General features: G+C 38.5%; 22 protein-coding genes across 32 annotated transcripts in view; 10 read left to right on the forward strand and 12 right to left on the reverse strand.

Annotated features, from left to right (window-relative positions):
* The first annotated feature begins 1538 nt into the window (after window positions 1-1538).
* Window positions 1539-11217, forward strand: LOC110164734 (solute carrier family 17 member 9-like). Its single transcript, XM_020929845.2, has 13 exons — window positions 1539-1865; window positions 2719-2916; window positions 4825-4964; window positions 7374-7473; window positions 7541-7665; window positions 7744-7834; window positions 7916-8012; window positions 8108-8195; window positions 9114-9148; window positions 9674-9789; window positions 9904-9959; window positions 10038-10067; window positions 10589-11217. Exons 1-13 carry the CDS (start codon window positions 1753-1755, stop codon window positions 10756-10758), a joined length of 1359 nt encoding a protein of 452 aa, XP_020785504.1. The 5' UTR covers window positions 1539-1752; the 3' UTR covers window positions 10759-11217.
* Window positions 11218-12448: 1231 nt separating this feature from the next.
* ythdf1 (YTH N6-methyladenosine RNA binding protein F1) lies at window positions 12449-16916 on the reverse strand. The gene is made up of 6 exons (XM_020929658.2): window positions 16521-16916; window positions 16256-16283; window positions 15886-15980; window positions 14207-15811; window positions 14040-14084; window positions 12449-13803 (listed from the first exon to the last, which is right to left on the reverse strand). The coding sequence occupies exons 1-6, from the start codon at window positions 16548-16550 to the stop codon at window positions 13789-13791; spliced, it is 1818 nt and encodes a 605-aa protein (XP_020785317.2). The 5' UTR covers window positions 16551-16916; the 3' UTR covers window positions 12449-13788.
* A 719-nt stretch (window positions 16917-17635) lies between these two features.
* Window positions 17636-27065, reverse strand: nkain5 (sodium/potassium transporting ATPase interacting 5). The gene is made up of 7 exons (XM_020929995.2): window positions 27012-27065; window positions 25820-25957; window positions 25176-25256; window positions 18956-19153; window positions 18008-18068; window positions 17838-17903; window positions 17636-17752 (listed from the first exon to the last, which is right to left on the reverse strand). The coding sequence occupies exons 1-6, from the start codon at window positions 27063-27065 to the stop codon at window positions 17848-17850; spliced, it is 588 nt and encodes a 195-aa protein (XP_020785654.1). The 3' UTR covers window positions 17636-17752; window positions 17838-17847.
* A 5447-nt stretch (window positions 27066-32512) lies between these two features.
* Window positions 32513-38145, forward strand: si:dkey-70p6.1 (uncharacterized protein LOC570575 homolog). Its single transcript, XM_055166223.1, has 7 exons — window positions 32513-32654; window positions 32867-33086; window positions 33210-33267; window positions 33402-33483; window positions 34751-35220; window positions 35801-35935; window positions 36128-38145. Exons 2-7 carry the CDS (start codon window positions 32953-32955, stop codon window positions 36650-36652), a joined length of 1404 nt encoding a protein of 467 aa, XP_055022198.1. The 5' UTR covers window positions 32513-32654; window positions 32867-32952; the 3' UTR covers window positions 36653-38145.
* A 1087-nt stretch (window positions 38146-39232) lies between these two features.
* Window positions 39233-48582, reverse strand: uckl1a (uridine-cytidine kinase 1-like 1a). Its single transcript, XM_020929655.2, has 15 exons — window positions 48402-48582; window positions 46412-46599; window positions 46110-46216; window positions 44879-45049; window positions 44253-44324; window positions 43982-44171; window positions 43382-43443; window positions 43232-43248; window positions 42997-43095; window positions 42532-42625; window positions 42084-42146; window positions 41638-41760; window positions 40848-40955; window positions 40021-40177; window positions 39233-39924 (listed from the first exon to the last, which is right to left on the reverse strand). The coding sequence occupies exons 1-15, from the start codon at window positions 48443-48445 to the stop codon at window positions 39845-39847; spliced, it is 1575 nt and encodes a 524-aa protein (XP_020785314.1). The 5' UTR covers window positions 48446-48582; the 3' UTR covers window positions 39233-39844.
* A 53-nt stretch (window positions 48583-48635) lies between these two features.
* On the reverse strand, window positions 48636-54705 carry samd10a (sterile alpha motif domain containing 10a). Its single transcript, XM_020929656.2, has 5 exons — window positions 54417-54705; window positions 53125-53300; window positions 51117-51285; window positions 49214-49354; window positions 48636-48965 (listed from the first exon to the last, which is right to left on the reverse strand). Exons 1-5 carry the CDS (start codon window positions 54427-54429, stop codon window positions 48943-48945), a joined length of 522 nt encoding a protein of 173 aa, XP_020785315.1. The 5' UTR covers window positions 54430-54705; the 3' UTR covers window positions 48636-48942.
* Window positions 54706-59050: 4345 nt separating this feature from the next.
* emilin3a (elastin microfibril interfacer 3a) lies at window positions 59051-62243 on the forward strand. The gene is made up of 4 exons (XM_020929989.1): window positions 59051-59201; window positions 59287-59406; window positions 59481-60067; window positions 60144-62243. Exons 1-4 carry the CDS (start codon window positions 59053-59055, stop codon window positions 62060-62062), a joined length of 2775 nt encoding a protein of 924 aa, XP_020785648.1. The 5' UTR covers window positions 59051-59052; the 3' UTR covers window positions 62063-62243.
* A 6625-nt stretch (window positions 62244-68868) lies between these two features.
* On the forward strand, window positions 68869-71536 carry LOC110164471 (opsin-5-like). Its single transcript, XM_055165925.1, has 5 exons — window positions 68869-68959; window positions 69399-69582; window positions 69655-69782; window positions 70378-70712; window positions 71054-71536. Exons 1-5 carry the CDS (start codon window positions 68869-68871, stop codon window positions 71534-71536), a joined length of 1221 nt encoding a protein of 406 aa, XP_055021900.1.
* A 1880-nt stretch (window positions 71537-73416) lies between these two features.
* rad21l1 (RAD21 cohesin complex component like 1) lies at window positions 73417-76722 on the forward strand. 4 transcript variants are annotated; one of them, XM_055166224.1, is made up of 14 exons: window positions 73417-73567; window positions 73809-73964; window positions 74112-74241; window positions 74352-74451; window positions 74561-74664; window positions 74751-74852; window positions 74934-75026; window positions 75093-75197; window positions 75266-75495; window positions 75568-75649; window positions 75781-75926; window positions 75997-76104; window positions 76225-76311; window positions 76408-76722. In XM_055166224.1, the coding sequence occupies exons 2-14, from the start codon at window positions 73818-73820 to the stop codon at window positions 76585-76587; spliced, it is 1614 nt and encodes a 537-aa protein (XP_055022199.1). In that variant the 5' UTR covers window positions 73417-73567; window positions 73809-73817; the 3' UTR covers window positions 76588-76722. The 4 variants fall into 4 exon arrangements, with proteins under 4 accessions (XP_055022199.1, XP_055022201.1, XP_055022200.1 ...); XM_055166226.1 differs by having other exon boundaries at window positions 75781-75923; XM_055166225.1 differs by having other exon boundaries at window positions 75096-75197.
* Window positions 76723-77032: 310 nt separating this feature from the next.
* Window positions 77033-80359, forward strand: LOC110164521 (syntaphilin). The gene is made up of 5 exons (XM_055166289.1): window positions 77033-77162; window positions 77967-78081; window positions 78157-78282; window positions 78348-78497; window positions 78918-80359. Exons 2-5 carry the CDS (start codon window positions 78038-78040, stop codon window positions 80143-80145), a joined length of 1548 nt encoding a protein of 515 aa, XP_055022264.1. The 5' UTR covers window positions 77033-77162; window positions 77967-78037; the 3' UTR covers window positions 80146-80359.
* Window positions 80360-81080: 721 nt separating this feature from the next.
* On the reverse strand, window positions 81081-87915 carry LOC110164474 (sodium-dependent lysophosphatidylcholine symporter 1-B-like). Its single transcript, XM_020929509.2, has 14 exons — window positions 87811-87915; window positions 87555-87674; window positions 87035-87159; window positions 86520-86652; window positions 85932-86010; window positions 85295-85452; window positions 84580-84670; window positions 84398-84519; window positions 84203-84286; window positions 83667-83750; window positions 83463-83575; window positions 82660-82803; window positions 81992-82168; window positions 81081-81722 (listed from the first exon to the last, which is right to left on the reverse strand). Exons 1-14 carry the CDS (start codon window positions 87913-87915, stop codon window positions 81452-81454), a joined length of 1806 nt encoding a protein of 601 aa, XP_020785168.2. The 3' UTR covers window positions 81081-81451.
* A 708-nt stretch (window positions 87916-88623) lies between these two features.
* On the reverse strand, window positions 88624-91721 carry LOC110164786 (protein FAM110A-like). The gene is made up of 2 exons (XM_020929909.2): window positions 91574-91721; window positions 88624-90391 (listed from the first exon to the last, which is right to left on the reverse strand). The coding sequence occupies exon 2, from the start codon at window positions 90266-90268 to the stop codon at window positions 89039-89041; it is 1230 nt and encodes a 409-aa protein (XP_020785568.1). The 5' UTR covers window positions 90269-90391; window positions 91574-91721; the 3' UTR covers window positions 88624-89038.
* Window positions 91722-92062: 341 nt separating this feature from the next.
* Window positions 92063-117257, reverse strand: prickle3 (prickle homolog 3). The gene is made up of 11 exons (XM_020929848.2): window positions 117059-117257; window positions 106339-106418; window positions 97413-97599; window positions 97198-97311; window positions 96968-97105; window positions 96517-96720; window positions 95438-95624; window positions 95030-95365; window positions 94656-94952; window positions 94235-94582; window positions 92063-93661 (listed from the first exon to the last, which is right to left on the reverse strand). The coding sequence occupies exons 1-11, from the start codon at window positions 117098-117100 to the stop codon at window positions 93207-93209; spliced, it is 2388 nt and encodes a 795-aa protein (XP_020785507.2). The 5' UTR covers window positions 117101-117257; the 3' UTR covers window positions 92063-93206.
* Window positions 117258-117972: 715 nt separating this feature from the next.
* Window positions 117973-129130, reverse strand: plp2b (proteolipid protein 2b). The gene is made up of 6 exons (XM_055166024.1): window positions 128941-129130; window positions 128747-128849; window positions 121858-122013; window positions 120166-120264; window positions 118910-119006; window positions 117973-118827 (listed from the first exon to the last, which is right to left on the reverse strand). Exons 2-6 carry the CDS (start codon window positions 128840-128842, stop codon window positions 118814-118816), a joined length of 462 nt encoding a protein of 153 aa, XP_055021999.1. The 5' UTR covers window positions 128843-128849; window positions 128941-129130; the 3' UTR covers window positions 117973-118813.
* A 435-nt stretch (window positions 129131-129565) lies between these two features.
* LOC110164774 (F-box only protein 44-like) lies at window positions 129566-133675 on the forward strand. The gene is made up of 6 exons (XM_020929888.2): window positions 129566-129799; window positions 130214-130463; window positions 130540-130654; window positions 130733-130828; window positions 130929-131058; window positions 131135-133675. The coding sequence occupies exons 1-6, from the start codon at window positions 129749-129751 to the stop codon at window positions 131276-131278; spliced, it is 786 nt and encodes a 261-aa protein (XP_020785547.2). The 5' UTR covers window positions 129566-129748; the 3' UTR covers window positions 131279-133675.
* sypb (synaptophysin b) lies at window positions 133297-142445 on the reverse strand. The gene is made up of 7 exons (XM_020929930.2): window positions 142303-142445; window positions 140880-140945; window positions 134568-134692; window positions 134289-134487; window positions 134028-134219; window positions 133639-133945; window positions 133297-133362 (listed from the first exon to the last, which is right to left on the reverse strand). The coding sequence occupies exons 1-6, from the start codon at window positions 142318-142320 to the stop codon at window positions 133667-133669; spliced, it is 879 nt and encodes a 292-aa protein (XP_020785589.1). The 5' UTR covers window positions 142321-142445; the 3' UTR covers window positions 133297-133362; window positions 133639-133666.
* Window positions 142446-143019: 574 nt separating this feature from the next.
* cacna1fa (calcium channel, voltage-dependent, L type, alpha 1F subunit a) lies at window positions 143020-167180 on the reverse strand. The gene is made up of 45 exons (XM_055165926.1): window positions 167124-167180; window positions 165936-166075; window positions 164953-165098; window positions 164313-164465; window positions 163951-164147; window positions 163547-163650; window positions 163324-163466; window positions 162888-162956; window positions 162750-162813; window positions 162641-162667; window positions 162287-162447; window positions 161702-161927; window positions 160959-161166; window positions 160426-160546; window positions 157807-157879; window positions 157639-157702; window positions 157180-157237; window positions 156959-157055; window positions 156719-156848; window positions 156566-156625; window positions 155995-156101; window positions 155815-155902; window positions 155446-155553; window positions 155161-155213; window positions 154939-155085; window positions 154286-154487; window positions 153652-153810; window positions 153455-153565; window positions 153298-153381; window positions 152920-152940; window positions 152708-152836; window positions 152542-152607; window positions 152363-152454; window positions 151738-151897; window positions 149440-149567; window positions 148892-148988; window positions 148592-148694; window positions 148392-148493; window positions 148170-148294; window positions 147197-147552; window positions 145993-146247; window positions 145327-145760; window positions 144842-144954; window positions 144093-144422; window positions 143020-143656 (listed from the first exon to the last, which is right to left on the reverse strand). The coding sequence occupies exons 1-45, from the start codon at window positions 167178-167180 to the stop codon at window positions 143450-143452; spliced, it is 6075 nt and encodes a 2024-aa protein (XP_055021901.1). The 3' UTR covers window positions 143020-143449.
* Window positions 167181-168736: 1556 nt separating this feature from the next.
* Window positions 168737-170834, reverse strand: timm17b (translocase of inner mitochondrial membrane 17 homolog B (yeast)). Its single transcript, XM_020929945.2, has 6 exons — window positions 170729-170834; window positions 170413-170512; window positions 170269-170332; window positions 170064-170192; window positions 169873-169983; window positions 168737-169399 (listed from the first exon to the last, which is right to left on the reverse strand). Exons 1-6 carry the CDS (start codon window positions 170752-170754, stop codon window positions 169344-169346), a joined length of 486 nt encoding a protein of 161 aa, XP_020785604.1. The 5' UTR covers window positions 170755-170834; the 3' UTR covers window positions 168737-169343.
* Window positions 170738-174757, forward strand: pqbp1 (polyglutamine binding protein 1). The gene is made up of 7 exons (XM_020929971.2): window positions 170738-170867; window positions 171170-171263; window positions 171334-171445; window positions 171539-171639; window positions 171754-171933; window positions 174294-174351; window positions 174434-174757. The coding sequence occupies exons 2-7, from the start codon at window positions 171197-171199 to the stop codon at window positions 174582-174584; spliced, it is 669 nt and encodes a 222-aa protein (XP_020785630.1). The 5' UTR covers window positions 170738-170867; window positions 171170-171196; the 3' UTR covers window positions 174585-174757.
* On the reverse strand, window positions 174754-178823 carry gpkow (G patch domain and KOW motifs). The gene is made up of 11 exons (XM_020929678.2): window positions 178620-178823; window positions 178270-178439; window positions 177988-178133; window positions 176949-177055; window positions 176614-176818; window positions 176035-176167; window positions 175762-175924; window positions 175562-175682; window positions 175420-175489; window positions 175111-175196; window positions 174754-175032 (listed from the first exon to the last, which is right to left on the reverse strand). Exons 1-11 carry the CDS (start codon window positions 178808-178810, stop codon window positions 174904-174906), a joined length of 1521 nt encoding a protein of 506 aa, XP_020785337.2. The 5' UTR covers window positions 178811-178823; the 3' UTR covers window positions 174754-174903.
* A 523-nt stretch (window positions 178824-179346) lies between these two features.
* On the forward strand, window positions 179347-234657 carry LOC110164476 (membrane-associated guanylate kinase, WW and PDZ domain-containing protein 1). Of its 3 annotated transcripts, none has more exons than XM_055166150.1 (17): window positions 179347-179660; window positions 194037-194326; window positions 198654-198770; window positions 207290-207409; window positions 208860-209030; window positions 213311-213503; window positions 214187-214257; window positions 215081-215242; window positions 217586-218084; window positions 218796-219339; window positions 219433-219496; window positions 219929-220324; window positions 226636-226836; window positions 227329-227405; window positions 227509-227655; window positions 228943-229081; window positions 231501-234657. In XM_055166150.1, the coding sequence occupies exons 2-17, from the start codon at window positions 194047-194049 to the stop codon at window positions 232628-232630; spliced, it is 4311 nt and encodes a 1436-aa protein (XP_055022125.1). In that variant the 5' UTR covers window positions 179347-179660; window positions 194037-194046; the 3' UTR covers window positions 232631-234657. The 3 variants fall into 3 exon arrangements, with proteins under 3 accessions (XP_055022125.1, XP_055022126.1, XP_055022127.1); XM_055166151.1 differs by having other exon boundaries at window positions 226639-226836; XM_055166152.1 differs by having other exon boundaries at window positions 214190-214257.
* Window positions 234658-262295: 27638 nt separating this feature from the next.
* Window positions 262296-277937, forward strand: part of iqsec2b (IQ motif and Sec7 domain ArfGEF 2b) — a 17230-nt gene continuing 1588 nt past the window's right edge. The window contains exons 1-15 of one of the 6 annotated variants that reach the window (XM_055166155.1): window positions 268603-269189; window positions 269260-269545; window positions 269610-269927; window positions 270086-270757; window positions 270839-271134; window positions 271206-271367; window positions 271600-271722; window positions 273054-273220; window positions 273306-273445; window positions 274183-274308; window positions 274770-274869; window positions 274953-275114; window positions 275810-276001; window positions 276182-276231; window positions 276434-277937. The exon at window positions 276434-277937 is cut by the window's right edge and continues 1588 nt beyond it. In XM_055166155.1, coding sequence (XP_055022130.1) covers window positions 269140-269189; window positions 269260-269545; window positions 269610-269927; window positions 270086-270757; window positions 270839-271134; window positions 271206-271367; window positions 271600-271722; window positions 273054-273220; window positions 273306-273445; window positions 274183-274308; window positions 274770-274869; window positions 274953-275114; window positions 275810-276001; window positions 276182-276231; window positions 276434-277780 — 4191 coding nt within the window. In that variant the 5' untranslated portion in view covers window positions 268603-269139 and the 3' untranslated portion in view covers window positions 277781-277937. Of the gene's footprint in view, window positions 262365-268602; window positions 269190-269259; window positions 269546-269609; window positions 269928-270085; window positions 271135-271205; window positions 271368-271599; window positions 271723-273053; window positions 273221-273305; window positions 273446-274182; window positions 274309-274769; window positions 274870-274952; window positions 275115-275809; window positions 276002-276181; window positions 276232-276433 lie in introns of those variants that run through there. The other 5 variants (XM_055166156.1, XM_055166153.1, XM_055166154.1 and 2 more) reach the window with 5 other exon arrangements.

A 277937-nucleotide genomic window follows, 5' to 3' on the forward strand; every position in this document is an offset into this window, starting at 1 on the left:
ATCTATCATCTGTAGATTTATATAGAACATTGTAACTTTGAAGGCATTTTTTTTTTTGCTACATTTGTACTTTTTACAAACTTTACTGAGGGATTTGTTAATAGTTCATTTGAATTATTATTATTCAATTTAACTCAATGAGTCACAATTTGAATATTAATATTTAATACGCTATTTGATGGTAATTAATTTTTCAGATTTATACATCACATAAAATGCCTTATTTATATTACATGATGGAAAAATATTTTCCCTTAACTTCCTCAACTTGATATTTCTTTATAAGATTTTTTCCTATTCACCTGCAGTGTCTCGCCTATATATTTGGGTTGATTATTACTGAATAACAAGTAAAATATCGCTCCCTCTGTTGACAATATGCCATTGAAGTATATCAATTCAATTTAACCAAATATTTCAGGCTAAAATCTTTAAAATAAACCATGAACAATCATTTTTGCTTTCCATCACAACCTTGGTTTCATGACCCAGAGTAATGGGTCAGTCATAGAGTGTTACCTATGAACTTTGGGAATGTGATCCCTGCTCCAACCAGCATATACCGTGGTTGAGTCCTTAAGTAAGGCACCTCACCCGCTTTGCCTGAATGAATGAGTTTTTGTTTTTGAAAAACAAAAAAGTCAGCAAATGGAAATTGGTCTTATGTGCGAGGGCATGCAATAAGCATACAATAAAGGGCCTTTTGTTTCATTCACACATTTAACACACAAACCCTGCAGATTTAAGATGATACCGAAAATACCGTCCACCTTCTGATGTCCTGTGATAGAGCAGGAAGGGCTCAACTATGTTTTAAAACTACATACATCTTCACTAGAATTATTTGGATAAGTTCAGCCCTGGAATTGCCAATCTCTACTGAACAAAAGATAAAAGGTAGCTGTTAATTTGAAAATTACTGCTTTGTTACATCACAAGATGGAACAGAGCATTTTAAGATTTGGAGATGTAAACGGACTAATAATGCAGAATTACTCAAATGTGTGAATGAAACGAAACACAACTCCAGGTATGTTTCTGAGGAGGTAACAACATTTGGGTTTTGATGAGGCACTGGCATGTCAAATATTCACTATAAATTCAAATCTTTATAAGCTATTGATGAGGAAATACCATTATAGCATGTACTTAAAAGGCCATAAGCTCTTAATATGTCTATAACAAGATGGTAGGCTACTTTTTGTGAAAAGTTTGAGAACCTAAAGAAATAGGCTATGTATCAGTGTTTCATTGAGAACTAGTCAACAGCAATTTTCCCTGTTTCTAACTCTATCTGATCAAAATTACATATAACCAAATTTAATTTTGATGATCCACTTTTGGTCCTTGCCTTGTGTTTGGGAACCACAGACTCGATACGTACTACATAATTTGGCAATGGGCGGAGTTTTGCCTTTTGCTTTTGCAAAAAAATGGGGAAGTTGCGCTCTTCTTCCAATAGATGTTTTGGTTGTGCAATCACTGTAAATCATGCTCATATAGTGCTATTATTTATTACAGTTTGAAAGTGGCTGTTGAGAAGTTTTAAATTAATTGAACCTTAAATTCCCTGCGCTGGACTGTCCGGACAGGCGCTGCGCTGGCTTTTGCAAATATGAACCAATGCTGCGATGATTTGTTGGAACAGGTCTTACCTGTCTGGCCACTTTTCCCGAGGAAATGAGTCGGAGTTGGATCCCGGTTCTGTGGACGACAGCGGCAAAGGGAACGTAGAGGAGGCACGGACTTTCCATGGCTGTCATTTCAGCACAAAATGAACACAACAATGGATTTAACTACTTTCTTTTGGAGTCAGGCAATTTGAAGTCAAAACCGTCACAAGAGGGTCAAACATTATGGCCCAGGTAAGAAATAATACAAACTTGGCAGTAGCCAACTCATATTTTGTGTATAGATTTTTAAATAGATTTAAATAAGAAAATATTAGGCCTATGTCAGTGAAAATAGAGCTAAGAAATAAAGAAATGTGATTATGGCTGTAATCAAGATTAACAGCTTGCTGCAATAAATGAGTTGAGCGTCAAAAGTAGAAATATTTCTTGTTGATGTTTTGAAGCTGTGTGCTTACCTGAAATGGGATCAGCGTGAACATTCCCTCGTTGATTAGAAACACGACCTATTATAGATGCTACAAAGTCTAGATGTTGTGGCTGAACATGAACATGAAGTAGATGTGTTTGTAGGAATACCAGGACTAACTGGTTATATGGGTCTACAGGGAGATGTGTGATTAGGATAATAGAGAGGCAAATATAATTTAAATGTATCATATTTTACAGAAATCACAAGGCAATTACAAGCCATTTTCATATATTCAGTATGTTTTTTTAAGCAAGGGAAACTAATATTATCAAATTGGTCAGATCCTATTGCATAGAACATAAGGTATAATTTTCAGACCTTATGTATAAAAGTGATTGAAGGATTTCACTTATTTTAGTAACAGGACCTCCACTGTAAAAGCAATTGTACATTTCAACTGGCAAGAAATGTAAAAGTTTAAGTTAAAGTTTGCTAATATATATCTTTGAGTTTTTATTTGCAATGACCAGTTTCAAGTTTAAATGACAGGTTTACACTATTTAAATTCAATTATTATTATTTTATGTAATGTAAACACTTCCTCTCAAAAGCATTATATTTTAATACTGTGGCATGTTTGTGAACAAACTCCTCTTTGCTTCTCCATATTTCCAGATCACTGGCTCGAAAATGGTTTGTGGTGCTGTTCCTGGGCACCTGCCTCCTGTACTGTGCGCGGATGGCCATGCCGATCTGTGCCGTCACCTTGGCGTCCACTTTCCACTGGACAAAGATTGACACTGGAGTTGTACTCGGGGGCTTCTTCTGGGGCTACTGTATCACTCAGATCCTGGGAGGATACGTCAGTGACAAGTATGTTCAAGCATCACTTTATGGCTACACAAATGGGAAAAAAAGCACAGCAAGGTCATATAAAGTGTCTGTTTATAAAGTGTTTCTGGTGTGGGAGGTATGGCATGGGTTTGTCTTCGTGAAGGTATCACTTTCCCTGAAAAGTTAGCAGTATAGCATAAACTTTCAGCTATCAAGCATTTATTCAGTTAGAGGTGTTTTTTCCCCTCAAACTTACCTTGGAAAAATCTGCATTCTTACTCTGAGTGTGGTCACTTCTCCATAGATCTGATCTGCAACTTGGCCCTTTGCCCCAGTTTAATGTCATACTGTGGAAAATTGAAGGAAACACAAGCAAAGCATAAGAAAGTTGATAGTGCAGCTTTTAAATAAATCAAAATTGCATTAATACATGCATATATTTTAATGTCAAAACAAAATATCATGGAGTGTCCTAACATGGCTACAGTGTCTAAATGATTATAGAGATATATGATTGTGCAGTATAAGTCTACATGAAAGCATGTACCCCTATCTGTTGTTCTATGAGATAAAACAGATATTAATATCAAAATTTGGGTATTTTAAAATTCCATATTGTGTCCTTCCTAGCTGCATTATCTCTCAACAGTATAATATTATGACTTTCATGGGTGTGGGTAATTAGGAAAATATATTTAAATGTTTGGATGCTGTTAAAGTTTTAAGCTTCACAAGCCAGAAACTGCATTTAGAGTTTTATATTTTTATATGGATATTGCGATATTTTGATTTTGCGTTTACCTATTACCAGCCTTATATTGTAATATTCTAAGCCATATTTAAACATGTTTCATCCAGTGATTCAATATTTGTTTTGTTTCTACTGTATCTGTATTTTCAACCAGATTTGCAATGTGTACAATATCATAACTCCATAGGAAAACAGCCTTAAGGAGGATTTGCACTGTGTTTTAATGTTTCTCAAGGGAGGTCATTTTGTGTAATGCCTCAATGGTGAAATAAAACATTAGGATTGGGCAAACCAACACTAGTATATAATTAAATGTAAACTACAGACAACTACAAATTGAATTCTTAACAGTAAGCACAAGTAAGAACAATATTTTTTTTTCCTTAATAAACTAAAATATAAACAAAAATATGGAGGTGCATATGAACACAATTATCATTTTATCAGGCATTTAGACTAAACTTCTGCATTGTTCACTCACCACTTACTTCACTTTACCCTCCCAACATCACACACAGACACACACACACCCATGCACACATTCTCTCCTTCCTCATTTTCAGTGTAGGAGTATTTGGTTCCTTCAACATTTTCAGCATCAGCTGTGTGCATATCATATTTTTCTAAATATTATTTTGTTTTGGGGGAAAGTACCTGTGCTAAATAATCATAATAGTTTCATATCAGTTAAGTGGCAGTTTGTGTAAAAAGAATAGTACAACAATACATGGCAGAGTTCTAAAACAAAATCCCTCTACCATGTCACCAACACAGAAAATTCCATCCAAAATGCAGGGACAATTTACGTACAAGGAAGACATTTGTCAGCCAGTTGTTATCACTTACTTAATATAATTGTAACTACTGTGTATTACAAGTTTTGGCCCTTGTTAACATGATTGCTAGGTAGCAGTAATGGTATGGTATACCCCTATGTCACATTTGCCCATGTTCAATCAAGAATTAAAATGATAACGGTAACCATAATTTAAAAGCTAGGCAAGATTTTTATTAGAGTATTAAACATGTTATTTTGTTATGTTAATGAGGAGTGTAACCTGTCAGATCACTAAAGTTATGTCCCTCTTCCAACTCGTGGTCAGTTTAGCTTGGCCTGAATGTACAAAGAAAAAGATATCCCAGATTTTACCCCTTTAATTCTTTTGTGAATAAAGTTCATTCCTGTCTTGCTTTAGGATTGGTGGAGAGCGCGTTCTGTTAATGTCTGCAGCCTCTTGGGGTCTGATCACCGCTGGGACCCCCCTTGTGACCCGGTTCTCCTCTCACGCCCTGTTTCTCATGACAGCCGCACGTTTCCTCATGGGGCTGTTACAAGGTGAGCTAATAAAACAAGTAGCAAAACAGAGGACTAAAGTCCAGCGGCATTTTACAGGCAAATAGACTGGGGTAATTACATTCACATATGAGATACTCCTACCAAAATACAGCATAACAACATTAACATGGAGCTAGACATTAACTAATAAGATTTAAGGGTATTTTAATAATAATTCTCAATAATCCATGTAAATTTATTTCTATGTCAAGTAATATACCCTTAAAGGTGTACTTTCTGGTAGAAGGTCTGCCACCTGCTTGTTTACATGGAGTTGCTACTGCTTGCCCGGAATGTTCCAAAGTATGGCACTGAACTTAGCTATCTCCATGGAGACAAACAGGTGGTGCCACAAAGGCCAAGTTACAGGTCAGATCTTTGAAGAGGCCAGTGTGTTCACAATGATAAGGTATGTTTTAGCAATACAAACACCTGCAATTACATGCATATTGGATAAATTTAATGCCATATTATGGAACATTCCATGGAAAGCAATTGCAATGCCTTTTATTCTCAAAGTAAAGTTGTCATGTGTGGTTAGAATATGTGGAGACACATATTTCCCTGTATGCAAATAAATGCTCATGATAAAATACTGAGGGATTTATTTATAGAATTTTGTGACTGTGAGATTTATATCTACAAATAGAGAACATGAGTTCTTTTGGTACTTTCGAGCTGATGTAATCAACATTGCCTGGGTTTGTGAAGCTAACTTAAGGTACTACTCTCTGTAATAGACTTTAAACATGAGCTATAATTAAACACATTCTGAATCATAAAGAACTGACTTTGCTGGAACTACAATAAGTAAGATAAGTGCTTAGGGTGACCAGACATCCCTGTTTCCCAGTTTTGAGCCCTCTGTCCTTTGTCCCAGTGGATTTATTCAAAACCATTGATTTGTCCCAGTTTTATACAAGAAATGTCCCAGGTGTCCCTATTTTTAACCAATTTGATACCTGCCAACAGTAAAGAGAGGAATACATTGTCATTTGTTTAGGTAAAATATAGAAAAGCTGCTTAAAAATGACCAAAACACTAAGAAAATGTGAATATACTGATACATATTAGTCATGAATGGGCCAAGTGCAGAACAATTTTCCTTAATTACACACTGAATTCACAACTTTATTATTATTACTGTCCCAGTTTTTTTTTATTTTGAAAATCTGGTGACCCTATTTGTGCTGTTAAAATAGCCCTCTCAAATTACAGTCACAAGGTAACTAGCATAAGCCAGCAGTTTTCATGTAGTCACTCTCAAACTTTTATTGAAAATTAAACACCTAAACAGGACCACAAACACTTGTATTGATCAGAGGCTCCTGAAAATATTCAGTTTAAATCCATTTAGTATTTTTTTCTTGAGTTTTCACACAATTTTATTATTTTTTGTCATCAGTGATTACCAATGTGTGCATTGTGTCACGATGGTAACTGCTGAACATTCCACCTACAGGAATATATCAAGAACACCCCTAGCTCGATGTAATTGCAAAGTATCAATATTGCAGTTGTAAGCAATCTTGCCAAACTTTTATACCAAGTTGAAATTCAAAATATGCTTTTAGATTTATTTTTAGGAGCTGTATGGATTTACTGAATTCTCCATATTTAAATGGCTTAGATGGCTCAGTTTGTCCTGCGTCAATCCTTAACGACTTATTTTAAATGTGATTGCGTGGCAAGATTTCATGATTGATCAATTGATCAATTTTGATTTGATACATCAGATATAACATCATAAGTTAGAAACACAGATTCACATGCTCATTTATTCTTTATGCTCATTCTTTAACAGTGAGACAGTTTGGAGCATTAAGATTTAGGAGTCAAATGATGATATCTTAAGCACTACATCTAAGAGTTTTTACAGTGGTCAGCACCTATACATTCTTTCACCTTGTATAGTTTGCATATTTTGTACTTGTTATTTACAGATTAATATATTTAAAGGACCCAGATCATGCTATTTTCCTATCTCTGTTATAATGTTGTTTCCTTGTCAAAACATACCTGGAGTAGTGTTTTGTTTCATTCACACGTTAAACACACAAATTCTGAATCTTTAGGCTGTGTTCTCATCTCAAACAGAAAACACTCTGTTCTACCTTATGAAGTCATGTGGTAATACAAGAAGTGCTCCACTGTGTTTTTAAACTCCATGCTAGAATCATTTCGATAATTTCAGATTTGGAATTGCCAATCTCTGCTGAACTAAAGGTATAAAATAACAGTAACTTGAAAGCTACCACTTCATGACATCAAGGTGGAACAGAGCATTTTGAGCTTTGGAAATATAAACAACTTAATAAATGTAGCCACAAGTGATCAGTTTTGTGTAATAAAAGACCTTCAGACCATGATGATGATACCATAGTTATATGTAATCCTGTTTTGTTACAGGTGTGTTCTTTCCCTCTTTGGCCAGTTTGTGTTCACATCGTGTGGTAAAGGCAGAAAGAGGATTTTTGATGAGCATTTTGCACAGTGGCACTTATCTTGGGTATGTTTTGTTTTATGTGTTTTAAACTGATTTTTGTTTCATCTCAAATTGTATGTTTATTTGTCAGAACATTAGTGGCTGGTGGTCTGGGTTCAGTCATGCTGCAGAATTATGGGTGGGAATACCTGTTTTATTGCACTGGTTTTGTCAGTGGCCTTTGGGCGTTCCTGATTTGGTACTTTCTAGTAAAAGGTACATATATTTTTGAGAAACTGCATAATTTTAGATTTGATTTAAATTTAATAATATATGATACATTTTGTTTTGTAGGCAGAGAGCTTCCTAAACAGAAGCAAAGAGCAAATGGTCCACATCAGTCAAAAACACGTTGGTTAAGTTTCATAAAGAAGTCATCGGTTTGGTATGTCTTTGCATTTTATCTTATAACCACTATATAACTTGTTTGGTCACATACCTATTACAGCCTTATTTATGTTTTGAGGTCCATGATGATTGCTCATACATGTGCAGCCTCTACATTCTATACTTTGTTGTCATGGCTGCCAACTTATTTTGAAGAGTCATTTCCAAATGCAAAGGTAAATCTCTTGCACCACTGTGTCGTGTGACTAATGCGCCCTGTGGTTTTGTACCAACTAAGACTTGATCACCAAGTCTCTGTCCTTTCTTACAGGGAGGGGTGTACAATACTGTCCCATGGATAGCTGCTATCCCTGCCAGTCTGTTTGGAGGTTATGCCTCTGATTTCCTCATAACTAAAGGTATAAAATGCATAGATTAAAAAAAAAAAATCACTTCTACTGCCTTCTTTGCTAATAGTTGTACTCTTTCCAAATATAACCAAAGAAAGCTGTAAACAATTATAACAGAAGATGTATACAGTATGAATTCAACACCACCTATTGTAGTGACAGCACAGTGTTAAGAATTTTCCATTGGGGATAATAAGGATATCTTATCTATCTATATTATACCTTAAAAGACCTATATAACACAAAATCAACTCTTGTTGAAAATCAACTCTTGTTGATTTTGCTATGTTAGAATGTTGTTACCTCCTCAAAAACATACCTGGAATTGTGTTTTGTTTCATTGACACGTTTGATCTCAGAATGCTCTGTTGCACCTTGCAACATAAAATGGTATTTTCCAAGTTACAGCTATTTTTTACCTTTTGTTTAGTCGAGATTGGAAATTCTAGATCTGAAATTATACAAATTATTCTAGTGAAAGTGTATGGAGTTTAAAAACACAGTGGAGCACTTCATGTATTACCACATGACATCACAAGGTGGAACAGAGTGTTTTCCGTTTTCCAGAGAAGAACGCAGCCTAAATATGCAGAGTTTGTACATGTGTGAATGAAACAAAACAAAACTCCAGGTATGTTTTTGATGAGGATACCACATCATAACACTGATATGTAATATGGGCCCTCTAAAAACCTGCACTATATTACTTTTCTCATTTTTTGCCACTTTCTTGCTTCCAGTGAGATGTTGCTTCACACAATAGCAGTTGGTATTTATAAGCAGGTGATGGTATTACGCCAAGTTAGAGGTTATGTCTGTGGAGAGGTGACCCAGCTCACTGTAAGAATTTATTAGGGTTATTTATGTTCTTGGTGGGGACCTCATGAGAAAAGTTACACCTTCAATGTTATTTGTTTGTCTTTGTAGGATACCCGGTTGTGTATGTGAGGAAGTTCATGCAGGTAACTACATAATGCTTTCCAAAACAGTGTTGAATGGAGCATGTTCACTCTGGGAGGTTCAGTCTCATTGGAATTTCTAGTCTTCTTTGAACATGTAATCACAGGTCTCACTGCGGCCCGGGGGAAACCAGACTATGAGCTCTTTGCCTCACAAGAGAATTTCATAAACTACAAATACTGTCAACAAAATTATGTATACTGGTGATCATTTAAACCAAAGGTTTCCAAACTTTTCATGCTGAGACCCACAAAAACTCTATCAATACAAATGATCCAGGACCCCCATTACAAAATAAAATATTTATGTTGTTTAATATTTACAATCAGGTTTATCTGTGCGAACTCACAACCTCTAGCTCAGTGTCTCACGACCCCACTTTGAAAACCACTGATACAGTAGTGGTTGAGAATCATACTGGGACCCCTTGAGATAGTGTGTTTTGTTTTGTTTTAAAGATTAGAAATGATTTGTGTTGGATTCAGTTTTTTACATAATGTTTTTATATGTGGTTTCTTATTTTTTAGGCAATTGCTATGGGAATCCCAGTGCTATTCATTTTACCCATGTCTAATACTATCACATTATCAACTGCTGTCACACTCACCACTGTGGCTATTGCAGCGACAACCTTTACCAGTGGGTAAGTGAAAAAGACAAACAAAAAATTTTATGTACACTACCATTATTTATTTTCATGCATATAGGTGCTGTGTGTGACTGTTGTGTGTGTGTGTGTGTGTGTTTGTTTTTTCAGTGGTGTGGCTGTGAATGTACAGGATCTCACTCCATCGTGTGCTGGCGCCCTCTATGGTCAGTTTGTATTTATTGTCCCTGCCTCTTTAAGTTAAAGATGTTAACCTCTCTTTCTCTTTTGTTCTGTTGTATAAGGTTTCATGAATATGATGGGTGCTTTATCAGGTCAGTAGCCAAAATATGAAACTAACTTAACTTTGCACACTACAATTAAGGGTGACCTGTCCATACAGCATACCATTTAGATTTTTAGGTCCACCAATTTAAATGTCATACCAACTTAGTTTTGGGCACCCTGATTGGCTGGGTTACTAGGAAGCTTCACCCAACCCTAGTAGAATAACTTTATAAAATGTTAATGTTTCAGATAAAAAAGACAACAACCCCAAAACACAAATTTAATATAATCCTTTATCTTGGCAAGATGTGCTTTGTCAGTCTTTTTGATCATCATCACTCTGTTCATTGTGATGCTGAGTGGACTATGTGTCTGTTTCTGTATTTATCTATCCATGTATCAAAAACAAAATACAGAAAAATCAAGAAAATGTATTTCTGAAGCAGCTGAACTGATGTAACAATCTTCTTCCCTGCACGCATTATAAGCAGCGTGGCTCGCAGTTTGAAATGGGCCAAGCCAAATCTATCTATCCATCTATCAGCCTAACTCCAGTGTGTGTGTGCAGGGGTGGTGACGGTATCTCTTTCCGGATACCTGATTGAAGTGACTCAAACGTGGGCTACAGTCTTCTCCCTAGTGGCCTTAATAAACTTGTCCGGTTTGGGGGTCTACTTGATTTTTGGAGATGCTCAGCGCCTCGACCAGCATAGCTACAGCCCTGTCACTGTGATATGAACACTGCCCACACCTCTATGAAGACGAAAACTGCTGAGTGCTTTCAGTTTTCTAACATGATTATATTGTTACACAAAGTGTTTACATTTGAATATCCTCATTTTTTTTGAGGGAATTGTTTAAAAAGACTTTAATATAATTACATTTAGCAAACTGGAGATATATTTGTAATGCTATTTTATTGTTTTATACGATAGCAAAAATAATTTATAATGACCAAAAGATGATGTGTTTATCAGAGACAGTTTCTCATTGTACTTTGTTTTATTTGCTCATGTGTTATTATGTAGAAGGAAAGACCTGCACAGTCTCTCCACTTATGACTTTGTGGACTCAGCACAGAGGCCCAGTCAAGGAGGTGCCTTGTTATGAAAAGTGACTCATGTCAATGTAGGACATACAGCAGTGTTATTTCAATATCCACTCTCTTGCCTATGCATGAAAAAATAAAACATTATGCCCTCAACTGTCTGTTTTAAGTCTCTGTAACTCTCTAATTAAACTGTATAAATTGATTGAAAGGTCTAATCACAAAACATGTATTTGAAACTGTCGGTTTTGGGATCTTTGTTTCACTGTCCAACTATTAAGTTTAATAAGACAACTTTAACACTGCCATAATCAAAAGTTAAAGACCTAACATTCGTAGGACCCCTGCGTACATGCACACACAGGGCCCGGGTCCAGCTTCAGCACCATGGACAGCGCCTCGCGCCTGTGGACCACCCGGCCTTCAAAGAGGGGTGCACGTCATGACGCCGTTTTTCTGTGTCCAATCAGCAGTCGGCTGTGAATGCCAGACCCAGATTCAGCTGTAAAGACATTTTAACACCAGAACAAGAAGAGGTGGTGGTTGGCGATCATAATGTTGTGGGACAATTTCAGGTAAACGGGATGAGACCAGGGCCCTCCTGTCTGCGCGCGTGCAGATAACCGCGGACTATTGCGAGACTGCGCGCGCCCATCTTCTTTCACCGACGGTTCTGTTGCGGAATGAAGACGCGCAGCGGCACAAAGCTGCCAGAGGAGGAAAGAGAATTATGATGCGAAAGAGAGGAACAAGACCTCCTCAGAAGAGACAAATTGAGGGCCGAATTAACGGTGTATTCTATTCTGGTGAAAGACAGAATAAGATCTAAGGACATGGTAGTGCCTCGAGCGCGAACAGGCCTATTAACCCGAGTCTTTCATTTTATTTGGTGTGGCCTGTGATAGCCTTTGTGTTTTTTCTCTTGTCAGCGGCCTATTGCCAGTAGCTTCATTTGGTAAAGGACAGGGTTGCCACTCCTCGTGTTCACGGCGGACCTTGATTTAATAGATATACAATTAAGGCACGCGGTGAATGCCAAGAGAGGAGCCCCCCGCTTCATGAACATGGAGACACAATTCTGCACTGCACCTGCCTCGGCTCTCACACACTGTCCTACATTTGTGTTGGCGCTTAATACAGACCAATAAACGGCTTAATTTAATCATTTTTTTCTTGCAAATCTCACCTCACAATATGCAGATTTCATCACATCTACCCAAAGGATAAAACTAGAATATTTTGCAGTAATTTCTCAATAAATCAAGTAAGGTGGCCTCAGACAAATGTGACCTCCAATTTCCAATATTACTCTGGCCTATAAAATTTACAACAGAATAAAGCATAATTGTAGGGTAAGTAGGATGAGAGAAGAACACAACCAACAGATAAGTATATCTTTAATAATGAACATGATCAAATCTAAGAATCTGATGGTGAGCTCTGATACAATGAAGATACAATTGAGGGTGACTTGACTTTTTGCATAAATGTAATATATTTCCAATAATGTTATATAACTCTGCTCCACAATCATTCTGCCTCTTTATTCTCGCTCTCGCATACACACAATACAGCAAGCAATTAAAAGAAAATTCACAACATATACCATAGAGCCTAGCATGTAGGTTTTCATACACTGAACGAGAAATCGTCTGCATCTCAGTTAGAAACGCCAATACATTAAAGCTTACATTTGTGAAGGATTATGAAGACAGGTTATAGCAATGAAAATGCCAATATTAGAGTTAAGTTAAAGAACAATAAAGCAAGTTACTAACAAAAACCGCAAAGTGACTGGCCTGGCTTCAATTTGAAAAAGCAGCACATGCTACATGTTCTCCCAGGGGTGCAGAGGAGAGCGCAGTGCAGAAGCAAGATTGTAAAAACAAGTGTCTGCATCAAATCAATAAGGAAAGAAAGGACTTTCTTTAAAATTTTAGAAATCTCTCTGAATCTCTTGCAAATTTGAGGTACAGTATCATAAAAGTAAATTACCACCAGCAGAAGATAGCTTAAGGCTCCATAGAGCAGAAGAGAAATGGTGCATACCTACTTTAATGCAACTTTTTAAATGTAAGCCAGTACAATGCTCAAAATATTTTTCTAACATTAATACTTTCTACTGTCACAACCTTGTACATAAATGTCTATGCATACAGAGACTTTCAGTGTACACAATCCTTCACCTAAATCACCCTTACATAAACAAATGGGTGGAACTGAACTTATTTTTTCTTCTGATAATATAAAATACAACTTCTCACACAATGATAATAACAGACAGTTTTGTGGATAAAGTGTAGTTCACTCATAAGTTGTTTAACTGACACAAGCACTTAACATTTCTCCAACACACAAACCACAAAGTGAACAGTCACTGAATATCAGCAGCATGTTGTCAAGAGATTTTTAAAACAGACGTGCAGATATTTGTTACTTATTTGTTAAGAATGCAACTTCAGGAATAGCAATAGAGATTTATAAGGCTAAAAAATACAGAAAAATCAAGAAAATATATTTCTGAAGCAATTGAACTGATGTAACGAGCTTCTTCCCTGCACGCATTGTAAGGACTGGGAGCAATGTGGCTCGCAGTTTGAATGGGCCAAAGTCACCAAACTTAAATAGGAAAAATATTAGTTTGTTATAATTTCTTTATGTCCATGTATTTTTATGTTAAATCTAATATCAGTCTTCTATCAGAGGCAGTCTCCTGTTGTTCACTTCTGGCGATCCTGGAGGAAAAAATAAAGGCATTCTATCAGTATAAAAATAGAAAATAAATAAAATAAGGACTTTTGATGATTCAAAAAAAAAAAAAAGATTTTACTTGCTCTCAAGCTCTCTAAATCTCATAAAACAAAAAAATATAGAGCAAGTGGAAAAAAAAAATAAAAATAAAAAATCAACACCAAACTATAATTTCTGAAAGTAAAAATAAATTACTATTATAAACAGTGCTGTGTTTTACCTGATCAATTCGGGATCTGGTTGGTATGGAGGCAGGCTCATAGCTCTGTTGAAAATAATAGTTTTAATAATTTTATAATCATTTAACAATAATTTCACTTTTACATCTATAACAGACCAATAATGAAATCATTTAAATGATCTAAATAGCAGTTGTGCTGAACTAACCTTTTTGACCACCTCTTCCTCCTCCTGCTTCTTCTCATAATGTGAGAAGTCATCAAAGATGGAGGTGGTGTGTTTGTACTGCGCGATGATCTTGAGCACCTGCTTAGCCTTCTCCAGAGGCACCTCCTGTGTGTCGCGAGAGTTGGTGACCGGTTTGTTGTCATTATTCTCCAAACGGATGTGACGCAGTTGACTATTAGGCACGTCCTTTACAAACAACCAGTTCACATCAAACTTTCCCTTCCATTTGTCCTGCGCCCAGACCCCAGCACTGGTGCCATAGTCCACTGGTGACCGCATCTCTGCTACGCCACAGAAATGCCCACTCCCATTGACGCTAAACAACAGGTACACAGGCCCTTTCGAGTTCATTGACCTAAAAGCCGAGTCCAAGCGCTTGTTGCCGTGCTCCGTGCTGCACCAGATCGAGTATTTGATTGAGCGGTGGATGTCGTCCTCCGAATAGCTCTTTATGATGAAAACGCGACCATTCTTCAGATTCCAGTCAAAGTCCTTGGGGTTGTAACTATGGGAGGCTCTAAGCTTCTCCAGAACTGGGTGGGACTCTGCTCCGGGCTCAGATCCAGAGGGCATGCCCCCCAGTACTCCCCCTCCATTTCCTACACTCCCACCATTAGATGAGCCACTGCTGTCCAAACTGCCACCTCCGTAGCACAGGTTGCGGTTGCGAGGGGCCACCCAGCGAGTCTGCGGGGGGGGAGCAGGGTTGTGGTTCTGGTAGGACTGAGGGGGGCCAGGCATGGTCATCTGTTGCACCAAGGACTGGGCGGACTGGATGGACTGTTGCAGAGGAGGGATGAGGCTGGTGTGGGAGTGGAGGGATTGGGGGTGGTGGGGGGGCAGAGGGGGCAGCACTTTTGTGGCAGGAACTTTGTTGTCCCACGTGTCGATGTCCATGGAGTGTTTCAGTGGAGCTGGAGGCAGCACTCCCCCAGCTATGGTTGCGATGGGCTTTGACTTACTTTTCTGTTGTTGCAGCTTAGCAGGTTTACTTGCAATAGCAGCCCAAGATGTCGGTTTTGGAGGTGGCATTCCTAGAGTTGTGCCGCCATTGCCCGTAGGAACCGCAGCAACACTCCCACCTCCAATCACCGACCCTGCCCCCTTCACCCCTGAGCCGCTGCTCACATCTCCTCCGATTTTCAATCCCAGCATGCCCTGCTCCAAACTGTTCATGCCTGGCGCCTTGCTCAGGGTGTCACTGTGGAAGCCTGTCTGTCCATCTGGGACCAATGTTCCCCCAAGTGAGCTGGGGGGGTAACTGTAACTGCCCCCATAAGCTGAGCTCTGAGTCTGCTGGCCTTGAGAGCCACTGGTGCCCCAGGCCGAAAAAGCGGGATTCTCTGGGAAAAAGTTAAACCTGTGAGGGTAAATGCTGCTGCTGAGGCCTCCAGGCTGCCCAAACACGGTGTCATGCATGAAGTGGTGGTCTCCATTGCTGAGGGGAGCATAGGGGGTCAGGTACGGGATGGGTGGGTCTCCTCCAGTTGACCACGGAGCTTCACTGAGCGGATAAGGAAAACCAATGGAGGGAGCATAGTAACTGGACAGGTACGGGTCAGTCATCGATTGATAACTGTTGTTCTGCAATTCAAACAAAATAAAACTGTGGTTAGACACAAATAACAAAAAAGAAAATAGTTACTGAAAAGACAAACCTGATTAGACTGGCCAGTGAGATAAGGCTCAAAGTCATTGTCATGCATTGTATCCTTTTGGTGAAGGGAACCATTTTGCACAGACACTGGAAAAGCTGTAATAATAAAGTTACAAATAAGCTTTGAGCCTAGGCAAATCTGACATTGAAAAGGTTAAAAGTTTTATGAAATAATACAACAATAAATTAATGACCACAAAAGACAACAGGGTAGTGAGTAGGTGTGTTTTGATTTGGCAAAGATTTGATATGATAACAACTTGTCATTTTAAACTCAGAACATCATTACTTTTACAGACTTACTAGAAAATGTACTGACTTAAGGGTAAAAAATGTAATAGACTACATTATTTCAGTATTTTGGACCTTACCTTTGCTTGCATCTTGTCCTTTTGATGTCTATGAGGGCACATTGAAGAGAAGACATGTAAAAGAAGAACAGCAAACACGCTTACGCGGAATGAAGCTATCAAAAGGCATGCTAGAAAGGGTGGTGCGTAGTAAGGATTGAATAATTTTCAGCTAACATAACCACTAATTTGGCTAGCAGGCTAACAAGATGACAGCAGCAGCACCATCGTATGTAAAGTAGGATGCACAGATCGCGTTGCTGTCACACGCATTTTTGGCGCTTACCTGAGGGTCTATACTCGTAGCCGACATCATTCATTCAGCAGGTGCGGTTTTGGACTACAGCCCTGGCGAGATGCAGTGTGGGGAAGCTGCAAAAAACTCGGCGGTGCTTCTGGTGCTAGAAAAGCTAACGTGAATGAGCCTTTGCCTTGCTCCGCGTTACTTTGCTAACACTTTTACAGTCAATGGCAGCTAAGAATCGGCCTCTCGTCTGGACGCGGACAGTTTGCTCGCCGTAGCCGTGCTGCCACTGTGAGAGGTGCTGTTGTCGACATTAATCCCGCGAGGCTTCAATCCGCTCCGACCCTCGCACCAATAAATTAAATTCCTAGCAGCCTCGGTAGCCCTGCTCACTTGCCCCAATGGCAGCTTCATCCGGGACATGCAGAGCGGAAGAGACGTAAGTGACGCAAACGCGTACGCGCACTCCAACTGAGCAGCAGCGTGACCGATTTTTAAATTAGTCTTCTGTCTTTTATTCGCGAATTACTCTAATTAAACCACTGTAAACTTGAGGTAAGCCGCAAAATATACATTTTGCATTAGACGTTTGAATAAAACAGGGAAAAGAACGTAAAATAGTGTGAACACTAGGCGCATTTAGCTAGATGTCCTGTAAAAACCAGAGAGCTAGAATTATCAGAACCAAATAACTAGATTGGATTTTTGCGGTGTGTTTATATGCACAATCCAGGTATCTCACCCATGTCTCAATTAATCTATGTATTTTTAGAGTAACCTTTATATTTAGAAGTACAAAGTACAAAGAGTTAAAATAACTATTTATGCCAATTAGTTTGCCCTTTTGCATTTTCCTTGTCAAATCTGCACAGATGTGAACAAGATATTTAAGAAATCATTTTACTCACATCAGATAACAAGTTTAAGTTATCTGTTATAAGTTTACAAGACATGTCAGCAATCTGATAGTTCCAGAAATCAGATAATCAGATATTTGGTGTTCATGGAAACAAAACCCATGCTGTTTGTAACCTAAAAATATACATTGTAAATACTAAGAAGCACAACATTATTATTTATTTACATTTATTTGTGTGTCGGAGTGCTACATAATCTGTTATAATGGCTCATATAAATAGGTCCGAGGTAAACACATTATTACTCATTACATAGTACACTTCACTCAATAGTGCTGTCATTTTGGCCATCTTGTGTTGTTTTCAGGTGGTTTTCTTGTGTCGTGTTGTTTGGCTTTTGTCACAGGTATTTGAAATCTAACAGAGAAAAAAGACGAGAAAAAAAACATTAAATTAAATATGCAAATTGACTCTTAATCATAAGGCCAATCAGCCCACATACCTACACGCTCCTAGAAGAGCAACTGAAAGGGTTTGGATGGGTAGTGAAATTCAGCATTAAAATCAACTGAACAGAAATGTGAAAAAGAAAACAAAGAAATCATAAGTAAATAATATAAAACTTAAATGGAAATTATAAATAACACGTTTTTATTTGATGAATATACTTACAGCTGTCATCGTCATCTGCAAAGGCATTGATAACATAACAGGCATAAACAAATCCCAGGAGCTGAAAACAAAAATATAAATCATCATTTTTTTATTTTAATAATGTATGTCTCAACTAATCTTTCCTTCCCACTGAGGAAAACTGATAACTGATGAGCATTTGTAAAATGTCTTTAGATGTATGAAGAACAAGCATAACATAAGTGATGTAAATTACTAGGCCAAATACAAATATTTTTCCACAAGATGAATATAGATTCTCAGGTATTATTGTTTGTATGTTACATGATGGAGATGTACAAATGAGTAGATTATTATTAGAATATTATGACATAATTCAATATAATCAAATATCTGTCTCAAATAATTATCTTGTAAATACTTTGTTTTGTTTTTGTTGGAGCAATAAAAGAGCTGTACACTAGACTATAACCACTTTGTTTCATTGCAGTAATATGAAGAAAAGAATCACCCAGGAATTTGAAATGGTACATTTAAATGAAGATACAATTGTTTTTGAGACCAAAAGCACTGGGTACATTTACATAGCCAGTAAAAATCAGATGACAAAAATAATCAAATAACGCAAAAATTTGATCTGATTTTCGGTGTGTTTAGATGCAAAAAAAAAACTTGATCATTAAAAACACCTGATGAGATTTGCTAGTTAATACATTTTTGAGTAACGGTTGTAAAGTACAACAACATTTTTATCTTAAACATTGTCCCTTTAATTTTTGTCTTATCCAACTTGTCAAAACTTGAACAGGTGTGATCATTCAGGAAAAAATATGATTACTCACAATGCAATGCAATGTAAGTGTTTGTGTGACATTTCAATAATCTAATAACTCCTGAAATCAGACCATGATCAGATTTTGCTGTGCACCTAAACATAACCACTAGTAAAATTGATGGTTATCATATGTTGTGGCAGGGTGAACTTACTGAGATGAGGAGTTGGACAGTGCAGTGTAAGATTTCGATATACTGGTACTCGAACCAACAGCGCAGCACTGTGGTCAGCTCTGGGTTGTGCTGGTTTGTCCATGAGGCAGATGGCAGGGACTCCGAGTCACAGCCGGGACTGTTCTCCTTCCACCACGAGCGATGGGACGAAATGCCCAGTGTCAGAGTATCACTATCCTGTGGTAACACCAGGGTATGGCACTTAATACATTGGCTATATATAAATATTAAACAGCGATGTCTATAACACCATGATCATCTGACCAATACTGTGATCAATATCATACATTCTGTGTAAAAAATTCTGGTCGAGGGTCTGCAATGTACTTGTCTTAACTGATGTGGTGTTTATTTGCCAAGAATACTTCACAGTATGGCATTAACCCTTGTAAGGTCTTCATTTTTTTTGTTACACAGGGAGTCCTGATGGGTCTGATGGACCCATTGCACTTTGGGGCTTTTACATCATCATATTTAAATCTTTTATTGTTAAAATTCTCAGCAGATGCTTAATTCATCTCATTTGGAAGTAGTATTAACAATTTATTGTTAAATTTGCTCCCTTTACCTTTGTTAAAGGTTGTATGGAGGATTTTTTTTGTTTCAATTGTCAATGATAGCATTATAGAGGTGCAGTAGCCTTGTAATTATGATGACCAAAAAAAAGAGAATAAAAATTAATCAACTCTGGACGTGGTAGGGCTAGCTAAACATTTGCCAATAGATAACGACACTGCCTCGTTATCTGTTAGTTGATAGGCTGTCAATCAAACTCCCTACGTTTCTAGTGTAACTGACTTGCCTGCGCGCTGCCGTTACGTGGTTTACGTACGCCTGTCACGCAGTTCACAGACGCAAGACGCACAGACGCTGTTTACTCCACCAACGCAACAGTTCTTAGCGGCTTTTTTTTACCTATATTTTCCTCGCAGTTAGCACAAAGTTTGTTGCAATGGCAAACAAGAATCCAGGAGCAGTTAGCCGCAAAAGAAAGTCCGTTTTTGAGGTCGCTGAAAGAAGAAGACAAGGGGAAAAGCAGCGAAGCCAAACTAAGGTGATTCTTGGAGATTCATTCCAGCGATGGCGCAACTGAAGCAGACGAAGGGTCTAAAGACTGACGCATTGGTCGCCAAATTACTCCTGGACAGGTCACTTTCAGGACACGAAAGCGATATCCTATGTCTGAAAACGTAATTTTCAAGGCAAAGAAAGAGTTTGTTTGCTGCTCATTCGCACGGAATCTCCGCGCACCCTTCTCTGCACCTTTTCCTGCTCCTCTCCCCGCTGCCCGTTCCGCTCTTCCCCCTGCTCCTCACTTCTCCGGGCTCGGAATCTCCGTGCACCGCTCCCCTCTCCTCTCCTCGCTCCCCGCTCCGCTCTTCTCCCTGCTCCTCACTTCTTGTCCGCGCACGAAATGTCCGTGCACCCGCTCCCCCCGCTCCTCACTTCTCCACCTTGCCTAACCAACACTGTAGTTAGTTGTTTACAAGTCGTGCAGCGCACCGGCTGTAAACAAACCTGTTTCTGGCGTACGGAGGAGGCGGGAGGAGGCGTTTCTACGTAGGGAGCTGTAGGGGAGGGGGGGTGGTTTCACGCATGCGCAACATTTGAAAAAGGACAAACAGTCGCTGGATTTCTCGTTCCTTGGAAAATCCTCTATACAACCTTTAAATTACATTTATGAATAAAAAGGCCACTCATATTTGTAGAGGTTAGGGTTATTAAAATAGAATACAATCAAGAAATGCATCATATAACAGTCATGACTGGATAATAATCAAACAATGTACAAATGAAAAAAGTTCTCACAACACTATAGTGAACTATTCATTTGAGTTTCATCAGAAATTTAACTTACAGAGATGAGTTTACACAACATCTCTCTGAACAACACAGTAGTTCCACTGAACACAGACATTTTCATGACAGACTATATCACACGAGGGGCAGAGTTTCACTGTGTCTATTGCAGATGTACTTTTTACACTTGGTGAAACACCAAGTGTAAAAAGTGCACGAAAACACAGAAAAACACAGAAAACACTGGCAAGGATAAAAATCTCAAAGTAGGCATCTAAATTAGTTTCATCAAAAACCTTCCTCCCTTCCTCACTCCTTCCTTTTATATTGGTGCAGTCCACGATCATGTTCTTGATCTGGGGTGGCATGAAAATGTCAAAAGAAGACCTGATGTAATCTACATGTGTGACTGCCGAGCGTGTAGGCCCTGGCGCTTTCAGTATCACGATGGCAGCCACGTGAAGCCAGGTGTCTTGAAGTGGAACACCACTGAATTTTTCCATCTTTCCTCAATCATACATTGTCCCATCCTATGGCTCGCTGCTCACCAGCTCGCCTCTCATAAGTTGGTCCTTGGACCAGCTGCTGGCAGACTGGTCCTATGGCTGAGGTCCGCTTGCGTTTTGCCGGCTGCTCATGGTTGCTCTGGCTCCTGGCTCTGTTGGCTGATCTTCACCCTCCTGTCCCCTTTCTGTTCAAACTCACTCTCTGACCCTGAATTTTCACAAATTTGATCTTCATTCTCAGAGACATCTTCCTTAGCTGCACCATCAAAACCCTCTCCCTCTTCTAGAATCAGTTCCATCGCAGTCCGAACTGAGAAGTTCTTCACCATCATGATCAGTTGTGACTGGGATTCCCACTGACAGAGATGTTTATGGGGACCCCTTGATTCATTCATTTATTCATTCAGACAGAGGGTGAGATGTGGGTGCAGATAGTGTTGGGTGCACACACATCACACATCACACAACACACAACACACACCACATACAAAACACACACAACACACACACACACCACATACAAAACACACACAATACACACCACATAAAAAACACACACAACATACACCACATACAAAACACACACAACACACACCATATACAAAACACACACACACACCACGTACAAAACACACACACCACATACAAAACACACACACACACCACATACAAAACACACACACCACACACATACAAAACACACACACACACACCACATACAAAACACACACAACACACATACACACCACATACAAAACACACACAACACACATACACACCACATACAAAACACACACAACACACACCATATACAAAACACACACACACACAACACACACACACATACAAAACACACACAACACACATACACACCACATACAAAACACACACAACACACACCATATACAAAACACACACACACACCACATACAAAACACACACAACACACATACACACCACATACAAAACACACACAACACACATACACACCACATACAAAACACACACAACACACACCATATACAAAACACACACACACCACATACAAAACACACACACACACACATACAAAACACACACACCACATACAAAACACACACAACACACATACAAACACACACACATACAAAACACACACAACACAACACACAACACATATACAAACACACACACACACACACCAACATACAAAACACACACACACACATACAAAACACACACACCACATACAAAACACACACACACACACACACAAACACACACACACACACACCACATACAAAACACACACAACACACACACACACACACATACACACAAACACACACAACACACACCACATACAAAACACACACAACACACACACACACACCACATACAAAACACACACAATTCACACACCACATACAAAAACACACACAACAACACACACACCACATACAAACACACACACACACACACACACACACAAACACACACACAACACACACATACAAAACACACAACAACACAACCACATACAAAACACACACACACACACCACATACAAAACACACACAACACACACCACATACAAACACACACAACACACACACAACATACAAAACACACACAACACATACAAAACACACACACACAACACATACAAAACACACACAACACACACACACACATACAAAACACACACAAACACATACAAAACAACACAACACACACCAACATACAAACACACACAACACACACCACATACAAACACACACAACACACAACACACACACAAAACATACAACACACACACAAACACACACCACATACAAAACACACACAACACACAACACATACAAAACACACACAACACACAACACACATACAAAACACACACACACACACACACATACAAAACACACACAACACACAACACACACAAACACACACACACAATACAAAACACACACAAACACACCACATACAAACACACACAACACACACACACATACAACACACACAACACACACACAACACATACAAAACACACACAACACACATACAAAACACACACCACATACAAAACACACACAACACACACCACATACAAAACACACACAACACACACCACATACAAAACACACACAACACACAACACATACAAAACACACACACACCACATACAAAACACACACACACCACATACAAAACACACACAACACACAACACATACAAAACACACACCACATACAAAACACACACAACACACACACACACATACAAACACACACAACACACACCACATACAAAACACACACACACACACCACATACAAAACACACACAACACAACACATACAAAACACACACAACACACAACACATACAAAACACACACACACACAACACACACATACAAAACACACACACACCACATACAAAACACACACACACACACATACAAAACACACACACACACATACAAAACACACACAACACACAACACACACACAAACACACATACAAAACACACACACACGCCACATACAAAACACACACAACACATACCACACACAACACACAACACATACAAAACACACACAACACACACCACATATAAAACACACACAACGCATACAAAACACACACATACAAAACACACACAACACACACCACATATAAAATACACACAACACATACACAACACACAAAACAGACAACACACATACGACACACACAACACACACACAACACACACATACAGGCCCAAAGAGGAGAAAGGGGAAATGAGGGGAAATGAGGAACTATGATTTTCATACTTTCAGTAGCTCCGGGTCCAGTGGACCCGAAGACCCTGTATGTAATATAAGTGTGAAGGGGGTGGAATCAAGGGGGGTCAATTAATTTTTTTTCTGATTGATGTTCCTCACTCAAAATGAGCCAAGGCCAAATAATCTCAGGCTGAAAAAATAATTCTTTGTATACTTTTTCTGAAGTTGAAAACTGAAAACAGGTCCCACAGACACGAAGACCTTACAAGGGTTAAATTAATATGTAACTCTATGGAGACAAGCAAGTAACAACACCAGGCCAAGTTACAGGTCAGATATGTAAAGACAAATGGGTAGATAGATTATTATGAAAGTAGGAAAAGCAATAACGTTTCTATGGAGAAGGCGGCAAGTCACACTCCACACTTAATGCACTGTTAATGTTGCGAGAGTTTAATATTCTTGCATTCTTTCCCTTTTGCATATTTATTTATAAACTACCACATCATTAAACAGAAATGATGGCTACTGCCCCATTCAGTAAGTGGGACATCAGTTTGTGCTTCTTCTCGTTTATACAATTTGTTCTATTAATCCAGGTTTAGGTTGTATTGGTTATAAGACTTTTTTCTGTTAATTTAAGGTGGTACTTTGAATTAAATGCCAAATAGTTTTTGGTGGTTTTCAGATTCAAGAATGTGATGATGTCACACTCTCAGATGTGGAGGCAAGAGACAGTTTTTCCTGTTGTACTTTGGCATGAAATATCCAAAAGGTGAATTCACCTGATCACTTCTACTGTTAACTAAACCCTAGAAGTCACTATATATACTACCTAAATCTGCTTTTTAAAAATTATAATAATTATAATAATAATAATTTTTGCTACCCGCATCTGTATTAGGTATTATTGTCCTATAGAAAGTTGTGATGTCTCCTGAAACCCAGCAATAGATAATCAGTCCATAAGTTTTTCTCCATGAAGAAAACCAACTGAGTACTTTTTTTGTTTAAGATCTGAGCCGTATTTTGTCTTTAAATGACCAGTCTCCTTGTGGCATGGACAGCGCAAGCAGTTTAGATGTTGAGATTGTGAGGGTCTCTAATTATGAACGAGTTAACGTGGCTATTAGACTTACCTTTGAAAGCCCTCCCAAATCCAAGTAGAGGCAGCAAACAAAGACATTCCAGCCAACCCACAACAATGTCCACAGCAAATACTGTAGGGAACAAAGAGCACTATCAAGACCTGTCATTTCTCATAGTCAATAAACAGGTAGACAATAGAAACATATAAATAAATAAAAAAGTGTAAATGACAAAAGGTCCATTATTACTTGGTATTTAGTACTTGAATAGTTTGATATTTTAGATTGCATTAATTTAGGTACACATATAAAAGAAAACCTTACTTTAATTTTATTTTTTAAATTTGCATTAACTAGACACAGAGCAAGCAGGGAGCCCCTGAGCAGTGATAATACAATATAATTTAAGTGCAAAACATTGTTGTGTTTAGCCTTGGAATTTGGATTGTGTGTTTTGGCCTGTCAAGAAAAAATGTTTAGACACCTCTGAACCAAACTGTATTAAGTTTAATTGTTCTCTAAAAGCTTTACAACATGCTGTAATAAAGTCTCAAAATAAATAACAAGTAACAAGTAGCAAGCAAAAAACAGTTATATTGTAAACCTATAAAACAATCTGATAGCAGACTACACATGTTAACTTGTGATTTTGTGGTATTTTGCCCAGGCTTGAAACCCCCCTACTTTCCTCTCACCATGACAACGTATCTTGACCTATACTGGATGGCACCAAACAGACCCAAAATCACCATGATGACCTGGAAGAAGTTGACCATGATGGGGACCCACTGGTATCCAAGGAAATCAAACACCTGCCTCTCCACAGCTGTGATCTGCAGTGAAAAAAAACAGTTAGTACAAACACACTTTCTTATTTAAGTAATTTATAAAGCACTAATTTAGAGGTTTGTATATCTCACTAGGATTTACTATTGAATCATTTGATGTGGGGACAAAATATACAGCTTCCCTGTAGTTGTAAGATAAGAATGGGGGATGTTGCTCTCAGTAAGCAGCTCTAATAATAATAGCACAAAAGCTGCAAAATATAGACTTGGAATAAAAACAAAAAATCTATTTTGAATTTACTTTATGGTTAAATAAAATATATCTTGTATATATGTTCACTATGTAACTTTTCTGGTTGAGAGGGTTGATCACCTGCAAAAAGGGAAAAAAATCCAATAATCTGGGTTGAATATATAGATTTAAAACCTCTAACCCTGTAGATTAGACCTGCTTTTGTATTAGTTTAGTACTACTTAAGTGTTTTCACCTGTGAGTATTTCCTTTTTTATTGCAAAAGTAGTCAGAAAAAATGCTAATCATATATTTTCCTGTTCAGCTCATATTACTAAGCTATTTTTCTTACTGGTTGTCCTAGTAACTGAGCTCAGGGGAAGATGCTTGTGGTGTTAGGTCTTCAGAGATTGAAAGGGGGCAGGGTGGGAAACAGAGGCTGGGGGCAAAGTGGGTGCAGCCCTTTATTGTGGTGGTTGTAATGGAGGGCGGTCAACATGCAAGCATCTGTAGCTTAACATTAACTATAAGCTTATAACATTATAGCATTTTCTACAGCTTCAAATGTAGCCTCTGAACACATGAATTAATAATGAGATGTGAGTGGAAGGTCAGTGTGTCTGCATAAGTAATGTGTGACATACATTTAACTATGTGTGTTTTTAAATAATAGTTGCATTAATCGGAGTTTAAATGGATAACAAGCTAAAAAGTTTTGCACAGGGTGATAAGTTCGACAGCTAAGCCTATTTAAACTAGTACAGCATTGTAAATAAAAAAATATAGAAATGCATATACATATAGAAACTATTGATACTAGTATGTTATGAAAAAGGGACTTAATACAGAGAATAGAAAGCATCTTACCAACTGCAGGCAACACAGAATTATAAGCACGCATCGCGCCGAGCAGCAACCCATCTTCAGTCCGCTGTTTCCAGTGCCTGAGATTGAGAAGACTAAATGAAAGGAAACAAAGACTCTAGTGGGTTTTAAAACTCAAATATTAGTTAGTTAGCAGAAATCCAGGAGCCAGCACATCCATGACCGGAGTTGGAGAATACGCGCAGCGCACTCCCACCTCGTGAGGAAAACACGTACGAGTGAGTGATGGGAGCACGGCCAGGGGGAGGGGCGGCCGCATGGAGCAAAAACAATGTCACTGTGCCGAAGTGAGGGTCCTGATGTCGAAGATGCTCTTTATTATAGGCAACGATCCTAAAAGAATCACTGTATCACAATAATACTGATACCTTCTTCATGAGGTGTAGTTACTCAGCAGTTAACCATTCATTGAGTTTTACATTTCTTCCCAAATTACCATAGAAACCATCTACCTATAGCCTGTCGTCTTTTCCTACTACTTACAACTGTGCACTGACACAGTGACTTCCACCACCACCTGCTGTAGGATACTGTAATTTCTCTTAGTTTGCCACGGCATGACCAAACCCTCATACAGCAACAGCACGCCGCGCGCTCTGATTGGTGGATGGTTAAAACGCTCTGGAAACGCCAGTAGGTGGCACCAACGCCACTGAACTTCAAAGGATTAAAGTTACAAGATCAATGGACTTATGATTTTCACTACAATATTGCTATATTCTGAGGTTTTGATAGTCATTAACTTGCTGTCTGCAGTGTAAGCACATTTAAGCCTATTACAATATTTAGTAACTTAGAGGGGAATTAAAACATAGTGGAAAAAGTATTGTATCTAAATCATATTTTTTATTTAATTGTACTGAAATTATATTAATATATAAATAACTAACTGTCTTCATTTTGACAGTAATGTATTGCTTAGGACTGAAGCTAATATTTTTGTGAGGATATAATTATGGTTCAATCATTTTAGATTTTTAAAAATTGTTTTGATAATGCTGGTCTATGTTTGCTTTTAGTTCAGTGGGTCATAATCAGGCTGTGAACTTAGCTTCACCTGTGTTTTTTAATGTAAACCCAACCTGTCCTTAGGCATCTAATGCTTATGTGAAACTTGCCTGGAGCTGGATGCATTTGGCGGCACAGGCGCGCACTTCTCCGCGCTTCCGAGGGATGACGCTAGAACCCAAAGACAAATTCATAATAATTGGGGGGTCTCCAGCTCTGCCAGTGTCACATGGAAGCGCGGCAGCGGAGCCGAGGGGATGCATGAGAGCGCAGTGATGGAGGGGGCTTAAGGGGAGGACAACCTGGACCGGACCGGACTGGAGCAGACGCACGGTACAGAAACGCACGGGCAACTTTGACAGCCTATTGGCCAGGGTGCCTCGCGTGGCTGGGGGCGAAAGGGCAACGCACGAGGAACCTCAGAAGATAGAATGATGCCGCCTTCCCGCGTGTGCTATTGATTATGGTCGCAAGGAGCACCTGGTCTGCGTGGAAACCGAAGCGAGAGACCGGGCTCGATGCTGCTGCCGCTGCTACGCCTCGTAAAACCCCAGAGCTGAGTGAGTAGTGCCGGGGATGCTATAGCGCAATGCCCGTAGCTATGTGACAGTCTGGAGGGAGGGGGGCTCATTCATATGTACCTACATACATCCAGCTCCATCTCCGCAATACATGCAATTCTTCACATTCTGTCTCACACTGACCACAACCAGACACGTGCGCACTGGGCTCTCCATTTACCCCCTGCAATGCCTTTTTTGTTTGTTATTTTCCATCGCATTCATTAGAGAACTTCATTGTGATTTGATGAGAGGTATAGGCAGAAAGCCCTCCAATCAGTTTCTCCTGCTTCCTGCGTAACAACCCCGCCGACTGCGAACCATAAAAATAATTAACGCAAGACCTTCCCTTAACATTTGCACCCCACACCCCTCCTGCCTCATATCTATCCCTCCCTGTCATAAATACAGGGGGAGAATGGGGGATGTGGGGAAGGGGCTTTGTCGTGTAAGTTGCCTGCTGACCTTAGGGACACAACATAATTTTTGTTGCCTCTTTGATCTGGAACGCTTTGATGAGACAAAAGGCAGGCCACATCTTCCCCTGTGCGCAATAGACATTTAAATATATAAGAATACTAATTTTCTCTTGCCTATCCTGCACCTGCATGGGCATCTCCCCTGTTCACACCCAACGCAGCCATCCCCTCTCCGCGCATTAGCCTATGAGCGTGCTGTCGTGGCGTGTGTAACCTGTTGTCACCGCCACTGCTGCAGTTTGTGTGAGGTGTCAGAGCCCAAAGGCGAGGCTGGAGAGAGAGGAGAGCAGGCCAACCTATTTTCCATACATTCAAATACAAACGAATGTCTGGTTACATGGGAGAGATTGGCACTGTAAAAACCCTATCCACCCTTTGTGTTTTTCTACTGAAATCCATACGTTAAATAATAGTTGTTGTTTTTTTTTTTTTTTTTTTTTTTTTTTTTTTTTTAGCTTGTTATATGCAGTTGTACGTTGTGACACAGAGGCAGCGGCGCACGTAGACAGACAAACAAGCTTGAGCCTTCTTCCTCACAGGGGCATGGTTAATCGTTGTTGCAAGCAAACATTTGACCTAATTCACATTCTCACACAATAGCAGACTCCCTCTCTCCCCCCATCCTGGCTCCACACACACATGGCTGCTATTTGTGTCCACACCAACTCCCAGGTGCTTTATCAGAACCTGGGCAGATTGGCAGAGAGGATAGACACGTCAAAACAGTCAGATTCTGTGTCCTGTTAAAGGGGGTGTAGATATAAAAGTCATATGTATGTGCGTTCTGTGGAAATATAACCTTATAGCTATTGATTGTGGGGGCTAAATGTGCTCCAACTCCATTTGATAAGAGATTAGACCATAATTCCTTGTTGACTCCATGGTCTGGTCAGGTGGCAGGGGCAGAAAACATGTAATTTTTTTATTGTGGCGAGGCATTCTATTCAATATTTGCTGTCAGACGAGAAAGTCACTTTAAAAATTAAAGGGGGAATCAGAATAGAGGCTTCACAAACTAGTAATGTAGTCTGGTAGTTCTTTTAGTTGGGTTAAGTATTTGTTGATCACATGTGAGCAAGAATTAAACTGATCTCAATAATAAGCAAACATAAGATAAGAAGACCTGTACTGGTTCCACAAAAGGGATGCACAATGCAACAGCCAAGTACAATAACAGCAACAGCAACCATAGAAGTATGCAAAATATTTTATATATGTATATATCTATCTATCTATCTATCTATCTATATCTATATCTATCTATATATATCTATATATATATATATATATATATATATATATATATATATATATATATATATATATATATAAATAATACCAGTAACACTTTGTGGCAATACTAACTTTTGGTACTATTTCGTAATTGTTATGCTTCAAAAACACCGCATTGACCCATAAGGCTATTGAGATACACACAAAGTCAAATGAACAATATTAACCAAAATAGTAGTAGTTTTAATGTTTGTCCGTATGTAAATTAAACAGACTCTACCAAAATAATCAGTGAAATGCTGCAGAAAATAGGCTCTGAATCATATTTAAATCATATGAATAAAATATAACAAACTGAGTCAATTAGGTACTGGTAAAAAAGATTTGTACATAAGTAAGATGGAAGTAAATGAATAAGCACTATATACTTGTCCATTGCAAATCTGCCTTGTGGTGCATGTCCACACATCTCCTCCTGCAAACGAATGCATGTGCACGCCCAGAGTCTGAGGCAGGGGCAGTGAACAGGACCAGGCTTAAAACTGAGAACAAGCTTCACATAGGGACATCTCTGCTCCGACTCTGTGTCCGACGGGCTGCCTGCGAGATTACACTGCAGTGCTGAGGCGTCACTCTGCCTGAGAACCGCAGGAACACGCACACACATTTAAAAAAAAGGGAGGGAGAGAGGAGGAGGGGGTGCCTGGACAGGACAAGAGCAGCTATAAGGAAAGGGGGGGCAGTAAGGAAACCACTCTGGGAAATCTCTGCTTATCATGTGACTCTAAAGACACCTGCCTGACAAGTCCTACACACTCCACACCTACTGTTATTCGCATACCTGCTCTCATTAGTCTTATAGTCTACCTTCCTCCCTGTTACCAAATCGAACTTACATTACATGTATTATGAGGTTTAGCTGCAAATTAATATTATGGTCAAGTTCTGGGTTAGGGTTAAGGCTTTACTTAGAAGAAAATGTTTGACATGTTGAATTTTGATGTTGATATTCAGACTCACATTCTGTCATATTAAAAATATACTATATTTAGGGGTGGTTAAGGTGAAGTTTGGGTTCAAGCCAGAAGTTGGAAGTACTGTACATCTTAGATAAGTGTAACGTTGACTTTTTTTTTGTCTTGTGAGAACATATATTTTCACTCCCTATGGAAAATGAGGCAGAAATCACATTGTAATGATGTGACAGTATCAAACAAAGGGTGTGGTAAGATGAACACCACCTTAGAAATGTGGAGCGACTATCAAAAAATTGACAAAAACACATATGACCCCCCTGGTTTGAAACTGGTCTCATATCATTCAACTGTTATATTTAGTCCATGCAGCAACTGGTTTGATTGATTTAGGACATAATCATATTGAGTATATGGGCCGCAGCCAACTTTATTTGCTTTTATACAAATGTGATTGGGCATCTTTTTAGGTGTCTTAGACAATTAGTCTGTGTTGGAATACACAACGATAACATGTAGTTCAACTGGATGAGGGTCAAGTGGATGTCCTTTTGGTCAGACACAAAAATGGACTGCGACTGACCCTAGCAGTGGTACTGCTCAGAGAAAGCATCTTTCATACATCATCACATACACTCAACACAGCTAATGTTATGACTTGCATTATAAAAATAAGATGACATTATTTTTGCAGCCAAGTAGACTAGTGCGTGTTACACTTCAGCATACTAAGATTTGTTTGACTTTCAAATCTTGTTTCTTCCATAAACTTGTCACAGCTTTGGTTATGAATCCCTGTGTTCTATTTAAAACTCTGTCTCACCTGCAGTAGATGTTCAGATCTTTAAAAAGCTATTTTTAATTATCTGTTGTTAGGACAAAAGGGCAGTATTTTGAGTATTGTTTGTATATTGTTTGAGTAATGAAGAAAATGAATTAGAATGATAAGATCTGATTTAACATATCATGGAAATAAAGTGGATGATTACAGTCCAGAAACCTCACACAGGCCACAAGATCGTGTTTGTGTGAAGAAAACTGGTAAATACTGGGCAGACATTTGGTGAATGTGTGAACATAAGGACTAATATAAAGGCGAGATCTTTGCTAAACTTCCAAACAGATTCTGAACAAACCGGGCACCATGTTTGGTGTTGTTTTGATGATGGGCAGTGGCAGACCTGAGCAGACTCTCAGCAGACAGATGGCAGCAGTTGACAGAGATTACACTTGGTTTGTTTGGACTGTTCTGTTACAGCCATGTCCTTATTGTGTGTTTGGAGCATGTTACACTGCCAAATGCAATACTTCTGTTTGCACTTACCAGCAGAGGGAAATCGCACTTTTCTGTTTTCATCTTAACAACAACAGGTTTTGTCATATTTACCACTGACTTATATATGTCTTAGGTCCAGATCCATTCTTAAAATCAGTCTTTTTAAGGATTTATTTTGGAAGTCTTTCAGGTTTTGCACTGAACTGCCAAGAGGGCTGGTGTATAGAGCTGATCACTTCAGACTTTAACGTTGTACTATTATTTGAATGTATAATGCCTAATAGTTTGTTGTGTGTGTTGTTTCTAGACCCCAGAGTGACGTGCACGCCTGTGTGCGCGTGCATGTGAGAGAGGGTGACACAGACTGAGAGCACCGAGCGTCCGCGCTCACACATGGCCTCCATGCAGGACGGGCTGCACATCACGGCTCCTCCCTACGGCAAGGTCCTGCTGCTGGGCGCCATCGCTGCTGCCTCCGCCTTCGTGGTCACTATCCTCATCGTGGTCCTGTGCGTGGGCTGCCAGAGGTCAGTCTCATTTGAATGATGCAAACACTGCTCCTGTGGTAAACACACAGTCACACATGACTCCAAAACCATGACTCAGCAAATATGAGAGTCAACCTATGACAGCTGTTGTTTTCACCACAGGAAGGGAAAGACACAGAATGTCCCCGGGGAGAGTGGGAAACACCGCCTCATGGACATGGTAGGTGTCGGCCATGTTGCTGTGGTTTGTGTATCAGCCCCGGTAAGAGAAACTCCTCCTCATCAGGGGGTGACAGAAACATTATTTCAGGTGCAATTAGCTTTAATAGTCACTCTGTAAACATGTCTTTTTAGGGAATTCTCAAGCAGTCCAAGCTGCGCTCCATCAGTAAATCTGACGCCTCAGAGATGAACAAAGTGAACTGCAATGGCAAAAGTGAGTGCATCCTTCACAAACCTGTCCACCAATGCTTATATTCTATAGGAGTCTCTCCTATATTTCCAGTTTATGGGAAGCATCTCATTTAAGGAGACTTGTGCATCATCAGCTGCAATGAAACATTTCTTTGTACACCACATGAGGAGCGTGGATAATCATTGTGCTATTTTTAAAAGCAGCAAACTGCCAAACCAAAAAACAGTGATGTGGCCTATTAAAGCAAAGAGGAATAAGACACATGACAGTAAAAATTGGAACACCAATCTGGCGAAGGCAAATCTATCAAAACCATATCTCAAATACATTTGACATGCAGTTTAGCCTGAAACAGAATTCACATTTACAGCCTAGAGTCTTCTTAAGTCCTCAGTCTTGATTTATGAACACGCATCTCTCTCAGAGGCAGGAGCAGAGAGCCAAGACAAATCCTGGAGCTCCATCAGTGACAACCAGCAGAAACCTCAGCATATGTCCTGGTGCCACTGCAGAGCCTAGTCTGCTGCTCCTCCTGAGAGAGGCGTTCAGTTCATAAACACATATTAGACTTGTACAGGAGGGGTGTATGTGGATTCTGTTCAATGCTGGGCACTAGCATCAATACAGTCGGCGCTTGTAGACTGTATGGTTCTCAAACATGTCTAAACCAGCAGGGACCTAAAGCCTTGTTTCCACCAAATGGTACAGTATTTTTCAGTGTGGTGACTTTGCAAGTACTTCTACTGTATAGACCTGGGGAAGTGAGACAGTTTTTATTTGTAGGACAAAAAGTAAACCATAGATAGATGTACTCTATGTCTGTGAGCCATTAATCAGACCAGATGGAATTATTATTCTCATAATTCTCATATGGTCTTATTTGTTGCTTAGTGTATCCATTGTTTCTGGAACATGCCATGTACTCAGAGAGCCCTTTTGGGCCAGATGTTCAGGAGAAGAGGTGATAATATATTTGTTTTTGAGGACCCACTTGATGATACATCCCAAGTGGTTAATCCACTTAATAAACAATGTGAAACATTAATCTTCAATGTAACTCTTATGGTGATGTAGACTTTGAAGTTAATATTTTAATAAAAGTATCACAATACAAACACTACAGTTTAGTTTACTCCAGTGCATCTGTGCTGGAAACATCTCACTTTGTGAGCTATTAGTACTAAGAGAGGACACACAGATTGAGGGGTTCATACTGTACCGTGTGGTGGACTGTGGTGGCCCTATGCTACTGCCCAGCTGCGGTCTAACTCTGACCTTCGTTCTCAAGGCAGGCAGCTCCCCCAGATCCCCTCTGGGGCTGGAGAGGACGGAGAGCACACTTATTCTGAAGTGGGCCGGGGAGCCTCCACTACACGTACTGATGATGCCCTGTACGCCATGGTAGGCAGAGCCGGGCAGACGGACACACCTGCTCCTCCCGCCGTGCCCGCCAACACCCCGGCACCTCCGGACCCGGACGGGGATGTGGAGGGAGGCCTTGCTGAGTCCGAGTCGCAGGTTGTGTCTCCTCCAGAGACTGCAGAGTACGCCGTGGTGCGGAAGCTGAGGAAAGCTGAGAAGGCGCCTCAGAAGAGGGACAGTGGCACAGACATGGCAGAGCCTCCTGCCCCTCCTCCAAGGCACGGCCCTCCATCTCACCCTGCCCCCCCACCACCTCACACCCAGCACCCCCACAGCACCAAGCTGCCCCGCAGAAATATAGGCCTCGAGACCTTTAATGTGCCCTCCTTCCCAAAGGTGAGTCTTCTGTTCAACGTTCTTCCATAGATAATATAATTTTTTTTTTTTTTTACAATTTCATTCAAGCTGATATGATGGTATTGTCCCTCTATCAAAGTCAAGTACTGGCCTCCAACATGAACACTTGTAGGTGATTTCTCCACCGAGTGCAGTGTTTATAGAGAGTTGTTGGTGACAGTGGGGCACTTCTGCTCTCAGCAGTGTCACCTCCTCCATATGTCTGCAGCAGCAGGAGCAGACATCGTGCTGCTTTTACAGTGAATACAGTGTGTGCTCTGCCTTCAGGTGACGGCAGGAGGCCATTTGCTGCCCTGTGTGAGGTCAGCGAGGGTGCGCCCTCTGCTGTGACCTGTGTTAGCTACAGGCCAAGTTCAGAGACTTACATGTGTACAGTCTGCTCACACACTGGCGATGATGCAACAGGCTAAAAGTGCAGCAGGATAAAAGAACATACTAAATATTGGTATCTCACAGAGAATATTCCTATGACTTTATAAATGCCAGTGTATTAATCCATCTGAATGAAACATGAATTTGAGCAGATTTACTCCAAATGTAATTTGTTTTGTGTTGACAGGAAGTAATGTTTATGGGGAACGGGGAGCAGTACATCTGGAAGCCTCCAGAGGATGATGACCTCTTGATGCTGCAAAACAAAGCCTTGGGCCCTTTGGCCCACACTGTGGAGCACATACCACCGTCTGCTGCCGCGGTGAGTCCCAAAGCTCTCCAATAGACCTTAAATCAGTCTTTATTTGACAGTGACATGCTTTGTGTAAGGCTGTGCTTTGGGCAGACTTGTTGCAATGGCATAGTATTAGTATTTATGCTGCAGCAAATACATTGGTTGATAAGAGCTGTTTCTGATATGTACATTGACAGTATTTGTTTTGTTGGTTTACAGGTGGCAGAAATGTACTCTAAAGTTTGCAAACCTGGAAAAAAGAAGAGATCTATATCTCCTCCAGGCAATCCTGGCTTCCGGACCTTGGGGCGTGGGGACCGGGACAGGGACGGGGGCTTTAGTGTTGTGGTGAAGCCTCAGACATGGGCCCCACTGGAGGGCAAAGCCATGGCAGGGCCCTTAGACGAGCACTGTTACGAGTCCATTGGCACAGAGGAGTATGACCCTGCATATGAAAACCTGGAGGGGGCAGGCTGGAGGCGAGAGAGACCCCCAAATACATGTGCCACTCTGAGGCCCAGGAGAAAAAGGGCCCAGCAGCCTCTGCAGCAGCAGCAGCCCCCTCCACCTCCACCCACACAGCAGACGCCCAAGCTGCAGCACCTGCCTGCCCAGGCCTTGGTGCTGCCAGGGGACAGTCTGTATGAAAGCATTGGGGACCTCAAGGCGGGCTCAACCACCTCCAGCACGACCACCATCTTCACCTTCAATGACGGCATGGAGATGTACGTGACAGGGCTCTGAGTGACCGCGCTTCATCACATACTGTTTACATTCAGTCATAATACATGCCTTTTACTGGCCCAGAGCCGAGGGTCCATCTGCTGACCTCCAATGACCCGGGCTGAATTCTAGAGTCCTATCTGTAGACCTTAGATGAATCCAAAGGTAATGAATAATAAATGAGCACAAGACCATTGCAGAGTACTCTGTAGGTAACAGTAGCACTTGAGTTTCGCTGGGAAATGTGTGCAAAGCACAACCAATTCAAAGGCCTAAATTCTTCCTCAATTTTAGCGGGTAATTGTTGTGTTCTTGAAGGTCCTCTTTTGGGGAAGCTGCACATCTTTGTGTGAATCTTTTGGTAGCACTTAGTCCTTATGCGCAGGCCTTCCCTATAGTTGGTCAAGATGTGATTCAGGACATAATATAAATATATTAATTATTAATCAAATACTTGAAAGCTCAGGGACCAAGAGAAACAATTATGAATATTCTATTAAATGAAAAACTGCACACATTTTGCATTCCTCTTAAAACAAATTTTTGACCATTTCCATATTTAAAAAGCCAATCAAAGATATACAAGCGTCTGTCATATTTTGTTTCATCTTACATGGACTGAACACTGTCTCCACTGCCGTCTGTAAATGAGTGTTTTGATTTGTTTCTGCACTTTGCCTGCTGCCAATTGCATGCTAAAAAATCTAAAATCTAACAAAAAAAATCACTGTCACGTGGTACCTATATGAATGTTATTTATTTTCAGTAGTTGTTGGGTGTTTTTTTTGTTCCACTTTTGGTTGTTTTTCAAGTGTGTTGCTTTATTTTTTCGTAGAGCACAGTATCAGTTTATTTCAGGATGTTTGTAGCACAGAAGGACTGCGTGAAGGCTGTTCACCGTTCTCCTCCTGTGATACCAACTCACTTAATCAAATCTAAAGTTGAATTTAAAGGAGATCAATGTGAGATTCCTGGAGATGGAGACAGTCCGCCTAAACGCGGTCCTATACCTCATTGACGTATGTGGAGCATTCATTGCATAGTCCTGACGTGCCCTGCCCATTTGAATCAGAAAACTACAGCTAAACCAATGTGTTTTAGCACGTTTCATCATGTCTCATAACCATTCATCGACGAACACTCCTCTCTTTGTTATCAGTGTTAAAATATAGCAGCATTGCAGAAAAACTACAAAAAATGTGAAGTTTTGCAAAGCAGCAGACCCCGAGGAGAAGACAATATAACTCCCAAACCTGGATGGACAATGACAATGAAATCATTTGACCAAATACAACCAATGTGATTACTCTGTATGTTGATGCAATGTGTATGTACATTACAAAAGAGAAAGAAATAATAAATATATCATCAGTGTTGAGGAATCTATCTTTTTTCTATCACAGTTAATTGTGGTTTGGAATGACTTGTGACAAACTGCAAAACAGCTGCAATGTAAACTTCAGTGTATTCTGTTTGTTGTTTTTGAAGCCATGAAGCTACAGTGTATTCTTGGAAAGCCCAGCTAAGCTAAATGTGGCAGCTAATGTTGTGTGTTTGCTATTCAGATTACAGGGTCTTGTACTCGAAGCGTGTAATAATAAGTGCTAAGTGCAAAAGATTGTAATGTTTTATATCAAGATTACTATTCATGAAATGTCAGTCAAGTTTATACTTTTGTAATAAAGTGGCACTTTAAAAATGGTTAATCTCATAGTCTCAGTCATTAAGATGAAAGGAGACCAGGAATTTTATTATTAGTATTATTATATTGTAAAAGCTCAATGTAAAGGCTTGGTATTATTGTCTGATCAAAAGCAATAGAATTTCTCAGTATAAATATTTTAGGTTTTCAATATCTGCCAGTAGACTTGTTTTTACTCATTTATAGGAATGAAAATGTGTGTAAAATTGTTGAAATTATCTTCATAGCATCCTCTGTTGTTTCTTGTTTCTTTTGTGTACCTCCTCATGGCACATGGCGCATCCTGCGTGCGTATTGCGCTCCGCACGTGCTCGTTTGCCACAGTAGTAAAAGGGGTTCGTAGCTGTGGCGGTGGGGAGGGAAAAATAGGTCACCCCTTAAAACAAAAACCTTGCAGTCAACATCGCAAGCGTCTGCTGAATTTTCATTGGTCAGCCTGTCTCCATGGTAACAGGTTAACCTTGAGGCAGTCTTGGAGAATACGGCGCGTGTGCATCGTACGACATCCGCGATCACGGTGTCATGAGCGAGCATCGCACTATAGAGCTGCTCTTCTCCGTCTGAAAAAGGAGAGCAGGGAAGGTGCAAACTGGAGCCAATATACAGTCTGCGGTGGTGGACGTGTTAACCAAACTTATGAGCCGTGAATAATGAATGGGCGAGAACATGTTGGATCAATGGACGCAGGCTATATTAAACAAGAAAAAAAAAAAAAAAAAAAAAAAAAAAACGCACGCAAGCTTTAGAGATGAAATACCTTAACAGTGATTTTAACGTTACAATCTAGCTTCACAGTCCCTATCCTCCAAATCAAGTGATTATACGAACACTAGTAATAAGTAAGCACGTTTTTACTTAACATAAGCAAATCCATGACTGAACCATGATGAATCCAACATTATACTATAGTTACATACAGTATAAATTCATGTTTGTGTCTTTGTTATCCATCACATGTGAAATTCACTTGTTAGTCTTAAAACCCATTATTTTCCATCTGTAGTAGCTGAGAATGCGAGACCAGCTTGTGTAGTTTTCTTCCGGACTATAACAATGAATGATATCTTAAAAGGAACATGCCATAAATCAAACGGAGAAGCTTAAAATGAGCAATACTGACACCTTCTGGCTTGAAAGTGTATCACAAGAAGAGCAGAGAGACCAGTGTGTGAACCCTGAGAGAAACTGGAAAAACTGTTCATAATGTAACATGTAACTATGAATGAAAATTCCATACCATCCAGGATCCTAAGAATTTACCTGTTTAGAAAACTATTATTGCACCCATAACTTAAAAATACACAACTGCTTTCTTGCCATTGTGTTAAAAATAAATTGAATATTTTAGCAGCATTGGTTTGTGTTGTGCCCATTTCTGCTTATTGTTATGCAAAGTATCAAAATAAATAGTAAATGAATTTGTTTGTGAAATGTCCCATCTCTTACAGGAAAATATATATTATTTGGCCTGATAGTGTGAAATATAACGTTATTGATCACAGTTGTTTGTGTTAACAGCTCGGCTCCTGGTCTTCCTCTTCACTCCAGTCATCCAATCCGTCTGTTCCAAAGTAACGGTCTCCAAAATCCCCTGAAATTTTTATATTGTTGTTCATTAAGTGAGGATATGAGCTATGACAAATCTGCGGCTAAATGTTCATAGAATCAGAGTGTAATAATAACATACCTATACCAGGAATCACGTGTAAGGAGTCGTCCAGGCTCTTGTCCACTGCAGATGTGATGATTTTAACTTTTGGGAAAGCATAGGCCACAGAATGGACCCCAAGCTCTGCCATCAGGAGAGAGACCAAGACAATCCGGTCCTCCTGCACCTCGTGGTCCTGGGCAAGAAGTCATGTGTAACAATATTAAGACAATGCTGTTGAGGCCTATATAACTCTATGAGAGATTAGATATTTACAAATTCAACCATACATTTTTTCTTTGAGACTGACTCAACAAACTTGATATTTTTATTATATACTCTAAATCTAACCAAGAATTTTTAATCTTAAATGCAGATTTGAGTTTTGGCTTGCAGTCTCTTGTTACAGCTGCCATTTTGAGAATGTTTGACTACTGAAAAAAGTAATATTCTGTTATTCATCACTTTGAAACACTGAAGATGTTTTCAGGTGTTACATCCAAACACTTAACAAATTTTAAAGTTGTTTTGTTACATGTGTTTAATATATTCTTTAATTTAAGGTTGAATGACAACAACACTTTTTATGCTATTGTAAAGAAAATAATAGCACTTTTTGATTTATGTTGACAGAAATGGCACTGAATCTTTTGCCAAATTTTGTTTCATGCGTATATTTTGTTTTTCCAGTAATTACAGAGATATGAAACCAGGTAAACAAAGCTGCAGTCTGAGAGTTAAACACCAGATTCTACCATACAATCCTGACCTATCCACCAGCTCTATGTCAAACTATGGTCTTTCTATAATATCGCATGTCATGTGAACCCAGCCCATAAAGCCTTATTAAAAAAAAAACTACTCACCAGTAGGACCCTCACTGCCATCATGGCTGCTGCTCCTGTGGAAACGGTGCTGTCCATGAGGATGACATGATCTTCACTGATGTCTTTGGGCAGACGCAGGTAATGCAGCTGCAGAGGCCAGAGAGGAAGAGAAGACAGGTTACCATGGCTACCAAAGCAGGAAGGGTAGTTACCACGGTGACACACATCATATGGAAGAATGAAAATAAATGTGTAGGAACACAGGAAAAGACATCACAACAGTTTGAGTGAATGTTTGAAGTGTGTTTGTAGACATCTGAGTTACAGCAGACCTACTACGACTCATTGTGAACACTTTTGCTGTAAACTCTGTACGTCTTTTTTGATTGTATTTTCGGGTATATAATATTTAATCAAAATATATTACAAATGCTACAAAAAGATCTGATTAAAAGTAATAATGCAACTGCACCTTTGTAGATGGCCAAAATATTCAGGATCAGAGTCTCAAAATATATTAATTGTTGTCAATATCTGCCATCCCGAGGGTTTAGGGGAGGATAGTTGCCATGTCTCCTTCTCTATAAAAGACTTTGGATTATTTTTTTGAAAACAGACATAGCAAGTCTAAAAACTGTTTTAAATTGACAAAGTTTTGATGCTATTAATGATGTTCAATATGTGATAAAAATGTACAAATTTAAAAAGCTTGTTTACGTCAACGCTAATAGAGAAGGCTCAGTCTCCCAAGGTGACAGGATGCTTTGATTTTAATTCTTGCACCTTTGCCCAAATGTGGTTTCACACTGATAATGGCAAATCAGTTCACCTCTGGTTCTCCTGAGTCCATGTTGGTTTGGATGAGGATTTTTCCGATGCGGACGTCTTTGCACACAGCCCTGAGAGCCGGCTCCATGGTCTCTCCTGCTCGAAGAATGGACACTCCAGTGATCTGTAGAGTTGTTATATAATTTTTAATCAAGAGTTATTGGAAGAAGTTGCTATTAGATTAGATTCTTTCTACAATATTATTGAGTCAACAGGGTTTTTTATTGGCAAAAGGATGAAAAAGGTCTGAGGCACTATGTCTTTCAATTTTGCATTATTTATGCCAACACATTTCAACTAATTCCGCTCTTCATCAGGGCAAAGGATTTTTGTTGTTACATTCTCACCTCCATTTTGATGGGCAAAACTAACAGGTCTACTTGCACAGTTAATTTAAAACAAAAAGCATTAGTTATTCACTGTACTGAAGAAGAGCGCATCACTCACCCCCTTCCCGTTAAAATGCCGCCCTTCATACTGCTGTCCCTGTGGAGTCTGGACCACACACGTCTGGGAAATAATAAAAAAAATATATTGCTTACTTTTCTACATGCAAGTCTGTCATGTCAGATAATTACTTAAAACTTTAAATTAGGATAATGAATTGATACAAACTGTCCAATGTTATATAATTGTTAATTAATTTGAATCAACACTTGCTGGTGTTAACTTGTTGGTAACAATGTAAACACTAATTTCTTGGTTTTACTGTCCCACAAGTCATTACCAACAGGGTTTTTCATTTATATTATTCAATTCCAACAATTTCTAGATGATTGGGAGACAAATCCAGTTTGCTCAAATAAAATCTTCCCACTTTGAATGTTTTTTCCTGTTTATTCTGTCCCATCAATAAAACTTAGAAACCAAAAAGATCTTAAAAATATTCACCCACCTGAGAGGGAAGAAATGTTAAAGCACGTTCGATGAGCAGCCTCATGAGCCTCTTTGAGTAGAAAATGAACTCATCTCGACTTGTTTCCTTGTTTCTATGACACAATAACAGAAACAGTGTTTAAGATATATGATTGCTTTTTGCTTGTTTTTTGTTTAATAAAACTTGAGAAAATTGTTTTTTTTAGCAGAGATTTAAATTGCTCAAGTGACAATGCTGCTAACATGCAAAGGTGAAGTAATAAAGAGTTCTGTGGTCCTACAACAGAAAAGGACATACTTCTCCTGGTTTGCTAAACTAAACTAAACAAGGTTTTAAGATGCAAAAAAAGAACAAAAATTGATTCTAAAATGTACAGGGAGCCAATGCAGGAATTAAAGAACAGGAGTGACATGGTTCTCTTTTGGTGTTTAGATAACATTAATGTAAAATAACTCAATGTAAAATAATAATAATATGCAATACCTGATAATGGTGTGTAAGCCTTTAACCTGCGGGGTACTCTCCAGAACACAGAGCGTCTGAGGTAGAGGATGTGTCTGCTGCACTGAGGCCAGGAGCGCCCTTAGAAATAGAAATAGGATTTTAAACAGAGGAAGAAAAAAATACAACCATTATTTAACACTTTAATTTTAAATAAGGCATATTATCAGATGATTAAAATGGAGAGATAAATATGATAATATCACAAACAGCATACCTGACGTTGAGCTCACGCTGCATTAAGAGGGGTTTAAAAATATAAATTCAGAGTTTTGATTTAGCTTTGTTTATAAAATACAAATCTTAAGAATAGTAACTGTTCTACGTTGCAACCCCGTGACACAAGGTGGCACCACTGTACACTCACCTTCTCCAGTTGGCTGTATACATGCTGCACTATCAGATCTATGGCCACCATGTTACAACCACCTGAGGGAAGATACTGTTATTGGTAAAGTTTGACAAAAACAATGCCAAAAATTAATACCTCAATATTTTTTGGAGTCTCCCAATAACATTTATCAGATTTTGCAATTCATAAAAAAATGTGCTGAAATCTGTCAGCAAAAAAGTGAACGAATTTCAAAAGTAAGCATAAAAGTGCTGCAATATCATCATATACTTTTTGTAGAAAATCACTTTTTATCAACTCTGTGACGGTATTTTTTTTTTCCTGTGATTTTCAAACTTTCCACCAAATGTATCATCAAAGAATATATCTGGCTTTCCTTGCACCACCACCAGACCAAATTTGGTAACAAAAGGGCTACATGAGGTCCAGTATCTAAACTCTAGAGCTAAAACAGGTGTTGATACAACTGAATGTAATACAATTGAGAAGAACAACAAATGCCACCAGTTCAAGAACCACTGGTTGACAATGTACTTGCATATTTTTTAAACAATAATTTCAATAATATCTTGTATGTAGATTCATAAAAGTAATTGTTCACCTTAGCTAACTCACCTCTTGGCACTACTATATCAGCCAGCCTCATAGCCGGTTCAATGTACTGGTCAAACGCAGGCTTCACAAACTTGTTGTATTGCTTAATCACGCCTTCAATGTCCCGCCCCCTCTCTGTGATGTCCCTCCGTAACCTGCGGACCAATCGGATATCCGAGTCTGTGTCCACAAAGATTTTCATATCCAAGAGCTGCAGACAGGAAGAGAAAGCAAGTCTTTGGTTTGGGGATGTTCAGTTAAGCAAAGCAGTGAAAAAACTTAGAATATTTACCTGAAGGAGCTGTTTGTCTGCAAAGGACATAATTCCCTCAAATATGATTACGCTAGCACCATAGACATTTTTCTAAAAGGAGAAAACATTAAAGAGGATCTTAAAATAAGTTATAAAAATATGCTCCCTCATCACCAGCTTACACAAAGTTGTATTTTGATTTATGAATGTTTCACATTGTCCTGCATTGGAGGTCTAAGTGTCCACAAACTTGATATTTCACTTACCCCTTCTCTCCACAAAAACCCTGTACTTAATTGCTATTATTCAAATCATTCTGACTCCAGGCCATACACGTATTACATAGGCATTTTGAACAGTAAAAACAAGTAAATGAAAACCTGCTTTCTAAAGTAAAATGCCACTATACTAGTACAGGGGCAGTGCTTCTTAATTCTGCAGTTTTGTAACTTATCTTGCCTTGAATAGGAAATCAAGGGGCCTTTCAACAATTTCTGTAAGGAAGCTTTCTTAAATCAATATTGTGGTTTATAATGAAAAAAATGTAAACTAATGATCTATGTATGTTATAGTTTAATACTAAATACCTGAAAAAGCATAATATATTTTCAGCAACTTTGTTAAATAATTTTTAAGGTTAGATATTTCTGCTTTTCAACACTTACCCAGTCTTTGTGCCTACTGTGAGTTGTGAAGTCATACACAGGAATCTTCACGCTTTTACCCTGTTTTAGTTTTCGCAGCGTAGCCACCAGCAGCTCGAAATCAAAGGCCGCTGGATGGTCAAAATTGTAGTCGTTGCTTGCTGCCAGGACCTGCTCCTCTGGTGATAAAACCTGTAATATAAAACTAATACTGATGAATGGTTTTATCATTGTAGTTAAAGCTGAGAAACTACAGGCCAAACAAATTCTAAGACTAATTTTTAAAGAAAGTCAAAATTTGAATTTTAAACTAAGAGTCAATAAGCTCTAGTTCACTCAAATACTAAATATTAAATAAGATTCCACCTGTACATTGTTTTGATCTAATCCAAGTCAACAAAATTAAACATGGCTTCTTTCTGATTTATATGTTCAACTCCCAGATATGAGTATTTTAAAATTCCTTATTTATATATGACAATATAAGATTATGAAAAAAAGAAATATATTTTCTTTTATATAAACTACAGAAGAAATTGACATTGCTATTTTGTGTTCTTTTTTTCTATCCACCTGCAGTTTCTTACTTGTCATAGTCACCAGACCTGTGTAATATGAGAATTGTATATGGTAATACATATGGGAAAGAAAAAAGGATGGCATGATTTGCAATAACCAGGCAGGGATTATCTTTCCAGGTCACGGTGACAGTTCATGACCATGTGATTAATGTGAGATTTTGTATTTAGATTAAAATCAGGTCAACACTCAGCATTAGGGGTTATTCAGAGTGTTACATCCTAATCATTAACAATTTCATTTGAACATTTGAACCACAATACACTAGAGCTGCACACTTTTAGGAGAAAAAAATCTAACTGCAATTTAAAAATGTGCAATTAATGTTTTCAAATCTAGATTCAGTTCACAGTGCACAATTAAAACAGGTCCAGGAGCATTAACATTGAGATGAACTGCAAATACAAGGATCCCATACATTTCATAACACATGTTTAGAGGTCTAAACTACAGGGTTAGTAACTATTTTCAATAAAAAGAAAGCATTTTTGTTGTTTTCAGAGGACATTCTATGCCTAAAATAAATGAAGTCTGTGAGATTTGATATTAACACTTAAATTTGATTTTTATTCAAGTGCAAAAGGTTGTTCAGCCCTAAAACACAAACTGACAATGTGATATAAATAGAGTGAAAAACAGTATGTTTGCCCATGCAGTCTTGCAGAAGTCTTACCTTGTAGAAGGAGTCCATGGACAGCAGCACTACCCAAGGCACGTCCAGAGCCTCTATGATCTTATTAGCCACAGTGGTTTTCCCTGAGGCGCTGCCCCCGCACAGCCCTGCACATCAACATAACATTCAAAGAGCCATTATGTGTGTTTTTCAGAGTGTCTCTAATTTTGTCTAGCAGTGTGCATGTGTGATGGCAGAAAAGTGGTTATGCATAAAAATAAGAAGTAGACAAAGAGGAGTTTTGAGACATTTAATGAGATTTAGGAGAGTAATAGTGCATCCATCACATGTTAGTGTCATACCAATGACAAAGGCTTCTTTGGGCTGTGTGCCATGCTCGTTGTACCATGGGGGCCGGCCCGCGGTGTAGATGGTGCGGGTGCCTGTGCGAAGCAGAGGAGGCTCTGTTTTACTCATGGAGGTCGCACTCTTTCTGCGAGGGGCCCCAGCTGGAGGCAGAAGGCGGTCCAAAGAGTCGTCCCCACTCCCACTGCAATAGAGCAACAGGACGGGATAGGAATAAGGCACCATACGCACAAAAACCCAGCGGGACAGCATGATTTTTGGGGAACTGAATTGCGTCTTTTTTTCAACAAGTATTACTACTAATTGCACCAGCTTAAAATGAGATTTCAACTCAATTTTTATATATTGTGCATCCCTAATACCCAGGGATTCATACCGTAAAAAAGACCAATGCACTGAGGAGATAAAGGCTATTAACAATACTACATAACATTAACATTAAATTTGGTTGTGGAAAAATATATAACAGCATTAAACACTATGGTACAACTAAAAACAATAAATCATCAGTTCAGTGTATCCGATCCCAAAGAAATGCACAGTATGATAGGTATGTCAAACCTGTAGAACTAGAAAATGTTTTTAAAAGACTTGCTCCACTATTTAAGAAGCTAATTAAGCTATGGTTTTGCATCAATTTAATAACATGTGTAAAAATAAAATAATGATGAATAGGGGGAAATAAACAGAGTACAGTGGAAGTTAACAAGCTTGAGTCGTTCTGACAGACAAGAGATTAACACCTACATTTCTTCTGTAGTGTTCAAATCTATCACATATGAACATTCTCCTGAGCCTTGTGTGTTTCCACAAGTGAAGAACCACAGCAGGAAGAAGACTATAGTCTGCTCTTACCTGGTGTCAGACCTGAGGGCCCAGCAGCCAGAGATCCTGGCCCCAGTGCAGTCACTCAGAGTTTTATCTGCTTCAGACATCATCCTTTCAGCAGTAGCACAACACTACAGCCCACTCTCCCTCAGTGTGACTGTGACCTCTGTATACTGTGTAACATATCTACACTTCTACCACAACCACATCTCTCTTGTTCTTCTAAAGTCTGTGTGTTACTCTGCCTCTGTTTGGCTCAAGTAGGGGACAGTGGATAAGAGGATCACTGTGACTGACTGTAGAGCAGCTTGGCTGATATTAATAGAGACTCTGTGCACCAAAACAGTCTATGGCAGTTCACTGAACTCAGCAAGAGTCACACATACAGCAGAATGGCACAATGGACATTCAATATTCAGCATATTAGGTATATATTTTAAATAAACACTATATGCTATGGGCTTTTAAAAATATTCAAACTACATAGGAATTGATGAACTTGTGTCCTTATGAAGATGACTACATGAAAATGAATTAGGCCTATCTATTTCAATAAAATGAACCACTTTTGGCAAAAACATAATTTCTACAATCAAACTACAATTGGACACCAAATGCATATAGTTTAAAGGAGGTAAAACATTTCATTTTCTAGGCTGTTTTAATAAACTACAGAGTCAAATTTTAATGTTTATAACAGACCGAACAATATTGCACAGAGACAGACAGCAATATTTTGAAATTGTGTTGCTTTTCATTTTATATTTAATAAGGATGTTGAGGATGTTAAGTGGGTTACATTAGCGGCCATTGGCCAAGCAAGATGACGCATTACTGTCAACACGCAGCTCTCGTTTGTGCATCTGTCTCTGTCAGGGTTTTATGTGGCATTGTATTGCATTAGGCCTATTCACAAAGGGTTCGAAGGGTTATTCAAACTGAACCTAAACCAGAAAGATTCCTTCAGAAAAGTGTAAACAGCACAGGTACTAAACATAACCTAGTTGTGCTCTTTGGTCCGTTAGCTATAGCTGTGTATATATCCAGTCTATAGCTGTAGCGCACTTACACCGGGTCCGGCTGAGCGCGGTGGTGCGGTTATAGATGAAACCATCACGCGTTCTCGATATTTACGATCATATCAGAAACATCGAGTACCTGTCCGAGCGGCAGGACAATATTTTCCCGTACTCCGTTTCCATGGCGATGTCGGAGCCACGGAGCCATCAGCCGCTCACAACCACAGGTTTCAACAACCATTAAAATGCCACTGACTTGCGCAGTGCATCATGGGCGATGTAGTTCAACCCTCCTCCACGTAGCACATCACGTGGCCATCGTAAAATGCTGTTAACATGTTATTCAGTGGTTGTATCTTCACAACATACAGGATTGAATTGCACAGACTTTATGTATTTCTTTTGTGACATAAAAACATAATTATTAGAGACAAAATTTAAAACATTTACAATGAAAAGGTATAAACTAGATTGTCTTTTACAGTCTCTTGAGTCTGTCCTTTTTGCCATTTTCAACCTGTTATTTCTTGTGCAGGACAGTCATCCAATGCATTATTTAATGTGCAAATGTCCTTTGATTTTGCTGAAGGCATCCGTCCAACAAATCAGGTTCACATTTCGGTAAATATTCAGGAATTTCAGTCTTGTTCAAGCAGCAGATAAGGTTGTTTATCCAAACGCTATGATATGTTACCAAACGAAGCTGCAGAAAAGAAAAAGATCAGTATGAATTCATATTCCAAGGCGCACTATGTAACTTCTGATAGACAGTCCGCCGCTTGCTTTCCCCCCTGGAGATGTTATTGCTTTGCCTGCTTTGTTTGACAGTATGGCACTACCTAATGCCAAAGCAATAACATTTCCATGAAGACAAGCAGGTGACTGATCCCCTACCAGAAAAGTTACATAAAGCACCTTTAACATATTACAGTTATAATGATAGTCCCATACTTCTGCTGAGGAGTTGCAAGTTGCGTCCCTCCTCTTGGACCTGCAGCTGTAGGACCTGTTGCAGTAGCTCCTGTCTGAGTGTCTCCTGCACCAGCCCCATCCTTTGGAGCTTCTCCCCATTCAGACGTAGCAAAGCACGGCCTAAGGACACGACACAAGAGGGCCTAAAAACCTGGTGCTTCTGATAAAATAACAGCACCTGAACAGAACCACCAATAAAGTTGGCTATAGGGCTGGGTACTCTGAGGTTCAGTACAAAAATACCTGGTTTTCCTACAATGTTTTCTGGTACATGTTCCTGCAATTATTTCAATCTATAGATTGCCCAAACTTAAATTCTATTAAATACAAATAACTTTAAAGAATATCTGAAGTTAAGTTGTAGTGACACTGACAAATAACATCAAAATGTGTTATCAAGAGACATGCCATTTTTCATAGCTATCTTACCTTTTTCATCTGTTAAAATGTGTAAGTTTTGACAAGTAAAGAAAAGTTGTACTGTATGTTCTTGTTGTAAGTTGTATTTCTTTCAAAAATAGATATTTGGCTCTGAACTATGAGAAAATGCAAACGCTTTTTGTCAGTAAAGGTTTTCTTTTTATCTTATTTGTTTTTTTCTTCTTCTTTGGAACTGCCAAACTCTAACTCAAAGGCTTACTTGTTGTGTTATTAGTCAGCTGGTTTAAATCAGTCTGGAAAAGGGCATAACATAAATCCCTTCCGGAGAATTGCAGTTAGTTCAAGTGTTGGGGTTTAAACGGGCATCACAAAATTTACTAACAATTCTATTAATTTGACAAACATGAGTGCACATGTTTTATTTGTGAATACCTTATTTGTGAAATCTGAACATATTTATGACAGGGGTGGCACCAATATGACAGAAGGTGGAGCTACTGGGGTGCTAAGTTCTTCAATGTGTGTGCACTTAACATGTTCATTTAGAGCCTTTTATGGATTTGAGAGCAGTTCAGCACAGGTAAATATGTGGAGGGCTCGATCATTTGGTGAGGCACTGGGTTTGAATGTGGGAGACTGAGGTTTGAGACTCATCTTCCTGAATTGTGTATGTATTGACTTTAGCTGAAATCATCAGCTTTTCATGAGTTTTAGTTTTTGTGTTCTCTTTATGAGTTAAATGAAAAGTAAAATCTATGCATCACTGATCACAATACAGGCATAAGACACTGTATTTCGATTATACCTCAGTTGTAGTGTTAATTGTACTTTGTTGATGTTCTCCTAATCAGTTTATGTGGCAATGTACTGCACTATTGTGTAAATGGGTCAGATTTCACACGAATCACGATATACGCAAACTTTTTCTTAGACTATCTTATACATTTTCCTCAAAAACGGTTTGTTGAGACATTTCTATGTAATATAACATAGTTTGAGTGTTCAGAAAGAAGATGGTAGAGCGCAGGAGCATGGCAGGAGCTACAGTTTGTCTCTGCTGCTGCCAGAGACAAGGCAGAGCAGCCTATATAAATGCAGTGAGAGGAGAGATAGACTCAGGAGGAAAAGAAAAGAAATCACCAAATCATCATCAAAAAAGGAAATGTCTGATAGTGTAACTCCCCTAGCAGTCAGTACAATACAGTAAAATATAAAAAAGAAAGCTCTATTCTTATTTTCACAGAATAAAAATGCTGTAAATCATTGAACCAAATTAACTTAAAACACTTATAACACTTAAACTGCAACTTTACAGTAGTTGTATTGTAATGTATTGTATGTAATGTTTCATTATATCATCTCGTGTGTTTTATATTATACTCATTAGTAGTATCACGTCTTAAAATGTATAGAAAAACTGAATCAACATCGTGACCCTATATTAAGATATGTAACGAATCATGGGAAAACTGTATTGTTGCAATCCACAGTGTGTAGTGACCTGTTATGGCATGCTGGGAGAAAGCCTCCACGTAGGTAAGGTAGTTGTGTGGACAGTGTTTCTTCAACCATTTACAAACATCCTGCTGAGTCCAGAGCACCACGGGCCGCATCAGGCTGGGCTGTGTCGGACTTGTGTTGTAGATCCCATAATTATCACTGGTGTGGTACTGCAGACATAAGGAAACAAAACATAATGACCAAACTGTAGCCATAGTATTAAATAGATGTCCATACTCTTCATCTGGGTCTTGTTATTTTGTCTGAACAACCCATTCTGATTCTGCTAAAAGCTAACAAGACAGTCCCCTGTAGAGCTAAAAAGGTTTGAAAACTCATTAAAGTCCATGGTGACCTTATACTCTCACATCAAACGCAGCTGACTGTGGTAAACATCAAATTTTTCCGTAAGTTCAGAAAGTGTACAGCAGCTATGATGGAAGATATAGATGTGTCTTTAATCATGAACATACATAGGATATGTATCTGCATCTGATCAGCTAAGATTGTGTACACTTTACTCAGTTAATTAAAAACTAAAAGGTTTGTGCTTGTCTTTAAATAACATTATATTTCTGAGATGCATTATATTATTGTATTAGTTTGGCAGTTCATTCTTTTCACAAATAGTAATGCTCCTGAGTGTGTTTAAAATTAGCATTCTAAACAGAATCTTATTGCTTTATACATAAATTGCAATACAATGCAAAAGAAAAATACCAATATGATTTTTTTTTTCAAAACTCATGCAGTCCTGCACCATAAGATGTTTATTTGAAACATTGCTGTTTGCAGAGTCAAGCAATATAAAGCATGTGTGACAGTCACTATGAACATTTTCTGAACAAAAATTAGTCTAACCTGTGGAGAATGAGGCTGCACAGTAAAATTAAATATGTACAATATTAAAGACTTAAGAAAGAGTCATTTAATCATTCTGATGTGGTTCTCACTGACCAATATCAAAAATGTCCAGCTACTGCATAGTGCATACATCAAGAGGAAAGAAATAAACAAACAATCCTTTGTGTACGACTCTGTTATCACTCCAGACCAGTGGATGTTTGCAGCCTCAGCTCATGGCAGCCCTTTAAAGAGCCTTTCAGAGGCAAAAACAAAGGCACAGGCTCTAAATGAGGCCAGTCCGCTCACTCTTTCCACACCACAGCTACCCTTTAATGTAAATTAAAGCATAACGCTCACACTGAGAAATTTAGATGAAGACTACTAAATGTATTTGATACTTTTTCAGTAGAATGCATATCATTAGTCTCATTCTAATTTTTCAATATTTTTGCAAAGATACAAAAATAAACTGCTAATGTCAATAAGGTGACTGGGGCGAATTATGTTTATAGGTTGTAAAAATCATTTTGATTGGCCAATAACAGAGGCATGCACATGTACAGATGCAACAGGGTTTGGGGAGTAAAAGGAGACAGAATACTCAATTTGGCCAGGACTTCAACAGTTTGCATAAGGCCAGAGATTTGTTCTTTAGGGACTGGGATGCTATGCTTGTCCGTGCCTAATGGTGAAGGGACAGAGCCTCTGCTGGAAGACCCAAGCTATTTAAAGCCAAACTAAAAGGCTGTAAAAGTCCACAGCCGCTGGGGAGAAAGCAACTTCCATTCTGCACTAACAAAGACCCCTCTGCAACAAAGGACGCTTACCAGTTTCCACGGTGCTGGTCTTATAGGAGGCCTATCTGAGAAGATGAGCCAAAGATGTGCCAAGGTCAAGTCAGTAAGACACAAGGTAGCATTTAACTCTGAATCTTTCATTATTTTAATAATCAAACTAAGCAGCCAAAACAAATAGAAAGAAGGTTGAATCTGTTTTGTCAGTGTTCTACAGTAAAGTAACTTCAGTCTTAAATCGCTTGTCCAGTTCACAGAATTAAATTGTCTTTTATTGTGGACCCTAGCTGGATGAGATTACATTCAAACCCAATGTCAAAGCCTATTGTTCCAGTCTCTCTAAGTTTACTATCAGCTCTGTGGGTGTACCTGACGGGCCTCTGTGCCAGGCTGCTGCAGTAGCTTCACTGGCCTGTTTCCTGCTTTCCCCCGCCCATCATGCCAGGTGAGGTTTCCCCCTGTGCGCCGAGTCAACAGCAGTTTGAAGTCCTCTGGCAGGGCCCTGTACTCCACCGCGGGTCTACAGAAACTAAAACTGGAGGCAGCTAGACAGAAGAATGAGTAATAATGATTAAAAGGTAGAGATTTTTGTCTTGAAATAGCAGACAAAGATACACACACCTGGCCATGTCATTCACCAATGAGCTCATAGTTACAAGTACAAACCTGCTTCAGGAAAACACACTCATGTCTCAAGTCAGATGAGTCATGGACTGTATTGTAGCACTTAAACTTAAACATTTAACCTTGCTTTACAATTAACCAACAAACCAATGTCAAAGAAGGTTTATGAAAAATGTATTAAGAGATGGGTAATTACTATTGTAAATTATTACAACATTTTTAAATGATCTACAAAAGTTTGGTAATGGTTTAGGGCTTTAAACTCAACAGTTATGAACTATTACAATACATCAAAATATTTTAGCGCTCCATCTACAATTCATTAATTTACTTATGGATTTATATAATTCAATCTATCTATTGTACATCTATGCTAAGAAATGTCCAATGAAAAAAAAAAAAAATTGTCAAACTTAATGCATTAAATGGCCCTGTAAATCTGTAAATGAACTATGAATCCTACTTTCAGATGAAAGATTTGTGTCTTTTAGCAGCACCCACTGAGAGCAGAGCAGCAGCATCAAAGCAGACTCACAAAGCTATATCACGGATAGAACATGTGTTTTCCATCTTTGAGCTTCAGCCTTCAAACTTTATGTGAAAACTCTTTAATTCAACTTTTATTAGAACCAGGCTGCCAGCCATTTATAACACAATTCTAATTTTACTAAATATGGTTAATTTAAGATTTAATTTATACTGCACCAAACCCATAAATTATCAACATTTAGGGGCAACAAAACTGCAGAGAATAGACAAACTACAAAGCTACACTACACAACGGATCCATTGGCTAACCTCTCTTTGAAGGTATTTCAGATTAAGCAACTGCTTTTCTTTGTAAAGCTCTTATATTGTAAAAACGTGTTTGTCATTCTTTTAATGCTTGTACAAGTGCTCAAGAGATTAACAGTGAGCGTTGCAACGCCAGAGAAACCGGTCTCTCCGGTTTCATCCTTTAATAAGTCAGGCAGTCTCACACAGAATTCTTTCCTATTTGACAAATAGTTACATATTGGCTACTAACAAAAACTTACCATCTACAGCCATGACACTTCCTAGCCACAGTGCTCTTAGTTAAAATGTCCCATCTTCGCCAGCGTCTCTTCCTCCAAGTCCCACTCGTCAGTGCGCGGAGCTCTGCGCTGGTTGCTCAAAGTTTCCCAATGTTTCATAGAGAAGGTCGGCACCACAACATCTCTCAGAGTCTTTTCCTAAACGGCACAAGTCAACGCCTCCCTGACAGACGCAAGGCGCTCTGCACTCGTTCGTTTTCTATCTGCGCTCAAGTTTAAAACAGACAGGAGTCAGGAGGAATGTCCCCAAGCTGCTCTCTGAACTATGCGCGCACACAGCGGACACGAGCTCTATGCGCGTGTCCGCGCCTGTGGTTTATCCATAGACATAGGCCACAGTCTATGGGTTTATCTGTGTCGTGAGAATCAGATGCGCGGCGTTTTCTCAAGAGCGTACGAACGCGCAGCAAGCTCAAAGTGCAGCCCGGGGCCTGTAATTAGCAGAGCGAGTGGAGTCCTTGAAAAAAAAAATGTGGATGAAAAGGCTTCTCATCACTGCAGCATCCACACAAGGAATTCCCCGCTGCCCTCCTTAAAGAATGGGGGCTCTGTGCGGCCCGCGGCAGCAGTGATCTCCAGACTCTGTGTTGGAGCTGTCTGAAACATATCATGAGCGCTGTCCCTTCTGTCACTGCACAGGGGAGACAGAGACCTGGGCAAAAGTGTAACGTTTGTAAACAGATTTTTGCAAAAAAAAAAAAAAAAAAAAAAAAAAAAATAAATATATATATATATATATATATATATATATATATATATATATATATATATATATATATATATATATATATATATATATATATATATATATATATATAATATATATATATATTATATATATATAATATATAAAATAAATAAAATAATAATAATAATAATATAATAAATAAAGTATGGTTTGCAAAACACAGAATTACCCCATGGCCTTATATAGACATACAAATATTCATTCTAAAACGTTGCAACACTGGCTAACATTATTCAATGAAGTATAAAAATTGACTTCGTCCTGATTTGGGATACTTCTGGAAATTTCTGGGCTAAAATGCATTGTGCCATTTGTTGTGTCATGTCTGAATAATTTATACATCAGCCTGCTCTGAGAGGCTTTGGCTGAGGCAATAAAGCAGCACAGCTCCTAAACCTCATAAGCTGAAGAGAAAGGACACTACAGTGCACACTGGTCCATGTCCTCTGATGGTGATGGTTGGCTGGAGAAAAAAGGCAATCACAGCATCATGACAAGAGAGAAACACATCAAGGTAAATGACCCTCCATTGGTGAAGTCTGCACCTGTCATCACAACAAAACAAGAGAGTCTGGTGACAGCACTAAAGATCAAAATGACTTATATCAGTATCAAACTGGAATGTGGATGGTGTCAGTTTAGGCTGACAAAACAACCCAATTAGACCTAACAGAAAAGGCTTTGAAGCTAGTCATCTGGACTGCCATCTGGAAGTCATTTTCAATTGTTCCAATTACAGTAATAACAGCATTTTAAAACGTTTTGTACCTTGGACCAATGGTGGCCAAATGTCTTGCCCAAGAACACAACAACAACGCTATTCATTTCTGAGAGCTGGAATTGCACCAGAGGACAAGCACACTACCAACCAAGCTACTGCCATACCACTTTAGGAGCAGGATACATTGTTTATTATTCATTTTATGAACCCCCATCAGTTGTCACAAAATTGACAGCTATCACGATATTTGACAGAATTGTATATTTTTTAACTTCAATGCCATGGCGAAATCAAAGCAAAAAATAAGTTTATGGATTTTGTATAATCCCTGCATGCACAGCTTTTTGACTTTTAAGATGGCACAAGCCACTAATGTGGGCTGTAGACTGCAGCAGAAAATCTGGGTTATTGGAGCTCTATACTTAAAATTTAAGCATTGAGTTTTTGGCCTAAAAGATAAAAGGGATGGTCTGAATTATTAGTTACCACAGGAGAGAACTTCAAAGAGGGCTGAATATGCACAGTATACATTAAAGATTAGGTCAGAGTCAGGGGCCTTTGTCTGACTGCGTTAAAGGCTGCTCAGTCGCATACAGACGTAGGATTGATACATTTATGGCCATGACACATTTCAGTATGTGGTGATGCGTAGTTATTTCTTCTCTTAAGTCAAATTCAGTTGGAGCCACAAGAGGGCAGTCACACACAATAGCAGGGAAAACACCATTTCAAAAGTACTAAGTAATGCAACAGGAATTCATATACACAAGGCAAATTATAAAATGAGTCTGACATATGTAGTTCATGTTTGTCAATTGATAGTTTAAGTCTGTGATACAGCTAAACATGGATGTGGGCAAAAAGATACATGTTAATTAAAATGTTAAATTAAACAACAGATGTCAAACACTATGTATTCATATGTAAAAAAAAAAAAAAAAAAAGCAATGCAAAATGCAAAACATGCATCTTTTTCCAAGTTAAGTTGTATTTTATATTGTGGATTCAAAAATGATCTTGGGAAATAATTAAAAGTAAACTTGATTATCCACAACACCCCTCTGTTTTCTTGAAACAATCAGACAGAAGCCAGTCCAAATGTGTCATGGCCACTCCACCACACAACCAACAAGTACAACACTCTCTTAAGTGCTAAATGTGCCCAGACATCCCAACTTCCTAAACAACATTATTTTCACGCATGGACAGTTACATTTTAAATTAATATTCACACAAAGTCAAGAATGAGCAATCATTTTAGTTATTTCTAAACGGTGGGTAGTCTTGCAACCTGCACATGAGGCCAAAGCACGTCTGTGTTTGTGAAGTTTAAAGCCTGGTCTTGTGTTTGTCCTTGCACATGGCTGTTAATGTAAGAGAGCGGATATAAGCCACTCCTGAAAACACAAAGACCGGCAGATGTTCAAACACTTTTAGCTAAATTAAGTTAATGTGGCTTAACATTACAACAAGAATAAAATGGATAGGTATACTAACTATGTAATGTCACATGAAATGTTTTATTGCTGCAGAGTTGTGTCAAATTAAATCTGTTTTAGCATCTGTGGAGTAACGTCTACAAAGCGGCTTACAGAGGGATTCAGAATGTCGACCTTTGGTGTTAAACTAAACACATAATAAATAGATACACATTAGTTGGGCAGCCCATGTGTTAACCAGACCTCCAGGAGTGGGGCAAGACAAACGTAAGACATTATAGTTGGTATGCAGAAAAAGAGCTTGTTTTGAAAGTGACAAAGTCAAGTGGGGCATGAGTAGCATAAACCGTGACGTAAGTGTTATGACGGTCAGGTGAAGCTGGAACAGCTGTAGCTCAGAGATGCCATTGAGGCTTGGGACTGGGTGGAGCTGCTAATGTGAGACTGAATAAAGGTGCACTTGTTTCAGAGCACCAGAAAGTCTGAGAGTGGATGCTGTGTGCCGTCAAATGTGTTTCAGCAATACAATAAGAGCTTGTTGACAAATCGAGAGCAATATATAGCCCACTTACACGCACACTGCAGAGTGTGTGTAAGTAACAGGGTGTTTCTAGGTAAAAGAGGTGGGTTCTACAATAAACAGGAAATAGGAAATGGGCTCACTAAAAACAGCAAAGCAAAAGATCACTGAAAAATAATGCACACAATGCCAGTCTTATTTAAGGGAGAGAAAAACTAAGAAAAAAAGTTACTACTTTTAGCCTGTAATTGGAGGAAAGGTTGACATATTATACAGTAGGGTATGGTAGAAATATGGTGAGTCACTGTTCAAAGTTAAGGTACACTTTATTGCCCCCTAGAGACATTTGTCCCCTGCATTTGACCCATTCTTCAGTACTTCAGTAGAACAATCTACCAGGAGCAGGGGACCCATCTCCAGATCATGAACTAGGCTTGGTTTGTTTTATGAAACTAAGTTTTGTGTTCTGATTAAGTTTGTTTGCTGTGATCTAATTAAGTTTAAGTTTGGACTTTTGCTCAGAGTGAGGGTGTTCCCTTTTCCCCTCTTCTGGGTGGTTTTCTTTTTAAAACAAGGCTCTTTTGTTAAATGAATGCTTAAAATGTTAAAATGTCAAGTATAATATTAAACTATACGAACTAAAAAAGTATACACACAACTTGTCATTTATGAAATAAATGTTTGTTTCTGTAAATGTGTTCATATTGTATTGTATGTGTTTATTCTATATTTTTTACTCCCCCACTTTGTTAGATTCTGTGTACTGAATGAATTACAAACAACATAATAAAAAAAATTTCCTAGATGCATAAGAGATTCCACTGCGCCTCCTCTAGTGTCAGTTTGGTGTCGTTTTGTGAGTAGGTGGGAGGGGCTATGCAGATGATGCCAGGGGAGCTCTTTTAGTGACGGGTGCAGGGTCCCCACCTCACAGTGGACTGTTGTCACTCTGCCGGAGCTCACATTTGGACAATACAGCAGAACCAGCAAGGACACAGCAACCTGACTTTGTATGGCACTCATCCACAATTTTTTTTTACATTTTGGATTAATTTAATTTTTTTTTTCATTATTTCCAGATGTCTAAAGTATCTGGAGTGCATTTTTTCAAATTGTCTCTCTCTTTATAGAGGTGATATAAGAAGACATTTTTTTTAGATTACCACAACATGAATTCTGCAGGGGTATATAGTCCTGTAGTTCTCATTACTGTGTTTTTGGCACTGGCTGAGACCAAATTCTACAGACCACCTCAGTATTATCCCTATAAAGGTCCCAGTGCACACTATGAAGCAGAGAACCCCACCAGCCGACACAAGTAAGTTTGTTTTGTATTTAGATCTGTTTATTACTGTTGGAATTACTTAATTTAATACTTGCCTATTGGATTTCCTCTTTTCAAGGAACCACTGTGCATATGTTGTTGAAAAGATGATGTCATTCACTGTCCAGGACGGAGTAGCGCCTTATGTGAAAGCAGAGTACAATAAATGTTCCTGGGGACAAAAATGCCCAACTTTGCAGTAAGTCACAGTGTATATTGTATGTTTTAATTCCACACAGAACCTAAAACACATTGATTTGTTTTGTCTTTCAGATATCGTTTGATGTATAAACCCATTTTTAAAGTGGCACATAAAACTGTGACAGAGTTGGAGTGGCGTTGCTGCCCAGGGTACACTGGTTATGCCTGCATGGAGGGAGCTTATCATCACTCTATGCCACCATTTAAAGGTCCCCCAGTGATGAAGGGGCCCCCAATGAAGGGTCCGCCAATGATAAAAGGGCCCCCAATGAAGGGTCCACCAATGATGAAGGGGTCCCCATTGATGAAGGGTCCACCAATGATGAATGGACCACCAATGAAGGGTCCACCAATGATGAAGGGTCCGCCAGTGAGCAGGCCACCATTTAAAGGACCACAATGGGTTCAACCTAATGGACCTTCAACCACAAGATTTAACACCCCCGCAGTGCATAATTTTGACCCTCCAACATCCTCCTCCTACCAAGACACCTCCTTTGAGCCTCATCCAGCTGAGACAGAATCACTGCCTGAACACCAAGTCCCCCTCCAGCACCCAGACTCTCTCCACCAGGAGCATGGGCCAGTCCCTGTGCTCCACGGCCCAGAGGAACATCTGCCAGAGGAGGCTGCGGCACCTGAAAGTGAACATACTGAAGGTAAGCGTGTGCAAATGGTTACTGTTTGTAACTAAATGTAATTAACATCCTGATTTGTGACTCTTACTCTCTGCAGGTCAAGCTCTTTACAATGAGATGGAAGAAAGGCTACTACAAATGGAGGAAGAAGTTCAGCGTTTGAACCATGGTCTAGAGACGCTGCGAGGTACAGTGAACGCACTAGAGGGCAACCTGCGAGCCTCTCTCAGAGAGGACGCCAACAGAATGCTCTCCACCCTGCTCTCTGCTGCCCCGGCCCCTGTTCAGGCCTCAGCTGCTGCCTCTGGATCAATCTCTGTGGGCTTTGGAGAGATTCCAGGAGACACTCATGCAGATGGTATCGATGGAGGACAAACCATTCCAGAACTAACAGAACTAAAAGAAAAAGTAGATGGTCTGAAATCTGAGCTGCAGGTCAAGATAACAGAGCTCAATGAGCTGAAAGCAGCAGTGACTGGACATGACAATGCACTAAAGAAGCTATCAAACCAAGCCAGAACAGCCTCTGGCTCCCTTGTCATTTCTGAGGACAACAAAGCTCTAGAAACCATGATGGATGCCAAGCTCAGTGCAGCACGAACAGAGATCCTGGGAGGGTTTGAGAAACGTGTGGAAACAGCAGAAAGCCGCTGTGTGGAGAAGGCCGGAGACGTGCATCGTCAGTGCAAGAAAGAGCAAGGATTAACACAGGAGCACATAGAGGACGCTTTAGCAGAAAGTACTACAGATTTTAAAACAGAGATGATTCAGCTTCAGCTGCAAATAAATGACCTCAAAGCAACTAACAGCTGTTGTAGCCAAATGGCAGGTCTAGTTCAAAGAGTAGAGTTGCTGGAAGCATCAATGACAGGACTAAACCAGTCACAGGGGCATCTGCGAGTAGAGATGAGTGGGCATAAGGACCACATAGAAGGCATTTTAGAAGGGCGTCTGGCATACTTAGAGGAGAAACTCAATGTTACAGGACATACACAGAGTAATGACACTGAAAGGAGAAGCGATGTGTTTGAGATGGCTGAAATGCGACTTGCTTTAGAGGACAGAATGGAGGTTAAGCTGAGGGCTTTGGAGGGCCGTCTTCTAACTGCAGTGGAGGAGCTGAGTAATGCTACTGCCCCTGCTCTGCTAGAGGGCCATGCTATCCCCACATTGGAGACAGAGCTGGAGTCTCTGCAGAGTCGGTTGGAAGTGGATGTAGACAGAGTTCAGAAACAGATAAACAATCTGGAGATGCTCTGCTCCTCTTCCTGTTCTTCCCCCAAAACCCCCTCCCCCATCCAAGCAGACTCAGCCAGTGTGAATGAACCAAATTTTAGTGGGACAGTGGACGCTCACGTTGACCGTTTAAACAAACTCAATGTTACATTGCAGATCATACTCAAGAACCTCCTAGAGCAACAAGAACAAGAATCTCCGATTCATGGGGAGCTCACAGTTCTAAAGTTCAACATGTTTTCTGTTAACCACACGGTTAGGGGGCTCCAGGAATCCCTTGGGACAGTGGTGGAGCAGGTGGACCAGGCCAACAGCTCATGGCACGAGCGAGAGGCGCGACTGGCTCATCAGATGAAGGGCGTGGTGCAGCTAGTCAGCCGTCAGGCCTCTATGCTCGGCTCAGGAGAACGCAGACTCACCCGCCTCAAGGCAGAGCTGTTGGACATGAAGAGGAGACTGGCTGATGAGGTGAGGGGCTGCCGTAGCACGGCTCTCGGCGTCCAAAGAGAGGTGACAGAGGTGGGCGGGCGTGTGGCGAGCATGGAGAACCAGTGCAAAGGGTTAACTTTCGTGGCAGAAGACCTAGAGAGGATAAGGGAGGAGCTGGATAAACAGTCCACAGGACTCCTCCTCCAGGTGAACGGGACACTGTCCAGCCACACGCAGCAGCTGTCTGAGCTCAAAGACGAACTCAGAAACTGCACAATTAAAATAGAGCCAACACAACAAAGTCTAGAGTCAGAGGAGGCTCCACGAGGGGACACCTTCACATTAAATTAACTACAAACATTTCCACTAAAGCTCACTTGACTTGACTTAAAAAAAACACAAAGGTTTTGAACCTGCACTGAAGCAAACATGCTAAAAGTTTGTGTCTTGAAGATTTCTATCATTGACAGATAGAAACTACAAAGGCAGCTAATTCCACTGACATTTTGCATAGAATAGAATAGTTTCTTCATGCCCCAGTGACTGAGGAAATGACAAAACACATGATTTTACTGTTCAATGAGTTTTCTTTGAGATTGTTTACATGTTACTGTTTTATAATTCCCTGTCAAATCAAACTCAAAGTGTCTATTTCTTTACAGGAATATTGCGTAACATAATGGTTTTGTTATTTATATGGATATTATTTTTCAAAAATAAATTCACTGAAAACACTGCATTTGTTTTTATTCTCTTAAATGTGTTGCTGATACCTGGCCACCAGATGGCAGTAGAGCATTAAGAGACGACAATAATTATGTTTATAGCATCATATCCTCTTTGGAAAATGAAAGCTAATCATCATTGTGTTTCTGTTTCCATTAAAGATATTACATTTTGAGAGATGAGTATTTCGAACAAAACAAGTGATTTATTTTGTCTTGGCTTTTGTCTTGTTCACAATCGCAATGGCTGAAGCATTAATGCAGTGTTTGAAAAAGTGGCTCAGATGACAAAAACTATTTTAGGGGAAGTACAGTAAAAAAAATTATGCAATACAGGTCATTCAGGACTAAATAAACAACTGGATTACTGGAGGTAAAAGCACTACAGCGTTAGGCAATAGAGTTTACTTTAAATGGCATCCTTATATATTATATATTAAGTTATTTGCTCAATACTGGAACAAAAATTCTAAATATTTCCTCTGCCTAAGCAAGTGGTCTTCTGTTCGCACACAGCAAAAGGCATGGAATTTGATTAACTTATGTATGGACTGATGTGTCCCGATGAATTACTGTAAAATCCTCATTGTCAGAACTTCTAAAAATAACAAGGCTTTACGAAGTTAAATACATATCAGATAAATATACAGAGATTTAGAATTCATATTGCATAAGCATTCACAGACAGTAGACAAAGACGGGATATTTCGTTTTCTGCAGGGGTCAAAATGTTGTGGAAATGTCTGTTGCCTTTGTAATTTGCTGATTGCGACCATTCAAAATGTGATTTCACTCAAGATAGCTTCATTGTTCAGCATAAACTACTTTGATTGCTCATACTGTAATTGTTGCTTGTTTCCTTCTAGTGCCATATTCAATAATGCTTTGCTATTATGAGACCCAACAGAAACACTTTGGGCTAAACAGTAACATAGGGAGAGAACCCTGTAGTGCAGTACTTTTCTTCTTACGAGCTTAATTTAGTAGTATTTTCCCTCATAATTGTCTAACTCACAGTTATTTTTGCTTGATTTCTCTTGCCTGGGTACTTGTGGCCAGCAGCAGAGAATTTGTTCAGCAATTCTGAGCCGGAGGTTGTTTTAGATCAATTATCAATGTGGTTTACAACAAACAAAATACAATCTAATGATCTATGTATGTGAAAGCTTCTTTTGATGTACCAGAGGAAAAAGCATAATATGCCTTCTTTAAAGCAGCTTTCCCCCTCTGTCAGTGGAGGTGTAGTGTTGCTTAAAGCAAATTCCATGGGTTTATTATACTGTAAGGTGGCACAACGCTTCAGGTGCTTTCAGTCCATCACCAATGAGGCATAAATGCATAAATGTCAAATGCCATTTTGTGTTTAGTAATACTAAGTGACTTTATGAATGTAGATATTATGTAGACACTTATTATTCTGTATAACCAGTTCCTTTTTTGTGCATGACAATTAGAGAAAATTTACAACAACAACAGAACATTAAAACATGGACCAGCTCACAGAATCCAGACAACAAAGCTAATTCTAAGAAGGATACTGACAACTATTTAATAGGGATGCACTGATCCGGCTCTTTCTGTTCTGATACCAATTTCAATACTATGGCTTTAACGATCTGCTGTTACCCTATATCAACCGATATCAGCGTAGACACTGAAAACAGCATTTATTTGCTTAAGACAAAAATAAAAGAAGACATAACTGATTCAAATGTGTTATGTAGCTATTATTTATCTCTCAAAAAACTACAGAACATTATGAGACTTCCTAGGCCAATTACAACCACAAAATCATTCTCATTATAGTTATACAGATTAACATCCCAGTTTAAGAAGAAATTAAGGCAAAATTGTAAACCTTTACTATAACCTGCCACAAACCTGGAATGTTTACGCTTTTTGGTCATAAAATTAGTCAATCAAATAATAAATATATTATATATAATAAAAATGCAGACTCTTATTAACAGTCCTCTAATGTTGGTCTTAATCCAACAATAGAAACTTTATTATGATGACTCTCAATAGCTTTCATTATCCTAAAGTCACTTTCTCCAAAAGATAAGGATAATTTAAATTACAATTACAGAGGGAGTTTTGTATTGGACAGCAGAAGTAAAGAAATGAGGTGTGGTACTTTATATCATAAGTCAAAGCTGTTCGTATTAAACTCTGATCCGTCCTTTTATTTCTCCTCTCTCACTCTCTCCGTCCATCCTCTGAGCTGCATCTCTCTCGCTTCACTCTACAGGACTCAATGGGGCTCAGAGCATCTCCACAATGAAGATTAAGTAGTCTGACTGCCCACATGTCTGAAAGCGAGAATAAGAGTATCTTAAGTTTGAGATGAACTGTCCAATAAAAACGGATCGTCCCATCTACAGCTGCTCTCTGTCCACATGAGTTTAACTGAGGCCACAGCTTCCACCAGCAGAAGGTAAGCAGCAACACTAGGTCTCCTCTGTGTTTCTATAGGACAATCACCACCAAGAGTTTTATTGATAAGGCAGCATGTTTGGTCTTCATGTTAGGTTTGTCATTTTCAATACATTGTTATTTATTGTGTGACGTATAATTCATTTCAATTCATTCAATTTGTGAGGATTACCAATATTAAAATGGTGCTGACACTAAAAGGCACATTGAACATTAAGATTAGTGATGGGCTTAGAGACTCATCTTATATTTTCTTTTGTTCAGAGTCCCCCTGTGCTTTTAAAACTGCATCTGAAATACGGGCTTAGAGCTTTTCATGTGACACATTCAAGGACAAGTATTGTAAGCTGCGCTGACACATCTATCTGTGCCACTGTATGATAGCTGTTCTAATCCTCAAACATACAATATGTAATGACAGTGACTGATTTTCAGTTTGTACTTCTTATTATTGTAAAATACATATTAATTCCATATTAAATCCAAAAACAGCTTTCAGTATTAAATGTATAATTTCAGGCACATCAAATCCCCTATTTCTTCTTGTCCTTTCATCTTAGAGTGGTTATGTAATATGTTTCTGCAATGGGAAGCACAATAATGGCATGATTTACCAGGGTGGCAGAATTGTATTCTTCCTTTTATTTATATATTTTGCATTACTTGTAGTTGTTGCCCTTGCCAAAGGAAATTGCAGAAAACATAACACAAGAAGTATCTGAGAGAAAAGTAAGATTAGTAACATACAATCATTTATTATCTTTTGAATCAAAGCAAACAGCATCAATGCTAACATATTGATGAAAGGGAATTTTACAACCAAATTGCTGAGCTCACATTAAGATGACCTGATGCATATTTGGATTACATAAGAGATGTCAGTGTGTGACCTATTCACAAATAAAATGTTGCCTGGAGCCTTTTGTCACAGCTCACACTGTAAATAGCACAGCAGTCTCTGTCAGTCATATTCAGCAACCATTTCTAATGCAAATATGTGGTTTAGGGGAACTCAGGATGTCTCATGTAAATTAATATGATGTTCATGACAAACTTAATCTAGTTTGATATTCACGTGTTATTCCCATTTTAGAAAATACTTTGAGAATTTAGATCCTAAAGCAATAATTCTATTCAGGTACATCTTACTGTAACAATCTCTGCTGGTTACCTTAATGACTATAATGTTTGAAAAATGTATGAATTGGCATTGCATACAATTGACTCCGAGCTGCACAATACAAAAAATACTACTGAAATGTGTAGTAGTAATTCTAAGGTCTTCTATAGGATAAAGATAACATTTATGTCTTACAAAATCTGAAATAAGTAATTTAAAATATGTAAAGTCTTGTTTCAGTCATGTATATATTTGTAATCCCAATTTTGATCCTGATTGAAATATTAATTTCTTTGAACAGTGACAAAATTATTGCATAAAAAACATAAAATACAATAGTGTACATAGTTACTGTAGATCATAGTTTTAAAATATTGTGCAGCCCTTGAACACATCACATTTAGTCACAGTGCCCACAGCGCAGTGCCCATGTCTCAGGCTCAAAGACGCCCAATTAATCATCAAAACAGAAAGTTATTCCGCAGCCCAGACAAATGATAACTGTTATGCCAAAGCTGCAATGGGCCTAAAATACTCTCAGACTGAACAAATTCTCAATGAGATCAACTCTGGCTGCTCATTTACTGCACCCCTACGCAACCACAGAGCTAAAGGATTGTCTAGTTAGAGAGCCATCAAGAGGAACAGTGCTTTAAATATGGCGTTGTGTTTCTAATTGCAAACTGTGAATGCAAAGCTATACTAAGCTAAGAATGATGAAAAAAATCAATTATATGCTCATTGCTCACAGAAATGTCATATAATTCTTTTCTTGCCTAGATTATGATCTCAACCATAATTCATGTACTCTATTTATTATTATTAAATGTAACTAAAGCCATCTGTTGCTTTTGAAGGTTCACACAGGACTGGAATTGTTTGAATTCACCGGTCACTAACTCAGATTAAATTGGGTGGAGAAAAGTGCATTACTGCATTACACTGCATTAATGCACTGTATTACACAGGTTAGAAACAATAGATATAATAGTAGATAGCCCTAAGTTTTATATGCTTACCTTTTAAACATCTTCACTGAAACCAGCAGTGCAACTGGATCTGCTTACAAATATGCAGTGTGAATTCAAAGAGCACATAAAACTGGTCTCACACCCACTGGACATTTCGTCACTCTCTGGTGACTTGCATAGTAATGACACTCCATCCTGACTGGCCAAGTTGAGGACAGTATTGCCTCTGCATAAACTCTCTGGTGCCAAAGTTTTATAACAGTTGTTTTCCTTTGTCATTGAAATGCTTTATTGCTGACGTCATCTAACAGACTACATCAACCCTCTTCTTTTTTTTTTTTTTAGCTCTGTTTAGTCCACAATGCATTTGATGCATTGACATAGTGTTTTTTTTTTTTTTACTCTCTATCCCCCATTTTGCAACTCAGTCACAAATCCCAAACGTCATGCAGATTTTTATTCATTTGTACTTTCCATCCGTCATTGTAATCTTGAAAGGATTTGTTCAACCATTAATCATATTTTATTCAATCAATCTGTCTAGTCAGAAAGTTTCCCTCATAGACTTTGATTCTATTAATCATGGTGAAATCATAGTTGTGCCACAAAATTATCAAGTTAACCCGCTGTGCAAATAAACGTTGAAATGTCTTTTTAGGGTCATTTTTGTACATCCAATTTTGGTCCACTGAAGGTGCAGACTGTGACGCCAGATGACATCTTTTTTTCCAACGTCTTCTGGACATCCAGTATTGATGTTCCCAAGACCTGAGGGCTAATTCTAGTCCAAATGAGATTGCTGTTGATGTCTTTTCTACGTTAATAATAATAATAATAATCAGTTTTACAGAGCATTATTCATTCATTCCACACTCCGCACTCGGTGGTGGAAACTACTACTGTAGCCACAGCTGCCCTAGGGCAGACTGATGGAAGCAAGGCTGCCAATCTAAGCCAACGGCCCCTCCGACCACCACCATCACTCCATCATACTAAGCAATATCGGTAAAGTGCCTTGCCTAAGAAAACAACATCAGCTTTTGAGACTGGCGCCCCACTGTGGTACCTGATTTTACCAGATTCTCTCATCCAAGTTCTGACCAGACCCGGCCTTGCTTAGCTTCTGAGATCTGACGGGATCAGGGATCTGACGGTGGCTGAGTGGCTAGCACTCATACCTCACAGCAAGAAGGGTCAAGGTTCGATCCCCGGGTCGTCCGGGCCTTTCTGTGTGGAGTTTGCAAGTTTCTCCCTGCGTCTGAATAGGTTTCCTCCGGGCGCTCCGGTTTCACCCATCAACCCAAAACATGCTACATAGATCTCCAAGAACAGTTGATAGTTAAGGTCAGTTAAATACAATCAATCAATGAATCTGTCCAGGGACTAAAGCACCCTGCTACTGGTGCTGTAGCATCAGTATCTACTGATGCTACAGTTGTAGCATGAGTAGCACTGATGCCACAAACTGGTACAATGCATCTCTCCTGCTAAGGTTAATTTAAAAATTGTGTGCTGTCTCAAATAAATAAATAAAAAATAAATACATTTAAACTCATTTTAGACTGTTTTTTATAGGCGTACTGTTCCTAGGCTCTGTGCATAACTGTGATGCCATTTCAGATGGTGGCATAATGTTACAGATCATTTTGTCTTAGCAGCAGGGAAATGAAAATGTATACAAAAGTGTAAAGCATTTCCAGTTCAATCTGCTACTGAGCGATACGAAGTTACAGGAAAATGGCAGGGTACAGTTACAGTTAACACAGGGTAGACTTTGGGAATGGCTGTGTTACTGTATATAACCAATATACAGTAACACATTAATGCTTGTAGTGCTAATAGACTTAACTATAACCTCTTGGTAACATGCTGGTGGAGTAAACTTACACATTTCGTCTCATTCAGATGGGGAACACTTCTGACACCTCCACTCTATTTGTGTCCTCCATCTCCAAAGAGCATGACATCCTCATGGGAGCCGTCTACACTGTGTTCTGTAAGTCAAACAAAATCATACATGAACAAATATTTAAAGGAACTGTATGCAAGATTTGATTTAAAATTTAAAATTTTATAAATAACTTAACTCTATCCCAAGATACAAGGTAAAAATGTTCATACCAAAGCTTTTACTGGTAAGAATTGTAATTAATTACAAAAACATTAGACATGATGGACAAGGAGTTGATATAATTAGGTGTTTTGGTTCTCAATATACAGTAATTATTCAATCAGAAAGTAGAATGCTTTGATCTGAATGGTATTTATCTAAAACCCAGCATCTGCAGCCAATCATTAACCAGTCCATATACTGAGAATGAGAAAAAAATGGTATATGTCCTGTGTCCTTGTATGTAGGTTAAGTCTGTGATTGTGATATAGTTTTAAAAAAATATTAAATATTAATAAAGGTCTATAGCATTGTATTATTGAAGCTCTCCTCTTTCTTCTTTCAGGTGTCTTGTCTTTAACAGGAAATGGCATCCTGCTTCTTGTCGCGTATCAGAAACGATCAACCTTGAAGCCGGCAGAATACTTCATCATTAACCTCTCCATAAGCGACCTTGGAATGACACTGTCTTTATTCCCACTGGCCATTCCTTCCTCTTTTTCACATAGGTCTTTAATACAATTAATTCTATTCTGTTACCTGCCTCACTTTTTATGACTTGATACAATGTGTCTTTGCAGATGGCTGTTTGGAGAGATCATCTGTCAGCTTTACGCCGCCTGCGGAGTACTATTTGGCTTGTGCAGCTTAACCAACCTCACAGCACTCTCTTTAGTTTGCTGTATTAAAGTGTGCTATCCTAACTATGGTGGGTGAAAAGTCCCTTTCCGATAAGGTCAATTTAATTTGGCCTGGCATTTGTATCATGCTACAAAAGAGAAAACTTAATGTGATAATGACATAATTGATGATATAGGCTATCTAAGGCTACTTATTATACAACTAATACTACTTATGCTATATGTAACATTTTGGATTTTTCTCCTTCATAAGATAATATTTTGGTTTATATTGTTTGGTAAGGGATAGACTGTTCTGCTTTCACTCCTCACCTCTTATTCCTTTTCATATTAAGAGGTTTTAGCCTCTGTAGAGCCCACAAGTAGTGTCATTGTTTAAGTAGCTTTAGAGGTAGCAATTAGCCACAATCTCTGCCACCCCTCGCAACTGAGGTGGAAATCGGCTGCATATCTTATCTGCATGTTTACTCTCAATAATCCAAATTTCGTACCATCCCCATAAACTTTACAATATTCCACCTAAATTGTTGTATGGCCCAGTTTTGTTCTGTATTCTACTGAGGCTATAGCTAAAATGTATGGGAAATGCAGATTCTCTTTTTTATATATACAAACAGCAAAAGTGCCACTGACAGCTTAATCAATGTCAACTTACATCTCTAGGCAACAAATTCTCCTCGTCTCACGCCTGCCTCCTGGTGGCTGCAGTGTGGTGTTATGCCTTCATTTTCGCCTTGGGGCCTTTGGCACAGTGGGGGCACTACAGCCCTGAGCCTTATGGCACTGCCTGCTGCATAGACTGGCACGCACCCAACCATGAACCCTCCTCTCTGTCTTATATTCTCTGCCTTTTCATCTTTTGCTACGCTCTGCCCTGCTCCATCATCTTTGTCTCGTACACATTTATTCTGCTGACGGTGCGAGGCTCGCGTCAGGCCGTACTACAGCATGTATCACCACAGACCAAGACTGCCAACGCTCACGCCCTCATTATCAAGGTCAGAACAGACGGTTAAGAGGCAAGACTAGATATGTAACAATATTATATTTCTCTTAACAATGCAATATTATCTATATGGTACAATGTAGTGAGGCTCATGGTATAGCAGAAAATGCTACTCTGTAAGAGTGCTCCAGTAAGCCTTGTGTGTTATTGTTACCATTATATTTCAAATTATTAAGACAAATGGAATTGAAAAAAAAAATGGAATCGTACCCACAATCTTGCCTATTCTTTGTTACTGTGCTAATTTTGCAAAATTATACATTGTTACATTCTTAGACATGCAAAAAGATTAAATATCATCTGTGTGAAATACATTTATATCTTTTTTTTCAGCTGTCTGTAGCTGTCTGCATTGGTTTTCTTGTCGCATGGACCCCCTATGCTGCTGTGGCCATGTGGGCTGCTTTTGGAGATGCACTGTTGGTTCCTCCCATTGCCTTTGCCGTGGCTGCTCTATTCGCCAAGTCCTCCACCATCTACAACCCACTGGTGTACCTACTCTGCAAACCCAACTTTCGGCAGTGTTTATGCAAGGACTCTACCACGCTACGGCAGAGGATTTCAGGAGGGAGCCCACAATCTGATCTGAAAGGCTATTTGGGCTGCAACTTACCACGTAATATGGACACCAGTCTGCCCAAACACTTGTCAAATGGACAGCAAAAATACGGGGCATGCCTCTGTAGCTCCGATGGGGAAATGGTAGATCATGTGGCCCCACCCAAAAGAACTGCCTGCATCCTCACAGGACCCTCCTGTACAGAGGTGACATTGAACCAGGATTCTGCAGAAATATCCCAGGGTGACTCTCTATAACAACAAGATAAGAAGAATCGTTTACAATATTAGGAGTTGTGTTTAAGTCTGTGCAATCACTACAAAAGCAATGCTGCTAAAGACAGATGGCATGCAACCTTCTATTAACATATAATGTGTAATTTAGAGAGTTTTGATACTAGCTTTAGGAATTTGCCAAGATCTGATACAAAAGCAGAGGTTAAAAGTATATTTTTGTTTCCTTAAAACATAACTTTTTTTAAAGAGCAATATGCTGTGTGAATGTAATATATTATTCACGTAACTAACGAACAGCAGTGTAGACAACAAAAAATGTGTTTATGAGAGCTTCTGGACTATCAGTCATTACATAAACTAATTGGCCAAACCTTGTACTGATATCCTGATACCTGATAGGAAATACCAGAATTGGAATTGGAATATCCCTAGTTTAGCTGATATGAGGGCAGTCAGATAGTCAATAATCTTGTGTTCTAATGCTGATTTTGGGGTGTGTGGTTTAGTTTCAGCATTTGTGGATTTTCCTTTTATTTATTTATTTGAAATCTACTCGTATAAAACTGGGTCAGATGTATTACTAATGTCCTGTTATTTATAAATCGCCACCACAATGTGCATTAATAGTGTGGGGTAGGCTGGAGTGACACAGAGTTCAAAATTGAGCTAGAGGACATGGCTGATATATATGGTAGAATTTATGGTTTATAATAAATAACGCAATTAATTATTGGGCCTAGCCAAATAAAACAAAAACTGTCTTCAAGTTCAAAATCTTTTGCCTGCATAGATAGACAAAAGTGGAATTGTATAATCTATAACACAATGTTCTTGTCATTTCAGTAATCACTAACACTCTCATACATGCTTATCATCATGTTACAACCATACAACTATAACTACACTGTATGATGCAAAAAGTCTAATGATGTGCTGCATTGCACTTGTAATATACAACATCAGAACTGTGTGTATCAATTATACGTTTTTACACTTAATTTTCAAAAGTTATTGAAGAACGATGCTCAATGTTTCAGCAACAGAAAAGTTTAGGAGAGTAGCTGCAGTGGATAACAATATTGAAAGGACTGGATGGTGTTTAACCAAATTATCTCTCAATGCCTTGAAATTAAAATAATTCAAATTTAGAGTTAGATATGTGACTGTGACCTCCAGTTTTCACTGGACAATCAGCTTGGCAGAGAACGATTATGTATTAAATGATTTAATTAATTGTGAATAAATGAAGAAATTAAACTTAAAATGTGTTTACGTCATAACCGAGCAAAATGTCATATAACCAAACTAGATTTAGTAGAGTAGCCATTTTATTGTAGTTCCGTGAGAGTAGCCTATTGTGTCATGGATTTCATGGCTGTCTACAACTGATGATGTGGCGCCCTCTAGTGCATAATACTGTTAAAGAGTCATTTCAGTTTCGGCTTTACCTCATGCTTTACCTATATGCGGCCACGGATCTATTATTATGCAGCAGGCCTATCCAGTTTTAAAGCATAAATGAGTGATAAGGCATCACTTGTGCTGTTCATAAATACAGTCACCTTGGATCAGTCGCATCTGGGCATTGGCAGGACCAGGGCATGGCTTTATCCTTCGAGGTCACTGATCCTGTGGAGACAAAAACATGTGGCTTACTCATAGACTGTGTATATAAAGGGCTTACTTACTATAATGCAACCGCAACCAATTTACCTATCACGTGCTTCAGACGATTACATAATTTAGAAAATCCCTCTTCGAGTGTTAGTGGCATCATTTTGACCTAGTCTGGAAAGTCAGAAAAGGAAAGCGCCTTGACAGTGAAAAAGCAATAAAGTTTGGAGCCCAGAAAAAGGCGATTTTTAGCGCATTCATGAATTAGTTCAGTTTCTCCTGTCAAAATTCTTTCTCGGACTGGCAAGAAGTTTCCGCCATGGAAGTAATAAATTCACCTCAGTATTAAATTCAAGATTTTTGGTTTCCGCGCAGCAGACTCAGGGGTCAGGGGTCAAGCGCCAAAGGCGGGAGTTTCGAACTTATTTTTCACAACAGGTAAGAGAGCACAAAATTTATCTTTTTTAGGTCACATTTTCTCTTAAAATCAGTAAAGCTATTATCATTTCCCCACACCGTTATTACTACCAAGCTGTATTTTGTGAAAAACTAAGGGAAGTTTTAAAAGGTTTTTTTTTGCTAAGACGACAGCTCAAAACACGTTACACTTGAGAATTGTTTATGGCGCATTTAATTGCTAGATTACTGTGTTTGAAGATGTATTAATTTCCTTTGTTAGGAAAACAACATGATGTTCTACACTCAACTATTTACCTCTAAGAGAGGCCCACTTGCTAAAATCTGGTTAGCAGCTCACTGGGAAAGAAAACTCACCAAAACCCACGTCTTTGAGTGTAATTTGGAAAACACTGTCAAAGATATCATATCTCCTAAGGTAAGTTTATTGTGCATAACGAATTATGTTTTTAAAAGCATAATTATTTCAGAAGTTTCAATCACCTAAACTTATTTCTGTGCTGAATATTTGTACCCTTCTGATCCCAGGGACTTTGTGAATAATGTGCATTTTATCTGTGACTAGATGAAAATTGGTTTGAGGACATCGGGCCATCTTCTTCTTGGAGTTGTGAGGATATACTCCAGAAAAACAAAGTACCTGCTTGCAGATTGTAGCGAAGCTTTGGTTAGAATAAAAATGGCATTCAGGCCAGGTAGGTTTATTTAGACTTTTGTGTTGTCAAATCATAATAGATACAAAGGCAACATCAAACAGTTCATTAAAACTCTTATGTGACATCCATGTGCTGTTTGTTCTCTGCAGGTCAGACTGATCTCCCTGTGGACGGACTTGAGGCTACGGTTAAAGCCATCACCTTAATAGAAGATTTCACAGATTTTGATGCACAGCTGCCAGACCCAAGGTGATGGTAACGTAATTGTGTAGTTATTGTTTTAATTTTTGTTTGTGTTGACATCTAACACTATCTAGCATTGTTTAACACTGTTACTGTATTAACTTAATATGTGCAGTAATATTGACATGGAGGATAATTTTTCACTCAATCAATGTCGAACAGAGGAAATAACTTTAAAGGAGGATTTTGGCAACAGCTTTTTTAACTTTTCAGATTTTGGTGAGAATAACTAATGCAGTTTTCTGATTTGAAGTGCCAAAATCCATAAATCTGTAATGACTTCTGTTATCTTGTTTTTTCTGCAGACATTCAAAGCAACCATCCTGGCCTGCTGGATGTGAGCTTCCAGAGCTTTACTGAACACACAGACACATTTGGTGATGAAGGAAAAGGATATGATATACTTGGTAATGTACCATGTTGTAAAGCTGTTTTCCCAATATGCATAACATTTCACATTTTGATTACATTTGTGACTATTTTTTTAGACTTTCTCACTGACAATAATGAGCAAACGCCTGAAGCTCTTATCCCACAGCTGCCTGAAAAAGATGTTTCTTTCGTACTACATAACCATCAAGGCAATAGGATTTTTACTTTAATAACATGTTTATTAGTGTAAAACTAATAAGAATGTGGCTTTTTAGCAGATGTTGATGAAGATAGAGTAAAAGCAGAACCATCTACAGCAAACGTCACTCTGCTCCCAAATGAGGAGGAGGCCTTTGCTCTGGAGCCTGTACCAGTTACACGTATGTCATACAAACAACACATTTTAATCTCAACTGTAAAATAAAAGTGTATGATTGATATTATCCAGCAACATTTGATAAAAGAAGGGGGACAAGGAAGCGCAAGCTGGTGATCGATGAGGCGAAGCAGCTGACCAATGAGGCCATCAAAGAGCAGCTGTCGGACTATTCGGACCTGATCGCTCCTTTGGACATGGCCCCACCTACTCTACAGCTGATGAGATGGAAGGAAAGTGGCGCCACAGACAAACTGTTCACCCAGCCTTGTTCCAATGTAATCACCCCAGAAATCACTGAGGTACAAAGATGATTTTAGAATTACAATTGGCTTTTCAGGGTGAATATAAATGAAAATATTACATTTTTATAGGTTTTTACTCAAAATATTTTTTACAAGAAATATTACTGCATGCCAGACGATACAGAGACCTTTCGACAGGAGGGAGAGGAGGGTAAGTATCTCTAATGTTTAAGTAGGAATGTCTGTAAGTAGTTCACTAGTTCATTTGAATGCACATTCAATAAATGAATCAATGCAAAGATTTGCAAAGCTCCCGATGCATTTTTTTTTTTTTTTTCATAGTTCACAGAGACATGAGTTCCTTAAATGCAGAGAAATTCAGTGTCACATACTCAACAGTTGAACCTGAAGTCACACACCAATTGGAGCTGACTGACCCCACACTGATGAATGAACACCAACCAGAGAATTCCTCAGAGCATGGAGTAGTAGGACCACGTTTAAAGGATGTTAAATTGCCATTTGTCTCCTGTTGTTTTACACAACTCTGATTATTAGGAGGACAAGTCAGACCTGACCCACCCTGAGCTTCCTTCAGAAGATTCCCTGTTTGTCCAACAATCGCACCTAGAGCAGGAGTCCCTCTCCACATCGCTGTACACACAGGTGCAAATATCTAATAACCATTGTCTAATAAAGTATTGTGGTTCAATTTGTGTATGTCAGATGGCTACTGTTCTTTCCAAAGATGCAGAGGTTTAACTCTAAACATGTATTTTCATGTAGTCTTTGCTGGACAGCCAGGACTTTGGAGAGAGGAGAATAACCCGGCGAGCACAAAAGCTTCTTAGTGCTTTACAAGGCACTCAAATGGTAACCTTCAGTTAATGTTTCTCATACCATTACTACTTACACTTACTTAATGTAATAAAAGCATGCACACATATTATATTTTTCTCCATTCTGCAGAGCCAAAACAACAACCCCTTCTTCAGCTTGAAGGCACTTTGTCAAGGGAGCACTCGGTCCCAGGCGGCCACCAATTTCTTCTGTTTCCTGGTTCTGAAGAAACAACAGGCCCTTAGACTGCAGCAGATCGCCCCCTATGAGGACATCCTGGCCACGCCTGGACCCAAGTTCTATGACTGAAATGAAATTAATTGCCTTTGTTAGAATTGATTTAACTTCACACCACGCTACAGTTTCAGCTTGTTTCACATTTACAGCTTTGATTACTGTGTGACTCGGGTGTATGTAAATGTTGGAATAAACATTTACTGGTAATATCTAATATTTATAATTCAATTTTAACACTAATTTAAAAGCTGTTCTAACAGTTATGTTCTTAGCTATGTAAGTAACTACAAGTTGTTCTTTGGGGACTTAAATGTGTTTGTTACATTTTTGTTTGTGGAAAAGGTTTTGTATTAAATATCTGTTCCAGTGTAATTAAACCACCACCCCAGGAAAATACCCGTGTTATGTGTTCACTAGGAACAGATTGTGGTTCAACTTTGCTTGGCGTGATCTGTTTGGGTCTCGTGTTACTGTCACTTTAAGAAACTGCGGTACAGCTACAGCAGTTGCCTGATTTCATCTTCGGCTCCATGGCTGCGGGATGGACTCTCTGCTGCTGCACCACCGGGGACGCTCTCCTCCGTCAAGTCTGCTACAAACCGGGGCTCGTGCGCGAAGTTCCACATGGAGTAATGGTAGAATACAATGTAAGTTTCCTTTTATGCGCCTATAATAAACAGATATGATTTGTCATTTTAAAGAAGCTGCCGGGTATCCTTGTTGGTAAATAAATAGGACACATCTGGGGCAAGCGCCATCCATTCAATCGCCCGATTAATTATAGTAAATGAAATTTGTATGGGATGACATGCAGCGTCCCATAGAAGCCTTGTACAGACAGAACGCTGAAGGTTGCAATGTTGTACAAGTGTTCTCGGTTGATTTAATCAACATTTCTCACTCAAAATCGTTACGTTTGTCGCTTATCTAACACTGCTTTAGCTACTTGTCATAGCATCGTGATGACCAGTGCAAAGACATATTCTTGAAGAGACAATGCAAACAGTTTCATGTTAAACAAATGGCACTCTTTGTTCCGGAATACTTTTATCCGTTCAGATTGACTCCGTACCCGCCTCCGCCAACGGTGACTTACACTTACGTAACAGGATTGCGTATTTTTCGCCAGTAACGCACTTCACACCTGTTGCGCAGAGATGGGACTGAGGGAGGTTACATTTAATGTCTCACTGCCCTAGAAATTAAATTTAGGACGAACAGGGGGCAATGGTAGTTCAAACCTATTCTACAAACCCAGTCTTCAACTATATGCTCATATATAAATGAATATGAACATTTTGTACTCATATTTTCATAAGCAATTGCAAATTTATTGTCAGATCAATGACTATAAACTACAATTCTATAGACTATATTTAACAATTCAATACAATACAATTCAGTGTGTATTATTTCAATATTTTAATCAATCTTTATTTTCAATGTTACAGGTGATGCAAACTTGTTTTGAGGGTTGCTAGGATCCTCCTACAAATACGCCAAGAACTGTATAGGACCCTCAATGTCTCTCACTCCCAGTAGGAAGCAGTCCTCTTGTCAGAGCAGGTAGAGTAATGTTCTCTGACTCTTGCAATTCAATGCAGAAATTGATCAAACAGTCATGATATACTTTCTTTGAAGGCGTTCTGTGGGGACCAGTGGTAGCAGATATACACAAAGTGATGGCTCAAGTACAAACACTTACCCTGGTCGAGGGAGAGCAGTGGAGGGCAGCCCCACAGCCAGGACTCACCCAAGTACACCAAGGTCAGAAGTTACATTCACAACTTTTGGTTTTCACTTGAACACAAATAAACCATCTCTTGATGCAGGCGCCAGGCCAAGTATGGACCCTGCAATGAGAACCATGGGATCAGGGTTCCCACTCCAGAGCAGTACCTCACACCCTTACAGCAGAAGGAGGTGTGCATACGCCACCTACGGGCCAGGCTCAGGGAGAACACCGAAAGATTACAACACAGGTCAGCAAGAATATCTGACCTGGTTATGTAGGGTCTGTGCATCCTTGTAGATTTTCCTATTTTCCTACTATTCTACTACTACTTTTCCCTATATTTGTAGATGAACCTTTTTAACTGCAATTCTAATGAGCTGAGCTCAGAGATGTATAATGCTTTTTTATTGAATGTTTGTACAGAATTTTGGGTCACAGAAGTTAATGTGCTATAGAAATAAATTTGACATTGGCAATGGTCTGCTTCAACCTCTCTCTCAAGCATGTGTTGTTGTGTCCCTCCCTTGGCAATGTGCTTTGACAATAAATACAGTATGTGGCTGGTTGGCAGGAATGCCATCATCTGGAGTAAAAATTCAACGCAACTTTATTTTGGTTAGATTTTATAAATCATTTCTAATGTACTGCATGATGTATATTTTTACAGGGACTTTGAAATAGATGATTTAAGGACCCAGTTGTACAGAATGCAAGAGGAGTGGATAGAAGGGGAATGTCATCGTGTGGAGGCACAGCTGGCTCTGAAAGAAGCACGCAGGGAAATCCAACACCTTCAGGAAGTGGTTGAGACTGTGAGGTCCAACCTGGGGGTCCGGGCTGCAGATCCCCACGACAATAAGCCATATACCATACAGGCAGCCCGGCCCGGGGGCAGATCTCGCTCCTGTGGCTGCTCGCCTGCAAGTACTTTGAGCCGAAATACCACTCACAAACGCATGAGTACTGAAACTCTACATCCAGACCCCAATGGAGCAGCAAGACCATCAGGACAAACCCACCTGCTCTTGGAAGCTGCCCTATTATCAGAGCACCTCCCATCTCAAGGAGGACTCTTACAGACATCTCCAAATGTTCCTCACTCCTCCTCCTTTGACAGACTCTGCTGTGGTGGTGCGTTACTACCATTGTCTCACTCCTGCCACAGCCTCAGTACAGCCTGTAGATGCAATGGACACAGCTACCTACCCCATCACCACTTATTTCTGCATTTACCCCAAGAGGAGCCACCACTTACAGTAACAACTACCATGTCTGACCCTATCCCGACATCTACTGCCCCCTCTGACAGAAAAACAGAGGTACGCTCTCAGGCCTGCAGCCCAACTATGACTTGGCTCAAAGACAGCAGTGTAATTGAAGAGATCAGTGTAATTTCTTTATCAACAACAACCGATCTGCCACCGTCAGAACCACCAACGCTACAACTGTCCTTACCTCGTGCATCCCCCATTCAGAATTTAGACAGTGTAGACTCCTCAGCTCATCATATTACAAAAGACCAGGCCAAAAACACTGTTACTACTGTTAGTACGCCCCAAATGACTCAACCACACTCCACAATTCAAAGTCCAGACAAACATGAAAGCACAGAAGCAGACAATAAGGAAGAATCTGTACAAGAGGATACGGAAAGGGTACCTCCTCAGCGTTACCATTGGAGTCGCTACTTCCTGGTCGATCTTCTAGCTTTAGCGATGCCCGTGGTCCCGACTATGGCATGGCTGTGCAGGGGGGCCCCACGGGATGATATGCCTGTATATCACATAGGCTCCTTGCTCAGAGGTTGCTGTGCAGTGGCTCTTCATTCTCTTCGACGGCAGGGTGCAGGTAGGGGAGGAGGAGGTGCTTCTAACAGTCTAAACGGGACAACGTAGGAACTGGAATTGGGTAGTAATGAGGTACATGTACTCAGCTACATGTACATGAGTGACTTTTTTGAAGAAATTGTACTTTTTTGCACATCATAATACAATTTACCTCTAATTGAGTAATGTTATTTTTCAAGTAACAGTAATTGAAAAAATGAGTCAGTGCCAAAAGCTTCATGCTGGCAATAAGAGAGGATTACTACTCTTAGTAGTAATTCAAAGGGTCTATTCTTTGTTATTTAGAATGTTCTCATGGTTTTATGTTTTGGCTGTCTAATTAATTTGGACAAATTTGTTAGTTGTAACACATACATCTGATATATTTGTCTTTTTTCTCTTTCTATGCTTTGATTGCTTCTTGAGTTAATAATTGTCTGTGTAGTCATATTATCTATTCTTTTATATTAATGCAATATATGTATGTTTTTTTCCATAAATATTCAGACTGCTACTGCCTGCTGCTTGCATGTAACCCCAATATGATTGTTTATTTTGCCATGAAAAGCTGCTTGAATAGTACTAAGCTACAAAAGTAGGTTTAGAATCAAAGTAAATATGATCCTAGTAACACATTTAGTTTGTTTGACCCTGGATGCTTATTCATAATAGACAGTAATAGCATATTTAACTTTTGTATTTTGGCTTTTTAATAATTTCAAATGATGAAATTCACAGATTAAGGTCACTGAAAATTGGTACTAAGTTGTGTATTACTGATGAAAAAACTAACTGTAATAATAACAAGCTATTTTTATTTAAGGCCTGTCTTTTTGTGGAACCTAGTGGAATCTAAAAAGTGAAATCAGGCTAAAGGGTTGACATGGTAATAGACATGTTCTGTCTCTAAAAATGAATGTTAAAATAGCACATTTCTATTGTATGCATTTTGTTCTTGCACAGGGCTTATAATGCAGTAATGATGAGGGAGGACTTTGAAGTGGTAGGTTTAATAATTTTTAATGATGCAAAAAATGTTTTATTTATTTTATAAAACTGTGCAAGAAGCAGACAAATCACAAAAACAACTGTAAACCTTGTAACAACACAGCTTTAAATAAAATAAAGATTCTGTTCTAATTCCAAATTGTGCTTTAATGTTCTGTCCAAAAGTGATAAACCAGGTCAATCTATTATGCTTTTTAGAAAATTTTATAATTTAAGATTGTAGACCTTGAATGGAAATACATGACAGGATTGTTGTATGTAGTAGTTCCCTGCCTTCTCTGTATGCCGCTGTAATCAAACCATACATCAAGTTGCTTGTACTTTGATATTATTAAACAATATAAATTTAATGTTACATCCTTGGATATTACACCCACGAGATGGTAGACTCGACCTTGGGCTCAAGTGGGTAATGGCCCGCATTTTTTTCTCTGGTAGTCCTCTTGTCATCTGCTGAAGGATGATGAACATTTGGATGGACAACACATTTGGGTCGACTGTACTTTCCAGCAGCATCATTTGATTTGTTCATGTTTACTTTATCTATAGAAACAGTTGCATTGGGAGTCACAGTAGCACATAAAGTTTCTTCTGAAGTGCATTCCCTTTGGTCCAATGAGGAAGATAGCACCATTGAACTGGACAAATTAAAAGGAAATCATTCATTACATTTGTAGTTTAACTTTTTGTTTACCCCTTATGTTCCCTATGTCAGATGTCCTTCACAAAGACTTTATTTATTCCATAACAGCCAATAGTTTAAAGCAAAATATTTTCAAGAAGCATTTTATTATCTTTGAATGGTATACATAGGAAGATTTTTATTTCAAAGTGTTAATTTACTTCTATGAGCTCTTAAATTTGATTACATTATTAATAAAGCATTTTTTAACTAAAAAAGACTTACTCAACAGTGGTGATGTGCTCCTGCATCTTTGAGGACTGTCGCTCGTTGACTGGGTAGAAGAGGAACGCTAACATCCCCAAAATCAGTAGTGCAATAGGGGCAGGTGAAAACAAAACAATTAGGGCGGTCACCACTTCATCGCTGTGGTTACATGCTCCTGGTTTGTAGCCCACAAATCTGCAAGGACAGAGAAGAGGAACAAATCTATAGTAGTAGTAGTAATATCAGTTGTTTTTAGATGGAGCGTTTGTTTTTCTTTTCTCCATGGAGAAAAGAAAGTTTCAGATGCTCCACCTCCATGGCTGATTTGCCTGTAATTTTCTACAGTTGTAATTGAAGAAATGAAAGATAAGTTTATGCCATACTGTGGAACAATCAAGGAAAGCAATAAGATTTTCATAAGACAAGCATCTGACACTAACTAAATGCACCAGAAAACGTATACATAGTGCACTTTTACATTTTTTGTAAAGATTTGTGAAGTCATCTGGTACCGTGTATCTAAAGTGAGGCTATAGTCAAAACAAGTTATATTCGACTTGAAATCAGTGGAATAGAAAGTACACTTTCACTAAAACCTATTGTAAATAAGTAAAAGTAGCTTTTCAAAACTAAGTGAATATTTGGAAGATTTCATAAATATTATTACTTTCTTCCACTGAACTCACTGTAATGTCATGGTGGAGACTCCAGCAGCGAGGCCTCCTGCCAGTTTATTACAGAAGGCATAACAGGAGAAAAACAGAGGCTCCAGGTCTGTACATTTGGGGTTTCTCACTGTAAACTCATCCACCACATCAGGAAGCATGGACCTGCAGCAGAAACAGTAAAGTAAGCTTTATATTGTATGCATTTAGGATAGAAGTTTATGTCTTGATGACATAGATAAGGGATTCTTTTTTAGGGCTCACTGTTACTTCTTGTAATCCTCAAACTGCCAACTTAACTCACCAAACAACATAATAATTACAAACCTGTCATATGCACTAACTCTAACCCAATATTCAGTGTCACCTAACTATCGGCACCCCACTTGTCCTACAACTTGGTTTGCTCAAAAAAGTTTTATAACTAAAATATAGATAGTTTCTTTAATTCAGTTTAAATATTTAAAATGATTCATGATGACTAAACTAAACACATGTCAGACTGAACAGAACCTTCATATCAGGATTCAAATTATAAATCAGATGTTACGTCCAGACAGTTACTCTTACTTGAGTAGTAGTTTCCCCAAATACTTGTTTTAAGCAAGCAATTCCTTGTACCACTAGTTTAAACTTCTATTTAAGTAATATTATTTTTATTTTACTTAAGTATAATTTTTGACAACTATACCCACCTTTGTGGCTTAGTAACATGAGACAAAAAGTAATGACTCATATTAGAGAAATATATAATATTATTTGATGTTATGCTATGCTGTGATGACTCACTCCTGTAGATGCATCACAAAAGAAAAATGACTCACCAGGGAAGAAGGAAGACTGTAGCCACACTGAAGCCCATCACAACACACATGATGATGAAGACTGTCAGATTACTGGGAACACAGGCCACTAGGATCACAGCTGGAATGAAGAGCTGGAAGAGACACAACACAACCATATTGACAGCCAACAGAAAGCAACTTAAAACTATTATCTATAAGTACATATCTGTGTTTATGTCTTACTGTTAATCCAATAAAAACAGTTGGCTTTTTCCCAATTTTCAGGAGAACAACTTGCCAAATTGGAACAGCTATCGAGGCAGAACCCTGGGGATAAAGCTGTCATTTATGCAAAACTTGATAAATGTAATGGTTTAATACAGAATTAAGTAGTTTTAAACCACCATCCACTTTTCTCTGAGCTAAAGGCAAACAAAGCAGGTGATACAGTGCTGTATTTGTAGAGACAGAGACAGTAGTGTGACAGAAGATAGGTACTTGATCTGAATGCAGTAACTCCTAGAATTTTTCAGGTTCTTATGACATCATTAGAAAAATACCAAATTGCAAGTGAGGTACAAGTACAAGTTTAAAAAAATATACTCCAAAAAGTACAACTGGAAATCCACACAATTGCAGTAACATAGCAAGTATTTTTATTAGTAGTTACTATTTCTGCTCCTGTAAAAAGGGTTATACTGGGGAGAAAATTATTAAAGTGAATGCAGCTTTGTATAGATTTGTGAATGGTATATTGTATGTCGCTGGATCCATCTTACGAGTAAAACCAAAAGGAGGTGCTGAAAATTCCCTCCAAGCCCAGCAGCGTGACTGCAAAAAAGTGCAAAATTACCCAGGGAGATCTAAAGAGAGACAGATGGAGGACAAAACATTCAGTAGTTGACTTGATGCCAGTATTTAAGCATATATTTTGGGCACCATTAAGTAAAAGAAGAGCCTAGTTTAAAATGTACCTGATAAGCCAGTGTGCTGATTGTGAATCCAAGCACAAGTCGATGGTATGGGACAAAACGCACAAGTAATTTAAATGAGGTCAAAAAGGGAAGTCGGGTTTTTGCGTCACAGCTATCAGGAGCTGTCAAACAAAAGGTGTTATTCATTATCTACATAAAATATTGAGTCTTTTGTGGCTTACATCTCTGCTCCTTAACTCCCAGGAAAATGACAAGGCTACAGAGGAAAAATATGGCCGCAATCCCCAACGCTGAGGTCAGAAAGGCTCTTCTCTGTAGATACAGGGCACAGAGACATTATGTGTAGTACAGTACTTTTACCATGTTATATTCTTCTTCAGGAGTAATTACATGTTATGTTTTACTTAAATGTGTTCAGCCCCATTGTATTTAGTTGTCATAACCTTTGAACACTGCCACAACAATATGGAAATAAACTAAAAGAATTTAATACTTTTCGGGGATACATGTGGTGGTGATCTCTCAAGAGAGATAAATAAATTGAATCTCATACTGTGACGCATTCTGGGCAAAGCAATAACATTTCTATAGATATAAGCAGGTAGCAAATCCTTCACCCAAAATTTACATAGTCCATCTTTAAAGTATTTTTGTCATTAATATTACTGATGTAATTTACATACTGTGTGCGGTTCACACAGAGACTTTTTTGTATTGTGGATGTTGTTTACTAACGCAACAGAGTGGAACAATATATATTAATATTCCACTAACAATAACTTGTGAAGTAAAAGCGCACACAGTATGACAACAATGACTATACTTTTTGAAGAACAGAAGATTATAGTGTAACTTAATACCCCTGGGATAGTGAGGACAATAGATTTCTGACAGATACTTAAAGAAAGATGAATGATATTGTGTTCTTTATGGTACCGTTCCTTGTAGTAGTGTTGGAGAAGATGTGCTCTGTGCTGCTTCTTGAGCCTGATCCAGTTCTTCACAGTTTTTCTGTTTTTCATTGTTGTACACAGCCACAACTTGACCCTGAATTATTGAAGCTACTAGCATAGCCACCATCTCCACACTCATCCCTGCCATTATTCATAAAGAAAGAAACACAGAATTAGCTTCAGATTCAGATTGATGTTTTATTGTATTTTAAGGACACTTTTAATCTTGAAAGAAATAAATTTATTTTTATACAAAGTAATCATGACATCAAACTGAGAGTATCTTGTGTGGTGTCTTAACCAGACATTTAGATATTGTATGTAATACTAGTTTAGTCTACAGACTTTTTAGTAGTATTGTTCATTTATTTATTTTTATTAAACTTGTTAAGAATGTTGCAATTAAAGAATCAATAAGTCCAAAACTTTCTCTCCATTGGCAAATCAATTTTGCTGTAATAAAAATTATAATTACTGTAACACCACCATTAAGTTATCAAATCTTGACCTGCAAACTACTGTAACGAATATGAAATGTTCCAAAACAACATAGCTATTGTGAATTCATAATATATTAACATCATTATATATTTTTGCAGTGAAAGTCTGAGCTCACTCACTGTAGGCTGTGGCAGAGTCTCTCTCTCCCTTCGTCCCGCCCAGGAACATGTTCAGTGAGAGGTACGGTACATGGAAGCACTGGTAACAAAAATATGGGAAAATATGACTTCAGAACATTTGACTGGGACCATAGAGCATTGCTATTACTAACATAATAACTGTCTATGGGTCAGACAAAGAATGAATATAATAGATTACGAAGATGTCACAATAAAATTAAATTGAATACATAATACTGAAAGACTGAAATTTATACTTACTTCAAATTATATTTTTATAGTATATGATAATGTTATGTTCTTTCTATTTTACCAGATAATAGCTTAAATTAAAGCTGCACTATGAAACTTTTCTGGCGGAGGGCCTGTTACCTGCTTGTCTCCATAGAGTTGCATGGGATTTCTCTATCTTGCATTTATTCAGTTACAGAAGTTTTTATTGGTAAAAGAAAACACATTCAAAACATGTACCTTTAAGCATTATTGTTTCTATTAAACCGTATTATAGGCCTATAGAGTGCTGTGATGTAATCTTAAACCCATATATTAAAAATAAAATGAAAAGGATAATTTAAGTATACTACCCACACTCATCAAGGCCTCAAATAGACAGGTCACAGTGAGGAACCACACCACAATCTGAGGGGCAGACATGGAGGCATGAGGCACAAACCACAGCAGCACATAGGACATGATGGCAAATGGAGTGGACAGAACCAACCTGGTCACGAACATAAGAGACAAGTAAAGGAAAGGTTTAACACTAGCCTTAAAGCGACATTTGCTAACCCAATCAAAAACGTTTGAAGAAAGTTTTTTATAATGTTTTTTAATAGCAGGTATCTGAAATTGTAGATTGTGGCAGAAATATTGTAAAAGTTTTCTAAAGTGGAGTGCAGTCAACATAATATTAATTATATTTTAAAATAGCACTTTCTGTTTTTGCAAATTAAATCTTAAAATATCTTGAAATATAATAATAATCATGGCACAAAAGGTTTGTGAGGGCATTTTTGGAGAACACAATTTCTCAATAAAAAGCATACTGTGAGATTAAAACCGGAAGAATATTGTACAATGAGATGAAGATATTGACTCCTTACCATGGAGATAGTTTGCCAATGGGGGTCCAGTGGCTACGACTGACCAAATATCCAATCAGGGGGTCTGTCACTGCGTCCCAAGCCCGACTCACAAACAAAATTAAAGAGACATAGAAAGCTTCCATCTGTGACAATAAGAGCATCAGCACAACTTCAATTACTTCACTTTCTTAAATTATGGGCTCAAAACTCAATTCTCTGCCACAATAATACAGCAATATGACCTAGCTAGTTAGAGCTATTGATTGACAGTCATATCTCATAACATGGGCAATTTAATGCTGAAACAATCCACAAAAAAAAGGAATCAAATAAGTCTATAGAGAAATTATATCAAACTCTAGCTCTAAAATGGCATATGCAAATTAATATAAAATACATAATAAAATGTAAACATTGCGTGGTTTGCCATCTGTGTTTCTGAACCTTTGAGTTCCAGGGACTAATTTGTTTAAAGTTCACTCGATGTAAACCTATTTGTTTTTCCCTTCAAGATACCAGTATTCATTCCTTGTCATACCTGTACAACATCCAGAAGAAAAATTTGCAGCGACACACCAATGGCTATTGTGGTCATTTGATATGGGACCCCACCTAAAGCATAGCAGAGCTTCCTCTTCAGTGAAATGCCCTTAGATTTCTGAAAAATCACAGAAACACAGGGGACAATGACTAAAATACAAATACATTATAAGTATCTAAGCCTAAACCTCAACTGTAGGACATTAAAACCACTAAAATGCCAAAAACAGATCAAAATACATGAGTCATACTACCTGCTGCTGCTGGCCACAACAGAATGACTTTCGGACCACAGCCTGTTTGAACACTCTCTCCTTACATCTCAAGATAAAGTCAGTAAACAGTGTGAGAGCAGCCATTATTTATAAAAATGTAGAAAACAGTAAAACTAAAACAATAAGTGAGTTTCAGTCTTCCAGCAGCCAATGTGCACTAAACTCAAGCTCCGCAGTTTTGAGCAGGAATCCAGTTTGACAACTAGATTAGTCGAGTCTCTGATTCAAGTGTAGGGCTAAACACACTTTAAAGAACTATACTGCTTATAACTAGAATAACATACAATTCATGTTTTAAAATCATAATATTTTAGACACATTCAGGGGTAGTGAAGAGGCGACCCCATACACTATGAGAATGCATATTTTTCAAGGTTTTGAGCACTAAAACCTGTAATTTGTAATTGACTAAACATGAGATAGGTGGGTTTAATACCACTGCGGAATGTTCCAGGCAAAGCAATAATAGCTCTATGGAGACAAGTGGACCCCATATTAGACCCCATCAGAAAAGTTGCACAGTACATCTTTAACACTTGGAATGAGATTTAAAATCATTACCTTTTAACCAGACAAAAGACAATAAAATGTGAGTGATGTGTGGACATTTAAAGTACTAAAAAGTTTATGTCTTTATTAATAGCTTTAACAGCTTTGTTTGACACCTGACCCCTTGTGGAAAGGTTGTGAACTTCTACTTTAAAGCGCTTCAGCACTTATTTCACTTGTGATTTCTGACTAAAACGTTGGCATCAGAAGTTAGTACTGGGAGTTTGAAAAACTAAAATTCAATTATTTACTTACATCATGAATCTTTTATTGTGATACAACTGACATAGTACCAGACTTAACAGCCTCAACAATACAACAGCCCCATTATGGGACAAAACTACATTTTGAAACAACTTTTGAAATCTTGAACACAAACTGATCATGAACAAAAAAGAAAACATTTTGGTCTCTGTAATCTGGGAACATAATACATTTCTAACAAATTTTTTTGCTTTTCTTAATTTACCAATGCAGCCACTTGATAACTTGCGCCCCATTATGAGACAAATTCAAAGGCTTAAAATAATTCTTAATGAACAGAACTGTGACTCAATGGAAAAAAAATCTGAAGATGTAGATGAACACATTTTTTTGTCCCTGCCTTTTTGTACCAAATCAAGTAATCATAGTTAATTACACATTTTTACATTATTTCTTACAAATTGGTGCTTTTGTTTGCACTGTCCTTTGCCTGACGTAACCCATAAAGCCACTTAATAACTCGTGCATTTCTTTCAATGACAGAAACACCGTATGGGACTCGCGGTGCTGCATTTCCAGTGCTCTCTTCCTCTTCCTCTTCTTCCTCCTCCCGTCCTGACGCTCCGCATTCAGAACCAGGAGCACTTACACTGCGGAAACGGGCCAAAGACACAATGTCCGAGTTAGATGCAGTCAGGTCCCGTAAATCCGAAGGGTCCAATCCGCACAGGTTAAAAAAGCGTTCCAGCTCTGTGCCAGCTCTGGAGAAGCGGTCACTCAAATCTGATTTAGAGCGAGTGAGAGAAGGCCTCTTCCTGGCACTAGAGGAAGAGAGGCGGGTGAAAGCCGGGGATGGTGGGGCCAACAAAGGGGTATCAGGAGGAGCAAGAAGGGCAGGAGCAATGATAGGGGCAGGAGGGGATTTGAGTGGGGGTGTCAAGGGAGCGTTTTCAGGTTTTGGAGGTATAGCAATCACAGGTTTGAGAGGAGAGGGGGCGGGAGGCGTTCTAGGGTGAAAGAGGCGTGTTCCGTGGAGCTGGGAGTGTAGCAGGATGGGCTGAAGGGGCAGCCTAATGAACTGAGTTGGTCTAACAGGAGGGCGAGCTGAGCCAGTCTGGGGCACGACGTCCACTCTGCGCACTGTCCCAGCTGCTGGAGGGGTGGGGGCACTCTCCTCTCGAGGTGGTGGTGGAGATTTGAGCCTCACCTTGGCGGGACTGGACCAGTCAGGGCGTGGAGGCGGACATGGGCGCTCCTTCTTCTGTGGAGAAACAGTCTCTGAAGGCTTTGTGTCCTCTGCACTGAGCTGAGGTCCATCGCTCACATCACTGATCAGGCTACTCAGGTGCTCCAGGTTCAGCTGGATGCTCTCCTTTGTCTTTGCTGGGATGGGGGTCTTTCTCATCGGCTGCAGGGCAGAGCAGGGGCTCAACAGAGCTCTGGTCACATCTGTCGGACGCACTGGCTGCTGCTTACACAGAGCCACCTGGCTCTTCACATATTTAGCTTTGTCTGCCTCTAGTCTTTCTACTGCACTCTGCTTAGGCCTCCCAGTCGCAGCCAGGCCCTGCCGGTACAGCTCTGGAGCCATGGGGGCTTTGGGCCGGAGACGGGGGTGTGTGAATGTGACCACTGTCCGAACGGGACGCTTCACTGACTGTGGGAGAGTTTCCACAGGCATCATGTAAGCAGAGGAATACAGCTTCTACTTCAACTTTGTTGCAGTGTTCACAGGACAGAAACTCATTGCTTCATCATCATCATCATCATCTTCTGAGCTACTGTGGCATGGTCCGCTTAAATCTTCCTGGAAAAGAAAGACTATCAATATTAGTCAAACAAGAAGGAGGACAGTAACAGCACATATTTTTAAGAGCTTACAATCTTTGCCTTACTTCTCCAAAACTATGACATTTAACTTCACCAACACACTAAGAACTTCCTTCTTTTGTCAAGCAGCCAATCATGTGGACTTTCACATACTTCCTATGAGTTCATTGGCTGCTGGCACAATCACTTTTAAACAAGCACTCCGAGCCATCAATCTCCCAGTAGACGAATGGACAATTAAAGTGACACTTCCTTTTTAGAGGGAGCTGAGGGGCCTGTGAACAGAGGACAAGTGCGTGGGTGGGTGTGTGAGTGGGGATGGGGTGTATCTGGACAGTTGTCAACAGACCATTGTCTGCAGGCACCACTCCAACAGCTGCTGTGGGAACAATGACTCCTAAACTATATAAGTGAGTTGCCTAGGATAAGGTCTTTGAAATACAAGTCCTACTGGGTTAAGCAAAGTAATAAAAAGAAAGTGTTGACGTCTAACTGGTCAACTCATCCCTTACAGTGGATAGTTTTATATGGTGAGCTCAACAAATGTGTGCCCGATTTGCTGACAAGGCTAATGAAAGTGTCTGTAAATAATCATATGTTGAAATATCACTTTAAGAGTCTACATCTGCTAGTCACATTCTCCACATATTTGTCATTCCAGGTGGAGGTAGGCCAAACTCTAGCTGATAATGCTACAGAGTTTCTTCCAGAGTTCATTCTTATCTGCCAAGAGGTCTTAATAACTCAACAGTTAACAAATACGAAATCTATGTATAGAAGACACAGCTAAGGATATTATTAACCTACCATGCTGTTGGCTTACACACCATATTGGAATGTCAAGTGGTGGGTCAAACAAACAAAAACAGACATTATAGGCTGCAAGTCAAGTGCTAACACGTTTTATAACTGGAATAATGAACGTGAGCAATACAGAAGTGGAAAAGACAGAAAATTATAGAGGTCTAAACTTTTAATATAAGCCACAAACAATGTTGTAGACTAAATGTAAACACACAAGAGGCCTATAAGCTAGCGTGGTAAGGCCCGTAGTCTTGCCCTGACAAGCCTGCAGCAGCCCACTTCTTTCTTTCTTTCAAGGTGGTTCCCGGTACGTTTAAGTTCTCGATATGTTTGATTTAGAGCGTAAAAAACTCACCTAAACTTCTGAAGTAGATCTGGGAGCGACTCTTGTTTGTGGTGTAGACAGAGGTAAAAAGGTCGAGTGGCAGAAGCGCGGTGGAGGAGCGTGAAAGTAAATTGTAGCCAGTGGCCACTTAGCGACACAAGACAAGACAAACCTGTTTGACAACTCACGTGTGCGCTCCTAGGACGGCCCCTCGGCTCTCATTGGTCCACTACCTATCGCAAACACGGAAGCACTTACCTTTGAACACGTTTCTCTTTGTTGTTTCTCTTTCCATTTCTTGTAATAGTTTATATGGTTAGATGTAATTTGACACTGATTTTGTAACCGTACTCGAATCTGAATGACTGACTTGCATAATTTTATTGAAATATAAATGTAGGCCTATTATAATTTGTTAATTAAAAAAATAAATAAATGCACCACCTGTCCTTGATATTTTATTCTGTCCTGGTATATATTTGAAATAATAAAAAATAAATAATTAATAAAATAAATCTGTTAAATAATTTATTACTTTATTTTATTAACCTAATTAACCTAAATTACTGAGGTGATTTTTCATTCACAATACATTGCTTGCACATCAGAAATAAGACTATAAAAAACATATCCTCAAGGCAAATAACCCCACACCAAATATATAAAAATATGCTTCTGAGTTGGATAATTAACAATAAACTTCGTACAAATCTGTTACAAATGCAACACAAAAGTAATAGTTATTTACAGCACAAAGGCCACACCACATTGCACTAAAACCATACAGTAATTTAAAAGAAACTGTATTCTTTCACAACACTATAGCCAGTGTATATCATGTGCATAAAACCACCAAGTATCTCGTCAGTTTGCCGTTGGACTTTGCATATGTAAATATAGTTATGTTAAACAGCCCACTGTAACACACCTTTAGTTCAAACAAACTTAAGACAGACTTGGCTTGACTTACAAATACTTTGTCACAAATCATACATGAATACAAAGTTTTCTACAAAATTATTTAGTTACAGAGGTGTCCTGAGTATTTCTGGATTGGTGGCTGCATTTAAAGTAAAGGCAGTTATCAATATCAACAGGTAGTTGTATGTACTAAGATTTTTGATTATTTGATGACGTTTCAGCTTTCATCTAAGGGGTTTCAACTAAAACAGTAGTATGTAGTAGTTGGCAATACACTTCCCCTTTCAGAACCTTTTCTTATTCTACTTGGTTTTATGACTATGTCAGACCAGAGATCCCAAGAGTATTTGGTTAATCAGTAATCATGATTATTCAGGTCACAATATTATATGAGGGGAAAAAATAATTGTGACCAATTCAGAAGAAAAATTAAGTATTTCCATTCTATCTATTGTTCAAAAACTACGATTAGAGTGCATTATTTATCTAGCTGTTCATGTCACATTATCACTAAGAAAATTTGATTGAATAAAACTGGTCACATACTAGAGGAATGGCAATATTAGGCATGAGAAGTGACAGGAAGGATTTCACTGTTGTTTGGTCATGGTGTGAATAATTGTGAATAATCATTAAATTATAGTGTTTTTCTGTAATTGTAACGTAAACATTTTATATTGTGACATCCCATACCAGATGTGATCGCTCCATACATACTCTGCATCTACTCATTCATAAGAGGTTAGGAAATGGCACAGTTTTTATCTTTGTCTTTCGCCCCGAGGCTGTGAGCCCTTCTGCGCCTGAAACTCCCGCGAAATCCACTTTCTTTGGGTCCCTCTTTGCTCCCAGGTGGAGGTATCGGTGTGCTTTGCTGGTTCACTCTGAGCTGTGGGGGCAGGGGAATAGGTTTTCCCAAAAAGTATCCTTCCTCCTCTGAATCTGAGGATGAAGAGCATGTTGAGCAGGAGTCCTCATGTTTGCAGTGTCCCGTTTGAAGACTGATAGACAGAGAGTGGGATGAACCTCGGATTTCCCTTTCTCTCTCTCCTCTGTGCTCCAGTGAGTCCAGTCGGGGGCGTTCAGATCGGGAACGTCGGTGCCGTCTTTCCGACCCCATGAGGACAGAAGGGTCAGAAGGCACACGGGAGTGACCCCAGCCTCTACGACGGCTGCGGTGATGGTGCGGTGAACCATCTGATAAAGAGAATACATGTCTGATTTATATTGTTTAATCCTATACAGTTTTATAAAGCCTACAAAGCTTTGGGGGCACGAGTGCTACTTGGATATACAAAAATTATGCAGAATTGTCCTTTTGGTAGTCTTCAGTGTAGGGACCAGTCTCAAATACAAAGTAGGAAAAAACGGAGGCACTCAAAAAGTACAAAATAATTAAAAGCCTTTAATACCACATGGCAGATAAAGTTAAAATCACGCCAACGCGTTTTGGCCCTTGGGCCCTTTGGCCTTCATCAGGAAGATTTTAACTTTATCTGCCATGTGGTATTAAAGGCTTTTAATTATTTTGTACTTTTGGAGTGCCTCAGTTTTTTTTACTTAGTTTTATAAAACCTTTATAGAACATTTTCATTAGTCTTGAACCATATTAATGATTATTTCAATTATATTTTAATGCATAAAAATACACATTTAATTGGTTGTGCTCTGTCGTATGACATTTTGTGATTTTTTTTTACAGTCCTTGCATTATTGTCTTCTAGTATTAATTAGGGTTTGTATATAAAACAATGAAGAAAAAACAGTTACCCAGCAGATCCATTTGAGGTGGAATGCCCTTCTTTAGATGTAACCTGCTTCCAAATACTTCCTGTGTTTGATCATCCTCCTCCTTGTCATAAGGCTCTTCTTCCTCCTCCTCCTCCTCCTCTTCCTCCTCCACAGAATAGCTGCTGCTGATTGGCTCCCTGAAACTGACCCGGGTTGTTCCACCGCGGGACAGGAGCGTGGGGGAGTCGGAGGGTCGCTCAGTAGTCACATTCACAGTGGGAGACTCTCTGTAAACGAGCTCATGGGACTTGGTGGGCAGAGGAGGAGGCAGCTCAGAGTCAGATGGAGGTAAGTCAGGCGAGTCCTGATGGTTTTGGGATGGAAATGCTGAAAGTAGACCAGAGATTGTTAAGTTAGCATCGTTTGTGAGAACTTTTTCTATCATGTTTAAGTAATGTACCTTGATTTGTCTTTTCCACCCAAGCAATACAGTCTTTAGTGGTGGAAGTCTCTCTTGAATTGATACAGGTAAGTGGATGTCCAATGTCTCCATTCATTCTGTTCTCATTTTCGGAATAGTTAAAGTGAGGACTGTCACAGCGTCCTGGTGGTACACCATAATGTGTGATATCATGGGGCCAGGAGGGCCCCCTTCCGTTTGCCAGGTGTATGTGTGGGAGAGGGGTGTACGTGCCTCTGGAATGAGGGTGACGGGATAAAGGTGCTCCATTATGTTCTATAAAAGTGTAGTGTGGGCCTACAAATATCACAGAACATCTATTAGAAATATAGTTCTTCATTTGAGAAAAAAAAATGACAAAGAATAAGGTTCACCTCTGTTTTTCATTGTGGTATAAATGCAGTCTCTTGCTGGTATTACATGGGAGTGGATGCCCTCTAGTGGTTGAAGTGGTGAACAACAGTGTTGCTGCTGGCTTCTTCCTGTCACATGTCTTCTGTTTAATGGAGAGCGGCTCTGTAGAGCTGAGTCACAGGAGTCAGAGTTGTTGGGGTCCTCTCCCAAAGAGCAAGCTCTGGAGCAGAATATCAGCCCTGCTCGGGGCAGAAAGGGTCGCCCCAGCAGGGGCAGATGACAGCGAGCACAGCAGAAACATGCCTCCACTGCGTGCCAATGCTGGCCCTCAAACGTCATCTGGCCCTGGTCAATACCTGCAGGATATTATTGATCCAATCAGTGTTTGAACTACAGTTATTCATGTTGAATCAAATCATGATAACTACCTATGTTTTCCCCACAGGTGTCACAGTACTCTGCATACAAAGACTCGTAGCAGGAGCAGCAGTATGGCCGACTCTCTCTCATGATATAGCGCTGACCTCCGAGTGCAGCCTCACACTCAAAACAGCAGAAGTGTTTCATGTGCCAGTACCTGCCCTCTGCCTCTGTGCACTCATCTGCTAGAATGATCTACAACCAAAACGCCACAGGGAAAGGGAGCGCATTAATGATATCACTTAGCAAAGGTCAGATGCAGAGAGCAGACAAGCTATGTAAAAACAGTTTGAGATTTCATCAAGACAGTTCAAGCGTGTATTCTGTGAGAGCCTAAATGAAAATCTGAAGAAAAATTCTGATTTTGATTCTGTTAGTTGTACCAAATCCATTTCTGAACCATGTCAACTAATCTCCAGCCGCACAAAGGCCATTCATCCCAAAGCTCGCTATAACTATTTATCTCTCGTGATTTATTATCTATCTAGAAATAAACTTCTACAGACAGCTAATCAAGATGGCAGCATATTTTACAAAAAGAGTTGTAAAGAGACCACTTAGGTCTTCACCACTTACTATTCATTCAGTTGGGTGAAATTCTTAGCCGGGGGGGGGACTTTTTGGGGGGAAGTTGCTCGGGACGGTTATGGTGAAGGGTGGTGGACTTATAACGGACTGATTTTGTTGTTTTGTTTGTTGTTTTGTTGCACTGTGAATTGGGGATTTGGGTTTTGTGTTGGGGTTTTGGGGAACGGGTGCGCTCGAGCGCGGGGTGGTGGTTAAGGGCATTAGTTAATGTGGCCATTCTCGTATGTGTCTGGCAAAGCCAATAAAAGCCGGATAGGCCAAAAGCACTTTATTTTTTTGCATGTCTTTGTTTCACCCCACTGACATGAATGGATCCTCCCACGACCTAACCTTTGCGTTGTAGCTTTTCGTTTGTCGTGAACAGGTGAATTGTTACAGAGTTACCGGTACTTCCTCAGATACTGGTTCAATCAAACAGACAAATCACTTTGACAATACTAGTTTATTAAATTGTGCATGGTGCATTACTGTATAATCAGGTGTGACACATTAGCATTACCTCATCACAGGCCTGGCAGCGCGGTTTGAGCCTCTCCGCGTGGTGCCGGCCGCAGTAGATCTGTCCATCCTGGTAGAAGTATATGAGGTCGACCAGCAGCTCATTACAGGAGGCACACTGGAAACACTGAGGATGCCAACAGCAGCCAGTTCCAGCCCGACCGGCAAAAACAGCAATGTCCCCTCCACTGATCTGTCTACCACACTGAAAAACACAGGGTGTGGTGCAGATGGGAAAAAGTAAAAACAGTGCATTTTGTAACACGTGTCTGCAGCACCATAATCATTAAACTGATGCCCCAAAGCAGTGCCTGCACACACATGCACCATGCTCCTCTAGTTCCTCTGTAGACTTCATCATAAATACCCAAACGTGTATGTATGTGCATGCCTACATATAGTTTTCTGTCTATAATGTTATGCAATCCCCCCCAAACATAAATAACAGGTACCTGATGGCAGATGGCTCCTGTCATTGTCACAGGGAACGGTCGTACTGCCCCTCGGCCCAGATTGTCCCGTTTCCTCTGTTGACTGAAAGCACGCAGCTCCTTCTTCTCTGCCTCATCCAGAGAGTTACAGTACTGAGGCTGTAGCAAAAACACAACACATACTTTTGGAGTTTAGAAATGCTCTCAGGCTCTGATAAGGACACTGTTACAGTGATGAATGGTAGAGTTACCTCACTGTCATGAGCGGGCAGCTGGTGCAGCAGCTGTTTGATCCTGTACCTCTCTCCTGGACTATTCACGTAAGGCACTCTGTCCTCAGGCAGGCAGCTGAAGTACTGGTACACCTGAGTGAGAAGGCAAAAGTGGTCACACTTAAAGTTCTGTCAAATTGAGGTGATAAACCACTGTAAATCAGTGAGATCTGTAACTGCCATGCAGCATCTACCTGTTCTGGCTTGAGACCCGGTGGGACCCAGGAGTATTCCTCGGAGGCGCAGCCTGAGTCATCGTCGGAGATGGAATGTCTCTGGAAGTCGGACACCAGTTTGGTCATCATCATCTTCTCCAGCTGCCCCGGGACAGCCCGCACTGCATGCTCCTCTCGCACACACTTACAGTGAACACAGATTTTTCTGCAGAGACAGGAAACAGCTGTGGGTTCTCCCTGTGCTTCAGGTGATCAGGTGCAGAGCCAATTTACATCTGAGTCTGGGATGAAACTTAAATATTTGTGCTGCTATATATTATCAATGACACATTAAGTACTGTGCTCTTTTGAAATTTGATTAATTTTACAAAAGGTTCAAGGCCAGGTCATTGTATTGTACTGTATACAGTAATACTTTTAAGTAATTCCATGCAGCCAAAGATATTTTAATCAAATAAGGCATTAGCCAATAATGTAAACAAATCATTTGCAGAAGGGTTTGACAGTTATGTTATATAAACTAATATTTAAAGTATTCTGAAAAGCTCAACAATGATCAGTTTAGTCCAGTTTTGCATGAAGTTTGGCTTATGGGCATTTTACAACACAGGGAATGAGGTCAATGACATAATCTGGAAGTCAATCTCAGTGCAGTCCTGAGGAGATATGGATGGGTGCAATAATCCCTCTGTCCCAATCCAATCTGTACTGTGGCAGGTCTGTGAGGGTCCAGGGAGAGATATTGGCCCAGTGTCAGTGAGTTGGGAATGAGGGGGAAGTGTGCCAGGAGGATCCAGACCAACTCTACTAAACCTCACATCCTGCCTGTGTAAAATGCCTCTGTTGTCATTACATAAGGAGTGCCAGCTGGTACGTGTGGCTCAAGTTCATAGTGCACAAAGCTGCTTTATTTCAGCACACAGCCCCCACCATCAAAAACAAAAACTACCATTGCAATTTCTATAGTAAATCTTATAAACCTCATCAAATGTTTACACTGTATTTTTTGGTAGTATGTTTCGGTATGATTAAAATTAAAAAATAAAAAAAAAGAAGAAGAAGGGTGGTGTTAACTATTATTCTTTTTCTTTTTTTCAGTGCAGCCCACATGAATAACGTGCTGAAGTTGTTATTGCACATGTGCACTTAATTTTTTTTTAAGATACAAAATGAAATTATAAAAAAATAAATAATAATAATAATAGTTTTTGCACAATTTCACAATATGTGTGTACACACAATAAGTAAGAGATTGATTCCCATCTTATAAGAGTATATGGGTCAAAAACTGTGACAGATAAAAATCTACAAAAATTAATATTGTGGTTAAACCAACTGCAAGGCGGCTACTGTTACTGCTATTGTGATTTTAGGCAATATGACAATACATGGAAATTAAATTGATAAGATTACAATACATAACTAAATTGTTTCAATTGTTTCTTAGCGCCACTGGCATTACATTGGTTATATCATGTAGAGCAAGGGTGTCAAACTCATTTTGGTCCGGGGGCCGTATCCAACCTACTTTGATCCCAAAGGGGCCAGATCAGAAAACTCATGTCATATAAACCCCAAAAATAACAATAAGTTCAAATATTTGTGCAGAGAAACGCAAATCTATTACAGAAATCTTTTTAAATTAATGAACTCTTTCTTATTATAATATTATAATATTATGAACAACCTGAAACTTTAAGAAAAATTCAAATTCAACATTTAAAATATTTTAGTAGAAAATCACCCAAGGGCCACATTAAAGGTCTTGGAGGGCCGGATCTGGCCCCCGGGCCTTATGTTTGACACCTGTGATGTAGAGGAAGGACACAGACACATGCCCATGTAATAGAGTATGAAGCCTGGTATTGCTGCAGTCTAACCCTTCATTGGCAGAGTGATTAAAGCATTTCTTACACATGAAGTCACTAGTGGGAGTTTGCCAACCACCTGCAACCTACGGTCAAAGAGAAATGCCAAAACCAAAAAGCCAATTAGACAATATGGCTGTACTCCCAAGAATCCAGGAAGCTTTTAAAAGTCCCCAGTTTATAGAGCTTTGTATTAGTGAGGACTAAAGGTACGGTGAGAAGGAAATAAGGAACCAGTGGACAATCACAGGCTACACAGAGGATGTTTTTCAAATGCAATAAAGTAAAGAACAAACAAACAAACAAAAAAACATAGTAATACAATGATGTGTAATATTGTATATAGGGCAATCAGTTATCTACTTTTTTTTATATAGATCAAGATTCGGTCATTTGATTTCTAATTATCAATGACCATCTTGGGTCTTCAATCAAGAGGTCTACAGCCCATCCTCTGTCAGTGAAAACACGTGATTTGGAGCAGAGTTGAAACTTTGGAGGAAGAACTATGACTATTATGAAGGTTAAATGATAATGATTAAAAGTTTCAAAATAAAAAATAAAAAAACACCCAGAAAGTAAGTAATAAGCTTTTGTAAACATTTGGCTCACTGTCAAACACTGAAGTCAACTCCATAGGTCACTCAAATAAACCAAATAGAAAGTATCTAGGCCACAGGTGTCAAACATAAGGCCCGGGGGCCGGATGCGGCCCTCCAAGACCTTTAATCTGGCCCTCGGCTTATTTCTACTAAAATATTTTAATTATATTTTTTATTTAAATATCGGTAATTTTCTGCGGCACTTAGCATTAGCAGCGTCTCCAGCGTCTCTGTTCGTGGCCCCTCCCACCAGAGCAGCACAAATGAAGACTTGTCTCTTTCCAAACGCTCTTAAAGGACGATCGTTTTGACTGTTGACCGTGACACCCTCATCAGCAAAATGTCAAAAATGAGAAAAGTGGAGCCGACCGCAGGATTTTCCAAGAAATTTTACTTATTCCTATTTATATACAAGTTAATGTTAAACATTGTGTTGAAATTGCATTTTTCTTAGTTTCAGGTTGTGCATAATATAATATTTTGTAAAAGAAAGAGTTCATCAATTAAAAAAGATTTCTGTAATAGATTTGTTTCTCTGCACAAATATTTGAACTTATTGTTATTTTTGGGATAAATATGCCATGAGTTTTCTGATCCGGCCCCTTTGGGATCAAAGTCGGTTGGATACGGCCCCCGAACCAAAATGAGTTTGACACCCCTGATCTAGGCTATAAAAATATAACCTTAACCTAACCTATCCAAGCCCCCAAACAGCACCCAAACAGCGGAACACAATTATAGCTGCAGGTGAGCATTTTCAGACAGGGATTTAATGGATTTCAACTAAGTCATGCTGCAAAAACACTCATTTCATTATTGAGCTACTGTGACTAAGTAATTTATAATATGAGCATTAGAATTTCTATAGATGTCAATTAAACAAAATCGCAAGACTTAGCGGTGAGATTAGTTTCAACAAGAAGTAACAAAGGAGACATGTACCGGGTTCCTAAACATGAAGAGGCATGTACACAATAACTCTAAGTAAGGATAACAACCATTTTGTTTAGTGATGTAATACTCAACAACAGCTCGACAACAGCAAAGGCGGCAGTGTAAATAGAAGTGTGGTCTTGCTTTGACATGCGACGAAAACCCAAGGCAAAAACACATTACCCAAAGCTAATTGCTATTTACATTTAAATTCAGCTGATGTTATGATCATAAAGCAATTTACAAATTATTGTGGTTATTCATGTATTATTCATGTATTTGCTTACAGTTATATGCAAAATTTTTAGGAACTTTTTCCAATGAAAATTATATGATATTTTGTTATATATATATATATATATATATATATATATATATATATATATATATATATATATATATATATATAAACTTTTTTTTTCATCATGTTGAAACCCACGGGGAGATGCAACAATACGCCTAATCATAAGTAAGCAATACAATAAAATAATCATCCTAATTATTCAATAGTCTGGTCACATACTATACAGTAGGTATGGGGATGCATTTCACACAAATGAAAGCTAATCAAATTATTACATATTATTTTCTTTCAACCATGACAATCATAAAATCACTATATTATGTCAGGTATTAGTTTTAAGAGCTGTGCAATCACATTTTAAGTAATTACTAATCACCAATAATATAATTTGAGAGCTCCAAAGCCAATCCTCTGTTAGCAAAAACATATGGTTTGGAGCAGAAATTTGGCTATTTGGTAATGATTAAGCAGCTGTATTGTTCCTGTTTGAAAGTCCTTATTTGTTACATAAAAAAAAAAAAATTCAAATACAAAATTGTGATTTGCATAACAAAAAAACTGTAACATCCCACTTACATATACAATTAAACAATTACCCTATAACTGTTTCAATAAATCATTCTATCTCAATTCAATCAGTGAAAAGTAAATACCTGTGGTGATTATGTCAGATTGCGTATGTTCCTCAAAGTCCTTTTACTGTCGAACCCTGTATACGGTACCAATCCCTGTTGTGTTCACGCTCTCGCCTCTTATAGCTCCCACCTCCTCCACTTCATTAGGGGGCTCTCACAGACGGAGGCTCCAACGCACTCTGCACTGTCACGAATTACTACACTACAGCTGTCACAGAGTCAAAATCAATGTGACAATTATGCTGAGATAAAAATAATTACGATTACACTAATAGCAAGTGATATATTTTTTTAATCTGATCCATCAGTCACAATGTCCATTCAGGGTCACAGGGTTGAAAGACGACAGAAAATACAAGAATCCCATGTACTTCAGAACATGGTGTTAGGGATTTAACAGGCTGGATTTATATAGTGCACAATATATTAGTAAATGCAGCCTTTATACTTTCTAATTGTCATAACTCAAATTGCTATTTAATTTCATCACATAATAAATAATCTTGCTGCCCTAGAATAGAACTACTATATATAGTTGCATTTAGGGCAAGGAGCTGAAATGACAAAAAAAAAAAAGAAATTAAAAAAATTAATAAAGATTTTCTTCTCATATTGATCACTCACAATTTTTGATTTGATTTTGCCTTATTAAAAGCTAAAAATGGCTTTGAAGAAAATTTTTTTATGAACAATACAAATTTTTAATCACACCACTGAACAAATTTCTTCCTCTAAAATGTGAATTTTGCTCCAAACCACATGTTTTTAGTGACAAAGGACTAGCTACAGACCTGTCCATAACAGATGCATTTTCTGTTTTAATCTGGAACAAAGTATATTTCATTTTGGTCAGTGTTTACTCTACACTGTCCCTGTATAAATAACAAATATACCATAGCATAAAGACGCAAACATGTCATAAGCAATTAGAAAAGATGAATCTTGATTAAAATTTGATAAACTGCACAGCCCTGGTTGCATCTAAATATTAAAGCTATTCACATAAAATGATAAAAATAAAGAATTAGTTTTTAGATGAATTTCAAACTATAGTCAAACACCTGGTATAGTACAACCTCAAGATAGATTTACTCACAGCAATAATAAGCCCCATGCAGTACTGTGCTGAATGTGAGCAGATCTTCTCCCTTTTCAGCTGTAACTGGTCCGGAGCAGATGGGATGATGGTTGCTTTGATACAGACATTAATCATAGAAACAAGTGCTGCTGATTTGGAGCCTATGAGCCAAAGTATTGGTCATGTTATGTTATGTGATCATCATCGGGAGCATGCGTGACTGACTACTAATATGTTACATATTTATCACAAATAAAAGAAAAGTAGTGGAAATACTTTTTGGTCTGTGTGTTTGAATGAGACTTTCAGCAAACTCTCTGCAGTGTTGTTGCCTATTATACATTTATTTCTGAGACAAATTTAAGTATATATTTCTTTTAATTATTGAGAACCTATTAAGAGTCAGCTAGATAGCAAACTTGTAAAAAGCACCAATGTGAGAGGCCAACTGTAATGCAAAGCTGGTATAAAAAATATGTTATCAACAAATGCAAAAACTACAGGTCCTAATTAAGAAGAAGATATAAATAAGATTTACTAGGTTTCAGATGACATCACATTGGCATGTTAGTTGTTAGTCTCTGGTGACTAATTACGACATTGAATAACACTGAATAGAATGAATAGCTTTGGCTCACTGAAAACTGTTTAAAATGAGATAGTTCTGTTTTTAAATTTTTTGAGAGAGGGACTTCACTACCTAGAATCTAGAAAAAAATAGCTATCCTCTTACTAAATACTGTATACTACTAAGGGTGTGTTCTCACGTGTACACACATAACATCTAAAGTGAAGTTAAACAGGGACTCAGCTCCAAATCTGGACTAGAACAAGACCAAACCAGGACAAGAGTGAACACACCCTAAATGAACTTGTATTCTTGATGAGGACACTTGCCTATAACATATGGTCATTGTATAGGTCAGTACATAAAGACCGAGATTAACCAACTGCTGCTATAATAATAAATAACTCCAGAGGGGTATGGTGTTAGATCTCTCCCCAAAAGCAGATGGGCGCAGTCCCCTATCACTAATGACTCACTGAGTAATAGATGCTAACGCTACTTCAGCTCTAGCAGTACCAGCCCGGAACGCGGGGGTCAAAACTAACTCAATTCAGTTCTTGCTGGCAGCGGAAGCCCCATCTGCCCCTTACCTCACCATAGGATTTGTCTGAAGAAGATTGAAATAAAGATGGATGACTTCCTCTTTTAGTCAATGGACCATGTAGAAGGTGTGGGGGTAAATTAATTTTTGAAGAAGATATCATTTTAACACAAGACTCCGGGGCTTTCAAAATGGCAGCTCATAACTCACCATCATTTGCCAGAATTAAATGCAATATATTATTATGTTTCCAGACTGTTTATAATTGTAACCATAAATACTGGCAACAGAGGCTCTATGTTAGATATTAATTACAAAAATATAATGATAAAATACATTCAAATTGTACTATTATCACTATAACTAGTAAAAAATTCACTCACAACTAGTAGAAACCATGTGACTAGCTTTCTTAAATGACCTACTAATTTTATTTAGGGTGTGTGATTAAAAGTTATGACAAGCAACAAAGTACAAAAAGAGCATCATGAGAATAAAGTTGCTCATGCCAAAAGTGACAAACTACACTGACTACATGACAAATGGATCTACATGGATCTACTTTCCTTCTACATATTATTTTATTATATATGCACAATTTTCAGTTATTCTGACTTTGTAATCTGCGGTCATGGAAATGCCCTTGTAATTTCTTTAAACCATAACGTTGTGTAAATATGAGACAGATTAACCTACACTGTAAACAAACGAGAGACTAAACCTGTACCATAGTGTGGCCCTCAAGCACGGCACATATGTTTTAAATTACACCTAACTTCCAGCTATTGTCTTGACCTGAATAGAGGGAGCACAATGAATAAGCTCAAAGATACTATTACACTTGTCTGGTTTGCATTGTGGCCTGTTTTATACTCTATCTTGAACGAAGCTTCCAAGGTCCCATCTGGAAATTAGTTTTCTATATGCTATTAAAAGCCTCAAATATTTTCAAGTCTTTAGAAATACACTGTATACTTTATGAGCTAAATATATTAGGGGATTTTCAATATGTCTGGAAAAATGATGAAAATAACACAGTGGAAACAGAGGGAGTGGTTCATACTATCACAGCAGTAAAGCTTAACCTTATTAGTGTGATTGACAGGATTAGACCCTCCAAAGGACCCCGCCAGCTGGGTATAAAATTAAACAGTTAGATATGACTAACAAAAGAAGATTTTTCCTCATAAAAACAATATGAAATCTAAATATAGTGTAGCAGTCACTAATCGAGAAGGCCTAGCTCCTTACTGTTTGGAATTAGCCATGTTATAATGTAAAATATTTCTATAAAGCTAAAATCATACTGTTAAAGGTGCACTATAACTTTTCTGGTGGAGGGTCTGTCACCTGCTTGTCTCTATGAGATGTTATTGCTTTGCAGGGAATATTTCACATTATGGTATAAAGCTTACAGTCTACACAGAGACAAGCTGATGATTCCAATGAGCCAAGCTACAGGTCAGATACATATATAATCTGTTCATAGAAATGTTATTAAAGTTATTAAAGAACCATCTAATAAAAAAATAAATAAATATATATATATATATATATATATATATATATACTGTATATATATACACACACACACACACACTTATATATATATATATATTATCAGTTTATATTATTATATCAGTTTAATGCCATACTGTGGAACATTCCCCACAAAGCAATAGCATTTCCGTGAGTGAAGCAAGTGACAGAATAGTTACACAGTAAACCTTTAATGCTCCTCTGGTCCAGACTGCCGTTGTGGTGGTCTGACAGTCTAATGGCCTCTAAAGCCGTGGACATAAGCGGAGCTGTCAGGGTCATGTTTGTTGTTCTTAATGTAAATCTGCACTTATCAAACTAAAATCATCATCACAGTATAAGCTGATTCCCAGAGCAAGTCAAAGAATGATCACCCACGTTAATGAATTTCACTGTAATTTCTTAGAAGATACATTGATGTAAACACACAAGTTCATTTCAAAACATTTGTTCAGCTCTCCCTCTCAACTAATGATTATTTTAGAGTAAGGCGGTAGGTCAACTAGTAAAAATATTTTGATATTGATCCTTTGAGATTGCAGCAAATAGTAAGTCTGGTGTTGTGTCAATATTTGAGGTATATCTCCCATATCTGGGAGCCAAAAACATGTAAAGATGTTGCCAAGTCGTAGTAACAAATATACCAGCAAATCAACAAAAATGCTATCTGTATCAGCAGCACACTTTCCAAACTTACAGCAGCATTCACATGTAGCAGCCCAAAGTCAATAAACAATATGAGATCAACATTTCCTGTGAGAGCTTTTTCCTTTTTTGTGTTTTTAACTTGTTAATCGCTATGGTAACTGTCCTAAATTATCATCCTCCTGAAATCCATGGATAGGTGTCAGTGCTAACTAGCAGAGCAGTCCTTACCTCCATCCATGCACACTGAACCCGGGGCACTGGTCTCCACAGCGCATACAGGGCTGCCCTTTGTCTGGGTCCTCCTCCTCCTGCACGAAACAAAACAAAAACTCTCCATCAAATACTCATTTAAATCATGGTACACCTTTAACACAAGTTAACATACAATATTTGACAGACAAGTACAGAGTGACATTGTACTGAGAAGATAGAAGACCCAGAATGCTAAACAATCCTTTTAGCTTTCAGTTCAGCTACATCTGAGTCTATAGATTTACGCTGGATTAGTATGACACTTAGAAATATGAAAATCCCTGCATTCTCATAACTCCACATAATCATTACAGTAATGCCATGATGGTGTCACTGTTGTGAATTACTCTTAACAGAGGTGAGGGTGATTATTCAAAAACAATACATATTTGTAAGATTAAATCTCAAATGTAGCAAATAGCAAATATTTCATCATTTTTGAATGTTCCACAGACTGACATTACACTTCAGACCATAACCAGTGTTTCTGCTAAATGTTTCTGCTAAAAAACATTGGAAAAATATCCTTTTTTTTTATTGTGAGCAGGCTTCCAAGCAAGATAATAGCATCTTCATGGAGACTTATTATAACCAGCTAACACTGTAGACATCCAGCACATGTTCTGAAATGCATCTGGTTCATATATTCGTTCATCTTTGTTCTCTAAAATGTTGAAGCTTTTTGGGGAGTTGAAAATATGCACTGTGAACTGAATATTGAAGTAAACAAAACATGATTGCAATATTTGTCAACATAAAATAACCAATTCAAAAGCATTCTGGCAAACATCACATAATAAAAAGAAAAAAGTTGGAAGTCTCATTCAACTTTCTCCTCAAGGTAAAATGTAAATATAATTAAGCCATAAAACCTGCCATTTGTAAAAGTGCTGAGTGGTGCATTGGACTTGGCCAGTACCAATTGCACAGCTGAGCACAAAGGCCTCGACATCAGAGCTGTGTACGTGTGGGCAAGTATTTGTCACATTGTGGGGTCTAATATCTGGACAGGGATTTGGCTGCAGACCTCCACCCAGAGGACCCAAACCGCAGATATCCACCAGTATGACCCTCATGTGACTGTCCTCTATCCACAGATCCCTAAAAGTAAACAAACAGCAGCCATGCCAAAAGGCAATTAAAGTTAAAGTTCCTGGCCTCTGTTTTCAATGTAATGTTACTAAATTTCATATTGTTTTATACTAAGACAAGCCCTAACCTTAACCATTACAGATTTATGCCTAATTTTAACCAGACATAGGACTTATAGCCACACATTCACAGACAAATTTATGCTATTGTAAGCTACATGTTCACAATTAAATGTTTTATGTTTGTATGTTTTTTAAATGGCGTATTTCCCTATGGAAGAAGAGTAGAGCAAAGACAACACAAAAGTACTATTGGGAATTAAATGTCTTTGAAGTGATAAAAGTTAAGTGTGAAAATTGAAATAATCTTTTAACAATATTTAATAATAACATGTGGCATGTGGCAGACATGTGGGTGGAGGTGCATCCTAGTCGAAACCTCTCGGTGATCTTGAAAGTCTGTATACACACTTAAACACTTAAACATCACGTAAATCCTATTATTAGATCTACAACATGATTATAGTTCAGATATGGATTAAAACTATCTGAGTTTAGGTTAAGGTCATGCAAATAGACTATGATTCAAATTATGATCAGTTTCCAATGATTGTAAGTCCATGTAATGTCCCGAAAAAGCATGAAAACCCAAAATGAGTGTGTGTTCCTATGTGTATGACTGTGGTCCACTTTTAGAGATGAGAGGAAGGAAGCAGACACAGGATGGGAGCTGCACCCCTTCCCTCTCCATGCAGAGCTTTCACTCTCTCCACTAACCTCTGCCCAAACTGTTTCTAGCATTTGGGGGAAAAGCCATTGAACAAACTCCACCAATATATTATTGGGAATGAAAGAGCCAATCCACAAATTATTGACAAATTGGTGGTCGAAGTTAAAGACTAAATGTAACTTTTCAAGTGAAGAGGTCTGTCACCTGCTGTCTCCCTTTTCAGGTGTTTTATTGCTCAAAAATACCTTGAATACCTATTTTTATTGTAAGCGGGGTTAGCTCTCCACAGAGCTGACTTGGATTGTTGGACTCATGTGCTGGTCTCCATGGAGTTAGTAAGTTTAATGCCATACTGTAGATCAAAGGGCAAGGAGACGAGCAGGTAGAAGACCCTTCACTAGAAAAGTTGCATATTGCATCTATAATTTCAACTTGTGCAAAATGGGGCACTGATTTAAAGAACACATACAGTGATTGAGCCTGCTATACAGTCATAATCTACACATTTTAAATCACAATATTTATCTAAAACGACTTAATAAAAGAAACAAGCTTGCTGACTTCCGCATTAGAAAACTGTGGTGCCCAATGAGAACTGATGTCGCCGTAAATGTCATCATATCTGCAACTCCTACTGATTTTTTTTCATTTGTACTAAAATGACTAACACAATGCTGACGAATCCTACGTGCACCGCCTAAGATAATAAAATTGGAAAACGAAGTAAGTACAGAGCAATAGGCATATACTGGTGGCGGTGAAAGCAAAGATTGATAGACAGACTTTGAGAGGGTAAAAAAGAAGAGGAAACAACAATAACATGGTTAAAAGCTCTGAAAAGTCAAGTTTGCATGATCTTGCTTTAAGGTTCAATTGACAAAAAAAGGTTTAAGGTTTTCTAATGACTATGACCTCTGGAGGTGTTCCTTAAACTATAAAAAGACATATTACATTTTAATAGTGCTTATACTTTTATACCTAGTCATCTTATGGAATGTGGTCCGTCAATCATTGCAACGTGTTGATGTTTTTATCACCTGTTGTTGTTCAGCTCTAACTTTACAGTAAGGTAAAGCTTCAATCTGAAGGAAAATGATATAATATTCTAATTAAAGGTATTATTTCCATTGTCTTTGGTGTTTTTTATTCAAATTTGGTATGGACCTTAAATAATGTTTGCATGCATGCATGCAACCAAGTAAGCAAGCTATTGAACTATATGTATTTGCATTATTTGAAATTTAGTTTGTGGGTTAGATGAGTATTTGACCTAACAGACAGATTGTTTAGAATTTTTTGGAGTTCCCAATATCCAGCATTCAAGCTATCAGCAATATACAAAATAATTTTTTACTTTTGCATAATCAAATGGCATTCACAATATTATCTTTTTATCAATAATCTGCCCACAGCTATTACAAGATCCAAACCACAATAAATAAGAATACTTTTACTCTTTGATCGCTCTGTGCTGTTATACCATCCCTTTCAAAACAGCATCAGCATTTCCAATGAATGCATACGCCAAAAAACACATAAAGTTTAATGAGCAAAGCAATAAAACTGAGATATGTGAATCAGGAGATGTGACCTGTGTGTACCTGCTCAGCTCTAATCTCAAATTTTCTTTTCCCTGATCACACCTTAAACGCACAGTACAGTATCATAACATACAAACAATATAAAAAAAAAATCTATATTAGTTATTAGGCTTTGAAAACTCCATATTTTAAATCCTTCAGGTTTTTTTTTTGCTTGAGCAAATTAGGCCTAAACCAGAAGTTACCCAAAACGAAACTACATCTAAACAGTATCTAAACCAGGATAAACCAGAATTAATCCAGGACTAAACCAGGAGTAATCCTCCAGGATAATGCAGGACTAAACCAGGACTAATGCAGGACTAATCCAGGACTAAACCAGATGTAAAACATCTATTAGAAGGTGTTTAAGACAATTTTCCCACACGACCTCTATTAAACATTTGCTGAGTTTGCTTTACTTATCTCCACCATATCAACAGATAGAGTAATGACTTCAAATGGCCTCTTTAGGCAGATTTATGACCTTGATATTGTGTCGTTTTTCTGGGTTTTTGGATGTATTCTGCTTTTTAGTCGTTGATTGGGTGGTTTCAGGGCGGAGACGGTATCCAGTTTTATAGGAACATGAACTTGTTCGTCGAGAATATTCACACATAACATAGAGCGGTAATTTACGTCTTGACTCTTTAAATGCCTCCTGATCTGACACAACAGAACACAGGCATGTTCTTGGCGCCAGAAGCTATCACAGTGTTTAGATACAACTTTAATTTATTCCAGGCTCACAGTGTCGACTTCACTCACCAGATGATTTACAATATAGTTATAATTTAGACCTGCGGTGATGATGAAAAACAATACCAGACTAGAAGAATCCAGTCGGGGTGCAGATCTCCAGATACGTAAAATTATGTGGTATTTTTATTTAAAAGGAGAGGTGGAACATAGCATTTCTGAGAGTGTTTAAAAGGTGATGTAGTATGCGCCGTGGTGTGTCTTGGCCTTGTTTATTGTTCTTATAGTCTATTAAAGGGCGCATATTAAGCTGTTCTCCGATCTATGTTATGTTTCCTCATCACAAACATACATAGAGCTATGTTTTGTTTCATTCACATATATTTAACACACAAACCCTGCATATTTTAGGCTATATAGGCATTCTTCTCTCAAACATAAAACACTCTGTTCCATCATGTAATGTCATGTGGCAATACAAGAACTGCTCCACTGTGTTTTTAAACCTCATACACCTTCACTAGAATCATTTGGGTAATTTCAACCTTGAAATTACCTCCCCCCAGAGGAGCTGGAGGACGTGTCTGGGGTGAAGGAAGTCTGGGAGTCCCTGCTTAGACTGCTGCCCCCGTGACCTGGCCCTGGATAAGCGGAAGAAAATGGATGGATGAATGGAAATTATCGATCTTTACTAAACAAAACGTCTGAGCTGTTAACTTGAAAGCTACCTCTTTATAAAACCACATGGTGGAACAGAGCATTTTGAGCTGTGGAGGTGCAGGCAGACTAAATATAAAGTATTACTCAAACAAGTGTGAATGAAACAAAACAGAACTACAGGTATGTTTTTAATGAGGTAACAGCATTTTTGGGAGTGGTGGGAGGAAGTTGCTTTTCATTTGATTTACTGACAAAATAGTGGAAAAAAACCCACCAGGTTTATGTAGAGCAGGTTAATACAAAGACTTTACAACCAAAATGATGAGGCTCACTGCAGCAGTTACAGAGAGAGTGACAAAATTTCAATGTAAAGTCAAATGAAGTCGATGGAGCCGGAAGCACCCCCATGCACATGCTATGCCTATTTATATATACAGGCTATGGTTCCACTAGAGATTAATTCTGCTATGTTTGGGACGAGGCTCAGACAGAAATTCAGAAGTCTCAGAAGAAAGAACTAGACCTAATATAATAATAATAGTATCCACAATGTCACATATAGAGGTTTGGTGTGTTGTGGTAAATGAACGAAGTGATCAGTTAAGTATCTATGCAGTTTTCAGATGAGTGGCTGAAGTAATGTCTCATCTGGGTACATTCTTGGATTAAAACACTTTCTAATTTAAGCATGACTGTGTATAATTATATACTATGAACAAGTGGATACTTCAGTTACTCCAGATAAGGCTATAGGATAATATTGACAACTCATATTTACCAGCTCATATTATTAAGCAGGTTGTATTTGTACAATGGGAACTCAGAGAAATTATGGAGTGTAACCTAGTAGAGTAGTAGAGTCAAATTTAAAATTCAAGCAAGAGTTCTTCCCAAACTAAACCAAAAATATGTTAGGTCTATGCCAGGTCTAAACCTAAAAGATATATTTCTGAGTGACTTTTCAGAGGTTATTCATATATTATTATTAATATGATATTGTCTTGTATGTATATACTTAATGTGGAACAAGTATACTTTGCTTTATTTCTAGGTCTGTCACAGTAATGATTATATTGACTTATCCTTCAATATATGATAGCTATTTTTGTGCTCAATATTTATTGTAGGTACATTTTCTTTGCAATAACGGGGAGATTTAGTTATTTAAGTTGTAATGCCATAACACTTGAACTGCAGAGGATTGAATAATTAACTTTTATGGCTAATTATTGTTTCATTCTGCTGTTTATTTGTTGCTGTTCAGGTCTTCTAATTATATTCTCTATTGAAAATATTATTGTTATACGTCTCTGTGCTTCAAGATGTGTTACCGTGACAAGTCTACTTATTTGCAATTTATGATGGAGTCGATAATAAAAAAATCTAAGATTAATTTATATACTCATAAATATTTTAGTGCACCGCTATTCAAATAAGCTCTATAAGGTTAACATAAAATCATGGAACCCAATAAGGAGATATAAGATTTTAGGTTTAACATCTGGTTGAAGCAAATAGCAAATCAACAGATAACATTTACGTGCATTTTAGCCCTTTAATTCACATTCCTGGTCCTCCTTGCTCTTATTTCATCTCTGCAGAAGACAGTATACATAGGAGGTAAGTCTGTAATTTACTTGTGCATACTTGTAAGCATGTCTTTTCAGCTTTGGTAAAAGATAACGTCTCCTATTGTACCAAAAATGAAGGATGTCTTGGGAGTGGTGGGAGGAAGTCGCTTCTCAATGAACTGTGAGTAAAGTCAATAACACACTAAGGTTCCCATCACAAGCTACAAGCACTTTTCATATCTTTTGTTTTCACTGTATAGATACCCACATGGCACGACTTTGTTTGGATGGCCAAAAGGGCAGTTAAAGGTGCACTATGTAACTTTCCAGGAGGAGGGTCTGCCGCCTGCTTGTCTATGGTGGTGGAATTACTTTGCTTGGAATGTTTGACAGTATGGCACTCAATTTGTCTCTCTTCATGGAGGCAATCAAGTGACACCACCAGGCCAAGTTGCAAGTCAGATCTGTGGAGAGGTGACCCTGCAAACAGTTTTTCAAAGTATTCTTGAGCAACAGAAACATCCATGATTAAAAAAATGCAAGGCTGATAAGTTTAATGCTTTGCTGCGAAACATTCCAGGCAAAATATTAATATTTTATATCTATTCTATCTATTTGGTTTAAATAGTTTCAGTGTTTTTAAGCCTGATCTGTTTCCATGTAAATATTAGTACAGAAATGTTCCACAGTATGGTATTATTCTCTTGCATTTATTTAGTTACACATATTTATGTGTAAACAAATAATAAATAATAACTTACTGTGAGCAAGGTCTTCTCTGCACAGATCTGACCTGTAAATTGGCTTCATCTGCTTGTCACCATATTGAGGAGCAATGCAAATGAACTAGAATATCTAATAAGACAGGCTGATGGCATAACCTCAACCAATGCACTACACACATCTAAGAAGAACTAAACAGAGTAAGGAAACTGCACTAAAAGGTAACAGATAATTTAACTAAAACCCATTTAAAAACAAGTCAAACAAACTTAAAGTTAGTCAGACCTTCTCAAAAATAGGCAGCTCTTTAAAATGTAGATAGAAAAAGATCAAAAGAGCATGCAAAGAATACCACGATGCAAGGTTATTTAAAGTATTTAAAACATAATATTTAAGTAAATTATTACAATTGACAGGGTAGTGAACTTATTTTTTGCAGTGGAAGGTCATGGTTGCTATATAGAGTTACTATAGTAACCAGATAATGGACAAAGTTGCCTAGCTTTGTGTTATCAAGTGCAAAGGCTCTGCCCGTATCACTTACACTAATATGAGCAAACAGGTAATTTATACTACTACAATGTCATTAGCCCAGGTAAGTACAGTGTGTGGTGAACAGTACTCTCTGGGAAGATCACAACTAGACCTGTAACATAAACAATGGGATAGACAATTGAAAGTGTGATAGACAGCTAGAGAAAATGCATGATAATTAATAGCACAGAAATGATAAACTATAAATAAACTACATGTCACAAATACTCCCTAAAGTAAGACATTCTTAAATAATGATCTTTTTAATAAACCTGTTCATTAATTTAAAAACTTAAAATTAAAGCTGCAATATTGAAATGGCTTAATGAAATGTTGTAGAGGTTAATTAATATTTGCTGTCACTCAACCCCATCTGACTCAAATGCTCAAATCTTAACCTGGACTAGATCAGGACTAAACCAAGACTAGAACAGGGCCAAACCACGTCCATATCAGGTTTAAACTGACCTCAATTTAGGATCAAATAATCCTTACAAGTGCTAATACATACCAAGGCCATTCTAAAGGACCTATTATATTTCTTATCTATGTGTTTATATTTTTATATCAATACCTGATCAGATGAGTTATCCCCCATAAGTGTAATGAAAAGGTACGCAACATAAATTGAGCCCTCAAAAATATTGCTTTTCAAACATTAATTGAATTGTAAGAAATATACTGTAGTATTTATTATGACTGGTTCAATCACAACTTCACACATGATTTTGCTTCTTGTGGGGCTAAACATTAACAGAGGAGGTCATAGGTGAGGGCCTTCTTCAGCTTTGGCATGCAAACTAGAGACCTCTGTCACTGGAAGACTTCAAACAGACAGCCTGCAGGCCTACCACCCATCACTATGTTAAAAGGTTTTATGTGGCAAAAGACGCTTTGTTTAACATCTTTTTAAGATTTGGGCAGAGGCAGCATTCCTTAAGCTAATATTTACACACATTAAAGCTGTGGTCATTCTTTACAACTACACAGAGGTCTGGTTAGTCGCAGATACTTGTCCATGGTGCAGTGTTATACAACTGAATAATTACATGCATTTGCGTCGTTTCTATTGACACTTTGCAGGACATCAGACTGGGGGTGCTATACATGTATCTCTGCTATGGAATATTCAGCAATTATCATGGTGACACAATGCACACATTAGCAAACACTGTAAAAAACGTTTTAATCTGAATACAAAATAATTTTAACAACACATTTGCAGGAGCAGGTGATCAATATTAGGGCTAATGATCCTGTTTAGATGTTTGATGCTGAACACAAAGGTGAGAGAGACTAACTGAAAAAAACTGAGTAACAGCTTCAGACAGAATAGTGTATTCAGCTAGCATAACATCAGCTGCTAAGTATCAATTGTTTTGTTTTTTTTGTTTTGTTTTTGTTTGCATTTATTTATTTTAGTAACTAAGCACATTGGGCAGAGACATAAAAAATTTAATTTGGATGAATATGTGTATTACTATAAGTCTATAACAGAAAATGTATATGTTAATTGTTAGAAATTGGCTACAAAGCAACTCACCAACTCTTGAAGCAATTCTTTAGAACTACAAAAAACTTTAATAGGATTATATTGTGTACATTAAACCTTGAGAATGCCCAATCTAATCTGACCTCAGAAGCTAAACAGGGTTGGACCTGGTTAGAACTGAATTGGAGACCCCTGGGAATACTATTTTGGTTCTGTTGTTATGCATTCTGTTGTTGTCTTCTTAGGCAAGACACTTCAGCCACCTTGCCTTGAATGAATGTGGTGAGTGAGTGGTGGTGGAAGGACTGATTGATTGACAGCCTAACTTCAGTCAGCCTAAATTGTACAGCAGCTTTGATCATCTTGAAAAGTGCCATATGACTAATGCATTATATTTATCTGTGTTTACTTTTTGTACAAATACATGTGTGTGAGTCATAAAACTTCCTTTTAATAAATACAATCCATTATTATTATTATTATTATTATTATAAACTTGTCTTGGTTGGCACTTGGTCATCAGACTTACTCACCATATATTTGTTTTGTAACATGACTAAAACAATATGCCGAAAAGGGTCTATTTTATTAAATATTAATAGTGTTGTTGTTAGGGGCAAGCTCAACAGGTGTCATGCTAGTGTAATTACTCCTGAACCACTTAGAAAATGTGTGTTCTATTTCAATATTTATTACACAGGCATAAACACATCTTAACACTTCAGAAATTTGTTAGTTCAAGAGCCCTATTTAAGTGGATAACTGTCTGGAGTCTGTCCAAATGAGACAGATGTTTTTACATGCACATCTGTTCATCTGACTTCATTTGATCACCCACTTGAGCTGTTGTAGACTGACGCAAACATAATGGTAGTAGAGTAAAATTAAAGAGCAGAATGAAGAAAAGTTACATGTACTTTTTTGAATACATTGTACTTAAGAGTAGTTTACTAAGACTATTAAGAATAGTGTTTTTTTTTGTTTTTTTTATCTTTCTCATAAGTGACAAAAGATTTATTCTGACAATATTAACATATGTATTTCTTGCAAGTTGCCCTTCTTCTTTTCTTTCTTTCTTTTTCTTTTTTGTCTTTTTTCTTTTATGGTTACTCAGTCTACTTGAGAATGATTCTAAATGAGTCATTTGAGAACAATTATTTAAAAGTACTCTCGCTTAACTACAATGTTTTACTACTTTATCCACCTTTGTATGGCATAATAGGAGCAACATCTCACTCAGGTAAAGTCAATGACGTAGTCCGACCCTCTTGACTCACCTGGGGCGCCTCAAATGACTTAAGAAACAAAGAATGTTGCTGCTTTGTGCCCACTACACACTTTTAATACACATTTTTAAGAATTATAAAATAGATGAAGATACTTATAGTTAGGTTAACTGACAAAGAGGCAATCCACTGGAACGTAAAGTTAGACGATAAAGTGCAGGTGAAGCTATTACGCACGGACCGAATCTGACGGAAAGTGCCTTTATGAGAGACTTTACAACAAATACATCACTCATTTTGAGGCATACACAGGTTGAACTGTTTTAAATGAAGACACATGATTAGAACTAAAACTCGGGAGAAGTGAATGTATGAGAAAAAAATACTTACAGAGCGCGTTGACCTTCGCTTTTTGGAGCCCCGTAGAAACATGGCGCTGTTGTGCTCTTCAAAAAGTAAAAAAAAAACAACAACAAAAAAAAAACAATTAAAGCATGAGGAAAAGACGATAAGGCGTGGGAACAAAGTCTTGAAGTGTGTGGTAAACTCCTACATGTCGACCCCGGACTCCTCGCTTCGCTCTGGCTAACTCTTCTGGCTGGCGCAGATAAAGAGAAAACACCGTAAAGAGACTAACACGGTAACATCCGGTTTGGCTCTGAAAATCTACCCCTAAGATTTAGATTTTGTATTGTAAAATGCAAAAATATAGACTTTATTTTACAAACTAGCATTACAACATGTGTTTTAGTAATTGGTAATTGTTATATTTAGCTTTATATAAGGGATGTGCAAGAATATTTTAGATTTTATTTTGAAATTCGGACTTTGACGAACGCCACCTGTTTAACTTGATTGACTCATACCTGTACCTCATAGAAACAGGATAAGTTTGCTCTCAACCTCACCACCGCAACTAGGAAGTCAAATAGTTGGATAGGACATATTACTGGAATATATTTAGCTATGGTAATGAGAAAAATATACATATATTTTGATATCAAGTTTTTGCACTATAGCTACAAAATGTTTATGGTATTTGATGACTCTGATATAACAGTATTGCAAATTGGCTGTGTTTAACTGCATAAATATAATGATCATAAGAAATACTTTTGGAACCATGTGTATCTAATTTTTATTAGTGTTTCTTGGCGTTAATGTTGCAGTCTCCACGTGATTCCGTCATAGAATAGTCAAATAAACTATTTGCTGCCACCTACTGGAAAGACTACTCACTCATATCACATCGAACACAACAGCAGGCATTACCAGTAATTAAGAAATTGTATTAAGAAACCAAATTGTAATATTATTATTAATGGCTTTATTTCCCCAAAGAACTCTCAGTTGAAAGATGTTAAAAACTCCACATATTTGAAAAAAAAACTGTAAAATTTGTTGTATGAAGAAATGCAGAAATGTCCTTCGTCTTCATCCTTCAAAGTAAAAAAAAAAAAAGCATGGAAAGCCACATAAAGAACAGAACAGCTGTGGTGAATAAAACATTTGTGCCACTGAAACATTAAAAACACAAAACCTGAGTGAGAACCGTATACAAAAAATATGTTGTCAAAAAATTATCAAAATGTTTACCATGGATCACTCCTTGATGAATGAGGCATTACACTGACTATTAGAATACAGAATTTGCTTAAAATTATAAAGAAATCTCAAATAATGAAAAGTGAAGTCATGTTTCGACAATGGGCAGATGGTTATGACAATGTAAAAAAAAAAAAAAAAGAAAAAAAATAGTATGGCTGGCTGAAAAACTCTCAATTAGGACATATTAAACAACTTGTAAAAGCATTAAAAGCATCTACCCATTAACCAAAGTCCATAGAACATTTACTACTAAGCCATACTGCCTGTTAATACAATACCCATTTAAAAATATAAGAAATTGTGTCAGATGCAAATGTCAGTGGTGCATGAAGTTCTGTTCGAAGATGCCCTCAGATATTATGCACTATTTAAACCAACATTCCTACAACCCCATGCAATCACTAATAACATCCAATTCTCACCCAAAACCATATTTTTAACTGTGACCTGTTACACTGTCCATCTTTGCTTTAGTTTGAAACACATTTCTTTGTTGTTCTTCTTCTCATAACAAAATAGTATGCATCCAGGAGTATTTTAAACTCTGTCATCTGTAAAGCAAAGACAATGCATGGGTTAAGAACGGCAGATAATACGCTTTAGTATTATGCACTAGTAGTAAGTTTTTCTCACCAGTAGATGCCGCTGTGTGCTGCCTTGTGCCCTTGATTTGTAAGAAAATTGTGTAGGTGTCATATGCAAACAGAAGGCCAGCAATTAGTCCAAATACCTATAAAAATAAGATCAGTTAAGTACAGAAAAGTAAAAACATGTGGTTTTTGCTGGCCTGACAAGAAAATCAACATTTGTCAATATAATATGAATAATTTCTTTGCTCTGAGTAGAGACATTACTTTACCGCTTTGAAAGTATCATTTGTTTAATGAGCTTTTTATTTCCAGCAAAAGCCAGTGCAAACTCATTTCCTTATATAATCATATATTATTATATCATATTCAAATTGTAACAATATGAAATATGAATGTACCCAGCTTTAAGGAAAGCACAGTAACAGGCAGCCTAGGAAAACATCAAGTCACCTTCAAAATGATCTACATTTTATTATTCAAAATGCCAAAATAAAGACCAGTGTTATATCTGAACTGAACCCATGAAATTCAAAAGCAGTGTGCCAATATTAAGCATCAAATATTGTTCTGAATCTGGCTTCACACCTTTACCAGTATTTGTTTTTTCAATCCACTGGTATAACATCATCACTAATAATAATCTCTGCTTAATAAGTAAATATAAAAAAACAGATATTACATAATAGTTGCTGGCATATGAAGAAGGATGACAAATTTCAGCAAAAACCAAAAACATTTTTACACAACTTTTCAGACCTTCAGTTGCAACTTCCTGTAAAAATGAAGTGTGTAACCTTCAACCAGAAGTGTGGAACAAGGAGGAAACATAAGAAATGATTCATGAAATGCTGACTACTACCCTACTGTCAAAAAGACTGCATCATCATTAAACTGTTATAGTAATGTCTTAAACACATCCTGAAGTTAAGATACGTTAAGATACACTTTGCTTGACCAATACTTTAAAATGTAGTACTGCAACTTAAGATTATTGTAGTACTCGACCAGTATGTGAAAACCCCAGCACCTGCAGCCAATCCTGAATCGGTGCTAGTGCACCCTCTGCATGAAGTCTCCAGGTTCTGAGCTTTCACATGAAACAGGAAAAATGTGTTTGTGGAACACCGTTCTGCAGGCTTAGGCACTGACAACCAAAATTCAGTTGTAATTGCAGTACCATTTTTAAATCAGTACGAGCACAAGCTACATTCAAAATCTTGATGTAACGGAGCTCGCATGACTATAAAAAAGAAACCTTAAACTTAAGTTTAGAAAGTGAATGACAGAAGTTAGACTGACCCCTCCTGCAATCCTGGCTCCATCTCCTGAGCCCCCGATCACACAAATCAGAGACGTGATGAGGTAGAGGACAGCACCAATGCCAGCCCGAAAAAGGTCCTGCACAGAAACAAGAAGCCCACAGTGTGACAACAGATCAATAACACCATCACCATGTGCTCAAAGGAAACTAGGGCCGAATTAATTACAATATTTATGCACAATTCACAAATTCTGCTCTCTTCATAGCCATTTTCACAAACATTTCACTTTGGTGTGCACCTGGTGCACTAATCAGCTCAAAGACCATGTCGATGCATGTGTAAAGAGACAACAAAGATGACTCCAGACCGAGAAGTGACACACCATGACACTGGAGTGGATGGTGCCGATGCTGAAATATACTGAACAGTGTGTAATGCTGTGAACAATCACCAGGAATCTGAGAGAATGCATGATTCACATTATTTATTTATTGCTTTATAATAAACTATAGTAAGTTGTGACCTATGTCTAATTTACTTTCCGTTGCAGCGCCATGACAATAAAAGTCAGAGTCAGGAGAGGCATGCGCACAGAACGGGAGACCTGTGGGGGAAACTCAGGCTAAACTTTCAACTGTGACTAGTGCTGTCAATTATCAAAAAGACTACGGACTACTTGGGGCAGAATTCGAAAAATTTGAAGCAATATCACAGAAGCGGGATAGCAGGAGACAAACAAAGCCACAGCATGTGCACAGATGGTGCAGTGGCACCTGTGCTGCCCAGGAGAAGGTGATCTGCGGCCCACAGCAGGCACACCTCCTCCTGTAAACAGTGGAGCCCTTGGACTCTGCGATAAGAATTTGATGTCAGGCTTAAAGCCCGGGGTTATGCGTGAAAGCCCAGTTTGCTGAACGTCTGCTGCTGGGAGATGCTCCGGTTCTGAGGAATATGAGAATCAGGGCCAAAGGTAAAGTGTTTTTTTTTTTTTTTTTTAATTTCTCATGCTTTGGAAACAACTCATTATTTTCATAGCCTAATTAATTTTAGATTATAATTAATCGCCATATCCTACAAAATCAGCAGTCTGTCCTGTGCAATGAGTTAACACCTGTATCTCCAACATAAATTTCAAAGAGCTCCTCATTTCTTTTACATTTTCTCTGCCTCAAATTGATGATCCACAAGGGACATAACTTAATTCGTGCATTATAGGAAAAACACAAAGGCAAAGACGGGTGAAGACAACTGCACTTGCCTTTTTTCGCCTTCACCTGCCTGCTGCCACCTTGTTCTCACGGTATTATCAGAGTCTACGAAACCCCTTCTCATCTTAAACACACCCATTATTCCGACAAATTTTCAGTGTGCAACACACCAACACAATACTTCCAACTAGGTCCGAGTACATGCAGGGACAATGGACAATACATGATCAATATATATATATATATATATATATATATATATATATATATATATATATATATATATATATATATATATATATATATGAAGAAAAATTATAGATTTTATTACATTTTTTTAATTTTATTTTATTACATTTTTTTAACAAACTTGTTCTCAAAAGACAAATATATTTTTTCTGCACAAATTTTCAAAACTAAACTTATTGATAGAACCTTAACTCTTACTCCCAGTAGCCTCGCAGCACCCAGCCCTAGCAATATTTCTCATTTTCTATTAGTTCAAGCAAAAATTTACTTACACTCCACATCCAGTTGACCAGCTGGAACTGTTTGTCCAGCCCCATCATGAAGACAACAAAGAAGACGATGGCAAAGATCATCTCGCAGATGGCCAGTGCAGAGTATCCGGCATAGACTGATGCAGCGTAGCAGATGATGATGATGAAGCTGAGGAGCTGCAATGAAAAGAAATCAGAGTTAGGCAAAAGCAAAGCTAAGTAACATGACAGAATGTATCACAAAATATAACATATCCTATTGCCTGATAAAAAAAAATGTATTACAAAAAAATAAAACACAAAAAAATCTGTCTCCCTCCAGAGTTTCAACTCTCTAAAGCACACGTTTTTACTGACAAAGGATCGGCTATAGACCTCTCAATGTAAAAAAAAAAACAAGTAAACAAGCTGATCCTTGACAATTAGAAATGACTGAATAGAAAACCATTAAAATTGTTTAATTGCACAGCCCTATAGTGGCAATTAAGGTACTACATCTCAACCAGGACTTTCAAACTTCATTGCAATCATGAAGATTTTAATAAAGAATAAAAAGGATATTATTCTGGTATTACTATATTATATTAATTCTAATCTGTTCCAAGAAACTGTAAGGAGGCACTAAGTGTTCCCATGAGATGTTCTATATCACCTTTAATGAACTGCAAAAAATAGCCAAGCCTTGGGGTCAGGAAAACTATAAGACACTACCTACATGACAAAAATTAGTCAACTACTATGCTGTAAATTGTGTTGTTAAAACTACACATATACAACAATGTGGAAGTCCTAACATACCACTAGACTGTGACCCCACAGTCGCACAAAGCCTAGAAATTCCTCTCCTCTGTGTTACTTTAAATGCCTCATAAACTGGTTTGTATGTTGGCTACATGTCGCCCCTAAAACAACAAAGCATCTGGGTTCAAATTAACAAAAAATTGTCTATTTGCTCAATATATCATTCAACACAAGCAGCATTGTTCACTGGTCAGCCATTTGAAACTATTTGAAGTATGAAAAAACTAGAGATGCTATCTTATTCTAAAATAGAATGTTTAATCATTTGAGCTACTTTTTATTCTAGTAACAACAGGAACAACAAAGATTTTATGAACTTTTAAATGCAGTTCTTAGAGTTATAATGCAATTTAAAGGTCCACTATGTAACTTTTCTCAGGAAGGTTCATCACTTGTCTCGTCATGGAGAAGTTTGCCTTGGATGTTCCACAGTATGACATTAAACTTAGCTAGCACATATTTAATTATAGGTGTTTTTATTGCTCACAATTAACTTAAAAAATATGGATTATTTTTTTCCTCTCTACAGACCTGACTTGGAACATGATCTGGTTGCATCATCTACTTGTCTCTATTAGGAAGCTTAATACTAAACTGTGAAACATTCTAGGCAAAGCAATAACATCTCCATGAAGACTAGCAGGTACCACACCCTTCTCAAAAAAGTTACATGTGTATTCATAATAGCACCTTTTTTTTTGCCTAAAACGTACTGAAATTTGATCAATATTGTAACCGATGTATCAAAACAAAAAGGTATTGTTGTATCCCTAGAAAGAAAAACATACTTCTTTTTGTAAAAAAGCCTTTCAATGACATATTCTTGCTACATTTTGTTTTTCCATTACTATATTTTTCCATATGAGGGAAAACTGCATGAGCATTCTCCTCAGTCCACTGAAATGTTGCCAGCTTGGAGAGAAGAAAACCAGCCCACGATTCAGAAATACTATCACTTTTCAATAGTTCTTTTGTTGCTGCAGTCAAACTATGTGGGTAGATGAATTCGGTCAAGAAGGCCAAGTGACAGATATGAAGGAGTGGAAAGTACAGAAATGGTCCAATCTAACATAAAAATACACAGTTCTGAGTGAGTTAACTCCAGTGACTGATGTTTAGCTTGTATTTGACCTGGAGGGAATGTAGGCTAGTCCAGTAGCTATATCTATTAAAGGATTATAACAAACAAGCAAAGTCCAGGTCTAATCCATGACTAAACCAGTTTTAAAACAGAAATAAAACAGGACTAAACAGACTGAATCAGTTCCAGTCTATGGTGGAACAAGGACTAAACCAGGACTAAACCAGCACAAATGTTTAAACCAGGTCTACTTCAGAACTAAACCAGGACTAAACAAAGACAGATTCAAACAGACTAAATCTGGACTATACCAGGAACAAAATGGCATGAAAGTTTAAACCAGGTCTATTCCAAGACTAATCCAATTGTAAACCAGAAATAAACCAAGTCCCAATGATCAGATCTAAACACAGACTGAATCAGATCTAAACCAAAATTAGTGGGAGTAAACTGTTAATGCAGATTTACGTTTATTTGCTTCATTCATTTATAGTTAATATTTCATCATTACAGTTAGAATTATGTCAGACACTGTATAAAAGTATAGATTATGCCCTTGAGGAGGAAGAAATTTTACCCAAGATCTCTTTACTAAAAGATTCCACGAGAGAACCACTGAGTATTGATAGTAACATTGAGATTGTCTGCAAATGCCACACAGAGATTGTAAATTCATGTACAATCTTTGTAGGAGTTTAGAATTCTGCAAGTTGTCATTAACCCTTGATAAGTGAATTCAATTAATGCATAAACTATTACAATATTATTACTGTAATAATGTATGCCAAACATATTACCCCCTAACTCCACATTCATTACTACTTCAAATGGTTCAAAATGCAACAACAATTTTATTAAATTAATGAGTTACAAACTAAACCAATGCCAAATAGAAAATATCTGGCTCTCAATGAGACCACATTCCTGAAACTGGCCACACACAAACTCCTGCAATCTGTGTATTTTATTTTGTCAAACCAGTTTAGGGTCAGTGTCAAATCACCATGGTCCAAATGATACTCCCATGATGTAACAGCCTCCAGTGAGGGGCTATAGTGTATCCTACAGAAGCCTAACAGAAAGTATCAGTGATACTATTAAATAGTTTTGTTATTTTACTGTACCCAAAATGTCTATTCTAAACACTGCTTTCACTTAATTAATAAATATAACTGAAAATATGCACATTAGTCGACTTGTTGGTTTTTGGTGGTTCACATTTGTTTAGTCTGAATTTATACCTGTTTTATTCACATTCAGGTCACAACTAAACATGATAACTACTAGCATTACACATGGCTTTCAGCTTCCTGTTCTGCAGCATTTTCAAATATAATATTTTGTTTTATACCGTTAAACACTATGGTAACGGTCTTAATGTCTCATCATTCTGAAACCCACGGACAGACTTAAGAAACTTCTTAGCTTCTGCTTCATATGGCCACAGTTCTGCACCTCTGCTCTGCCACATCTGTGCTGGCAGCCCCTCCCCTCTCTGCTCCTCCTAACTCTTACACAAACTGCAGACACATCAGTGCTTCATGTGTTCACGAGGCTGGCACAGGCTTGCCTCTGTAGTGGCACGGACAAAAGAAGCTCTATACTGGCCTCAAATACTGAAGAATCACATAGAGGAATGTCCATTACACAAGAAACAAAAAAACTACTGACACTTTTATTTCAAATACAGTTAAAGATCTGTTTGCTCAGTCAAAACAGTATACAAAGCTATAACGAGCTCTTCTTTTAAAATTACTACAGCAAAATTGTTGTGAATTGTTGACTATATATAGGCAGCCGCAGCAACTTGAGCAGCTTGGAGCCAAGAGCTTGCCAGTGGAATATAGGGACACACCAAATAGCAACAGTTGCTAGGGGAAATCCCATGTATTTTAGTGGTTTGGTTTTCATGCAGTGCTCATTTTCGCTGACGTAGCATTGGGTTAAAGTGGAAATTTCTTCTCATAAATTTTGCCTATGCTTTCTAGGCCTCCTCTTCTATATTAGGTTAGTCCTGATACAGACTTGGTCATGTTCTGGCCCTGGTCTAGAATATGTATTCACCATTGAAAACATAGACATTCAAAAGATATAATATTTTGTTTTGTCACTTTCAATTGCCATGGCAACTATGCTAGTCTATTTTACTGTTTTTGTCACAGTTTACTAATGCATTTTGATGTGGTTTTGTGTGCTTGACTCTTGCCAAGGTACAAATATATATTGCGATGATGCTGCCTGATTTGAACTTTAAAAACATTCAATTTGAATCATGAAATATGTGAATTACTTAAAAAATTAAAGTAGGTTTACTGAAGTTGGTTACATAACATTCAGGTATAGATCTAATATTATGTCAAATTAAATAGTCTCATTAGACTTTCACAATGACATCTGTGTGTGTGGGAATGAATTTCCCCTTGGGGACAATAAAAGTCTAAAGTCTGAAGATTTTCACAAGTTTCCATTTGGTGTCAATAAACAAACAATCATAAACAAATATTCTTTTACAAATATATTTTAAAGGGGGGGAGGAACTATGTTATTGAGCTGTAAAAATCCTATATACATGTGCATAGTAGTCAGAGTTGCAAGAGTAATGTAGTGTAAAGAGCAGAGTACATTAGTCATCCTGCTATTACAGAGCAAACAAATGAGCAGTAAATGGGTGTGTGTCCTGACAACTGTTCCCAATACATCTTCAAGACCAGTCATGCTCCTGTACTGCATGTCAGAAGCTAAATAATTTCACTTAAGAGTTACACTGGATTTGTCAGGACATGATAAATTATAGTACGGTTTTAGCCTAAGTGGAAAGGCATTTTTTGGTTTAATATAAGAATGTGTTATGTAAGTTACTTCCGGCTTAAAGTGATAAGGGTGACTGGGGAGTATGATTCTGATCAGATTAAAAGCCCCAAACTGTGTGGCAAATCGCAGTCACCTTCCTGTTATGTTCTCAAAACTCTATTAGACATTTTGCTATTTCAGTTAGAATGTTATTTTATTTAAAAAGTGCACCGTGTAACGTTTCCTAGTGAATGGTCCACCATGTGCTTGTCTCCATGGATATGGTATTGTTTTGCCTGGAATGTTCAGCATTAAACATATTTATTTCCATGAAGACAAGCCAGTGACACCCCCAGGCCTAGTTACAGGTCAGATCCATGCAGGCGCGTAAAAAAAAAATATATATATACATTTTTCAAGCTATTATTTTAACAATACAAACCACTGTAATTGAATAAATTAGATAGCTGCATTTAAAGTTCTCGGATGGAGCATATAATCAAGTCAAAGCAATAATATCTCCATGGTTACAAGCAGGTGACATATCCTCTACCAAAAAAATTACATAATGCACTTTTTAGACACATGGTTACAACATACACAACCACAAACACTAAAAATAACAGGAAGAGGTAGTTCCTGCTGCACTCTTACTACTAGTGACCCAAATCCACTGTATGTAGTTTTAAATTAGTTGAATGGTCATCTTAATACATGATTAATTGTACTTATTCATATGGACAAAGTGACTATAGTGATAGTAAAAGGCTACTAACTAATAGAAATCTACCACTATCAAGATCTCATTGCAACACATGACACATTTTTAACTGTTAGGTGACTAAGTGTCTCTTGATGACACCAGGATAGGCTTATTGTTTGTTTGAGGATAAACCGCTCAGTGCTCACATTGACTGGACTTTTTTTTTTTTTTTTTACTTCATTGTGGGTGGTAGTACAGCAGCTACCAAGGGGCTGCACATCCACTGACAAATTATTATGATAGGACATAAACTGAGTTTGTATGTGGAGTATTTTATTGAAACACTAACTATGCAAATGTTACTGCTCAAAGTTAGGTTAAGATAAATATAATGGTCTTTTCTGGTGTGTTTCATGGTAACTCTATGCAAATATATGTGCAGCAGACAGAACTTACAGTAAGGTGAAGTCATCCATATGTCTCAAGGACTGTTGAAAAAACATATTGCCACAGGAAGCAGTTGTGCCTTGGTCAGGAAGTGGAAGATTTTAACTACACATGAGTAATTTTAAAGTTATAGTGCCATTCAGTTTAGTTCAGATCTGATAGGTTTCCGCACGGCTGGGTGCATGCAAATGGGCTATAATCGTAACAGTTACAGTAGTTGATTATTTTTAATGTCAGGTAAATTATGACTTAACTGTGGTTAGACTAGAAGGGTACCAGGTCTAAAACAAGTTGAACAAGGTCAAAACAAGTTGAACAAGGTCTAAATCAGATATAGACCATAAAAAAGAATATATATATATATATATAGGCTATAAATCCATAAACACATCATAACAGTGTAAAATTAGAGCAAAAGCAAACACTACACTAGTCATAACTCAGGTATGAACCAGTGTTAAACAAGGACAAGGGAACAGGGACCACCAAGACTAAATCAGGACTATGTCAGGACCAAAGGACCAAAGCAAAATGAGACTGAAATCCAGACCTAAAGCAAGATTAAAGGAGGACTTAACCAGAACTCTACAGCAGTAAATCAAGCCCGAACTGGAACTAAACCAAGACTAGGACAAAATTAAACCAGTTCTAAACCAGGACTAAAGCAGATCTAAGCCAGAGTCAAACCAGGTGTCTATGTGCATAGATTCCTCATTAACCCATGTAACCCCTTGTTGATTGTGACACTTTTAGCTGTTTAGTGCCAAATGAGAAGAAGTGAACACACAACACAGGTGGAAACCCTTAACCTCGCCTGCACCCGTAGCCCACAGACCGCATGCCTATCATTCTCCCTCCTTCTCTGCTACCAACCACCATTGATTTATAGGTCATAATATGAGCGTATCAAACACACCATGCTATTAGAAGTTTGTATAGAACATAATAACCACACTACATTATCCATCAATAATGAATTAGTAATAGCTAAGATATATGGCTTTTACGCAGCGCCACAAGTATTAGAGTAGGAGTCTATTATTGCACGTTTAGGGCGCTCCGGAAAAATTGCCGTTATGTGCACTTACTATTTCTCCAGCGAGGATGAAGCCTTTTTGCGTCTTCACGTAACTTTTCAGTTTATCCACACAGTTTCCGCCGGAGCTGGTCGTTGTATCGGCCATGATGTGACTAAATGAATTTATCAAAACTTAAAAATTACACGTTAAAGCTAGTTATACACAGTAGAAACTTTTTAGGGTAAGAAAGCGCTTCTACTAACAAACTTGTGTTTAATGTCTCTTTGAAGTTTAGTGGAGGTTGAGTTCTTGGTACAGGCTGCGGGCAGGGTCTTTTTCTATAAGTCCAAATTGTGCAAAAATAGCCCCGGTAAAAATCCCCGCTGAAGCCTGGCAATGCAGCGCCAAATGCGTGGAAAGTCTGCCGTGTCTGTGAGCGGGTGGGACGGCCCAGGATGGGGCGTTGGCTTTCACTTTTCTCTGGGGGGAGTTGTTGGCACTTTTGGCACCGCTGGGAAGGGCTGCGCGCCGTGCTGCGTTCAGGAGCCACTCGTAAACTACACGCCTCATTAAACCCGTGGCTCGTAGCAACGCTCAAGAGTAAAAATAGCCCATGCAAAAATGTAGCCTTGTAGCCTGTCCAAGGAAGGCCAATGTTTTATCTTTGTTTGGGTAGTAGGAATGTTCCTCTTTGCCTGGTTACCCGAGGCAGTAGAATACATGGTAACTATTGGTAAATTGGTCAATTTTATCTTAATTAATTTTCTTCTAAATAACAGAATTTTTCTGTGACTGCTTGTACATTGTCTATCTATATTTTTTCTTAGTTTAGTAAACAAAAGCATCGTGGAGGAAGGACGTCAAATAGCATATAGGAAATACAATTTTTTTTTTTTTTTTTTTTTTTTTTTTTAACTCAAAACTGAAAGTAGCCTTGTTATGATCGTTACGACAAGGATAATATTGTTAAATCAATGGCATTAGAGAACCACATCTAAGTAGTACAAATCGTTAAGTGATTGGTATTGATCAAGTGTGGGATGAAAAACAATCCCTCTCAGAAAAGAAGTCATGGGCGACGCTCTCAGCAGATCATCTTCAGTTCCAGCTGAGGTATCATCGGTAAGGATTTTTGTCCATAGTTTAAAGGCTAATTGTTGCTAAGTGTATTGGCTACTCAAAAAATAATTTAAATCATACAGTAGCTAGCATCTGTGTCATCAGCTATGGAGTAAATTGAAATACGTTTTAGCTTGAGTATTTTACTTTATGTAAAAGTTATTTTCTATATCAGTAGGCAGAATAAGTTCTTAAATTTGGATCCTACTACAAAAGCCAGTTTGCAAAAAACACGAAAATGCTCTATCATATGAGTTTAGAGTATACTATCTGGGTTTCAGTTGTCATTGTATTAGCCTACTGTCTCCAAACCAGTTGGAGGATGCTAGCACTATTGCCTTCTTGTCTTGAGTCTCAAAGTTTAAGGTTCATCTGAATTAATTAAAGTAGACATTTCTAATGATTGCTTTTTTCTAGGTTTATTCTGTTCCTTTGGAGATATTGGAGGAGATCTTCCATAATCTACCTCATGATCAGGTGATTCGTTGTTGCAGTTTAGTGTGTAAACAATGGAAGGAAGTGGCTGACAGCGACTGTCTGTGGAGGGAACGATGCAGAAGAGAGGGCTTGTTGCCTCGTGATGTGACGAGGACCCCCGATGACTGGAGAATATATTATGTGTTACGAAAAAAGAGGAGAAATCTACTGAAGAATCCAAGAGCAGAAAGTGGCTATATTTTCACCACATTTCTTCTGTAAGACTTTGCAAAGGTAATTTAACAACCATGTCTGTTCTTTTGCAGAAGAATTTCAGTTCTGGCAAATTGTATCAAATGGAGGTGACAACTGGGTGATTGAGAAGCCTATATGGCCACATCCGAATCCTGAAGTTCAGAAAAACTTTGTGACCTCTTATCAGTAGGAAATGAAATATTGTGGTTTTATTTTGCGTTGTTAAAAATAAAAATGATAATGATGCATTTTCAAATGCTTTAGCATGTGTTTGAAGTCACAGGAGATCGATTTGAAGTCTGAAGGATACAATGCTTCATTTATGGATCAGTATCAGCCACCAATTAAAATAACAGACTGGTGAGAATCTTACACTGTCATTTACAAATATTTATTTGAACACTGGAATAGAGTTTAAATTAAAAAATATCCTGAAATACAGTTGTTTTTGTGTTTGCAGGTATGCATCACGTTGTAATTGTTTGTATAAATTCCAAGTGGATTTGTTAAACCAAACGAAAAAGTGTATACAAACGTTTGGACCAAAGACAGTCTACATTGAAGAGCAGAATAATCACCTGTGGTATTGTGTAGGTCTAATAACAGACTGTAAATCGTGGCTGTTGTCTTATAACTTTTAGATGCAGCTGATATTTTCTGTTTCAGATGACGCACACATTCAGGAACTATGGCCCAGGAGTGAGATACATTCACTTTATGCATGGAGGCAAAGACTGCATATACTGGGCAGGATGGTATGGAGTGCGAGTGACTGACAGCTGTGTTGAAGTCTGCCCTGAAGTTGAATAGCTTTAATTAATTAAGTAATTTTTATTTAACATCTTTCAAACATTTTCTGAATTACTGAATGTTTAACCCAAGAATTTGAAAAATATATTCCCATAAGAGATTAAAGTAGCAAATTGAAATTCATGTTGACTGCATTGATGAAAACATGGACAGGAATTTTAAAGAACCAACCACTAGAGGGCCCTATATCTGCAATGAGTGGGACAATTAGACCAGAATATGCAGTATATGTTAGGAATAAGAACTCACATTTTTCAACATAATAATTTCAAGTTTTATTTAATTTAGTTTCACATGGATTCAATATAATAATACAGCAGGTTTCTGGAGAGTGTCAGATATTTTTCCTGACTTAATCATTATCATAAATACTAATACATTACAATAAACACAGCACTATCCAAAGCCGTAGAGTATCACAAGACATCATTCACCACTACGAATAGAGTATAGTTCATTTCAGCATATTTATAAGAGCTACAGTGAAATAGAGAGAAATCAGAAGTGGGGGCTAGTGAGCGTGTAACAGCTTTAATTTAAGAACCCTGATTTATAAAGAAAATTGTGTTACCTAGGCTGTATAATGGACAATTTGTTTTGATAAGGCCTGTGAAAGCATGTTATCAAGGTATGTGACTGTATTTGGCAAATGTGTTATGTCTGTGGTGAAGTCAGGTAGTTTATCTGGAAGAAAGTCATTTTTGGAGCACTGTGCTTTACAGACTGTTAAATGGGGCAAAGCTGTTGAAAATGCTCTCACTACAATGACCTTTCAAACATTATGTTTAAAATGTGTAGTTGTAATGCGTTTGCAGCTTGGAGCAGCAGCCTCTGAAATTGTATAAGGATGCTTAAGGATATAAGTAGTAAAATGCATGCAATAAATTCAGTTGCCTTGAGGAATAGAGAGACAAGGGCTGAAGATGCAGAAGAATACTATTATATTAAGAACACCTTTAAAACATGATAAGTAGCACAATTTGTTTGTGCCCCAAGATGTGTTTCCCTCTGATTTATCTATAGCTTATGTTAATGAAGATATGTAACTACAGTGTGGTTGTAACACCACTTAAAAAACTATATGACTCTTTCGTACAACTTTCTGGATCACATAAAAGGCGATCAAAACAAGACAAGTTTCATTCACAAAACTGACACAATTCTGTTACATAAATCCAAACATAAAACACACTGTTGCTCAGAGTCCTGACTCATGTTGTACTGATCACACTGAAGTGTTGCAGAAACGGCATAGTAAACGGGATAGGCTACCATGCTCACTACATATGACCTACACACAGTTCATTTGTATGTCAGGATGTCACAAGGATAAAGCCTTGGTTGACAGTAACTGAGTACAAAAACCTATAGAACATAAATACTTCATCTTTTTGAACACTTTCCATTAAAGTCATTACTTTTATTTTTTTCATAAATAGATTATTTCCCTTTAAACAATTTCCATCACAGTTTCAGTAACACCCCCTCATCAAGTCACGTTTGATAACAAAATTTTTTTTAAATATGACAGACAAAATTAAAAACATCCATAGAATAAATGAGCTGACTTCCAGTGTTATAGATGAGTGGCATAGACTAAACTATGTGAGCTCCTAAACAGAACCAAAGTAAAAGCAATTGAATAACCCTGTGCTCAACATTTGTTGTATAACAACTGATATGGAGTGCACAGTTATTCAACTGAGTACATATAATCATATATATATATTTATATATCAGCATGTTAATATTTACACAGCACAGACAATACATTCTCTCAAGTTAAATATTACTACAGCTTTTTTCATAAATGTCTTTTACATTACAAGATTTCTCTTAAATGTTCGTGAATTAATGTTTTGGTATTGTATTCAAGTTTTTCTCATAAAACCAAACAGACAATCCTCTGTTGTCTTCTACAGTTAAATACATCACAAGAATAAACATCATGATACAGTAAAGACCCACATACCCTTGTCCCACATCCTGTTCCCTCCCTCTCCTCCCGCCGCTGTCCCATCACAGACACGCACACAGACGAACAGAGGAGCGCGGACACGACCACACTCTGTAATCAGATCACCCTGTGGAGAAAACAGGAATATGTGAGGGACAGACCTGAACACTAACTCAAGAATCATAACCTATACGTGTTGTGTAAAGAAAGGATGTCATTCTTTTGTGTTATGTGTACCTTGGGTAGATGAATTCCCTTTGAAATTAATATTTAAATACAAAGTTTTACCTAAAATATATAAGTACCCTTGCAAAGTACTTGACTACCCTAGAGTACTGGTTAGAGAACACTTTACACATTTAACTACATGCAGTACAATTAACAGCTCAGTGATGGTACTCACGCCCTGTAGCTGCTGCAGCTGGACTGGTTTACATTTGATTAGAGTAGGAGGTGGGCTGCTGCTCGTAGCCCTGGTTGTATCCTCCCTCCTCGCTGTACCCTTGCTGGCCGTAGTCGGGTTGGTACCCCCCCTGGGAGCCGGCGTAGGGGTCCTGCTGTGCATATCCCCCCTGCCCAAACGAGTCTGGGGCAGGCTGCTTCTCTTGTGAGGGCATGTACGTTCCACCGAAAGCTGCCATCCAGCCAGTCTCTTTGAAGACAAACCACAGGTTCCCAATCCACAGGATCACATTGATGAAGCCGAAGGCCTGAGTAGGACAGGATCACCATTATTTTGTGTCTATTGGTATCAAAGTTCACTGTCAGAACAGGAGAAGATATGGGACATACCACTGAGGTGTTGAGGCCAGAGACTTTGGGGTCGTAAATCTCACGGCAACGGACCGTCTGCTCATCGCAGGCTGCGATCAGGGTGATGACCCTCTCAGGGTCAGTGGCTGTTTTCACATCAGACAGGCCTTTGGCCCAAGCACAAGAGGACACCAGCCACATGAAGGCAAATACCGCAGTCACCACGAAGTCCTGAGGGGCAGGTACATGTTAACACTGATGGCGACATAAAGTATTACATAATGTAATAATTGAACTTACAATCTGGGCTCCTTTGTTGTTTTCCTTGTACTTTTCCAGAATGAAGCAGTACACAGAGAGCGCTGCCATTGAGTACAGGAAGGAGAAGACCCCAATGGTGACAAAGAACTCAGCGGACGAGGAGTAGTCTCCCACCAGGAACAGGCGCTCAGTGGTCCCTCCCTTACAGGTGGGGGCATCAAAGTACACCTGATGGAGCCTGGGCGAGGGAAAGGACGTGAGCAACACAAATAGTACATTGTATAAAGAAACGTGATCTGGATCTTAGGAAATACTGACCTAAAGGGGTATTCAAATTGTACTTCTATTCCCAGGTCACTCTCCGATCGGTTTTCACACTCCACACTCATCTTCAACATACCCGAATAACTGCCACATGTTGAGAAGGCCATAATTGCAAAGATCTGAAAGAAAAAGATAAATGCACACGTTTTTTACATTTTCTTAGGTTTTACAAAAATAAAAATACTTTAAAATTGTAATTATTTTTATTCTGCATTCATCCACAAATCAGTTATCACATCTGCATCTGCTGCTATGGTAACACTTATTTGCTATTAAGTTGATTTCTTTATTTGTTTATAATAGTAAGGTCTTACATATCTATTGCACTCTACAAGCTTGACAAGCCTTTCAAAGTGCTACGTGGTAGTAATTAGTCATTCACTCCCTGCCTGGTGGTACTACTGTAGTCACAGCTGCCCTGTTTGTAGTATTTGTAAACTGTGTGAACAATACATCGTTGGTGATACATTTACTCCAGAACTTAATTTTCTTTGGGGTGTATTCTCTGAATATTGGGCAAGAAGATAATTTAGGGTATGTATAATGCTATGCTGTTATTTATTAGCCCTTTTACATATCTGATATTAATATTTGGGGAATCATTTCACAAATCCTGATTAAGAGATGAGGGAGCATGTGTTCTCCTGTTCCTTAGCCAATAGGTCTTTTCCCCCAAAATAATTGTTCACACATTTACACGCCTAACCCTTTTCACACACCTAACCCTTAAAAGCGTGTCGAAATATCAGTTCAAATACCTTTAAGCCATCATATTAATATTGCAAATTTGTGGAGATAATCCCCAATCAACATTTCTGAATCATCAGTTTGGAAATTTCTTACAAAAACAGTGAGTTAGATATGCCCCTGCCCTCCATGTTCAATTTCAAATAATTATAATTTCCATTATCATCCAAATAATTGTGATTATTACATTGTCTGTAATTGAACAGCCCCTCCCCTACTGAACAGAGGTCTTTTTCTAATGCACATAATATAATCAGAGACTACAAATAAAGTCCCACTCTCTCACACTCTGCAGATTAGACTATTTTTACCACACCCTCCCCACGCTCCAGACCAGATCCGATTGGATGGAAAATCCACCTATTAATCTGACTGAGGTGCTGTACCATCTGTCGCCACGGCCCCAACCACAAACACCAATAAAGCCTTAGCCACGCCTCCGCATGTGAGCTAAGTACCTGAGCAAACCTAACTCTGCTCTTGTACTACTGTCTATGGCCATCAACACACTGAACTATTTAAAGTAATCTAGCTAATGTGGCTCTGAGTCTTGTTATGGCAGATTTGTACTTAAGACTTAAAGCATTGGGTCTCATTGTGGGACTGCGAGACTTACTCTTTTGTTTAGGGTTTCTCTTTGAAGCATGTTAGTTTGGAAATCTGGGATTATGACAAATTATATACTTAATACTAGGGATACACCAATACAATGTTAATGCAACGTTTAATTTAGTAAAACAAAAAACAAACAAACAAACAAACATACTAAATAATTTACTAAATAATTTTGTTAAAAAAAATAAAAAATTATATGTTTAGTCAACCAGAAAACATTAATATTTTTACATTAATTATGATTTTAATGAATTATATACTGCATGATTTCATGGGATTATACAGATTTATTCCTTAGACATTTATTTTATATATGGACAGGTATGGGGCTCTGTAAGCTTCATGGGAAAAATGGGAAATTTGTATCTAATCACTATCAACTTGAAAAAAAAAACAAAAACAAAAAAAACCCATAATTGTACTGTTGGGAAAGTAAAGTCACAAGAGTGGATTACCCAGTACCATAAATTACAATAAAACAACACGACAGCTGTGTCACAAATCAATAGCCACTATCATATGACACAGAGGGCAGGGATTCCCTTCAAGACATGTAAACATATACAGAAATACATCTAAAATCTATTTCTATCTTTTCAAAGAATAACAGGTAAAAAAAAAGCGGATGAAATAACACATACACATACAAATATAGATATATTACAATATTAGGCATGCATTTCAAGCTATCTACACCAAGTCATTCCTGTGGGGCTGTTTGGGGCTAATACAGAGATCAATACTTTTACCAATCCCATTTAGTGTCATCTGGGATTTGTTGACTTTCCCTTTTGAGATGCATTTGGCTAATTAAAACCATTAACATGCATTGCAATAGGCCTGGTATGTCATAACCTGTCACTGTATTTACTGGATTAAAATGTTAGAAGCTTGTAGCATGATTGAAGGAGGCAGAGGAGGAGAGGGACAGTCTGAAACAAACGGTGGCACTCAGATTGTTTGGTGCCATGGAAACACATTTGGCATTGCTGCCCGGTGAAGAGGCACTGGCTCTCCTGGTATGTGGAGAGGTGTCAGCTCCTCTGTGCTGTAAAGATACATAGAGCCATAAAGCTGCATGAACATTAGAATTACATGATTAATCGTCAATGAAAATCGCAGTTTAAATGGTCACAAAGGTTTTGTTTATAAAGGTAATATATAGGTTTTGACAATAATAGTATAGGTTTTGACAATAACAAAATATCCTGTCTCCATGGGATCTTTACTACAATATGTAACATGTTTAGACCTCTAAAAACATGCCCTGAAAAGCATGTGAAACTTGTAATAGTTCTTTCTTTCTTTACTCAAGTGACACTGACACATTTCATTGTGAGGCCTGTAATAAATTAGATGGAATTGTAACACTGATTGTTTCATATTGAACTAACTACTCAATCAGATGTCTATATTGAAATTGTGACATCAACCTGTACATTGGCTGGAAGCAAGAATATTTGCAAAAACCTGTGAGATAACGTACTTTGTGCATTGTCTCTGAGCTAATAAATCAGTGTTAATTCCTTCTAGACATGCTTAAAATGAGCACTGGTGACTCAGGGTGCATTCACACTTGCATATTATTCACTACCACATCAAAATTGGGGCTGAAACAGCACTAAAATCAAAATAAACCTGGACTAAACAAGGAATAGATCAGGACCAAACAAAATCTATCTTAGCATCCTAAATCTTTTAAAACATAAACCTTAAAACTCAAATTAAATTATAATTACATCATTTGACTTGTTTAGCATGATCTGCTATTCTGTTTTTGCCTAAAATGCCTCAAAAGTCTGAAAAGCTCATACTCTTGACTTAGCACAGTTTGCACAAAATGGCCTGTTACATCATACAGCACAGGTCTTAATGTACTAAGGAATCAAATCAACACAATCTGTTGTATTCATGATCAGATGCACAGATGCCTCATAGCCCATATCATAGCACATACTGTGACCAGCGCTTAAGCTACTAACAGCTAATGATAGCCTCCACTGCTGCACAGGGGAAAGCCATGCATTTGTCCTATGTATATTCTTGTATGAGTCAGTGAACATAAATACAGATGGGACTTGACATAGCTCCACAGCTTTAGCGGCTGTTTGCATCACGTTTATTTGGGGAACAGAGTGTCTCCAAACATCCATCAAATCCAGGCTTTGTAAGCAGAATTCCCCAAAGACAAATGTTGGAGGGGGGCAGGGGGGTAAAAGAGACCAAAATTTAGCTTTGTTTCCCAGGGTTTACACACTTCTTTCCAAGGCTTTCCTTTTTTTTTTTACTATATCAGCTAATTGTTTAATAGAGGTAACAATCATTTTTCAGTGTCAGGGTTTGTTGTATTTTTTTTGTTTTGTTTTGTTTGTTTTTTTGCAGTAGTTGGGAACTTTCTGTTATTCTTTGGTACTACAATACTAATAATACTATGATCAGATTTGAGGGATGAATATATCTGCTATGACTCATGATAGCAAGAAAAGAACTACTTGTGTCGCATTCTGCTAGTTACATTTGCAACTTATGTTTTTAACAACATTGTACATGTAGAAGTAGTAATGTCATTTCATATAGATTTGGGATTTTTATTTTAATAATAGTATTCTGTTCAACATTTGGAATGTGTCTAGTAGAATCAACAAAAGACTGAAATATGAACTGACAGACTAATACTAAAATGACATTTCAGAACATGTTTGTACAGATCTAAACTAGAAGACTGGCAGTTTTAATGAAGAACAAGATAGACTATTTAATTATGTGGGGAGGTAATTATGGTACTTCAGAAACTGCAGCCTTTGCTAGTCACTACAAGCTTCCATTCAAATTGCGTTTTCGATTTGATTTTGATTATTTTTGCAGCCCTAGTAACAGGATAGGCCTTTCTAATCTGGAGATCCTCAATGGGTGTTTCCTATGTCCTCTCTTCCCACTCTCCTCTAATGTATGTCCATATGAATGCAGCACCACCACAGACCCCACCTCCTGCACAGTGAGCCATACACAGATGATTCATGGGCCCTTGCCTCCTCTACACGGGCTCTGATTGGTCCGTTCACTGTGACCCAAGGAAGCAGTGATGATGAGGAGGCTATGGCATACTTGCACAGCTCCGGGGAAGAGCAGGAGCCATGGATGGAGAGCACTTATGATGGGTCACAAGGAGAGTCTATTACAGCAGAGGCCTGTTTCTGTCAGCACTGCTCCATGTTCAGAAGTCAGAAGGAGCAGAGATAGAGGTAAACAAACAACAGGACCCAAAGCACCAGTGTATTTCATAGTTTAACACATCAAAATTAGGACACAACTTGGACTAAACTTGGCACTAAACTTGGACTAGACCAGGACTAAACCAGGACTCAAAGAGGAATTCTATAGTCTCCATCTGGACTAAGTAAGATCAAAATGTATCTAAACCAAAACAAGTCTCAACAGAGGCATCCCACAATGCAAACCAACAACACAATTTATATTCAGGCTGGGCTACATGCCAATACAAATCAAATTGTGATCTGATCCTTGAGACAATATGCTATTTTGGTGAGATACATATCGTCATTCTGTGCTTCTCTGTTTAAAGCTCAAACAATTTTACCCACCTACTCCTCCTATTGGTTAGCCTCTGCTCTGATTGAATGACAGGCAAATGTGTCCAATGACAGCAGATTATGGAATTTTCAGAAGCAGAAAAAACAGATTTAGTAATATAAAACTACAAACTAATAAGGTCAGAAATGTAAAAAAAAAAAAAAAAAAGATCTATGCGCTAAGAAAATGTAATTACCGGTACGTATCGGCCACAGCCAACCAATGCAGCCTCTTTCCCCATATATTGTTCTGATAATATATTAACAAAAAAATTGCTGATCACACACACCAGACCAACGTCTTATGGGTGGAGTATGCAATTAAAACTACTTTTTAAACACCCACTGAGGTGTTGTAGACTACAATAGAGATATGACAACAATAGAGGTAGTAAACAGGTGGAGCTAAAAGTACACCATATAAAGGCACCATATAAGCTTTGGTCCAACTTCTTTGTAATAAACATTTGTTATGTTATATTCTTGAGCCTAACTAGCAAGGGATCTATGAAGAGGAAATCCTAAGCACTTCTCATCCACAGACAGGGCCCTTAGCAAAAGTATGCAGATGTTGCCTGAAGAGGATATGACAAAGCGTGAATTTCAGTTGCACTGTAGTAAAGCGTTACTATAGTGATGATGTAATATTTCCTGCCAGTGTTTCATATAGAAGCCTGGGGCCCTTATCATCACAGTGCACTTTTATATAAAAGGGCAACATGCTTCTTACTACACTCACCAGGGCAAAGGCAACTCTGTATGTAACTCTGTACGAGATTTTGTTGTATTTATTTCCAATTTCGTAATGGGTCCAGGGGTGAAAAATAATAATAATAAAAACAATTAAAATAATATAACTTAAAGAATGTTTTGTTCTATTATATCTTTTTAGCATACCTATAAATCCTTGTCCCATTTTCCTTCCCCTTTTATAACTTTCCTTCATTTTGTTATGTTTACTTAAAATAATAAGTAAAAATAAGTTTTTTTGTTGTTGTTTTGAATTGCCTAAAATCACAGGTTTTAGTTTGAGTTTCTGTAGGAAGGTTTTCAGGGGGCTGAGTAAAATAATATAAAAGAGAAATATAGTTCAAATTATCTACCCTTACTTACAAACAAGAACAGAGCGATTACACATCATTTGAGTGCAGTGACATGTATTGTTAAGCCACGTGATGCTGCATGACCTTAGTCTGACAGACAAGGTCACAAATCAGTGAGAAACATCATGATTTACCACCCAGACAAGCAAAGGTAAAGATACAATACAGGGACATAATAGTTCCAGTGGGAATTGTGCATTGTCTCTCTTGTTTGTAGTGAATGCTGGGAACAAATATTAAAAAACACTTACCCATTGTAGAACTTTGATGAATCCCAATGGAGTTTTGACTACTGTGAACTGCCCTTGGGCCACCAACTGTCAAAAGAAATCATAATTTTAATCACTGGGGTATGCATCAAGCTGATTTGTCATATTATACTCAAACTGATATGCCAATGATATGTGTATGATCACATCCTATATTAATAGTTTTGAGTGATTCTTTGCGTTTGATCCAGTTTTCAGTGCCATTGAGGAATGATGGGTACAATCAAAGAGACCCAGGAGCTAAATTTGGAAAAGCCTATGTGCTCTATGGTGAGCTGAGCACCCATAGTATGTGCACAAGGAGCATACAAACTCAGCAAGATCTGGGATTTGAACTGGGAACCTCCTTGGTGTGTGGTGAGTGTAGTGTACTCACTGTGGCACTGTGATTGCTTTGGTTTGCTCTGCTTATGTTTTGATGGAGCTTACTGAGTACCGGACTAGGAACCAGACAGACTGCTTTAATATAGGCCTGTGATACTGTAGCTATAGCTCTACTCATTTTGATGTTACTTCAGACGTGTACGTGCGTGTGCGTTGTAGTAACTGGGGAGCTTTTGCCAGCCTCACAATTAGACAAAGCTGATTAACTTAATGTTTTTATGCCCCGGTATTGTCACATTGGTTTAGTGCAATTTGGGCAAACTCTTATGCGTGACAGAGATTAAAAAGCATGTATTTGCAGTTGAATGCGACACTGCAAGAAGGCGGTGTGTCCCAGTATGCATCAATAAATAGCCGCACCGGAGAAAGCAGCGGTGGTGGTCTAGTAGTCTATGGGCTATTCTCTCTGTTATTGTCTTCAGCATCCATATTTTAAAAATGTCGCTCGCCATGTTGTCAAAGTGTGCGTTGTCAGTTTTATGTCCACTCATTAATGGTTTAAGTGGTTTTGATTTTCTCTATAACCATAAGTGAACCACACGGAGCGATAAGGGCCTACTGCGGCTAACCAATATCACCAAGGGCCTATGCTCCATCACGGTCCCCCTTACTATCCTGGCACAATTTCTAACGTGAGCAACTCATATTCACTAAGCTAGCGGAATCTCAGAAGGTAAAGGCCTTGGTGTATCCTTCTCTGCTAATAAATGTCACAACAGCAGCATCTTGCCTACATCTTCTCTAGAGTCTTGCACAAATCAATGAGCGTCAGTAGCACACGTTTTAATACATTGTCTAGTAGCAGCACAATCTAAGATAGTGAACGCCGTCCAGTAAATCACTGCATAAATTATTTCGACTCGAATGGATTGAAAACACTGCATTGAAGCGTAAGGTCGGTGGATGTAAAAAGAAAAATCTCACGTTATGACAAGGAATGTGACTGCAACTGTCAGGTAAAATATTTAATCTAACATCAAATGAATAAAAGAGAAAATAGTGTTTTATGTCAAAGCCTTACCTGGTTTACAACATCCATCTTGGCCGCTTACTCGCTGTTAAGAGGATCAGAGGGGTAGAGGGAGGGAGGCGGCTCATCCGGAACAGCGCACGGGAGGAGGATGTCTTTGATGGAACAGCGCCACTGCGTCACGACCACAGCAAGGACGTGTAGGGGCGTCATGACGTCTACACCCAACCGTCCAATCACGAGGCTGTTTTATTGGGAGCTAAGATTGCCCCATAGGTCAGGGTCCAGGGCAAGTACATCTATTTGTATCCAAATAGCTGAGTTGATAGTGGGACAATGTATTAAAAATCTAGATGGAAAAAAAAAATCATTAGATCAGTAAATGTTCAATATTTGTTTAAATAGAAACATTTTAACATCTCTTTTCTCACCAATGACAATTTGTTAAGTAACAATTTAACTAATCACTCAATTGTAATAGGAAATGTATTGTATAGTGTGTTAGGCACGTGTGATCTAAAAGAATCAATAGGAAAATACTAACCATTTTACGTCCTATCTGACTCCTTCTGACTTATGTAACACACTGTACTTGTATTGTCCTCTGGTTATGGATGCCCTATAAAGCTCATGGAAAGCAAATATGAAAATATGCTGGTATTAAGTATAGTTTATTTTTTATAATAAACACATTAAATACATATATACAATGTTTCATATTTTTTACAACTTTGTGACAATTTGCATTTTAAAGTTAATTGTGGCATTTAATGAACACTCAAAAGTGAATCAGTTGTCATGAGATGCTTATAAGCAATTTGTTAACCTTCAAAATCTGTAGCATTTATGTCAAGAAAGATACCCAACAATTAGGAAAAACAAAAATAGTAAAAATCCTCTAGCTAAGGTAGTCCAGACCAAGCTCACGATCTGGAGATAGGTTTATATGATAAGATAGAGACAGGTTGCCCCAGAAGTATTTAAGTATGGGTCAAATGCAGGAGACAAATTCTCCTAAGGAGTTAATATAATGTACCTTAACCATAATATTAACCCCCAACACATTATTTAAGTTTGACACAATACTCTTAAAGGTCTCTTGAAGGTCTCTTGTTTTCGTCTATTTCTGTTGAGATGATTTTTTGAGTTGTCATTATGAAACACTACACTCATCTCGAAAATGTTCCCCTTGTGGACTTTAATAAGAAATCACACAGTTTATTTCATCAGCTAGTTCATCCTCATAGCGGGATACGGATCGGTTGGCTCCTCTGGCGATCAGGTCTGTAGCAGCGCTCTCCATCTCGTCCAAGCTCATGTGACACGCCTCTGCGATCTCACGCTTCGCAAAGTTCACAAATTTGGGGTCCCGAGCATAGATTCCAAGACCCTCTGAGATCAAAATCTGATGGGTGACAAGCACAAAGAGACATTATAGGCAGATCTCACAGTAAAAAATGTATAGCCTTAGTTGTAATAGTAGTATGTAGCTTTTCTAGTGGAGGAGGGCCACATGCTTGTTTCAGTGGATATATTAGGGCTTTTGATTGGAATGTTCCACGGTATATCTATCTCTATGGAGACCAACAGGTGACAGTACTTGGTCAAGTTACAGGCCACATACAGTATTTTTGATAAATAAAAAGGTGCAATTAAATAAATGTAAAATCCATAAATTGAATGTGATACTGCATAATATTCTTGGCAAAAGCAATAACATCTCCATAAAGACAAGTAAAGTTGCAGAATGCACCTAATTAAATTGTATAGTTTGTTTGTTTTTTTTATATAAAGTTTTATAAAGTTTTTTTTTATAAAGAGCATGTTAGATTTTTACTCACCGACTCTACCAGGCTGTCTGCACTGCCTTTGTCTATATAATTTTGACTGACAGGAGGTAGTCTCGAGCTGGTGAAGGTTCGTGTCTGACTGGGATACCACCCTGGGGTGCTCCTGGCTGGAAGACTGGCTGACCCACTGCTCCACAGAGGCTGAGAGGTGCCCGTTGCCTCATCCACCAGGAGCATGGGAGTGTATATGAGTTTCCCCCTCCGACCTGATGGAGCAATTATTGACGGGACAGGGGTGGTACCAGCTGCAGTCGTATTTGCCCAAGAAGAAGAGGACAGGGAGGAGACGCTGCTTCGCCGAGAGTCAAGGCTGTGTTGGACCTTATATAAAGAAATTAAAAACAGGATTTAGTAAAGAGTAGAGCTGTGCAATTAATCTCATTTTAATCAAATAGCATTCAATAGGGCTTTTTAATTGTGAAGTCTTTGGAAGTGAAAGCATGTACTTTGGAGAGTTCAGATTTTGTAGGAATAAATTAGGTGTCTGTGTGTGTATGTGTGCATATGTGTGTAAAATTCTTTATGTATTGTACTGTATGTATTAAATCTGATCACTGTTATGGCCATATCACTCAGCACTAGCAAATAGAGATACATCAATTGCACTGTGTTTCCCAATAGTTTTGTTCCCACTACTACTTCAGGAAATAATTATAATAATATTGCCTTTGCAAGTATGGAATGAAAAATAAAGCAAACCAAGTCTAAATCATGACTAAACAAGTCTAGCATGAGTTCACCCGTAGTCGTGATCTGGACGGGGAGGTGTTTCCTTGGTATGTTCCAGGTATAGGGAGGTCATCTACGCTGCTCTGAGGCCGCAGACACTGAAAATTAAAGGCAGGCTTGCGACCTATAACAAAAGTAAAGAGAAAACATTTATGATGGCAAAAGTTGACACTGTTAATTTTAGTGGAAATGGTAACTATAATATTACTGGGAATCAGATTACATTACAATTTTTTTACTATGTATATTATATTTACTTGATATGGTATTTCTTTAATTACTAATTACTATTAATTAAGGTAAGGTAAAGGTAAAATAAGGTTATTTTAATTATCCTGCTAGTTATCAAACTATTCTTAGTATCAGTTAGAATCTGGATATCAATTTGTTTGACAAACATAAAATAACAATGCAACTGAAACCCCATTAGACACAAAAATGTGCTATAACATCATTACTTTATAACTCCATAACTTTTCCCATGAGACAATGTTACCTTTTGGTATGGCAGGCAGAAGTCGTCTCCTCACAAACTGTGCATTGCCATTTTGATTGTTGACATATCCATTTCCACTGTAACCGCTGCTCTGCCCGTTGCTCACAGTACTTCCGTTTCCATTGGTGCTTATGACACTGCCATTCTCATTGTACCCTGCATATCCATTACCGTTGTACCCATTACTATGGTACCCATTGGTATTGTACCCGTTGGTGTTATATCCATTGGTATTGTACTCATTGGGATAAGGACTAGGACTTGGAACAGCACTCTCTCCATTTAGGTTGGTGCCATTGAATCCATTAGTGAAGCCATTGACGTTGGATGTGTCGTAGGGCATCTCTCCTATGCTGCTCGCTCTGTCCACACTGGTGTCATGGTAGCCAGTCTCAGTCGGAGCAGGGGATACGGCATCAGGGTACCCAGACCTACTGCACACAAAGAAATTAATTAATACACAGAAAATATTCAAAGCAGTTTGTAAATCAGTAAAAACAGTAAAACTTTTCAAATTCTGTTGAGTACTCAGCCTGTTTAGGCAATTGCTTGTCAATGCCCGATTTCAACAGACCTTAGAGGCTAAGCAAGGTTGGGCCTGACTACTCCTTGGATGGAAGCCCTTGGGTAACTGTTATCACATAAGTGCTTAAATGTGTTTTTTACCTGTCAGATGCAAGACTTGCTCCATCAATTTCACTGTGGTAAACCGGCTCCTGCACTTCTGGAACTGCTGGTTGTGGTGGGGCAGGTTCCTCCACCATCACTTCTGCCTCCACCGTCTCAGCAGGAACAGGGGGAGCAGGGGGATCAGTGGGAGCAGTGGGAGCAGTGGGAGCAGTGGGAGGAGCGGGAGGAGCGGGAGGAGCGGGAGGAGCGGGAGAAGTGAGAGGAGCAGGAGGAGGGGATAACTCTGTCATCCTGTTTGGAGAGAATTATGATTTTGATATAATTTGTGAATCATGTTTTAAAATCCCAAGTCAGTTCACACTGAACTGTTTATTCATGTCTAATGCATCACCATTCACACAGAGAAGGCTGAAAGATTAACTGCTGAACTAAAAGATTCGCAATTATTAGTGGACAAAAAAAAATACAAAATTAGCATAATATTAACATAATAGGAAAATAAAAATTAACTTTTTTTGTGGAATATGCTGTATACCTAATGATCATCTTTGCTCTTATGATAATACATTTTGATGCATTTTAAATGTAAACTCAAAATATATTGCAAAAACAAACTAAACAACCTATTTGCAATTTGCAGATTAGGTGGTTGTTGCAAGGATACTTGAGAACCACCATTTGAAAATAGATTCTTATATAATCTCTTTTTAGTCGTTCCGAACATCTTTGTCTTGAGCGTTCTTTAGCACCCTGAGTACCCTTTATACTGTGTACCAGTGTTTATTTAGCCATTACAAATCTGTTTACTGGTATATTGCCAATTATATATTTCTGTTTATGATTATCCTACAGAAATTCTAAGTGTGTAAAATGTAGAAAAAATAACATTTGTTTGTTTTGTGTTATTTTTGTCCTTGCATATACAGCTATAGAACTGTCCCTTATCACATGACCTGCTACCTATTTAAAGAGTTACCTTTACTTTTGTGCTGTGCTGCCCTGAATAAGACTCCTGTACTTGAAATGTGTTGCCATTTTTGTTATAAAATTATTATAACAAATAATTGACTTGTCTTGGATATGTCTCTCCTTTACAACAAATAACATTTAATTTTTAAAAGCTTTTCAATACTACTTTTCTTTTAAATCAAAAATTATTCTGAGTACACATGGTTGGGAAACACAGCTCTAATTAGCATACATTTGGTTTGATATATAGTAAAACAAGACATAAACTTACCTTGTGACTGGTAATGGTTCAGACTTGACCGGCTGTTCAGTCACGACAGTGACCCCTACCAGCTCTGATCCAGGCTTCTCAGCGTCATGAAGACCAGTCACCTGCTCTGTGATCACATGGTCTGTCACTATGTGCCCATTGGCTGGTTTGGGTTCAGGTTCAACAAACACAGTGGTCTGCTCCACCAGGGTTTCTATGGGGGGCATGGGCGTGGCGGCAGGGGTGGTGTTGGCAGATGTAGCTTCACTGGTGAATATCTCGTCTCCTGTCATCTCTCCGTCCAGCCCCTCCTCATCCTCCAGGTCCATGGCCAAACGCATTTCTGGGGCCAGGTCCTGAAGGGAGCGCAGTCCTTGCTGTGAAAAAGAGAATAATAGTTTCAGATGACATTACAATATTCTTTAGACCTATTTATGGGTTTTATCGTCCTGTTTCTAGGCACAATTTTGAGCATTTTCTCTTCACCATTCAATATAGAAAATATCAAAATATTCAGTTTTAACTAACTAGTAACTGGTAAACGCTATGACAACTGTGCTAACTTTTCATGATTCTGAAACGCATGGATTAATTAATCCAGCAAGCTTTTACTACAACTTTATTACCCACTGCTCAGTGAGGAGCTCAGGTCTATTTCAAATGATCCTAACCAGTTTGTTTAGCTAGAATTGCAAGTACATGTCTTCATGAATTCCAAAAGTACTTGAAATTCAATTGATGTTGTTTGTGAGAGCAACCACTACCAGCATTTCATTAATTGACTATTGGCTATGTTAAGACATGTTCCTGTTATAAATGATTATATTTGACATTAGTGCATTATTTCCCTTATGAATTTTTCCATTTAAGAGGAAAACATGCTTCTGATCCCAATCTGATCAATCAATCTCAAAATAATCTCATGTATGAATATAATCATATCATATACTGTAATAAGAATAATTAGAAACTCCAAAACTTTGTAACGCCTCACCTGTAAAGAAGCTGCTTTGTCCTTCTTCTTGGACTTTCTTTCCCGCTCTTTTCTCTTTCTGAATTTTTTGAAGTAGTCCTGAATCAAGAAACTGGCGTAAAACTTCCCACAGGTTACCTCATCTCCTATGAATATGAAAAAAAAAAAAAAAGAGGCACAGGTACAGTGTATCATATTACATAATGAAATAGTTCCTTTTTATTGTGTTATGTCCCAATGTACCTCTAGGGGGAGGAATAACTTCATCTATGAGTTTAGGCTTAGTTCTTTTCCAGAGCTTCTTAATGATAAGCTTCAGCTCCTCATTTTGCTGGTCAATGGCTCCTGAGAGAGACAAAGGAAACATATTGACTGAATATATTACAGAAAGTGCTATAGAAGCATATATTGACTTATGTTTTTATTCCTCTACATATTCAAACCTTCAGTCTTTATTTTCAGTGAAGTTCGGACCAGAGCAAACAATGTTGCATTAAAGGTAACTGTGCCATCATGGTGGAGAGGGACATTCATAGCCACCAGTCTCTGTAAAAGCAATATAAACATTCTTTATATAGAAAATTACAGTTGTATAAATACCAATTATTCTCCCTAAGACACTCATTATCTTAAAAATAGACCTAAATAAATTGCATATTTTTTAATAGTAGCAATGGTTTCTTATGTAAGCAATTATAGTTCATGATAAAATGGCACTGGCAGTAGCAACCATGTTTGCTTACCCTGCAGCAGACCCGGTGTGGACATAGTTTACCAAAACCCAGAGGAGGCTGAATTCTGCGTAGCATTGTCACTAGATCGATGTGTTTGATACGACCCCTGCAATTCAAACGATAATACATTTTTTGTGCATTTACTATTATCTATTGAAATGACAGTAGAGAAATGTGTCTGCAAAGATCAAAGATCTTAAAGGGCCTATATTACGGTACACTATTTTCTTACACTTTGTAATGCTTTGTTGTTTTTTCGTCATCAGCATACCTGGTTAGTTATAGTTGTGTCATGTTTAACACATTTGCCTACACTTAATTTTACTTGTCCCCACTCCCATAGGGGTCCACTTCTAGGTGGCAGAGTTGAGTCAGGTTACTTTGGGGATCGCAAAGAAAAAACAGGCAAAGAACAATTGGTCTTCGCCAGTAACTGAGTAACTGGCGAAGGCCAATTATGTTTTTGAGAAGGTAACAACATTATAGCATGACTTAAAGCTCACATTTGTGTAATATAGGATCTTTAAGATAACTTTTAATAACGGAGAATGTCTTACGTGGCCTCTGGATCATAATCGGACCAAACCCTTTTGAACTCATCCAGGTGATGTGTGCCAAGTACAGTCCAGTCACGGGTCAGGTATTCAAAGTTATCCATAATGACAGCAATGAACAAATTAATAATCTGCAAAAAAGAGACAAGAGTCAATATCTTAAACATACATTTTCAATATAAATCAAATAGTTTAATTTTAGCTTTTTGCAGCATTTTCATCAAAAAACAATATAACCAATATTTAAATATAAATGACTGCACATCTCCATATTACTGAAAATTGTATATATTAGCCACCATTGGCCAACTAATGGTTTAATTTAGTGACTATGCAATTTAAGAGTTCTTAAATCTATACTATGATTTAAGGACAACACAGGCACACAGCTCCACTCTGTGTTGGTCCTCACAAGTTGAAGACCACCCACAGACAGAGAATGACTGACCCTGAAGGAATGGACACTTGAGTTACTGCATTTCAGGCATTTGTTATGTAGCAACTTGCATAACATAACACATACAACCTGTTTTAGCTTTATATTACACAAAATGGACTCTTGTGAGCTTTTAGTAATATTATAATGCTGTTAGCTCACCAAAAGCAAACATGGAGTTGTGTTTAATTCACATATGTTTAAGTAAGCCTTTATTATTAGTGTGTCTACATTTCCAAAACTCAAAATGCTCTGTTCCACATTGTGATGTCATGAAGCAGTAGTTTTCAAGTTAAAAGTTACTTTTTGTTCAGTAAAGATTAGTAATACCAGGTCTGAAATAAACCAAATGATTCTACTGAAGGTGTACGGAGTTTAAAATCATTATTATTATATTGGGTTATCATATGACATCACAAGGTGGAACAGTACCTTTTCAGTTTGAGAGAACAACCTAAATATGCAATGATTTGTGTTAATGTGTGAATGAAACAAAACACAACTCAAATTCTGTTTTTCAAGAAGAAAGAACATTATATTATAGATCAGAAAATTGCCTAATATGGGCCCTTTAAATGTTATACTCTTTACTGTGTGGTTCTGTATTGTACAATTAGGGCACATAAAATACAACCTTTGTGCTCACAGCCACCAGACTTTGTACTCTATCCAAACCTTTCAGACTCTGCACAATAAGCAAGAAGAAGATGTAAATGTTTTTATTTGAATGGTTATTAAAGTTATGTCCATTTGTTAATTAAGTATAATATTTTACCACATAAAAAACAGCTGATGGAGCACGCTGAAGATGCTAATAGGAGTCTACATAAACAATAAACACGTTTTTATTGTATTGTTTGGACTGTCTTTTAATTATTGTACCTTTTGTCATTTTTAAGGTATGTGCACCTTGTAGCTATATTTCCACAAACTAATTTCTTAAAGCCCTAGAACAAAGGCTTTTTATGTTTGAGTTGATATATGATAGGGCAGAATAAGCTTTGTAAATTGCTACTACGACCACTGCTGGTGTAATGTAGTTATCCAGCTTTCTGTCTCTGATGCCATCTGTACTGCTGGAGATCACAACATGAACATGAATTAATTTGTCCTAAAGATAATTTATTGATGGGCTATTACTTGGTTTCTGATGGCATCACAGCATTTCATGGGCTTGTATATTCAAAGGGTCTATATTATGCTATTTTCTGATCTGGAGTTGTGTTTTGTTTCATTCACACATGTTTAACACAGAAAACCTGCATATTTAGGAGTTATTTAGGAGAGTTCTTATCTCAGACAGAAACTGTAAGATGTTAACCCTTATTAACATTGTTCCACCTTGTGACACAGTATTTTGAACTTTGGAAATGTAGACAGACTAATGATAAAGGATTACTCAAACATGTGTGAATGAAAGAAAACTTAACTCCAGATTTGTTTTTGATGAGGTAACATGACTTAAAGCTCACAAGAGTAAATTTTGTGTAATATAGGACCATTAAACTTAAAGGTAGGCATATATTGAATTCTGCAGTTGTTTGCTCAGAGATATATATAGAAATATTGAGTATATTGCCTAAAAAATAAAATTTTAAAAAGCCACACAAAATAAAATGAAAGTTACAATGGTTTTATGAATCACTAATCAGTCGAGATGAAATAGAACTAACACACAGTGTAATCTTTAAAACTGGTGTATACAGTTATATCGCTAGATTTGTGAATGATTTTACAGTACATTCAATAAATGGGCACTACTTGAGCCTCAAGCAAGATATTTAGGAGCACATTGTAAAGGAATGCCATATATTTGTCATATATTGTTTGACTGATAGTGTAAGTGTGGATCATTGTTTCCTCACCAAATAAGCGCAGAGCATGAAGAAGCTGATGAAGTAGATGTAGGACAGGTTACTACCACATGAATACTCCTCTCCTGGCTCAATGTCGGCCTCAGGGTCACAACGTCTCCCGGGCAACGCTGCCAGCATGATCTCTTGCCACTGCTCTCCTGTGGCGCACCTGCCATCACACCTTTTAATTAGAATAGGAAGTGTGGCTGTACAGGGCATTTTGCAGGACATGCAGTGTGAATTTGTCCTTTTTATAACATCATGTCACTAGAGCATCACTGGACTTTCAAGTATTTTTTTATAATGCAAGTAACTGTTGTTGACTGTTCAATTGTCCTTAGAGACCTGTACTACAAAGCTGGCTGAGCTTGGATCCCTGGATCATCCCATAATCAACAAAGGGACTCTATTATCTACATGAGGAAGGAATTGCAGATGCTGAAATAAATCCATGAACAGTGAAAGATGTGTGGGATTTTTCCTAAGTTTCAGTGCCTTTCCTATATACAAGACACTCTGTCCCAGGTATGCAGATATGTTAGCCCAAAAATATATCTATTAACAAAAAAGATTATTATACAATATAATCAGATGAAATCAAATTAAATAATTTTATGGCACCATCTTTGTTCACCTGAACAGCACCAAAACCGCCATAAAGAAAGTTTGGAAGTTGCAGTTTCGGTTGATTTCAGTGTCGTCATCAATGGCCACTTTTCCAAAGGTCTACAAAGAGAACAAAATACAAAGGTAAAATGTACTGCTTTAATGTAACAGAAAAGCACATATTTACTTATCCAAAAATCGTCTTACCTGCATGCCGATAACCGCATAAATGAAAAATATCATGGCAATGAGCAAACCAACATAGGGCAGGGCCTACACAGGAAAAGATATTTACACTTACAAATTGTAAAGTTGGCGCATATAATCTTGTATAATGTAATATAATGTATTTTATTTATTAAATTTAAATGACCTGCAGAGATTTGACAAACGTCCAGAGAAGAGTTCGGATGCCTTCTCCTTTACTGAGGAGCTTCACCAAACGCAAGACTCGGAATAAACGGAAAAATGTGATAGACACTTTACCACTTTCACCTTTGCCCTATGAAACAAATAAAACAGCATTAAAAAGTGTTTAAAATGATTTAGATTATCATTTATAAATTCGTTTTGTGTAGGCCTTACCTCACCATGTCCACCCCCTCCCTGCATGTAGAGAAGAGAAAACAGAAAGTATTTAAAGGTCCTCTATGTAACTTTTCTATTAGGGGACTGCCACCTGCTAGTCTCCATGGTGAAACTGTTGCTTCATTTTGAATGATCCACAGTATGGCAGTTAACTTAAATACAACTATTTTATAGCTCAAAAATACCTTGAAAAAACTGTAACTCTTTTTGTGAGTGGGGTCACCTCTCCACAGATGTGATTTCTAAATTGACTTGTTGAAGTTCCATAATGTGAAGCATTCCAGTCCAAGAACAAACCTCTCCATGATGACAAACAAGTGGCATACTCTCCATCAAAAAAGTTATGTACTGTATAAGGGTATAAATTCCACTTACACTAAACTCAGACACGGCAATATCCAGCACACTCCCCACAACAATCAAAGCATCAAATGAATTCCAAGGATCAATAAAATAGTGCTAAATAAGAAAAAGAGAACAGTATTACATGAGCTGTTTACTGCATTAAGATAACGATAAAATTTGACCTTACATGAGCCCGTAGTGCCATTAACTTGATAATCATTTCAATTGTAAACACAACAGTGAAGATCATGTTGAGGATATCCATGATAGAAGTGAATAGCTTTGACTGCTCGTAATGCTGAAACACCAATAAACAATGATTGGAAAAGTTGAATTATAAAGGATTATAAATCTATTGCTTTCATTTGGAAAAGAAATTTGTACCTGAACAGCCAGAGTCAATGTGTTGCCCAGAATCAGGACAAACATGATATATTCAAACTGACTCGAGTTGATAATTTTCCAAAATTTGAGCTGTGATGGATTCTTGGGAATGTAGATTTTTATAGGCTGGGCTTTCAGTGCATAGTACACACACTGGCGCTATGTGGAGAAAATCAAGTTGAATAAATTTAAACTAAAAACATGTCATTTACACTGCAAAAAGCAACATTCGTAAAATGAGAACAAGAAAATCTTCCCTTCCATTAGCAGATAATTTTGCCTTGAAATATCTAAAAAAAAAATACACTATGTAACCTTTGTCTCCATAAAGATGTTATTGCTTTGCCTAGATTGTTCCATAGTATTACAAACATATGATTGCATCAGTTTAGATCTATGGAGAGGCGAACCACCTCAAAGTAAGTATGCACTATTATAATTCATGGTATTTTAGTAAAACAAATACCTGGAATTGAATAAATACTAGAAACATAAGTTGGAACATTCCAGGCAAAGCTGTAGCATCTCTATGGAGAAAAGCAGTTGGTGAACCTTCCACCAGGAAAGTACATATTGCACACATACATATTAAAGCATTTTTGCAGTGAGTGATTGAGCATGCTGTATAACTGACCTGGTTTTTGTTTAATTCACAGTTTTTAAATTCAGCCTCTCCTTGCTCTCGAAATGTGATGATGACAAAACCCACAAAGATGTTCATCATGAAGAAGGCAATGATGATGATGTAGATGACGAAGAAGATGGAGATTTCCACTCTGTAGTTGTAGATGGGGCCCCGGTTTATAGCGTTGGCGTCTACAGCTCGGTATAGCAACCTTTGTACAAGACCCAAATAAAAAGGTTTACAAAAAAAACAAAACATCTGAATTAAAGATGTCTCAGTTCTACCAACACATTTTGGTGTAAGATACTGATAGAAAGTAATATTTTAATGTCCATGTATACATTTGCTCATTTGTATGTGTATGTACCTATATGTATAATGGCTTTTATGAAATCTTAATGCAACAAAATTTTCTGATCTGAATCTGATTTAAATTGAACTGTACATGCCAAAAACATAGAAATTAATATACATTATACAGCAAAAAAAGTTACAAAAGCTAGATAAGAGCTTAAAATTAGATATGGCAATCTGCTGTTATTTCAGTATTTTGATGCATTATATTATTAATATATTGGATGATTTCACAGTGAACACCAAGATCTGTTGTTGTAATATTTATTAAATTAATTTCATATATAATTTCATGGTTTGCTACTCACAGAGGCCAGCCTTCAAATGTGGAGACTGTGAATAATGCCAGCATGCCCATGGGCACGTTGTCAAAGTTGAAGTCACTGTTTTGCCAGATCCTCTCTTTGACCATGGGGTGGTCCATATCACCATCTTTGTACACCACAAATGTCCCCCTGAAGTCAGATGGAAATGTATCAATTAAAATCAAACCGTTAAGAGAAAATATCAAATCACATGTAGATACTGACTTGCATTCATCAGGAGTGTGTTTGGCTTCATCTGTGCAGCTATAAAATCTACCCTGTAATACGATGAGCAGATAAAAAATTGTTTCTGATTATATTCAAAAAAACAAGATAGGTCTTGATATTAAAATGTTAGCCAATTGAACAACTTGCTAAATGCTAGATGTTTTTTTAGCATTATAATAATTCAAACTTTTTTGGATAAAAAACATTGACAAGTCAAAATAGCAAATTAACTGTAATGTTACTGGTGAACCCTGAATTTAAAGATCTCAATTGAAAACTCACTTTGAAAAGCTGGACTCCGATACAAGCGAACATGAACTGAAGAAGCGTGGTCACAATCAGGATGTTTCCAATGGTTCGTATGGCTACAAACACACACTGCACCACGTTCTGTAAAGGAATTAAACATTAGAAGATTAATAATAACTGGTTAATATAAAAACTAATAATGATAATATACTAATAATATTAATGATATCTATATCTCTATATATCTCTATATACAGTCTCCCTCTCTCTCTATAGATACAGATAGATAGATATAGAGGTAGAGATATATAGAGATATATATAAAGATAGATATACAGATAGATAGACAGATAGATAGAGAGACAGAGAGAGAGAGAGAGAGAGAGAGAGATCAATAACTACCTTTAATCCTTTAGCTCTATTGATGGCACGCAGAGGTCTGAGCACTCGCAGCACCCTGAGAATCTTTACCACAGAAATGGCACTTGAGCTGAAAGAAACAAAACACAGCATTTAGAAATTATTACTATAATTTAAATGGTTATAACAATTTGAATAGAGCGTCTTATTGTCCAAACTCACTGTAGGAAAAAGGAAGTGAGAGAGACACTGACAACCAGTAAATCCAAGAGGTTAAAGGCATTTCTGCAGAAAGAGCCCTCGTGCAAAAAGGCCCCGTACACTGTCATCTGTAAATAAACACATAAATATATATATATATATATATATATATATATATATATATATATATATATATAGGGAACAAATTATGTAAAAATAACTTTTTAAAATAGAAATGTATAAGCTTAATCAATTTATGTTTTTCTTTCATCCGTAACTTACTAGTTAATACAATATAATTTATCATTAATATATCATATTCATCCATCTTTGAGTAATTTTGTATTGTCCCAAATTCAAGACTACACCAGAGCTCAGAAAATGTTCAACAACTCAAAATCCTTCCTGATTTTTTTCCCTCATGATTTTGGTAGTTCTATGGTCTTAAAATAGAAGACAATTAATTTGTTTCTTAAGTCTATTTAGATGACATTTACAATGAACAAAATAAACAAAAAAGAACTATCTACTAGTATGTGTCATTGGTTGACTACTAAAATACAAGAAAATATGTTCTTTAAAAAGATCTTACCTTTAAAACAATCTCAACTGTGAAAACTGATGTGAACACATAGTCAGCGTATCCAAGTACCTGAGAACAGTCAAAACAAAATAAAATTAGGAGTATATAAAAAAGTATTGGACATATGGGATGAAATTCAGAATTATTTGAATGTCTTCTCACGATGTTTCTGAATGAGTGAGATTTGATGGGGTCCTCAGCAGCTAGAGAGATGCTACTGAGAATGATGAAGACGAGGATGAAGTTTGTGAAGTATGGATGATGGATGAAGCTATGGCAGGCCACACGCAAACTGAGCACGGGAAAACAAATAATTTAAATGCAAAAAATCTAATCCCCCATTATTATATGTAGAAATTTGTAACCAACTTTCAATCTTTTTAAAAATATGTGTTACTTTACCAGTTTTTTTTCCCCAAAATGAAAAATGAACTTCCATCAGGGATTGGCACAATCTTCTCTTTAGGTCCTGAGAACTCCGGTTTCATTGGAGCAACTCCTAAAAAATGTATGTAAGCAAACATGCATACAATATCATTAACAAATCTGTCCACCCTATAGACATAGATATAGATATATTAGATATATTAGATTATTTATTATTTTATTATGCAAGATCTCACCTTCAAGGCCCTCTATGGCCCTCAGTTCTTCATTATCCTGCCAGTCATCTTCTTCGTTCTGTACAGAAAGACATCAACAGATAATAAATTACTGTGATGACAATAATAATAATAATAATAATAATAATAATAATTTAGTTATAATACTACTACACTATATAAAAATATATTGTAAAAATTACTCAAATTCTAGAATCAAAATAACAAAAACTCAACCGGGACATAAACAAGGCTAAATTTGCACAATAAATAATAATGATAAAACTTCACTGTGACTTTTAAAATATTTTAAAGACATTAGAACATTCAAAAATATTATTACTGTTGTTTATTTTGTAGTAATAATTAACAAAATAATAAGACCAAATTAACCTGGACCACTCATAAATATTGAGTAGTAGTAATTCAGCATATACTTTATATAAAAATGCACCCAGTATAGAGTAAACACATTCTTACCCCAGCATCTTCACCTTCTTTTTCTTCATCGTCATCCCACTCTTCCTCCTCTTCTTTTTTCTCTCTGTGAAAACAACAGTGTTTTTTAATCACCATATTCATAAACTCTGTTGTCACCATAAAAGCCGATTTAAATTAACTCATTAAATTCAGCAAACCTCTACTTACTCAACTTTCTTCTTCCCACCACCTCCTGCCAAGTTGTCTACAGCGATAGCCAAGAACACATTCAGCAAGATGTCTGGTTAGTAAAGTTAAGAATTTTATATTTAAACAATTGTTTTGTCAAATTGCATCTCATTACACAAAATTCAACCTGTATGTTCTCTATAATGCAAATAATTAATATATGCACTAATAAGCACTTATCAAGTCCCTCAAAAATAACTTTGCACTCCCCTTGTCTGTGGTGATATGGTATGCTTGTTGCCAGAGCTGCGCAGAAGCAAGGCTGACAATCTGGCCACTCCAACCATCTAATCACTCACATACACATGGTCATTTACAGGCAACATGAGTGATGTGCCTTGCAAAAGGACAAAACAAAAGTATATACAAATCAGAGGTGTGTGTGGTTGATTCAGATAATAAAAAATGAGAAATGGGTGTCCAGTTTTCGTTCTAGTTTGGACACAAAATTGTGCATGTACAGTCCCTGACAAAAGTCTTGTCACTTATCCATTTTGTAGAAACAAAAGCTTATAACTTGACTTTAAATTAATCGATTGGTTTTAGAAATGTCTCATATGAAAGCTAAAACCCTCCCAAATTATGCTCAATAAACTAAAATAAATTTGCTTCACTGAAAAAAGATTGATCATTTAATGAACACAGAAAGGTCAGATTTTGGCAAGACAAAAGTTGTCGCCTACAGAAAATTGAACAAATAATTTACTTCAAATACAAAAATATGTTGCATAATGTCAGTGAATTAAGTAGTGGTGCTGTGAGATCCATATTTAATATCTTGTATGACTTCCATGAGCTTGAAGGACTACATCCATGCGGTTCCACAATGATTCATACAATTTGTTGATGAAGTCACATCAGGAATAGCAAAGAAAGCGTCTTACATGCCTCCCAGAGTTCATCAAGATTCTTTGGTTTTGCCTCCATGCTTCCTCTTTCATTCTACCCCAGACATGCTCAATGATGTTCATGTCTGGTGACTGGGCTGGCCAGTCCTGGAGCACCTTGATCTTCTTCGCCTTGAGAAACTTTGATGTTGAGATAGAATTATGCGATGGAACACCATCCTGCTGCAAAATTTGACCCCTTTTATGGTTGGGAATGTAAGAGGTAGCCAATATGTCTTGATATTTTAGGTTATTGATATTGCCTTCCACCCTGCAAATGTCTCGCACACCCCCATACTGGATGTAACCCCAGACCATGATTTTTCCGCCACCAAACTTAACTGTTTTCAGGGTGAATCTTGGATCCATGCGGCTCCAGTAGGTCTCCTGCAATATTTGTGGCAGCTGTGATGTAATTCAACTGAGGATTCATCTGAGAAATCCACCTTCTGCCACTTTTCCAGTGTCCATCCTTTTAGCAGGCTGTGGGCCTTGGCAAATGCCACACGTTTTTTTAATTGCCTTTTGTTTAGTGCTGGTTTCTGTGCACTGATTCGACCATGGAGGCCATTTCGAGACAGAATTTTACAAACAGTTGTGGTTGACACAGGGACTTGAGGTGACCAGGCCTGGTGGAGCTCTGCTGCAGTGGAAAAGGGGCTGGCCTTGGATTTGCGAATCAACAAACGGTCCTCCCGAGCAGTTGTCTTGCGGGGTCTGCCGGACCTGGGCTTGTCAAAAACATCTCCAGTCATTTCAGATCTTTTTCTTATTCTTTGTACTTGACGCTGAGACACATTGAAGGTGTCAGCCACCTCAGCAGTGGATCTGGTCTTCAGCCTCTTGATAATTAACGCTTTGGTCTCAGGGTGGATCTTAGGCATGTTGTCAGAGGTCAAGTTGCAGTTGATGTGAAGGTCTGGTGTGCTGGGGTTCTTTTTATACACACCCACTAATTGATTGATCAGTAACTGATCACAGGTGAGGCTGTAATCTAGGATTGTGTGCATCATATGACAAGGTGACAAGACGTTTGTCTTGCCAAAATCTGACCTTTCTGTGTTCATTAAATGATCAATCTTTTTTCAGTGAAGCAAATTTTTTTTAGTATATTGAGCATAATTTGGGAGGGTTTTAGCTTCATATGAGACATTTCTAAAACCAATCGATTAATTTAAAGTCAAGTTATAAGCTTTTGTTTCTACAAAATGGATAAGCGACAAGACTTTTGTCAGGGACTGTACAGTATTTCTATAGTAGAATCAGAGTTTCAAACACAACCAAAAAACTTTCAAGATGGTCTGAAAACTCAAGAAAAAAATACAAAATGGATTTAAATATGTTCACTTGTGTTTGATGTTAAGTAAAAAGATGACAGTGACTAAATGAAAAACTGTTGGCTAATTTTAGCTAGCTTGTGACTAATATATTTTGAGAGGGACAAGTTTAACAGCACAAATCAGTTCACCTGTTGTAGTTCCAGCTAAATCATCTCTTTCTGGTCAGAAAACAAAGCTCAGATTAAAGCCTAAATTGAGTAACAGATTGTCAGACAGAGTAAAGCATACAGTTAGCATCACCCCCCCAGGGAATGTTGGGAATACTTGCTGCAGTGAGTAACACATGCTAATACTAGATTGGTTTAGTATTGATCATTTTCTGGGCATTGTTTTTGACAGTCCTAGTTGCCAAAAAGTTTATAGAAGGATACAGTTACCACAGACGAAGAGGATGACAAAGTAAATGCAGACCACCATGTTTGGAAATATCGGGCCTCCATATGCCATGATCCCATCATACATGACAGCGTTCCAGTCCTCTCCTGTCAGGATCTAATAAAATAAAGCATAATATGGAGTAAGGGTCACCATTGTTGACAATAACTAATTCCATGATAACAATGATGAGATTATATTTTGTAAATGTGAAAAATGTGCTTGTAAAAGTCTGGGTTAGGTTCAAGTATTTATGGGTTTTCAAATTTCTTCATGAGTTGAAGAGCTTTGTGACACTCTTCTTATTCATAATATATGATATTTTGATTTGAATTGCTTAATTGCTATGGTAAAGGTGGACTGTTGTTGCCATAGCTTGAAACTCATAAATAGCACAAAAGGTGGAGTGACAGTGAAATTAAACACAAAGGTGCAGAAAAGTGTAAAGTTTTTTGTTTTTTTTCCCCATCATTTCTTCTCAGAGATAACATAAATTTCCAAGAGTTATGATAAACGTAAGTGTAATAACCTGGAAACAAGTGAGTAGAGCCTGAGGGAAGGAGTCAAAGGTACTTCTCTTCATCTGAGTTTCATCAAAATTGAATTTTCCTCCGAACAACTGCATGCCCAGCAGAGCGAAGATGATGAGGAAGAGAAAGAGCAGCAGCAGAAGGGAGCAGATAGCTTTCATAGAGTTCAGTAAAGAATTGACCAAGTCTGACAGAGCGGCCCAGTGCCTAAAAATTAAAGCAAAAAGAAAAGAATATACAAATAATTGACAGGTATTCGATTATTATTCTGCAATGTAATGACAACACACTGTGAGAGGAAGAGTTGCAGATTTGATTTTAATATTTATTGTACTGGACCACTATAGTCCAGTTCTGCACCATATGGTGATTTTATTGCTCAGCTGTGGAAACACATGCTTTTTTTTTTTACTTTGGACCAGGAGTCCGTAATAAAGATATCCATCCAGCTATGTATCTACCCATTTATCTATTTATTTATTTAAAGAAAATCTAAAAAGGATAAAGAGTGACTCTGGTCTAGAAACTGCTTTATTAAAATAAAAATATGTAATCCATAATCATTAATAATTATTATACATTCTACAAGTGCTTAAAAATACATATTTGCATTGATGTTTTTAGGTCCATAATCTCACTAGATCAAACAAAAAAAAAGAAAGAAACAGCACAACCCCCATTTGAAGTGAGCTTGGTCTAGTCTAGTGAATGTTGTGATGTCGTCTGAAGCCTGAATACTTACCGAGTCATCTTAAAAATCCTGAGCAGACGGATGCAGCGCAGCACAGAGATACCAATGGGAGGAATAACCTCTAACTCCACCAGGAGGAGCTCCAGGATTCCTCCACACACCACAAAACAATCAAAGCGGTTAAACAGAGCCATGAAGTAGATCTGCAGTCCGAAGGCATACATCTTCATCAACATTTCCAACGTGAAAAGGAGCAGCAAGATCTTATTGGCTCGTTCTGAGTGAAAACAACAAAAACAATGTTTGTTAATGTTTATTATTATTAAGCTCAGAAGTAGGCTATAAAATAATAACAATGTAATCAGTTTTATTTCTGAGCATTATTTATTCATTCCTTATACTTGGTGATAGAGAAAAAATATAGAATTATTTATAATATTGTGAATGTTGTTTGAAAACTATGCTTTATTATTTTGTGTCAGTGCATTATTATTGTGATTTTTGTCTTTTTTTATCTGATATAAGTATTTAGCATATAATAAAATATAAAAAATCTTAAAATTATGCAAATAAAACAGGAAAAAATAAATAAAACTCTTGAAGGGTAAATGTCAAAAAACTAAATTACAGACTAACCTTGCATTTCAGTGAGCCACTTGGGCTGTCCGTAATGCTCTGAGGCACTGGCTACTGTGTTGAGGAACACCAGCAGCAGCACAAGCCAATAAAAATTTGTGGTTTTCACAGCCACACGACAGTTCTTCCTCATGGTGTGGTTCAGCTGACACAACTGGTCACTGCACACAAAAAATAAAAAATTAGGAAATAAGGTTATAGTGGGTTTTAATTGTTTGCAGAAAAAAGAGACATGAATCATTTTAAACATATTACAGACAGATTTACTTTCTTTTTTTTCTTTTACATACACATGTATTATCAAAATATGTATACAACTATTCAATATGGAAACTGTAGACAGAAAAATCTTACCAGAAGCTATTGGCCATCATCTTTGCCCTTTGGAGACAAAAGGTAATCAGGGTTAAAGTCATGTTTTGCACCAGCACAGAAAAAGTGAAACATGTGAAAGTGGTTTTACATGAGAGAAGCACAGAAGCCATTGTCATCATCGAGGTAAGCGATATCATCGTCCGAGTCAGACTCTGCAACAAGACAGGCTGTCAATACAGTTTTCATGTAATAAGGTGACCCAAATATCAATCAGTGATATACATACCTCCGCCATCCTCACTGTGTTTGTACCAGCCAAACTTCTTCATCATCTTTTTCTTTGCAATTGCAGCACCTTTCAGATTGAATAAGATTTGGTGTAATAGGTTATAAAGGGATGGACAGATATTTAGCTGTAGAAAATATATAATACATATACATAAGGGCTGATTAATATGACAAAAAAAAACAAATAAATTAATGAAACATTAAGACATCCCTTTTTTGCTTGTCAAAAAACACTGAAATTTAATATTGGGCAGCACCAAATTAGGTTACACCATGACCAGTAAGGGCTAATGTATGAAATGAACAACACTGACAACATGACTCAAAGCTCATGAGAGTAAATTTTGTGTAATATAGAGCCTTTGAGACTTCATCAACATATTGTTTTAGATATTTAGATTAATTCTGTGATATTGTGAAATTGTATGTCTCACGTTTATTTCCCTCTTCGTCCACGTCTTCAGCCTCTATGAGCCAATCCATGTAACCGATCATGTCCTCCTCCATTTGCTTACTCTCTTGAGCTTTTTGCAACTCACCACGAGCCACAGCCTTTTCTCTTTCTTTGGAGAACTCTCTGGATAAGAAATAAACAATTTCAGATCTGTACATTTTAATCAATACATGTTAAAAAATAAATTAAAATAAATTACTCACCCGCTCAACACTCCCAAAACAAGATTGATAATGAAAAATGAGCCAAAGATGACCAGGGAAACAAAGTAAATCCAAGGAATCTCATGGCCAATGGCATCATTCATCTATGCAGGGACAAGCATAGTTATATTAAGTAATTAAATTACAATGATGTATAAAGGTAATAACGTAATAATAGAATAGAAATAATGTAGGACCTGGAATAGTGAGGGATAAATCTATTTTACAGCCCTCTATTTAAATTATTCCTATTTGTTTTTCCTAGTAATTTGTAGTCTTTATATTGGGATAGGGTGATCATATTACCATAAAATAAAGAGCATTGACAAATGTGCTTTTTTCCAGCCAATTATAATGATATGATTATGCTATAAAGCAAAGTGGCAAAGAAATATTGTAATTACCCAGTAGAGAACATCTGTCCAGCCCTCCATAGTGATACACTGAAAGACTGTTAGCATAGCAAAGAAGATATTATCAAAGTTTGTGATGCCACCGTTGGGACCCTCCCACTTGCCCCTGCATTCTGTCCCATTGCCAATACAGAAGCGTCCATTCCCTGCAAACGCACAGGGGGATGGGTCATCTTCTACAAAGAGACCTGTCAAAACAAACGAGATATGATTACAAACTAACAGCAGTGTTAATTTTGACTACAAACGGTTTCAGTCAGGGTTCTTTCACACTGGAACAAATGTCAAATGGAATTAGGTCTGAAGTGGGACTAAACTTGGACCAAGATAACATAGATTCCAAGAATACTCACCTGAGGTTGAGGAAAAACAGGTTTTGTGCATTCTACCAATGAACAGCTCCAGTCCAATGATGGCATAGATGATAATTACAAACATGACCAGCATTCCAATGTGAAGCAGGGGGACCATGGCTTTCATAATGGAGTTCAACACAATTTGTAAACCTGGAGAGACATTCAAACATTTCAAGATATATAAACAACAATTTAGCACAAACCTACCCAAACAAAAATTATACAGCCTTTAACCAACAGTGGTGAACTTAGATTTCATACACCTGTCTACCTTTCTAACCAGCTTTAACAGTTTCTGCTACCATGAGTTGCCTGTTGGTAGGGTACGGACAAAAATGTTGGTTCCCATATATCTTCTCCTTTATTGAATGAACATATGAAACCACTGCAGTTTTAAAGTGGGAAATCACAAATTGTAGTTTTTAAATGATTGTTTTCCAAAATTATTACTAATTATTAATTATTATCCATCAAAAACATTTTTTGCAAGTACATGAGTTTAAGCCAAATCTACTTTTTATGCTTGAATTATTTTTTTATATGTACTGAAGTCATTTAATGCCTTAATATAAGCGACAACTGTGTCCAGATGTCTCTAAAATAGGCAAAATTAACAAAATAATGGTCTTTTACATACTTGGCACTCCTGATACAAGTCGAAGAGGTCTCAGCACTCTGAAAGCTCTGAGGGCTTTGACATCTAGGCCCCCTGGCTTCCCTGCAGCGTGATGTGCTTCTCCTGGTTTATGGTCCGTCATCCCTTCAGCTATCACACTGAACAAACTGAAAACAAGATGAACATCTCATGCAAAGTCAAATATTCAGTCAATGTTAAATCCACTGCTCTTTAGGCCTGTCACAATACCATACTAACACAATAACCTAGAGTAGGATTATCCCGAATAAAATATTCTAAATGTCAAAAAAAAAACAACCAAAAAACATGAAATGCAATAAATAATTGAAACACTTTAGAAGATAGTTTGTATCTAGTTTGTGTCATAGAAGTTCAAATCTTTATTTTTATAGTGCAGAAAAATAACATGTTTCCTACTAAAATATGAAAGAGATACCAGTGACAAATATCAACCTCCAAAAATTATATCTATCTATCATTTATTGAACGATGAGTCAATATTGATACTTTGCAGTGATATCACACTGGGGGTGTTCAACATGTTTCTCTATTGGTGGAATATTGAGCTGTTACCACGATGACACAATGTACACAGTAGCAAACACAGAGAAAAAAGACTCAAAAAAAAATAAAAAAATAGTCAATGCATTTAAATAACACCTTTTCATGAGCCTGTGATCAATACAAACATTCAAGGTCCTGTTTAGGAGTTTGATTTTCAACAAAAAAGGTGAGAGTGATTAACTGAAAAATTGTTGGCTAATGCCAGCTTCCTTGTGACTGTAGTTTTATGTGTGAGAGACTTGTTTAACAGCACAAATCACCTCACCTGCGGTAGTTCCAAATAAGTGAGCTCTTTCTGGTCAGATTATGTTAAAATTAAGATCAGATCAAATCTAACTTGAGTAACAGAGGTTCTAACAGACTACTGGTCATGTAATGATAGTGACAATGATGTGGTGACTGTAGTGCAGTCAACTTACCCAACAATGACGATAACAAAATCAAGCAAGTTCCACCCGCTCCTAATGTAGGCACTGGGGTGCATGACCAAGCCGTAAGCCAGAATCTTTGTAAAGGTTTCAATGGTGAAGATCACAAGGAACACATACTCCACTTGTTCCTGAGCAGAAAGAAAAGACACATGAAAAATTTGTTCAAAGGTTTTATGATGTGCATACAGGTGAGCAACACTGACAAAAATAATATCTCAATAATTATTTGCATTATCTTGCAAAGAATGTGCCAAAAACATGCCTGTAAATGTCTTACACAAAATATGATAAAAAAAAACAACTCCAAAAATATTAAATACTGTTGTTTTAAAGATTACACTAGATGTTTATTTTTGTTGTCATTTGTTTTAATTATAGACAGTATATTCAATGTCGTAATTTAGCAAATTTCCAGAAGAACAACTGCTATATGATAAATTTTTCAATCTAACTCCCACCTCTAGCATGATGTTTTCTTAGATATTAGCAAAGATAAGGTAAAACCTGCACGTTTCTGTGTTTGTGTGCTTGGGCTCGCCTCTCTAACCTCTTAACCCACTGCCTAACACAGGCTTAAGTCTTTCAACAGCTCTATTTCCTTAAGTATAATAACTTATCTCACTGATATCTTATTTTACTACAAGCGCAAATCCCTGCTTTTATCTGAATCAATGACTATAACCAGCTAAAGTAACTACAAATACAGAAACTGGATACTGAAAAATAACAAGTCACCATCAGGACTGGTGTGGTCAACTATCAGCTTAGCTTCTCTGCAAAATCCAATAAAGGGATTGTCTAACCATCTATCCTGCAGCACAAGTGGGTGTTTTCTGAAACATTTTCAAATGAAACTTTTGGACATTGGACATTTTAATCAAAATTAAACATGCATAATAATAAGAAATTGTATTTTTATGATCTCTAATTAATGTTTAAATTTAGTTTGTATGTGTTTCTGATCATATGTTGTTTCATAATATTTGACAAAAGTGAGAAGTGAGTGTGATACAGGAGGCAGATGGTGTGGTTTTAGTGAGTGTGATCTGAGGGTCATCTCACCCAGAGTTCAAAACAAAAGAACCTTTTACCTCACTACACTGTTTGGACTACACCTGAAAATGCGCTCTGACATACAGTATGTCTGTTTGGACAGTCTCAAATGTTTTGTCTTACCAGCTGGTGATTGGTGGCATTGGAGTCATCATCTGGATATGGTTTGGTAATTCCCATAGCAACACAATTAGCAAAAATTGAAAGCAGAATGAAAATATCAAAGGGCCTGGAAATAACAGTTAAGGCCTTTACAGTACATTTATAGTACATTTCAGCAAGACAAAACATCAAATATATTATGATTAATGCATTAGTGCAGAGAAGGATATTTCCACTCCACAAGCGCCAGGGCTGCCATTCGGATGGGGTTGCTGAGGGTGAGGCAGCAGAGGGCACGGGGGGCCCTGAGAGCAGACTTGTTTGCCTGCATGGCCTTCTTGGCCCCCCCTCCTCTTTTCCGGGCTGAGCCAGTGGACCCCAGGGTGTCCGACTTTCCTCCATCCCCTCCAGCGGGGTCTGCTAAAAGGTAATGTTAGAATAATTGTATAAGTATGATTGCACTCTCTGTCCGCCCTCCTCATGAGAAAACGATTCTAATCTCTTGTCTTTCTTCTTGTTTTACAATGTTTAGGTGGGTTTAAACCTGACAGGTAACATTTCCGTTACATGGAAACAAATGTTTTGCCACTGCAGAAATTAAAAGTGACAAACAAAGATAATAAGGGGCTTTTCCTTTTTGTCTCAGTCATGTCATAGATTATTTTAGTGTGAATGTATTAACTGTGAGATTAGTTAAATTCTGTTTTATTTTTTGTAGTTATTCTTTGTAGTTTTCCAATGTTGCTTTACTTAGAGGCAGGTATTCTGTCCTGAAGGCCTCATATGATAAGACCAGATGTGACCTAGTTCTTTATCAGAACAGTGCACTGAGCTCTATCCCCAGGTACAGGCCCAGGAACACCTGTTAACTAAGCCTGCAGCTACTGTTAACAACTCAAAACACAATAAATGCAAATAAAAAAAAACTACTGTAACTGTAGTTCACTTTGTAAAGAAAAATTCTATTCAATTCAATTCAATTCAAATTTCACATGAAAAACATGCATTTACCTTTCTTTGCCCCCTCCATGGTATGGTGAAATTATTTTTTATTTGAATAATCCACCATCAGCGTCTTCAGGGATTTGAGCCGGTATTTCACATCAGCACGAGGAGCACAGGCAGAGGCCACATGCCGTCGCTATGGGCCCACGTGCAGAAAAGAAATCCAGATGAATGTCCTTTACGTCTTTGAAAGTTATTCCCGTTAAAACGTGTTTCCTTATCTCTGTAGGAGCAAAACTGCCGGTAAATGTTAAAACAACCAGCTCCGGCAGCCGCGGTGGTCAGGCAGCGGGATTAAACGAGCTGAGCCGGTTAAAAGGATGACAGGGAAATCTCACAGGGGGAAGGTAAGTAACGCTTCATATGCTCTGTCTCAAATGTTTGTAATACAGTTTTATTTAAGACGAGAAGTATATGGTGCAAAGTTGAACTCAGTACAGAATAGCAACTTCAACGCAAAAAGAAGATTCAGGACCTTGGACAGAAGCAGCAGACTGCAGGTGTAAACTTAGAGCAGCAGGGGGCACTCATCGATTGAAAATCTCAAATCAAGGGTGGGCACTAAGATAACAGCCACGACAAATCAAAGAAAATAGACAATAAGATTTGAAGTTTTTATTATTCTCCATCAAATATCAAACAACAACAAAAAATATGAAATAAAACTGACCAAGACAACATTAATATTACAACTTTATATTGACTATGACTCAAATGAATCATGCTACCAAATTGTCACGCCATTTTGGTAGTTGCCGCCTCAGAAGTGAAGAACATAAATCACAAAGTGCTTGGTTGCTAAATGCATTACACAATAAAACAGGAAAAAAACTATTCAGTTGTTGAATAAATAGCCAGATCAATGAACAACTAAAATATTTTTTACATTTTAATATTTTAAACTTGTAAAACCGACATGCATACAATTTTAAAATCTTTGGCTATTCACTTCTCCAGTACATATATATTGCACAAATTCCCTCATAAAAAAAAAAAAAAAAAAAAAAACTGAACATAAAACTAGTGCAAAGCAACATGTATGTACTTCAATAGGTCACATTCAACCTTTCACTAAATAATAAATTATATTGTCCTGAGTTCTTAACACTTAATGCAGCAGGATGGCACACTAACCAGTAAGAGGCCTGACAGTGTTTGTAATATGACAAAGTGACATCTGAGTTACTCACTTTGTGCTTTTTGTAGAGATGTTGTTGTACTGAAATGTGGCACTTGTTATGGGCCTCTGTCTTTTGGAGGCAACTGACTAGGATCCTCTGCAAAAGGCATCGCTGGAGGAAGATGGTAAAAACAAAACAAAAGAAGGCATTATGGTTTGATTTTAATAATAATATACTATACCAAAAAACTGTTATAGACATATTTGTGTAGGAGGTGTTAAAACTTTACTTTCTGATGTTTGATTTATGTGCAAAATAAATCTGGAAGAGGATGTTATGAGGTCCTGTAATATTATCTGCTTTAATATACAGTAGACCTATTTGCCTGAAGGCATAGCACCAAAATGTCCTGATGTCCTAAAATTCACAATTTGCAAAACAACATGTGTGATTTTTCTCTGTTGATGTTCTTGGGCTGCTTCCTCTCCTCCAACATTCCCGTTTTCAAAGAATGTATGTGTAAATACAGTACACAGAATATACAACACTGGGCATCATAGTGATAAAAACTGAATTGTGATAATAATTATTAGGCATATCACCTCCCGAGAGTGATGGATGTATGAAAATATGTCTAAACTTACGGTTCTGAAATTGCTGCGCTGTATATCTGGTTAAAAGTATTCCAAACCCCTCAATAAGAGCCAATAAAATCCCTCCCATCATTGCAGAGCCCACCATAGTTAGAGGGCCACCTAAAGAAAAAGTTAAGCTTTTATGTATGCAAAATTTAGTAATCAATCTTGTGTTATCAATACAAGGTTTCTTCACTTACTGCGTGCTGCCAGAATAGCCCCTGTTAGAGCACCGCTTGTAATTGAATTCCAGGGATCCTCTTTTCCTCTTAAATGGACCAGACCACAGTCAATAGTTGAGAAGAGACCACCCCAAACTGCAAAGCTGCCTAAATTATAAACCAAAGACAGTTCAGAGTTAAGAGCATTAAAAGTGTGACTGTAATATTAAGGACCACCACTCACCTCCAATCTGTGGAGCTCGGATACGGACTGCTTTTGCACTTCCTTTCAATCTATGCCTAACACCCTGTAAGGATAAAACTAATACTTAAAAGAAAACAGTGGCGCAAGAAATCTATAAAATCTTATGTGTTAAAGGCCACTTACAGCAGGAGCATTACGGAAACCCTTGACTGATTGAAACACTCCTCCTCCAATAGCTCCCATGGTGAAAGCCCCTCCACAGTCGTCCACGATCCTCCACGGACTGTATAAGATATGCAATCACTTTGATAAAACTATTGGATTGAATAACAATGACTGACGGATACAATTATATTATTAGAACAAAACAAACTAAAGCAGGCGTCTTTATACATCTTTATTCAAAATAAGCGTTAAACTGGTCAAGAATGCGTTTGCAAGTCATACATAATGAATACTGGCTTATAAAACAAAACTAATCTATGAAAACTAATCTTACCAGGGTTCACGGGCATATTCCTCCATGTTTGTTTTTGTCGACACCAGGAGTAAACGTCATCACTGTGCGCGAGTAACCTGCAGTCGCATCGTTCATTCACTAGCAGCAACATAAAAAAAGGACAAAATCTGTTTAACAGGTAAAGCAAATACACACATATATATATTATCTAAATACCACATAGATGGTTTTGATCTTCAGTATTCCGTGGAAGTTCCTGATTCTAAATGTTTCCCGTTATCGAATATGTTTTGGTGCGGCGTGTTAACAACATAGCTTCCAAAATAGAAGCAGTTGCAAAGCCTAGAAATATCATATTTTTAAGTTAAATTAATGAAGTTTTATAACAATTTGCACCGAAATATACACGGTATAATAACATATTATTAACCTCAAACCATCTATTAATAATGGTAGTATTTCTCTAATCTCCCACAACAGTAGTGTTCTTGTGTGTTGGGTCGCAGGATGCCTCTACCCCCAGCACTACTGGCCCGCCTGGCCAAAAGAGGAATTGTTAAACCTACAGAGCAAGGTGATTTGATTAGTTTTACATGTTAATTACTCTTTTCTTACACTCTGACCAACACCCATCGTTTTTCCAGGGGCAGATGAAGAAATTATTGCTGAAGATTATGATGACAACAATGTCGATTATGAGGCCACTAGACTAGAAAATTTACCTCCAAACTGGTACAAAGTGTTTGATCCTACATGGTAAGTTCCAAGATTTTACAACATTAAAGTAAAAGTCTAATTGGGGAGGATTAAAATTAATCTTACTGTGTGTTATTATATGTTATGCCACAGTGGTCTGCCATATTACTGGAATGTGGAGACTGACATGGTTGCCTGGCTCTCCCCAAATGATCCCACTGCAGTGATAACAAAACCAGCCAAGAAAACAAAAGGTATGTACAATGGTGCAATGGTGCCATGTTAAACATGACAAGATTTTTTATTGTGTGATAGAGGTTTGATGATTTCAGTCTATCATTTATTAATAGTTGTTTTTAATACATTAGAGGTTCTAGAACAAGACAAAACTGACAAGACTGAGAGATCAGAAAAAGAGCGTGACCGGGACAGAGACCGAGACAGGGACAGAGAGAGAGACAGAGATCGGGACAGAGAAAGGGACCGGGACAGAGACCGGAGGAGGCACAGGCGTGAAGACCCCGCCCCCTACAGCAAAAGCAAAAGAGGTAAGAATGCTTTTCACAGCTCCCTCCATCAGTACAGCATATATTTGAATGTATGAAAATTCTAAGTGGTTGCAATCTGGGTGTCAAAATTACAAGAATTACTCTGATCAGGTCTTTCCATCACAGTGGGGATAAATCAGTTATTATTCATTTTAAAAGTGCACTGTGTAACCTTTCTGTAAGAGAGTCAGCCACCTGCATGTCTTTATGGAGATTTTATGCTTTATAATTTGTCATTGTATGTCATTGAACATAACCATTATTGCCAAAAATGCATTTAGAAACATGAAATTTACTGTGAGTGGGATTACCCTCCAGTTTTATCCTGTAACCTGGCCTTATGGCACAAGCTTGTCTCTATAGAGTCATACTGTTAAACATTCTACAGTCCCTGACAAAAGTCTTGTCGCTTATCCATTTTGTAGAAACAAAAGCTTATAACTTGACTTTAAATTAATCGATTGGTTTTAGAAATGTCTCATATGAAAGCTAAAACCCTCCCAAATTATGCTCAATATACTAAAAAAAAATTGCTTCACTGAAAAAAGATTGATCATTTAATGAACACAGAAAGGTCAGATTTTGGCAAGACAAAAGTCTTGTGGCCTTGTCATATGATGCACCCAATCCTAGATTACAGCCTCACCTGTGGTCAGTTACTGATCAATCAGTTAGTGGATGTGTATAAAAAGAACCCCAGCACACCAGACCTTCACATCAACTGCAACTTGACCTCTGACAACATGCCTAAGATCCACCCTGAGACCAAAGCATTAATTATCAAGAGGCTGAAGACCAGATCCACTGCTGAGGTGGCTGACACCTTCAATGTGTCTCAGCGTCAAGTACAAAGAATAAGAAAAAGATCTGAAATGACTGGAGATGTTTTTGACAAGCCCAGGTCCGGCAGACCCCGCAAGACAACTGCTCGGGAGGACCGTTTGTTGATTCGAAAATCCACAGCCAGCCCCTTTTCCACTGCAGCAGAGCTCCACCAGACCTGGTCACCTCAAGTCCCTGTGTCAACCACAACAGTTTGTAGAATTCTGTCTCAAAATGGCCTCCATGGTCGAATCAGTGCCCAGAAACCAGCACTAAACAAAAGGCAATTAAAAAACTGTGTGGCATTTGCCAAGGCCCACAACCTGTGGAAAAGTGGCAGAAGGTGGATTTCTCAGATGAATCCTCAGTTGAATTACATCACAGCTGCCACAAATATTGCAGGAGACCTACTGGAGCCGCATGGATCCAAGATTCACCCAGAAAACAGTTAAGTTTGGTGGCGGAAAAATCATGGTCTGGGGTTACATCCAGTATGGGGATGTGCGAGACATTTGCAGGGTGGAAGGCAATATCAATAACCTAAAATATCAAGACATATTGGCTACCTCTTACATTCCCAACCATAAAAGGGGTCAAATTTTGCAGCAGGATGGTGCTCCATCGCATAATTCTATCTCAACATCAAAGTTTCTCAAGGCGAAGATCAAGGTGCTCCAGGACTGGCCAGCCCAGTCACCAGACATGAACATCATTGAGCATGTCTGGGGTAGAATGAAAGAGGAAGCTTGGAAGGCAAAACCAAAGAATCTTGATGAACTCTGGGAGGCATGTAAGACTGCTTTCTTTGCTATTCCTGATGACTTCATCAACAAATTGTATGAATCATTGTGGAACCGCATGGATGTAGTCCTTCAAGCTCATGGAAGTCATACAAGATATTAAATATGGATCTCACAGCACCACTACTTAATTCACTGACGTTATGCAACATATTTTTGTATTTGAAGTAAATTATTTGTTCAATTTTCTGTAGGCGACAAAACTTTTGTCTTGCCAAAATCCGACCTTTCTGTGTTCATTAAATGATCAATCTTTTTTCAGTGAAGCAAATTTATTTTAGTTTATTGAGCATAATTTGGGAGGGTTTTAGCTTTCATATGAGACATTTCTAAAACCAATCGATTAATTTAAAGTCAAGTTATAAGCTTTTGTTTCTACAAAATGGATAAGCGACAAGACTTTTGTCAGGGACTGTAGGCAAAGGAATAACATTGAGACAGTCAGTCTCCTGGATCTGTTCAGAATTGGCCTAGGAAAATTTGAATTTGCATTTATTTGTTTGGAGAATAAGCCCCTTGAGATGTATCACCATCTCGTTTTCAAGGGGGTCCTCATAACATAGCCTTTAGTAATGTTTAGCCCAACATGCTGTCAGGAGGATGCAGGAACCCATAAAATCCCCATGAATCCCTGCTTGAGAACTGTTAGTTTAGGACTTTTTTAACCCAATACTTAGTGTTATTACAGCAATATATATATAACTTTAACCAAAGTTAAATGTATTAAATAAATTGTAGGGAAAAAGGATGATGAGATGGACCCTATGGATCCTAGTGCTTATTCAGATGCTCCAAGGTAAGGTTAACCTCACTGAAATATATACTCATTATATCAACATGGGATATTTCTTGTCATCTATTATTATTCAATCTTGTAGGGGCTCATGGTCGACTGGATTACCAAAGCGAAATGAGGCAAAGACAGGTGCAGATACCACGGCAGCAGGTCCATTGTTTCAGCAGCGGCCATATCCCAGCCCCGGAGCTGTGCTTAGAGCTAATGCTGCTAACCAAATTCCGAAAGAGTGAAGTCGAATTTAAAGTAGATTCTTTTTACTTTTGTTATTTTACACGTGTTGTTCCTAATGGAAATGGTAAACAAATACTGTATTTATCAAACCCAGGAGCAGATGTAAATATGTTTTTATAAATTGTGCATGTCCATTAACATTAAAATAAACAGACAACAGCTGTGAAATTCATTATCCAGTCTCTTTATAGTAAAAGATATGTACAAACAATATGGCAATATTTATTACAAAATTGAATACATTATTTTGTAAAAAACACTTGGGTCTACTAAGTTGTGGGAGAGTTTGACACTGACGAAATACTAGAAACAAGGAATTCAGTGATCTGTAGTTCCAACATAGTGGCAAATGATGTCATAGTCCAATGTGAACACTTTCTCTTCATAACGATCCAGTTGTACCATTGCTTTGCACTTGTTCTTGTCCCGTTGCAAAATACGCCCAACCTTTGAGGATAAATTTATAAGTTCCATGAATTGCATGAAACAATATTGTGGTGTTATTTTTGTATTATCTATACATACCTGTCCTCTATATTCACCTAATACTACCATTATGGAGTCATTTTCACTCTTGGGAATAATGGTTTCCAGCATGTTCTGTTTTACATCTGCAAAACAAAATACAATAACAGTAATGTTATATAAATAAAATTAAAACCATATGAAGGTTATCTTCAAAAATAATTGAGAGTTTTGCAAATAGCTACGCATGTATTGACTTTAAGGTGGTTGTAGCTACATCTTAAAGTAATTTTTAAATATGTAATCTATTGTTCAATTACATATTTAAAAAATAAATATGTAAATAAATATGCAAAAAACAACAATTACCATCTAATAATCTTCCCTCTTCAGTTCGGCAAACGCAAGTGTTTGGTGTCAGAACATCTTCTACACGCATCTAGGAAGAGACAATATTTATTCATGTGTTACTACATTGATTATACAAACTATGTTAACACTTAAAACATACCTTTGAATTGTAGTACTTTCCCCCTTTAAACGTTTTATCTATAAAGCGAACTTTTAGGTCTCTCTGTAGCCAGGATGGTGGAACTGAGGATCGTTTGGGCTCCTTAATTGATGGCTTATCCCTGTGAAACAGACCAACTACTGTAACTATAGATCCAATATACAACTTAAATGTACGAAAAGATTATTGCAGAAAATAACCTCTCTCTGTCTTGACTGGAGTCATGATGTTTCCTCTTCCTTTCTTCTTTTCCTGAATATTTGTGTTTGACCTCATCTGCATTGCGTCTCTCCTCCCATTTTTGCCTCTCTTTGTCCTTTTCTTTCTCTCGCTCCTTCTCCTTGTGGGCTTTACTAAGGCGACCTAAACAGTGGAAAAACAGGTTTGTGGAATTTATTAATAATTGTTAATACTAATTGGATAGATGCAAAAACAATAAAAGATTTTTAAAACAAGAATAACATCATACTTACTGAGATCTTTGCTGTATTTCTCATATTCTTTGCGGTCAACCAGTTTAACAGCATACTGGCTAATTGTTACAGTCTTGCCACCTATTGCCAGCTTTACCATAACTCGGGCATTATCAGCATCAATGCCTTCAATCTTTTCGCAAAAAACAAACAAAAAATAATATTTACTGAACATTTTTGTAAAAGATCAAATCAAGAAAACAGTGTAACGGGTGGGAAAGATATTGTCTACAAGATAATTTCAGAATAGTTTTTTTTATGTCAGTTTAGAATAGTGAGCATGTAGTATATATATATATATATATATATATATATATATATATATATATATATATATATATATATATATGAAAAAAAATGTTTTAATAGAAATTGGCATTGTGATCAAGTATTTTTCTTTAAGAGATATTCATTCACTTTTGCAATCCTTTCAACGTTGTCTGACTTAAACAATGAAGACACAATATAATGCAATAATCATAATAAAGACAATCCAAAATATTTGTCTATATCGCCCCCTGCTACAGTAAATGACTTTTTTATGGTGCCTGTTGCCCATAGTTACTGGGGGCACTGTACCTTTCCATAGAGCTCTTTGTGTGCTCCAGACTGCACCTGCACACAGCCTCCAGGCCCCATCACCAGCTCCTCCTCCTTATCCCGCTCCTCGCCTGGTTTTGGAGGGCGCTTACGTTTGCTGGGCTCCAGGTCTTTGATTGCTGATCGATCTGCACCAAGGCCAAGGCCCTTCGGTCGAAGCTGGTGCTCAATTGGCTTTACATCTCTGAAAAGGAGAACATTTTTTTATTCTTACAATTTTTAAAATTGTTACCATTTTTAAATTAAAAACTACAACTGTGAAAAGATTTTTATAAAATGCTAGTAATATGTTTCGCAAAAAAAAAACAACTTACTGTTTAAATGTGCGTCCAATCCCCTCTCCTTTTTTCCAGCCCATCCCCTTCAGCATAGCCAGTCCATAAGCTTCAACAGGGACACTCTCATAATCTGCCTCTGTGGACTAAAAAATATGTTTTTTTTAACATTTTAAATATTAAATCTACAGAGAAAATATTCATAAAAGAACATAGGTGAGAGATTAAGGCATACAACCAAGTATTTACTTAATGCTTAAGCTGTCATATGTGATGCCGCTAATACATTAATTTAGAGAGGCTAAATGAGATTGTTATGTAACCAGTTACAAAACACAGCGCATACGGACAGTCAGAAGATAGCAGTGACTTTGGTCTTACTCAGCTTTTCAGCTTTAGGCTCTCAGGGTTAGGCCCCTGTCTTTCTCTACTTCTGCATCAGAGAAAAGCTCACAATGAAGTAAAGTGAAGTTTCCCCTGACTCTTCTGCCAGTTGCAGTGAGTGCTGATATGAGATGACAGTGATGAGATGTTTAAAACTGTCAGAAAAACAAGTAAGATTGGTTGCCTTCAGGTTTTTGGGGACAGTATTGATGCCTGTCTGAAGCGTTAGTGTTCTATCAGACCACAGTACTCTCAGGCATAGAGCTGCGTATGCACACAAGGGTGTTATCCCTTGTAGCTGACAGTCAGCATTTCCACACACTCAAATTTCAATCTCACACCATTTTGTACTGTCAGGAATTTTTAACAGAAACAGAACCCCTGAAGCTTTCTGTTCCAATCTAAAAGCACAACTGTTCACAGATGGGACACTCGTCAAACAAGGTTATATATTGTTGTCATAACAATGTAAAACTTAGCAGTCTATACAAGAAACATGAGAAGGAGACGCCCAGTATGAGAAAATGTTGTTTCACAGTACCAGAACTATTACTAATGTTATCATATATGTAGTATCATGATGTAATACAAGTACAATGTCACATTTACAATGTATAATTGGGTTGCATTCAGAGAGAGGGTTTAAAGACATTCAGACATGACAGAGCTTGTTTTTAGCATCTTTCATACTCACAGATTCAGGCCTCAAGTCTACATTGATATGATCTCCCTCCTCAAATCCATCAGGTACTTTGTTTTGCATCAGTAAGGGGATACTCAGGTTAACATGCTTCTCAGAGTCAGTACCATTTTGCCACTGGTCCAGCTGTCTCCGGGAATCTATGAGACATTAGTATGAGCAATAATAATTAATGCATTAAGTCTAGAGGTTTTTCAACACAGTACATTCTTTACTCACACACACCTATACTGAGGTTCGGACCAATGTATAGGATATCCTATAAGGAATGCCCACCTTCTATTAGTTCTTTTACAGCTTGAGACACCATAGAGTCGTTCTCCTGGGTCACCTCTTCCCCTTTCTTGACCTTTGTCTCATTTTGTCCCGTACTGGTCGGTCTGTGCCAGTGGTTCTTCTGGATCAGGGGAATGATCAGTTCTTTGGGCTTTTCCTGTGGCTTCGTACTGTCAACAGAAAAAAAGCTACAGAGTTAGCGAAGCAACAAATGAAACAAAAATTAGCTCATTTGACACATTATTAGGAAAAAAAATAGCAAAAATCAATCTCAAGTATGTTGAGGTCCGCACTATTACAAATGATGACTGGTTGGCATTAGCTAACCTAGCTACCTTTACATTAGCTACCTTTGTAATTCATTCTGATCTATTCCCGTCAGATAATCTCTCTCCTCCTTCTTTGTAGCAGAATCCGCAGTGGATGGTTTAAACTTGCTGAGTATTTTAGAAAAGCCAAACGACACGGTGTGCGGTTTCTTTTCGTCTTGATCTTCGGAACCACCGGTCCCCGCGACACCCATGTCGTTGTACGACGCCATTGTTGTTTGGAACTGTCCAATGAAAGCGCAAAGGATTATGGTAGCAGTAGTTTTATTCCGAGTGATTGCTATGGTTTATTGGCTCTTTAAACGACATTACCCACAATGCATCCAAATTAAAGCGACAAGGCGCGCTAAAAGCAAAGTCCCTTTTGTACGTCTTTATTGAACATGTTATGTTAAATGACTGTTAAAAAAGAGTAGGCTAAATGTCTGTGATTGAATTTAATATCTGTGACATTTTATCCAGGTGGTGTTGGCTACAAAATATTCTTTATAGAAATCAGTTTACAACAACTGCGTATCTAAAGAGGTGTGCATTAGTAGTGGCATTTTTACATTGCTATTCGTTTAAAGTGCCTATTCCAATTGTTTTCTCGCCAATCTTCTCATCTGAAACACGTGTTAAACGCGGTTGTCACACCTTGGGTACTATCTGTCCGCGACAACAGATGCTGCTGATGCAGGTACTTCGCACAGGATCTCATAATAAGGGGTGGCTCTTTTAACTCTTCTCACTCCCTCTCTCTGCACTCTCTAAGTTTAATGCAAGTCTTCGTTTCCAGGTGTAGTTGTAAATCAAACTCAAAGGTTGTCTACATTTTAACCTGCACTGCGTCCTGTTCAACCTACTGATCCGTTCATATGGGACTCGTGCACTGAGCGCCGTCCGGACTGCAGTTCAAAGACACCTCTACAAGGACCATGCGATCTTACTAGCCCTGTGACCCACTCCGTTATTGGAAAAAATGGAAAGGATATATTGACCCGAAGTCTGCACCAGAAGGTTATCCTCTGCTAAGAGCAGAGAACATGCGGATTTGACCAGGACAAAGGGAACATGAAGCCGGTAAGTACTGGGTCAAAACTAAGTCCACGTTTAGTGTTTGGGACATTAAGTCCAGGAAGTTTGGAGATCAAGCATGTGTTCATTATTTCATTTGTAAATTGTGCTTCACGCCCATCGCAGTAGGTGCTAAATTTATAAGTGTCCCCTCGCTGTCAGATTTGCCCAATACAGACTCGTGTGTGCCTCTCTCTCCTCTCTCTGTCTCTACATCACCGCGGCTCAGAGCATCAGTAGTGTCCAAACACGCTGTCTGCTGCGCACATCGCCTCACATTGATCGGACACAGTGGATCCAGCCACTCATTGGGGTGCATTCATAGTGCATTCCCGGACCGGTTGAATTAAACAATTATATATTTTTTCTTCACGTGGTCTAATCTCAGCCAGGTCAATGTATATAGACGCGTTCAAACGGATCCTCTTTGAAAGGCTGAACTGCCTGAAGAGAATGTGTGTCTGCCAGCGCCAGGGCAGGTCAGTACTTTTCCCAAATAAGAGAAATATGAGAGTGTTGTGTGTTTGCCAAGTGTGAGAGAGACGGGGCTATGGGGGTTTGTGATGATGGGGGCAGATCACGGGATAAGCTTTGAACAGGTGAACTGTGGTCATGTGGCGAATGCAAACAGGAGTGTAAGAAAGTTTGTTGTGGCATCGGATTATGCTAAGAAATAATTTCATCCATCTCACTATACCTGCTCATTGTTTTATAGCTTATATTTACTAAGGTATCATTCTAATTACTTGCATATCTAGTTGTTGCTGTAATGTCCTTAAATTCAATCTGAAACAGTACCTCACGCTCTTGGTACCTGCACCACTGTAGTGTAAAAAATAGACGGAGTCACGGAAAGTATTTTTGAATTTTTGAGGTGTGTGTTTGTCACTGTTTCTGTTTCTTTTAGTTTAGGGTGTGTGTCTAATTTTTGAATATTTGCTTTGTTATAGCCAAGGTTGCGCTTATAAATAAATAAATAAATAAATAAATATATATATATATATATATATATATATATATATATATATATATATATGTGTGTGTGTGTGTGTGTGTGTGTGTGTGTGTGTGTATATATATATGTATATATATATATATATATATATATATATATATATATATATATATATATATATATATATATATATATATATATATAGCACCAGTATAACCACAAAAATTTTCCTGTTAATACTTAACTTTATTTTCTTCTTGTGCCTCTTGATCAAGTTTCAAGGAACACTAAGTGAAAATACATGTCAGCACTCAAACATGAATACACTTTTGCTGCTAATGAGAGAGGAGGATGCTGTGGTTCACCTCTGTAGAGTTGCATGTCATCCGGGAACACTTGATTGTCTAATTATGTACCTCCTGTGTCCTTCAGCGTTATCCATATTCATGCAGCTGTTTTAAGGTGTGGTAAAAACAAAGTGTGTGTGCTCTCTCTCTCTCTATGTGTGTGGACAGAGTGAGGCAGTTTACCCTTGGCAGGGCAGGGCTACGCATCCCCAGTCTTCCATCTGTGGTCCAAACCTTTGCTCCTAGCCTGTACATTTGGATTCTGCTCTTGTGCGCCCATCTATTCTTAGTCCTCCCCCACAGTTCATATGAAATTTCAGCAACAATAACAAACACTGGCGTTGCTCCCCATGCATACATACCAACACACACAGTCTGGGCCCCTCCAGTCTAGATTATCCGTTAGAAGGTTAGGACTCTGATTGAGGCAGTGATCAATAACTAATCAATGAGACTGTGAGGAGTTACCATTTACACAGTGCCATATTTGAAATGTCAAGAAGGCAATGAATCCATGTATCCTTGAGTGCGATCTGAGTTGGACAAGTGGGATCAATATCAGGTGGTGAGACCAGCAGCAAGGGAAGAGAGGGTCACCTTCAGCCCTCCCTACTGAATCAGCACTATCTCTCTCTCACACAAATACAGACTTGAGAAGGCCTGCTTGGGTTACTAAAGTGCGACCTCGCAAAATCGCTCATTATGGAGGACCTCCACCACCCTTCACATGACTTGATACATTATTCATTATGTTATTATGATGTGAGGCTTTTTCATAAGGTTATCGTTCAGTGGTGGAAGATGATGATGAGTGGTAGATTTTAGAAAAAGGGGTTATAAAGTTTTCAAGTTGGCAGGTTTGAGCAATTTTGATGAGTTCATATATGCAAAGCTTCTGATTTTGTTTCAAGAATGATATATTCATTTGATGAATAGTAGATTGTAAATTCCTGCTGAAGAGCAGTTTGTTTATTATTGTTCAATTGTTCATTAACAAAGTATTTGCAATTATGTAATTTACAGAATATTTACCCCTGAACTAGAATATTATTTAGTAGACAGACACTACATCTGTTTTTTCAGAGTTACTTTTAACTTCTTACACTGGGCTTGCAGTTTTTCATTCCTTAATTTTCCATTTTGGTCTCCTTTATCTGTCATCATGCCGGAAAAGTCGATCTGCGGTGTTTAATTAAACTGCCCCATCTTCCTGATGAGGGCTAGTCCCCTGGTTGCAGTGTGGGGCGCCACGCCATATTGAGTCAGTCGACCTGTTGGCACTTTGGTCTCCCTCGCATGATTGGACATGTACACATCACAATCGCCCCCCCCCTACAGCGCCCCCTGCCATGACCTTGATCTCATGACGCCACCTGATATAGCAAACATCATTCAGCTGCTGTTATCCAGTCAAGTAGAGTCTACATTGTCTCTCTAATCAAATAAAAACATAGAAATAGATTTTTGATCTATAGATGGCATGCAAGGAGAAAGACCAGAATCAGCTTGACAAAATATTTGGGTTTTGCCTTACTCTGGCGTTTAATCTTTTGTATCTAAATCTGTCACTGCCATCCGATTTGTGCCCTAGATATCAAAGTGGCAGAGCATCAGGGGGCTTAAGTACACCTCATGTTGTTTGCTCAGTTTGGTGTTAATGTTCACAGGCGTAGGTCAGGATAAAACCATGATACTAGTCAGACAGGGTAGAGAGGGTTTTGCAGTTTGCTACAGTTTGCAGTATAGGTGGAAAAATATCTTAAAATACATTGTCTACTTCAGTGACTCTCAAAAAAACAAAAACATTTGTTCTTTCTGAATACTTCCATATTGTATCAGCACTATAGTATGTCTAAACTAGGGCTAAACAAGGTCTAAAATAGCACTATGCCATTGCCAGTAGTATGCCAAAAGAAAAGCCACTACTTAGAACTGCAACAAAGTGTTGAATCTGATAAAAAAAAAAGTGAAGTATATGTGGTCAATTTAGTCAATTTCTGTCTACTCCTTTTTAAAGGTCCTATTTTACATAAAATTTACTTCTGTCTACATCTCCAAAGCTCAAAATACTCTGTTCCACCTTGTGATGTCATCAAGTGGTAGTTTTCAAGTTAACAGCTATTGTATGCCTTAAATTCAGTTGAGATTGGCAATTCCAGTGAAATCTGCTCTTTACAGCAGCATTTTCACACAAACAAGGATATTGCATATGGTAAACTACTGTCTAGTTATCATTCTTTGCATAGTAACAGGATATTACATTTAAATAATCTTTGCCCAGCTGTAGTAGGACGGTCTTGCAGTTACCTCCTGTGTAGTTTTAGTGTGTTTTCTGGCTTCATTGTCAATTAGTTACGATGAATTTAAGGTCAGTGGTTATTTAAGATTCTTTACTTGGCTGTCCTCCAATGGGGCCCATGGGAGGATGCTGCAAGATTAGGAGCAGTGCTTTACTATACGTTTGAGTGGAGGGCTAAGTGTAAGGATGTGTTTCGCTTCACATCATCTGCACTTTGGCTGAGATAACAGACTGGTGGCAATGAATGTAGGATTTTATGGTGTATTTTGCAAGATGGCTGCTGGGAATTTTTAAACTAGACAACGACTGTATTTTGTACATTATTGCAGTTAAATGGTAAGAGATTCTGGTTGCCAAATAATTATATACTGAGTATAATAATTGTACAATATATATGGAGTTGTAATAGTTGTAGGAGCCATTAATAGCACTGAAATACTTTATCATGGTACCAATAGCAGCTGTAACATTTTTCATATTATTTTATTAACAATGAATATAATATTATTATATTATATTGTAAGTAGTAGTCTATGCAGTAATGGCAACTGTAGTGACATTACTTACATTACTTTTAACAAATTTCAAATTCTTTCATAACATTTGGTTCATTTTTAAGTGCATATTTGTGGAAAACCATGTGCTGGTGTGGTTTTTGTGTTGAATTTAGTCCCGATGAAGGTTTGGTCCTGTTCTTGTCTAGTTTAGGTTTAGTTCCCACTTTTGTTTCAGTTTGGTCCTAATTTGGTCCTAATTTTGATGATGTGCTTGCATATGTGAACTAAAGTATAAATAATATTAGTCACAAGTATAGTACAAGTTGTAGTAGACTTGTCGTTATGAAAAACTTCATCATCATGGCGGCAATATTACTTGTTCACCTTAGGAATTTAAAGTTATGCCTTTGGTGCTACAAGTATTGCTTTCAAGCTTTCAGGTGACAATGTACCAAAATGTGTCCTCGTTATTACATCACATTTGTTTTGTCATAGTGCAAAACTGCCAAATGTGTCTTGTACAGTCAACTAGTCAACTTATATCATTACATAACCATCAATCATGATTATTTGTGTCTGGTTTATGCAGACATATGGACAGCCAGCTCTCGAGCCATTGCTGTTGTTTGTTCACCATGAGCGCATCCACAGAGACCAGACATTGGATATGTAACAGATGCTAGTCACATTTGACCTGACAATACAAACTGTCAGTTCATCAATATTCACAAAAAATAAATAACTTCTAGGACTAGACAAGTTTTCGCTTGTCAAAATTTTAAGTGAGTGCGCAAGGAATACTTAATAGACTTGCAAGTTGATGGAGCATTCTCGTCAGGATAATTGCACAAGCTAATTTTATTATGGTGTTCCTCATTTAGAGCGGAAACTGAATGGGAACAAAAGAGCAAGTGTGACAGCATGGATTCAAAGCAGTTAAAATGAATATTAGAATACTTTAAATAAATACAGTATTGACAATATTGTTATTGCATTGCTGAGTCAATTGTGATAATGGTGTCATAGTATAGTCTTCAAGGCAAATATATTTTATTTGTTAATACCTTTTATATGACTAGCTCTATTCAATTAGTTGCAGCAATTTTGTTTGTAGCTGACAAGTGAGTCAACTACTAGTTAAACTACTTTATTTACTATTTATTTAAATTATTTGTTATTTCTTAAATGCATCTTCTAGAGATGCACCTGAACACATCAACAGTGATGTAACCCGGGGTCATCGGGTGTTACAGGGCTTTCAACATCAGACACCCTCGGCCAGGCAACCCACCCATGGTTGATCAGACCATAACTTGTGTTCAGGTAGCACTCACTTGTCCCTATGGTTTGCATCTCTGGATCCAGACCCATCCTGAGGCCTTCTCCGCTGCTTCGTTGGTATTTTTGATGGCTCTACTCCTTGCTGTTCCTGCCATGTCCAGTAAACTACGGGCTCTGTGGAGTGAGTGGCCCTTGAATCCTCTGCAGCTAACTTTGATTGGCATACATTTTGCCTTCCAGCCTTGAGCTTGACAGTCGATGGTCAGCTGTTCATACTTGGACCTCTCTCTTTCATGGGCCTCTTGCAAGTGGTCCTCCCACAGCACTGTCAGCTCTATGATTGCGATGTTTTTAGTGTTTTTAGCCAGGCTGATGATGATGGTTGTCATAGCTTGCAGCCTCTGGTTCACATCTTCTTTTGATGTTGTTTCAAGCACCTTACTGACGTCCTCATCAAACTGCTTCCAGACTGCTGTGCTGCAGGCTTGTGGCCACTTGATTCTCCCTTTCACCAGGGTTAGGTTTGAGGGAACAGTAAATTTCACATTGAGGTTCTGGGCTCTGTGAGGTGCATCCTGGCTCAGCTCCTCCTGGGTCTCATCAGATGCGCCATCTGTATGCTGTGGCACATCCATTTTCTCCACACACTTCATCCTGGCTTGGTGGATCTTTAGGCTGCAGCTGTTTTTGCATTTTTTCCTGCACCTGCATGCTGCGGTCGTAGTCGTTACTCCATTGCCAATAGTTGGTAACTCTGAGTCAGTCAGGCTTTTACAGAATTTTTTTGTTTTCTTACCCTGTCTGCAGTCCTTATGCTGTGATGTAGATTTCCTCACATTGTTGCAGTGGGACTCTGACAGGGATCAGCATGTGCATTCACAGCAGAGCGGAGCAGACCTATGTCTCGTATGTGCGTCTCTTGGCAGCAGTGGTCAGCAAGAAACAAATAATACACATGAGCACTGCTCTGTACAGACACCTGCGCATCCTGCTCTGTGCACTTATGGTGCATATTTGTACATACTTATACATACTTATTTGTACATACATATTTGTACATACTAGTGCGGGGTCGTGCAGTCACACTCCCCGCGTGTTAATGGTTTAATCCATGTCTATGCACAAAGCCGACATCAGAAATATTTATATGACAATGAACATAGTCCATAATCTGCGAGACATCCACCTGTGTGGAACCAAAAGCAGTGGACACCCGTGAGACGAGAATGTGAGCGGTCAGTGTTAGCAGTGGTGGACACTTGTACCTCAGGTGAGTCCTTGGTAGCGGCAGCGACAGGCCGGAGTGGGTGCAAGAAAGCAGCGGGTCTGCTGTGGGATGGGGAGCACATGAAATAGACACTGGTCTGCTGTGCTATGGGAGGAAAACGAATGCAGAGAAAACTATAAAATACTGAAGTATCCTTACAGCACTGCGTGTATGTGAGAGGAGCACATGTGTGCATGAAGTGTTCAGAACACAAACTCAGTACTGTCACAGCCCATCTAAAATTCTGTATTCCTGGTGCCTCTGCTGGTGCATACTTGCATCGTGGGGCTCCGGAGCTGTTTTTTTGTACACATGTACTCCTTGCAGTCTGGTAATGAGGCAGAGATTGCAGACATTCCCCATACTGGCAGTGCTTTTAAATGCTACGGCAGTCACAGACTGGTTGAGATGTCATCACCATATAAATACTTGTACCGTCCCACTCCAGCCCCCAGCAGTAAAGTACCACCCAACCTAGACACTCCCCTTCCCCTTCTTTAATGCTAGCACTAGTGCTAAGATTGGGGGCAAGATCAAGCTCAAAAACTCTTATATCAAAGAACAATTGGTTATTTCAGCTGTTGAAAGTAAACTTGAGTATTGTGATTAATTGTTGTAACCCTATTTTATTACACTGACCTCAAATGACTAAGCATAGTGACTTTTAAGCCAGCCCCAAGCCTCAATAAAGTCTTTAAGAAGGGCATCTGGCATAAAAAAGGCCAATGCACAATAATGGAGCATAGTTGGACCCAGAAAGCAACATTGTTTGACAAAAAAACATTACATTTGCTCTATTTTCAAAGTGACATAGTTTTACAAATGGGACCTATAGCCCACATTGTGATGGATGCTCCTGTCAGGACGACTGTTGCTGTTGTTTTCTTGCTGGGCCCCTATTACTGAACAATTCAATTAGTCATTCGTCCTAATTGATGTGTTTTGCTCGCACCCTTTATTTTCCTCAAGGTCTTTAAAGACGTCTCCGGCTCAAAGTCAAGTCCTTTTCCATTATGTCCATGATTTGCGAGTTGAATTATGGAGCTCCGTGGTAGGGATCATCTCCAAGTGTGTTCTGTGTGGCAACTTGTAATATATAGTTGCTCTTCCAGAGATGCAAGCTGGAATAATGGCAGTGTTCAATAGATTTATAAAGACATCAGGACAAAAACAAGTGAATGACTTCAGCTGCTGGACAACAAAGAACTGTCTTATAACTATAGGTCTGTCACAATTGATCCGATTATGTTGCTATAAACAAAACTAATGAACAATGCTGTATTCCTCAAATTCTTCTAGTGCAAAATACAGTATACAATACATACTGAGCATCCAAAATATTGGCCTTAAATACTGTTAACTGATTAATGCAGATTGATTTTCTGGTTACTGTTGGCCCAGATTGTCTTTAGGATTGTCACAATAGTTACTATGTAGACTTATCATTCAGTATATGAAAGCTGGGACAATATATTTTGGGGCTCAATATTTATTGTGTGTACACCACCAATAATGGTGAGGTTTTTGTTATTTTATTGTAATGAGAAAAGATTTGAGCTGTAGAGGGTTGAAATATATGACAAATTATTGCATCATTTTGCTATTTATCTGTTGCAGCTCAGGCCTTTTAATGATACTGTCTATTTAAAAATGTTTTACTAGGATATACCTTGCATTATTGTGAACATGTCCATGGTTTAAAGTAATTTCAATATCATTGTTTATCACACAGTATATATCTCTAGCAATATATTGTGCTTCAAAATTTGTTATTGTGACAAACTCTTATTAATACAAAGCTGTTCTATAGTTACCAGTTTCTGCATTGTTAAATATCTAGATATACAGTATATGGTATTGGTTGATATTAGATATGGCATTGGTTAATATCAGGTTGGACAAAAGTTGGATCGGCGCATCTCTTTGACATACTGTTCATGTAATTTACTGAAAGAGTTATCAATAGAAAACATTGTCAAAACATTGTGAGTGGCTGACTTACAAAACAGCAGTAATACAAGTGTTTTAAAACCCTTGCCTTTTAGAAAATGCACCATCATTGCAGCTAATTACCTGTGAACAAACAGAAGAATAATGGCTGCTGAGGGCTTAGAGGCGTCTAAATGGTGAACAGTGGCGCAGATGTTTGCACTGTACACAGACCACAACAGCCTGCAGCGTTATAGCTTTATGTTCACTGAAATAAACTCATCCTGTTTGGAATTAAAAACATGACCTCTATGAAAAGCCCTCACGTTAAAAGATGTGTGTGTGGCCATAGGCGGACTGTCCTGGTGTGAGGTTACATTGAAGGGCTGTGCAGGCTGCTGGGCCACAGGAAGTCAGTGAAACAAGAGACTGGATGCAATGGTCAGCGCTTTGCTGGCCTAAAGGTCACAATCCCCATAGTGTTGTCTTTTTGTGGAGCTGCATATCCTTCAGTATCTATGAGGTGTCCTGGGAGAGGCTGCAGTTTATGGTGGATTCTTCATATAGCGGTCTTACAGAGGAGAATTTTATCAAACTAATGATGTTGATGTTAACTTGATGTTCTTAGTTTATTTATATTTATTTAACCCAAAAAAGACCAATTGTAAGCTTTGAACTGGTCAAGATACAAGCTGTACACATTGAAATGAACAACTTACAACACACAACAAAATTCATAGCATGCATTCTTGATTTTCCAAGAGACACCATTTTACTGAAGTTATAGCAGCTCATTGGTCAACCTTCAGTTTATATGAAGTGTCCTGGCAAATGCTGTAGTTTTTGGATGGATTCCTGGCTGTTTTAGAGGAGAATTTTATCAAACTAAGTATGCTAGAAAATAAATTAATTGGTTAGCAAATAATTATCAGTTTGGTCTAAATCTCAATCACAATACCATTATTACCATTATTTTCTAATATTTCAAAAGTCCTATCCTAAAGTTACTAGACATCTAAAGCATTGCAAATTCAGAAACTTCTATATCATATTTATTGTTATTTTATTTATTTATTTATTGTTTCCTAGATGCAGCACAAACATTTTTTTCCTATAAATGTTAGCATATGTGGTGCCATTAGCTGATCACTTATCTTAGTTTATTTATATTTACTTAACAAGAAAAAGACCCACTGCAAGCTGTGACCTGGTCAAGATGTCAGCAATAAACAGAGAAAGAAAATGTTAGAATTAAAGAATCAAACAATTCTAAAACCAATTGATAGCATGCAATTGTCAGAGAATTTTACAGCTCATTGGTCAACAGTGAACATGCTTGCTCACCATTGTAATTGTTTATCTTAGTCTGGAGTTATACAATCAGTAATCCCCCACACAACAGGTCAGTGTTTTCAAATTTAATCTATTGTTGTGGCTAATATTTTTTCTAATCCTCTCTGCCCACTTGATCACAGGTAGCGTGTGTTATGAATGTATCAGCTAAGCTCTAAGCGGTTGGTGGGGCATGCACTCGGGGCTATGTGTGTGTTCCAGTGGTCCTGACAGCCCTTTCCTCATTAAACCCCCATCAGACGCACAAGGTCAACACAGCAGATACATCCACTACTGTGATGTGCATTATACACAACACAGACATACACAAGCCCTTAATAACACAATATTACCAATCATTTGTTTTATTTTTAGCTTTGTGGTTATTGCTTTGAACTACTCAGATGTCAGAAATGTGAATAATGCCTGGAGACTATTACGTTCCTACTACAACAACCCCCCTTGGTTATTGAACTGTCTGTATTGATATTAGAGATAGAAGATAGTTTGGCCAATACGTCGGTGCATTTATTTGGTCCATCGGCTATCAGCCTTTAACCTCCAGCATAGGTTGATGTTTTGTTTTGGCCAACATGTATACACAAAAGTATATACAGACTCTATAGCTCTTTTAAAGATCAGTGGTAAAAAAGTGAGGATGACAATCTTATTTGGCCCTACATACTCAGGACCCTGGTACGCCATGGAAAAAAAAACAGCTCTAATTTATGGTCTAATTAATTTGGTCGAGCTCTAATTTATGATAAAAAGGTGTTTATGTATTGTTTTTCCATAGTCAGTAGTATTTGAGAAATCAGGTCAGCAGTGTAGTCACAGAAGGTTTCACAGCAGGAGAGAAAATAACGGATTCAGGCGAGAATGCCATGATAGGCCAAACATTTGCTACACACATTAGGATCTTCATTATTATTAGTATTAGTAGATATTGCATGTAAGACAAGTTGTCCTCAAATTGTGGCAGCACAGGTTTAGAGCTGATCTAGACCTGGTCCTTTCAATGTCTTGGTTTAATCAATATAGTACCTAGTAGAGCTGAACATTTACGATTTATGTTAAAATCACAGCCTTCCTATTCTGTCCATTAAAATAGCTATTTTGATTACTTAATTTGAACTTAGTGCCTAGTTTTAGTCTGGGTTTAGTATATTTTATGGGTTAGATCCCAATTTTGTAAATTTGTAAATAGATGGTTATTTTTCCAGGTTGACTGAGTACGAACCGAGTCTAGTGACAAAAAAACATAAACAGGGGATGCTCTCATAGTTTTACCTTTCCACAGAATCCCACAGCTGTAGAACACATGGATCTTCTATTCGTAAATCAGCTTTCCTCTCTACTTCCTATTGCCACTAACCTTTGTACATTAAAATCCCACCTGAGACTCTGCTCCTTTGGTCAAGCGGTAATAGGAAGGAAGTGTTCGAGGGATGAGTTTGAAGTTGCTGTCAGTCAAGAAAAAGGGATTAGACTTGTCCTGCATCCTGTCACTCTCTGTCTTATTATAGAAACCATGTAGTCTACCATAGGGGCCCTGTTTGGTGCATTATTATGTTCATGTCCCCGAAATTTAAGCCTCATTGAGCTGGTAACAAGTATTGAGCTATTTGTAATTGCTAATGCGGCGTGTCAATAATGTAAATGCAGATCAGTAAAAGTCTTGGGAGCTTACATGGGTTAGCTTTCAGGTAAAGAGGAAGTCAGTGAGTAATCTGCCCAACTTTAGCCTAGTCAGCTTTTGCAGGAAGAACTGAAGAGGCATTGTTAGCAAATATTGAGTAGTTAAAAAATACTGATATGACTACTTATCCTTACCTGTTATACATAATGATTTTCATTTTACATATTTTTGTTAGACTGTTTCTGTTACATTTTTTCTTGATTATTTGAGTTTAATCGATAAAGGAAAACTAGATCTTGATAAGCCTTTACATTTAATTAAATTGATGACTTGTGTAGTAAGTAGGATTAGTGATGACCTATATGGATTAAATTCAAGCATGCATTGTCAAGCAGCATTGGTCTTCCACAACTGGTACTTGTACAGAAAAACACAGAAATTCAAAAATGTCTTCAACTTGATATTAGATGATCCACTGCTACATTCATTAAACTTAGTACTGTTGTATAATAAGGGTTGTTGTTGGTTAGTAAAGGTTACTTAATTAGATCGGTCTTTGGTAGTACTTTACATTAGGAAAAGGCAATGTACAATTTATTGCAAGATATTGCGATTGTTATTTTGAAGCCATGCAGAATAAGAACTTCAGGAATGTAGTCTATAGTATTGTCAATGGTAATCCTTGTCAAAGCCTGATCTCATCAGATTTTATAAATTAGACTAGGCCTAACTATTACTTGGAAGACTGCTGGGAATATCAGCTACAACAGAGGGACTCCAGTGGCATCTGGCCAATGTGTCCTTAGGCAAGACACTTCACCCTAATGAATGTGGTGTGTGTGTGAGTGTTGATGGTAGTCGGTTGGACCGATAGTACCTCGGTCCATTAGTCTGCCCTAGGACAGCTGTGGGTACAATAGTATCTTACCAGGAATATATATAGTATGGAAATATATAGTATGGAAAAGAATGAATAATGCACAATATTGTGAAGCAACTGGGAAAGCACTGTGTAAGACTAATGTATTATTATTGTTAATAATAAAAAGTAATAGAAAGGAAAGTAGAAAAAGTTGATTAACAGAACAGAAAGAAACATGACGTGTAATCTTTCCAACAGGGATATGAGGTGATATTTCTGCACTTTTGGAGTTTGCAGTCTTTTCACAGTTTGTGAAACATAGTCATTTTTGACATTTTGATTGATTGCAAAAATAAGAGGATAAAAAATATATAGTGATATTTTTGTTGATTTTGGCCCCCCATTCTTTATTTTATGTTGATAATGGTAGCATAACTTTATCTCCACTTGCTTATGTTGCATTTATGATCCTGCTCCCTTGTCTGTCTGTACAATCCATGTTGCCGACAGCGTCAAGGTGACAGTGTGTGTGATAATGTCACAGGAGCAGCGTGGGTCTCTCTGGACGTCTTTGCTGTCACATCTCTGACAAATCAAAGCCGATTTCACCGTGTCAGCTCCATGCTTGTCCCCACACTCCAGTACTGCTGCTGCATATGAAGCATGTCACTCCAAAAGGATGTTATTTACAAAGGATGGCCCATATGGATTTTTCCTGCCCATACCCATATCCAGTATATTTCTTGCTGTTGTGTATTTGACTTAAAAGAAATACTGCATAACGTTTCTGGTGGAAGGCCCATCATCAGCTTGTTCTCCTCATGGAGATGTTATTACTTTGCCTGGAATGTTCTACGTATAGCATTAAATCTATCTATGCATTTATTCAATTACAGGCTTTACTGCTGAAAAAGTACCTTCAGAAATGTATTCTTACTGTGAGCATTCTCTCCTCTTCACCAATCTAACCTGCAACTTGCTGTCGTGCTGTCAAATGCTTGCCCCTGAGTTATGACTCTGGCCATACTGTGGAAATTTCTGGAGACAATGTGGCAGACCCTCTAACTGAAAAGTAGTGAACCTCTTACCAATATCAAGATATGAAATTCTACAGCAAGGCCCACAAATTGTTGTTAAGTTGTAGTTAATTTAACAAATTAAGAGACTGGGACAGATTTGAACAAACTGATGCTAAATGCTGGATCTACATTGATATTGAAAAAAAAAAATTAACTGATACAGATATTTTGACCATCCCTATTATTTATAGTCACCCCCTGTCTCCTACAACTGAAGAACTAAGACTGAGCTTCTTGCCTTGCTAATACATACAAAGTACAGGAGCACAGACAATTGAATCATCTGTCCAGCCTTTGAAAACAATAGGATAATTGTTCATTGTCTTGCAGGTGGATCTATAAAATTGATGTCTGGCTAAAAGCAACATGCATCACTGTAGCTCTACCAATGATTTTTAACTACCACACAGCTCTGGGTGCTTTGTTTTAGCTTGTCAAATTGTGTGCACGCTTTCAGTGAACCGTGTCTTCATCTGACTCCAACTCGATTTTTTTCCTTTCTTGTGACTGGAAATGTGTGGGAATGTTCACTTCGGTTGGTTGCCTGTTTACATAAAAATACTGCGTCAGCCTTGAGCACTCGGATTGTCGGTACCTTGTTTGCATAAAACAAAAGCAGCTCTCTGTATAGTGCTGAAGTAGCCTAACCTTTAGAGCTGGAATAATTCATGACTTTTACACATCTCAGTTGCCAATGCACTGTATCAGCCCGTGCCTCTCTCACCTCTCTCCCCATTCCCCTCCCAACTAGACCCCATCCAACCGCCAGAGGTTAAAAAAACGCGGTACACCTTTCTTGCATAAAGTCACAGCATGTTTTCACTGAGCTAGCTTCCCTAATTGACACATGCGCTTGTCTCACACTCTCTATTTTTTCTCTGTACTTCCTTTACAGTTCTTTTGCAATGTCTAAAACGGTGACAAAGAAGCAGCACTGGCGGTCCAAAGTGCAGGATAGCTTTGTCCCGCTATTGGGAACATCGGGGGAGCTTGGGATTTCAGTGGGCGGAGGAGCAGACTATGGAGAGTTCCCCTTCGTCACCTCGGCACCAGGAGGAGGCCTGACAGTGGGAGATATCATTCTGGAGATTGGCGGGACACCTGTGCTCGGGATGACGCTGGGAGATGTCAGAGGGGTGCTTAACACCTGCCCGCATCCCGTAAGAATCAAGACCGTCCCACCAGGTATGGACTCATTTCACTATTAAAACTAGAATGCACATTGATAGGTTATGTCTGAGTGGGCTTTCTCTTGTTTCCCTCATTAACTTAAAATCAATAATCTAACCCCCCAGTTAGGTAGTGACTAACCAACCTGGCCCTGATCAAACATAGCTCCAGATCTCAAATATTCTTGTATCATCCAGAAAAAAATTATACTTCTTTTACCTCTGACAGACAGGATACGGTTCGGAAGTTTGTCAAAGCATGTGGTTTTGACTGGCCAGACAACTACATGGGCCAAATGTAGAGGAGAAATTTCTCTATGGAATAAACTTAATAGCCATAACCTATATTGCACTAAATTGATTCTTGTGAGTTTAAGACACGTTATAATGATGTTACATAATCAAAACATACCTAGAATTGTGTTTTTTTTTTCATTCACAAATGATTGAGTAATCCTTTATTATTAGTCTTCTACATCTCCAAAGCTAATAATGCTCTGTTCCACCCTGTGATGTCATGTAGTGGTAGCTTTCATGGCTACTTAGTTCAGTAAACATTGGCAATTCCAGGTGTGGAATAATCCAAATTATTCTAGTGATAGTCTGTATGGAGTTTAAAACGCTGTGGAGCAGTTCCTGTATTACTAGATGACATCACAAAGTGTTTGCATTTGATTTGTGTGTTAAATGTATGAACGAAACAAAACACAACTCGAGGTATGTTTTTTATGAAGAAACAACACTATAACATGGATCACAAAATAGTGTAATATAGACCCTTTAACTCATAATATTAACATCAGAATCATTACAAACATAAAAATATTGTGTTTGTGGTTATAGTTTTTATAGTAAATAAAACAATTTGACTTAGTAAGCTTTAAGTGGTTGCTGATATGCTGCTAATGTAAAAGCAACTGAACTGTTACTTGCAGATCACACCTTTTACCCTCTGAAAATGTGTGGGGAAACTCTGCATACTTCCTCTGGTTTAATTTATTCAGTGCACATTGCCTGAGAAAATGCATTCAATTTTAATTCCCTGCCTCCTGCCTCATACACTTTAACTTGTTGCACACCATTGCACTTGCCTCATCAGACAACACCCAAAACAATCTGTTCCCCCAGTCAGTCGAGTTGGCATCCATATATTAAACCTCAAGATTAATCGCAATAGATTCAAAACCGTGATTTAAATCAACACGATTTGCAAATCTCAATGGCTGCAATTATTCACGTAATATTATGGCCTTTGCAAACAACAAAATATCAGTTCTTATTGATTGAAAAATGGCTAATCCTGTACTTTAGACTGATACACTAATGCACACGATTCTTGTATTAGTTTAGCTTTTCATGTTTCAGTCAGCTCTCAAATATTAATAATTCTAGACATGTTTGAGTAATCCTGCATTATTTACTTTGTCTAAATCTCCAAAGCTCAAAATGCTCTGTTCCACCTTGTCGTGTCATGACGCAGTAGTTTTCAAGTTACAGTTATCTTTTGCTTTTACTTCAGTAGAGATAGGCAATTCCAGAGTTGAAAGTATTCAAATGATTCATGTGAAGGTATATGGAGTTTAAAAAGCACAGTGGAGCACTTCCTGTATTACGGCAGGTGTTTGAGAGAAGGACACATCTTAAATATGCAGGATTTGTGTGTTAAACATATGTGAATGAAACAATACAAAACATCAGGTACGTTTGTTATAACAAAACATTATAACATAAATCAGAATATAGTGCAATATAGGCCCTTTAACTGAGTAATGTTGTCATTCCTAATATTTACACACAGCTCTATTTTTCAAAATTTTAAACAATTTTTGTCAAAGCAATTGAGCCTTATATGTCACTCTATAACAATCCACTGGTTATTAATTATGTGCTTGTTCTGTTGATAGGTTTTGGTCAGTTAGTCCACAAGTGTCAAGGCGAACTGTCAATATGTGGCGAGGAGGTCAAAACCAGCCATGACAAATGACGCATGAGGGTGACGATATAGTTGTCTGTCAGGTTCTCAGGGTCCTTGATGTTTAGAACAGGGGGGCACAGAGGAACGGATGAATTTGTTGACTCCGAACAGAGCAATATGTCATGTGGGTGTCACCTAACCGCAGCACCCAATGGCCTTGCCTGCGAGATTGATAGCTGATTTGGCCACAGGGGTGTAAATGGAGACCTTTGCTCCCATTCCGCCCACTGTTAGATGTATTATCATTCCTGAAGTCTGCCCATGCCTCCTCGGACAGCCCTGACTGCCTGAACCTAGACAGTGATGGATGGTTACACGCACCAGGTTGCTGTATCACACATCCTCTCACTCACACACATACTACAGGTCTCTTCGCTCTAATGCAAGACCCATTCTCTCCACATAAGTGCAGAGAAGGAGGTAACAGGCTAGTCAAGAATGGTGTGCCTTTTAGTGTTATTTAGGAAAATTCACAATTGTTGAGCTTGATTTCATGTACTTGTGTCCAGGTCTATTATTTCAGTAATGATCCGCGTCACGTTACAGACTCCACGCCGGTGCGTTAAATCAGTCTAACTCTGTTCGTCATTGTTTAATCCGCTTGTACCATAGTCCCACCAACTGAAAATAGTTCACTTTTAAATCTAACTTCTTAACTGTCTTGACACTTAGAAATGACTGAACATTAACCTTGATTAAAATTCAATGAATTGCTCAGCCATATTGTTGTAGAATAAATTGTAGTAGCCCAAGAGTTGAAGAAAAGAGGCATGATGCCAGAGTTGTAATCAGAGAGAAGACATGAACCCTCAAGACATTGTGATAGTGTTATCCATTCAGTCTGGTGCAGTCCAGTTTAGCTATGGTTTTATTATACATCTGCTGGCGTAGGCTAAGACACCTATTACCAACAGAAATGTAACAGCCCCTATCTTGATCAAATTTCAATAGACTGTATGATGAACTTAAAACATGAGTATTAGCATTGGTCAAACACAATTCTTCATACTTGCCCTTTGATCCAAGTTGATACAGCCTGAAGAATTTGAAATATTTACCTTAATAATGCAGAAAATAGCATCTAGTTTATAATAGAGTGAACAGAAGCTATTGTTCCCCACAGACTACCCAATGTTTCTATTTATTCCATCTCATAGACAGCGGCCATATGGGACCAGCAATACAGGGCATGTGTGTAGCCCTCTGCCTCCCATAATATAGCTCTACCACTGTGACTCACTTTAATACCACAGCGTATTGGCACATGGAGGAGCAGACAGGGGGCAGGGGGGCACCTTGTGGGGGGTGGCCGGCAGGGGAAGCACCACTGAGTGGTCGTCTGTCACGGTGACAAGCTGCAGCGGCTCTGGGCCCATCTATAACAGCAAGTGACCTGTCATCAGCCACACAGCTCCTGAAATTATATTAAGAGATCACAGGAAGCCCCCGTATCAGATCTGCCTCCTTGTGCTGGCCATATCAACTGTTGTGTCTGCTGCAATTAACCTCACTCTCTTCTTATGTATGCATGATGTATATGCATGAAGGTAATTGGTAGTCGTCACATCAGAATATGGCGATGTGGTGATTTTTGTTTGAATAATGTAGCTTTTTCATAGGAAATATCCAGAAGAAAAATCTAGATATTAATAAATTATCACATTTATACAGCACATTTTTACATCCAAAGAGCTTTACATTAAAGGGCCCATGTTACAGTATTTTCTGATCTATGATATAATGTTGTTTCCTCATCAAAAGCATACCTGGAGTTTTGTTTTGTTTTATTCACAGATTTAGGATGAATTTCTCTCTCAAACTGAAATCACTGAACTGAAATTCCACCAAGTGATGTCATGTGGTAATACAGAAAGTGCTCCACTGTGTTTTTAAATCCATACACCTTCACTAGAATCATTTTCATTATTTTAACCCTAATATTGCTAGGAAGGTAGTGGGGGTCTTAAGATGGTTGCCAGCTATTTTGGGTGGGCTCAGTATAAAAGGTTTGAGAGCAGGATTCGGACCTTTTGATCAATGGACAAACACTGTACCAAATTACTGTAATCGTGTAACCGAGTTACTTCTTATAGAGAAGTTGGTATATTCATTGAGTATATTTCCTCTACACTCTTTAGCTAGTTGACAGCTTGGGTAGTCCTGTGTTTCTCACTCAGTTTTCATGTTCTCCCTGAATCTGGGTGGGTTTCCTGTGGGCACTATTTGAAACCCATGTAGCAATAAACACCTTTCAGGATGTGTGATGTGGAAGAATGCATGTATGGTATATCCCAGTAATTTCCTTTGAGACGGTGGCGACATTGGATCATTCTTCATTTATTTCTCATGTTTTGTTTCTTTTTTCCAGGCTCCTCATTTTGTAAAGATCTGCGTTTGTTTCTGAGTAAATGCTTCACACCGGGTTCAGTAGACAGTCAGCTCCAGCAGGTGATCAGAGAAAACCTCTACCTCCGTGCTGTACCATGTGAGTAAACCAAATAACTCCTTTCTCATTTGTAGAACATATAAGCCAAATTAATCTTTATTCTGGCTTGTTTAAATTCTTTAGCAGGCCTTTCTATTGGTATTTTACATGGACCTGGTTTAGAACTGGTTTAGACCTGGTTTAGATCGGGGAACTTGGAAGGCCAAATTTTCTTAGGTTGTACTATTTTTATTCCTCATTAGTAAATACATGTTCAATCTTTGAATCGTCTCTTATAAACTATAAACCAGTTTACCTTGCTTCAGAAGCCTCATTACTGCAGTTAACACATCTTGGTTGGTAGTAGGTGCTAGTCGTGGTGTTAATTGGTGATTGCGATAGCAGATTTGTTTGTAAATCTATGCACACATATCCTTTGAGTTAATTGCCCATAGAGGATAACAAGCTGATCAAGTTCACCCCTAGGTAATATTTAGGTTTTGCTCTGAAGGCACTTTGGGCAGGTTTTTCCTCTTTGTGTTTGTGTGAAAAGGACAATTTCTCAAGTGCTGTACGTTTAGACATTAGCAGATATTTTCAACATATGAGCTATTCACTGTGTTATTTTGGTAGTCTATGTATAAATAGATCTAAACATGCATATAACATGCAAATGCATATATAACATGCATGTCAGTATATGCTTGTTGAACTCAAAGTAGGTTTTAGATATGATAATATCTCATGGAAACACACTGAATATTAAGTTCCAAAATGATTGCTGCTTTTGCATAAAGACCATAATTAACAGCATGTCCTAAACTTTATTCTGGTAAATGAGTGATTTATCCCCATAGTCTACATTGTAAAACAGAACTTTGGTTCAAAATCTGTTGAATGATACATTGATAGAATTGCAATTAATCTATTACTGTTACACTGGTCGTTATATAATATCTATCAATATGTATAAAAATCACAGTTATATATTTTCTCAAATCATTCAGGCCTAATTTGTGATTTCTTGTTTGTCTCTGTGGTAGGGTTAAGCAATAGTACAATGCCTATTGAACTACATCTGTCACTATCTTAATCCTTACGCTGTGATGTTACTGTAACTTTGGGTCATACTGACTTTGACCAAGCTCAGGGGGTTTTATAGTTGTTCTTTTACCAGCATGCGTTGCCTATATTGTTTTGTCTTTGTTTATTGGTTTATTGAAAGAAAGATCACTCGCTGTTTGGTTAGACCTAAACCATGTTGTTTCCATGTGGTCTAATCTTGTCTTGAGTCCAGCAACTAGGTCATGCAGGACAGTCTGCCACTCCTGCACACAACAGTGATGGGGCAAGACATAGGTCAAATCTCAGAGGAGGCTCCAAAGATAGGCCAGTCTCCATCCATGTTTTTGTGCAGGACTAGGAGATATATCTGGATGCAAAAAAGAGAAAATTAAGAGTAAAATTAAAAGTAAACTATATATTTTCAAACTTGAATATAAAGTAATATTTTTGCAGTTTGAATCTTAACTTGGCACATTTCGCATACATTTCTTTAGTATTGGCTGAATATGGTTGTTGTTTCAAAAAATAATGAACATTGCCATATGCAGTCAGGTTTAACATATGCTTTTTCCATTTCCACTTAATCAATACAGAATTTTGCCTCCTATCCGAGAGAGTCATGCCATCACCTTCTCTCTGGAAACAGCCACTTGCAATGTATGATATAATCTATATTATTTACATGATCTCTCTCTCTCTCTCTCTCTCTCTCTCTCTCTCTCATCTCTATCTATATATATATATATATATATATATATATATATATATATATATGTGTGTGTGTGTATATATATATATATATATATATATATATATATATATATATATATATATATATATATATATATATATATATATATATATATATATATATATATATATATATATATATATACATATATATGTATGTACTGGTCTTGGGCTGCCACCAGTCTAATTCTGAATGTAGTAGCTTTAGTCCCAGACATAATACAAGCAGCAGTGTTTTAACCATGGTCATTATACATTAAATATATTTTAAATATATTGTAAACATTATGTTTTTTAAATGATCACCTTATCATCCTATAACATTGTATTCCCTGCATTAGAGGCCCAGTGTTTAGGTAACCTTTTGTAGCCACTGTCTGTCTCAAAGGACTGGAATGAGTGACAACAAAGTCAGGCTCAGCTGTCCCTCTGTAATCCTCTCAGCCGCTGGAGATGACAGTAAGATGCTGTTCCCTACTCCACACACACACACGCACACACCCACATGCACCCCCCCCACACGCACACACGCACGCACATGCACACACGCACACACATACATGCACACATATGCACCCACGCACAGACATGCACACACGCTCTCGCACACACACATATGCACATGATGTCCTCTGCCATCAAACCATGTCCCATCTGAATAAAGTACAATAGTACAATTGTTGTTATACAATAGTACTCAACAAGAAAGTATAGATAATATGGAAAGTCTTAAAAAATTCTGTGAAAATGTCTTTGATTAGAATCTATCGCCCACAACTATTAAGTCAGTTACTAATTCAAATACAGTCTTTTGCAGCTTATTGGTTTTACATAAATTGATAACGGTTTCAATATGTAACAAATACTGATCTTTAATGTAACAATTTTCTTAATATCTTGTAGGTGACATTTAAAAATCAGATATGAGTCTACACTAAAACTACTATCAAAACTAGATACTTATTTGAGCAGATGCTAAAAATGTTTAATTAATTAAAAGAAACTACCTGGAGGGATTAAACAGATATAAGACGGTAATATAAAAGTAAAGACTAAGATTTAAGGTTGAAAATTTATTGTCTAAAGAAAGAATGTTTGAAAGTATCATTGTAGTATCAGTATCAGAATCAGTATCATGTATCAAAATTTTGTTAATACATTTTTGTATGGTGACAACACTAGTGACATTCTTCCCACCTCTAACCTCATCCCATTTAAGCAAATGACCTGAACCATGCTGTTATTTGATGTTGGGGTCTTATAGCATTTACTTTACACTGTCTCCTTTCAAATCAATCATCATTTAAGCTGCAGAGTGTTTCAGTGTAAACAGGTTTCAGAAAATACTTTATTCGTCATTTTGAAGCTTGGTGCTATTTAGGGAGAGGCTCACAACAACCTCTGAGTCCCTTTGAAAATACTGAGGCTGTGATGTTGCATTTGGCTCTGATGCAAGAAATATCATTACAAAGGCCCGTCAGAGGGCTGCAGCAGCGCATAAAAATGGAAATGAATGGCTGAATTAAGTGAATGCGGGCTACTGTATCAATAATCTGGAGGGGGAATTAAATTAAAACCAAGAGGCTCTCAGTGCCAAAGAGGGAACAGGAGGAGGAGAGGTAGAGTGGTGGCCTTAGTGGCATTCTGCAGTTTTATGTGGTCGTTCTTTTCATCATAAAAAATCTGAAATTGCAAACTTACAATGAGCTTTTCAACAAGTTTTCTATAGGGCTGTGGAATTAATCAAACTTAAATGTAATTACTATTGTAGCTTTAATCAATTACAAAAATCAAAAAGCCTACAATTAATATTCAGTTTTCCACACTCTCTCTGCCTCTGGCTCCATAGCCACTTGTCGAATCTACAGTGACTCTTAAAACAAATCGCAAGTAGTGCACTAAAATTTCAAACTTGATTTCTATACTAAGGAAAAGGCTACCAATTTTGATACCACAATGATAATAAAATAAACTTTATTTTATTATTATTATTATTATTATTTTACAGTAAAACACCCAAAATAATAATAATACTAGTTCTGATATAGAACAAGACTGTTCTTAAACTACTGAGGAAAGTTTTTTTTTAAATTTTTTGACCTGTTCAACCCTGTTCAAAAGACACTAACAATTATAAGATTCAGCATTCATGTATTTTCTTTTTTGCAAATTTCATATGGAAATATTTTGTATTTGATAGAAAAGTTCCGGCTAATGCTTCCATCTGGGAGTTACGTGTGCATCTTTTCGTCACCAACTCCGTCCCTCCAAAAAATCATCAGATTTAGCAAACTTCAAATTAGCTTTCTGAACTCCAGCTTTCTAATCTGAGTAACCATTTGTGGATGTGCCCTTCAATGATTCAATGTCACGGCTCTATAAAAGACTGTTCTAATTGTCTTCGGAATGACTCAGATAAGAAACCTCGTCATTGGGATAATTCAGCGGTTCTTCCTCCCAAACTGTATGTCATTGTTAGCTGTATTTGTGAGGCCAGACTTTGACAGACAGCCCTCTCTGGGTGTTGATGGGACGTGTGCGTAATTACCTCTTCAATCCCTATCTCAGGCCTCTCCCGGGGGATCAGTAAGCGTTGCCCACGGAGACCGACGGAGATGAGGAACATGTCAATACCCCCCCTCTCTCTCCCCTCTTCCCTCCCGCTGACATGCCGTATATTTCTCCATAGAGGACGCATAGATAATGAGAGCCTGCCTCATGCCACATCAGTTGGAGAAGCCTCAGGAGTCCTGGGGCGAGAGAAGAATTACGTACATGTCAAAAGTCATCAGTAGATCCGCCATGAGATCTTTATTTAAAAATAGATAGCGGTAAATCTTTGTATTGAGGCATGAAGAGTGGACCTGTGGGTGACTGGTTATTTCCTGCAGATGTGGAGCTCTGTGCACAGTGCAAAGTGGAGGTGATCACAGATGGCGTGGCGCCTGATAGTGGCCAATCAAAAGAGCAGCAGACAGGATCTAATGAGAGGAGAGGAAGTCAAGCTTTTCACGAGGGCTCAAGACTGGGACAGCTGACAAATGTACTTTTTCACACTGGATGTATTTGAAGCCATTAGGGTTGCAAAACTGATCGCAACTGAATCAAAATTGCAATTTGAATGGACACAGTTAGCAAAAGGCTGGAATATTTGAAGTATGATAATTTTCTGCACAAACAAGAAAATATGATCTTATTTTGCATAAAATGGCTAACCCTGTAGTTTATATGTACAAACATGCTCTGAAATGTGATTTGTTTGTCCATTCTTATTTCAGTCTTTTTGGCAATTATTCTGGACACGTTTAAAATGTGAACTTTGAATCTTCGATCATTTTATTTTATAAAAATTGCAAATATAATGTAATGTAGTGCTTGCAAGAAAAATCACAGTCAACCATAGAAACAATTTTTTTAAATATAGTATTAGTATAGTTGTAGTAGTTCATAATCCTTTTGAATTATTTTTGTGAGATTTGATACTGATCAAAACAAATTCCTAAAATCTTCTTTTGGCCCCACTGAACTCTTAGATTGCATAGAGATAGAGATAGAGATTGCATAGAGGATTTCATAGACGTGTTACAGTTATGCTTAACAAGAATACATGTATATATATATATATATATATATATATATATATATATGTGTGTGCGTGTGCATGTGTGTGTGCGTGCGGGCGTGTGTGTGTGTGTGTGTGTGTAGTAGAGAACAGCATCTTAACTTTAAAGCTGAAATTAGTGATAAATTTTATTATGGGGTTCTCCACAGGGGGCACATTATCCCAAAAAACCCAATTACCATTTGGAGCATCTGTGGTAATTAACACAGCTCATGTTTTGGCTTTGTTCATGTATTTTAAAATGAAATGAGCCAAGATACACCAAAAGATTAAACACCAGCCCTTGGCCATGGTTAACAGTGTAAAGGATGTTCTCTCTCTTTTCAGTTGGCAGCCTTATTAATTGATAAGTTATAAGTTTTTAATTAGCTTTCTACTCCTTTTTGAGAAATGTGCTTTTCTGTTGTTTACAATGCATATGTAGTATGTGTATGATTATTGTTTCTCTCTTGACACAAACTCAAAATAAAAAACAAATCAATTGATCAATTAATCATTAACCAACAGCTTGAAATCACATTACATTATGTTTTCTATAAGCCAGTTAATACATAGTTTTATTTTTTGGAACAATGCAGTCAAACATCATTGAAAAACTAAAACTTGATGTTACACCGTGAGTGAACTATACACTGTATATTTTACTTTTTTTTTACAAGACTTGAGAAGATTACATTTTCATCATTCATTTTTTTATAAGAAAAAACACAATAAAAATAGATTTTTAAATCAAAAACAAGTTTCACCTTTTACTTTAGGAAACAGCAATCTTTTTCCGCAACACTGTCCTCAGCCTATAGTTACATAAGGATTAAACAACAAGACAACAAGCAACACTGGTGCGGAGTCTAGAACACTATAGTATAGTGGAATGATGTTAATTCATGATTGCGTTAAAACACTGTTCTGAATTTTTAAATCAGATTATACCATGGTCCTACCAACTGAAAACAGTTTACTGTAATGATATAGAACATATAGAACTTTAATATTATTATTAACTGCAGCCAGACTACCTGTGCAGTTACCAGAAAATACATGACAGTTAGCCTTAGAAATCTCACTGACTGTGGTATAGTGGAACTTATTTACACAGATGGAACAACAATATTATGAACTGTTACTACCTATTTTAATGGTGCCCTAAATGGTGTCTAATTTGTTAACCAATCAACCATGAGCCTCCCTGCCCCCCTCTGTAGTATTTTATGAATGCTCCTCAGTGCAAAGTGGGTTTTTGTATTTACAGTATAGAGTCCTGTGTGTCATTGTGGCTGGCCAAGCTGCTCCCTGAACGTCCCGTGCATTAATCATGGGTTTTATGGGCTGTGTGGGTGTGCCTCTCCCCTACAGCCCCTCTGTCCTCACATGAAGCAGAAGGACGCAAATTTGTCCTCAGTTTGGGCTCGCTTCATTTTGTGTCTTGGGAGAAAGGAATTACTCAAGGTCAATGCGTGTGGCCCTTAGTTTGTTCTGAAAATGAAAAGGCGCAGGCTTAATGGACAATCAGCTATAAAAACATGACGTCTTTCACACTACGTGTTCAGACTTGTTCTTAATGTAGAATCATCTGTAAAAATCTATTAAATTACCTCAGACATTACTTCTTTGGTTTGTGTACTTTCTACTAGTAGGCTACATTTTCTCTGGTAGTATTTAGGGTTGTCTCTAGTTCTTGTTAATATGCTACTTTAATACTTAAAATTGCAATGCACTATACCTTTCAGACTCTGCCTGGAATGGTTCTTCATACATTTGTTGCAAAACATAGCTTGAAAAACATTAATTCTTACTGTGGTTACCTCTACAGAGATCTGACCTGTAACTTTTCCTGGTTCATATGGTTACGGTTGTCAATGGAGATAAATGTTAAATTGCATACAGTGGAGCTCTGAAGGTAAAGCAATAAAATCTTCATTGAGCAGGGAGTAGACCCTCCATCACAAAAGTTACATAGTACAACATTAACTGACAAGACAAGAAAAAACATTATTACACCAGCAGTGTCCACTCAACCAGGGGTTAGATTCACATTTGCTAAGCATGATTCCTCATATTGTGTTCACCCAAATAGGCTCAGATTTGGTTATCTCAAGGGGATGGTGGCTGCAGGATATGACAAAATAGGTATTGAGCAGCCCAATGTAGACCTAATTTGAATCCTTTTTGCCTTCTTTCCAATGCAATGCCCAAACAACTGTATGAATTGATTTTATTTGGGTAAACTGTTGAGCTGGTGTGTAATCACTACACCTGTTCTAAGAGCATTTGGGATTCTGTAAATAGGAATAAAAGAAAAACACATCACATTCCAACTGCATGGGGAGCAACTTAGCCCTGAACTCATTGTATAAACTCAGGATGTCATACTTATTATCTAAAAATGTTATAACAAGTGTTCAGTAAAATAATTTTGATTACATTACAAAATATTGACAAATCAAGTAAATATCAATTGTTTCTGCACTCAAACAAAGGATCACAGTGTATGTAGGTCAGTTAGCATATTATGCATTTTGCTGAAATAAAACAATTCAGAACCAGACGTTTTTAATTTAATATTATATATTATGAAGTTTGATATCATGATTTTGCCAGTAGACTTTGTTATATTCTTGTTTCCTAAAGACTACTACTAAGACACTCCACAAAATAAGAAAATCCTTTTCTTGATGTTTTTGCAGATCAAGGTCAATGTAAATCAGTTACAGTGACAGACCATTGATCATGTGACTGCTGCATCGTCGCCACGGTGATGGAAAGACTTTAAGACGTCCCCAGTAGCTCATAAATGTTTAATCGAGTTCATATTGATCCACACATTATGAAGAAGCAACACTAAACTATGACATTATCACACTTTAAAGCTGCAACAAAATCTATCATCAGTGTTTAAACAAGTGACACATCTGTTTTTATGTATGAATGCCCTTTGCTGTGATCTGATTTGTGTTTAATCCCTTCAAATGTTTGCACTATTTATAGTTTGCTGACTTGTTTTGCTTAAATGCTGAGTCATGAGCTCATGAGAGGAAAAGGTCCTGATTAATCAACAAATCAACAACGTTGGAGGAGTGTAGCCGTGAATCTACTTGTGCTTGATATATGAGGTGATATTTTCCTGTTGTCTTCTCCATCACAGGCACCACCCGACAGCCCCGGGTGGGAGAGATATCTGGGGTCGACTACAACTTTGTGTCGGTGGAGGAGTTTTTTTCCCTGGAGGAGTCCGGAGCTCTGCTGGAGAGTGGCAAGTTTAAAGGTGAGAAGGATCAAGAAAGACAGGCACCAGTTTGTGTTGATGCTCTGTCTGGCATGACACAGACCTAAAGACCTTTATAGTATAGACAAGCACATGGAAATGATATCTGAAAATCATTCCTTTGTCATAGTTCTATAGTTAACCATCATACAGTACTATAATATCAAATCAAACAGTTTTTCAGGTGGTATTTCAGACATTCTTGATCCGTATTAATGTCACACGGTGTTATTCACATGTTGTAGACCCTGAGGCACCCCCTTCCTAAAGGTCAGTGTCCTCCCTCTGATTAAATAGCTTTGCCGCATAAGCATCCATAATTTATAAGACTATAATGGCACCAGTGAGTATTGTCTTCACCTGCGACTTGTGACATTGACGTGATGCCACAGCCAAGCGATCAGGATCAGCAGGACTCCAGAGAAACTGCTTTAAATGCCAAAGAACAGAGCCCTAACCCCAGCTGTCTCACACTAAAGAAATAAACGTCCTTTTTTAGTTCATTATTGGATAGGCTACATTTACGTTCTTGGGCCGTGGTAGCGGACTGCCGGGACAGGCGAGAGCAAGAAAGCAGCAGGTCTGCTGTGGGATGGGAAGCGCATGAGACAGACACTGGTCTTAAACGGACACAGAGAAAACTATAAAAGGTTGATGTGTGCATGCCGTGCATGGGCTTACAGTGGTACGCGTGCGTGAGAGGGGCACACGTGCGCGGAGTGTTGGTAACACAAACCCAGTTAATTCTGTCACGGCCCACACAAAATTCTATATTCCTGGTGCTTCTCCTGGTGTGTACTTGCATTGCGGGGCTCCGGATCTGTTTTATTGTAGCCATGTATAACTTTTCCCCACACTCTGCTTTGCTGCCTGTAATGAAGTAAAGATTGCAGACATTACCCACACTGGCAGTGCTTTTAAATGCCACAGCGGTCACAGATTGGTTCAGATACCGTCACCAAATACATACTTGTATCGTCCCACTCCAGCCTCCAGCAGCGAAATACAGCCCCACCTGGACACACCCCCTCCTTAATACTTGCGCTTCGTGCTAAGACTGGGGGCAAGATCGGGCTCAGTATGAGCTGGATCCATCAGCATTGGCTTAAATGAGTTTGGCTTGTTCATACTGACAACATCAACAAATTTGAACTGACAAATTATTTACAGGCAACCATTAGTCTCTATTTAAATATAATCCTTAAACTGCATGCCAGCATTTTGATGGGATGATGTGATATTTCCTTAAGGAGCCTATTCCAGTGCACATAACAGCACATGCATAAGTCTAAAAGGATTTGAAATGGTCTGAGATTGAAGCTTTATGCTAAATAAATGTTTATATCCCACCATAAAGACACTGAGCAAATGAGAACTGAGAACACAAACTCAGTAACCATGACAGATTTGTTGTCCTTTTCAGATGTGTGTTGACATTTTTACATTGCAGGAAACTATTACGGTACCCCACACCCTGTTCACATCAGCGCAGACAGCCCACCCATTACATACCAGGAGCATCGAAACCTGCTCCGAAACTTTCGCACACGCAGCAAATCACTTAGCAACCTGGAGAAGACTGGTGATGATGACAACAGTGAAGAGGACTCGGGTCTGTCAGGCATGTGCACCTGCACCTGTGACATCTATTTTAGTAGTAATAAACATTGCACTCAAATTGACCTTAATTGTTAGATTCTGTTTAAAGAGTTCATTGTAGAGGTGCACTCTAAAACTGTGACTAAACCTGTACTGGACCTAGGAGAAGAGGAGAACTAGGAGAAGAACAGGACCAGACTGAGTCTACATCAGGGCTATTTACCTGTAGAGGAAGTGTAGGCCTAATATATTTATTAGTAGTTCAGTTATTAGTAGATCAGAAAAAAAGGCTTTGATCCATGTTTTGAGAGGAAAAACAAGCCCTCATATCATTCTTAACAGATTGTGAAGTTTTTGATTACAACATTTATTATTGAATAGAGCAATAATTTAAATCACAATCATGCATTTTATTAATTGCACAACATTATCTGAAACCAGATCTAAACTGAGATAACACATCCTTGGAACATAAACAGAAATATTAACTGCTAAATCCATACAAGAATCATATAAATTTCAGTCCATGATTACAGGGTCTAAACTGCAAAGTTAGCAGGTTCTATATAACAAGACCCCATAGAGAAGAGATCATTGATTCTTTGCAGAGGACATTATATCAGCAAAATAATAATTTAATTATCTTGCATAATAATAGATTCCATACTGGTTTGGGACTGAGCCCTAGTCTAAACTACAAGGTTAGGAGGTTATATAGAGGTTATATGGGTTATGGGACAATTTGTTCTCTGAAGAGGACATTATATTACCTTAACTCTGCAGCCTTAGCAATTTTCTAATTACAACCCTTCCAATCATAATTTCAATTTGATTTCAATCAATCTTTCAGGTCTTCTGTCACTTTGACATCCCCCGCAAAAGGACATCAACAGACTGAAGAGGGGTGCACACTGGACATATAAAGGCTGCAGTGCCCCCCCTATCTATAGCCTGGCTCTCTGATACTCAAATGAATCAATCATTAGCACAATTAGTATGCTCCAAACTCTCAGAGGGGCTGTGGCCTCATTGATCGTTGGATTACCTCCAGAGCAAGGTCATGAAGTGCCAAGTTCTGCAAACAAGGGCCAAAAGTAATGCATGGATTAGATGTGTGTGGCGGCATGCATAAGTACAGGAGGGGAGAGTATGTGCAGTATTAGCAGGTTGAAACTGAGAAAAGAAAAAGACCATTTGTACAACTCTCCTCTCTGGAGAGGTAAGAATGAAGGGAGGACACACTGTACCAGAGAGATCTTTAGCTAAAACAAATTTTTTTTTTTTACTTATTTGACGTTTCTGGCCTTTTGTACATATGCATAATGTTTTTTCCTCATCAAAAACATTCCTGGATTTAGGTTTGGTCATATACATGTTTGTGTAATCCTGCATATTCCCTCTGCTGACAACAGTGGTGTTTTGTATGCAAAGAAATTATGGCTGAATCACCTCAAACAAATATAGATATTCCACAAATATGTATTATTTAGAGTTATAAAATGTGATCTATCATTGCGGGAAAGTTAAGTTCTATAAAAGACTTAGTGATATTGTACAGACTGCAGAGAAATATTGTTGACCTGATAATTGCTGCAAAACAAATCAAGCTTCAGGTACAAACAAAGCCAACTGAATATTATGCGACTGGAAATCTGAGATGTGTGACCTTTTGCGAATACTCAGAACCATTATGATTGTGTATAGAATAATAGTAGCGTCAACACAGTAGGTTGTACTCTAGGGCTGAATGATTTGGGAAAAGTATCTAATTGTTATTTTTCTGACCAGCATTGTGATTGCAATTAGATGTGTGTCATTTGTAATTAAATAGTTTGATGCTGTTCAAAGTTCACATTTTAAACACATCTAGGAGAATTGACAAAAAGACTCAAATAGCCCTATGAACTGATAAACTAATACAAGAATCACATTGCACAACATGTTTGTACAGAGTCTACAGGGTTAGCACTTTATGAAGAATAAGACAAGATATTTTGTTGTTTGTGGAGGAAATTATAGTATCATGTCGCCCGCTTACACTAGTTTCTATCATGGTAGTACATTTAAAATGATCTAAGATTATTGCATATTCCACGTTCATGTTCTAGTTTATTCCCAAACCACATAATATATTTACTGCAAAACAGAGGGACCCACGTAAATAAATCATTTAACTCACATCTATTCTTTAAAGCTTGATTTGACACTGAAGAGAAAGTAGAGCAGAGCATTTGAACAGAAGGTGTGTCAGAGATTAGATTAGGCCAAAAGAGCGCAGCAGTGACATGGACAGTGGTATGGGAGGCCTGGAGTAAGGATGCAGCGTGGCAGGGCGCCAGAAAGCTGCACGAGAGAGAGAGGAGGGCGCGTGGGAGGGGAGGGGCAGGCACTGATCCAGATAGTTACAGTCCAAACAAACACACAGGTAGGAGCCGGCTGCACACTGCAAAAAAGGATGGTCTAGATCAGTTAGTTACTAAATGCAGATAATCTTAAATTGATTAAGTTCATTTTTTGATAGACCTAGAGTATTGTACTTGTTTCAAATGTCTTCTAACGTGCTTCAATCCATATTTATTCAAAACTAAATAATTTTCCTATTGCTACTAGTGTAATCATAATACATACAAAGTAAAAGATTCAATATCAATTTCAATACCATAGTAATGATAAAAACACTATAGAATATATATTTTCCACAAAATGTCTTTATAAAAGTCAATATTATTAAGACATTACCTTACATTTTTGCAGTGCAAGACCTGGGACTGGTTGCCTGCTGCTGAGTCATCCAAACGGATGGATGGGATCAGTGTTTTTGTATGTCATAGGACGTCCCACTGTATTTTTAACTTTATTTAGATCCATGCTGAAGGACATTGACAAGGACAGTAGCCCAAAAGATACCTGTGCTCTGTATAATGCAAAAAGTAATCTAGGACAGGTACTTGAATTAAGAACATTTTATCCTGAGATGAGTAGATTTGACTTGACAAATAAAATTTTCTCGCAAGACCTTTTGCTCTTAATTTCTGGAGGTGGCAAGGTAACTGCATAAACCCATAGAAATTAAAACCATACTTTGGAACATTCTCTATTCAGATAGATCATTTTTATGCCATACTGTTAAAGATTATAGCTAAAGAAACAACATTTCCCTGGAAACAAGCAAGTGGATGCCCTCCGCAGGCAAAATAAGAGTCGGGTTTGTGGAGATGTAAGCCCACTCAGAGTAAGAGAACATTATACATTTTTCAGTGCAATTAAAAAAAAATTGTTAAAAAGTTACATACTGTGACTTTAAATAAAAAAAATAGACATAGATGCAATTTGTACATTATTTTTACATCAAATTATATTTACTGCAATTATGAATAGAGTCCGCTACCTACTTGTCTCCATGGAGATGTTATTGCTTTGCCTGGAAACATATGAAACATATCCATCTTGAATTTACTCATTACAACACTTTCTATTGCTCAAAAATACAATAACTGACTCTGACTCTCCACAGATCTGATTGTCTCTCATGTGATAGATACTTTTAATCTATACTGTGGAATATTCTTGACAAAGCAATAACATTTTCCTGGATATATGCTGGTGGCGGACCCTCCACTAAAATGTTACATACTGCATAATGGATATTCATTTTTACAGTGTATAGTTGGTATTCACGGTTACACACTCTTCAGATAGAAGACAAAGCTGTTTAAGATGCTGATCTCAGGCTTTTCACATGACTTCATCCTTCAAAGACTTGCCAGTATACGCATATGCACACATTGTTATGTTTCTGTAAAAACAATATTTGTTCTAGAAAGAATAAATAAAGATCACTAAGACAAATAAGGAAGACTTGTGAAGTGGTTGTGGTGTTATAGCAGTCAAGATGAAGGAAATTCTTCTTCTTATTATTATTATTATTAGCATTAGTAGTAGTATTAATCATCATAATCATAATATAAGTTAAAAGTAAACTTGATTACTCACCTTAATGTCGACTGGTTAAGATATTAATATCAAATAATTGTTTGTTTACTTGCACCAGAAGGAAACTTTTTCTTAGTACTGTAAGTTCTGAGCTATAGAGAATCAAATCATCTAGATATTTACAAATCATTACGCAGTTCTGCATTAAGTCAAATGTTAAATCCTGATTTCATGTTAAACAGTTACAAAAAATATTGTATTCAAAAATACTGTTGAGTATGTCCAGTCATTATAGGCTTTTAAAGAATAGTAACACAAAAGAGATTAATTTAGTCTGTTTTTATAATAAAGTTTGTCTGTCCACTGCAGCAGGTGTCAGTAGCAGCGCCCCCTTCAGTCACAGATCACCCAGTCGGCGGCGGGCGTCAAGTGCAGAGGATGGGCGCATCACGTACAACTACAACGGCCTGAGGGGCAGCAGGAGGGGGGGCAGCTACCGGGGCATGATCTTTGACCAGTGGGACCAGGCCTTCAGCGACCCTGGAAAATCCAACTACAATGAGTGAGTGTTTGTCTTTCACAGAAGGCCTCAAAATGAGGCTAATTGTCTCCTTTTCCATCTCCACATTAGAATCATTACTGTATACAGTATAATGTAACTCAACTCATATTATTAGAGTTACTTTGCCTGGAATCTTCCAAAGCATGACATTAAACTTATCTATCTCAACAGAGACATGGTGTCACTACCAGACCAAGTTACAGGAAACATCCATATAGAGTTCAGTTACCTTGCAGTAAAATTTAATTTTTAATGTATTTTGGAGCAATAAATCCAACAGTATTTAAATTCTACATAGATAGTTTAATAATTAATATTGTGGAGTATTTCAGGCCAAACAATAACATCTAAATGTCAACAAGTGTTGATGACACCCTCCCACCAAAAAAAGTTACATAGTGCATCTTAAGTGTGTGGTCATCATCCTGCTTCTGAAGACCATTACTATCAATACCTGCACAAACATGCATCTAGTTTTGACTCTAGCTTGTATCATTTATTATTTGAGTACTGATTTTTTGACAATCCTAATGTGAACACAGATGAGCTGCACACCACTTGTGAGACTATTTATAACATCCAGTCTGATCACTATTGTGTATTCTATATCAGCGCAATATAATCCCCCATTGCCATTATGTCTGTGAAGAGGGTGACTTTTCTTTCCCTCTTGTCTCTCAAAGCAGCATCCCAAAGAGGAGCAGCTGGCAGAGTCCTCGAGCTCCGAGCAGGGAGACGGTCTACAGAAACGAATGTGAGTGGGCCCCTTGTTCCTCTGTGACTTTGGCGTCTTGCTGCAGATGTAATTACTGGAACACTAGTGACACATTTAACTGCTCCACTGCCTAATGGAGCTTACATATTTATCAAGGAAGTAACGCACCCAGCCAGCTTGTTTGAGTCAAATGAAATGGAATGAGCTTTTAGATGAACAGGAACGTGATTAAGGACTGAAGCTTGGAGCCGTTGGAAAAATGCCAAAATGACTGAGGTTGGCACGGCAATGTGTGCCGACCATGTGATAGTGGGCAGCATTTCATAATTTGGTCACATAATAAAGATGTTAGTGGGAGAAATAGGATATGATATGTTAATTTGACATGACTGATGGTAAATTAAGAAAGCCATCTGTGATACTGTAGTAATGTAGTTATCTTTGAAACGTGCAGTGCAGCTCTGTCACCAGTAGAAGGCACTGTCATCTATAATTTGGCTACAGACAGTAGGCTTAAAAGCAAGTATATGAAAAAGAATCTGAAAATCATATATGCAAATATGTATGTTATTGTCTAATATATAAGTACAGTAAAATTATAAATTAACTAGGAAAAGTGTAAAACAAGATATTTATCTAGCATAACTAAGCTGGGTCAGTCAACTGGATTAAAGATATGAATAGATTTCCTTTTAGTGCAGTCTTTCAACCAATCACTGCCTGTTTATTTTGGTAAAGTAATAATTCTACCATCTGTCTGTCTGTTGCACCACTTCTACTAAAAAAAAAAAAAAATCACTTCCATTCCGTGAAAACATAATAATTGATGGTAATTTGTGTGCATTTATTTTACTGTCTCCAGGGTTCACAGATCAGCCCTCGGAGCTCAGGGGTTTTCCAGTCCACACACACATCATAAAGGGTACCAGAGGGTTTGGCTTCAATATTGTGGGGGGCAGCCATGCAGGAGAGTTTCTTCAAGTCTACAGCGTAACGTCCAATGGCCCCTCTGCTCTCAAAACAGGTAAAAATTTAATGAGGTACTAAGGTCTACAAAACTGCTTCCTGAATTTAAATCAGGGCACCAGAGTTTGAAAATTTGAGGGATGGCACTAAGTAAGAGAGCATGTTTCTCTTTCAAAGCAGCAATCTGTGTTCTTATATTACTGTCACAAAATATGGTCCTATTCATTAAATACACAAAGAAAATGCAGAAATGTTAAACATATATGTTTGTGGCAAGGTCCTTTATCTAGCTAATTTCATGAAATCTGCTTTATCATGCCATGTCTGTAAGCTAGGTACATGTGACAGCTTAACAAATTGAGTTGGAGGGCAGGTGAGAATTAATGTATATCTGGCATTTATTCAATTAAAGGCCTTTTGCTTATTTATTGAAAAACATGCATTCTCACTGTGACCTGCTCGTCTCCGTGGAGATAGATAAATTTAATGGAATACTTTGGAATATTTCAGGCAAAGCATAACATCTGCATGGAGACAGGCAAGTGGCATACCCTCCACTAGAAAAGTTCCATAGTGCAACTTTAAAGGTACAACGTGTAACCTGTCTATCTGTATGTCATACCGTGGAATATCTCCACGATATGGCCGTAAACTTATGGATCTCAGTGGAGACTTGCAAGCCAAATTATAGGTTAAATATGTAGAGAGAAGACCTCACTCACAGTAAGAATGGAAGTTTTTTAAGAATTTTTGTAGTAATAATAACCCCTGTAGTTGGATAAATGCAGATTAGTTAAATACCATGCTGCGGACAATTTAAACAAAACAGTAATATCTCCATGGAGACAGTTTGCAGACCCCCTCCAGAAAAATTACACATTGCACCTAAATAGAATGTTCTGTTATGATAAAGACTCATGTTAATAGCATTTTGTTTTGCCATCTTCATTATCGTACTTAGATAAATTTTCCCTGCTCCTGCATCAAGTTTACAATCACAATCAATTCTTAATCCTCCGAGCTACTGCTAATCCAGCTATCAAAGTGCATATGGGAAAGTACATATGCAGAACACATACACACACACATGCGCGCGCACGCTGGGGCTGCAGATATTACTGTGATAAGCCAGGGCACCGGCTGATCCAGTTCATATCTGTTAATAGGCTGGTTTAGAAAGGATTAGTGCTGTGGATTTGTACACAAAACACACACAATTTCATTTGCAAACACATTTATCTGCACACTTAAGCAAAAGGATAAGGCTTTGAAAACTTGAGAATGCCACATTTCATAAATAACTAATTACAAAAAACAGACACAAGAAAAGATTACAATCATTGACAACTTTCTTTGTTGTTTTTATTTCATGTGTACATGTTTGTCAGTTCAGATCTAAATTTCTCATTAAGGGACAATAAAGTCTTTGAACTGGGAAAAATAATAATTATAATGCAACTTGCAATGTTATGCCAGCAGGCTATTTAACTGTGACAGTCATTTAGCTGGACACATTTGCAACCTGTGCAACAGTTGCTCTTACATACATTGGTTTAAAGGTCCAATATTATGCAAAATTTACTCTTGTGAGATTTAAGCCATGTTATAATATGTTACCTAATCAAAAACATACTTGGAGTTGTATTTTGTTTTATTCACATGTTTGAGTAACCTTTTATTACTTAATCTGTCTACATCTCAAAGTTCAAAAAGTTCTGTTCCACCTTGTGATGTCATGAAGTGATAGTTTTGAAGTTAACAACTACCTTTACTGACCTTTTTTTTTAGTTCAATAGAGATTGTGCAATTCCAGGGCTGAAATCATCCACAGTGGAGTACTTCCTGTATTACCAAATAACGTCAAAGGTGGAACAGTTGAAGAGAAGAACTCAGCCTAAATATACAGCGTTAGTGTGTTAAACATGTGTGAATGTAACAAAACATAACTCCATGTTTGTGATGAGGAAACAACATTATAACATAGACCAGAAAATAATGTAATATGGACTCCTTAATTGAAGTCGAGGAGTAAATGGGATAACACAAGATTAGTCACAATAATTATTATATTCAATGATCAGTATTTGTTAATTTGACTCAACAAGAAAAAAATCTTACACAGAATCTCCTTGTACAATAATATGTGAGCTGTAGGGAGTTACTTTTCTCAAGACTGCTGCCAAAACCTTACCTGTACTTTATTTCTTTCGCTTTTTAATTGACAAAAGGTCTGAACTTACCTGTATGTAAGTAATTTAATAAAGGGTTTGTCATGGGAACTATTTATGATGTTATGATGCTATGTTTTGGGAACTGATTAGAATTATTGCACCAGTGGATTCACATGATAATAAAAACAATAATATATGTATTTTTTTCTCTCTTTTGTGTTCCTGTATAGCTGACATCTTGGTGTACCTCAATGATGTGTGCGTTTTGGGCATGTCCCATAAGGAAGTGGTGGAAATGCTTAAGTCAGTACCAGTGGGTCACACAGTAGATGTTGAGATCAGAAGAGGATACCCCATGCTCTATAACCCAGACGGCTGCCCCAAACAACCCCCGCCCAGAATGATGGACAACGGGGACCCCATCGTACCCCCCACCACAGTCCAACCTCAGTCCTTAAACCACCTACCTCGTCCCCCCACCCCCCAGAACCAGCACTTTACCTTCAATGGAATCCATAGCGAAGCCAGTTATATGGAGCCTCTAGACACCAATGGAAATGCACCATATTACCGGCATTCATATAGGAGATCCAGTATGAGCAACGCAGTGCACTCTTCACCCCCGCGGCCCCCCCGATCTGTGCGGAGTTTAGCCCGACTGCAGTCCTTTGACCCCACCCTGGCCAGCCAGAGTGACAGTGAGGTGGTCTCTGCTATAGGATCACACAGGTAATGACACACAAGTGATGCAGTTCTGTGGTAGAAATTGCTGTTGAAATGGTTCCAGAAGTTTTGCCCTAGTTCAGTAGGTCAGTATCTCTGAAATTATTGGGCCTATACACATAAAACTGAAAGAACATAAAGTTTAACATCTTCACTGTCAGAATACATTAGATCAGAGTAATTAACAGTACTGACCAAGTAGTTATTGGGTTGGGATATATATATATATATATATAAACACACACACATATATATATATATTCCATATTTATATCCCATACATCCATCCCCATTGTTCCCAACATAAATACCAAATTTGATTAATTATATTAGTGACCACGTCAACTATCAAGTATATGTATATAACCAGTGTACATTTCGCCTAAATTAAACAGTTACTAAAAATGAATCCCTCTTAATAAGCTCATTATGGTTCATTATGAATTAAGTCTTTGCTCATGTATTATTCAGGCTAATTAAGGTCCAAAGTGTTACACATACATTAAAGTTATTAGATAATGGATGCCCAAGTAAAACCTATAAAATTATGCGTCAGTGGACATTTTTTCAACGCTTTTACTAGTTTTAGGTCGCTTAAGGCTATTTCCATATTTAAATTTCTATATTGCCTGCATAATACAATCATTACATGCAATAGCTATTCATTAACTTTGCAGCAATTGTATACTAAATCTCATTGTCTCTCTTTCCCATTAGGGCTTCAATGATTCGGAACCACAACAATAATTCCCTCTCAACTCCCCCTCCCCCTTTACGCTACGGGACATACAAATCATCAGAGAGTGACTTGTCCACTTGTACGCTGTCCCGCCTGCCTATGCCCCCGTCGCCACGTAGACCCTCATCTTCGCCCGGTGGTCCTAGGACATCCCACCTGCTCCGACCCAGCCCCTCCCACTCCAGGAGACCCCCAACACCAGACAGTCCCCACTACACCAATGTCAATGGGTACCACAGCATGCCCAGCCCCTCTGCTAGTCCCAGTAGTGTGTCATCTATCGGGGGAATGAGTTTGGGGAGTGACCATGACAATAGGAGCAGAGGGGAGCTTGTGCCAGTGGTCTTGGGACAGTCTGAAGGAGAGAGGGGGCTTGGTTTTAGCATGATGGCAGGGGGACTGGGAGGACGGCTAGCTATTGTGAAAAGAATCCTGGACAGGGTGCAGTGCAACTCCTTACAACCAGGGGACGCTATTGTCAAAATTAATGGTGCTGATGTGCAGAGCCTAAGTGTTGCACAGGTATGGCAAGAAGATGTTGCATTTTAACTATTCATAATTTATCTTTTTCTGTTAACAGGTTTTAATTTATTCTTCTTTTTCTTTTGTCTTTAGATACAAACAGTTCTTCAGGAACACACCAAACAGGGAGAGGTTATTCTACTGGTGTATCGTGGAGGTAAAATATTTCACAATTAATAATATGTGGGCTGAAGTTATAGCGGTTACAGTAACAGACTATAATTTACAATGCTGTTTCTGTGTGTAGGAAGTCACAAGTTTATTTTTATAATTTGGCTTGTAAACATGCCCCTTCAGCTTCATCTAAACAATTACACTAGTTTTGCTGGAGTTGTTCCAAAGTTTATGTGATTAAATTTCTGTCTCTATTATAATAATTTCTACTTGTACCTACACATTAATTTATGTCTTCAATTACATCTATAGCCACATATTTTTTTTTATAAAACTTTTATAAAACTACTTTTTCTAAATGTCATCTGGGATACTACTGTCTTCAATCTACAACCACAGTAAAATCTAGATGACATTTTCTGTAGAGCTTCAATGAAAGAATTATGGATTTATAATATTTTGTTCTTCATCACAGGTATCTACCACTCCCCTAGTTCCTCTCGGAGACTGCCCCCTTTGCTGCTGCGTCCCCCTCCTCCCCCTGTGGCCTCTGAAAATTCTGTGTTTCCCGACTGTCTGCCTTTGCCCCGGAGATGCAACAGTACCCCTCCGTCCCCCGCCCCCTCCCGCTCTTCTCTGATCCAGAGCACCAGTTTCCTGGAGTCCATACCCGTGACCCTGACCATGGAGCCCAAAGACTGGCAGAGCACAGGCCTGGAAGACGATGGTGCGACCCTGCCTGACCCTGCGCTTGAGCAGAGGCCAGGTGAAGCTGCACGGCCTTTCCGAGGGTTTGATGTTGAGCTGAGGAGAAAACCGGGAGAGGGCTTTGGGTTCGTCATCGCCTCTCAGGACATGGAAAATGGCAAAGGTGAGTTCTGCTCCTTAAAGGCATCTTTATGGCTCTGAATTTGAAGCCTGGGTTTTATGGCCAAACCATTTGGTTACCTGCCCACTGAAATGGCTTTATTTGGATGTCCTTGTGCCAAACTTCCCTTTAGGTAATTACATATTAAAGTGGTCACTATGGCCACTGGCCACCACTGAGTCATGAGTGCATCATCAGCTTTCTTTTGAAAATTGTTTTTCCAGAGGCTTAGTTTTATTAAAATATAAAGTTTGGTCCAGTGCAGTTTTAGCCTTTAGAAGTTTTTTTTAAAAAAGATCTTTCCACATCATTACAGCAGCACCCAGGGCAAAGTCACTAATGTTACAGCTTTATTACTGCTTAAAAACATGAGAGATTAATAACTAATTATTTGAACTAGCCACCACTTTACTACAATGGTGTGATAACCACCAGTGCATTAGACTGTAAAATACACTTTAATTAGACATGTATTAAAAAGCTCTTTTCCCCATTTCTACAATTTATCTTTATCCACGCACTTGACACTATATATTTTTATGTTTTCTATAAACCATAATGTCCATTGCTGTGAATCCTGCATGTATCTTATACACAGTGTATTAGGAGATTTCTGATTCATAGGTTATTCATCTTCTGTTAGATATTCTGCATATGAGATACAAAGGAATTTGACACATTTTACACTTTTCAGTCTTATTTTGATGTTGTTGCATATTTACAGAATCTTCATGGTAACCTTACCTGTCATATCTTTGTCTCTGCATTGACCTGACACAGTACGATGCTTGTTTATGTCCCGTGTGAGAGTGTGGCACGTCCTATTAAGCTTTAAGAGGTGTGCCAATAAGCAGCAGGTTAACCGCAGCACTCATATGATCTATTACCTCATGTTGGCAGCCCTGGTCCCACTATAATGCAGTTCAATTTTCTTTATGCTCTGTCTTAACATGTTTCACCGTGACGTTACACACCTGTCTCCACTGTACAAAGACATAGCTCTATCTAGTCCATCACCTTAATCACACCATTGTCTGTTCGCATTGTCCATATTAATAGCATTGCTTCCACATCACATATTGCTGCTCATTTGTTCTCTTATATTTTCATTCATCCTCTATTCTTGTCTATCCCTCCACTCCTCCAGCTCCTGCCCACTCTCTCCGCTGCTCTCACACCACTCTGCAGTAAAAGCATCCAGTCTGGTTTTTCAAAAGATTAAACTCTGCCCCCCTCCCTCCTCCTCTCCCTCCCTCCTCTTAGGCACTATCTCTCCTTCCTTTCGTCCACCGCTTTCCCCCCCAATGCCCGATGAGAAATGCTACAGTGAACATTTGCTGCGCATAGGAGCAACAGTGGGACAAGCCGCTGGGGGATAGTTAACCTGTCATTCAGTGTTGCATGTGAATACTAGCATCCCTCTGCCACCTGGATTTTTTATTTGTTTGTCTTTGAGAGCCAAACAAAAGCCATGCTGGAACGACTACAGTCTGCTTTGAAAACTGTGAAGGAATCCAAACGTAATTATAATTTTTGTATTGCTTATTTAATGCACTATTAGTTCATCAGTAGCTCTTTAAAGTTTGTTTCTGCTAGGGATAGTTTTACATGCAAGTGGTGAAACTTTGCTGCATAGATTAGCTAGTCAACCAAACTTTGCTGTATTGGCTTTGTTTACATGTCTGTTACATCTAAGCGCAACATTAGAAAGCTATATTTGCATTATATGAAATTTTCTCGAGTAAATAGATCATGTTCTAACCGGTGATTTTGTGCATAATTTCAGTAACAAACCATGCATCATAAACAGTCTGCCTGCAGGTTGATGTGTTGTCTGCAGCTCTTGGTGATTGTGCTTGGGGTTGCAGAAGAAAGGGGGATTTTTATGATGTTGGGGAGGGGTCTGCCTGCCTGTGACGGGTGCAGCACTGGTGGGATACACTGCAGTGACAATACCCTGGAAAGACTGTAGTCTTTAAACAGCACTCTATTTGGATGCATTTGTGTATTTAAATAGGATTGCACGTGCTGGGTACATCTGCATCTGTCCCTGGCTTCTGTGTGTGCAAGGTTTAACACGTGCTTATGACATATGTATTATGAGTGCTGTTGATCTGGTGCTATGCTAAGAGGACTATTTGAAAAGCTGCCCCATCCTGTCTCGGCTTTTTGGGTCATTCAGATTAGGACAAGGGGGAGAGGAGTGAAGGGCTAAGCCTATATGGAAAATATATCATTGTGATTGCATTACATGATTGCATTGCTTATTGTTTATGTCCAGTAGCATTAAACAACTGAAAATGTCCAAACTACAGGCAGGTTTAAGCAACAAGACTAAGGATGATGACATTTGGATAATTGATTGATTTGATTGATAATTGACAATAAACTTTTTGAACTTTGAAATTTGATAATCATGATTATTCAGGTCACAATATATTTATAAGAGCTAAAAAGAAATAACTGTGATTTCAGTTCAATTTGTTCTGAACATAATGAAAGGTTTTGGGGGAGAGGTTTACACTGTTCTTTGATCATAGTGTCAATACTCATGAATAATTGTTAAATCATAATGTTTCTTCTTAAAATAATCTATAACAGGAAAATTAGGGTGCATTCAGTGTTCACACTTGTCTTGGTTTGGTCCTGGGACCAGTCTGAGTCCTCAGTTGTTCCCATTCAAGTCCTTGTTTAGTTCTGGTATAGTCCAGGTTTAGTTTAGTATTGTGACTGTGTGATTTAAAAAAAAAAAATTCAGAGGACACTGCATCTTTCAAACATTTGCAGATTTTGCAATTGCAGCTATTTCAATTAAATTTTTGGTTGATTGTTCAGCCCTAATGGTGTGTTTTAGGCTGTGAATTATAGGTTGTATTAATTAGATAGTCACTGTGGTATGACTGACATAGAGGTCACTCCTGTTGACATATTTCTACCTCTTAATTACAGTCCTCATGATGGCAAGTGCACAGAGACGCTATTTCAGCATGTTTCTTCCCCTCCTGGATATCGACTGATATATAAGAGGCTGCATGGCACAGCTGACTGGTGGTTTTCAAAATGACTTGGGTTATATAAGGACGCAGGCAGGAGTCAAGATGAGCCAGCTGTCATCGAAACACAGAATAACCTAAAATTATAAAATTATTTTATCACAATACTTGTACAAATATGGAAATGTAAGATGATTAAGGTGTTCTATGATTTTTGGATCACAAATGTTCAGTATTACATGGTTGCCTCTGTTAATAGAAAAGAGTTGCTGTATTTCTGGGAAGTTACTGGATTAAACTTCACTGTTCATTACCACTGACCAGGGTTGGGTAAGCACTAACAGTTGATACTTTGCAGCTGATGTCAGCATAATTCCTGATGCTAACTGAAGGTACTGTTCAGTCAGAAGCGCTACTACACTTTAATCTGAGTCTAATTCATATTTGATGAATTATAAAAATAGTTCAAACTTTCAAAGTCATGTAAGTAAACTAAAATATATATTTTTTACCCATAAAGAACGCATACAAGAATGAGAACAAGTGCAGAGTCTGCCCTTCAGCAATTTAACACCCTGAGTTGTACTGGCTTGTATAATAACATACATAAATGTGTGATATATTTCTGAAGTAAATATAGACAATAAATGATAATACTGAAACTAATGCCAGTCACAAAAACCCAAGAGGAGCTTTAAACCACATTTTAATTTAATAAATTAAATTAAAATGTTATTATTAATGTTAGTATAATTTCCCATCTAATTACTTTGAGAAAGGTCTTCATACAAAAACATGGAAACCCTGTGAAATGTGCTTTTCTAGTAACTTAAATTATGAATGAGAGAGAATAAAAAGAACCCATGTAAGAATTTGTATTAAATTTTAAGCAGATAAAGGCAACTGACAGTGAACATTCATTTGGTGTTCCACATTTGCACAAAGTCACAAGATTAAACCTGTTTTCTACTCTGAAATAAATTGAAGAAAAGCTTTGGAAACACAGTTCTGCTGCTGAAAGGTAGAATGGCATCTTCTCATTATCAGCAGACATGGTAAGATTATATTTTCCCAGACTAAAAGAACAGTTGGTTCCACAAGCACAAAATAGTGATGTGTGTGCTTTTTTCAAATCAACACAGAGGATTTTGAAATAATCCACCATCATTAAAAATAGAACACATTTGGAATGGAAGAAGTCTATTAAATCATTCTCCTTAGTCTGATAGATTTAAGAACTAGCTCAATAAATGTTGGTTGATTCTTGATGTTTATTGCTAAAACAGTAACCCAAATAATTGGACTAAAATACATGTATTGTAACTGAACTGTAATTTTAAGTACCACTCTAGTGGCCATATCAGTTTGCCAAAGCCTGATCTTGTCAGATCTCAGAAGCTAAGCAGGGCTGGGCCTGGATAGTATTTGTGTGGGAGACCACTGGTAAAATCAGGTGCCACAGGGGGGCGCCACTGGCAAAAACCGTTGTTGTGTCCTTAGGCAAGACACTTCACCCACATGACCTATTACGAAAGTGATTTGTTGGTGGTGGTTGGAGGGACTAATGGCACAAATTGACAGCCTTGCTTCCATCAGTCTGCCCCAGGGCAGCTGTGGCCACAATAGTAGCTTGCCACCACTGAGTGTGGAGTGCAATGATTAATGAGTTAATCCTCTCCTAAAATCACTAAAAGCCCAAATTAGGCCTACATTTATTTATGGTTTATTTATTTATTTATATGTACAGTATGTAACTTTCCAGAGGTAGCATGTCATCTGCATGATTCAATGGAAATAAAAAATTAAAAACCTACTAAAAACTAGATAAATCAGTTTTACTCCATGCTGTAGAAGGCAAACGCCAAATTAACATTTGCCTCCTCTAGGCAGGTTTGTGGAGATGCAAGCCCACAGAGTAAGGATGCATGTTTTTGTAGGTTTGAAAAGATATACTTTTATTTTATATAAGTCAGTTTTTAGGTTAGTTGCATATTGTGGCTTTCAAATACATTAAAGGGATTTTTTTCAATGTATAAAACATAAAATCCCAATAAATAAATACAAGACACAGTTATGATGTAACCACAGAACTAAATATTTCTTTAAATGTAATTCTTGTCATGTAAAACAGAATAATGATAAAAATTTATTTCAAAATTCACATTCTGACAGATTAGGAAATGAATGGAAATATAGGTTGATGGGCCTCATTGACTGTTCACTGCTAATAAACAATTATAGTCAAGTATTGGTAATGTTACTTCACCTTACATGCATACACTACCTAAAAAAATATTTAAAAATTCACAGTAGTCTGACAGATTTGGGGAAAAAGGATTCTGGGGACTGACTTGTGCTCTAAGACAAATGAGCAGTGATAACAGTTTGTGGTGTGTCAGCGAATGGAGATGTAGGTTGATAGATGGGCGAGATGAGGTGGAGGAGGTTGTTTCAAGGAGACGCTGGAAGAAGAAAGATTTCTTGTCTAATTTATGGCATTCACTCTCTGCCAAAAACAATCCGAAGCTTAATTACAACATGTTTTAAGAAATCTGGCGTGTGCTGCTGTGAGGTAAATCAGTTGGACCTGTTGGCCTGTTGAGTTAAAAGCAGTTTTGCTAATGAGTAGTGCTTTTGAATGCAAATGTTACGTTTAAGGTGTATTTGAACAAGCACAGACTAAATTACACCGACAAATGAATGGTGTGTGTGGTGTGATGGATAATCATTGGCAGGTAGGGGTGTCAGTAATGTTATGATGAAAGAGTTGTGGTTCGGGGGAAATATCTGCGTTGGTGCATAGAAATAGATATTTGGTTGGTGGTGAAAGAGAAGAGACGGAGAGGCTGTGGTGGCATGTCGCTGAAACATCTGGTTGAAAGACGGGAAGGTCAACAATCATGGACACGTGACAGAGTTAGAATAATATAGGAAATGCAGACTTTGGTTGTGTCGAATTTCATGTTTCTTTTGATTGTTCAAATTGGAACTATTCATTTCCACTTTAATTTTCAGTTAGACAAGACATAAATCTCTTGAGATGATAAAAGACATCATCTTGATGAAAGATGACATTTTGACCTAAATACATACTCCTTATGCATTATTTTAGTTAAAAAACAAATGTTTAATATGGAATTATCATTATGCACTTTTTAGATTGGTGTCAATTTTGGGGCAAATTAAAAAAGAAAAAACTCTCCATGGGGATGACAGTTGGAGAGATCTTGTGAGATCTTGTCCCATCACTCTCTGTGAGAAGTTTTGCAGCCCTAATTCACTCTTCAGCTTCATTAGATATTTCCTTATTGTGTTTTTCAGCAGCCTCTCTTCTGCCCCATCGCTTTGTGACGGTGCGCCGGGGCAGTCCTGCAGCCAAAAGTGGGCAGATTCGTCCAGGAGACCGATTAGAGGCGGTGGAAGGGCGGTCCGTGGTCCATTTGCCCCACAGAGAGCTCTCTCAGATCCTGCGTAGGGCTGGGAACACTCTGCGCCTCACCATTGTACCAAGGCCCAGTACATGTGAGTAACACATCCACTCAATGAAGTTACATTAATTTACAAGTCAAAGAATAGTAGAAAGACATTGAATATCCACATTTCATTGCAAATAATACTTTGTGTACAAGTTACAATATACAGTTTAAAAGTGTACTAATTTGTCTCCATGGAAACATTATTATTTTGCCTGTCAAAAATACCTTGGAAAACATGCATTCTTATTGTGAGTGTGGTTACGCAGATCTGACCTGTAACTTGGCCTGTTTGTCTCCTTGGAGACTTATTTTATTTAATGACATACAGCAGAAGATTACAAGCAAAGTATCTTCATAGTGAGAAACAGGCAGAAAAAAATGCTGTGTTGGGTGAAGTACACTCTATTCTTGCTTACTTTAACAAAAAAAAATGTCAACACAAAAAATGTGCTTCGTTAAGTTGTATATATGTAATGTTGACCTAGTTACACAACAACTCTTCAAACTATGAAATGAAACTTCGTTTTTATGTTTTCAGACTCTTCCACTTACCCAGAATCCAATGAGTTTGATTCCAGTCACAGAGGCAGAAAAGGTCAAAGGTCAAGACCCAAGGTAACCCCATACTACATTGTATTTATTAATAGATCATCTTACATGAAAATACAGATGTTGAACACATTTAGTTAATTTGTCCTTTTTGAATGTATTTTCCTAGCGCGACTCGAGGTACTACAGTGTGGACTTGGACAGGGGCCCCTCAGGTTTCGGCTTCAGTCTCAGAGGGGGCAGTGAGTACAACATGGGCCTGTATGTACTGGCTCTGATGGAGGGTGGTCCCGCCTCACGCAGCCAGAAGATGCAGGTTGGCCTTCAAATACAACACATTATCACAATGACAGTCTTTCTGTTTCATATTTTACAGATAGATAGTTACTTTATTGATCACAAAGACAATTTATAATACACACTTCAGATGTAGCACTATACAAACCTTATTATTGATATTTTGCAGTGACATCACACTGGGGCTTTTCTACATGTACATACATGGAGACACAATGCACATATGCAAACACTGCCAAAAAAGTTTAAGAGTCTGAAAACTCAAGAAAAAATACAAAATGTATTTAAACAATATATTTTCAGGAGTCGGTGATCAATACAATACAATACAATACAAGCATTCATGGTCCTGTTTAGGTGTTTGATTTTCAACAAAAAGGTGAAAGGTAGAGGTGTGCTCGGGACAGAATTTTCAGTCCCGCTTCCGCATTGTGCAGTCCCGCTCCCACAAAGAATTGTAATTTTCAGTCCCGCTCCTGCCTATATCTGTGATATTTTGTCCCGTTCCTGCCCGCAAGTCCCACAGGATGGGAACCTTTGCTTTCTTAAGCTCTATCAAACACAGAGAAGCGAAACGAATTGGGCTACGTATGGGAGGAGGCGCGGTCCGGCGGCATCTGGCTAAATCCTGTTTTAGTCGTGCTTTAGTTCTGGTTTTAGACCTTTTTTTAGACCTGGTTTAGTTCTGCTTTAGTGGTGCAGCCCACACGGCGTACAGGAGGAGGGACTCTCTGTGCGGCGTACAGGACAAGGGGGACTCTCTGCACAGCGTACAGGACGGGGGGACTGTCTGCGCAGCGTACGGGATGGAGGGTGCTGTTTGTATGGCATACGGGGCGGGGGTGCACTGTCTGCGTGCGTACGGGACGGGGGGGACTCTCCATGCAACGTACAGAAGGCGGGACGGTCTGTTGCTTAAAATGTTTTTATTAATGCCAAATAAAATATCCAGCATAAATGATGCATGATATGCTTACATTCAGACTAAAAACATGGCAAAGCAAGTTTATTTTGTGTAGCACAATTTTTACATGAAATAATTCAAAGTGCTTTACATATAAAGAAAGACATTAAAATCACATTACAAATAAAGCAGCTAAACATAACTAATTAATAACATAATTAATTATAAATCTATTTAAGGAAATATCTTGGTCTATCTTTGTTTCTACTTTCATGCAATAAAAATGTTGGTTTTACAACTTAATATTCTATGAGTCTATGACAATACTACTATCACTACAGTGATTCCACTTTAATAGCAATAGTATTAAATTTTTGGAGTGCCTTTCTTTTGTTCTTTCAGGTGAGTGATCAGTTGGTGGAGATCAATGGAGACAGCACAGTTGGGATGACCCACAGTCAGGCCGTGGAGCAGATCCGAAGAGGGGGACACCGAATCCACCTGGTCCTGAAGAGAGGGAACGGCTACGTGCCTGACTATGGTATACAACACAACTAACTTTTTACAGTGCTTGTTTTCCTCTGGGTGACCTTTCTTTGAACTTGTCACTAGAGGTGGGTGATATATGGAAAATGGATAATTTTGCAATTGTTGTTTTGGGCATATGCAAATTAAGTCACATTTATTGTATATCATTTGTAAACTTTTGTAAAGGTTCCTAGATATTAATTATTGATTTAAATATTATATATACATATATATATATATGTGTGTGTATATATATATATATATATATATATATATATATATATATATATATATATATATATATATATATATATATATATATATATATATATATATATATATATGTGTGTGTGTGTGTGTGTGTGTGTATATATATGTATATGTATATGAATATATGAAACTATTAAAAAGACTGAAAAAGGGCAGATTAAATGGAACTAAACTACAGAAACTTGCTGTGTAATTTTCCAAACAAGGGTATGCAACTTAGTTTACAGTCATAATTTCACTTCAAGCTAGATTTTTAAAAGGGACACCTTAGCACATTTCTGACGCATTGCTTAAATATCGTTGAGATAATTATTTAAAAATGTGTTTCAATATTATCCACCCCTGCTTGTTACTAATACTGGGACTGATGCTTTTGCTTTGTGCTTTTCCCGCCTTCTGCCCCAATTTAATTTCATGGTTCATTTCTTCTTATGGTTTCTTACCTTCTTTATGCTTTCTGTTTCCTGTCCTTTCCCTTTCTTCCTTCTCTCTCAGTGGAGCTCTCTAGCTTGTCTCTTTGTATGACCAACTCCAAGCTGGGCGAGCCTTGCTTCTATGTCATTGGACGGACAGAGAATACGCGGTTGGTAATGGTTCCTGTTAGTTCTCCCATTTTCTCTCTCTGCATTCCTCTGCCCTGCCTCCATCGCTTTCCTCATTCATAAATAACATAAACAATAATAAGTGATAATTAAATCTTTTTGCTGTTCACTTTACAGTTGACAAACAAATCCAAGTGTTACTGTAAAAATAGTTAAGAAATATTAACGTAGTTTCCAGTATACAGAACACCCTTTAAATATATTTAAAGGTGCATTATATAATGTTTTTTGTGCCACCAGTGCTTGCTTGTCTCTATGAAGATGTTATATCTGCTTTATCTGGAAATAGTCCACAATATTAAACATCTTTATCTTGCATTTATTCAGCTATGGGTGTTTTTTATCGCTCATAAATAGCTTGAAAAACATAAATTCATATTGTGAGCCTCTATACCATAGAACATTCCAGGCAAAGCAATACTATCTCCATGGACACAAGCAGGTGTGTGACACTCCACCAGAAAAGTTACATAGTGCACCTTTAAAAAAAATGTTGTAAAATGCTCATGCAATCAGTCGTCCATGAGTGTTCTATAGCAACAGAAGCAGTTGCATAAACAGTACTATTTACAGAACATGATAACAGAAAGTGAATGTATCTTATAAACATATCTAGTTATTGTTTTTATATACTTTGCTAATTATTTGAAGTATATGAGAACAACCTTTACATTTACATTATGGGCTCCCACACTACACTTTTAATTTAATCAGGCTGTGAGGTGTTAGTCAATGTTGTGTAAGCATTGTATATTGAATAATAAAGCCATACTCACAGTCTAATATACATAACATCTATCTATCTCTCTGTTACAAAAGGTTTTCGAAAATTATACCAAGTACCACCTAAGAATTTATCTAAACTTTTGAGTACAACCAGATCTAAATCAGGTCAATAGCAGGACTGTTCCAGGTTTAAACAATGACTAAATACGATATAAAACAGGATTAACCACTGCTACTGTAGTTCTAAACAATAACTACCACAATAAAGGACAATGTTGCATAGTAAATTGAATAGTTTGAATTGTAGAAGATCCTGTGTACCACCAAAAGAAGCCTGCATACCACCGCAGCCCTCCGTAAATATTTGAGAATGATTTATACAATATAGTACATTTTTTGTTAGTACACTTGATGCACAGACCATGTTTAATCGACCAAGAATTTCTTTAGTTGACTATAGCTGTAGAAAGATCAAAATGACAGCCAGAATAAATAAGGCAAAATCTAAAATAGGCTAATCACTATCAGAGTAAATGATCATAAAATCCATAAACCAGGACCAACCAACCAAACACCAATTTACATGATTTAAGTGTAAATACAAAATGTATTGGATTTAAAAAGACTAGAACTGCAGAGGAGTACCACCAGATGAGCCAGATGAGCAAACACCTTTGATATACTGTACAGTTTGTAAAAAAAAAATCCTAAAACAGAAGAGGCTGTTACACAAGCTGTTATAAAACCTTCCATTTCACAGCTTTCATTACATAATACCCAGCTCTTATACTGTACCTGTGTTAAGACTACACTGTGCTCTGCTTGTGTGCACAGGCCGTGAGCGCAGGACCCGCTCCCTCTCGCCCCTGCGTCACCCCAAGGAGCAGGGTTTGGCTGCAGTAGGCTCGAGGAGGAGGAGGGCACATAGCTCCAAACCCCAACGAAGAATCAAGTCTTCACATGAACGGGACAAAAGTCAAAGAGGACGCAGCAGACGAAGAAGGGAGGCAGACTCAGGTTTACAAAGTCCAGTCTCCGTGGCGACCGAACGGGAAAAAGATAGGAGGAGCAGGAGGAAGAAACGTGAATCACAAAGCTTACCCCGAGATGCCCTTAGGAGTCGCCGTGGCAGTGATTCAGACAGAAGTAGAACAAGAGCAAAAAGGAGAGGCCGGAGCAAAACCAGGAAGAAGCGAACCCATAGTGAGGAGAGGTTAAGGGTTGAAGAGAGGCAGACTGAAGAACAGGTGGAGGAAGATGGTGAGGAGGTATTGAGAGAAGAGGTTAATGACATTTTTGAAAGAGAGGTAGCAGAAGAGATTGCACAGGAAGAGGAGGTTGAGGTAGAAGAAGAGTATATAGGAGGAGAGGAGGTTGAGGAAGATGTGGTTTTGCCTATTCCCAGTCCCACCTCAAAGTTACCCTGGCCAAAACAGGAGTCATGGAGTGAAAATGAAGGAAAAGAGACTGACAGTGTTTCTGTTGAAGAGTTCAGAGATTTAAGTGGGCAGTATAGACCATTAATGGGAATGAATAGGGAGCTAAGAAGGATACCAAGGCCAGAAAGTGCATGTGAGTCAGTATGGTCAAACTATGAAGATCAGGAGACTGGATTCCAACAGGGTCAGGTGGATAAAGAGGAGGACAGAGATAGAGAAGAGAGCGAAGAGTTTTTAAAAATGCCTTTACCTGCTGTGGAGGAGGATCAAGTGTCACAGACAGAGCTCTTTTACTTTCTCACCTCTGCTAGCCACCAGGGGGATAATGAGTCAGATTCAGGAGGGAGCCAGTCAGATGCAGCCAGTATTTCAGGTCTCTCGCAGGTCACCACAGCAGCAGCTGGACACAGGAGGGTGAACAGGACTGTGTTGAGACCAGGACCCTGGTTACAGCCCAGTGAGCAGAGAGTAGCACAGGTGATAAAGGAGGGTAGGCGGCAGAGCTTTCATCCAGGAGAGACTTAACATTTTGAACTTATTATTCAAGTAATTAAAGGTGCACTGCTTAGCTTTTGGTGGATGGTGAGCTAGGGAAACAGCTGTGTCTGGAATGTGACACAGTAGGGAATTAAACATATCTGTCTAGCATTTATTTAATTACAGGTATATTTATTGCTCAAAAATACCTTGAAAAAAACATTCATTCTTACTGTGAGTGGGCTTGCAGATCTGGAACTTGGGCCACTGGTGGTACTTTCTTGCCTCCATGGTAATGGATAAGTTTGATGCCATAATGTGGAGCATTCCTGGCAAAGCAATAACATTTCCCATCTCATGGAGACAAGCAGGTGGCGTACCCTTTCCCATAAAAGCTTTGCAGTGCACTTTTAAATTCTCTTTTGAAAAATATGGCTAGTCATTCTGCCCTTGAATCTGAAGCAAAGCCACTCAGCTAGAATGGCTTTTAAAACACAAATTACATACATTACTGACAAATTAAAACCAGTTTATACTACCTCTAACAGGTTCATTTTGACATTATGTTAATTATCGTTTAAAATAATTACAATTTCTATAATTTCATATTTGAGCAACCCTTGCTGTGATTTTTTTTTTAATGTAAGGATACTCTACAATGGAAGTAAAAGGATAACATCTCCCCCTGGGCCGAAGATACTATTGTAGAGAAGGATTTTGGTACATTACTGAAATAGTAGGAGGAAGGATGATAAGAGAGATGGTACATTTATATGGATAGCTTGATAGATGGAAAAATGGAAAGGTAGCAGAATTTGATTGACTGACAGATAAGTAATATTTCTGGAAGCACAGGAACGAGGTTGGAAATTCCATCTTCCTGGTTGAAATCACGCTTCAATTGACAGAGAAGAAGAGGGACTGTCGTTTGGTCACCGTTTGGAAGAGGGATGTTTTTTATTGTTGTCTCCTGTTTTCTAAGTGATATCTGTGCCTTCTATAGCTGACTATTAGCAGATCTTTATAATATTATTAGAGAGTGACACTGTAGTCTTGTTCTAACACATTGCTCATTTAATTATACCCTCACAGATGTTTCAAGGATAAGTTTTTTTTAAAGGTGCACCATAACTTTTCCTGAGAAGGATCCGCCATCTCCTTGTCTCGATGGAGATGTTATTGTTTTGCCTATAAATGGTCAACAGTATGGAGTTAAACTTATCTATCTCCATGGAAACAAGCACCATCAGCCAGGTCAAGTTACAGGTCATATATATATATACATATATGCAGAGGTGAGCTTACTCAGAGTAAGAATGCATAATTTTTTTTTTTTGCTATAAAATATCTCTAATCACTTGAATATAAGCTTGACAGGTTTAATGCCATACTGTAGAACATCTGGATAGTGACAAACAGGTAACAGACCCCTACCAGAAAAGTTATGTAGTGCACCTTTAAGACAACTTGGTTTTAGCCAACTTCTTACCATAACTCTATCACTGACAACCCCCCCACTGAACAGACACTGCGCTGATGTATACCTCACCCAAAACTGAGCAATAATAATGCAATTTATGAGACTATCAGCCATCCACTGGTTTGAGCGTAACACGTTTGTCTCTATGTGTTGTACATGTAGACACTTGCCTTGACTTGTAACGTTGTTCTGTGTGTCTGAATATCTCCATATAAAATCTAATAATGCAAATCCCTTATTAAGCAGGTGTATATACAGAGAGAACTGAAATATTGTACATATTTTGAAAGCCCTTAATTACAAATATATATGCACTATATCTATACAGAATAAAATAAGTACTCATATAAATTATTTAATATTGTGTCATGATGAACCATAAATGGATCTATAGCTTTTGTGAAAGTTAAACAACTACTGTTTCTGGCCTATTTGTAAAATGAGAGATTTATATAATGCTACTGGTTGTGGATAGGATGTTTTATGGCGTTCACTTCAGTAAGAGATGCCAAAAATATGCATCTGGTTTGCATATTTGTAATTATCCTAATGTGTTTCAGAACAAAACAGATTCTTAGGAATGCTGTGCCCATCGCTGTTGCCTTGGTAACACAAACCATTTTATCTTGATTTCTTACTGTGAATACCCTTACTCCGAGATATGGTAAATGAAAGGTGGGCGGGCTTTTTTAAAAATAATTTCACTAATGCCAAAACTGGGCCTTTCTGGAAAATATCCAAAATCTAGCTTCATCTAAAATACAAACACTAGCTTATAAATTATGCTTTCCCATTGTTGAATTCTGTTAGGTAGTAGACACAGACTTAATAATACTGTGAGATGTTATTTTTCTATGATATTTTCTATCTTTTGAAATACTCAGGTTTTTTCGATTTAGAGAGAAGCCATTAGCAAAACAAGCTACTATCCTGTTCTCATCTTAAAAGTGTGTTTAAGACATTTTTTGGCATCATAAGGTGACTGTTACACCTCATATTTGGTTAGCCTATATTTTAAAGCCATAGTTTCTACAGCTTCCATATAAATGATTGCAGCTGCCCAAACTGTTAACATGGCAGCTCCACTGACCACACAGCCCTGTAGCTCAATGCCTATATGTTATTTTATAATGTTTGCTAATGTTCTTTTTTTAGATTTTCATTTCCTTGGGGAGATTATATTGAGGAACTGTAAACACATTCTAATAAAAGTGCAAATAAAGTGCTGAACCTATTTCCTCAGTGGTCGTTTATTGCGTTCTGAACTGCAGGCAGCCAACATTGGACAGCAGATGGCAGCAGATTTTTACTGAGGCTATTTTTAGAGAACATCTTAAGATTTGCCGTGCAATAAGAATGCCATTAGAGTGCATTTATGATATAATCGGGAAAACATCATTTCCGAGACGCACTGCAGTCTTCCTATAGATTATAGATAGATTCAGACAACACGGATTGCCAGCTTCACCTCTCGGGTTAGGTGCTCCGTGCATCACCTCAAATACAAATCTGTTAAGGGCCAAATTAATCTCCCATCCAGATGAATGCACTTCAGCAGTTACTTTCTAAAAATAACTGCTCTCCTCTCGGGCTTGTTCTGTGAATCCGCTCGTGCACAATAAACACAGCCGCAGACTCCTCTACTACTCGTGAAATGTAAAATTATTTTAATTAGGGATAAGCTCAGTCGTGCTGCAAATATGCTCTATTTGCACGCAACAGGACTTCATAGCATCGTAAAGTTGCATGAATTATTAACCAACCAAACTTTTAAAATAATAGCACTATAAAATAATAGTGCTATTGATGCCCCCACCCCCACCACCACCACCATAAAAAAATCTTTTTTAAGGTGTCATAATGTAAACATTAGGCTACTTTCACTGTAGTACCCAAAACACGCTACTCACCGTGGCTGTAGTTATCGGCACATTATGGTTTTATTTTGAAAACCTTCACCGGATGCGCATTATTCCCGTACACATTACTTATCTGCGCTCCGGAGAAAGAGGCGCACGGCACGCGCCTGTCAGCTCCTCAGACGCTCATAAAAACATTTTAGTGCGCCACTGCTAAAGGAGCCGCGCTGCTGCACTTTTTGACGGAATACTGCCAAGTAACATTTCAACTTTATGCGTCATTTGAGACAAAAGCGGGGACATCGACAAATATCTAAGTGCAGATAAGATTACGTATATTTTATTAAGTTGTACAGGAGCTCTGATACCACTGATGGATGTGTTTCGTGACCGGCAACGCGACAGTCTTCTCGGATGAAAACTGCAGAGACTCCTGCGCTTTGGGACACCTCTCCACTTGCTACCATAGGATGTAGTTTTCCCGGAGCTCAGAGAACAATTTAACCCTCGATTATGAACTTATTAGCAAGTGACTTTTGCTTTTGCTTCGTGCGCTAAAGGCACAGAAAACCATGGGTTGAAAGCAACGATGATAGACTGCGGGGATGTTCAACGTGGGAGGGAGAAGAATTTTCTATGTTATGTAATGACTGACACGGACTGATTATTAGAGGTACAGCTCAGCTGGAGCCGCTCCTTCATCACCCCTTCCCCTTTCCCCCAGTGCTACAGAAAGTTATTTTTCTGAAGCGACTCGTAAACACCTTAAATGTCACGGGTCAGAGCAGATAGTTAGTGAAATGATTTATGTGACAGGCTCCTTTCTTTCAAGCTTCACCATCAAATGCCATGTACTTAATGATGATAGTGCCAATCTCTTGACCTTCTCTTGGTAAGTGTCACAGACTTAAAATGACTTCAGGAGATCTGACCCTCACATCTGTCTTCTGTTTGAGATCAGGACTCTCCCCTTCACTTTGATGGCCACAAACACAGGATAATGCACTTTCTTCTCCTGTGATTGGATGATGTAGATTCATACAGTGTGAATCTTTTAGTTGCTGTGGCTTGTTCACAAAGACCTGAGGCATAAAGAAAACTTTTTCCAGAGCGTGCCTTGGTCCCTCCCTCCCCCCACTCTTCAGGGCTGGTGGGGGGGGTGGATCTTCGCCCCACGGGGTCGTCACCGTGGCGGCGCCAGGCCCCAGAGGGATAAGGGCTGCCATCATGGAGACCAGCCCTGAGAGCCCAAACCGCGCTGTGGAGTACCTGCTGGAACTCAACAACATCATTGAGAGCCAGGCCAAGCTCCTTGAGACGCAACGGCGCCGGATCGAGGAGCTGGAGGGTCAGCTGGACCGGGTCAGCCAGGAGAACCAGGATCTGAGGCAGGAGAGAAGCCCCCGGACCGCCGCACCAGACCCCCCAGAGCATAACCACAACAGTCAGCCACTGCCCCTCTCCATCCATGGCTCTTCAAACACCTCCAGCGCTCAGGCCACAGCCGGACCACCCACTGCTCCAGGGACCAGAGAGCGCAGGACCCTGAGCAGGCTGACCAGGGGCCTGTCCTGTGGCTCCAACCCCCCCGACCGTGACCGCCTGGAGCGCACTGACAGCACAGGACACCAACTCCAGCGCCACCATACGCAGGAAGTAAGTCTTTTACAGCTCACACTCACTACACACTAGACTATGATAGCAGCCATACCATACCATCATGTGGTCAGATTGACACATACAAGGGTTTTGACTTTAGAAACTGGAGCCTCTGTTACCTGGGGAAGATATGTCAGTTCATATTGCAAAACAGGATGACAGTTGTGGTGAAGCTGCAGTCTGTAGTCACCACCATAAATGGCTGAAATGGCTCCAAAGCCCAAAAGTGGAATATATGCACAGTGCGAGAAAGGGTGGATTTTTCATGTGATTTTGACAGGGCTGTGATTGGAGTAATGATCGGCCCATTATGAGGTGAGCTGCGTGGGAGTGTAGTAGTATGCAGCAGATCTGAGATGGGGTAGAGCCCTTTTCATGGTGATTTCAACTTTGGAGTTTTTAGCTCTTTTGATGAAGAAGTTCTTTCTTTCATCTCTCTTTTAGTGTTAATGTTTCTTGTCTAAGATCTTTCTATCTCAAGGCTGACCTGAAATAAGAGGCTGCAAACACAGCTTTGGCACACAGCATGTGCATCTGTCCCTGCCTTTACTTCAGTACACACACACACGCAAATGGAGGCACTCTCCAATAGAGTTGGCTTTTGTTCTGCAAGCATTAAGCTCTGTGAGTAGGCAGCAGCTCATGTGAATTCAGTACACAGGGAATATGACAGTGCAGTGTTGAGAACACAAACCAGCAGGCCTTGTGTAACTATGTTTTCCCTTAAACAGTCCCTTCTGCAGTTACAAGATCCCTGCCTATTGTGATGATGACTATCTACCTTTAAAAGTCCCAATTCCCTCATCTATGATCCTCTCAACTTGACCGAATCCCCTATCGATTAGAGCTGTCACTTCCTCAGCTGTCTGCCTCTGTGCCCCCACCCCTCTCCCCCAAGGGTGCCTTAGTCATTAGACTCAAGCACATATTAGTTATTTATGTGGGTGCTAAACACACTGATGAATTGCAAATGTAGATCTTGCTGATGCCCTCTTGCTAATTGCCTGTAGCGGATGCGGCTGACTTTGGTCCAGGCCCAGACAAGCGCATCATATAAAGTGTCACATTTAATCAGGAGTCTTTTAACAGGCAGCCTTACTGTTGTTGTCTCATTTTGACAAATCTCTGATTGTTTATTAGTTTGAATCACTGACTCAGAGTTTCACTTTGATAGAGGATTGACTATGAAAATGTTTATCAGAATTCATAAATTTAGCTTTAAATCTTTGCAGACAGAAGGGTGATGTGGGAATGGGACATGAAAAGAAAAAGCCAGGGGGGGTGATAGTGACTGCGACCTTACTCAGCATGCCTCAGTCGAATTGAGAAAAGGTAGAACACACACACTGCGTGCCCATCTGTCACAGGCTGGTGTGTAGAGAGAGGGAAGCCTGGACCAGAGCTCACATTACTCTGTAGTCTGTGTCTCCTCATCTCTGCCCTCTGCTCTCATTATAGCTGTGTTTACTATGGCAACACATTTGAACTACAAAAATAGCTGTAATTTTGGAGTGATTTTGTAGTATTAGTTGGTGATCAACATTTTAGACTTGTTTGTTTTATGGTATATCTGGTTTGAAAAAATAAGTAAGTATCTTGCACTTTAAAATAATTATTGGTACCGCTTTATAATAACTACACCTTATTAGATTTAAAGCAGACCTGTTATGCAAAATCAACTATTTGTCCATGTTATTGTTGTTTCTTCCACAATTTACTCACCAGAATTTGTATTTGGAGTGATTTGTGCAGGTTTGAGCAATCTTTAATTGCCTATTTACAAGATGCCACATTTCTGATCAACTTCCATTTTCATCACCACCACCAGCATATGTCCATTGCCCTGTACTTAGTTTGTTCTCCAACTTATTTTCTTAATCAATGATATTTGTGGGATTCAGCAGCGTTGTGTAATGAGCTGGTCCAAATGAAAAAAAAACAAACAAAACAAAACCTGCAGCTCACTAGCAGCAGCAGGCATCTATTGGAGATGTCGACTCCTTGTTGTGATGACATTTACGGTGACGTCATCTCCCATTGGACACTGCATTTTTCTAATGGGGAAGTCAGCAGACTCATTTCTTTTATTATGCCACTTTAGATGAACATTATTTTATTATAACTAACTATATAGCAGGCTCAGGCACTATATTTATATATTTTCTTTAATGAAGCATGATAAAAGTAATTAAGTACTTAAGTAGCTACTAAGGCTGAAACATTCTTAATAAACAATTTGTTCATAATGAAATTGAAAGTCTTTGTTCATGCTTAATTTAGACTAATTAAGAGGTACTTATTATAAAGTAGTACCAAAGTATCTCTACAAACAGGAAATTACACTTGAAACAAGGAAAAAATATCAATATCAATATCAAAATATCAATGCAATGATTTCTTTAACCCATGTAGATATCAGTTTTTCAATTTGATTCTATAGGCAGATTTTGTTGTTTTGTTTTGCATCTATAAGCCTGCCTGTTGTAAATCATCTCCCAGCAGTGTGCACAAAACATCTGTCACAAATGTTTGCCTGATTCTGACCCTCCTGAATGTTGAATGTGAGTGTGAACCACGTGAGCAGCAGGTCTGGGCACAGATGTCTCCCATAATGCCATGCGTGTCAACTGCAGTCTGTGTTGGATGTGCTATGGTGATATTTTTGGGAAAGGTCACAAGTGCACCTTATTAACATCTTCTGCCTGGGCCTTTGGATACATAATATGCTTTTTACATTTTATTGGACAACTCTCAGTATCACATTTAAATAATGTATAGCAAAATATATGTTCCATACATAAACTGTATAAAGAAGTGGACTAAGCGAGTGCAATGTCACTCACAGTGTTCAGCTCCACTCAAATGAAGTCTGCGATGCTAATGGTTACAGGAGCGAATTTGAAGCCAGACCTTATGAGTAGGGCTTTTAATGAACAAAATAGCAAAATAAAAACACCAGGATCATGTAGGGCAGGTTAATATGAACACTTTAAGACCAAAATGATGAGCAGTTACAAAAAGAGAGGTGACAATATTCCAATGTAAGTTAATGGGAGACAGGATCAGTAGGAGCCAGAAGCTCTTGCATGCAAACTTCCTAATTGGAATGTGGCACTAGTGCGTTAATAATAATAATAATAATAATCATCATCATCATCATAATAACAATACATTTTATTTATATAGCAGTTTTCTAAACAGTGAAAGACACTGTATAAGGAATACACACTGTAAAGTAATAATACTTAAATTTAATTTAACTATGTCCATTTATATATACAGTCTATGGTTCCATAGAATTTTTTTTTTTAGCATTGATAAGGTTTAGAATGAGACCAATGTTTTTATGGATTTTCAAAACTTGCAGGAGAATATCATGTTTAAATTGTGGAAACCAAGCACGGAAGAGTGCCTTCAATGCACCTTTAGCCATATTTAACTTGACCTTTTGACAGCCCTGCACAAACCCTCCACTGTGTACATGGACTCATTGTTGTACACAAATGGCAGATGAAAAAATAGCAAATAATTATTTTTACAACTCCTTAATAAAATTTTTTAAAAAAAACAGCTCCAGGACCAGGTGTAATGAGGACAATATCACATATCATGTAATTAAAATCTGTTTAGGTAAATCTAGCATCCTGTGTTCTTTAATGTTGTCCTGCATGTGCCTGTATAAAATGTATGACCCACACAGAGGGTGGGACATGCAAAGTGCATGAAAGATTAATTATTGTGACCACATTGTAATTACCACCATTCCTGCCGTGGTAATTGTTACTTTGCGCCTGGGAGCATGAGCATGTGTCAGAATTCACCTGTGATGTGCGTTATTAGACAGCTAAAGTCACGCTGCGTCCTACTGCGATGATAGGACACTGCCACTGCACGGGTGAGACCTGTCTCTTCATTACATACATTAGTGTTCATGGGACACTGGTATACTGAGAGTAGCACCTATCATTATAAACTATATTTTGAAAAAAAATTTCACTACTGTAGATTCCCACACAAAAGAACATTTAATTCAAACTCACATAATATTCAATAAATACCTATGATTTATTGTGGAACATCAGGTAATTGTCGAACCTCCCTGAGTTCAAATAAGTGTGACTGCCCAGTGGATTAACCAATCAGGGACATGAGTCGTCCATATCAAAACAAATACGGCTGCTTACAAGGGTGTGATGTCCAGACTGTCTCTTTGTATAAATCATAGAGAGATATCATTCTGATCTTTTCAGGCAATCAAGATCAAACTTCAGTAAATGATTGTAATACTTCAGTTGTGCCGTATATCTTTGACAACATTCATAAACATTACAACAGAATTTGAACTGAATCTGAAAACTATACATATCTAGGAACAGTGCCTATTTAAACAGAGACCTACACAAATGATGAAATATGTTGTGCCAGGTTGTATTAAAGTTACCCCAGCCTCACTTGTCCTATGGTCCTTCCCATATTTCCATTCATGCACTTGAAAAGGCAACACTGAAATAGCGTATGTTCCAAAAACAGGGCATTAGAAAGCATAGTGGCCTAAATATCATGCTCAAGTGTTCTCATTGGGGTGGATCTGCCATTATGTTAAACTACATCCTTCTTGAGGCTAATTTTTATGTCACAAGAGGTTGATGAATCCACTTGTGTCCCCTCTCCTCCATGTCCCATCATCCTTTGCAGCTCTCTTCCACTTTACCCAGAGTGGACCCTCTCAGGCTCTCCACACTTCCTTTTTTACTTATCTTTGATAGACAGTAATTGGTTTTGTGCATGTGATGCCATAACGTTCAGATCTATGTTGTGACCTGCGGATATAGTTATAATTACTATAATTACTACCAACAAGAAACAAAAACTGAAATAAAGTTAGGTATAATTTTTTATTTCAATTGGTGCAGTAATTAGCTTTTTTTGGTGGAGGTTCTGCTACATGTATGTCTCCATGGAGATGTTGCTGCTGTGGCTAGAATGTTCCATAGCATCATATTGTTATTATAAATTATACAAGTAGGCAAGGCTCAGTTACGTGTCAGATCTATGCTCACAGTAAGAATGCATTCAATTGCAATGCAATAACATCTCTAAGGTGACAAGAAGATGGCAAACCTCACACCAGAAAAGCTACTTAGAGCACTTTTAGCTGAGGCGATATAGTGTTGAGAAGGGATCTTTTGGAAATTCTTTGGGCTTGAAATTAGTCTTGCAACCCTGAGTTTTGCATATGTGAAGCCCCCAAACTCCTTGACCAAACTGCAGCGCTGAAATACTTCTTTTTAAGCGTGGTCATATTCAATCAAAAATGATGTCCTTTTTAAATAGTGTTTTAGCCATATATTTATATTACTCCCCTCATCAGCATAGTGTAGTGTGAACCTATTATGTTGGGGTTCATTTGGTTGGTTTGCTCCACATGTATCGTAACCCCACCCACCCTCACAGCCTCTCTCACATACCCACGGACACACTCATCCTCTCCCCCTCACTGCTGCAGATATGACTCAGAGAAGCAGCAAAAATTACTTTGTGCTATTCTCTTCCTCACCACTCGTCCGCTTTTTGCGTTTATAGCACATATTTCTTCTCATTATAAAGCCAGATGGATAATTCTAACTCATAAATGCATCCTGTTTTTAAAGCTAAATTTAATTGTTATTAGACTATGCAATAAAATTGTGCAAAAAAAAAAAAAAAAAGGATATAAGGGATATAACAATTATATAACAATAATACAGTTATAAGGATATAACAATTTGAGCTTATAGACCTCCACCAAGGCACTGATCCAGTCAAGCACTGTGTGCAGACCTGGAATAAACTGAGGACCAAATCTAAAAAATCTAACCTAATCACTTAATTATTTTGTCATAGTAAACTATAAAGAAAATGTAAAATGTTTATCTATCTCCATAGAGACACACAGGTTACGCCACCAGGGCCAAATTACAGGTCTGATCTGTGGAGAGGCTGCCCTGCTGAGTAAAAGTACATGTACTTTTTAAGCAAGCAAATCACCTGTAATTTAGTAATTGCCAGATATACTGTATACAGTATTTTGATGTTATAATGTGGAATATCCCAGGCAAAGCTTTAAGACCTCCACTGAGACCTGTACAGTGGACCTCTAAGTAGTAACTTGTATCTATGCCAAGGTTGGTCCTTTGTCCATGGCATATTCCTGAGTTTAAATGCAATATGATACTTTAAAATTAAAACAACTTCCCTAGATATGTGGGAGTTTACAATTATCCCTTTAGCAAAGACTATGCTAAGGTTAAAATGGAGAAAAAGACCAACTGCTAATTGCTGTTGAGTAGCTGTTGTAAATTTAAATGATGGATGTGTAGGTGGGTGGAAAGTGAATTTCTTCAGAGCTGCACTTTTGTTTGAGTGGCTGCGCACATGTTATTCAAATCATCACGTGTCACTAAGCACTCATGACACACTGCACAGTTATCACAGGTTTTGTATTCTTAGTGAAAAGGAATCAATAATAGCATTCCTTGAAGAGAGCGACATATGATGGTGTCTATGTGCAGATGGCCTCATTTACCACAACAGAAAGCAGAGTTGTAGGTGGCTCTATGTAATCTATGCAATTCAATATTCTGTTGCGGTAATTATCAGTCTAATCAGTTTTATACAGAACCTCTCAAGATTTGTGGCTGAGGGCACAGCACCTGCATGACTCCATGGAGAGAGCAAATTAAACACAAATGTTTAGAAGAGTCTATGGAGATAAATGACTTTTATGCTATCCTGTGGAATTTTACAGGCAAAGGAACAACATCCCCATGGAGATAAGCAGGTGGCAGACTCTTTACCAGAAAAGTTATAAGTCAGACCAAGAGTTTGTTTTCATACCTGACAGTTTCAACTGCTCAATAGTGGTCTTCCTCGGAGTGGTCACGTGATGTTGCTGTGAAGTGTTTGGACTGATGAGCAGTCAAAACTGTCAGGTATGAAAACAAACTCTTGGTCTGAAAAAAACAAACCCTAATAACATAAATTATCGGAAGCCCAAATGAACCTCATTGGATTATGATTCGGTTTGTGGAAAGACAATACTTGTAATAAAATAAATGCCTTCATCTGCCTTTTCTGTTTCAGGTCCACCTGCTTGAAGATGTTTGCCTGGGAAGTTCCACAGTGTGGCATTAAACTTATGCATTTTGTTTTACAGGTGTTTGATTGCTCATGTAGCCTGAAAAACGCATATTCTTACAGTGAGTGGGCAATTTTTTTATTTTTATTTTTTCAGTCAGTTAATGCATTACTGTGAAACATCCCAAGCAAAAGCATCTCCATGGAGACAAGCAGGTGGCAAATCTCCCAAAAGAACTGTTCTTTTTTCCATCTTCTAACAAGAATGACCAGTTCCAGCATAGTCTGAACTCTCAAGAAACTTGTAAATATTGCTTATCATGTTGTTACTCTATGTATTCGTCTCAAATGGTGAATAAGATCAGTTGCGATATAAAGTTTTGCACAGTGAACAGTGAAGCGTCCTTGGCTGTGCAGGAGCAGAGAGAGAGATATCTACTGTAGTTGCTGTGGAAACTGTAGGACTGAAGCAGTTCACAAGGCAGATACAATATTTTCATTTCAGCCTCTTCATACCTCTGCTGTCCCTGAGGGTGTGTGGTCGACCCGGGCACTGGACAAACATCAGTCATTCTTTCATTCTTATCCTTGAATTATGAGTGGGAATTGTGTGAAGATTATGCTAAATAAGTGCCTTGTTATTATGAGAATTCAGTTTATCAAAGGTTTAATTATGGCCCTCCCACTTTCAAGCCGCCCAACACACAAGCAATCAACCAGGACGTGTTTTCCTGAGTTGTTTTAGCGGCCACTATGACTTTATTCATTGTCTTTGCTGTTTAAATGCAGATAAGTGGCACTTCTGAGGTGGGATGTTTGTCAAATACGTTGCGTGGAACAGAATAGGGAGACTGGTTACCGTGGGAACGCTGTGAGCTCTTCTGTGTGTGGTGAAGAACTCTGTGGGCGAGAGACAGAGCAGCGCGGAGAGATAGAGTGAGGGTGGGAGGAGAGGAGCCAGAGCGGGGTGAAAGACAGAGCCAGGGCTGTTGACGTTTGATGGGGTCACACTGGAGAAGGGGTGAATGGTTATGGGAACTATCACATGTTTCTGACAACTATTGAAATTGTTCTTTTACTGTTTGTGAATACTTTTTGAGTTGCGCATTTTATTATCTATAATCACAACAGAAAAAATACATAATTTGAATGGTCTTAATTAGCAAAATGCAAACAAAAAATTGTTCTAAAATACTTGCGCTTTTTGTTTTATTTTAACAGTTCATATTTCAGTCTTAAATGATAATGCTCTCTTACATTTTTGAGTGACATGGTGGAGCAGTAGTTAATGTTGCAGCCTCACAGCAAGGAGGTCATGGGTACAATTCCTGGTGTGTGGAGTTTGCATGTTCTCCCTATGTCTCCGTAGGTTTCAGTTTCCTCTACCGCTAGCAGGCAGGTTTTATACATGATAACCATGTAACCATCTAAATTGCTATTTCAGTTTGATTTCAATGGCTCTTGCGGCACTGCTCTCAATTTACCTGAAAACTTCTGTAAAGAAATGATTGCACTCAAACCTCAAGTTTCTTCTCCCTGGGGGTCTACTGTCTCCCACATCAGGCTCAAATGCACTGTAATTGTTTTCCTCTTAGTTTGAGCAGATCCCGCACAAATAAACACACACACATCTGCAGCACACGCAGGCTACAGCAGGTGCCCGGGTGCGTAGTCAGTGAAGCCGTAACTGTAACTGTGCCCCTCCTCGTGCTTTCGCCTGGCACTCAACACCAAACGCCCACACAGGCAGTCCGCACGGTTGCCAAGCAGCAGGAGATCCGAGCCGCACTGCTAACCAAAAGGAGGCTTGTGTTAGAAATAGACAAGGAGGGCTACAAAACACAACTTGAGGCTCCTCTGATGTGTCCCACTTAGTCAAACATTTGTCATACGCTGTTTTAGTCACAAACGTGGAGTTTGAGTGAGAATTATTGACAAAAATGCAAATAGGGACGTTTGAGAGAGGTGAGGAGGGGGCTTTGCTCAAGCAAGATACAGTTTTAGTGTGTATTTCTATAGCATTTGAGTTAATATGCTTTATAACTTTAACTTTGGTTTTGTTTGCTCTGAGTCTCCCCTGCCTTTGCTCTGCATTAAATCTCCTGCCCTTTACAGTACTATCGCAACACAATCAGTGTGCATCCCGCTAATGAAACAACTGCACATCACATTTGTCAAGTTGTTATTTATGGAGAATTGTCATGTGGGAGCATGGATGACGTAGGCTTGTGGGCTGAGCATTGCATAGAATCTGCTAACCATATGGAGGGTTTGAATAGGACCCGGGAGAGATAAAATACTCAAACATGCATGGATGACCTATAAAACCTGGCATGTTTTTAACATAACATATATATAATATATAGATAACATGGTCAAAAGCTCAAAAAAAATATTTTGCACAATACCCCTCCTGAAAGTCATTGCTTGTAGTGGAATTCTCATTGTTTTTGTTTTTATTTAGTATTTTAATGTTATATATTTGAGAAAAAATATGTGAAATGTTCTAAAATGTGCCTGTATGGTTTTTGATTCAGGTTTTGCACAAAAAGTGAATAGATTGTAAAATCATCACCAAAGTGCAGAAACCAACAATATTAATATTATCTTATAGACAATACAGAACATCTTTCATTTCTTGGTTTGTGCTGTTAATACAATTTTAATTGAGATTCAGTCATGCTTAGATCATTATGTTCAGACCTTTGTTTATTTCATACTTTGACAGTTTTGGCTGCCTCAGCAACATCACCTCAGAAGTGTCAGGTGATGTTGCTGTGATGTCTGGTCACCAGATTTAAAGAGACTTTGGTCCTGTCTTCCTACTTGGAGCAATCAGACAAATTCAGTCCCACTTCTTCAGAACTGTATACCATGTGTGAGAAAGTTGGTACTCCCCCTCATTCCAATTTATGTTTCCGGATCTCGATGGCCTTGGTGATACTTGTTGCTCTTTGTGCCTTTGACTATAGCACTGTGCCAGATTCAGTCCTTTCTAATTGTCAATGATCAGCATGGGTCTCTTTTATTGAGAGGCTCACAGCCAATCTTCTGACTGCAAGTGTGTGTTGTTTGGAGTGGAGTTCTTTGGAGGAAAATTTTCTACTACACTTGGTAAACAGCAATAATTAAAAGTCTGTATGTTGGTTGTTATATTGCCAAGCCTTAGTTGTTTGTGTCAGAGCTCACAGCCAAATATTATAAATATTGTATCTGTAAGTCAAGGAGCACTTGTAGATATGAAAAAAGCACTCCAAAAATTTTAAGTCATCTTCTGTCATTGCCACCTGCATATAAGGCCCCCTCACTCCCTCCTCTGCCCTATAGATAGACTCACTCCTACACACTTGCCTCCCCCATGTGCTACCTGGGTTCAACAAACTCTGACTTGACTTCCTGTTTCCATTTGAATCTTCCCTGCTCCTCCTCTCTCATCATTGCTTTCACCCTTGGCCTCCTCTGTATCCAACCTCACCCACTCTTATGTTGTTCTCTCCGCCCACTCTTCTCCTCGCCTGCAGCCTCTGTCAGCACACTGCTTTAAATACATGCCACCACACACTCCTCATGTGCCTTCATTTTCTATCTGTGCAACATTAATCCCAATCAGATCGAAACAGCAATTTGAAAGGTCGTAAATAACGCAAAGGCTGCACTTTTTGAAGTAACATAATTTCCTCTACGAACAACAAAATGCCCTGTTTTATTGTGTAAAAGAAATGGCTAGACCTCAAGACCTCTACAAATATGCACTGAAATGTAGGCGATTCTTCTGTTCATATTTCTTTTCTCAAATGTTTATGCTCCTTGATGTTTTTAAAAGGTAAACTGTGAACAGAATTCTACAATAAAACACAGATTTAACTAATCACGATTACATTGCTTGTTTTATAAATCACAAATAGAATGTATTATTATTATTATTATTATTATTATTATTATTATTATTATCATTATTATCATTGTTATTATTATTTTAGAAATGGTCCAGCTCTATTCCAAGCAGCTAATTGTTCTGTATTCCTTGAGTCTTATTACAAAAAGCATGCTAGTCCTTTTATTTTTTAATAGCCTTCTATGTGTTACGAAAAGCATATGATTCTTGTATGTGTAGTAGTTTATATTTTACTGTTCTTTCAAATGTAAATGCTTCTGTGCAAGTTTGAAATCTGCACTCTGAACTGAATACTGATTTTACACTCTATCAACCAAAACCGTAACACACATCAATATAAGCAATGAAATCCAACATTTCGGAAAATAGCCTTTGTTAGATCTTTTTTATTTCTTTCATTGAATTACAGTGTATACACTATAAATCACAAACATTATTGCAATCCTTGTAACAAAATTTGCAATTAGAAATATTTCCAGCATCATTCAGCCATACTTTCAGCCTTGACCCATCCTAGCCTGTTATATCTTACTGACTAATGACAAAGTAATACTGTAGTGTGGGTATGCATCTCTATGGAAAGGATTACAGACTTGAAACTGGATCTTGCAGTGTTTTTTGTGCTTTGGGGATTTCAGCATAAACAGCTCTTGACACAGAAATCAGTGCAGAGATGAGGCTGTCAGCATGGGCCCCGCTGGAGAAACTGGTTAACAAGACTAAAATACAAATGTTGGCAGTAGTAGACCACACACTGCACAAGCTTACGTAACAGCACCTCTGTAAATCAATGTACAATAGCTGAAGATATGAGATTATTGTTTGCTTGACATAGCATTCAGTTGTAATTAACATTTTAAGAGAGATGATTCTTATCTTGCTTAGTGTAACCAGATGTCCAGTTTGGTGCTGTAACCTAATTATGAGCCCAAATCAAATGTTCCACAAATTGAGGGAACAAACATTTTTATTCACCTGCACACAACATCCTACCAATGGCTGGTCAGCACATAACTGCAGGGTGTAAGATGCTGGAAGGGAAAGCATACATGGAGCAACATAACCAAGTGGCGGGCATAGTGTACAGAGACATCTGTGCAGAGTACGGGCTGGAGACTCCAGGATCAAGGTGGGAAACACCTCCAAAGGTTGTGGAGGATGACCGAGCCAAGATCCTGTGGGACTTCCAGATACAGACGGACAGGATGGTGATGGTGAACCAACCAGACATAGTGGTGGATAAGAAACAGAGCAGTGTGGTGGACATCGCAATACCAAGCGATGGTAATATCAGGAAAAAGGAACACGAGAAACTAGAGAAATAACAGGGGCTCAAGGAGGAGCTGGAAAGAGCCTGGAAAAGTGAAGGAAAGTGAAGGCATCAGTGTTGCCTGTGGTGATCGGGGCTGTAACCCCCAAACTGGAAGAGGCTACAACAGATACCAAGAAAAACAACAGACATCTCAGTCCAGAAAAGTGCTGTACTGGGAACAGCAAAGATACTGCGCAGAACTCTCAGGCTCCCAGGCCTCTGGTAGAGGACCCAAGCTGGATGAGGTTGAGGGAGACACAATACAAGATAGACAAGTAGCACCACCAGATCAGGGGGTTATGGGTTGGTGCTATGGAGAGGTGACTCAGCTCAGTAAGAATTCATGTTTTTTAAATTCTTTCTTCAGTAAAAACACATACAAGTGAATAAATGCAAGGTAGATGATACTGTGGAGTACGGTTGTAATCCTTTAGTCTTTTATTTGATTAATTGGTTGATGGCATTTTATTCGCCCAATTATTTTTTATTAGTTGACACATTTTATTTGTTAAGATCATAGGATTTATTGAACCACAGCAAGACAGGACAATGTATGGAGTTAGTTTTAGAATTGACTGAATAATCTTTTCACTTATGATGATGCTGTTTATTTTTCTAATACTTTTCTAGTTGTGTTTTGTATGAGATTGTAATAATTTTTGGAGCATTCATCATTCCCACAGCCCTATAAAATGGGGTGCCCTTTTTGACAAATAATCAACGCACAGAGCACGTCTTTAGTTGACCAAGAATTTCTTCAGCCCCACAGTGAAATATTTCAGTCAAAGAAATAACCATGAAATCTCCATGCAGACAAGCAGGTGGCAAACTATTTACCAGAAAAGTTTTTATAAACTTTTATTTTATCATGTTAACACATTGCTCTTTTGAATGACTGAAAATTGTTATTTTCAGTGTTGTCAATGTGAGAATAATTGTCTATCATCTTTCACTGAATGGATGTTTAAACACAAAGTAATCTAACTGAAAGCTAAATGGACCACTTGTCTATTGTAGTCGATCCACAGCTGTAAAATGGTTGAATCTCACTATTACTGGGCCGATTGGTGGAGTTACTCAATTTCATATGACTCAGACGAAAAATCAGTGCTTAAGTGTAATAATAATGATCTTTATTCTTTTTCCGTTTACTTTTAAAATTATCAGCATATTCAGGCTGCACGACTTCTCGGGCTTGTTGGCAAGGTCGTCTCTGTGTGTAAAGCTGTGATGAAATGTATCTAATTACAAATGTGCAGTGCCACGTCAGTGCAATTGTTATAAATAGGCCTGAATAGGGAGCCCTGTTTCACACCCGGCAATGGTAAAGCAGCTGCTGACAGCTCATTCTCTTTTAATTGGAACTTTTTATCATGTGCCCTAAGTGCAAACCAACTGTCTTCCTATATGATTATATCTACAAACACACATTATTTTAACTCTCCTGTCTTCCAAGAAAGTCCTTATACAGTGTTAGAGTGATTGCTAGACCAAGGCAAATTGCTCAACATTATCAATATCCCTTAACAGTTTAGTTTGGAGTGCCAGACTTAGGCCTCAATTTTACTCAAGTTTACTCAATCTCTCAGATCTCTCCCTCTTTCTCCATTCTTTTTGATTAAGGATGTGGCAATTTTATAAACGTGACCTATCTGTGTTTCCGGATATGAGGTAAACATCCATCCATCCATCCATTTTCGTCCGCTTATCCGGGGCCGGGTCGCGGGGGCAGCAGCCTAAGCAGGGACTCCCAGACTTCCTTCACCCCAGACACGTCCTCCAGCTCCTCCGGGGGGACCCCGAGGCGTTCCCAGGCCAGCCGAGAGACATAGTCCCTCCAGCGTGTCCTGGGTCTTCCCCGTGGCCTCCTCCCGGTGGGACATGCCCGGAACACCTCCAGAGGGAGGCGCCCAGGAGGCATCCGGAACAGATGCCCGAGCCACCTCAACTGGCTCCTCTCGATGTGGAGGAGCAGCGGCTCTACTCCGAGCTCCTCCCGTGTGACTGAGCTCTTCACCCTAACTCTAAGGGAGCGCCCCGCCACCCTACGGAGGAAACTCATTTCGAGCGCTTGTATCCGCGATCTCGTCCTTTCGGTCACTACCCAGAGCTCATGACCATAGGTGAGAGTAGGAACGAAGACTGACCGGTAAATTGAGAGCTTCGCCTTTCGACTCAGCTCCCTCTTCACCACAACGGTCCGATACAGCGACCGCATCACTGCCGAAGCTGCACCGATCCGCCTGTCAATCTCCCGTTCCGTCCTCCCTCACTCGTGAACAAGACCCCGAGATACTTGAACTCCTCCACTTGAGGCAAAGACTCCCCACCCACCCGGAGAGGGCAAGCCACCTTTTTCCGGTCGAGAACCATGGCCTCAGACTTAGAAGAGCTGATCCTCATCCCAGCCGCTTCACACTCGGCTGCAAACCGCCCCAGTGCACATTGCAGGTCCTGGTTCGATGAAGCCAACAGGACAACATCATCCGCAACAGCAGAGATGATCCTGTGGTCCCCAAACCGGACCCCCTCCGGCCCCTGACTGCACCTAGAAATTCTGTCCATAAATACAATGAACAGAACCGGTGACAAAGGGCAGCCCTGGCGGAGTCCAACATGCACCGGGAACAGGTCTGACTTACTGCCGGCAATGCGAACACAGCTCCTGCTCCGGTCATACAGGGACCGGACAGCCCTTAGCAAAGGGCCCCGGACCCCATACTCCCAGAGCACCCCCCACAGGACACCACGAGGGACACGGTCGAATGCCTTCTCCAAGTCCACAAAGCACATGTGGACTGGTTGGGCAAACTCCCATGAACCCTCGAGCACCCTATGGAGAGTGTAGAGCTGGTCCAGTGTTCCATGGCCAGGACGAAAACCACACTGCTCTTCCTGGATCTGAGGTTCGACTATCGGCCGGATTCTCCTCTCCAGTACCCTGGCATAGACCTTACCGGGAAGGCTGAGGAGTGTGATCCCCCTATAGTTGGAACACACCCTCCGGTCCCCCTTCTTATACAGAGGGACCACCACCCCGGTTTGCCAGTCCAGAGGTACTGTCCCCAACCGCCACGCGATGTTGAAGAGGCGTGTCAGCCAAGACAGCCCCACAACATCCAGAGACTTAAGGTACTCAGGACGGATCTCATCCAATCCCGGAGCCTTGCCACCAAGGAGCTTTCCAACCACCTCAGTGACTTCAGCCAGGGTGATGGATGAGTCCGCCTCCGAGTCCCCAGCCTCGGCCTCCTCCTCGGAAGACGTGACGGTGGGATTGAGGAGATCCTCAAAGTATTCCTTCCACCGCCGGACAACGTCCCCAGTCGAGGTCAGCAGCTCTCCCCCCGCACTGTAAACAGTGTTGGCGAAGAACCTCTTCCCCCTCCTGAGGCGCCGGACGGTTTGCCAGAATCTCTTTGAGGCCGTCCGATAGTCCTTCTCCATGGCCTCCCCGAACTCCTCCCAGCTCCGAGTTTTTGCCTCCGCAACCGCACGGGCTGCAGCACGCTTGGCCCGCCGGTACCCGTCAGCTGCTTCAGGAGTCCCCCGAGCCAGCAAGGCCCGATAGGACTCCTTCTTCAGCTTGACGGCATCCCTTACTTCCGGTGTCCACCACCGGGTTCGGGGATTGCCGCCGCGACAGGCACCACAGACCTTACGCCCACAGCTCCGAGCAGCCGCATCGACAATAGAGGCCGAGAATGAAGCCCACTCGGACTCCATATCTCCAGCCTCCCCCGGAATCCGGGAGAAGTCCTCCCGGAGGTGCGAGTTGAAAGTCCCTCTGACAGAGGGCTCCGCCAGACGTTCCCAACAGACCCTCACTACACGCTTGGGCCTACCAGGTCTTTCCGGCTTCCTCCTCCGCCAGCGAACCCAACTCACAACCAGGTGGTGATCAGTTGACAGCTCAGCCCCTCTCTTCACCCGAGTGTCCAAGACACGCGGCCGGAGATCAGATGACACGACTACAAAGTCGATCATTGACCTCCGGCCTAGGGTGTCCTGGTGCCACGTGCACTTATGGACACCCTTGTGCTCGAACATGGTGTTTGTTATGGACAAACCGTGACTAGCACAGAAGTCCAATAACAGAACACCGCTCGGGTTCAGATCGGGGAGGCCGTTCCTCCCAATCACCCCTCTCCAAGTGTCACTGTCGTTGCCCACGTGGGCGTTGAAGTCCCCCAGGAGAACAACGGAGTCCCCGGTCGGTGCACTGTCTAGTACCCCTCCCAAGGACTCCAAGAAGGCCGGGTACTCAGCACTGCTGTTCGGCCCGTAGGCCGACACCACAGTGAGAGACCTGTCCCCGACCCGAAGGCGCAGGGACACGACCCTCTCGTTCACCGGGGTGAACTCCAACACACGGCGGCTGAGCTGTGGGGCAATGAGCAGGCCCACACCAGCCCGCCGCCGCTCCCCGCGGCCAACGCCAGAGAAATGGAGAGTCCAGCCCCTCTCAAGGACTTGGGTTCCAGAGCCCAAACTGTGTGTGGAGGTGAGGCCGACTATATCTAGTCGGTAACGCTCAACCTCCCGCACAAGCTCAGGCTCCTTCCCCCCCAGCGAGGTGACATTCCATGTCCCCAGAGCTAGTCTCCATGTCCGGAGATCTGGTCGTCGAGGCCCCCGCCGTCGACTGCCGCCCAGATCTCTCTGCACCGGCCCCATATGGCTCCTCCCGCGGGTGGTGGGCCCACGTGAGGACGGCCCCACGTCGCTCCTTCGGGCTAAGCCCGGCCGGGCCCCGTGGGGGGAGGCTCGGCCACCAGGCGCTCGCTGACGAGCACCCACCCCAGGCCTGGCTCCAGGGTGAGGCCCCGGTGACGCCAATCCGGGCGACGTAACTGGCCTCTGTGTTGCACTCATCATGTGGGGCTTCTGAACCGTTCTTCGTCTGACCCGTCCCCCCGGACCTGTTTGCCTTGGGTGACCCTACCAGGGTCGACAACATAGCTCCCGGGATCATTCGGGCACTCAAACCCCTCCACCACGATAAGGTGACGGTTCAAGGAGGGGTGAGGTAAACATGTTCAAATCAAATATAACTTTTACTGATAACTGTAAATCTGATTTATTCTAAATTACAAAAATACTGAACATGTTAGCCAAGTTATTGATGTTTTCATTTTGTGTTTTCTTTCTCAAGATGGTTATATAAGCAAAATCAGGGTTTCCAGTTTCTTCAACAAATATCTTTCAACCTAAACCAAAAGGCCTCTTTCTCTTATTTCAGAGAAAGATTACTATAGCAAAATTGTTTTTAAGTATAAGGTGTCAGTAAAAGAAAAGCATACTGTATTTAACTTTTGTTGCTGGCAGACAAAACTTGATGTAGTTCTGCTGTGCCCCAGAAAACAGGGTTGGATATCTTGCTGTTGATTTAATACAGATGAAGTGTCTGCGTTATGCAGTATTTACAGGGTAAGGTAGCAGATATTGCAGGCATCTCCTGAGGAAATTTTGTTCTCTGCATTTACCTCCAACATGTGTTAGTGTTAACCCAGCAACATCCTGCTTAGTCTAATGTGCATGCTTAAAGGTTCGGTATGTAACTTTTCTGGCAGAAGGTCCGCTACCTGCTTGAGCGGTGATCCAACTCACAGTAATAATGCATGATCTTAATAGCATTAAAAATACCTGTTATTCAATAGATGCAACATAGATAGGCCTACATTTAATGCCATCCTCTGGAAACTTCTAAGCAAAGTAATAACATCTCCATAGTGACAATCAAGTTCTAACCTGCTTAGAAACATTACATAGACTGGTTTAGTTTTCAGATTTGTCAATGGTTTTATCTGTGGTCTGTCCTTGCAGCCTCCTTCTAGTTTAGAATTCAGATGATTCACAAACTGTCGTATTTTCCAGTTCTTCATTATTCACCCTGTCCATGTTGGCTGGACACTAAACCAGTGGGGGTTTCTGTGCTACCGCCTCTCACGTTCCTTCACACTCTCTCTTATGTTATTATCTCTAAGTGTGAGTTTTTCCTTGGTAAAAGTGACAGATACTGCATGTCCTTGACAGCAGCTGGCCCTTGTCACAAACTTATCATTCACATGCTAATCTGCACTGCTCACTGCTCCACCTCACTCATACGCAGCACATGGTACAGCTAGAATCCCACATAGACATTAGGCTAAGTGCTGCATATTCAGAACACTATGATCCCATATTATACATTATGTCTTACACTGCATTATCCATCAAAGTGCTCAGAGTTTTTAAGCACCTTTGAACAACTTTTCCTACTCTCTGGGATTAGTTTGAACTGTGCATTACTTTGTTGCCTAATATAATCTAGTAGTGGGCGGCACAGTGGTTTAGGGATGAAGAACGGTCTCCGGTTCAATTTCTGACCTTGTGAAGCCTGCCTATGAGCAGTTTTCATGTTCTCTCCTTATGTTTGTGTAAAGATTTTCTCAGTAAGGCCCAGCATGGCTCTGATTCCCCAGCGAGATTGTCAATCTAACTTTTATAGTTTAAGAAGAATTTAAAAACTGTGTCCTCAGTGCAAAGTGACTTGATGTTGGTGGTTGGAGATTGGTGTAAGGAGCTTATTAGGGATGGAATACTTGATACTGGAGTTTGCATTGGCCAATATTGATATTCAATACCAAACTTCAACTTGAGATACATTTGTGGGCCTTGCTATGGATTTTAAAAGCTAAATATCGGCATCTGCAAATATTTTATCAGTTACATGCACTTTTTTGTATTCAGAAAAATTTACACTGAATAACAGCAGTAATTAGACTCTTGTCTGATATAATACATTGTATTTTTATACATTTTATTCACTTTTTGCTTACCAGCACTTATCAACATATATACAGTACATATATTTATTTTTGTTGTGCCATTACAAACGAAAATTAACTATGGATATGTATTTTTCTAATCTAAACCGTTATTTTTACTTCACCTGTCAGTGTTCATTATGTTTTGGCAGTGTATTTGTGCTGGTCTCATTGCTGCTGTCTGAACTTTGATGCTGAAATAACTCTTTATGTTTGTCCTCCCTTATTTACTCCTGTCTTACACCTGTTTCACCTCTGTCTGTCTGTTTGTCTCTGTCCTGGACTTGTCTTTATGTGTTGTCCTCTGTATGCTTTGCTTGCTTCTTGTCAGTGTCCGGCCGCAATCATTCTCGGGGAAGCCCCTCTCGGCCCCCTCCACCCCCTCCTCGTCCTCAGGCAGGGGAGCCCATGCCTCTGTGTTATCCTCCAGTCAGACTGTGCACAGCTTTGTCAGCCTCCATCAGTACTGCTGTCCCTCCACTGACCGCACCCTATCACAGGAAGACAGGTAAGGGCCAGCTATATTTCGAGTTTTTAGATTCCCAAAAATACACCCTAAACTGTCCCTTATCCGTTAACCCATTTCCTCATCCTTAACAATCAGTTAAAGTATAAACAGCAGCATGCAGAAAACTATTGAAATTAACAATAATATTGAAACTACTTTCTTCCAATGACACAGTCATCCTAACCCCACACATGGTGAATAATGTGGCCAGCAATAAAGAAAATAGAACAATTAAAGTATTTAAAACAGTAAAACTGTTTTAAATACTTTACTTGTACTTGCAAGATAAATTCTAATAGATGGTTACATTTTCTGAACTATGGTATAATTTTCCTCACACGTTTAACACACAGCCCCTGTATTTACGCAGTTACACCTTGTGATGTGGTAATACAGGAAGAGCTCCACTGTGTTTTTAAATTCCATACATATTCACTTAAATCGTTTGGATGATTTCAGCCCTGTAATTGCCCATCTCTACTAAACTAAAGGTAAAAGTTAGCTGTTAATTTGAAAACTACGGCTTCATGACATAACAAAGTGGAACAGAGTATTTTGAGCTTTGGAAATGTAGACAGACTAATAAATCAGGATTACTCAAACATGTGTGAATGAAACAAAACCTAACTAACAACATTATAACAGCTTAAAGCTCACGAGGGGCAATTTAAGACCTTTAAGAATCTGAATTCAGAACTAGATTTATGCTGTCTCACTATCTCAAAATGTACAAAATTAGATTGATACTTTTAATTGATAATTGATACTTAAGGAAGAATTACTTGGACACAGACTTGGACTTGTCAAAGAACAAAAATAAATGGCAGCATTCAAAATAAAAAGAAACAAAAAAAGTTTTTGGAGGTCACTTGGTGAGTGATGCTTATTAATACAAAATTGAAATAAGTGAGGAAATGCATCCGTAAAGTATGTGATTATTTGGTCTGTGGCATTTCCTGGCTGCTGCTGGCTGAGTGCTTGTTCATCCGTCTTTTAGCACTCGTGAATGTGACAAATAGAAGGAGTTAGGCGCCTCACTCACACATAGAGACAGAGCAGTCGTCCTCAATAAGCTGGGGACCGAGAGGCACTGAGTCACACTGAACCTGCTGAGTCTCACCCCCCCACCCCTTCCTACCCCCCTCCTCATCTGTACCGTCATTAGTGTATGTTCCAACAGTGCCCCCTAATGGCATCCCAGTGATGTGACATTAATGTATACACTATACTGATGTAGACGTGGGCGATTTATTGTAGTAAATCGGCGTTCACAAGATAGAATATCGGAATAGGGAATAGATCTATGGTTGTTTTGAAGGTATGCCGAATTAAAATATTTGGTGAATTATATAATAAAAAGCTGCTTTGTTGTTTTGTCAAAAAAAAATAAAATAAAATTCTCAGATACTGAAAACTGAAATGGTATTGTACTGAAAACTATATAAATATTGATATTGAAATAAATCACTTAGGATTAAATTAGACCTGTTCTAAATAGTTTTAGAATGGTCTTGATCTATATCGGTACCTCCATAAGACCATATTGAAATATATATGTGTATATTTTTTATTAAATTGTATTGTATAAAAAGGAGTGTTTTAATCTTCTCTGTGGTACTGAAATCAGTATCAGCAAAGTATATTTTTTTCTTTAGAATTAAAATCTGAGTTTTAGTAATGTGACAACACTGCTCGTGTCAGTTTTGTAGTCCATTCACATTTTCTCCAATACTTGAACTTCAAACTAGACATGCACTTTGCAAACTATAATCTGTTATGGTTACCTGATGTTATGATTGTTGTATTCCAGGGTTAGCATGTAATGTTGTCTCCTGCCAACATTAATATTGTCTCCTGCCAAGTCAGTCTTCAACAAAATTTTTAAATATCATGTTTGTTTTGATCAATATCACCCACCTCTACTCTACAGTTAAACTTCATTCTGTGTGCTTTTCATGCGCTTTGTATGTTTATATTTCCTGTCTCTTCTCTCTTCTTTCTTCTGTCTTGTTTGGTGTTGCTTCCAGAGAGGAGGCAGAGGAGGAGGGAGTCCATCAGTTCTGTTGCTCTGCTTCTGGCTGCAGTAGCCCCTCCTCGCGCTGAGCTCGGGGCGTCACTGACCCTCTGTTGACATTTACCTTTAAATAATGCTGTCCTTATGCTGCAATATCTAAAGTCTTCCTGTTCAAAAACTGTATCCATTTTTTTGTTGATTGCTCCAAGCGATGTCATACTATCAAATTAAGAGAAGGATTATCACAGTTTTATGATTTTTCACATTTATTGAGATCTTGACCAAACTGAGGAATCCTTGATTTTCTTTCATTCACATTGTGTCATATAGTGTCTCCCAAACCACCAAAGATAGTTTTTGGAGAAACGAGTACCACCAGATCTAAACACGGATTTTGTCAGACTTAAATAAGTGCTAAATATGGCCAGTAATAAGACTAAGATAGTTCTAAAATTAGGCTAAACTAGGACTGTCATAAGCTAAAGAAATTCTTGGTTAATCAGTTGGTTAAATAAAAGGGGCATGTCAAAAGCTCTTAAAAAATACATTACCTCTATGATGTGATCATGTAAGTGCACTCAAAATACTACTGCATGTGAGTAAAACAATGTAAATGTAAAATGTAAAACAATTAGTTATTCAGAAAATCCTTACCTTCTCCTTTCTGTTATTGTGCATATAAATCCTTATAATCTTAATAACATTATTAGACAAGTAATACAAATTGTAGTGGCCTCAAGGCACCATTGACCGTTTAATTAACTTAATGACTACAGCCCTAGACTAAGCCGTGGAAAATGCACTTCTAAATAATGATCAACCTAAAGGAAATCTAATACATTATTAGATTTTAAACTAAATAAAACAATTATTTAAAGGGCCCATATTATATTGTTTTCTGATCTATGTTATAATGCTGTTTTCTCATCATCAGTAACATACCTGGAGTTTTGTACTTGTTTCGTTCACGAATGTTTAACATACAAAACCTGAATATATAGTTCCTCCCTTACACAGAAAACAGTCTGTTCCACCTTGTGATGTCATGTGATAATACATGAAGTGCTCCACTGTGTTTTTAAACTAAACATTCCATCACTAGACCCATTTGGATACTTTCAGCCCTGGAATTGCCCATCTCTCTTGTAGCTGTTAATTTGAAAACTACTGCCCCATGACATCATAATGTGGAACAGAGCATTTTGAACTTCAGAGATAGACAGATAATAACAGATAATAGATAATAAAGGAATGTGCGAACATGTGTGAACATGTGTGAATGAAACAAAACACAGCTCTAGGTATGTTTTTGATGATGTAACAACATTCGAACATGGCTTAAAAATCACAAGAATCAATTTTGTGTAATTTATGACCTTTAAGCTGCAGAGGGCACATGCACCACAGTACATACCTCTACTTCTTACTCATTTTCTGATGCACCACTCATTTCTGGCATTCCAAGTCCTCTGCTATTTTAAACTGTACCAAGCTGTCAGAAAGCATCACTGTTGTCTGCTCATGATTGCATGACTTTTTATAGACTTGAGTCACGTCACTTCCCATGTACCCAGTATTTGTATATGCAAATCTCTTCAGACAGTCTATGGCTATTACATGTACTGTATCTTATATTTGTTTTGTTTTTGTATAATTGACTAAACGCAAAGTATGTACCACCTTCCTCCCAGTTTTGCATTCCTGTATCATAACATAACTCACTGAACTTGTTTTGAGAAATACCAGGTTAGAGTTCTGTTATCAATGTTATGCGTGTGTTACTATAATTTCTTTAAATGTTCTTTATTGTGAAAAATGTATCCTTGTGAGCTTTAAAATATGATAGAATGTGACCTTCTCAAAAAACATATTTGGAGTGTTTTGTTTCATTCACACATGTTTGAGTAATCCTTTAATATTAGTCTGTCTATCTCCAAAGCTCAAAATGCTCTGTTCCACCTTGTGATATCATGAAGCAGTAGTTTTGAACAGCTACAGCATGTTAACAGCTAAATTTTACCTTTAGTTCAGTAGAGACTAGCAATTTTTAAGGCTGAAATTATCCAAATCATTCGAATGTCTTCTGTTTGAGAGAAGAACTCAGCCTAAATATGCAGGATTTGTGTGTTAAACAAGTGTGAATTGTGTGTGAATGAAACAAAACACATGTTCGCAATAAGGAAGCAACATTTTAACATAGGTCAGAAAATAGTGTAATATGGTCTTTTTAATCATAATGAATGTCTTTGTTGGTAGGTTCAAAATAGCTTCAGTTTTACCAGAAGAGATGCTTACAAACTTTTATAAATTACAAAAATACTCAAAGTCAACAATAGAAGAATGAACAGTCCTGGACACTGCTCCCTTTTGTACCATGAGTCACCCTCAAAAACAAAATCTATATAAGACTAAGATGATACTAGAATACTGTACTGAAGATAAGATATTTTTTACACTTGAAATAACTGTATTCATAATGTGTTAAAACCAAATAGCACGCTGTTGCAGAGTAAATCATCTTGAAGTTTATGTTTTACTGAGTAACAGCTATGCAAAAGCTCAGTCAGGGACAAGTTACCACTTCTTATAACTTGGTTTCCATTTTTTTTTCTAAATTGAAGGTTTTTGTGAGGACCTTCCGCTATACAAAAGATATCATGTTTTGATTAAAGGTAGTGTCTGTCCATTAAAAAGGTTTCATAAAGCACCTTTAATTACTATGGTTACAGAAGACTGCTGTCATAGATTGAAACCCATAAATACTCCTTTTTATGAATTCTTGTATCCATGCTGTCACCAACTATTGAAATATTGCACTGAAACATTTGAATAATCATAATAAGACTGACATCTTCCCTTTTATAATTTCAATAAATGAATGAACCCCAGTTGTATGTTTTGAATCCACTGACTTGTTTGTTTGTTATGTAATAGAAGCTGGTGTCATAGAGATGTGCTGGGGGCAGGAGAGCCAGAGCGAGGCTGTCAAAAGACTGTTGAGAATGTGGCCAGTTTAGCTTTGCAGGGCAACACTGAGAGAGAGAGAAAGAGAGACAGACAGAGAGACAGAGGGAAAGAGAGAGCTTGCATTCAAACTGAGTAGGGCCTTGACTGTGGAGCTAGCAACATGGTAAGAACTCTTTTTGATTAATGTAGTATTATATGACAGGAACATTAGGATATATTGATAAAGATAACAGAAGCTTTTTGTAAAACCAAGGATCTTGAACTTGTTGAAAAATGAAACCAAAACTATTTCCAAATATTGAAATCTCAAAAGGAAAATTATTCAGTAATCAAGTAAATTAAATAAGAAGTAATAGACGTAATAATTGTTGTAGAGAAAGTAATATTACTTGTGGTAGAAATAGTAGTAGTATTATTAATACTAGTAGCAACACCGGCATTAACAGTATTGTTGTAGGAGCAGAAGAAGAATTTGCTATAGAAATAGTTGATGCTTGTTTTATTAATAACTGCAGTTAATTTAATAATACCAAATGTTGAAATATCAGAGGAAGGTCTTTGCACTAAGATAACATCAGTGGTAGTTGGAATTAGTGTTGTCACAATACTGTATTTGGATACTAAGGAATTCATTCAATACTCAGTACCTGTTACAATACCACAGTGAAGATAAGACACCTTCTTTAGAACCTTTTCTAGTAATACATAATTTTCAACACAAAATTATAGTATTTTCTTTCTGTTACCATGACATCTTATACTATTTCTGATGAAGCTCAAAAAACTGTTCACTAAAATTTTGTCTTTTTCATGTAATTTTTGCAGTGTCAGTACTTGCTAAAATGAGTATCTAGTTTCGATATTAGTTTAGATTATTTAAATTGTGATAGACGTTGTTATAATAATAATTGTTGGATAGTCACAGTAATTGTCCTGGTACTAACAAAGTAACATGTTCTACAAACATCAGGATATAACCCATGTCTAAAGACCTCACAGTTGTTCCACTAATTGCAGTAATTTATAGCATCAGACAATAAAAATGTGCTGACAGTTTCATGTGACCTCGTGTTCATGCCGTTCACATTACAGCTCTCATACCAATCTTATAACATACAATTACACCTTATCACCTCTGAGGACATGACAGTATGCTATCAAAAGGAAACAAGGAAATGAATTACTTGATAAAATAGGACATACTTATTTGCATAGTTTTGTTATGATTGAAAGCCATCTGCTTGTCTCTGTGCTTTCCCTGGAAAGTTGCACAGTATGGCATTAGCACACTCCTATCTCCATAGAGACAAGCAGTAGACACCACCAGGGTAAGTTACAATATTTTATGTTTTACTTGTTTATTTTTGAGCAATATAAACATCTTTTAAGGTGCACTGTGCAACTTTTCTATTGGAGTTCACCTTTAATTAAAAAAAATTGATGTTAGATAAATTTTTATATTAAATACCATATTGTGAAACATTCCAGGCAACGCAGTATCATCTCCATGATGGTGAACCTTCTGCCAGAAAAGGTTACATAGTGCACCTTTAAATGTCAGGTAGGGCTGTGGCAATAGCAACACTGCAATCGGAAGCGCAGCACCTTCTCTATTATGTGCGGGCCGACAAAAGATGACAAATAGGCCCGAGGTGTAATAGTGTTAGGGCTTTATTGGAAGCGGAAAGTGCAGTTGTTTGTCTACTGTATATATAAGCCATATCTTCATCTTGATTCCTGTGCCTCGGTGGTGCAGATCAGATTAGTTGGAGCTTAGAAAACACAGCAACATTTTCATCTTCAAAACAGGTTCTTTTATCTTTTCATTTGTGACATGAAAAACTGCAGGGTCAGAGGGAGTATAGTCAGCAATGTGTCACCTCTTTGGACAGCGAAATGGCCACGAGTTGGCGTTGGAAAATGCTCAACTATGAATGATGTTATTGTGTGTTTTGAATGACTGCAACATTGAGAGAAAGCTTTGTTCGTGCACTTGTAACAGAATCTAATCTTTTTCTTGGTGCATAATTGCTGATCGCAATCAAAGTGCAAATTAATCATATTTTTCGCTGATTGTAGCAGGGACGCCTAAGGATATTTGACTACATTTGATGCTTAGAGATATTTGTAATGTTTAATTTTCTTCTGTGTTTATAGATTTGACTCTTAGATGAACAGAGGTGAATTTGAAAGGTGTTTTGAAATTATGGAGAATTTGCCACTTACTTGTTCCCATGGGGATGTTATTGCTTTGACTGTAATGTCCCAGTATGGCCTTAAATGTTCTTAGTTTAATTTGGGATGTTTTTACCCTCCAATTATAGGTTAGGCAGTGCAGCTTTTAAGAAGACTTTTGGAATTTCTAACTTTGTTATAATGTGCATGTTTATTTGATTCTATTTGTTGAAGTTTGGTCAACCTCCTCTTGAACAGATGTACATGTAGTGCTTGATTCTTCTTTATCAGGAATAGAAAGCAGGAACTGCTCTTGATCATTTCTGCTTGTATTGCTTTGATTATTGAAGAATGAAACCGCTACTGCCATGTTGTTGTTTATATACTGACCTTTAAGTTTTAAATGACATGCAACTACTTAAGGGGGTTAGGGTATTAATTAAGGCTTGGTAACTACTTTAAGTAGCTGTACTGTTTTGTTATGTAGTTGAGCAAAATGTGTCACAGTACATATGAGAAATGAGACCACTGTGCATTCTTTACATCTAAATAAAATGTTTTGCCCTCTGAGAAGTGTGCTGCTGGCATGATCATGTTTGTTAGTATTACTGCAACAGCAAAATTTATTCTGGCCTCTTAAAGTTGTGAAACTAATTCATTGTAATGTATAATTGGCACACTTTAAAAGTTTTAAATGAATTAATTTTGTTATTCACATTTTAAAGAGGGTAAATATCATGTACAGTACTTCTTAATAATCTGTTACTGTCAGACAAGGCTCATGAGTAAACGATTCAAGAGACAATTCATGAGGTCAACATAATTACTGCGGGTTGGGCCTCGGTGCCCCCTGCTGTTTCAGACCCACTACTGTTCCTGCACACTCCAGGACATCAATATTAAATGAGGGCAAACTGGGGGACGCCTCTCCACACTTTACAGCGCACATTCATACCTCCATCTTGTCAATATCTCCTCCATTCTGCTCACACTTAGCTGTTTATTACAATCTTACCATCTGTTAAAGTGCTAATTAAATGTCGTTGTTTTTTTGAGGTAGTGGGCTGGTCTTTACGAGCTGCTCTACCTTGGCACTGATGAAGGAATTCTGTCAGATGAAGTCTATCTTACATAATGAGCTATGGATACCAGCTGTGAAATGGCCAAATATTTTATACAGCTAACTTTAACTCATATATCACTCTCACTTTCTCTCTCTCAGTCCACAGTCGACAATAGCCTCAGGCAAAAAGTGAAAGATGTAGGAAGCATGCATGTTATGTCACAGGTTGACATGTTTAAAATGTACAGTATGTGTAGTTATTGGTAGAGTTCAAGTAATCAGGTATCAACATTTTGACCTCCTTAAGGCTTAACGTTTTATTAAATTGAAATCAATCATTTCAGATGGTGAATGATCAACTTTGAGTGTGCGTGGATGAAATCCTCTGTTAATAATTTATGCATAGCTTGGAGCAGACTTCAATCAATTTTGTTAAGTGACACAATTTTGTTTTTGATACAAAATAAATACAATTGTATCAAAATGTGTGAATGATGAATATAAGGACAAGAATTCTGAAAAAAAATTTTGTTGCCATATCTCTCAGACCAAGCAGTAAAATAACGTAAATCTACCTTTAGCATTAGATTGAAAAATCATCCACAACAGTAATTTTAACTCTGCAATATTAATTTGCAATTAAGATTTCAGGGTTATTACCTTCTGTATAATGACCAGCTTTCCAATATACCCTAACCTTATTACAACTAGAATTATCAGAAGTAATCAAGAAAGTAATCAAGAAAAATAGCATCACACTCACATACATCTCCCAGTATCTATAGTTGACCAATGTGCCTTCTCTGAACAATTTATACTGACCATTGCAAGAACAGTGTTTTGAAAATCATCCAACCATGGTTTCTTTTTCCCTGCTTTTGAACTTAGAGGACAAAATGTTCACTTCCTAATATATTCCACCCACTAGCAGGTGCCAGATTTTTTACTTCACCTCAGCATGGTCATTAATTCACGCCTGGTTGGTGTGTGTCCTGCTATAACCTTATTTTGTTGTATATCCATAAAACTTGCCAAGAGATGTATTGGGATATTTCAGTTTGTATTTCAATTTACTTAGATTTTATTAAAGAGTGGGTATTACATTTCAATGAGGTATTAATGGCATCAAATATGATTTGTGAAGTTGTAGTGTATTGTTTTGTATCATGTTTCTGTATATTTATGAAAATGGCCGTGTGGGAGTATGGGTGATGTGGACTTGTGGGCTGAGCATTGGGCAGAGTCATACCGCCTGTATGACTCTGTCCAATGCTCTGTCCAATGAATAAGGCCCAAGTGAGATCTCTAGATTACTCAAACATGTATAGATCACATCTAAAACATCTTCATGCATGTTTTTGATGAGGAAATAACATTATGACATGGTAGAAAGCTCCAAAAAGTGAATTTTGCATAATAATCAACGTGGCAGGAGACAGCATCACATGCCAATCCTGAATTGCGTCAATCACAACATTAGAAAAAGATGAACCATTCCCATAAAAGCTAGGTGCTTAATGTTGGCTAAAAATAAAAGGAGACCTGTTGGGTTGCATGGTTTACAGTTGTTTTTATGGGGCTCAGTTCAAATCAAAATACCATCTGTTCCTGTAATTTAAGTAGCAGGAAGTTGCAGTCATGTTGAGTCCACTGCTGTTTACCTGGAGCCACTGCATAGACTAGTCACTGTGTTCCACTCCTTGAAACAGCAGTTCATTTCTCTTCAGATTTTTTATTTAAAAATATCACAAAATATGTCAAAAATCATACATAACATTTATTTAATAAATAATAAAATTTAAATAACATTTATTCTGATACAGATTCTGAAAAGATGAACTATTTTTGTATGAAAAACTGTTAAACTTGCTGTTTAGATTACAAGCATGTTCAGAAATATATGTAATTCTTGTATTAGTTTGGTCAGTTCATATGCCTATTCCAGTATTTCAGTATTTATCACAAATTTAATCCAATTACAGAAGCACTCACTAAAGAAGTTCATGTTTATAAATCTCTGTTCAAGACACTAATAAGTATCCTCAAATTGTACTAAAAATCATAATTGTTTCTTAGGCCCTCAGAACTTACTTCATTGTTTGGATGAATTGTGATTTAGTTTTTTTATTTAGCTTTATATAATGTATTTTCAGGTTCTTTGAAATATTTTTATAACAAGATAAGTAATGTGCAAATTGCCATTCACAACCTGTGGAGCATATTCAACACCCACCACTATGATGATGATCACAGTCAATACATCGTCATAGCAACTACTCATCCTAACAACCGCCTCACGCCCACGAGCATCCAACAGCAACCGTCACCAAGCAACCCCCTCCCTCTACTCTGCTCCTCTATTTAAGGAGCCGAGGAGGAGGAATGATAAATGATTCTGCAAAGTAAAAAATAAAACCTCTATGAGCTTCACGATGGCCCGTTGGTTTGGTTAACACACATGCAAGCTTAGGGTTCCTAGGAGTCTTCTTGACCCCATTTTATACTGTTTACTATCTTGTCAAAGATTATGTGATTGTATATTTTTGTTTGTAATGTACTTCTTTTTTGAGATTTACACAGTTATTGGTCTGCAAGAGTCTGAAATACTGTGTGGAAAGTAAACAAACTAGTGTTTCGAATTCTGAAAAAATATTCTGAATTTGCATAATTATTTTTAGTATGCTTCTAAGAACTTAAAATTTTGTTAAAAGTGTAAATGAAAGGTTTATGGAAAAAAACGACAACAACAACTTTGGGTATTGGATGTAAAAGTTTTTTTTGCTTTCCTGTATTCCTGTGGTGCCTCATATGAAAGTGGTCCATGTGACTCTTGTGCAGAATAATGGACCTGTCCAAAGTGGAGAAAAAAATCAGTCTCAGGATATCCTGTCAACAAACTGCATTGTACAAATACTATTCTGCAAAATGAAAAAAAAAAAATCTAGCATTACCAATAAACTTTTGTAATGTTTAGTTATCTTGAGACTCATTGAGGCATAGAATACAAGTGTGTGTAATTCAACAGGCTTTATCATTGTAAGTTGACTTCAACACAATGTTATTTCCACATGCCTGTTTATGAAGTGGTCAGCTGGGCACCATTAACAAAAGGGGCGTGGCTTAAACACGGAGGAAATGTAGGCTGGAGTTTGTGACTTTCGTTTTCTCATAACCACACAGACTTTGAAGGGGATTATTTTTGGATTCTATTTAAAACTGGAGAGGTTTGGGACTTTTATACCAAAGATTGTTATCATTTGTTATATTTTCCATTTTATCCGTTTGCATTCTAAAGTAAAAGCGTAAGTGACAGTGAATGTGACAGAATGTGATAATTGCTGTGTTTTGTGGTGCTCTCAAGGCTACAGGTGCTTTTTACACCTGCTGTTACCATAACGACCAGGTCTTTCCTGTCAGAGCTGTGTTGCTGGTTTGTTGCGAAGTGAATTTCAACCAAATAACTCTTCAAATTACTGCAGTAGCTGTGTGTGACAAACTGAAAAAAAAAAAAACAGTAAAAGTGTTTTAACAAGATGCTGTGACATGATACATGTAAGTAGGACAACCTCTGGATTAAATAGTGGTGTATCAGCTCCTTCTTATGGGGTCAGCAAAGTCAAAGATCGTGAAGTAAAGTTTGTTCCTCATAAATGATTGTACTCTAGTTTAAGACACAATTATTTCATAAAATACTGTAATCATGGGCTCCTCAAAGAAATGGCTAATTCCTCGCCACTCGAAACTGTACATGTAAGTTTTATCTTTTCTACAGTTCACAGCTGCTCTGTACACTGCTCTAACAGCCTGTTTCTCTCTACAGTGTGGAGGGAGACTCCCAGTGTCCAGACTCCAGTGCTCACAAAGACAGCTCGTTCAGCCCCTCTCCGTACCTGCGCAGCTCTGAGCGCTTCACTGACAGCTCTGCTCCGGTCTCCAGGGGGCCCACATGTGTGCCCACCGCCAATTCCGCCAGCTTGGCCTGGGCACTGCGGACTCGCCACCAACCAGCCAGTTTGGCCCTCCGCAAGCAGGAGGAGGAGGAGAACAAGAGATGCAAGGCGCTCTCAGACAGTTATGAGCTATCAACAGATCTGCAAGATAAAAAGGTACATAATGAAAACATGTATTTATCATATTTCAGTTTTCTGAACATGGGGTTCATGGTTATAGGTGGAAATGTTGGAGAGAAAGTATGGAGGATCATTTGTAAGTCGCAGAGCAGCACGTACCATTCAGACGGCCTTCAGGCAGTATCGCATGAACAAGAACTTTGAACGCCTCCGAAGCTCTGCCTCCGAGAGCCGCATGACCCGCCGCATTATCCTGTCCAACATGAGACTGCAGTATTCCTTTGACGAGCGCCAGCCACAGCAACAAGCCCAAACACAGACAAGCTTCACCCACAGTGTGGCTATCGGCCCCCCTCACTCCCCAGACGCAGACCGCCCCGGAGACTACACACACCTGGAGGACTCCTTCTCCAAGCAGGTACAGAACCTATGAAACTAGATCTGTCAGCTATACTTTCCATAGCTGTTTTCATCAACACGTTTTGATCACACACAGTAAATGCATAGATAAATAGTGTTTGTGTTTAATCACACATAGTCAGTGACTCCAACTCCTGAATATTGTGTTTTGTCCAGGTGAAGTCACTGGCTGATTCCATTGATGATGCCCTCACCTGCCGCACCAGTCGTAATGATTCGCAGGAGGGGAGCCGAGAAGGCGGTGGACTGAGTGAAGACTTTGGGGAGTGTGTGTGGAGTAGCAGCAGTAACCCTTCCTCTCAGAGGGGGCTGGGGGACAGACCCAGGGGTCCAGGGGGAGGACTGAGCATGCACGGAGACAGCACTGCCACCTCCTACAGTGATGTCACACTCTACATGGATGATGGAATGCCCTCCTCCCCTCTGTCCCTGGACCGAGCCCCCAGCAGTACAGACACAGAGTACTGGGGCCCCGGGACAGGTGTGGGGGGCAGGGAGGACAGCAGGGACACAGAAGGGGGAGGGAGCAGTAACAGCCGCCGCAGCACCCCCTGCACAGAGTGTCGGGACTATAGACTGAGAGGAGCTCATCTGCCTCTGCTCACCATCGAACCGCCCAGTGACAGCTCCGTGGACATGAGCGACCGCTCCGACCGTGGCTCTCTCAGCAGACAGCTGGTGTATGAACAGGAGTCTGGGGTCTCAGGCTCCCCTCAGGGAACCCTCAAACACTCCCCAGGCACCGGGACGCGACCCTCGTCTACAGCCGCTGCACAGGGCCAGACAAGGCCCACAGGCCGTCCTATCCCCACACACATCCCTCACCAGGTAGTGGCCCATCATCATCACCACCACCCCATCCACCACCACCAGTACCCCGACACTCCCTCCTCCTCTTCCTCTCCTCAGCAGCCCCCCACCACACCGCTGTCCTCCTCATCCTCCACAGTGCTGCCCCCTGGTGGTTTGGAACAGCCCTGTTGCTCAGATGGAGACAATGACTCCCTGAACTCCACCACAAACTCCAATGAGACAGTCAACTGCAGTTCTGGCTCATCATCCCAGGACAGCCTCCGGGAGCCCCTCCCACCTCTGGGAAAACAGACCTATCAGAGGGAAAGCCGCCATAGCTGGGACTCTCCGCCATTCAACAGTGATGTAGTGCAGAGACGGCAGTATCGCATTGGTCTTAATCTATTCAACAAGTAAGACTATGAAAATTAGCACTAAATTATGCAATCATACACAATATATTTGTAACAAACTATTTCTACAGGAAGCCAGAGAAAGGGATCCAGTACCTCATAGAAAGGGGGTTTGTATCAGACACTCCAGTTGGCATTGCTCGCTTCATCCTGGAGCGGAAAGGCCTGAGCCGACAAATGATTGGAGAGTTTCTTGGAAATCGACAAAAACAGTTCAACAAAGATGTTTTAGAGTGAGTACACACAATTTTCACATTGTGAGATACAGAGTGCAAAACTCCCATAGTTTAAACTGTGTGTATACTAGTACAAACAGAGGCAACCTTACCACAGCCTTGGCCACCTTGTCCTTTACTCCCACATACTATAAATTATTTGTAATGGCATGACTTATGGTCCATATGCTCTGAATGTTGCCAGGTCTCAGGGGGATACTGTAAGGTGAATGTGCCCTCTGTGTTACAGCTGTGTGGTGGATGAGATGGATTTCTCAGGGATGGACCTTGATGATGCTTTGAGGAAATTTCAGGCTCAGATCAAAGTTCAAGGAGAAGCCCAGAAAGTGGAGAGACTCATAGAAGCATTTAGGTGAGTCTAAGGGTATTTTTATTAGATGTTTTCATATTCTTGAATATAGTAATGTCTCTCTATTAAATGGAGAGGATGGGGTTGTGTCTGTATTCTTATAGCAATTATAATGTAGCATTTTCTTAACTAACTTTGATTTCAGGAAATGTTTATAGATTTGTCATTGTCCAATATCCTGCTACATTTATCTAACCACAAAAAACAGTAGTGTAAATAGTACTACTTGCCCATTCTCAATTCAACACTAAGCCTATTGCATTTCTGGTTTGCATTACATTACAACAACATATAGACATTAGGGATGGGCATGATTAATCGATTAATCGATAATTGATCATTAAGAATTTCATCGATTACGTTAATTTTAATCGACAAACCGAATGTAGGTTGCTGTGCGTAGCGTGACCAAACAGGGGTCCGTACATGTAGCTCTCTGCACTCAGAAGGAGCGAACAAACACAAACAGTCGGTCAGCCTGCAACGTACCGAAGCACAAATGTGTATTTAACGATGATTTGTACAAGAAATTCCACGCTTTCTGTTGCGTTCGGGACAAGTGTGAGTCCATGTGCACAGTTTACAAAGCAGCACATATGTTTCAGTGTCCAGTATGAAAAAGCTTTACCAGGTGAGAGTCGCGCAATGTCGATGACGACTCCCCACCTTCCACCCCCCGTACGGTTTCCTGGTTTTGACAAACGCAAATATGGTCACACTAACCTGTATTCCACTGAGTCATGTCTTTAATCCGACAGAAGTTGACCGCATCAGCGACACAAGAGCTGTATTTTTATCTTCGCTGAGTTTATGCAAATTAGCGATGCGGTTTTAAGTTTCGTTTCTGTGAGAGTTGCACAAAAATGAATTAAACACGTTATAATGTCAAACGGATTGATGTCTAGAGTCGTTACGGTTTATATGTCGTAAAGTTGAATTTATTTATGCAGATTAGTAGTGCAGATAGTAATAATAATGATGATAATTTTAATATAAAAACGTTAATGATTAATCGATAATCGATCGTTAATTCTTCCGACGATCGATTAAGAAAATTTCATCGAATGCCCATCTCTAATAGACATCCTTCCAAGTACTTTATTTGTAATATCATCAACAGACAAATCACTAAATGAAACATAGTCTAAAATTCTTCACCTCAGTCTAAAAACAACCTAGACTATATTTGGAATCACAAAATCACACTTTGCTGCCCTTAGTAACTATTCTGTAAAAAAAAAAAAAAACTTATAATAGAACGTTGTGGTGTCATCTGAAACTCAGCAAAGTTTTCTTCTTCAAACTTAAAATATGTTGTGCTTTTTGTCTTGCAGTCAGAGGTACTGTGTGTGCAATCCAACCCTAGTCCGGCAGTTTCAAAACCCTGACACCATCTTCATCTTGGCCTTTGCCATAATCCTCCTCAACACAGATATGTACAGTCCCAATGTAAAAGCTGAGAGAAAGATGAAACTAGATGACTTCATCAAGAATCTCAGAGGTGATTAATTAACACTGCCTATATATGTCTTAATAACTGTCCTTTTCTTTAGAAAGTTCATCTGTTTCAATGTTTTTTTCCCAAGGTGTAGACAATGGTCAGGATATCCCGAGAGACTTGCTTGTTGGAATCTACCAGCGAATACAGAAATGGGAACTCCGGACAAATGACGACCATGTGTCCCAAGTGCAAGCTGTGGAAAGAGTCATAGTGGGAAAAAAGCCAGTGCGCATTGTAGCTCCCTCAGTACTTTGCAAATGCCATTGGTAGACAGTAACAACATTTGTAAAAGTATATTTCTATCTTGATGGCAATAACTCTGGCAGTTCAGCAGTTTTAAAGCACTGTTTTCTCTATAATTCAATGTCATAATTTCAGATGGACAGGCTATATTACCCTGGGCAATTTCCTGATTATGAAAACTAATACCAACTAATGTAGAACCTTACCATTGTTTAAGGAATGGCTGCACAAATTATTAATGTTTTGGATAAATTAAGCTCTTTCAAATGACAACAATTACACCATTTGTGATTGAATAATGCCACCGCTTTGTGTCAATAGAAAACTGATCATTTCATCTTAGCTCATTTGTTATTTTTATGTGCATAGAACCAGTAACTGCAGTCATAATACCAAACAATCAGGACAAAATAGCACATTTTGACAGTCAAAGAGTGCATGCTACTTTAAAATAGGTCTAACCTTTGGCTCAGTTTAAAAACTAGAGGCCAAAATATTGTCATATGAGCCAAACCTATTGGTGGCAGCAACTGCAGTAGTAGTAGTGGGCTGCAACAGCAATGTACATGTTGCTGATTGGTCTAACAAGTGTTAACAATTAATTAAATCCATAATAAATCAGTGATTCAAGTTCTTTCCACCACTGGCAGTTAGTGTTGTGGGACAGTTATTACTGTCATGTTTAGTACCATAATTCAAAGTCTTTCCTATGCGCATAGGTACTGTCTCTTCCACATCGTCGTCTCGTGTGCTGCTGCCAACTCTATGAGGTGCCTGATCCGAACCGACCTCAGAGGACAGGGGTGCACCAGCGAGAGGTCTTTCTGTTCAATGACCTCCTAGTGGTGAGTTGTGGCATGCTATGGCTGTGTTCACGCTCACACATTGACACAGATGTTGGGTTTCCATGTTTTTTGAGGACATTCCATTGACTTACATTAATTTCCATCCTAACCTTAACCATAACTAAAACTACTAATTAACCTAAATCCCAACCTTAATCTATTTCAACCCATACCTTAACATTAAATGATCTTGTATCTGATATTAAATAATTTTTGTCTCTATAAGGGAGACAGGTCCCCATGGTGTGTGTATACAGATTTTAGTCCCCATAAGGTGATAAATTCCCACCAACTACATCCAAATTGTAACTAAACCAAGAAATAAAACTGATCTCCATTCCAATGATAAGAAAAAATCTACATATTACTTGTAACAGTAGTAATTTTCCAGCCCCCCTCTTTAACACAATGTTGCGAAGTCTGAAACCTAGCTAGCCATGTTTTTTTGTTTTTTTTTACAGGTGACCAAAATATTCCAGAAGAAGAAAACCTCAGTCACTTATAGTTTCAGACAATCTTTCCCCTTGGTTGAGATGCAAGTGCACATGTTCCAAAATTCATGTAAGCCTTGTAAAAAGTCATGTAGGATTTACATAATGCAATGTTAGACACATTTTATTTCCCTTTTTCCCTTATTTAATCAGATTACCCTCACGGTATTCGCCTGACCTCAGCTGTCCTGGGTGGAGAAAGAAAGGTTCTCATTGTCTTTATGGCTCCCAGTCAGCAAGATCGCACTCGCTTTGTGAGTGACCTCAGGGAGAGCATCGCTGAAGTGCAGGAGATGGAGAAATACCGAGTGGAATGTAAGCATGGGCAGGGTGGGCTGTCGGCTCCCTCTAGTGGTTGAAGTGCAGATGACACTTTTAATTTATTGAAGTCAGTGTTTACAGGACCTTTATTATGCAAAAATTTACTGTTGTGAGCATGTGATATATTGTTACCACATCGAAGCAGAGGTTTTCAAGTTAACAGCTATCTTTTACTTCTTGTTCAGTAGAGATTGGCAATTCCAGGGCTAAAAGTCGAGTGATGCTGTATGGGGTTTATAAACACTTCCTGTATGACAACATGACATCACAAGGTGGAACAGAGTACTGCTTGAAGAACTCTAAATATACAGGATCGATCAAATATGCAGGATTTATTTGTTAAACATGTGTGAAATAAACAAAACACAGTTCCGTGTATGTGTTGGATGAAGAAACAACATTATAACACAAATCAGAAAATAGTGTAATATCGTAAAAATTAAGATTTTTTGGAAGGTTTTTTGCCCGTATGTTTTGCTTATCACAAATATATAGTTAATCAAAACAAAAGCTGTAGTTGTCGAGGTTATATCATGTTTGCAGGGAAATTTGAGTATATAGATTGATTAGAGGAAATCAATTCATTTATTTTTTATTAGCACTTTGGTTTCACTGCGATAAATGTGTGGGGTGGGTTTGGTTTACACATATTTTAATTCATTCTTTGATACATCCTGTGTCTTTAACAGCTGAGTTGGAGAAACAGAAAGGTGTAATGCGCCCGAGCCTGCTGACTGGAGGTGTGGTGGGTGGTGTAGGCCTGAAGAGCGAAGTTGTTAATGGCTCTTTAGGACGAACCAGTTTTGATGACAACTGTTCAATGGGTGAGGGCCTCAAACGCACTGCGCTCAGCTCTTCTCTCAGGGACCTCTCCGAGACAGGTGAGACAGCTACATCCTCACACCTCATGAACTGTTTCCTCTTTACCACTGGGTTAAATGGTGATTATTAGGTATTCTGTTATCTGTAAATATATCCTATACCTTCATTAAACTTTCTCATTCTTTGCCCTATGCAATCTTTCACATTTTACTATCTTTCCTATTCCTGCTGGGGAGCAGGGAAGCGTGGCCGCAGGAACAGTGTTGGTTCTCTGGACAGTACCATGGAAGTAAGTCTTCAAGATAAGATGTCGCTCTTTTTTTCTTCTAAAGCTGCCCTTCCCTTTAAAAGACTAATCTTTCTGAGCATGCTTTGCCATGTACCTTGTCTGTTTGCCTGTACCTGATGTAATAGTTTCGGCATGTTCTTGTCCTGATTTGTACAGAGTTATAAAGTATTGCTAAGTACATGTTGCTCCTGTATGTTTCCAGGGCTCTGTCATTAGCAGCCCACAGCCGCACCAGCGTTATGCAGTGCCTGGGGTTGTCACTGGATGTTATGGATCAGAAGACTTCCGGCCTCACCGCCCCATCCTGAGCCCCGGAACGGGGGTGGGGGGTGGGCCGGGGCAGCAACATACCACTGCTGGGACAGGAGTTGGGGGAGTCTCCAGCAGTGTAGAGAGAGCAGGAGCGGGGAGCGGCCCTGGGGGGAGCAGCAGCAACAACAGCGGCTCTTTCCTGGGCTCACTATTCGGCAGCAAGCGCGCCAAACCACCTGGGCCCCTTATTCCACCGGGGCCACCGTACCCCGCACCTGTCCCCCCACCGACTACAGGGGGGCCCCCTCCTCACTCCCCATCATCTCTTTGCCAACTAGAGGGGGGGCCTACCAAGATTCAAGCCCTGCATGCACAGTACTGTCACGCGAACACCGTGCAGCCACCTCCACCCTACTATCATCACCATCGTTACCACGTCCAACCTATCACACCACCTTTACAAGGAGTTTCCCCTCTTACCTTACAGAGAGGCCCGCTACCCTGTCGGCCCCCCCTCGGCCCGCCGCCGCTTACACCACACCCGCAGCTGGCCCATCTCTCCCAGCTATCTCAGCATGGGCTTCAGGGTCGCTTCGGCAACATGGTGGTGGGGTGTCCCCCGCCCCTTTCTCCTCACTCCCAGCATTCCCAGAACCCCCTGGCCCTGTACCACGTGCAGCCCACACACTCAGTCAGAGGGGGAGGCGGCCCTGGTACCAAACCTCCACTAACCCTGTCCCATTCCCACCCGCACCCCCACGCACACTCCCAAACCCACCCCGGACACGTGCACACACCACACCCGGGTACACACTCCAGCCACCAAACACACTTCATATTCGGCACTCTGCCCCACAATCTACCCTCCGCTACCGTGAATGCGCATCACGCAGCCTCCGCCGGCCCGTATCTGCCCCAGTACCCTCCTCTTTCTTCTATCCCCCCCCCCCACCGCACTCCCCTTTACCCCCCCTTCGTCCCCCCTTACCCCTCTTACCCCTCTCTCCCCTCACCCCCCCCAGCACCCCGGGCCGCCTCAGCAGGCGCCATCTGTGACGGGGGCTGGGGCGACAGGTACCGTGGGCAGCTCCAAATCCAAACCTATCAACCGGATAAGTACCGTAGTGTGAGCCGCACTTGGTCTCGGAGTCAGCGCCTAGACGACCGGATGGAGCACAGAGCCAGAGGCCGGACCAAAGCATTGCGCACCGAGAGCAACAGCAGCAGCATGGTGGACAAGAGGAAACGCAGCCTGCTTCGCCTTTGCTACTTCCACCTGAGGTTCCCCCATATGTAGTTGGAGCTATGAACAGGAACACTTGAAATGCGCCAACACACAATCAGAAAAGTCGATAGCCATAAGATGAAAAACTATATACTTATATATATCTTCAGTTTGAATTGTTCAAAGCCTAATTAAACATGTATAAGACTATTTACATGTGCAGTATCTT

Source organism: Boleophthalmus pectinirostris, unplaced genomic scaffold (genome assembly GCF_026225935.1).
Source record: "Boleophthalmus pectinirostris isolate CB_2022bp ecotype Guang Dong unplaced genomic scaffold, ASM2622593v1 HiC_scaffold_8, whole genome shotgun sequence".
Classification (NCBI taxonomy): domain Eukaryota; kingdom Metazoa; phylum Chordata; class Actinopteri; order Gobiiformes; family Gobiidae; genus Boleophthalmus; species Boleophthalmus pectinirostris.

What these genes read in the sequence shown, in the direction of transcription:
- LOC110164786 (XM_020929909.2), bottom strand. Translation starts at nt 90,268, where the DNA reads ATGATGCCTGTGGAAACTCTCCCACAGTCAGTGAAGCGTCCCGTTCGG.
- plp2b (XM_055166024.1), bottom strand. Translation starts at nt 128,842, where the DNA reads ATGGCCGATACAACGACCAGCTCCGGCGGAAACTGTGTGGATAAACTG. An exon ending in TGGTCAACTGGATGTGGAGT is followed by an intron (nt 120,265 to 121,857) that starts GTAAGTAAATTT and finishes GTTTCTGTGCAG; the next exon opens with GACCTTTTTCGGGCTGGCAT. An exon ending in GAGCCAGGATTGCAGGAGGG is followed by an intron (nt 119,007 to 120,165) that starts GTCAGTCTAACT and finishes TTATTTTTATAG; the next exon opens with GTATTTGGACTAATTGCTGG.
- LOC110164774 (XM_020929888.2), top strand. Translation starts at nt 129,749, where the DNA reads ATGGGCGACGCTCTCAGCAGATCATCTTCAGTTCCAGCTGAGGTATCA. An exon ending in TTCCAGCTGAGGTATCATCG is followed by an intron (nt 129,800 to 130,213) that starts GTAAGGATTTTT and finishes GCTTTTTTCTAG; the next exon opens with GTTTATTCTGTTCCTTTGGA. An exon ending in ATAATCACCTGTGGTATTGT is followed by an intron (nt 131,059 to 131,134) that starts GTAGGTCTAATA and finishes TTTCTGTTTCAG; the next exon opens with ATGACGCACACATTCAGGAA.
- LOC110164476 (XM_055166150.1), top strand. Translation starts at nt 194,047, where the DNA reads ATGTCTAAAACGGTGACAAAGAAGCAGCACTGGCGGTCCAAAGTGCAG. An exon ending in TCTACTGGTGTATCGTGGAG is followed by an intron (nt 219,497 to 219,928) that starts GTAAAATATTTC and finishes TCTTCATCACAG; the next exon opens with GTATCTACCACTCCCCTAGT. An exon ending in GGACATGGAAAATGGCAAAG is followed by an intron (nt 220,325 to 226,635) that starts GTGAGTTCTGCT and finishes TGTGTTTTTCAG; the next exon opens with CAGCCTCTCTTCTGCCCCAT.
- si:dkey-70p6.1 (XM_055166223.1), top strand. Translation starts at nt 32,953, where the DNA reads ATGGCCTCCATGCAGGACGGGCTGCACATCACGGCTCCTCCCTACGGC. An exon ending in ATGTGCCCTCCTTCCCAAAG is followed by an intron (nt 35,221 to 35,800) that starts GTGAGTCTTCTG and finishes TTGTGTTGACAG; the next exon opens with GAAGTAATGTTTATGGGGAA. An exon ending in TACCACCGTCTGCTGCCGCG is followed by an intron (nt 35,936 to 36,127) that starts GTGAGTCCCAAA and finishes GTTGGTTTACAG; the next exon opens with GTGGCAGAAATGTACTCTAA.
- samd10a (XM_020929656.2), bottom strand. An exon ending in CTGGCACAGAGGCCCGTCAG is followed by an intron (nt 51,286 to 53,124) that starts GTACACCCACAG and finishes TTATGTCTGCAG; the next exon opens with TACCACACCAGTGATAATTA. An exon ending in CTTGCAACTCCTCAGCAGAA is followed by an intron (nt 48,966 to 49,213) that starts GTATGGGACTAT and finishes TCTTTTCTGCAG; the next exon opens with CTTCGTTTGGTAACATATCA.
- nkain5 (XM_020929995.2), bottom strand. Translation starts at nt 27,065, where the DNA reads ATGGGTTGCTGCTCGGCGCGATGCGTGCTTATAATTCTGTGTTGCCTG. An exon ending in CTGTCCAACTCCTCATCTCA is followed by an intron (nt 18,069 to 18,955) that starts GTAAGTTCACCC and finishes TTTTGTTTTCAG; the next exon opens with CTCCTGGGATTTGTTTATGC. An exon ending in TGCAGATGACGATGACAGCT is followed by an intron (nt 17,904 to 18,007) that starts GTAAGTATATTC and finishes ATTTCTGTTCAG; the next exon opens with TTGATTTTAATGCTGAATTT.
- uckl1a (XM_020929655.2), bottom strand. Translation starts at nt 48,445, where the DNA reads ATGGAAACGGAGTACGGGAAAATATTGTCCTGCCGCTCGGACAG. An exon ending in CCATGGACTCCTTCTACAAG is followed by an intron (nt 45,050 to 46,109) that starts GTAAGACTTCTG and finishes TTTATATTACAG; the next exon opens with GTTTTATCACCAGAGGAGCA. An exon ending in CAGACAAACAGCTCCTTCAG is followed by an intron (nt 44,172 to 44,252) that starts GTAAATATTCTA and finishes TCCTGTCTGCAG; the next exon opens with CTCTTGGATATGAAAATCTT.
- LOC110164734 (XM_020929845.2), top strand. Translation starts at nt 1,753, where the DNA reads ATGGCTGTCATTTCAGCACAAAATGAACACAACAATGGATTTAACTAC. An exon ending in GGAGGATACGTCAGTGACAA is followed by an intron (nt 2,917 to 4,824) that starts GTATGTTCAAGC and finishes GTCTTGCTTTAG; the next exon opens with GATTGGTGGAGAGCGCGTTC. An exon ending in TATGATGGGTGCTTTATCAG is followed by an intron (nt 10,068 to 10,588) that starts GTCAGTAGCCAA and finishes GTGTGTGTGCAG; the next exon opens with GGGTGGTGACGGTATCTCTT.
- sypb (XM_020929930.2), bottom strand. An exon ending in TCATCAAAGTTCTACAATGG is followed by an intron (nt 134,693 to 140,879) that starts GTAAGTGTTTTT and finishes TTTTTCTTTCAG; the next exon opens with ATCTTTGCAATTATGGCCTT. An exon ending in CTGGCCTCAACACCTCAGTG is followed by an intron (nt 133,946 to 134,027) that starts GTATGTCCCATA and finishes TGTCCTACTCAG; the next exon opens with GCCTTCGGCTTCATCAATGT.
- gpkow (XM_020929678.2), bottom strand. Translation starts at nt 178,810, where the DNA reads ATGGCGTCGTACAACGACATGGGTGTCGCGGGGACCGGTGGTTCCGAA. An exon ending in TAGACTTGAGGCCTGAATCT is followed by an intron (nt 177,056 to 177,987) that starts GTGAGTATGAAA and finishes CATATTTTTTAG; the next exon opens with TCCACAGAGGCAGATTATGA. An exon ending in ATTGGACGCACATTTAAACA is followed by an intron (nt 176,819 to 176,948) that starts GTAAGTTGTTTT and finishes TCTCCTTTTCAG; the next exon opens with AGATGTAAAGCCAATTGAGC.
- LOC110164474 (XM_020929509.2), bottom strand. Translation starts at nt 87,915, where the DNA reads ATGGCTGCTCTCACACTGTTTACTGACTTTATCTTGAGATGTAAGGAG. An exon ending in AGACTCTGCCACAGCCTACA is followed by an intron (nt 85,453 to 85,931) that starts GTGAGTGAGCTC and finishes GAATAATGGCAG; the next exon opens with GGATGAGTGTGGAGATGGTG. An exon ending in TCAGCACACTGGCTTATCAG is followed by an intron (nt 84,287 to 84,397) that starts GTACATTTTAAA and finishes GTCTCTCTTTAG; the next exon opens with ATCTCCCTGGGTAATTTTGC.
- prickle3 (XM_020929848.2), bottom strand. Translation starts at nt 117,100, where the DNA reads ATGTTTCTACGGGGCTCCAAAAAGCGAAGGTCAACGCGCTCT. An exon ending in AGCGAAGGTCAACGCGCTCT is followed by an intron (nt 106,419 to 117,058) that starts GTAAGTATTTTT and finishes TGTTTCGTGCAG; the next exon opens with GAGGAGGAGGACCCAGACAA. An exon ending in CACCTGTGGGGAAAACATAG is followed by an intron (nt 95,366 to 95,437) that starts GTAGTTATCATG and finishes AATATCCTGCAG; the next exon opens with GTATTGACCAGGGCCAGATG.
- ythdf1 (XM_020929658.2), bottom strand. Translation starts at nt 16,550, where the DNA reads ATGATGTCGGCTACGAGTATAGACCCTCAG. An exon ending in CTACGAGTATAGACCCTCAG is followed by an intron (nt 16,284 to 16,520) that starts GTAAGCGCCAAA and finishes GTGCCCTCATAG; the next exon opens with ACATCAAAAGGACAAGATGC. An exon ending in AGGAAGAGGTGGTCAAAAAG is followed by an intron (nt 14,085 to 14,206) that starts GTTAGTTCAGCA and finishes TATTTTCAACAG; the next exon opens with AGCTATGAGCCTGCCTCCAT.
- pqbp1 (XM_020929971.2), top strand. Translation starts at nt 171,197, where the DNA reads ATGCCTCTACCCCCAGCACTACTGGCCCGCCTGGCCAAAAGAGGAATT. An exon ending in ACCAGCCAAGAAAACAAAAG is followed by an intron (nt 171,640 to 171,753) that starts GTATGTACAATG and finishes TTAATACATTAG; the next exon opens with AGGTTCTAGAACAAGACAAA. An exon ending in GCTTATTCAGATGCTCCAAG is followed by an intron (nt 174,352 to 174,433) that starts GTAAGGTTAACC and finishes TCAATCTTGTAG; the next exon opens with GGGCTCATGGTCGACTGGAT.
- LOC110164521 (XM_055166289.1), top strand. Translation starts at nt 78,038, where the DNA reads ATGTCTCTCACTCCCAGTAGGAAGCAGTCCTCTTGTCAGAGCAG. An exon ending in CAGTCCTCTTGTCAGAGCAG is followed by an intron (nt 78,082 to 78,156) that starts GTAGAGTAATGT and finishes CTTTCTTTGAAG; the next exon opens with GCGTTCTGTGGGGACCAGTG. An exon ending in ACTCACCCAAGTACACCAAG is followed by an intron (nt 78,283 to 78,347) that starts GTCAGAAGTTAC and finishes CTCTTGATGCAG; the next exon opens with GCGCCAGGCCAAGTATGGAC.
- emilin3a (XM_020929989.1), top strand. Translation starts at nt 59,053, where the DNA reads ATGAATTCTGCAGGGGTATATAGTCCTGTAGTTCTCATTACTGTGTTT. An exon ending in AACCCCACCAGCCGACACAA is followed by an intron (nt 59,202 to 59,286) that starts GTAAGTTTGTTT and finishes CCTCTTTTCAAG; the next exon opens with GAACCACTGTGCATATGTTG. An exon ending in CAAAAATGCCCAACTTTGCA is followed by an intron (nt 59,407 to 59,480) that starts GTAAGTCACAGT and finishes TTTGTCTTTCAG; the next exon opens with ATATCGTTTGATGTATAAAC.
- rad21l1 (XM_055166224.1), top strand. Translation starts at nt 73,818, where the DNA reads ATGATGTTCTACACTCAACTATTTACCTCTAAGAGAGGCCCACTTGCT. An exon ending in GCACAGCTGCCAGACCCAAG is followed by an intron (nt 74,452 to 74,560) that starts GTGATGGTAACG and finishes TAATATGTGCAG; the next exon opens with TAATATTGACATGGAGGATA. An exon ending in TCGACAGGAGGGAGAGGAGG is followed by an intron (nt 75,650 to 75,780) that starts GTAAGTATCTCT and finishes TTTTTTTCATAG; the next exon opens with TTCACAGAGACATGAGTTCC.
- cacna1fa (XM_055165926.1), bottom strand. Translation starts at nt 167,180, where the DNA reads ATGGGAATTACCAAACCATATCCAGATGATGACTCCAATGCCACCAAT. An exon ending in GGCTTCTGTGCTTCTCTCAT is followed by an intron (nt 162,668 to 162,749) that starts GTAAAACCACTT and finishes TTGTCTCCAAAG; the next exon opens with GGCAAAGATGATGGCCAATA. An exon ending in AGTTATTCCTCCCCCTAGAG is followed by an intron (nt 148,295 to 148,391) that starts GTACATTGGGAC and finishes TCATATTCATAG; the next exon opens with GAGATGAGGTAACCTGTGGG.
- LOC110164471 (XM_055165925.1), top strand. Translation starts at nt 68,869, where the DNA reads ATGGGGAACACTTCTGACACCTCCACTCTATTTGTGTCCTCCATCTCC. An exon ending in AGCCGTCTACACTGTGTTCT is followed by an intron (nt 68,960 to 69,398) that starts GTAAGTCAAACA and finishes GTATTATTGAAG; the next exon opens with CTCTCCTCTTTCTTCTTTCA. An exon ending in CTCACGCCCTCATTATCAAG is followed by an intron (nt 70,713 to 71,053) that starts GTCAGAACAGAC and finishes CTTTTTTTTCAG; the next exon opens with CTGTCTGTAGCTGTCTGCAT.
- timm17b (XM_020929945.2), bottom strand. Translation starts at nt 170,754, where the DNA reads ATGGAGGAATATGCCCGTGAACCCTG. An exon ending in GAATATGCCCGTGAACCCTG is followed by an intron (nt 170,513 to 170,728) that starts GTAAGATTAGTT and finishes TATCTTATACAG; the next exon opens with TCCGTGGAGGATCGTGGACG. An exon ending in GGCTATTCTGGCAGCACGCA is followed by an intron (nt 169,984 to 170,063) that starts GTAAGTGAAGAA and finishes CTTTTTCTTTAG; the next exon opens with GTGGCCCTCTAACTATGGTG.